This window comes from Adelges cooleyi, unplaced genomic scaffold (assembly GCF_023614345.1).
Source record: "Adelges cooleyi isolate 19-005CV unplaced genomic scaffold, UGA_ACOO_1.1 ACOO_flye_CR_arks_rails_tigmint_CR_PRNA_9, whole genome shotgun sequence".
NCBI lineage: Eukaryota > Metazoa > Arthropoda > Insecta > Hemiptera > Adelgidae > Adelges > Adelges cooleyi.
The window spans coordinates 14,118,782-14,377,768 of NW_026096579.1; the positions used below are offsets into that span (position 1 = coordinate 14,118,782).

Below are 258,987 nucleotides of genomic sequence, written 5' to 3' on the forward strand. Positions count from 1 at the left end.
ATTTAATCGATTCTACACTTCTTTGGTGGCATCAAAAACTATAATAGGGGATGCTCTCCTGGTGCATTACAGGTGGGCCTAAATTCATTGGTGTTAAGAAACATTTTTTTTTTTTTTATGGTTCTATGAAAATAATCAAATGTAGAAATAAAGTTGGACTACTATTAATACCTGCAAGTATGAAAGACACATTAAAATACCATATTTAGTTAAAGTGACAAATATATCCCATTATTATTCGTAGGTCCAGTTAGGTTAGGTTAGGTTTGCTTTGCATCGAAAACACTCTACTAAAACGACATTAACTGTGTTGGTCAAGCAATAATATTATAATTTATTTATATAATACTATTTTATACAAACAACAACCAAAGTTTCCATTTTTTTTTAACTGAAAAAAACCAGATCTCAATTCAAAAAGCAAAATATATTTAAAAATTATATTTCCAATAAATATTTGTATTTTTTCAGTACATGAACTGAAGTCGTTGGCTTTTATTTTATACCGGGTGATTCAAGATTCATCATGATTCATGAACGAGTATGAACACAATATTAAATGTGTATTATTATTCTTGCTGTCGTCCAAGGTTTTTATTGCGATAAAAAAAAATATAAATATAGTTATATATAATCACCACAATAAAAACTACATCGTCCGAGTAAAGATTATTTTGTCGTGATAAAAAGTTAGGTAAAAAATGTTGTCACCGTAAAGACAAAATAAAACCGACTCTTTATAGACAAACTCGTAATTATTGGATCCGTCCATTCGTTATGAATGTAATTAATTTTATGGTTTGTTAACCATCTTTAATCAACCCCCAGTGATTATGTCCAACATTGTCACGTTACTCCCACGAAGCTCGAAGTTCACCCTCACCCCTCCACCCGTCCCGCCAATATATTGTCCCGTGGTGCGTATCCACCGGAGCGGAAAAGAAAAAAATATATACATTTTATCTATGTAATATAAATAAATATACACATTATATATATATATATATATATATATATATATATATATATACATGTACATATTTCCCACACGGATGACCCATTTCCTCACCCATCGCGCGGTGCGCGCGCATATCAAAGCCGGGCAATTTTAAGGGATGTCGCATTCTAGTAGGGTGTGTGGGTGTGTGGCCCAGCGGCTCGCCGGCAACACACGCAGAGAAGTGCTTTCAGTCCGACACACTTACAACGCACCGGCAGACGCGTCATGCCAACGACCGCGAATACTCCGAAGGACAACTGTTGAAAGCGACACTTTTTTTTTTCCGTCCCCTCGCCGTCAATTTTTGTGTTTATCTAATTTACGTCGTCTCCTCTTTTCATTATTTTTTCCCCGCTTCGTCAGAGAGTGTGTCTACTATGACGTCTCTGCCGTCAAACGTAGAGACGAATTAGAAAAGCAAAAAAAAAAACTAAAAAAAAAAAAAACCACCAACATCATTGTAGTCCGTCCCGCCACCGCAACATGATCCGACTCTTGGTGGGACTCTCGGCGCTCAGCGTGGCACTGACGGCGGAGGCGGCGCGTCCCGGTGGCAGCCTCAAGAATGCCGTCCACAATCTGGAGAGCGATCAGTACAAAGACTCCAGGAAGTGCCCGATGCCTTTGCCGGCGCTCAAGCGGGCGATCAAGCGGCACGCCGTCAAGCGTCAACAGGCGACGTCCAACAGCGGCAACCACAACAGCTACGAGTACTACGACGACAGAGGCGGCGGCGGCGGCGGCGGGGATATCGGCGACGGTATCCTGGAAGACTACTACGATCCCGACCTGATCACCGATCCCAGAGACAGGATGGTGCCGGTAATTTTCAATCCACGTCCGCTGTACGCCGCACCGGCTCATTTGACGCCACAGCAGCAACAGCAACAGCAACAACAGCAACAACAACATCAGCAGCAGCAGCAACAATCACAGCAACCGTCTCAGACGGCGCAACAACAGTTCTACGACGAACAACAGCAACAACAGTTCTACGACAACGAGCGTCTACCGCTGCCAAAACAACCGTACATTTTGCCGGACGAGAACAACCAGATCGACAACCCGTTCGAAATACCCATTATCGGTGAGTACATAATGAGTAAAATTTCAAGTCTATGTACTTGACAGTTCAGATTTACATAGTAAAAAAAAAACACAACATTCTAATGTAATATTAAATATATTACTGTAAAAATTAACTATACTTTCAACGCATAAAATAAGTACAATTTAAAATAGTTAGTAAATAAGACATAATGATATAATAATTGAATAACATATTATTTGAACCAATCGTCCAACTTCTTCCTCCTTGTTGTTCTTGCAAACATGTCGACAACTTTATAATTAATATTTACAGGAATTTCATTGTGAATATTTAAAACTGCTAAACCATTGCAGCGCTCTTTACCCAAGGTTGACCTCATATAATATTGTTCAACCGCCTTAATGATGAACAACTTCTTTCAGCACTTGTTTTCAGTCAAGAAAAGGTAAAAAATAGTTATCCTACATAGAAAAAAATACATAGTTGGTCCAACTAAAATTATGGTTAATATAGGGACACAATACATTTATTGTTTGATAGGTAACTAAATAAATAGTTAGGCTAGCTTAATTATTAGTTAAAGCATAAACGTGGTATTCTTATTTCTTCACCAAATCTTATCAAAAGTATTTTTTAACTCAGATACGGAATTGTCTCTAATATTTCCAATAACACATTAGATAATTAAAGTAAAAGAGAGTTAAAAAAAAAATCAAGTTCATAATGGGGGAAGGCTTTGTAGGTTGCTATGTGTGAATGAATCAACAGTCAACAGCTATTTAAAAATATTTCCATTATATTGTTAATAAATAGCATAGGTTTCTAATTACAATTGTTTGCTGAAAAAAATAAAATTTGTTTTACTTTATTTTAGTTTTTTCTAAGCTTATTTTAATAACAATTGTAGTCTACTTGAGCCAATACGAATCCAAATAAAACATTGTCGAGCACCAAAATATGTTACTTGTCGATATTTTATTTTCAGTTGTTTCATTCAAGTCAAGTACATCCCATTTACCTAAACAATAAAACTAAACATAAAATCCAGTGCTCGGAAGCGTTTAAATCGATCAATCATTTGTCCAAGAAAGTATCCAAACGTGAGCTCATAAATCTGTCAAGAAAACCGTGTAAGATATTATAGTGCACAGTCTTATGTGATTGGGTACAAGTTAGTTTTTACCTCTGCCCATTTCTCATAATAAAAAAAAAAACAATATCAAGTCCGGCAGCGTTATGAGCTTGACTAAGATTTTATAATATTACCTTTTATCTCAAACTGCACAGCTATATTATATGTTATTCGTTTTGAACATCACATAAAGGCTGTAGGCTTTATTTCAAATTGTTTCTAAGGCAAACTAACCGTAAAACCATACTCAAGAACCAAGAAGCGTGTAAATATGCACTACCACTCCGTTTAAGTTTATGTAATAAATTCACAAAAGTATTGTTCTCTAAAAGTTAATTAATAATAATTAATATCTAAACAACAGTTTACACTTATCACTTATCAGTTATCACAATTCGTGATAACCAATGAGAACGTCGGAATCAAGGTAACCGCTTTATGGTAACTCAACTAAAATTTTGCCTTATATATTTTAACTAATATTATGTTAAGAGTGTATTTAATAATAGTTGTATGTGTGGTATATTTTTATTTTGTGTTGTGGCCCTTATTTTAATATTATAAAAGCTAATAAACCGGCTATGGAAACTTCTATTTTTATCAATCAAAAACGACACTATTGATCGATTTAAAGTCAAAAACCTCAATTACCGCAGACTGCATACTTAATATAAAAAATGATTCCATAATTTCACTATAATTATTGTCATACCAAGGTCATTAAACACAAGAAGTAAGAATAATATACTCACGCTATTTGTTAACATAATATAAATAACGTTTATTATATCCGTGAGTGGATTTAATCACATTTTTGAACTATCAACGACGCTAAAGTATTTTTCATATTTCAATATAATTTGTTGTGTTTGCTTAATTGAAGCATCGCGTTTCGATTATATAATCAACACGATTGAATGTACGGGTTTTTCAACGACCTCTCTATCAAACCTCAAGTGTTTATTTTTTTTTTTGGTAAAATAATATTGTCAAGTCCCCTAAAATTGACAAGATGATATAAAACTATATCCCTGTTATATTATTAAAATTAAAAAAAAAATATTTTTGTAAAGTCGTACTTCAACTGTCCGGACTTCATTAAGTACAGAAATCGTGTAATTTAAAACAGCATTAATTATCATTTATCATATTGTGTTTTATAAAAATAAATCACAAGATTATTTCAAGCTGTGTAAATAGGTTTTCGCGGTGCATGAATACATAATATTGTTGTACTATATTTGAATAATCGATAATGATTTAATATTGTGCAATTCTTTTATTATATATTTTAGATAGCTAGTATCTACCTGAACGTGTGTGACGCAGTTGTGTAAGACGTCAAACTTGACATAACTTATGGCACTGTGAGACATAACTCTGCTTATTTTAGGTTACAAAATGACAAACTTGCATAAACGAACAAAAAATAATAAAGTATACATCATTTCTATTAGTTAGACAAAAAGAAAATGATAATTGTCCGTTTGGGGAAAAAATTACTTACTTACCAACAATTAATGTTGTTAATTTGTACAAACAATTATTGTGTATTTTTTTTTTAACCTTGCTACTTACACGATTTAAAACAATTCATTTTAATTACCAGTATGCCACTGTTGTAAAAACACCAGTTATAAAAAAAATATATCACACAATGATTTGATTGGCACACAAATTGTCCACTTTTGTAAAGTATATTATCATACTATCCCTTGGGCCTTAATTATTACTAGTGAATAAGTGATCAAGACTAGTAACATATTTAACCAACGTTAACTACTAATATATTTCTAATTATGGACGCTAATCAAAGATCAAACGGTTCTATAGTTGTATAATGTAATAAAATACTAACAAACAAAACATCTCTTATATATAAACCTTGGTAATACAAACCGTGTTGTTTGTAACGCAAATGGGTATAAATTAATTTAAAAAAAAAATCTTGAAAATATTCAATAGTTATTTAATTTGTCAGGTCCTTGTGAAACACAATCAGCTGATTTTACCAACATTTGTTAAGGATTTAACTTATTGTTAATTATATTTAACATCTTCTCAGTGAAAATCGGGTTACATCGAGATTCGATAGCCTTAACACGTTGTTAAAACGATTGTTAAGTTAATCAGCTTGTTAAAACTTTAATTGGAATGTTAAAATGCCACAGATCGAATTATTCATTACTAATTGAGATTTAAGTATAAAATTATAATATTATCACTTGCCAGATATCACATTTTGCGATAACAAATGAGAACGTTGGAATCAAGGTAACCGCTTTGGTAACCCAACTAACATTTTGTTAACTTAACAAATAGAATTTAACAATAATAACGTTATGGTTAAACTTATTTCTTTTAACCAGATGTTAAATTTAAATGAATTGTTAACTAACATTGTGTTAAGAGTGTACTTAATAATAGTTGGTGAGAAACCGGCTGCCTGTATTATAGTATGGTTTTGTTTTGGAAACTGTTTCGCTAATATTCGCACGAATTTTCCGATTTTCCAATTAAAACGCCGTTAGCGTGTATTGATTATTATTATATAACATTATTATTATTAGTAAACGCCGTAAAACGTCTCCGGTTAATTAATATCGGCCAAGTTGTTAAGTTGATAATGCGAGTGCCGTCATCGAATAAGGAAACTATATAGCGGGTGTGGGTGAAGTAATTCAGGTGACGAAACTTGGGCATTAACTCGGATCCAAACTAATTGTGCCGACCTTTTCGCTTAATGAAATGCCAATCAAAATTGGTGAACCTCCTTTGTACGGGTTCAATCGAACTGAGGCAACCGCAAAGTTACACTGCCAAGCAATTACAAATTATGTACACCAAAAACTGTATATTATTGTGAACTCAAGTTGTGACCATTGTGAACATGTTTATTTAACATCCATCGCGGGAGTTCGATTAGATTATTGTTAATGTTGTCACAGTTTTGTACGGGAAAACCCGCCGGGGCACCCTGGGGACGACAACCGTTGTTCTGTGGTTTGCAAGTCGGATCAATAATGACCTTTATCAGCAATCGAGAATAAGCTTAGTGCCGCTAAGTGTAGACGGCTATTGTCAAATCAAATATTCGGCCGATTTAAATAAATAAATAATATTTTGGTATTTGTTCGATTTAAAGTTATATTTAACAAAGAAAAAGAAAAAGAAAACGTACAATTTCTCAACTCTCGCAGCCGATTTCCCGAACATTTGTTAAGGATTTAACTTATTGGTTAATTATTTTTAACAATCAGTTAGTGAAAATCGGGTTACATCGAGATTCGATAGCCTTAACACGTTGTTAAAACGATTGTTAAGTTAATCAGCTTGTTAAAACTTTAATTGGAATGTTAAAATGCCACAGATCGAATTATTCATTACTAATTGAGATTTAAGTATAAAATTATAATATCATCACTTGCCAGATATCACATTTTGCGATAACAAATGAGAACGTTGGAATCAAGGTAACCGCTTTGGTAACCCAACTAACATTTTGGTAACTTAACAAATAGAATTTAATAATAATAATGTTATAATGAAACTTACTTAATTTAACCAGATGTTAAATTTAAATGAATTGTCAACTAACATTATGTTAAGAATGTATTTAATAATAATTGGCGAAACCAGCTATCGATGAATGATTTTTTCTGACCTTTATCGAAATCAGTCAAGTGGATGGTAAAATAAAGTAATCATTGTAAGCTCAATACATTCTCGAAGCTCAAAAGACATAATTTCCACTATAATTATACTCGTTTACAATGATGAACAATATTAATGTAAGCCTTAAATACAAAATCAAAACAATTTTGGACTTATTTTTGATATTATAGCTGTTAGTCTAAATAAATTATGTGGCGAAAAAGAAATCTAATGAAAATTATTTTTATAAGACTTTATGCGAATAAAATATATTTTATGTATTTTTTTTTTACTATGTAATGGTCATTATAGTTTCTTGTAAATTATGATATCGTTTTTAAAAATTAAAATATCACATTTACAAGTTATTACAACGCTTTGTCAGCAGTAAATGAAAAAATATGAGGTTTTTTACAATACATTACACTGTTGCTTGAACTTTTTCTTCGAGCTAACATGTACAAAATATGCCTAAAGAATATCGTTACAAAAACGATGACTTGAGAGGTGGGCTCTTTATTAGTTTAATGCATTAGCCCGTCCGCCAAAGTCCTATAAGGACTCGTTATCAAAAACCTTTAAAGACTTTCCTAAAAGCTTTTAAAAATACTTATCTAAATGTGTAACACGAATCGTGGTATAATATAGTACTGCACCATACTTATCGGTGATTAAAGTTTATACACACTAATTACTATGCCGTTCTATTAAAAAAAACCATCGTTTTTTAATTTAATTATGAATATTAATAATATACATCTTTCACATCGAGATAGATGCAAACCCTAACGAAAGTCTGCTCTAGTAACTTTTACATTTTGTTGTAAGTACATTATTTATTGTATTTTGTTTTAAATATATTCTATACCGAAACGTGTTGTTTGTTCGATTAGAAAAGAATAATCGAATTGTGCAAAAGTATTTTTCGCATACTAAAAACATACGGTATTGTTTATTTCGGTAGGTTAGGTTAGGTTAGACTAGGTCCGCTGTTTGCAATACCAACTGGTCATACTGAATTTATTTTTATTTAATATTATGCTCGGTAATAAATCATATCAAAATATTATTTACTGTTGGGGGAAATGAAATTCTGACGAACAAAATTTTAATTAAAATCCGTATTACTTTTGAACCGATAACAAGCAAGAAGTTTCCAAACTATAGTAATTAAGATGTAGAGAGACTACCAATTAATGATGCCTATTAATATAGTATCCTCCGCAATAATAATCCATGTCGATTTCTTTGTCCGCCTCTGCCTCTTTCAAAACAATAACACTAATTATACTTTACATCAGTTATGACGATGATGATGATAAAATACTTACTTGATTACAGTACAATTTCAAAGTTATTATGCGAGTTGTGTGTTCGGTTTAATTATGTACTAAAACAATATCTAATAATAATAATGTAAATATATAATTGCAAACGATTATTATTCAAATTTTCCAAATACGATGGAATGTTTGATTAAAGCAATGTTATATATTTATTCATAATATATACATGGCGTTCAAAAAGGTGAACGCTCAACTGACGTCACAGGCAAAGTAAACGTTGCTAAAAAATTATAATACAGACCAGACACGCATAATAATTGCAGTAATTGTTAATTCGCGTTTTGTTAATGTTTATTTTTTTCCTGCTTGTTGTTCATTATATTTTACACGGGAAAAATTCATGCTGATGAAATTCGTTAAACATTTACTCGAATAATTAATGCGCCATAAAAATTACTATATCGTTATTAGGAAATTGTGTTTAGCCAGAAGCAAAACATTTTCAGCTAATAATTAATAACAAGAAATATAAGCACTAGTCTCAATCAATAAGACTCTATTGAAGTATGAATAAGTGTCATTAATTAAAGTTGGTTTATCCTCAGTAAGATGACAACGAGAAAAAGTATTGAATTTCAAGTATAATAATTATTACTAACGAATCCCAACTAAATTAATTTAGGTATTTTTAATGAAAATTGTTGACTTGGGTTGTAATATTTTAAAATTAAAATAAGGGTTTCGTGATAGTGAATCGTTATTATCGTGATTGGTCTAAAACGTCATTATTGTAATTTTAATTTTTTTTTTTTTTTAAGAACACCGTTAGGGTCGTTTCAGTCAAGTTTTCAATGCAAAGCAAAAAAATACAATACACACGATTTTGGCTGGTTAGGTCAGTGTAAGAAACCATTTTAGAGAGCAGATTTGCTATCTTGAAGACCTGGTTATCTACTTGATAATGTTTACTCAACCGAGCAGTTGTACCAACTCATTATAGATTCAAATCTAGCTTGATGTGTCCATTCGCCATTTTACTTGACAGCCGGTTTCATCATATATTATTAAATACACTCTTAACATAATGTTAGTTGACAATTCATTTAAATTTAACATCTGCTTAAATGAAATAAGTTTCACCATAACATTAGTATTGTTAAATTCTATTTATTAAGTTAACAAAACGTTAGTTGGGTTACCTTGAAGCCCAATTATTGTTATTATTTAGCATTTTATTTTACTTTCTTTCGGTTACGTTTCGGTTTATATAAATGATTTACATATAATGTTTTAACACATTGTTTAGATAGTCTATACCTTTCTAAAAATAGTTTGTCATTAAGGTCATTAAAATAATTTTTTCTATTTTGAAAGCCTAAAATAAAAAGACAAGACATAATAATATTATCTAAATTACAAAATACAATAATTTATGATATTTGACCATATATTGCAAGTCTGTGCCATTCTTTTTTACCTATTTTACCTACATAAAATAACTTCTGCTTACCTAATAAAGGGTTATCAAAGTTGTAATTTATACTGTTTTCTAATAATAATAAGTTAAACTCTTAATAAATGTTGGTGAAACCAGCTGTATTATTATTAAATTATGATTGTTAAGTTAACGAAATGTTAGTTGGGTTACCAAAGCGGTTACCTCGATTCCAACATTCTCATTGGTTATCACGAACTGTGATAACTGATATTTGATAAGTGATAACATTATAATTTTATCATCAAAACTCAATTAATAAGGTATAATTCGATCTATAACACATAAACATGCCGATTAACTTTTTGACAAGCTGATTTCGGCTGATCAACTGTGTTAAAGCTAACAAATGTCGCCGAAATCCGATATTTACCAACTAATTGTTAAATATAATTAACAATAAGTTTAATGCTTAACAAATGTTGGTGAAATCGGCTGTATGAATAACAAATAAAATCTCCACGGTGTATACAAAGTACAAACGGTGTCTGCGAGTGTTCTTAGTATGTCAGATGAAAACACTTAGCACATTGTCTTGTAAACTATACGGGCGTTTTTGTACAAACGAACGAATCGCGTTACATTTAAATTGGAGCGCAAACACAAAAACGTTTGTATTAAAAGCAGAGACTCCCCGCGGTGGCGTATTCCTTTTAATAAATCTTGCTCGTTTACAACAGCCAACGCACAGAGGTTGATGAGCCATTTTGTGGAAACCGAAATGCGCAAAACAATTTATATCGAATTTACCTGCAGGCGAAGGCGTTAATGAAAATAATTAATGTACGACGAAACGGGTCGCGGTATCAACACCTCGGCGGAAGCCTATTTGACACCCGAGACAGTGCAATAAGTCTAAGAAACTGTGTACAATTTAATCGAGCAAAATCACACCCACAACAAAAGGTTCAACTCGATTCGATTTGTCTTTTGCTTTCGTGTGGAAACGTTATAAAGAATTACCTACGGACACCCTGAAACCCACACAACAAGTCTATTTACTATTTGCAAACACTCGATGCCTCAATATTCGGTAATTTGTTTTATTTAAAACAAAAAAAAAACTATCAAACGATCGTTCGTCCATTTTACCTTTGCCCTATATCAGGAAGACTTTAAACGAATTAATCTTAAGTTCTCAGACACTCGAAATAAGAGACTAGCAGCCGATTTCACAAACATTTATTAAGGATATAACTTATTGTTAATTATATTTAATAATTAGTTAGTAAAAATTGTGTTTCGTCGAGATTTGTTAGCCTTAACTACGATTGTTAAGTTAATCAGCCGAAATCAGCTTGTTGAAAAGTTAACTGGCATGTTAAAATGCCATAAATCGAATTACATATTATTAATTGAGTTTTGATTATACAATTATAATATTATCACTTATCACTTACCAGTTATCACGTTCCGTGATAACCAATGAGAACGTTGGAATCAAGGTGACCGAATTGGTAACCCAATTAACATTTTGGTAACTTAACAAATATAATTTTACAATAACAATGTTATGACGAAACTTACTTAATTTACCCAGATGTTAAATTTAAATCAATTGTTAGCTAACATTATGTTAAGAGTGTGTTTGATAATAGTTGGTAAAACCAGCTGTATAACATTTTAATAAAAATTTAGTACTTGACAACGTTGTACTTTAAAATTAAAGTTCCTTCGATGAAGTCTTTTATTATATGAAGGGCACAGGGGAAAAACGGTAGTCGTCCCATTATGAACATTTTAGAGTATAGCAAAAACAAAGTTCATGAATTCCTCTCTCTCTTACATAAAAAAAAAAAAAATCACATTAAATGCTACTCTAATAATAAATGCATTTATTTAAACAATCTATTGACATAAATAAAAAAAATTAATGGCATAAATTTAAAAAAAAATTTTCATAATGTGACTATTACCGTTTTCCCCTGTTCCCTTCATATGTTTACTAGTGTACTCTTGTGACATTTTTTGTTGTTTTATGCAAACGTTTCCCCTCTGGCCAAAAATAATATAAAATGTAAACCAAAAATTTTTTAAAAAAATAAAAACGTATCTGATGCTTTTGCATTGAATATAATTTGACAACCCAAGTCAGAATTGATGTTTATGTAATATATTCGTGTTTACCTAATAAAACTTGTGATTTATAAACATGAAATTCTTCAAGCTGGGAATAAACAAAAAAAAGTGTTTCGTCACGATACTTACAGCGTGTCAAAATACCATATAGAGTAGTAAATTTTACCTCTTGTGAAATGGTCACACTGAAGAAGGACAAGTATGGTGAGAGACAGTCAAGATGAAAATATATTATGCTTAAATGTTTTTAACTTTTTATCAAAATTAAAAATCATAAAAATCTCATTTAAAATCTAACAGAAGTTATTATCTTTGGTGGTAATAAAAAAAAATGTACAGTTACAGCCGTTATAATTTAACCACTTCAACTTAATATAAATACATAAATTGTGAAACGTGTTAAATTGAATTAATATAGAATAGTGTGAACTAAAATTGTAAAATAGCATTTTAAATTTAAATCACATAAACAGTCAATATTTCAAAAATAGTCAAAACGGGATAAAGTGGTACAATTTTTGTTGTTATTATTTTCTAATTTTCTTAATGGTTTGTTATGCAAATACACAGCTCACGAATACAATATAATGAAAACTCGGGAACAAAGAGTTGGCCGTATATTCTTGAAGAAATATTGTTCTTAGTTGATAAATTGCTATACTTATATTCTTGGCGTGGTGAGGTGAAAACTTGTGCTGTATTGTTTTTCTCTGAGCGCACTACCCAACGACGCTTCTCTTTCCGTTTAGTATTCAAATATTATTCAGACAAAAAATATAATTGTACATCGGCTAGGCGGTTAACATGGTTTAAGAATCGTACCTAATTGTAAAATCATGCAGAAAAAACTAATACATATCCTAATAATTAAAAGGGGTGAGTGGATAAAGGTGTCAAGTGATATTCTTTGTAAAATAGTTTTTAGTTTGAACGAATGGAATTGTTAGGATACATTATACAACTTAGCAAAATATTATAACAAATCTTGTTTAGATTATTTTCTTTTCCATGAGTGAGATAGTGTATTATAGTTTCTTTTCCAAGTTCAAATATAGTGTACCGCGATAAGCCCTTAAGATTTTATTATATACGATTGAATGTGCGTTGAACTTAAAAATGAAAAAATTCCCAAGTATTTGACTGTCGTTTATTGACTAAAATGTTGCCTCTGAAAAGTTGTAGAATTATCAGTAACACCTTTATCCATTCACTCCTTTAATTATTACAAATTAAGTCTCGTTCAGTTGGTATACCTGAACCGAATTCTCGTAGTCGATTTCATTGTAGAAATACAACCGCTTTAATGAGTTTTTCAATATGGGCCCCTCACCCCCCCCCCCCCATGCGACTCGTCACTAGGACCTTGTAACGGTTTTGATCACACTTGTTGCTCAAAGCCATCGGAACGCGTGCGCCGCCCTCGGATGCCGTCGTCGTCGGCGGCGGCTGCGGCGGCCAGCGACAACAACACGTTGGATTTGGACTTTTGCCCGAACATTAATTCAATTATTTCCCTAGCCGTTTCGATAAATTTCACTAGGACTCACACACACGCGTGTGTCGCAAGTCGGACCGTAGGAACGATGGCGCGTGTGGACTTTAATGAACCCGACGAGCAGTTCCGGGAAAAAGTGTTGAACATGGAAATATCCAACTTGCACGTTGTACGTGTAAATTATAAATATATATATTACCACCGGTCTTCTAGCTGTTGCGGTGGTTGTTCGCTCTTAGGGCGCACGTGTGTTCCCTCGGCCCACACAGTGTCTTCCGGTGTGCACGCTCGCCATACCTGGCCCCACCCTGTTCACAAACAATAACCACACACTCTGTTGTTTTTCTATGTACATAGTGCATGGTGGTTTTGTATAGTGTTGACTGTGCACCGACGGCGGCGGCGGCAGATCGATAGCGATCGCGGGCCGAGGGGGCAACACAGGAATAGCAGCAGAAGCAGGTGGAGCAAGCCTAAGGGAGAACCCCGCTCGTCCGGGAACGAATACGAGGGGGCGCTAAGGGTGCTGCTTGTTCGGTGTGATGGCAGCGGTGGCACGCATAGCCGCTAGGGTTTGCGCCACATGACGATTCGGCTACCTCCGCCAAAACCGACAGTGAGTCTATAGCTATACGCCACGGCGTTGATAACAGGTTACCACTATGGTAATGACGGTCCCGCTCTTCCCCGCCTTTCGTGGTTTTTTTTTTTACCAGGTTATAACCAAGTTATATCAGTTGAAGAATAACACTATAGGATGGCTTGGGAACCTATGACCGCTTACCCATTGCTATCTGTATAAGATGGCGAAAACGGTTAACGCGAAATTCACTCCTCTTGGGCCGTATCGGGTCTTTAAGAAAATTTCACCGGAAAACTTAATGGACCGGCCAAATTCGACACGGACATTATCGTCTAGAGTTCAGTAAACTATCCCCTCAGGTGTACGTCTTACAAGGTATATATGTCGTGTACACTCTTTCTCACGAGAGAACGAAGTTGCGCGCAAACTAAAACCCATTAACTCTGTGTTGCTCAATCGTTGTTTTATATTCAGGTTATTACCAGTTAACTGGCTATCGAATAAATGGTATCAACAGTTGGAGTTAATATTATTATCATACAGAGTCTTATCAATGATAAAACATTGATAACAACATTCACTTTTAACAAGTATATTTTTATTAACATGTAAAATTTAAAAAATGCTTTATGCAACAGAATTAATTTTAACTCCAGTTTAACTAGTTTATCTCTGTTAAGAGATATTGCTATTTATTCGATTATTGCTGTTTATGTTCGATTATCAAGTATAACAAAATTTAACACGGACGCCTACTAATCCTCAAAAGGTAATCCTAACAAGATGAAGCTTTTATACTAGCGCTCAACAAAAGTCACACTTTTTGCGGCTTAATCCTTTTATTGCCTATATTATATTCATTATAAACTCATCCTACCCGGTAACTCTTATGAAAAACGAAACAGAAAATGACACAGGAGTTAGGACTAACGCAAAAATAATTCAATTACAGAGTCTGTCTGATCTGCCATTATTATTGCCGCAAAATAAACATTTTAGAACCCTTTGTTCAAACACTACAGTGTTTATTTGGTTTGTCGTTTAATTTAACAATCCAGAGATAATTACATTAATGAGGCTTAAACACTTTTCGCGGCCGCTATATTCACACGAGAGGGATGTCTGAAATAAAATAATCTTAACATAAAAGTATTTAATGACTACTTGTTTATAAATCACCAAAATAAATTAATGAAATACATCAAATATGTAAAAGGGCATTGCAATCAACGAATATTATACTCTGTACATTGTTTTCTTCTGTTAATCAAAAAATAACAATAATAATAACGCTACAATGAAATTGGATTTTTAATTTATTCTTTCCCGTCTAATCAAAACTGTAATATCCTACAAAAAAAAAAAGGAGATTTGTTTACCAAACCTTTTTAAATGAATACATCCCATTAATATATCCTATTCGGATATATATACATTTTTTCCAACAAAAAATATATATTTTATCACATTACATTATTCCAGTATTGATTTTGAAATATTTTTTTTAAACTAATCAGTGTATACTAAAAAAATTGTATCCGTATCAACAATGTTGAGAATCCTGTAAGATAAAAATGGATCAAAGATAACTTATTTAATGATATGACAGTTAAGCTTGTATTTGAACAAATATATTTTAATAAGTTATATAATAAATATAATTACGATTTTCCTTTAAAACAACGAGTAAAATAATTTACTTTTGTATTATATTTTTTTTAATTTCACTCTCTTTCATTAGACACAATGCTGAAACATTACTTATTTATATTTTTTTACTGGCGTGGACAACCCGGAAGATTTTCCAACCCAATGTAAGAATATTATAATTATTTTTTTTAAAAAAACATTAATTAAAGTGAAACGATACTTCGTGTTTCTGTTCTTTTACGTCAAACTCAACCATTATCGATCCAAACCTCACACAACCTTTTATGGTCGAATCAAACTTGCTGGGAAAGTCAAACAGAGAATAAAAACTTTGTTCGTTTCACTCGAACTAACGCCAAGAATAATAAGAAATCCTAAGTTGGTTTACAAATGTATAATTCCAGAAGAGTTTTTCTTCCAGCAAGTTTAACCAAAAACTAATGAAAAAAAAATGTGCACTACACAATAATCAATGAGCTGTAGCATATTAGAGCCCTGGGCTAACAGACCACAGTGTCTATTTAACGGACACTGTAGAGTTTCGCTGGCTAATCTAAGTGTTAATTGGGTACACACCTGACTATTTTAGACATATTAAATTAGACTTAATGTGACTATACATACAGCCGGTTTCACCAACATTTGTTAAGAATTTAACTTATTGTTAATTATATTTAACTACTAGTTAGTGGAAATTGGGTTTCATCGAGATTTGTTAGATTTAACACATTCTTAAAACGATTGTTAAATTATTCACCCGAAATCGGCTTGTTAAAATGTATTGTAGTACTTATATAATAGAAAACATTATTTTAATAACCTTAATGACAAACTATTTTTAGAAAGGTATAGACTATCTAAACAGTGTGTTAAAACATTATATATAAATTATTCATATTACCCGAAACGTTAAAAGAAAGTAAAATAAAATGCCAAATAATAATAAACTGACAAAGTAAATAGTACAATCACTTACCAGTTATCACATATCTTAATAACCAATGAGAACGTTGGAATCGAGGTAACCGCTTTGGTAACCCAACTAACATTTTCTTAACTTAAAAATAGAATTTAACAAAACTAATGTTATGGTGAAACTTATTTCATTTAATGAGATGTTAAATTTAAATGAAGTGTTAACTAACATTGTGTTAAGAGTGTATTTAACAATAGTTGGTGAAATCGGCTGATAGTATATATAATGTTTCTAGGTAATTATCAAAATGGCGCCATCAAACTGAACCAAGCCGTTATTGCTGCACTAGCAGGTAATAAATGCGGTTTAAATGCGTAGGCCAACTAGTGGTGTTATAAGCAATACAGATTTGTACATAACTACTGTATATTATAATATAAGCTCTGAAGTGCTGTAGCTTAAATGCGACAAGTTGACTTTTCAGTATTTGTAGAAACCAATAGATGTATAGAACAATTAATTTATAGTTTAGACAAACACAGCATGGTTTTTTTTTTTTGTCATCATGTACAGACAATTTTGAACATTGTTACAGACATCTTAAATTATTTTTATAGTTTATTATAAATTACATAACAATTCAATTAGAGTATTTCATTTGTATTGTTACATAATAAGGGGCGATTGAAATTGAATCATTATTCAAATCTCTTGAGGAACAATACAAAAAAAAAGTTCCGATGATAAATTATCTACCATTTCTATTATCACGTTAAACAATAAAATATATTTTTTAATTTTCTCGTTAGACAGGTTTCACATTTTTTTTCCTGGTACCCGACCTTTTTATAGTATATGATTTTGACCAAGATTAAAATATTATTTTCACACGAGACAGGTTTCTATAACATACATGGTTCAAATAACAAGTGTTTTTGTGCCTATCCCCTTTTCAATACTTGTACAGTTTGTCTAGAAAATTTATCTTTTTTTTTAAATAAAATACATAGATGTATTAGTTATTGCACATTACTTAATAATAACACACATATTTAATTTAAAAAAATAACACATTATTAACTAAAATGGTATTTGGATTAAACGCGACCCTCTGATAGTGACTACTCTTTGTTTTTTTTTTTAGCTTTACGGGCCATGAAGGCCCAACGCTGCCATCATGAGATTGTTTTTTTTTTACTAATAAATTATATCATAGAACCATATGAGGAGGGGGAAAAACAACTTGATCTATTCCTGTTTCACTCTATTAACTTGTGTATTACTGGAAACTGAAAACGTAGGTCATAGCTTTAAGTACATTTTATAGTTTTATAACATGTTAATGGCATTGTCAAGAATACATCTTTGTAATGTCAATTTTACACAGAAGGCACTGTAGCCTAATGGCAAGGACTAGATATAAATAAATTGGATTTATTTTATATAAAATTCAAAAACCAATATATAATACCACATAAAGTTGCACAGCTAAAATTGCACATTATATGCGTTAATAAATTTACTTTATAGATAACCAACACTCATAAAATAAATGTAATAATATGAAGTCATTTTTGACAAACTTATTTTATATTATTTTTTCCCACCAAATATGGATAAATAATATTAAAGTTTATAAGTTAATCGAGCAAAACCAAAATTTATCTCCATTTTCACCACTGTACCGTTTTTTTAATATACTATTCTAAAAGTAACTATTAAACAATAACAATGAACTTAACAAAGCCTGCTGCGCTCATCTCATATATATGTTATTATTGATCTTCTTCTTGGTCTGATGTAATTTTCAAGCAAAAACGGATAGACTTTTGAACCATCACATGGAGAAACTATCCTATTGTGACGTTTATCTAGTGGAGTGAACCAAAAACTAAATAAAACAATAACAATAAAACGACACTGAAAAAAATGGCCGAAACCAAATACAAATAAAAAACGTATATAAATAAATTATTATTCACTTAAAAAGCAAACATATGTAATGTTCTTGTTGTATGGCGTGTGCCGAACAACAAAAAAAAACAGTGCAATTGCGTTGTTAACAAAACATTGGTTATTATATGTTATACACAAGCGACAACATGTTCAGCCGGTTTCGCCAACATTTGTTAAGAATTTAACTTATTGTTAATTATATTTAACTACTAGTTAGTGGAAATTAGGTTCCATCGATATTTATTAGCCTTAACACATTCTTAAAACAATTGTTAAATTAATCAACCGAAATCGGCTTGTTGAAAAGTTATTGCATGTTAAAATGTATTGTAGTACTTATATATATATCTAATATTAATAATATTATAAATCAGAAATTGTTTTATAATTTTTGTTGACTGTGTGTACTAGTAATATATAATAATGAATTACACATTTGATGAGATGATATTTCTTTATATTGAGTGTTTGGAAAACAATCGAAATTACAACTTTGATAACCCTTTTATTAGGTAAGCAGAAGTTATTTTATGTAGGTAAAATAGGTAAAAAGGAATGGCACAGACTTGCAATATAGGGTCAAATATCATAATTTATTGTATTTTGTAATTTAGATAATATTATTATGTCTTGCCTGTCTTGAGTATAACAATGGAAATAATTTTTATCACTACCTACCTTTTTTTAGGCTTTCAAAATAGAAAACATTATTTTAATGACTTTAATGACAAACTATTTTTAGGAAGGTATAGACTATCTAAACAGTGTTAAAATATTATATATAAATTATTCATATAACCCAAAACGTTAAAAGAAAGTAAAATAAAATGCCAAATAATAACAAATTGACAAATTAAATAATACAATCACTTATCAGTTATCACGTATCTTAATAACCAATGAGAACGTTGGAATCCAGGTAACCTCATTGGTAACCCAACTAACATTTTGTTAACTTAACAAATAGAATTTAACAATAATAATGTTTTGGTGAAAGTTATTTTATTTAACCAGGTGTTAAATTTAAATGAATTGTTAACTAACAATGTGTTAAAAGTGTATTTAACAATAGTTGGTAATACCGGCTGAAGATGTTATATTTTTATTTTACTTACATGCTTGCTTACTTATCTACATGCTGCAGCAACAATCAGTTTTGTTCGTTTACCACGCCAACACAAAAACAGTAGAATCCACATAATTCAGACAAAATCTCAAACATTATCCAGGCAAATCATAAATAAGCACGTTGCGCCCCGCCGTTGGACCCACTGCACAGGTTTAGGTAGGTACGGCTATGACTCGGGATGTATATATCTGATGCGATAGAAAACCTTATAATATTATTCCCGAGGGAACGATATTCACCCACGAGCTTAACCGGGAGAGAGACACATTCTAAGCTACGTGATCGAGTTATCCCCACAGCTGCCATAAATGATATTTTTTCCACTGACACCCTAATGTGTGACCGTTGTTTTTCATATACTTTTGTCTAGGTTAAAAGCCGCCGAAGATTATATTATATCTCAGAGAGCACTTCGCGACATTTTGAGACAAACGCAATAACTTTTACCCAAATAGAAACGGTCCAGGTTTTTTTTTTATAAATGACCGTTAAACCTACGCTCTTGTCCATGATTACTTTTTCTAATAATAAAACCAGTATTTAATGTCAACACGAATATTATTTCATCAAACCTCTTTAATCTGTGTTTCTGGTCGGCCATTAAAGTCTTTAACCCTTGTATGGCCACACGTGTATGCATACCCGTCCGCATAATATCTTTATCGTGTCAATAAGATTTTTGCAATTTTTTAGTAGTAAAAATTATATTAAAAACATAATTATAGTCTGTAAATATTACTATTTTGTGTGAGGAAAAAAATAAAAAACTATATAATCAGCCGATTTTAGCGACTATTGTTGAATACACTCTTAACACATTGTTAGTTAACAATTCATTTAAATTTAAAATCTGGTTAAATGAAATAAGTTTCACCATAACATTGGTATTGTTATATTCTATTTGTTAAGTTAACAAAACGTTAGTTGGGTTACCAAAGCGGTTATACCTCGATTCCAACGTTCTCATTAGTTATTAAGATATTTAATAACTGATAAGTGATTATATTATTTAATTTGTCAGTTTGTTATTATTTGGCATTTTATTTTACTTTCTTTTAACCTTTCGGTTTATATAAATAATTTATATATAATGTTTTAACACATTGTTTAGTGGTCATTAAAATAATTTTTTCTATTTTGAAGACCTAAAAAAAAAGTCGGTAGTGATAAGAATTATTTTCATTGTTATACTCAAGACAGGCAAGACATAATAATATTATCTAAATTACAAAATACAATAAATTATGATATTTGACCCTATATTGCAAGTCTGTGCCATTCCTTTTTACCTATTTTACCTACATAAAATAACTTCTGCTTACCTAATAAAAGGGTTATCAAAGTTGTAATTTCTATTGTTTTCTAAACACTCAATATAAATCAATTTCTCATTAAATGTGTAACTCATTTTTATATATTACTAGTACACACAGTCAACAAAAATTATAAAACAATTTCTGAACTCTAATAATATAAATATTATATATAAGTACTACAATATATTTTAACATGCCGATTAACTTTTTAACAGGCCGATTTCGGTTGATTAATTTAACAATTATTTTAACTATGTGTTAAGACTAACAAATCTCGAAGTAACCCAACTTTCATTAACTAGTTGTTAAATAGATTTAACAATAAGTTAAATTCTTAACAAATGTTGGTGAAACCGACTGAATATGTGTGAGCTGATTTTAAAATATGCAAAAATTCCAGCCTTTTTTTTAAAAAACTTCAACGGCTAACATGGATATAATAGGGGTAATTATATGTGTGCAGGTGTACCGTACCGTACCTCCTTCTTACTTTTACCCCCTCTTAAATTCACGTTAGCCGCTATCATTATCATATTATATAGTCATTTTTAATTCACTTTTGTAATTAAATATCTATGTTGTATACAATAAGAATAAAGCCTTTAATCTTACCAGTCGGCCGTTATATATTTTTTTTCATAATTTACAGCATGATAAAAAATGTTAGTAAACTGTATAGCACAAATAATTATAATTTGTGTATGCACGACGGTAGTCCCCACGACGGACATGCTATTAAATTGCATACACAGGACGCCGTTTTATTCTACCATCCGGTACATTGTTGCTCTAATAATTGTAACGAATTAAAAATGTAGTAAAAAAAAAGTTATCGAGTTAAAGAGAGTTAAGATAAAAAATTATATTATCAAGAACTCCAATGAAGCAGCATACAAATTGTATTGTATTGTATTGTACTTATGTAACACTGGAAACCAAATTAAATTTAATAAAATCATTTATATTCCTTAACAAAATTAAAAATAAAGTTATGCAACGCCCGACATTTTGATTGAATAAATATTATTGATTTGGAAAAAAAAACAATAAAATACAACTTTTAGCGTGCGCTGCTCCAATCATCGCATCGAGTTTCCCCTTAAAAAGTATATTTGTCGATAAAAAATAATTACATTCAGACTCTATACTTTGGTTATGGCCACTGTGTGTGTGTCGTGATATTTGTGAAAAAACAAAAGAAAGCTATAAATTCTCAAGTGGTCAAGGCCGTTGGTTTCAAATGCACAATGACGTGTATGAAATTCCGGTTATTGGTTTGTGGAGCAAACAAACGGATACCGAACAATATTGAAAGGTAAATATATTGTAATGTATTCTCTCCTGACTTTGCCAACTTTGTCTACATTACTCCAACTCGGAGTGGTCTGTCCTAAATCGTCTATGAACAAAAACCGAAAAAGTATCATACAATATATAACATGTACAATATATTCAGCCGATTTCACCAACATTTGTTAAATACACTCTTAACACAATGTTAGATAAAATAACTTCTGCTTACCTATTAAAAGGTTATCAAAGTTGTAATTTCTATTGTTTTCTAAACACTCAATATAAAGAAGTTTCTCATCAAATGTGCAATTCACTAATATGTATTACTATTACACACAGTCAACAAAAATGATAAAACAATTCCTGAACTCTAATAATATAAATATTATATAACATAAGTACTACAATAAATTTTAATATGCCGATTAACTTTTTAACAAGCCGATTTCGGGTGATTAATTTAACAATCGTTTTAACAATGTGTTAAGACTAACAAATCTCGAAGAAACCCAATTTTCATTAACTAAATGTTAAATATAATGAAACCTGCTGATAATATATATTTTTTTTTTTACTATATAACTTTAACTTGCCAATACCTATTTATCTTGAATAAAATGATCACCACGATTATGTTAACTAAAACTCCTGCAGTACATGTATAACATATTGATCAATCCCACTGGAATGCAACAAAAATGTGTTTTTATGTAAATTACATGGAAATTCACCGTTAACTAAAAAAATCAACATAAAACATTCACGCCCTTCCTGTGTGTACTCGAATGATTTATGTAAAACAACATGCACACCATTCCCCATAATACGAGTAAATATACAGAAAATATCCAATTCAATATTATTGTTCAACCGTTAGTTTTACAATTGCAATATTTTATAGCATATATACAACTCATACTCTACTTTATTCGTAGTTAGATTATTCAGTTGATTTTATTTTAAACAACAAGTTGGACCAATTAAAATTAAATGGATTAATTAGAAAACCTGGCTTTGAAATTGAGTGAAGACATCTGACTGTCATGGGTAAAGTATTAATGAATTACTATTTCATTAATCATATAGAACATAGATAAACTATAAATATTGTCAAGTTCCATCATTGATAGTGGTAAATTACAAGTACAGTAACATGTAGTCCATACTTTGACAAGTCTGTGCAATAACGCAACTGTGCAATAACATAAATCAAGTTAAACCATAACACTAACGGCTAGCGATATTATGGAAACGTTATGTAGGGTATAAATCAGATAAACGGTTGAAGGGAGATGCATTTTACCATAAGTAAAGTATAAAATAATATTCGAAACGTTTGCTCGAATCGTGCGATGGAACTAATGAAAAAGGCAACCGTAAAAATTAATTCAAAACAATCCGCATAAATGTTTAGCAAAACATACAGTTAGTACAATAAGAGTCATTTGGTATAATATAACCAAAATATTGGCAGGTAAATCAGGTACGTTTTAAGAGATATACATGTAATTTGCATAAAATTCAGCGACTTAAACTGTTAAACCATGTTCCCAGTTCAATGTATGTTTGCAACCCATAAGTCTATATCTTAGGTATCAAACACCCAATTCGGTATAACTAAATATTAATTGGAACCCTCCTTAATTCTGTATGCTCCCAGTGTGTCTATTACATTTTTTTTCTGGTCATAATTACCGTGGCTGTTATTTCCCAAAAAAATAAACCATACCTACTTAAATATAACTCTTATCATAATACAATATCATGTTTGCGTCAACGTTATAATTTCTCCAATGCGACTCAAGGTAAATCGAGTAGGTCCTTAATTATCAACTATAATAAGTATCAAGTTACTAATCTAACCTACTTAATTAGATGTTTACACTTTACACACATACTAAAGTATGTCTCATAATTATTTATAGCTTGTTTGTTACACCCACTGACAAACACGATATACCTATATAAAAGATTGATCTACTACAAATAAGTTTAATCGAATGTTTTTGTAAATTATATAATCCACGCTATAAATATTAATTATGGATCATATAGTTTTAATGATATTCCGTGGGCTATGTTTAATTTTATTTTTATTTTAAATCTTCCAACAATTTAGTTTAATGAGAATTTCATTTTTGTAAACCAAATAAAGTCTCATAGGTTTTACTTAGTTATTGTTAATAACATTTTTTCCTTTCACATACCTGCCGGACGTAAACTGTTTTATGGCCTTTTCGACTGACCTCAGATTACACGTATACAATATTAAAGCGAATCAGGAGTATATAGTCTCATCACCTACTGGCCATTATAATTTATGTACGACCTGTGGTAGCACATAATATTTCCTTTTTTTATATATACCTAGGCAAAACCGCACGAACAAGCCTAGACTTAATGGAACAACGTAAATCTTCATCTTATATACAAACATTCTGCGTGGATACATGATTTTTATTGTTAAGTGTAAAAAAATAGCACTTATAGGTTGTCTTTTATGTAACGTACAAAACTATATACATGCAACTTTAACATCAAAGTGCTTTATTAATTAAGTTGTTGGCAAAAATAAATTAAAACAACCACAAATTTTGGTTATTTAAAAATACCAAAATTTAGTATTCAAATTCCAAACATATTTATTAAAAAAATATATATTTGAGACTTCTTAAAATAAAATCAGAGAAAAAAGTAACAATAATAAGCTCGAGGTTAATACTTTCCACGTTAAATCCACCAATTATGAACAGCTATAATAAAACAACAAAATAATTCAAAATTGTTTTTGTTTGGAAAAATATTTTTCTAGTTTGTCATATAAGAATATAAATGTTGAGAAAATGTTACTGTTTGCAAGATCAATCAAGAAACAGTATCATCTGTCTTATAGTATAACCCTAACTACACAAAAAAAACAATCCTATTTACTAAATTACTAAAATTAATATATGGTTATTGGACAGTTACTTCAACTGTAGCATTAACATAATTGGAATGTTATCTCAGCGGAAATAATTAAAACTGAAAGTGGTAAAAAGTTATAGTCTGCTGTATTTTAAAGTGAAAAAATGTAATTTTTTTAAATTTTGGCATTATAAAATATTTTTAATTTATAGACTTTAAATATAATATTGATTTTAGTAGCAAAAAGTTATTATGATTTGTGGGTCCAGACACAAAAAATTATAAAAACATGTTTTTGTAAAACCAATACCTTTTCAGCTATCACAAATTATAAAAAAAAAATATTTTACTTGTTTACGGTGTAGGAAAGTATCAAATATTATATTTGCATAAGTTTTCCAGGGTTTTAATCCAATATAAACTTGGTGAGACATTGATAAGGTTTATGTTTGGCCTTTCTTCTAGTTGAACAAATTGTATAAATTATCATAAATTATACCTACAACAATGCGAAGAGAGGATTAGCTTAAAAAGTGTTTTTCCAACGGCTGTTTGCAATTAAGTATTAATAGTCTGTTGATGTTTAACCATCATAATATGATTCTAAAAATACATATTAATTGCATACAATTCCCGTTTTTTATTTTATTATTTCCAACAAAATTAAGTTATTATTTTATTATTTCTACGTACCTGTCGTGTCTCAAAACACTTAATTATGTAAAACTTGTTAAATTCTGATCCATAAACTAACTATCATATTCATTTTACACTAATTAGTAACAGGTTATTACTTCAAAATAACCTTAATGTATTCAAAAGAAGACTTGACATTTATGATCCAAGTCAACCTTTTTAACTCCTACTACAGCTATTAAGATGTCGAAATGCGAGGGTACTATAAATAAGGGAGTGTTTATTTTTAAATATCTTACATGACCTTTCAATAAGAAGATGATTATATATTTTTTAAATACACCCACCAACACTTTAGCTGTTTTCATGTAATACTAGTAAATTATGTGGTGCTAAAAAAGTGTGGAAACAAATTGTTTAGTTAATAAAATATATAAAACCCACTTAACGCATTGTATGTGTACGTTCGTGTACCTCAGAAGAAAAGTATATGAAGTCAACTTTGTTTAGACTATTAGACTGATATTGTTAAGATACACAAGCGGTAAAGCAGAGCACACTATGGGAGAAAATAAACGTTTCTAGAAAAATGCGAAATAACCAGAGTTTTATTTGAATAATAATTATGAAACAAGCGTACGGACATCGTGCCATTCGTTTAACGACCAAGTTCAATGGTCAATTTAAAAGCGTTAAAAAAAAAATATATATGTACACATTTAAATTGAATATGTCTAGACGATCAAGTGGAATCTTTGCCAACTCATTGTGTTATTTACGATAACTGCTAGCCGACCCTTTGGCGGATGTACCATTATTTATCGTAGAACAGCTTAAGTCCAAATAAAACAAACTATAATGACTAAAATTTAAAAAGGAAACATATTATTTAACTGGTAGTGTCTTTATTTGTACTTAAGTGAAAATTTGGCGTTACAATGGTTTAGATGAATTATTGAAAACAAAAACACCAATTAGGATTATACATAACTAATTTTCTTAAAAAATATACTCTTTTGAAACTCGAGCAGTTTATTATACCCATATATTCTATTGTAGAATATAAATGTAATACATCCAAAGGTCAAACCAGTGTAAGTACCGCATACCAATAACTCATTCATACTAACCATAGATTTAAATTTAGATAACACCATATGATAGGATCTAGTTTGCAATTGTAGATAAATAGAGTAAATAAAAACGGGAGGTTGTACTACAATTATTACGAAAAATAGTTTACAACTAAAATTGAAGATAATTTTTAGTTTGGATTATTATCAATGGAATTAATTTAATTACCAGCAAACGGGAAATTTCTCTACAATTTCCTTACTTTATCTTAATGTATACTATATGCACCTTTGAATATTTAGTCCATAAATAATAGTCACGCCCTAGTCGGTATGACTTTATGATTATTACAGGAATTACAGGGGAAAATAATAATATAACAAATTTAACATAGTTAGGTTAATAATAATTAGTTGCCGGAACCGTCACTCAAGGGAACCTGATTACTTTCAAATTACAACAGAAATTCATAATACGCCCTTAATAATGTTTTTGTAATTATACTCTTACTGGCTTCACGAATAATTATTTAAACTTTTCATAAAATTGGTTATATGTATATATATATATATATATATATATATATAGAAACAACGACAAATGTATTACAAAAATACAACCGCATACATGTCGTGCATAATGTGTTCAAACATTAAAGCTCTCATTTTAAACCTAGTTAAGATGGTGACATTAAAGTCAGTAAGTCGGCCAACCTTAATATTTTTGAGCAGAGAATATGTACCGGCAAATAATTGTTTAACCTGTTAAAATATTTGTAAAACGTCTTAATAGGCTTATTACTTGAGTGTAAAAAATATAAAGAAAAACACCCAAGATGCCATTCAACACATTATCAGAAGCTTTCAAATCCAAATTCATCAAACGCCACTAAAAATAATAATTATCTAAAACTGGTTATCGACCAGTCAACATCTTCAGCAAACTATTCTTAATATAAAATTTTAATTAAATATAGACGTTACCATTTAAGTTTCAAAAGTTAATAGAGCTCTGGAAAATACTAAAAAAAGGAAATATTTATTAATATTAGTAACACATAAACAAAAACGTTTTAAAAAAGAACACTACAAGATTGCAATTATTTTAAAAGATATTGTCATCCTGTAAATAAAAGAGGTGCAAGTACAATTACCAAATAAACTTTGTAAAATATGTTTGCTGTTTGTATAAATAAGAGTAAAAGTGATAAAGCTAATTTATAGTAAAATCTTAATCAATTTAGTCTTGGTTTGGTCATTTGTAAATTATTGTAATCGAAAATAGGACATCGAATCGTACCTATCTTGTATGCTTCTTAGTCATCAATATTTTACTTATGTGCATTTATTTGATTATTTATATTATAGTTCATAACATAAAATACATATACACATTTTGTAATTTATATCAAATTTTCAAACTAGTAATTGCAAACATACGTATAAAGGACGTGTGAGTGATAAAGAGGTGCGAGAGATAGATATAAAGTAATATATTTTAAGCTAAAAAACGAATAACACTGTCCTTTTTGAAAATACTCAATCAACAATATTCATGAGAACTCGATTATCATATTATTGTAATGATTAACAGGAAAAAAATGATATTTATAAAAAATGTACACTTTATAAGATTCGTTAGTTTTAATTGTGACATTATCTATTTTATTTAAACATTGACTTAGCCCGTTTAAACAATTCAAATGCGGTTATCGACAACACTTCATTGTACAATTAATATAAAGGTACTAATTAATAAAGTTGGAAATGCACTTTTTTTATGCATTAAATACATTTCAAATTTGTACGAGGAATTTGAATAGTGCAAAAGAGGCTCTTTCTGCCTTTGTTCTATCCCCATTGATCAATACTCTTAAATTTTGGAATTCTTCAACTTTTTCAAAAGCTTTTTAACCAAGGTCGTCTTGGGATGGCTCTCTGTCTAGAAGCTCCTATATTTTGTTTTTCCCACATTAATTCTTAGGGTTAACAATTTTAATGATAGTATACACTATCATCAACGTGTTTTATGGTGGAAGACCAAAGTCGTTTGTATTTGTAACGTATATTTTTTTTTAGTATTATTTATTATCATTCGCGGAAACCGTGAACGCGTTTGGGGAGTTGTTTAAGTTGAAATATCCTTTGAAATTGAATTTATCGAATAGTGTACTTTATTTATTTCGCCTTTTGGCTTTCATTCCGAGAAATTGCACTGCAACTGTTCCCGCAGAACCCACGCGTGCCGGGATAATTTGATTAGGGTGCAACCATTGTAAACAGCCCTAACAAACGGGTAACACACCACGCCTGAGGTCAATATCAATGTGTCAGCATTATGTTTGCTCCTCGTGCAACAACTTTATAGCTCTGATAATAATAATTGTATTATTATTATTATGTTATATGTATCCTAATGTCTTAATCGATATATTATGTATAATATTATACAGGGTGATCGTTTTATCGTCCCCCACTCAATATCTCAAAGGGTTTAACACACACACATATAAATATAATAAACTAGATTGCTAACTGTTGATAAGAATTCAAGTCGACGTCGGCCATTTTTGTGGGATTTATGTGTGTATAAAATAATACATATATCGTCAGCCTATTTAGTACCTCCAAAATACAAAATTTCACACTATAAGGAAAAAACGTTTAATTTATTCTATTTATTTCAATAACAATTGCTTACTGTTTATCACACATTTTGTGGCAAAAAGTAAACACTGAAATATAATCATTATTATACCAACTGACGCACGGTTTTTTTTCTTTCAAATAGTTTAATATATTTAAAATTTATTTTGTAAATAAGTCCTTTGCTAAATAAGCTGACGATATCTGTGATTTTGGGCCATAAACTGACTTGTAATTGTTATAAACAAGTGATAACAGTTATAAACATGTGATCAGGTTCTAATTTCCACAAAGATGGCGAAAAATGGTAACTTTAATTATATCTATTGGCGTTATGTACACTGAGCAATCTAGTTTATTATATTCGTTATATATTTGTGGGGTTTAACTAGAAATTTAATTTATTTTTGCAGTATTTTTATAAAATGTGATCTTAATTATTCAAATTTGTTTTACCCCAGCCCAAACTAATTATTTCTATATCAACTTTTGAAACTTAAACGGCAACGTATACACTTTATTAACTTTTTAAATTAATAATATTATACTGACAACAAACTATTTTTAAAGTTATAAGATTTTTTAAGAAGATCTTTCCTCCTAAACTTGAAACTTCAATAACACGTTAACGACCAGTCGACATGCTTAGTACATTATTCTCAATTTAAAAAAATAATAAAATGTATGCGTTACATCATTAAAGTTTCAAAAGTAGATAGGAACATAAAAATTTGTAAACAAATATTGAGATCACATAAATGATAAATGTTATGAAAAATAAATTAAATTATTGATTTAACCCAATGACATATCGAGTGGCTCACGACAAAATGATTACCCTGCATATACATGTGATTGCGACACTAATCGAAATATAATCTTTTAATAGAACTCTGGGAAATATTAAATTGCAGCACATCAATTCTCAGGGGAACGTGCGCTCTTGTAAGACACGGATAATAACTTTCGCAATCTTATACTTACGTTATACACGGTCCAACGGAGACGGTCGGACGTTCTACGGTATGATAGATGTCGTAATAATCATTATTAATATTAATACCGTTCTTAGGCACTCGGGTTTTTCCCCACGTCGAGTGCAGATGTGCTGGCCGACGAAACTTTTCCAAAAGTCAAAACTCTTTTTGCCGGGCACCGGCAAACCGTTAAGAGGCAAAGGCAAAAAGGAACGCGTAATGTGAGAATTTGACATGAGCGTGTCTTGTGAAACCTAACCTTCCCGATAGTGATAAGAAACAGCTGATAGTACGGATTTGTGATAAGAGATAGCTGTAGTAGCTCCTGATAAGAGACAGACGATAAGAGATCAATGAAAAATGAAGTGACAGGGAAGAGATTGTAGATAGAAGGAGAGAAGCAAAATGAACATCAACACATTTGAAATGAATGTATCTGTTAAGAAGGGATTTTAATCAGAAGTTTGAATTGCCGCCTTTTTTTTTGCGAATAACGTACACGCTCATATAAAACATGTCACTTGTTAATAGTCCACTTGTTGAGTTTTACACAAGTTATGATTTTTTTATGTTTTGAATCTAGATTTCTTTGTGTGTCCTTTTTTTTTTATGGTGATTTTAATTAGAGCAAATTATCGGATTAGAGACAATCAGTGGTTTTTTATAATTGAAAATAAAAAAATAAATGTGAAGCTAAAAAGTATTAAATTTAAAACATTATTTGCATTGTTTTTTCAATGGATTGGTTGATTTTTACTGATTGCGAGCCGGGTAAAGTTAATGCAACTCAATATTTACAACAGTCTTTACTGAGGTCTTTTAGTTGTATCAATTGACTTACAAGTTTCTTAAATGTTTCGCTCACACTAATAACTAATTGAAGACAAAAGGTTTTGATTTAAAGTTTTCGTTATAATTTCAACCGCTTGCAAATTAACCACCTTCAAAAATTTGAATACACAATTTTATTTATCAATAAAAAGTTTACAATTATAACTTCCCCGAATTTAATAATAATTTATGCTTAGGAACAAAAACAAGTTTAATGTAGTATTATTATAATATAGTTTACTACTCTTCTACATACATTTTAATATTATTTTAAATCTCTAAAAAGCATAAATGCATAATTAGTCAACGCAATAGAACTGATTTTGTTTAACTAGTTACTCTGATGTAGAATACGATATAAGTGGAATATCCTATGTATACATAATATCTGTTTACAATTCCTTGTTGTTGGATTGAGCATTCAAAAAAAAACCCACCGTGTAATCGGATAGCTCCAATAAAGCTCAGAACTGCGATACCCGTGAAACGTTTTCGTGGCTGACATACATTGTGTGCGAATTGAATAAAAAATAAACGAAAACAACGTGTTACCAAAAGAATAAGTTTATCCCAAGACGAATTATGATAATCTGAGATCTCAAACCGAACATGTTATTTATTTATACACACATATATGTACATTTATATTTATACACATAAATTTAATTTATTTTTTTCGTCAATCTCTAAGCCCGGATTAAGCACAGATATATTAAATAAACGTCAGACGTGTACTTATTGTATTGTAAAACAACGCAATGTATATTTATAAGAGCTTAAACACCCGCGCTGGTTTGCAAGCGTTTCTTTTTAACGATCGCCGCAGCCCACATGATCGCATACGCCCATTGTGTGCGGTACATCCATTAATGCGGCTGGTGACTTACAACAAGCCGAGCAAACGTTTATTCTGAATTTAACTACAAAAAAAATAAATGTCAACAACAATGCACGGCGCGTTTTTCTTATGGATTGTAAAAACGTTAAAGGGTTTAAATCAAAAATCAACAACAACAAACCTTTTGGCCATTCTTCCTACACAATCCTCCGGATTAGCTCTCTGGAATGTGTTCACTGTTGGATCATGAGTTGCAAACGTGTTTGTGTGTATTTCTATTTACCCGAAAAAACACTCACAGCCGGTTTCAACAACTATTATTAAATACACTCTGTTAGTTGGCAATTCACTTGGGTTTAACATCTGGTTAAATTAAGTAAGTTTCTATATTTGTTAAGTTACCTAAATGTTAGTTGGGTAAATTTTTACAGTTACCTTGATTTCAACGTTTTCGTTGGTTATCAAGAAATTTGATAAGTGATAATATTATAATTTTATAATCAAAACTCAATTAGTAATATAAAATTCAATCTATTGCATTTAAACATGCCAATTGACTTTTTAATAAGCTGATTTCGGCTGATTAACTTAATAATCGTTATGACAACGTGTTAAGGCTAACAAATCTCGATGGATCAGGTTCAAAGCTGAAAAAGTATTTTTTTTTATTATACGATTGATTTTTTTTAAATATTATGTATACTTATACAGGGTAATCAAAAAGTTCGAGAACGTTCAATTTTTAGAGCCGTTATTGATTAATTTTTTTCAAATTTTGACTTTTGGTTGTTGGTAGGTTTGGTGGCTTTTATACACATTTAACGCTTATATCCAAAATCATACCTTAAGTGATTTGCGCATAGATGATATTGACTTTTAAAACTTAAATGGTAACCCCATATTTTTTTAAATATTCTATTAAATACATTCTTTTTAAGAAAATGTTGGTCAAATTTTTAATTTCTATCAAGTAGTTTTTGTTATATTACTGCTTAAAAATGGCAAGTTTTGTCAATTTCCTACTTTTGTGAGAGCTGACTTGCATCGTTGCAAAATTAATTTAAAAAATTGTCATATTTTGTTTGTATGAGAAAAACAAGATAGCCTGACACATTTCATATATTTATTTCATCAGTTTAAGTTTTAAAAATGTGTTATTTTTCTTTACACTATAAAAGATGCATGTTTAATGTAAACATAATAAATTGTTTATAAAGTAATAACAGTTACAAAGATACACAAAGTGTAAAAAAATGTTTATTTTATACAATCGTGATGATACACATAAGTGAGTGTTGAGAATTAGATATGAAAGAGATGAAGAGAAAATTGAAGTGAATAGAATAATAATTTTGTCATAAACGTGTGGACTAACTTGTTTAGACAGAGTAGTATATAAAGTGTATAAAAAGTAATTTGGGAGTTGCGCCAATTAGCAAGAAAAATAAGACAGAACACTGAGCTTATTGTAATAGTTTGGGCATATTGAAAGAAAGTATAATAAAAAAAATCATGTTAGAACGATTAAGGGTAAACCTAAGAAAAAGTGGATGAGTTTGAAAAATAAAATCATGTAAATGTATGGAATGAATAAAAAACTGCAATGGATAGAGACATGTCAGTTACTTTTTATACTATAAAACCACAACACAACGTTAAGAGGAGGTTACACTTGTTACTTTTTAACGCATTTGGTGTAGGCAATTTATTGCAAAAATCTAAATTTAGAACTAAATTCTAAAATGAATTTTTATATATTATATAATTGTTTTATATTTTATGTATAATATAATTATATATTTTGCATGTAATACAAAGTAATTATTGCCTTGTTAAAAAAAAAACCCGTATTTACCATCATTGATGGAACCAAACTATATTATATGATGTTCACTTCTAAATAAAGTTATCTAACAGCTATAAACACATAGTAAAACGAATTAAAAAAGTTTCGCTAAACAAACTAAGTATCAAGAATGGAATCCCATGGTTAATACACTTAAATATATCCACTTTGATCGTGAACTCTTGACGATAATGAACTTCCAAGAACTTGGTACACGTGACTTGGTTACATCACTGGAAAATATATTCTCTTGGACGTTTAAGGATTTCGTTTGAAAATATATATAAACACAAAGTGCGCTCCAGCTTTGAGTCAAAAGAAAATCCAATATAAAATTATTAAGTGACTACAACAACTAATACATATTTTACTCAATGACCTTTGATGTTTTTTGGGGGTCTGTTGAGCTCGTTCAATCCGTTATTTCTATTTAAACTAACCAAGTATGGCCGATTGTTATATAATAATTAGTGGGCTTTATTATATAATCGCCCGGCCCTACATTCATTGTATAAAATCAATTGTATTGAAAATAAGACTGACAGATAACACTTTATTTTATAAGAGAGAATTATTTGTTTTTATTATTCAATTATATAGTTTTTGCTATAAATATAATGTTGAATTAAATTAAAGAAAATGTTATTTCCATACCATGGTAATTTACAAACAATACTATGAAATATTGTTGGTTTAAAATTTGCATTTCACAAAGCTTCTTAAAAAAACTTTAATTGACGGTTACACTAAATACAACTTGCATAATAACTTTAACATTATTGCTCTAATTGAAAAGAGTCCAATATAAATATATTTACATTTATTTGTAATTTTATAACATTTTATTAATACATTTATACATATAAATAAATTGAAATAATTTATTATTTTTTAAATAAAAAACCCATTTTGTTTTATTATTTGAATAATTTTTGTATTTTAATTAATATTTCTATTTATTAGGAAACCATTATTTAGTCTAAAATTAAAATTTATTTAAATGTATTTAAATATGTTACTTAGTCATTTTTCTCCACCAAAATAGATATAACTCATGAAAACATATTGTAAGTCAAAAATTATACCTGAAAGGTAATATAAATAAAGCTAAAAATAAGTTGAATTTGTTCATAGTTTGCGGCTACTATTTTTAGCACCGGGGCCCTTAAGGACTATTTATACTTATATGATATCTTGAACTTTAGTAAAACTAATTATATGCACTCACACCGAGCACATGCTACTAGTTCATGCGGTGATTCGTTGAGGATAAGACACTATTTTTTTTCTTGAAATAATTCGGTTTTCTTTTGTAAAATTGCTAAATATTTACCCTTTATTGCAAATTCCAGAGCTCTGTCAACAAACGCATACTTAACTAACCTATAAAATTAAGATTAATTTGCTAAACATTTTGAATATTTTGAATAATTTCTAATAAAATTTAGGACAGGAGGAAGGGTGGAGTGTAACATTATTCTACCACACATCCTAAATTTTAGACTTTACTTCAGAAGTGATTATCCAAAACTGGTTAACGGCCAGTCGACGTTTTCAGCAAATTACTGTTATTTTCAAAAATGTTAATTAAGTGTACAAGTCTCAAATTTCGATAGAGCTCTTGAAAGTAAAAAAAAAAGGATAACCAATTGAATATTGTAAAATACCATAAACTAAAATGTCACAGAAATAAAAACTACAAAACTGCAATTATTTTTAAGAGAATAGTGAGTGTCTTACTAGCAATAAAGCGCCTTGTACATATTAAGTAGTATTTTGTTGTCTAATAATGTTTTTACTTAATCAAGTGATGATTGATTGCAGAGTGTCCGCCGACCGAAGACGGATTCGAGCGATTCGCCTGTCCCACGCCCGACAAGGAAGGCCGGTTCAGGTGCATAGACGACCACGTCATGTGCGACGGGTACATAGACTGTCCAAACGGCGACGACGAAGATAGAAAAAACTGTTTCTTCTTCAAAACAGTGAGTACACCGACGCGACGGTTCGATATTTTTTTAAGACATATACAGAGTGGGCCACGGGAATAGGGACAACATTATATGGGTTTTTCTCAACTGAATGGGAGTAGGAGGGTCTAGATAAGCTCATTCGATCCGTCAGATAATGCCATTTAGTTATCAATATGACGCAGTGGAGTGTTGTTCACCGTGTGTTTGCGTACGCCGCGATTGTGAAAAACAATGAATCGATAGTTAAGGTGCAGCGTGCATTCAGACTTCACTTCAACGTCGGACTTGTTTCATGTTATAAAGAAGATGGCTGTCATATGTCTGATGTGATTTTTAAAAAATGAAATGGCACTCATTTACATATCATAAAGTATTAATAAAATGTTTGTACATCTAAAATATACTGAGTTATGTCTATCTATTTTTGACCCTATTCGTTGGCAGCGGGCACGCTGCACCTTAACTCTCAATTCTTTGTTTTTTTCACAAACGCGTCGTACGCAAACACACGGTAAACAACACTCAACTGCGCCATAGTGATAACTAAATGGCATTATCTGACGGATCGAATGAGCTTATCTAGACCTTCCTACTCCCATTCAGTGTTGAGAAAAATCCATCTATTTTTGCCCCTATTCCCGTGGCCCACCCTGTACAGTCGGTTTCACCAACTATTATTAAATACACTCTTAACATAATTATAGTTAACACTCATTTAAATTTAACATCTGGTTAAATTAAGTAAGTTTCACCATAAATTATTATTGTTAAATTCTATTTGTTAAGTTAAAAAAATGTTAGTTAGGTTACCAAAGCGGTTACGTCGATTCCCACGTTATCATTGGTTATTAAGATATGTGATGACTGATAAGTGATTGTACTATTTAATTTGTCAGTTTGTTATTATTTGGCATTTTTTTTTTACTTTAATAAAATTAGACATAATAATATTATCTAAATTACAAAATACAATAAATTATGATATTTGAACCTATAATGCAAGTATGTGCCACTCCTTTTTACCTAATCTACCTACATAAAATAAGTTCTGCTTACCTATTAAAAGGTTATCAAAGTTGTAATTTCTATTGTTTTCTAAACACTCAATATAAAGAAGTTTCTCATCAAATGTGTAATTCACTAATATGTATTACTATTACACACAGTCAACAAAAATTATAAAACAATTTCTGAACTCTAATAATATAAATATTTTATAACATAAGTACTACAATAAATTTTAACAGGCCGATTTCGGGTGATTAACTTAACAATCGTTTTAACAACGTGTTAAGGCCTATAAATCTCAATGAAACCCAATTTTCATTAACTAGTTGTTAAATATAATTAACAATAAGTTCAACCCTTAACAAATGTTGGTGAAATCGGCTGAAAATATACTTTACACGCGGGCTAATTGTCGGAAAGAGTAGTTCTGCCTAAACTTCAAACACATGGGCCCTGTGTGTTTTGAATCGATACAACCCTTCGGGCTTTTACTCTATACACAGTGTGCAATTTACAGTGTGTCTTCTCTATCGTCAACGTCACGCCAAGTCCAAAGGGAGGGCGGCCCCGGAGCTAATCTAATTCGATTAGAGGGGAGTTTCTTTGTGTACCCACCACCGCCATCGCCCCAAAAAGGTCGAAGGTTTATTATTGTTATTTATATTTTGTTTTAATTTTTTTTTACTTTCGAGTGGGATACCCGTTGCTGCTGCTGCTTACCCGCCCACGGTTGTACATCTCCGTTTGTAGGAAAAAAATAATTGTTATTTATTTATTATTATCATAGCACGTGCCCGTCGCGAGTCAAAAGGATTGTCCAAACAGCCGTGGTCAACTAAAACAGTAGTGTAGGCAAATATTGGACCTAAATTTAGCCGAAGACAAAAATAAATGATTAGACAGTTCTAATTTGTCGCTAAATATTTTTATTGTCTCGGTTGTCTGATGCCATTTCACCCACCTTGGGCGCAGATTTATTATTTTATCTCTCAGTAGGTAAACGAACCGAAGGAGCAAACTATTTTCTACTGATGTTTAAAAATACATCACCCTCCCTCAAGCCTCCCGGTTTTTACAATATCATTACGTAACCAATCAATATATTTTGGCACGTTAAAAAAAACCCAGTCTACCGTGTAGTAAACTATGTGTTCACAAATATAAATACACAGCTGGTTGTTAGAGATTATATTTTGATTAGGTAAAATTGTACCGGTTGCCTGTCTATATTTTTGACAACTTTAGAGCTGCACCAAAATGGTACAATTAACTTAAACCATACAGAGTTGTACTTAATTTAGTGAAAGAAAACTCTGCTTTTTATATAATTTTGTTTACACTTTATTCCATACTTATTCTATAGCAATACTTGCTTATAAACTACATTTGTCATCTAATTATTTGCTCAGTAGATTGATATAACTTCTTTGGGTTTCCCACACTCAAGCTACATATTATATAACATTCTGAGCATTCTCGTTGTAGAATAAATACATCAAAAATTAAAAACACTAGTAATTTTAGAGTGATAAAGTGAATATTATGACACAAAACAAATTTTAATACTCAACTTCTTTACCGTAGGCCTTAAACTGTGGTGAAATATTGCCCTTTTCCGGTTTGCTACGTAAAACCATTATTTTTAATTCTTTTAAGAGTTTAAAGAGCTTTTGTCCTGTCATTCCCCTGACGCCGCACACATCCGTGTACTTACGCAATACATCATTTTAAATTAAATTTAAATACACCTCGCATTTAACGTCCTACGGAAAATTACAAAAATTATAATTTATACTCGTCCTACAGGAACACATTTGGTGTTAACAAACGCCTTGCGGTGGCAGCCGGTAAACGTCCCCATAATTGTTATTATTATTATTCTAAAAAAAATGAACCTTATCGCGTTATTCGACAGGCGCACTGGCCAATTGAATGGATTAAATTTTCAAACTATTCGCCCTATAATACAGGGTGTCCCAAAAAGAATGGCGGGTTTCAAACGGCTGTAGGTTGTGAAGTATTGGACCTCAGTCCTTTTACTGTCGAGTAAACCTTAATTTATACCTTTAACTCGACCGAAGCAACTATAGCACTAGCTATGTTGGCGGCAATTTATATTTATTTCATATACAAATTACATTAGGCCACCGTTAACTGTAAACGAGCATTAAAAATTAAAACAAATGGATTCTGCTGACCAAAATTCATAAGATCAAAAAAAAGTAACAAAATTAACGCATTTAATATTTATCGATTTATAGTAAATTTAATTTACTAAATTATACATTACATAATAAGTGGTATTTTAACAGTAATTAATTTTATACATTTATTACTCTATTAAGAAAAGCATAAAATATTCGTTAAATGATTAATATCAATATATAAAGAGTAAATTATGTTTTTATTCGTTTAATCCAGGTAGAAATTAAAAATGATTACTTTATTCTTGAGGAATATTAAAATCTAATTGCGGCCAACACTCATTTTTTTACACAAAATAGTTTGACTACTTCCATTATTTATACTATAAAATCCCTCAATTTTATTCAACTTGTTCGTTATCAAAATTCCAATTGTTATCAGTGTATTTTTTAAATAATCAATAATTAATATGCTTTTTATTTTACTTTGCTGTGTTCTAAACCCTTTTTGCAAACAACCGTTTTTTATATTTTGCTCATTACTAATTTTACCTAAAGAAACATCAATAACTCAGTTTCAGGGGGGAATCACATTAAAGTGCATGTGTTTAAGTTTGTATGAAAAAAACAAACCCTGAAGGCTCTAAGAGACCCTGAAAAATTTTCCCACTCCATTGTATGAGAATAAAGTATACTTTCTGTTATGATGTATATATATATATATTTTTTATTCATTATAAATTGTTTGTGTTTGTATTTTTCAGACCAAAGCTCACTTGGACATTTTAGCGGATGCCCTGTTACGGTGGGCGAGAGGACGTTAGATATGCGCAAAATGTAAATACTTGTTTTTTTTTCTCAGTCTTAAAAAGAAAAAAGAAAAAAAAATTTTTTTTTGGAAAATTACAAACGAAATACCCTCGTCTTCTATGCCTTCAATTTTTGAAAATTATCTATTGCCGTGGTAAAGTTATAACTATAGAACTATAGGTAAGGACTAAAAGATGTCCGGAAAATGGTTTCTAATATACATTTTTTGTAATGTAATTTTCCTGTGTGTACCTTCGATACAATATATATATATATAAAAAACAACACAACAATATAGTATTGAAAAACTGATGAAACCAAACTAAATTATGATATACATTTACTTTTCAATAGATAATTTTAATATATTACTCTCATACATATATATACACCTATATATATATATATATATATATATATATATATATATATATTATGTATATTATTATAATGTTATACTATTTCATGTTAACACACTGTCGAGTTCCTACAATAGTATTGTATTGTTACCAAGCACAAGTCATGTTGATGTATTCATACAGGTTGTATATTATAATGATTTTAGGTTTTTTTTCTACTCATTAGCTATTGACTTTCTAACACTATTATATTATATAATTATTATTATTATTATTATTATTATATATATATATATATATATATCTGTGGTCAGTCTGGCCAACAGGAGGTCGCAATAAATCATTTTTTCTGTGTTTGTTTTAATCGTGAAATATTGGAACTTGTATATACTATTATTATTACTACTATTAATTATTATTACTATAAAAACTACTACTATCAACAGCTATGGTAAATTTATAACTACATATTGTATTGTTCGGTCGATGCTTCCGCATGTTTCCCGTCTTTTGGACAAACTCATCGAAATGCCCAATTTTGTTGAAAAACTATATACATATACACAACAGCTGTTCAAACTATTTTTTTTATTTTTTTATTTTTTTTTGAAAATAATTACAGTATCTTTTGTTAATTACATTTTGTTACTTCGTTACCTTGTTGCATGCGCCTGCTAACCCGTTTGCGTTCACCCTTCACTTATCCTGATTAGCGTTAACCCTAACCTTTATAATAATTATACCCTTGTATGTGTATACCTATACTTACCTATAGCGTTTATACTGTTGTATGCTGTCGAGTATAAACACCCATTTGTGCTGCGTCATATCCAACGATGAGTAAGCCGTCGTAGAAAATAAATCACACTATTGTCAATGTGTTCAAATACCGTTATAGAAAACGACCATAACAGTAGTGATTTTGCATCATCCATTGTTGACATCCAATTAGCAAAGACGTCGTAAAGGTAAGTCGTTTATCATTTCTTTTTATAAAATATGTATGCTGTTCGTTATTTTTCTCATTCAAATCCCTGTGGCTTGCAAGATTTTTGTTTAGTGTAGTCTGTAGCTGAATTGATTTACCGATACTACCTCGTACTCGGTCACTAGTAATAATATAATACTGATATCCAAACGCATATCAAACGTGGTAATTGATCATTAATAGCCTATAATTGTGCACGTTATGATAAAACATGATAACATGATAAAACACCTTAATTCGATTTAGGCGTGGAGACATTGTCAAGTGACAAAAGAGGTAGATTATAAATAAATGTTATTAATAGACTGAAATATGCAAAATAGCATACACAATGAGTTATGTATGTCTATACACACGTGCTTACGAATAAGCGACTACAACAATGCTTTTGATAATAACAATAATATAGTATCTTATTATATTTTCAATGACATTCTCATTCTGTCTGGTGTGATATGTGTAGCTAAATTCAATCTTCTAGACTTACAGCATAACACTGGCATTGTGTATAGGCCTATTGGATTCAATAGCGAATAAAATATGTTGACGTTTCTGGTTTATTTTGTAAAACTACTTAAAAATTCTCTGAATACCTCTGTGCACCTGTTTTGCCTATACAATACCCCTTGAAATCATTGGTTGTATAATATGCTTTGTATAAATACATTAACATGAAATATATGATATTTTTCGAGTCAATACCATTTTGATTGGTCTTAATAAATAAATACCGTAATGGTTGTCCGAAAGATTGTTTCTATATTTTTCCTTTAAATATACTTGAGATTTTGAAAATAAGTCGATAACGGTTAGGACATAGGTCAATTTACTGGGAGCGAAAGATTTTGCTAAATATTTTTTTTATATACCTAGCCACTACACATGTGTTATTGACCATTGACTGATTATTGTTGCACAGTAGTAGGATACATCACAAATCGTACCTACCTAAGACACCTGCATGATACATTTTTTGGGACATGATACCTTGATGGTCGTGTAGCTTGCACACAAATCACTTTAATTATTTGATTAGTATATATTATACGATATCACAATTTATTATATAAAATACATATTATACATATCACAATTTATTATAATAATTACACAATTTGTTGCAATCTTACATGGGTTATACAACCGCCCCAACCCACCCCCTTCTGCTCGTCAATTATTACACAATAAAGTTTTGAATAAGTGCATACAAAAGACACATTCATTTACATAATGTTATTATATAGTTATATAACATTTAAGTATAATACTGGTATTGCATTATACCTTTATTTGTACAGGGTGATTCGCCGACTGAATATAACAAATGTCTGTTTTATAATTTCAAGCCGGCACTAGTGAAAGTGCATTTAAATATATGATTGGTAATGCACTCTTCTTTTTGTTTTTACTATGGTAATATTGTCAGTTTGCAATTGGATACTTCCATGAAAGTGTTTTATAAATCGTTTGTGTTGGAAAGAGACTAAAAAAAACTATAAGTATTGGCTAGCTCCAGTTTGTGAATCACCCTGTAACATAAATATTAATATGTTAATACAAATAATTATCTGTTTCCAAACCAAAATGTGATTTAAACGTCCTAAAAGGTATTTTAACTATAATCATATATTCTTACTATAATATTATTATTATTGTTATCAAATTGTAATATTTTATGTGTTTTTTTTTTAAATACCATTAGTGTTTTAAGTAAAATAATATATATTTTTGTTTTATTTAATTATTTTTAATATTGTGATATTTATGCCAAAAATAATATAACATACTTTTTATAATAGCTATTATGTCAAGTATATTTAGGTACATGATCGCGATCAAAGGCGGACTTATAACAAAAAAAATTACCTATTTAGAGATCAATCAAAATGTTTTGTTAATGATAATTATGATTTGTGAACCTTAAAATTTAACCATTAATCTTCAGAATAATAATAATAGTTACCTATTTGATATTGTTGCAATACTATAAGCTGTTCAGGGAACTAAAAAACAATTTATGAGTGTTCATACATAGAAAATCTGTGAATTACTTACTTAATATAAAATATAAGGAGCCTAGTTATATGTCCGTCGGTGATCGTGTGTAACTTAAACATATCGATTTGCCCTTATACATATCAAATTTGGAATTAAAGCTATTTTTTCTCTTTGAAAATAAAAATTATTATACACCTATTAAACATAACGATGACATTATATTATAATTCGACACATTATTTAAGCATTTATTAGGTATTTAATATGTATGATTGTATGTATTGAAGATAAATTATATATATATTAATAAATATTCAGACTATTAAAATTGTTATTTTTTTTTTTTTATTATTATTATTATCTACCACTCTGTTCTAATTAGGTACAAAAATGACTTTATTACTTAATCGGCAACTAACTCAATAACAAAATAAAAACCTAAAAAAACTCATTATGAGTACTACAATAAGAGACATATTACAATATTATTATTATTAGTTGGAGTTAATATTGTTTTTTTTTTTTTTTTAATATTTCTAAGTAGCTAATCGTTGTAAGGGAGTTTCACACACATTAAATTATAAAATCGGATTTTGTTATTTAGTAGTTTGTTGAATCAATACAATTGTACTATTATTCCTAAAAACCTGTTGTTTTACACAGGTTCAGGCAGCTAAGGTTTGAACCAGTCTAATAAAATTTAGCAAAAAGTTGGATATAAATAATTATACAGGTCACATGATAATTGGATTAAAAAAAAAGTATTATAACTAAATTGATATATTTTGGTAATTTAATATAATAAATATTTAAAAAATACAAAATAATTTTTTTGTAGAAATATAATACTTTTTATGCCTACTATGCAATTCATTTTTGAAAACCTTAAGAATATTCATTTACTTATAAATTATCACCTAAAAATATTTTTTTAAATAATTGGTCATAAAAAATAAAACAAATATTTAAAATTATTATTCTTAGTGGGTTAATTGATTGTGTTTTTAATTGAATGTATTGGATCCAGACTATAGCTGGTATGTACTTATAATTTAAAAATTACAGATTTAATTGATTCAAAATAAAATGCAACAAAACCTATGGTAATTATAAATTCTTGGTTTATAATTAGTTATTATAATATTAACTATGTGTATAACAAAAACACTCAAACTCTTATTAATAAGTATTACATCTTATTTATTATCCCTAATCGATAACCATTCTAAACCAGTCGGGCACTTTAGATAACTTGAATTATCAGTACTAAATAAAACATTATTTAAAATTTTTTTTTTTTATTTCAATAATACCATCAACAGTCTGATTTTGAATAGACTCTTATACCGTATTTATACTACAGTTAGAAGATCATAATTTAGTTCTGAAGCAGAATACAGTTCAGTAATGAACAACTGGTAGTCGCTTCTATGTAGTAGTTCCGTGAAATTTGAAAATACGCACTTAACGGTAAATCCAAACATGATTTCGGTAAACGGTCCTTGTAACAAATTTTCAGGTTGTATCGTTTGTGACTGCAAATTAATTAATTGTATTTAATATAATATTTCTGGTTTTTTACAATTAAAGCAAATAAAATATGTATTCAACTTCTTTTTTGTTATTTTAGTGTTACAAAAAAAATAAAAATCCACAGTAAACTCCATACAATTTATTATAAAGATTAAAAACATGTCTTGTCCAAAGGTTTACAACTGTCTTTAGAAAGATTAAGCTTAATACCTAACTACTTAAAATACACTAATAACTATACATTGGTTGATAGTTGACAGATTATAACAACAGTGAACACGCTATTAGTTTTGAACATGTCTTCAACTAGAACTTAAAGTTACATTAATAATATGAACTTAAAAATTTAAATAAAAATAAAAAACAACAATAAATTTGCACAGTTTTCAAATCACTACAAACCAATCATAAGTTTTTGGCATAGTAAGTGTAATATTTTATACATGCAAAACATAAAAATGATATAATAAAATGTTCTTATATCAAAATTAGAATTAAAGAGTTGTAGTCTGGGTGGGAAAGCAGAAAGGTAATCGCCAAGGGCTGATAAGATTTTAGGCCACTTGAGTTTATAGAATTTATTATTTCTAAGTATTTTAACCGAGTAGGCCTAATTGTATCATCGCCCAGACCTTTATTTCATCCCAATCCGGCCCTGGTTATAGTTTAATTTTTATGTACTATAAAAATGTTGACTAATACTATAGATAATACTAGAGCATAGGTAGGTCATTGCGAACAAATATCATAAAAACAATTTTACTGATTAAGTATTACGCATTATGGTTATAAGTTATAGTTATTGATTGTTCGATAAATATTTAAGTCCTATACTCCTGAAAATAATGGTAAAATAACTGTACACGTTATCCATTTCACTATTTTTATGTTTAGAAGTATTATTAATTGTTGTTAACCAATTATTTTTGGTTTAAGGAAAAAACATTTTTTTTTTTTTTGAAAGAAAAGTTATGTAAAGGCGTTCGAAATAATAAGACAATATTATTATGTTTATGAAACAAATCATAAAAAACAACTTCAGAATTGTATCATAGAATCTACAAGCAACATTTGAAAAATGACCTAAAATTTTTAATACCAATGTTTTGATGTCATTTGCATATAAATCAAAAAGCGTATGTTAAGTAAAAATGATTACACATTTTTTTATTGTTAAACGTATAAGTGTGAAAATCGAGCAAAGATTACCTCTCAATGTAAAATAAATATATACATATATTAAATCAATGAGAATTTAATAACCAAATTTTTGTTTTTTTAGTCTTCTTTTAGACTTTTGTAATTCACCGTCAGAAACATCTGAATTCTCCGATCCTGAAACGTCCAGTGCCAACTCACTAGATTCCATAGCGTAATTTCCCGTTGCTTTCGCTCTTTCTAATGTTCTGATCTGTGATTCGAGTATGTTATTTTGTCTTTTGAGATCGTCAATGTCTTGTTGATGCGATACATTTTTGCGCCTCATAAACTGTATATAATCTGCTGCTTTTTTCAATATTTGTGCACGGCTGGCTACTTTTTCGCCTTGTAATGATGGAACTGAATCACGTAGACTGGTAAAGCTGTCCTTAATATGATCACGTCGTTTTCTTTCTAGAGCATTATGGTGTGCTCGTTTTTCCGCCGTTTCCAATTCAATGTCCCTATCATCATCACTCATCTTTTTAAATTTTTTAAATCTGCTTTACAAGGCCTCGTATGAAATCTATTTTCAAAGAAAAAAAAAGACAAATTAATATACATAAATTATTATATAATTAGTTTTTAATAAAATACATTTTTGTAAGTATTATCATTCATTATAAAGATTAGTGTTTGTAATCAAAATCAATGGTATTTTTTTAAAGCACAAATTATTTATTGTGTTTCGTCAAAAGAATTTCTATATATTTATGTAATACTCAATTATGAAATTACATTTTTCAGTGATTTCAATTATTGATTTAAAAATATGTTACAATATAATGTTTATGTACTCATTGTGTGTTATCAATATTGAGCTCCAGCGTGAAAGGAAAACAGGAACGCATAGAGCGATAAGAATAAGTTACCCTGATAGTTGTTGTTTTGAGAGTGGGCGCCTCAATGAACTGCGGAGGTATTGTTATGCGTTATATTTTGTCAGAATATATTTTATTAGTGTTATTATGTAAATTATTTTTTGTTTCACTAATAAACTCGCCAGGACGACATTATAAGTTAATCAGTTATTGGTAAAGTTTAAAAAATATAAAGAATGTTTACAAGTAAATTTTTATTTTATCAAGACTACATGGTATATATTAGTAAATTATTGACATTTTAAAACAATTTACATACGAAGAATAATTATCATTATAATAACTTCATATTTTGTACTTAATAATGTACACTGAAATATCAACTATTTCCTATTATATAGATCTACATAATCACTTAGTTTCTAATATGTATAAATGTGTCTGGTTAATTTGTTGCTCATTTTCGAAACTACTAGCATTAAAGCTAGTTTATAACGTTAGCAAAAATAAAAATAAAACTGATCCTGTACATGAGTAAATATTTTCAATATCCATAGAAGTTTTAACAAATTTATATAAAGATCGGATTACTTTTTAAGACTCAGAAGCTGAACTTTTAGCTTATCAGTTTTAGTTGGTTTGTATGTACTAAATGTAGTTCTTGGCTTAAATTCACTCGGGGCCAATCGTTATAATTATTTTATGTTAGTTATTTTTTATTCAAACGTTGAATGCAACCTAAAACTGTTACAGCATAACGGTATAGTATAGTGATCATTTTAAAAGGATAATTTTTGGTTCTTGTATTTGTTTACCATTTACAAGGTTCTATAAGTACTCAAAAATCGTACTCACATTTAATCCGGAAATATTTGCAGTTTCAACTGGCAAACATCAACCACACGAACAGTAATTAAATATTTTACGGTTCATTAAAAAATACAACATTAGTCAATTTTGAAGTGCAACTAAATTATTATACAATCATAAAATATAATATTATATGCAATTATCATGTATAAATTTTGTCATAATCAACAAGAACACACGAAATCCATAACAAAAAACAATGCTCTTATCACGACACTGTTAAACACCTGATTTCGGTCTACAACGTGATTCATTCTTTCATATTGGTCACACTGGATCATACGGTACCTTTTTTCAATGATCTCAAATGTCGTGGCCCGTGAGACTGTGAGACAATGGATGTGTTTTAAAGATTAAAATCATCTTATGACAAAAAGTCCTAAGAACATTTATGGCTATCAATACAGTATACTTAAAAACTATCATAAAATAAATATACTTATGCAAATATAATATAAACAAATATTGTATTATAGTGGCTCACATTTTAAAGAGAAAGGATACAGTTCCTCCCAACAACAGTGTAGCCACATGTTGAAAATAATATTTCCAGTATATTACTAGGTAACACCAGTATTTGGGGGGAAATTTCTGAACCAATACAACACATAACGTTGAATTTCCTGTAGGCTGTATTATCATTTAAATTATTTGGCTAGAGTTATAACGGTCATTAGTCATTACACATTTCTATTTATCCGTTGAAAAATCAACTGTAATAAATAATAATTGGTTATGTTCAATTATTAGCTGTTGCCTTTCAATGTTTTTGTCGAAAAGTTAATACGAGATGTATTAATGTTACAGTGAGGTTTAAAGGAAAATAAAAGTACGTATGAGTTAAACTGTTAAACACTTTTTCTTTCGATAATTATTACTATTAAACACGAAAAAGTAACATACAACTGTAGATAATATTATATAATTATACTAGATAGCCATTTTCCATTTATAACTGAAACATGATGCCCTTTGCAAGAGAAACAATCATGGTAAAACAAACTATTTAAAAAACAATAACAGAATCCGTTTATTAACATTGGCAGAGTGAAAATGAAATAATATAATATTTATGGTTTGTTTACCTAGTTTTCCACTTAAAAAATGGCGATATGTTTAAATTGTTGAAATAAAATTGGTAAATATCGATATATGATAAATACTAATACTAATTATAAAAATACATAATAATTATCATCCAAAAATAATGACTATCGCTCTAAAGATGGTCTCTGCTAGAGTCAGAAACGTCAGCAATTAATTAAAGATATACAAAGATTATTATCAAGTTAATAACATTTAAAATATAAAGTTCTCAGTTTATATACCTTTATAATTGTTTAATGTTGGTTATTATGAATATTTAGAATGAAGAGAGGAATGTGTGGCCAAATGGCCAAGACACCTAAAAAACCTAAATCTGACGATGACGCAAAAGATCCAATTCAAGTGTTTTGCCGTGTACGCCCAATTTCGACTTCTGTAGAAAATCCATGCATCAACGTGATTTCTAATACTGATATACAAATTAAATGCCCTCTTGATGACAGGGGTGTATCTAGAGAAGGCCAGTTCAGTTACAAAAAAATATTTACAGACTATGAAACTCAGGAAGTTGTTTTTCAAGAATTAGCTTTGCCCCTAATTGAACAACTTTTGTCAGGTCGAAGTAGTTTGTTATTTGCATATGGTATATCAGGCAGTGGTAAATCATATACAATGACGGGGAATCATGTTGATGGAGGCATCGTAGGACGATGCTTCGATGTAATCTTTAATTCTATAACAGATTACCAAGCAAGAAGGTTTACATTCAAACCTGATAAATTAAATGGCTATGATATCTTGAGCGTTGAAGATGCCATGATATCCAAAGCTGAGGATTTCAAAAATAATGTGAAATTCACAAAGACACCTAAAAAGTAACATAGTTTATTACTAAAAACAAACAAAATCAATTAATAATAACTCATTTCTTTTCATATTTGTCATGTTTAGAAGAGATGGAGATTCAAATAGAGTACCTTTTGATTACAAAATTGTTGATATTGACCAAGATGTCGCATATTCTGTATTTATCAGCTATGTAGAAATATACCACAATTATGTATATGACCTTTTAGAAGATGTGTCAGACGGAGAAATTAAGCGGTAAATTTCTTGTATAACTTGTTTTCAGAGTTGTGTATTCAATATTCATTTATAAATAAGTCCTTTTAATATTTTTCAGGAATAGTAAAATTATCAGAGAAGATTCAAATGGTAACATGTATGTCCACGGTGCTAATGAACAAGAAGTAAACAGTGCCGATGAGGCCTTTGATTGGTTAAGAAAAGGACAATTACGCAAACGTACAGCACCAACACTTCTAAATATTGATTCTAGTCGTAGTCATACGGTATTTACCTTACGTTTAGTGCAAGTAAGAATATATGAACTGAATTTATATTTAGTTAAATTTTTCACACTTAAGTTTTATTTTTTTTGTAGGCTCCTTTGGATGCTGACGGTGTCAATGTAATTCAAGACAAAAAGTATACTGTTGTCAGTCAATTATCATTAGTAGATTTGGCAGGAAGTGAAAGAGCAGGAAAAGCAAAAACAACGGGACAACGTCTACAAGAAGCTGGTCTGTTGAATATTATGAATTTAGTTCCCTAAGTCCTATATTTTCTAGAAAGTTTTAATTTTAAAAAAAACAATAAAAACAACAACGCCAATAATTAGTTAATCTAAAAAGAAATTGTTCAACCATCAAATTGACGTAAATCAGAAATGTGCTTATATGATTAAACTAATACTGAACATATTATATACATTTATTACTTTAGTATTTTATTAATATTAATAATAATTAATTATTTTTAGGTGAAATAAACAAATCATTATCAAATCTTAAACAGTGTCTTAAAATATTGTATGATAATCAGTCTTCGAGCAATTTAAGAAGTATAGCTGAGAAGATACCCTATAGGACTTCAAGACTGACACATTTATTTAAAAGCTTTTTCGAAGGCTCTGGATCAATTAGAATACTCATTTGTATTAATCCCATGTCTGATTACGCAGAACTTCTGGTAAAAAAAAAACAATTTAGTTTAAATTCTCATTATCTTCTATTTATATGAATTATTTTATGGGTAGCCTGTACTACAATTTGGAGAAATGTCTGGCAGTGTACAAGTAAAAAGAATGACACCATTGCGAATGGATTTGGGTTTGACGCCAGGCCGAAGAAAAATGGTTGATGTATGTTAAGTTGCTTTTTTTTTTTATATAGATATTAATTTAAATATTTCAGATTCAGTCAATTAACCGTATTCCTTGTGTTTTGGAAGAAGATAATTCAGATCCACTCGACAACAAAAACCTCAACGATTTTCAGAATAATTTGTTTTCAAGGTTTTTATTTTTATATATTTAAATAATAATTATTTAAAATTGTTTTATTTTATTTTTAAATTCCTTTTGCAGTTATATAGATTTGGGACCTCCATTACCAGAGTTGCAGTTTGAGGATTTGTTAGTTGAAGAAAAGCGACAAGAAATGCTAATTTTACTCGAACAAAGAATTAAGAAAAAAAATGAACTACGTGTTATGTTAATAAATCGAAGTAGAATTTGAATTGTTTTTTATTGTTAAGTAGGTAGTAACTTTTTTTTAATAATAATAATAATTAATAAATATTTTAGGTAACGATATAAGATCTGGATTGGTATACTTGGAAAGCAATTTTACAAATGCAAAACAAGAACTAAACTCTCTGCAAATACTTAGGGATCAAGACAACAATAAAGTACGCATTACAAATTTAGATTTTATCCACCCTTAATATTTACCGCTAATTTTTCCATTTTTGCTTTTATTGTACCTTTTAATCAAATATTTTGTGCAGGTAAAGCAGTATCAAAACAAAGCGTTTTTACTTGAAAATGAAAATGCATCATTAAAGAGAAAAATGGAGTTAATTGAAAGTGAAAACAAGAGATTAAAATCTAGTGTAAGTTTTCTTGTTTTTATTTTTCATTCTTATTGAAATTTATTTTTTTCCATACATCTTATTTAGTAAGATTTACTAAAGTATTAATACTTAATATGGTAATTACATAATTACATTTTTATTATAAGTTAAATAATATATGTTTTAATGTATAGTTGAACACCAAAGAGAATATGCTCAACCAAGCTTCGGCCGACAAGGATTTGTTAAAACAGAAATACAATTCGAAAATTGTTAAAAAGCAAGAACAACTGTCCAAAGACTTCAAAGATAAATGGAAAGTCCAAGAAAATGAATTTGAAGTTAGCATGAACACTTTTGTATAAAAATAGCTAAATTATTAAAATATTTATAATGGTTGTGTTAAATGTTAATACATTTTTTTCAGACCAAATTACAAGAAAAGAAACGCAAACTCCGTCATATCAAGAATATCGTTGAAAGCACAGAAAGTATTCCGAATCATGTTAACAGTCGGCGTACTCTAAAGCGGACATTGTCTGATGAAAGTTTTACTAAACCAGAATCGGTCAACAAGGCCATTGCAAACACGCCTAGCAAGGTAAAATATTCAACCAATATTAAACTATTTGTTTCATTTTATTAGCATACTTATAAATATAGCCTTCTCAAGCTACTTTGCGGTATCTTCGGTCAAGAAGATCGAAATCTTGTGATCCACAAGAACGTTGGCTAGAGCACATACCTCCAGTTCCTGTTCCGTTGCAAACTGTAATGCAGCCCACGATGAGAAAACGAAAGTCTATCACTAAACTGACAGACGCTAAAACTGTATCCAAAACCGATGCTTCTAAATATTGTTTGCTTACACAAGGACAAGATGACAATGGTGTCCCAGAAGCAAAACTTTACAAGGTATAGTTACACTTTTTCTAAAATATCTGTTTAAGTAAAATGTTTTAATTTATACATTTAACGTTCAAGGGCGATATCATTCAAACTACCGGCGGTGGAGCTCAAGTTGTTTTTAACGATGTTGAAACTTTAAAACAAGATTCTCCTTTAGGCGGATCACCAGTAAAAAATCGCATACAAGTGTTTAACGAAGAAATAAAAGCTCATGCTTCAGACGATCTTCAGTCAAGATGTTATGGTATACAGGGTGGTCCACCAAGTTCGAGAAAATAAAAACCCTAATTGAAAACTTATTCACTTTGCAATAATGCAAAAAAAAATTTATTATACTCAGGTTTTTTTAGTGAATGGTTTAACTTATAAGTCAGCTTTAAATTATCTTAAATTTAAACCAATCACTAAAAAAAAAAAAATTTACTCTTAATTTTTTTTTAATTTTATGTGTTTATGATTTATTTATAATTTTAAAACAATTACTTATTTCTACCTAATCATATTTTTATATTAACTCCTTTTTTAAACAAAGCTGGTATTTGTGATATACATTAATTTGTAAGCTTTTCCTTGTTTTCATTTTGTTTATGAAAACTAAAGCCACTGGTTATTTTTTATTTTGAAAAAAATGTGAAGCCAATATTGAGAGAATAACATTAAAATTTGATATGCAAGTTGTTTTTATGTATTTATAATGTAATGTTTAACCACAAAAACGCATCACAGTGAACACTGATTAGCTCGTTAAACAGTGTAACACTTTTTATTTTAAAATTTGTTTCAAAAAACCTGAGTCTAGTCCACAACATCGGTATAATAAAGATCTAGGGACCATTTATCAGTAGTGGCTGTTTATTGTCGATGAGTTTCAACGTACCCTTTACAGTGCTAACTGTAGAAACACCCTAATTTTAAAGTGGGGTCACATATGAATATCTTCTATATTGTATACATATTGAAATCTATTTTCTAGAAATATAAGTGATAATTTAGTTGTCTTTTGAAAGGACAAAAACAAATAATATACTATACAGTTCTTTATTATCATAAATAGTTTATACTAATTGTTATACATTATATTCACACCATTTCATACAACAATTTACAAAAAAATTTATTTAACATTGAGTACAGGCAAAATGGTATTTAATCAATTGAAACACAGTGAATTAAACTATTTCTTAAATTATAATAGCCGCAAATTAATTATTTCATAACACATTATGGTCAAATCAACTCTAGATTTGCAATAGTTTATATAGTTTTATATTTTTATTGAATTATACATAAATTTACACTTAAAGAAAGTATTACAATAACATATCTTACCCTCAAGAATTATTTAATAACCTGTTACAAAAAAAATCTCTTAAAATGCAAACTGACCGACCAAAAATACATTTAATTCGAAATCTTTACTATTATCCAACGATGATCTATGCAATCAATGTATTTTAAGTATGGAATTTCATGGATAATAAGTTATTAATATTAGGCTGTCGTTATTGGTCCCTAAGCAATGAATAATGATATAACAAAGCTGATAATCATGTTTAACATTTATTATGTTTGAGCGCAAATGAGAAATTATTATGGTTATAAATAATTTTAATACAAAAATAATAATAATAGTGAACAAAGTAAAAGAGGAATTGGGTAATAATACACCTGAGAGATTAATTACCCGTAACTTACATTGTTATATATATATATTTTTTTTTTGTTAATCACTTCAAAATTTTATATCAGGTACAATATGGAGAAGAAATGAATAAGATAAAAATATCTATTTTAATGTTTTATATATATATATATGTGTGTGTGTGTGTGTGTGTTTATAATAAAATTTAATTTAGTTTAGCTACATAAATATGTATATATATTATTTATAAATAAAGATATTACAGTGCATGTATTATTGCAACATTCCCAAAAATAAAATACCTAAATATTCCTTAAAATTGTTCAGATTATTTAAAATAATAATATAACCTTTTAAATTAAACATTGTGTACATAGTGATAATTGGCAAGAATAATGGAACAACTGAATATAAAATGATTATATTCTGTATTTACATAGTTTCAAGAAAACACAATAATAAAATGAATTAGACTTTTTCTCGTGTCATTTCTACAATATAACGTTTGGAAACAAATAGCAAAAAATACATTGATGTTAATATCGCAACACCAGGCGCAGTACTTATTGGTTATCGGCCCAAGACCTTAACCGAGTTCAACATATTTTGCAATTTCACAAAACAACAAAATTTAAACTAGTTCATTCGTTTAAAAACAAAAAATTAAGAAACCATACCAAGAATAGTCTTGAAATAAATATAGTTTTTATAGGATTCATATATCAGTCGGTAAATTAGAAACTAAATAAAACAAGAAAAGTAACAAACTTGAAATTAAAAATAGTAGTGGTCTGTGTGGTTACACTTGCGAAGGAAGTTGATTTTTTAAAAATATCAAGTCACATAAGTTAATAATTTGTGATCGACGGAACATAAGATTTTAATGTTAATAGTTAATAAATAGATTTGTTCAGACTGAACTTGTTGATTTTTTTTATGTTCGATTAGAAACAGAGAAATGACAGAAAAATGCAATAATACAATGAATATTAAAAACAAGAAGGATTTCATAAATTCCTAAACGCAAAATTAAAACAAATCTCCTCAAGAACACTTCAAAGTGCTTAAATAGTTGTTCTTTACGCAATCAACTAAATTTCAAATATTGCTCCATGAAATAGATATTTTCAAGATGAAGTAGAGATGGCAAAATATGACCTAACATGCAGCACATTAAATAAAATGCTTAGGAGGAGGAGGTGTTTTATAAGGTGATTGATTGGGTGAACTATCACCCAGGTCTAACCGTAACTCAGTTTCAGGTCCAAGAACAGGACATAAATTTAACTGATCCAACGAAAGAGAAACGGCTGCAACATCTGGCATAACTACCTGCTCTCCTCGTCCGTCAAAGTCTTCGTCGTCATACTATACAATAATAATAAATTTATCAAGAAGATTTTTATTATACCATTATAACTATATTGTACTTACCTTGGTGTTGGTGAAACGCAACGAAGAAACAGCATCGTTTGCAACATACGATCTATGTGGTTTTCTTAATTTTTGTTGCGTGTACGCAGTAGGAAGAGTACTAGTGGCCAAGCCTTTACGTTTTTCTTTTCTCGCACGATTAGTACGAGATTTTGTACTTTCTTTTGGTTTTTCATCAGGACCTCCCCCACAGTAACACACTGAGCTAGCAGCTTTCTATAATCAACACATAATAATGTATACAAATGTATTTGGAAAAAAAATTAAACTTGTTTACCTCTAACAGATAAGCCACGGGGTCGGGTAAATTAAATTCACGGACGACTCTTAATCTTATTTGGTGGTTGATTTCTTGGCGACTAGATAATGGCAGCGATATTGCACGTTGACAACCTGGAGCAGACCTTAGTTTTTGGTCTCGTTTAACCATAGCGTTCATAGTTGATGCGTCTGGAGCTAAAAGTAAGAGAATATTAAACCTTACAATAAGCAACCTTTGACTAAATATGTCGTTGTCATACTAGGAATTGAAGCTGTTATGACATCGAGCGATGATAGACCATACGTCGACGGAGTAGGTTTTTCTTCAATCATGTACAATGTATCGGGAATACCATCCGGCATATATCGTGTTCTACGTACGAGCTCCTCATCTTCTCTTAACATTTGGTCTTCAAATAGAGACTGAATAGAATACATAATAAATATAATGTAGATATACACACCATAAAATAAAAATATGTATTATTAATTATTTAAAATACAGTAAAAAAATGCAAACTGGCTCAGAGGAATATAGATCGCCTTACCTTTATTTCATCATAGTAAGGAATAAAAAGCCTAGGTCTAATGTAAAGTCCCGACGGATGTCTAATCCAAGCATTAATTCGAGACATGTGATGTGATAACATTGGTGAGTCATTGCCAATCATGTGACTTGGCGGTGTGCTCACTAAACCACGTCTTATTGCTTGAGTTAACGTTTCATGTTCTGCCGGTATCACGTGGTCCATTCGTACCAAAGGCAATATCTCTGACAATATTTCGCGAAGCTCGACATCACTTAAATCTCGTTTTTTAACACCTTTTCGACTCACAGAATGTGTTGTTTGACTGACCAAGTTTGGTTCTAAAAATTTTAATTCAATTCATACATCATTGCTTTAACTAAGATAACAACCACGTAACTGTGATTTTGTCATGATAAGTTTGTATTTAGATACTCTTGTCCTATCAGAATTTGTACAACAACATGTCAAAATAAAATAACAAACCTCTATCTTCCATTCGTCTAATAAGTTCATGTTCTCCCCATTTCAAAACTGCTTGTAATATTTCAAGTTCACTCGATTGTAAGAAATTGCTTTTTAGGCAATCTATTAAATGTGATTTATCGAGCTGGTAGAGAACAGGACTATTTGCTACTTGAGAAAATTCCTCGCGCAGAAAATGTTTAGCTTGACGATGAACCCACGCTGAGCCGTGAGGTACACTTCCCCACCTAAAGATAATTTTTAATAATATCAAAAATAAAAATGTAATTATTAATGCTTAAAATTACCTTAGTACTCCTGGAAGAGATTCTAAAGTTAGCCATTCTAAAATTAGGTCTTCGCAACCTTGGGACACAATTTCTAGTTCTAGGAAACGACCGATCTGATACAATTCCATTGCTTCATCTAATGGACTTGGTCGTACACGTCCAGTGTTAGTTAAAGCTTCGACCTAAAATTTAAAAATATTTAACAAAATGTACATTTAAGAAACAACTAGCCATAATTACTTCACTCAGGCTACCAGCCGAGGAACCGCCTCCGGAACCTCTAAGTATTAGAGACAAATCGACAGTATCCAAATATATTGCGTGTAGTAATACTCTGGCGTATCTTTTAGGAATTACAGATTCATCCAATACTATTCTATAATGTATTTAATAAAAACACACAAAAAGTAAGTATTTAAAAATTAGAAGTTCCTAATAAACATAAGCGAGATAATGTTGATACCTTGTTGGAATGTGCAAAGCTCTTTCTGTATGTTCTTCGCCTGATTTAGTTCTTCGTTGAATAAGATTTCTGAAAAATGGCGATCTCGCACTTAATATAGCTTTATGGCATGGCAACTCTAATTTTGGTTGGAAACCGTATTCAGATCCAGTTGATTCTGGTCTCCGATCTGAATATCCTTCAGGAATAAATACCAGTGCAGCATCTGCATAGTCTCCGGTTTCTAATAGGTATCTTAAATCGTTTTCCAAAATATTTGGTGTGCCGAGTTCATCACCAAGTCTTCTCAATAACGCTAAATCTATATCACCATCTCTTGGAGCTATATCGCCAGTATATAGAAACCGTAACAGAGCCGAAAACATTTCTACATCGACCCCAGGTGTCCTCAAATCTAAACAAATACGAGCTCCATAGCCTGGACAGCCTAAAAGCAATTCACGAAAATATGGACATCTAGCTGACAAAATAGCCCTGTGCACTGGGAAACAAACGCCACGGAAAATGAGATCGACATCAGTACAATACTTATGGTCATATAGTGTAGATAAGTCTTGTTTGAAAGTAGCAGCCGGCGGTCTAGCTAGTTCAGCTTGAACTGACAAATCTTTAAGTGCAGCCAGTGCTTCATATTCTTCTAATAGAGCTGTTACTTCAGCTGGAGACCAGTCAGATATTAATTCTCTAATAATACGGCCGTGGTTACAAACTTTAGAGAAACGGCGACGCTTAATAAGCTTTTTGCGTAACGTAGCAAAACCAGACATGCGCATCTTTCGTCTCTCCCTAAAAAAATTAAACAAATTAATAAGCAGTTTTAAGACAAATAAAAAAACAGTTTATTACTTTATTATCACTCCTGGATAGTTATGAACTTCCAAAGAAGGATATTCATTTGAAGAAACCCCGGCACCCATACTTTCTTCTGGATAAATCCTTTTCGTCATCCCATTACATGATCACACACACAATATTAATGGTAAACATATAATCTTTACAAGACCATTTTCTCTGTATAACACACAAAATTACTAGTAAAAATTAAAATATTTTTATTAGAAAATATAACAAGTGCATATATTATATTATACAAATCATAAAGTAAATAATAAAACTATGTGTAAGTATAAGTATAATATGTAATGTAACTACATGTAACTCCTCATAATGTTTGCTAATATATATCACAAAAAAATGATGTACATATGTTTAAATTTCTATTAAGAATTTATCAAAAAGTGTAATTACAATCATTACACTAGTTATTACATTATAGTTATCAAATTCTAGACTGACAATTAGAACCTCTAATTAAAAAGTAGAGGAAAAAACAAAAAACTGTTGTATAACACTGCACGAATGCAAAAAACTTTTGTATTGTTATTGATTAAAATTGGGTCATGTCAACAAGTTATTCTTCAACACAATTGGGTGCAATTAGCTCGAGAATGATTAACCGAGTTGTGGAAATAAAGGAAATAGCTTACAAACAACTTAGGTCTCTGGCGACGAAGAAAACTAATACTAAATCAAGCAATTTAAACTTATCTCTATTTACACTAGTAATAATTGCCTTTGGTACTCGGTATGTCGTATTTGGCTACTTACATAATATAAATCTTCCATGACCTACATTCCTAAAATTTAAAAAAAGATAAAACGATATTAAAAACGTTTTAACCTAACACGAACGATTTAATAGAATTTCTCAACTGAAGTAAACGCAGCTCAAAAGACAAATTATAAGTTCGAAACCTGTAAATCTAAATTTTCAGAAAACATTTTGTTCTGCCTGTTCTAGTACTATTGATAAAAAAAAATATCAACACGCCTACAAAATAATTACAACGTCTTTGACTAAAACCTAGTGCGACATCATAAAATTTATACGAATACAATTTTAGAACTGTGCATTTTAAAAACTTGTTATATCTTTTAAAAATGTATAACGTATTAAATATTATTTACAAACAATTACTTTTCAAATTTATTTATTTTAATCGTTCAAATTGTAATTAATCAATAGTTAACTTCAAGTACATACCTAGCTATTATATACAGTCCGCTATTGTTCGATTGCTTAGTACTTATAAAGTCTTTGGAAATTCTTAACCAGCAAACTGATAACATTTTAGTAATAAGTAATAACCACTAATCGACCGATAGGGTTTAATATTTGATATAATTAAAAATTAAAATAATATTCTTAAATATCAATTAATAAATAACGTTTATGTAATAAACCCTTAAATGTTGTCAATATTTTGTATGCACAACAACAGAAAGCAGTATACTGTATAATATTCATATTGTCCTCTTGTTTATAAAATATAAATGTCTGTATAGTTCAGTGTATATAGAAAGGTGTGATCCGGGGGTGGGGGGCTAAAAGGCTTTAACTGAATTTTGATTATATCTTAATAAGGCGTTGTATACTCAAAGATAGTAAAGCAAGTGACTATAAAAAAGAAAAATATGAACCCTGCCATGTTGCAATTAAAGGCAATACCAATTAATCTTATATATTTAGATAAAAATAAAATATACTTTATACTCTCCAAGCGTACTAGAATAATAACAATAAATGTGAAAATAATTAAAATTGATGGTAGTAATAAGTGCATAATACAATATGCACAATCGTTAAAAATTCACTGAGAGAGCCAAAAATGTGCAAATGATGTTGAAGTGTTTATAATAATTGATATCCAACATTTTAGTCACGTTCGAAATGAAATTAATAAGCGTTATAATATTGGCAGCCCATCGTGAGATTTCTCAGTTCTCACTTTGAATTTGTTTTTCAATACCAAAATTTGGTCATAATTTTAATTAAATTACTTTTTAATATAACCTAATATTATTATTATTATTATTATAGGCAACAAGTACAATTTACAATGACAATTAAATCAAAGCATGTCGCTGACCATGTTTGATGTTGCGGTAACGTTAAATGTACATTCAATATAGTAATTACCAAAAAAGGTTACTAGTATGAAAAAAAATGAGTTGTATAAATTAAAGTCGTCAATGTCAATGTGCTTCAACATAGGTAAGTAGGTAATAGTTATAAATTATAACAACAAGTCATTTATAGACGTGTTAAAAATTGGAATTTTTTATTTGAAATTTAACTACATTTCTGGAGAAGTCTGTACAATCGTTATCAAAAATTAACATACTGTTTTAGTTTACAGCAACTTGCTCTGGCAATGGAAACACCACCGTTCTAAATGGTACACTCTGTCCTTGTAGTAGGTACTTATATAACAATTTAATGTTGCTGGTATAAAATCATATGAGCGGTACTTATAAGGACGGACAGTGAAGTAACGTGAAAGCTTGACAATTTTATATTTTGATAATTATGGTAGTTAAATATTATTAGTATTAGGTGAGTGACCAACTGTGGGTTTTGTTATTGATGCGATTTAGAAAAAATAATGTTCTCACATGCTCATATTTGTCCAGAAGTTAACGTAAAAAAAAATTCACAATTTTGATAGACTGGAAGTTTTTTTGAGACTTTCTATAGTTGTAAAAATTACCATACATACCTATCACTCATTTGTCTGGCGTTACTAACTTGGTGTAGGAGGTAAATGCTATACTGAGTAAAATACAATTTTGCTGTTATATTTGACACTTGTGTGTAAGTATCTAATTAGCCATAACAGCTGACGTGGCTAATTATTGTCCTGTAGTGTTGACATCTCAAATGTAAATGTCATCGCATTGTATTGGTTTTATTGGCTGTCGATGAAATATATCTACTGCAGTCAGGGAGGCAACTTCCTTAAAGAGAGAAAACAATGAAACACCAAAAATATTATTAAGTCCTCACTTCTTTGTACCTAATGTATGAAACGTCAAAAATTTGGGGGTCTGATTTTACTAAAATAGTACTAAAATACTAGCATTTATAATTGGTTGATAAATATTTATACTTATTAGTATTATTATTATAATTGTTCTGATATAATCGAGATACAGGCATTCCATCCGGACCTAAAGTCACGTCACATGGAATGTCGTACTGATGAAATGTTGATTTCTTACAGGTACATTCTGTATTATAACAACTTAAATGAATTCTTTTAAGTGCATTATTTCAAAGAAGCGTATAGAAAGAAATGAAATATATTGTAAACAATACAATACGATAAATTAAAGCACATAATAAATTGTAAGCCGAGCAAGTTAAAATGAAGTTACGTAAAGTAACAAGTGTAATTGTTTAAACAAACAAGTTGAACTAAACGTTTAATATTTTGTGAATATCGTAGTAATATTGGTATTTTTTGGTGGAAGAATGTCAGAATTCAAACATAGGAAACTAATTAACATTTTTTGGAGTTGTTTTTTTCCAGTCCTGAATTTTTGCTTGTCAATTTATATTAACAACTTATAATAAAAATGTATACCTATTTGCGTATTAGACCAACAGCGAAAACATTAAATGTGTACAGTTTACAATATAATAATTTTAATTACCTACTATTATTACCTATAGATTTTATGTACCTGACTAAATATTTGGCTGCTCTTTAGATCAAAAATTAGAATTGCGCCCTCGATTTACATTTTATCTAATTTTAGAGTGTAAGATACTATGTATCAGTGGCGTCATTTGGGGGGGGGGCAGGCGGGGAAATTTTCCCCACCCTTGATTTTTAAGGGCTGGTCAAATTTTCGGTACGTAAGGCCGTAAATTATCTGTTTTTTATGCAACCTACCTTTACTATTAATGATCCGTCTGAACTGACTACCAAGTATAATAGGTATGAAGGTTTATATTTTATAAATTATAATACTTATGTTATTACTGTTTTGGAAAAAATATTTATATTTGTAAATGAACATTGGGCCGATAAAAATGTTGTCCCACCCTAAGAAAAACTGAAATGTCGCCCCTGTTGTGTATTATGTATAATATTAAAATATTCCCATTTATAACTTTATCGTTTGAACCGGTTGACGGTTAGACTTGTTTTTAGATACAAATGTAAGTACTTATAAATATATTATAATATAATTTGTATGAACCCTTCTCAGATGTTGATGACTACTCAAGACTAGTAGTTAGATTTTGATCGCTTGTGCGGGGCGCCATAACAGTCATGTGATTATTTTCAAAGATCTTACATGCATCCCACTTGTGCTTGTAGCCGGTATTATATTATTATTGTTCTATGAAAAACATATTGTGTACCATGTCGGGGATGCGCATTGTTGTACACACACGTCATACCATCGTAATGTCCATATTATTGCCTCTTTAAGATAACCGTTAGACAGTTTTTTTCTTGAAAAAACCGCGTTAAATTGCACGGTACTACACCGATACGCTGCCGAGTGAAATAACCTTGCCTAATTCAGTATACCTACTCACACTACAATATTATCAGTGTGTATTTTATATTTTACCATTTGATGACGTTTACCGTGTATGTGTGTAATGTGTATACAGAGTATGGCAATAATGAAATAATAATAATAATATATGTAAGCTGGGCCGCGGCTGCTGTCGGTAAGGTTCGGGTCCGGTTCGTACTTAACCCACCGCTGACGCCTCTGCGCCACTCGGTGGCCGCCTGCTGCCACTAAGTACTAACCACTTGCCAGTCGCTATCTTAACCCAGTCCGGTGTGAACGTGTACCGTGTAACCGTAACCGCTCCTCTCGAGTGATTATCTATTATACCCTCAACAATAGAGCAATAGTACAAGTAGTACAACACCTGTGTGTACACGAGTCGATCGTTTATTATCCACCACAGTATTTAATTACAGAATATTCGAAAAATAATGGCAAACAACAGAGCAGCTAAGTCCGGTTTCGCCGCCGAAGCCCAACGCAAGGTGAGTGTGTGTCTAGCTGATAATATTATTCATTCGGCATCTGTTTTTTAATACTATTCGTTTTGTTTGTCCTAACGAAAATTTGCACACCTGCCTATCACCTCGGTGGATTTCCCGACAGGTTGTTTGCTGTTGGTTCAACGCAAACACTGTTAACTCAAATAGTGCATACCAATAACATGGGACAGTCCATTAACCTTCTGGTTAACAATGTGTAATGTCTAAAGGCTAGTACCATGTAAAATACTTGGGGTATTTTTTTCATTTTTAGGATGGAGAGAGGGACCCTGTTGTCCGGCACTATTATTATTACTATATTTAATTTAATCTCAAACCAAGGTTGCTAGTAATAGTGCAGGGAAGTTTGATAATAATTTGTCTATCGCGTACAACAATGAAACCCGCCGGTTGGTCCGGGTATGACGAATTCGTTTTTCTAAACGGTTCCAAGGCTTTCGATGATGGTTTATGTGCATAGGTACATACAAAAATATTCGTGTCGCCCGTCGGGGTTCACGACGAAGATGAAGAAAAAACAAAGACTTATAGGTCAACACGGTGATCGTGATGTAAATTATGATCTGTAATATCCTATCAAAGACTATGATCTGAAAAGATAATATTATTATTATAACAAAAACCGCCACGCGATTTTATTAATTGTTTGACATATTGTAATACAATAATACAACAATACGTCTGGCATACCGCATACCTAATGCATATGTGTGACCATTGTACCTGGGTTGTAAGATTTTTTTTTAAATATCAGCTGGGTATAGCATTACAATAATAGTATTATTATTTCTATTATTTTTTTTCAACTGACATTGTTAAATGAAAAACACCGTCTGTAATACGATAACCCGGCGCAAACCCAAATAACAATAAGAAAAAAAAATTACACAATTTATGTACATTACAGAGAAAAAACCCTAACGTTTTCAATGGTGTGAAAGAGTGCTCATCATAATATTGTAAAGATTTCTCACTCAAAACTTCTGTATATATTTGATTATTATTATAATTTATAATTACAACCGGATCGTGCTAAACGTTTCTTAGATGAATCACGATGCCGTCATAATAATAATAATAATAATTGTTTTTATTATTATTTAAATTCGATTACTGCACCGTTGGGTTTCAAAACGGTACCTACCTATACCTATATAATATTATATTGGTTCGATAAAAAATAATAAAATAGAAATTATATTACTCATTGTCCTCGGTCGTCACACACACACATGCTGCTGTTAGCCGTTTTGTCAAACGTGATATATGCCATTATATTTTATCGTTTCAAAACGCATAAAACTCCGGTGAAAATTACACAATCGTTTCGGCACAGATAGAGCACATAAGTGTTATACCTATTATTATTATTATTATAAGCATCGGTCTTCGGTACTGGTATAATGCAAAATGAGATTTATCCGTTTATTATAGTAGTTCTCGTTGGCTTTTTTTTTTCATTTTTTATCATTATGTTTTTTCTTATTTCGACATGCCAACATGGTAAAGGAAATAACATGATGTCGGTTGTACGGCTCGTTTTTTTTTTTATTATTATTCTTATATGTCTTTCCTGATAATATTCGCCGCCACCGCACCTATATATATACTGCACTGGTCTTAGTAGTAGTGTTGGCCGCGGTACTCACCCGTTTGTTATTCGGACGCACATACAGAAAACCGGTTTCTTTCCCCCTCCCCTCTCTCCCCTTCTCACAAAGATAACGTCCTATTCTCGACACATACCAAAGTTGAAAAGTCATTGGCGTAGGCGTTATTTACATTTTTAAACCGTTCGCGCATACCTTATACACTTGTACCGCGGTCTCTAAACCCGTAAAAATTTAACGTCATAAGGATTATTGGAAATCCAATTAGGAGTAGAGGTCAGCAGACGGAACGATTGATTAGAATAAAAAAAACAAATCCTGTAGGACTGCCGCCTAAAGCTAAACGCGTTTGGGTAAAAAATTACACAGGAGGGGTACCCCTCTTGGAGCCGAATGCCCATGAAGCCTATTTCGGCGATACAAATAACAAATGGTACCTTTGCGTACTACAATCGATTAGGATCCATTAGGAATTAAGACAATAATCTTAGTTCGTAGTAGTATCTATTATCACTAATTATATGTATAGTATTGTTGACTATTGATCATAAACAATGATATATTATATGGAGCCACAAAGGTCACGCAGGATTTTCACAAAAAATATCATTCTCAACATTTGTAAGTCTTGCAAATTTTCTAATACATTCTATTGTAGAGACGAGTAACGCCAAACTTTACACATAACTGGTATCTGTGTATTGTCAATTGAGCACTTTCGTGGTACAACTTATAATAACTTCTATCTAGGTTATTTTTAATCAGTTCTTTATGCCGGACATCTAAACAAGAATAATAACTGTCAAATAACATTCGAAGTTTGCTCCTTGACAACTTTACATAGGTACCTACTATATAATAATGGTTTTATTTTAACAAGTTGTTTGGGTAAAAACCAGTATTTTAATTTTGTATGACATAAAATCGAAGCTTTATAGTATTCAAATGACGTAGATATACATTTAACTATTGCTGTTCATCAGAAATATAAATAACAACCGGATTTGTTTATCTGTTGTTTAATACTTATTTTTGTGCTCTGAGTACATACGGGTCTATAGAAATTAAGATCATGTAGGTACAGATTTAGTTAATGGTGGATTCGCAAAGAAAAAGAGATAGGCAAGTAGCCTCTCTCACATGATCAACCGCACTTTATTAATGTTATCAAAATCATGTTATGAGAACTCTAGACATTTTTGTTGTGCAAATATAGTTAGGTGAACTTAATCATAAATAAAATCAAGAGGACAATAATTCCAAGAAAAAACCTTGTGATTTTTTTTTGTAAAATAGTACTTATAAAAAATAGATAAGGTGTTCTTAACTTCAAAATAAGTATACAATGATTCTATTGTATGTTAAGATATTTTTTTTTCTCTCGTCCTTTTCCGATTTAATTTTAAGACAGTTTTTGATCATAAGCCAGTCACATTAAATAATTCCAATACTCAAAAGCACTTCACTCGCTATTGATACCGATTGAATATTGATAAACAAATATACAGTTGAAATATGTTTTTAACGATTCATTGCCACCAAGTGTACACACTTATTACTATTTATCTATAATAGACAAAAATTACATCATCAGCTTGGACCATCATAAGCTTGTTTTTATACGAAAGCCGAAAAACATGTTTATCATAGTACGAGTAGGCAAGTAGCCTCTCTCACATGATCAACCGCACTTTATTAATGTTATCATAATATTAATGTTATCATAATATAACATCGTATTATGTTGTTTTTAACAGACTTCAGAAAAGGAGGCGGTTCTGAATATATATATATATTTTTTTTTATGTATAACTTCTTTGTTTATTAACCTATTTTAATGATTCTTTTTGCGTTGGGTTCAGTCTATACTCCAAGGTGGTCCTTGTGTTAATTTCATTGGTATTGGACCAAAAGATACACCTGGGAACTCCTTAAAATCAAATAGGAACTCTTTCGGGTTTCCGTTTCAACTAGCCGTCGTCTCCTCATTCGAAAATCGTCCTTACTAGGTCTACCCATCACTTAAAATAGTAAAATAAAAAGTGTCTATATAAAAAAACCTACAAAAAAGTAACAAAAGTTACTTATGGGTTATGTTTATTATATTTATGTAATTATTGTTTTTTTTTTTAATTTTAAAGCCGGAGACGAGTAAAACATAAAAATTATATACCTTGCTCATTTTTTAATTACATCAAACGGAACAACATACAAGTATTGAATTGTAGGTATAAAACATATTTTATTATTACTTTTTAGTTAACTTATGTTACATTTTTGTCAGTTTTTTTTTTGTTAACACATATTGTGTAGTAAATATTTATTTTATTATTGGTGCAAATTCCCGTTTGTTCGGCCAACGCGTCAATTGGCAAAACGCGCGATTAGATAGTGCGGTTAGGTTACGATCGTTTCCAATGGCTTTTGTCGTCGAAGACTAATTTTCACAAAAATTCTCTAAACACACACCATTATAACGGTGTATTATAGGTACTTGAATCGGCAATAGCTGTACATTATTATTAAATATAGCTGGACATGGCCGGTAAAGGTATTCGGTGTGATAATAGGTAATGTTACAACACAACGGAAAGTTATGTTGGCAGACAACGGTCGCGGGTCGACCCGGTCGATTCGTTTGCTGGCCGGATAGATCCTTTTTGGGACTTATTGTTCGTTAATAACCAATAATAATTATTATTGCTCGGTGATAGGTTTTTTTTTGTCGGAATCCTTGATTTTGATATAGTACAAACAGATGGCCTCCTCCTGATACGAATCGATGATTCATAACCGTGCCGTTTATTCTATATAAGGCCGTGTCGCTTTATCAAATGAGTTACCGTATAAGGACGATGTGGGTCGATCGGTTTTTTGCCCGTTCGCGCAGGCCATCTCGCTATCGCCAGTGCTACTATAAAATATTATTATATAGGTCATTGGGTTGAGTCTGTGTGTCTGTGTTTGTATACATGTGTGAAAATAAAAGTGCTCGAGACAGATCGTTTAAACGGCTTGGTGTCTGGATTCTGTGCTGGACCAAAAAAGGAACGCAAAATCGATTTGTAGTGTACTTAACAGGAAAAAAAATAGAATAACAATACCTTTACCTATATGATGAGGTTTTATATTTACACAACCATATCTACCCTTATCCGTGGATAATTATTCAAAACGCACATAATATTTTCTATGCTTCGCTGCGGTTGTACTTTTTAACGTTTATAGAATATAATAATAAATACCTATACGAGCAAATGCCAATCGTTTGTTTGTAATTTTTTTGCACGCTTACTGTGCAATTATATTATTATTATTATTATACAAGCACACTCTCCACATTACCATAAAAAGTCGTACAGATTTCAATCGTTTGGTGTTGTTAAAATTGCCAGCAGGTATAAAATCAAATGCAATTTTGTTTATGCGAAAGAATTAATAACTGGTCCTTCGTGTGCCAATATGTATGTTATAAATTTGTAGAGGAGAAGCAATATAAGAATAGTTTACACACATATTATACTTAATTAAATTTAATTAATTTTAATCTACCTATGACTAATTGAAGTGGTGAGAACCACAAAGATAGATTAGTAACTATTTATTTTCAAAATCATTTACGATTTATCAATGGTAGCTTTTTCTAATTGATACAAAAATACTAATTAACATCATTTGAAGTTCTTAAAACATAAACATCAATTACATATTATTTAAACAACGCAATCGCATTATTTTGTTTGAATTATTTAATTTAATTTATAGAAATTTGATTTCACATTATGAAATTTAAAATATTATATTATTGTTTCGGTCTAACGAGAATGATAATTATTAAAAATTACTTCATGTTATTTTGTAAAAAACAAAATCCCTATATAAGGCATGTTTGTATGGTTAAATTCCTTTTTTATATTTTCAATGTTTTAAACTGGAAATTTAACGAGAGGGGGTATTCTGGAATTTTCTGAGTTTTCTGTGATTTACAGATGACATTGTTCTCTCTCTCTAGTTTCTAATTATCGATTACAGAGAGCCCACGCCCAAGTTCTCACCCGCAGCCTCGAGAGGATTTTAGTTTACACACTATTTATTATTTTTTAATGTCTCAATTTCGATTAATTCTTACAACTAGCTACTAACTACTCGAGTACTAGTCATCGATTTACTTTACTTTTATTTATGAAAACAAATTATTATTTATTTTTCTTCAATAAGTAAGTAAACAGTTAAAAATTCATTGTGTACAATTCATTATATATATATGTCAACGTAATAATTAATTAAACATTGGAATTTGTAGAATACGATACAAATAATTATGTTAAGACCTTCTCGTTTACACGAATTTATTTTTTAATATATTCCAACTTTCAATATATGTATTACATGTTGTATATTGTTATAATTGCATCTACACAAAATTAAATGTGACCCATTGGTAATGTCATCTGTCATAATGTATGTAAAGCTGTACGTAAACAATACCACGTACGTTAAGACCTATTAATTGCCATTAGCATAATGATGTAGGAATTATTTTTGTTAATAGCACAAATCGATGGAATTTCGGCCATTAAAAAGGCGACACATCGAAATAATTTATGCCCTGTCCATCACACAAGGACCGTACACATAGTATCATACTACACGTATAATAATAATTTATTGATAAATTACACTAGTGTCAATAGTGTCTACAGAGTTTATATAACGTCCCATTACTAAACAACTTAATATGCCAACGCTGGTAGACATTTTTTTTATGTTCTTCTAAGCAATTACATTTACCTTCATAAAGTCCAGTCCACGGCCCTAAGCAATATTTTCGAAATCATGTCGTCGACATTGTTTTTGTATAGACTTTGAGATTTACTTACCGCCACATACTTGACAAGAAACAGGTAACAATGCCAGTCACTATGTTGACCACATGTAATGCGTTTAACATTTTTAATTGTTTAGTCGTTTGGGTTTCCATTAGCCAGTGTTGGAGCCCCTCCGACTTAAAACTTACAAAATCTGTTATTTGTAATTGGTTCTCGTTGAAGTCATTAAACTTAACATTAAGTAGATATATTTTAATAATTTCTGCGAATTTCAATTGTAAACATAAATCTCTGTTATTCATTTTACACAAACAGCGTTTTTCATAGTTCTAATCATAATAGCTATTACATAAAAGATAAGCTTAATGCTTGAGTCGGACCCCAACCTTGGCCTCGGCAGTTCGACCCTGAAACTATTTTAAGCTTAACCACAAAAATTCAGTTTTGAACTGAACATTATTATAGTTATAGAAATCTTATAAATCTAATTTATTCTTATCCAACACTGTTTGAAAAGTTAAAATTACTTATGGTTTGCTAAATATTATTGTTGCTATCACTGGATTGTCGTTTATGTTAATTTTTTCTCGTGACAAACTGACAACAAAATGAACTGCAAATGCATATTGATAAAAAAAAAATTGTGTGATAAACTTTGGGCTTAGACGTTTATGTTTCTGAGAAATGCCAAACGCTATAACAAAACATTAACAGTCTACACATAATATACACTTGTATATACAAACCATGTGTGTGCTGTATTTATGATTATTTAAATGCTTGGAATAACCTCGATTGGACTTTTTGTTGTTTTAGTGAACTCGAAATGTGTGTTTCACTCAGCAATATACTCGGCCTTAAATAAATGTACGTGTTCAGTTATTATAAAATATATATATATATATATATATGAAGAAAAAAGCCTTAACTATACAATATGTACTAGTGTTTAATGGTGTATTTTAGCGATGATGTCAGCGACTAATTTATTCCACGTTCAGCACATTCTGTATATTATATGTGTTGGCCACTTGAATATTAAAATGTTTTCCTCCGTTTGTTCGGAACTCGTATAGACTTCCTTACCTCAAGCACAAACAACAATTGTATACCTAATGCTATAAAAATAATAATATTTTATTATTTTACTTATTTTTCATGAAATCATGATCGAATTATCTTACAACATGGTTTAGGATATTATTATACGACGTCTTATCCATCTGTAGCATTGGAAATTCATAATTAATTTGTCTTTTAACCTTAAAAATAAAAAAAAAACCATCATTGAACTGGAATTATTAATAGGTAACCCGAACGGTGTTCAAACCGCACTTCCTGTATAAGACGTTTCAACGATGCACTCTTATGTGCAATATTACTCTGTTTAGAAAGTGTTGGATAATATTATTATGTATATAGGTACACTATAAACGGTACGACTTTCGAGCCCAAGACACATTTCGCCTTATCTGGAATTATAAAAAAAAAAGTAGCGCATCGTGTGACCACTCAATGAACTGTCATTAATGGTCTAATGTACACATGTGTAATACTACTATATACATATTGCGTAGATTGTAAGAACTATTTGAACGCCGGTATCTAACAAACTCTGTATAATTAGTCTACAATAATATAATGTTCAAATCTCGAAACGTTATTTAAATACACGCTGAACGTTATTTTATTCAATTTTGTAACTTTCCAGAACGTTAAGACTAATTAAGCTAGTTTATAACATTAATTGGTATTTTATAGTACATTTGTGTTGGACCATTTCATATCGCATGCAGTTAGAAAACCCTAATTATGAATTCATTAAAAAAAAAACCCTGCATTAAAACACTTAATAATATAGACTACCACAATTTGGTTGGTTGGGTCCAGCCAGTGTGTACTTATTTCACAAAATGAACAATGTAATTATACAATTAATAGCTGTGAACGAGTTAATTTGCCGTGCTAATTATGGGTTTACATCGGGAAACAGCGATCAAATTAAGATAAGGAAAAGACCTATTACATCATCCGTTGTGTGAAATCACGAAGGCATGAAAAGAATGGTGCCCAAAAATCTTATCAACTATACTTAGCTTAGAACATTTTTTTGCTTTTTCCCAAGACTATCGACAAGCTATTGATGTATTGTGCCTGTGCAAATGACCTTTAATTATTATTTGTTTTTTTCCCTTGCAGATCAACAGCAAATACAGCGAAGAACTAGCGCAAGAGTGCTTAGAATGGGTGAGAAGCGTCACCGGTTTGCCATTGAACACATCTGGCGACCCGGACAACTTTTACGAAGTGCTTAAGGACGGACAAGTATTGTGCCAGTGAGTCATTCAACATTTTACTTGAGTCTAATACAAATGAAATATTGTTTTCAGACACATGACATGTCCTTGGAATTATCATAAACATCTCGTCACTTTCGGATCTTCTTATAATATAATAAATATAATACACCGTGCCGTACCTTTACAGTATAACCGACTAATTGCTATAGTGTTGTCATTTAAACGGTTTTTTTATTTTTTATTATTAATTGTACCGTTTGGCAAGAGTTACACTCCACCTTTCCTCCTGCCATGAACTTGAACTTAATAACATCAAAATTGGTCACCCAAAACTGGTTATCGATCAGTCAACATTTTTAGTACATTATTCTCAATTTAAAAAGTCAATGATTTGTATGCATGCGTTACCATTTAGGTTTCAAAAATTACTATCGAATCGACCAAGTTGGGATGGGGGTGAAAATAAAAAATCAGTTATTAATTAAACTCAATGAGATATAACCTAACTCTGTATTAGACAAAACTAAATTGTATAGACAAAGCTCCTTGGACATACTATTAATATTGTAATTATATTCTCCTTTTTTTTTTGTGTTCACAGACTTGCTAACACTTTGGTGCCCGGCTCGATAAAGAAAGTAAACGTCAGCACAATGGCGTTCAAGTGCATGGAAAACTTGAATAACTTTTTGGCCGTGGCCATTTCCATTGGTGTTCCCACCCAGGAAACTTTCCAAACCGTAGACTTGTGGGAACGCCAAAACTTGAACTCCGTAGTGATTTGTCTACAATCGTTGGGCAGAAAGGCAAGTCGATAAATGAGCTTTTGTTAATTAACAATGTTAAAGCAAAATTAATTAAATCACTATTGTTGCGTTTGTATAGGGCGGTCAATTTGGCGCACCGAGCATTGGACCTAAGGAAGCTGAGAAGAATGTCCGTAACTTCAGCGAAGACAAGCTCAAGGCTGGCCAGACAATTATCAGTTTGCAATATGGGTCCAACAAGGGTGCAACCCAAAGCGGTCTTAACTTTGGAAACACCAGACACATGTAAAGACTTTGGCAAACATCTTTAAAAAGCTCCACGTCTATCAGAAAAGTTTTGTTCATTAATGTTGTTGAGTCAACTTTTTTTCCCAAACTATTACATTCCATTCATCTGTTGTTTTAAATACACCTAAATTTTCTACTCAATTAGAGTAGAAGGCATCCCATGTTATTAATTTCAAATTTTATGTGATAGTAACAAAAACATATTATACTGTATTACCCATCAATTGAGGGCTTTTGCGTTGTAAATTTATTATTTTTTTTTTATTATAAATTAACATGTTCTTTATTTTTGGTACATAGTTAAAATATTTATTTTGTTTAATACCAAATTATACATATATATATATATATATATATATGTTATAAAAAATATATATATTTATATTTATTATTATTATTGCATTCGTGTGTCCTTTACGTATAAATGCTTAAAAATTAACATTGAATAAAAATTATAATTTATTTACGTTGCTTATTTGTTTTGTTGTATAACAATCGACAAACTCTACCTCACCGGTAATCAAAAAATTTAATTTATGGTTTCAAACTTTTGGTTAGGTTATTTATTTATCATAAGGTTAGGAGGTTAGGTACAGTACAGAAAATTGTAAATAACATATAGAATAGGTTTGTAAATATAAATTATGATTAAAGTAGTGAGTAAAAGCAACTTAGTAATGATATAATAATCTTGTAGGATAATTAATTAAAAATCGATGTTGTAAAGATTCAATCTTATTTATATCACAAGCCACATATGGAGCCCATACAATAGTGCAATATATAAAGTTTTTAAGCATGCAATATTTTGAAATTCATTAAAAATCCTAATGTACGTGAAGCTTTTTTACAAATATATATGATGTGTTTCGTAAAGGATAAATTACCAGATAGAAAAACTGCTAGATCTTTAACATGATTTACAGCCATTAATTATACATACTGGTGATAATTATAAGATTTAGTTCTTGTAAAAGTAATTTGTAAACATTTACTCTCATTCAAATTTGCAATCTGTTAAATCCAGTAAAATGTATCCAAGTCAGACTGCAATTTATAATGACAATTGTCTAACTCTAAAGTAGTAGATAAGCAATTTACCTTTTTACCTAAGTCCAAAAGTATTTTGGATTAGACGTTAAACTATTTTTGTTCATTGCACAAATAATTCGAGTAACAACATTTTGACAAGGCTTTGCTTAAAGCCCTATTTTCTGAAAATTCATTGTAGATAGACCATGAACCGTTTTGCTTAAATTTCTCATGAACTTAATTTTAGTTCTCAAACCTCTAACATTTTGATAAAAACCAACAAAAACATTTTTTTACAGATATAATTACGTTTTTACAGTTATATACACAAAATGTATTATAATTTTTACAATATAAACAGAAATAATTACTACTATTAGGTTTGACGGACGAAGAGAATTATAGTTTTTTGGAGCGCCATTTACGTATTTATTTAGATTATTACATTAAATTTAGATCAGTTATCAACTCTTTAGCAATTTTCAGGGTATCGTGGTTAACCTCCTCATTAGACGATTCTACTTTACTAATATATTAGCACTTTTACTTTTCATAAACCTATGTTTAGCTTCTAAAATCAACCCGTCTGATGAAATCTGTACAACTGACTTTTTAATTCAGATTTAAGGTTGTCATTTAAATTTTTTGAGCTATTTATTGAAATCAACATACCCTCTAAAGTATTATTAAGAACCATGCATTTTGACTCGTTTCTGGAAAGATTAATATCATTAATCATTTATAGATAACAATTTTTCATCACATCTGTGAGAGTGAACTCACTGTTGGAACGAGAGGACGAACAGGAAGTTGTAGTGCTTTTCAAAAGAGTGTCAATTTTGGTAATATTTGGCATTTTTACGATTTTTCACAAGTCTGATAGCGCTCTGATTGTCTCCATACATCGTTGGTTTCATTTCTGGCTGGTTGAGTAATTTTATTAAAAATATAACCCCCGGCGAGTGACCTTTTTCCCTATACCCGTCCTATGGGAAATTTTCTTAGCCGAAAAAACGTGATTTTGTACATCTTATCAAATCGTGACAATATTTTAATGGTGGATGCCAAGGTCTGACTATGTGCCTAACTGATATTATTCAGTAACCGATTGTAATTGATAAGTTAAGAGGACGTCACACACCCGTTATTTTCTTCAAAAACCCGCCTTGCGCGGAATAATTTTACAAAGGCTATAATCAAAATTAAGAAACCAAATTTTTACATAATATAGACGACATTGTCCATGTTCTACCATCGCCCTTTTTTTAATATTTCAACCAGTCAATGAATAATTAATTAATTAAGAAAGGACTTATTTTAAAAATGATATAGCGTTGGTTGTAATAGGCACATCGAAAAAATACGAAAGATGGAACACAGATAATTTTGTCATAATTAATATGTATGAATTTCTTTCCTTAACTATGTATGAAGCCTGAGAAAAATTAATCCGCGCAAAGCAGTTTTGATGGCAAAAAAATTGTATTTTATCATATTGAAATGACTGTGATAGTCTGACAAAAAAAATTGCAATTAACAAAGTATCCTCATTACTGTTATAAGTATACATTATAATTCACTCAAAACTAAGATTTTCGAAAAATTGCCTATACTTTACTCCTTAGAAATCACCGGTGCGACGCCCTCTTAAGTAAAAAGATTGCATAATTTTTGGTGTAGGTTAAGTTGCCTATATATGTTTCTCAGGCGCTAAAGCTATGTCTAGTCTTTCCAAAATTGTATACATTTTGTTTTCTCATCGTCGTTCTTACATCAAACATTTCAGTTAATAATGAACATTTTTTTTTATGTAACGTTACTCTAAATGTATGTATAGAAACTTATTATTTCCGTGATAACATAAAAATACTTAAATATAAATAAGTTAATTTATATTTTATTTAACTTATATTTAAATAATAACAAATATATTTGAGATTATTAAATTTAACAAATAATTATCATAATTTTATTTAATATGTTATCCAGAATTCAGGTAACTTCTTCGATGAACTTTTCCACTTGTTGTCTTTCAATAACCAATGTCCAATTGCGTCTACCTGCAAAAAAGAAATAATTGTTTTTACTATTTACTAAGAAAAGTAAATTTTAAAATACCATAATATCAAGTACCATAAAAATGAAAAATTATCAATAATTCACTCTAATATTGTCATTACTTAATGGTAGGTACATAGTAAAAACAGTATTCATTAATTGAACTATCACTAGTTAGTTATTCCAGTTGCAAAGAGTTTAAATTAAAATTATGTTAAGCATAAGTATATTGTAAGAAAGTACTTAATTATATCAAGGAAGTTAACTCAACCAGTATCTAATAATTATTGTTACGCGATTATAGAAAGTTTAGACAGTAATTTTACCAAATCCAAGATATTCCTATAATAGAACGTATATTAATATGTGTCCGCTTAGACGCTGAATGTATAATTTATAATTTCTATACACTAGTAACACGCAGACTAAGAAAATAGATAATACCTCTTAAATAAATTTACTTTTTATTAAACTAGAACACAAATTGCCATTTAAAAATATTTAAATCCAACTTGAAGAATTAGTTGAGAATCATATTATCTTGAATTTCTCAATTTAGAACATGGATAAGACTTAACAATTATTTACTGTGAAGAGCGCTAAACGCAACAAAAATTAAGCTGACATTTATTTTAATAATTAAAACAAAGAACTATTATAACTAATTTAAAATTTAAATGTTATTTCAAAACAGTATGCACCAAAATAAAAACAAATGGTTAACTACAAATATTTTTAATTATTTAATTTTGCACATGGATAGAACTTGGTAGTTACGTAATTACTACCAAGAGCGCTGTAGTGCAAAGTAAAATTATTTATTGTAGTCTATCCGCAACATAAATTAAATAATGATAAAAAAATGTAATTAATAATTAAATTAAAACCATCAAAACAAATGGTTTAGACAATAATTATTCATTAATTTTAATTTAGCACATGGATAGAACTTGACAGCTATATTATGACTGTGAAGAGCGCTGTAGTGCAAAGTATAGTTATTTATTGTACTCTATCCGCAACATAAATTAAATAATGATAAAAAAATGTAATTAATAATTAAATTAAGTCCATCAAAACAAATGGTTTAGACAAAAATGATTCATTAATTTTAATTTAGCACATGGATAGAACTTGACAGCTATATTATGACTGTAAAGAGCGCTGTAGTGCATGTTTCAGGACATACAGGTCCGTCATAAGTCAGGACACAAAAGTAAAGTTCAATAAAAACACGAAAAATTACTCGAATTCAAAATTTTTTTTTATTTCATATATTCTAAAGAATGTGCGATTTATGTGTGACGGCCACTCGATCAATGGCATTTGTGCACAAACTCTTCCCGGCCCATGTCATCTCCCGCAGAGGGGACATCATTGGCCCCCTGTAATTTTTTCTGTTGGGACACTTAAAAACTGAGGTCTACACTCTACAAACACCATCCTATAATTTTGGAAGAACTTAAAACCGCAATTAATGAATAAATCGCAGAAATTGCACAGGAAATGACAGAGCTTTGCGAAGTTTGGTTTGCGCCTTGATGCCTGTGTCACCAACAAAGGTCAACGATATGCCAGAAGTGGTTTATCACACATAAATTGCACATTCTATAGAATATATTAAATAAAAATTGTTTGAATTTGAGCAAGTTTTTGTGTTTTTATTAAACTTTACTTTCGTGTCCTGACTTATGCCGGACCCTGTATTTGTAATATTACTATTAAATTGTTGTTTTACTATTTAATTAACAGTTAGTACATTCGTTACCACTGTTAGTAAAGTGCATAGTAGGTGAATAGCGATTGAGTCCATCAGAAAGATGCCAATTTTGTGATGGTCAGTCAGTGTGATAAAAAAACCATGTATGTACTAATTATGAAAAACTGATATGCAGATATAATGTAGTAAAATTATGCCAAGAATTTCCTTAAATGGAAAAGTTAATTTATATACTACTATGAATTAATTAAATTAATACCTAAGTTTCAAAAGAAATTGTTATTTTTAATGTTATCATCAGTTTTTAGAGGCAAGGCCTTGTCGTTGTAACCAAACTTTTTTATCATGTGCCATATTCTTCAGGTGTTGAAGTGAAACCCCATCCGTTGATTAATTTTGTTTAAGTATGATTGTCTGGGCTTCCTCTTGGTCGTTTACCCATAATCTTCCCCTCCAAGATGTTTGTGACAAAATCGTTGCTTCTTAACAAATATCCGATGAGCTTCACTTTCCTTTTCATAATAGCAGTAATGATGTTTCTTTCTTCACCTATTTCTTGCAAGATGGTATCGTTTCTTTTCCTATCTGTCCAGTTCGTCCTTGTTGTTCTTCTCCAAATCCACATCTCCATCGCTTCTAACCTTTCTTTTTCATACTTCTTTATGGTCCAACTTTCGCATCCATATAACAAAATACTCCAGATATACAATTTGATGAAGCTCTTCCTAGTAATGTTACATTACATTTCTTTTTAATGTTACATTTACTAATTAACAAGATAATACTAATTGCCTCGTTTAGAATTAATAATGTATTTTAATATGTGTCTGCTTAGACGCTATTTGTATCAATAGAAATATACAATAGTAACACGCAGACTGATACACCAAAAATCTTTAAATTAACCTTTAACTCAAATGTTTTAATTATAAAACTATGCTAAAATTGAATGGTTTTGTTAGATTTATGTAACTGAACATAACACCAATAATTAATGATTATTATGTATAAATTTCAGATTTATTTTACTTACCACTTTTATAAGTCCGTATAGGCGGCTTTTCAGTTTTTTTTCCAGGTGCTCTAAAAATGAAATAAAAAAACAATCTATTTAATTACAATCATAATTTAAATGATACAATTTTACTTTTGTTTGGCTATTTGAAAAAGTTCAGCATAAAAAATATAAAAACCATTCACGTTAACAGCCAAATTTAATATAGCATCATTTCGGACCATTATGCTTGATAACTGAGGCATAATGAATTTGATAATGCGTAGCACACAGTAAAAACAAAATTTATATTGAAATAATGTGTCTAAAATTATTAATTAATTTTAATATATTGAATAACCAGGACAAGAGAAGCTTTTAAAATTTTAGTGGGAATTTTTTACCCTTAACTGATATTGTTATATGATATTGGTTGGAGAGAAATGTGCTTCATCCAGTTCACTTGAACAAACCCGTTTAACAACAAACAATTTAAATTTAAGTTAGCGGAATAAACAACAATATATTTCTTTTGCTCAGAAAATAGAATCTAAACGTTATAAGGAATTTTTTATTTATAATATAGGTATACGATATAAGTTTTTGTACAAATTATTCCTAGACAAAAAAAAATTAATAAAAATCAAATAACTCTTTTTAGCTCTACTGAAAACTACGAGAAATGTTGCTTACACCCTTTTGCTGTGTAACTATAGATATTTTATCAAAATATAATATTTGACGAACTAGATAAGCAAACATTTAAAATTTATTGTTGAATTTTTAGATTGTAAAGATCATCATAAAGACCATATATTATAAGTACCAGCGCAAAATAAAACTTACATCTATTTTAAACATAAAATCTATTCTACGCTAACCTCAAAATTTCATTATAACATAATATTTATCGGTTTCCATCGAGTTATCGACAACCCATATGCATGAGATTTTTTTACAAGGATATTTTCAGACATGTAATACAATCAATACTCGACACATCAACGGTACATAACAATGAGTTATAGACGATAGACGAACGTTCAAAGAAAAATTAAGTAACAGGAACTAAAATACAAGATTTTCAACAAAACACATTGCAATATACAGGACCCTAAGACAATAAATAATTAATTACCTTTAATTTTGACAGTTCACAATGTCATATCAGAGCATCAGACTTCATATAGCAATTCAGTAATGACTCAAGACAGCTCACTGCTCAAGACGTGATTTGGTCCTTCAGGCTTCAGAGTTCCGTAATGAAATGAATTGGCAATTGCATTTGGCCATTCGGTTTTAATTGTATTTTAGAATTTGTAGAGATATATGCACAGTGCACTCTAACCGATAACTTCTCTAGTACCCTGCCATGAAAAAGTAATATAGGTATGTCAGCAAGTGTACAGGGCAGTTCTTCCAAAAAATGATAAGAGATAAGAGTTCTTCCAAAAGATAACACAATTTTTATTTTATCAGCGTGACCAACCCAGAAACACCAAAATATAAAATCACATTCTATCAGTCTGCCAATTCTATTAGAATAAAAGTAACTAAAATATAACTAACGTTTATCAGAGTTAACTGTTATCTCTAGAACTAAACGGCAATAATTCAAATGATAAAAAAAAATAACCGTGTTAAAATATATTATATTTTCTTAAATAGTACACATTTTTACGATACATTTATAATGACAAAAAACCAACTAGTTCATATGACGACAACGATAATTATTGGTAAATAAAATTTACTTTCGTTTCTTATTAATATTAAATGAATATTTTTATTAGAATTCTTTTTTAATTCATAATTCAAAACTCTTATTTTCACATAATATAAACTTGCAATATTTAATATGAATAACATAATATATTTATCAATTATAGTACCTAGCGACAAAGTTCAGACATACACTATATTGTACTAATTTGTGTGACAATATTATTACATCCTATTTAAATAAAACTATTAATACAAGTAAATTATGTTTTACAGTATGATGGTAGTTGTCTGAAGTCATAAAAAGCTTATCGGTATGCTTATTCATTAGAGCGGTTCGATTACTGAAACTATCTCTAGTCTGATTAAGTGTGGTAACAGGTATGGAGTTATTTTTTGTAAAATTGTTTTAATTGATTTAATCTCTATTATTTTAATAATTAACATTTCAACTTTTAACTTATTTATTAAAAATATATCTTTCAGTTTTAAGATGAGTCAAAGATTCTGGTTGAACAGTTCTCCATCGACACTAACTGGAAGAAATAATTGTTTTATCATTTGTCTAAATAGATTAGGTATGGAAAACATTCTAGATTTGTAGTATTAATACAAATATTGATACAAAATTAGTTTAATATCAATCTAAAACACCCTAATATAGGGTATTTAAAAAAAAAGAAATCAAATGTAAATTATCTTTCTTTTTAATAATTTAATTTACTATTTTCTAACATTGTTAGTTTTTGTACAAGAAAAATTGCATTTACTTGTAGATTTTACGCTTCATTGGTATGAGATAACAAACTAGGTCCACATGATATATACCGGTCACAAATATAGTCTATTCATGAAATCACTCTTCCAAGTGTTATTGATAGATAATTTAAATTGAATGGTATAAAAAGTTGGAAGTTAAATGGTATAAAAAAATGTCATTATCAATTTTCGTTATATTTAATTTTAACTTCACAATTAACAAACGTTAACATTAGTAATTCATTTAAAATTGGTTTTATATTATAATTATTATTAATATTATTTAACCATTTGTTGTTTTTTTCAGCTAGAATGTGACCAGAGGAAGATTAAATGGACATATCATATATTTCTCCATGGACACTGTAATCCATAGACGGATTTTTGACACTATATTTGAATATTTGTTGTTGAAGTTAATTGGATTTTGTGCAAAACCCCTGGAAGAATATTCTGTATCAGACTAACATTATAAAAACCACCCAGTATTTCTGTTTACCTGCTGTTAGACATCGTAGTATCACCTCCAATCTTTTTATATTTTGTTTAATTTTATTTAAAAAAGTCTCATTATAATTTATTATTAATCAACTGTAATTCAGTTGTTTATTTATTGAATAACTTATTATCCTGTCTTTAACATCCATATAAACTGTACTGTATTTATGACCACTACACTGATATCTCATTTGGTTAAATATTTTTAATTTTCAACTACATTAAAACAAAATTAAGATTGTTTAATTTTTTTTTTTTTTTGAATACTTGTATTATTGTTTGAATATTTTTACACTTTAAGTGTCAATACAAGTATCTTTAGTTTAACGATACTAACAGTATATTACTATTACAATTTTGACAAACATAATTATTAGCCTACCAAATAAATTATAAATGTAGCTTCTGTATTTGCTTATTTATTAATATTTACTTACCTTAATAACATTAAAATATTAATTTATTGTAAAAATATCTTGACCTAACTGAAAGATTGAAAATTTGTAAACTGTTGTGAAATTATGTTGATGTTGTTAGGAAAAATTGTGTAGTCAAAATTTTGAATACCTAGATTAAAAAAAAAAACGGTACAATTTTTTTTTGCTAAACCAAGTAATGTGTTTTGTTCTAGTTATTCATGCAAGGTATTTAAACTACAAGTGTCATATGTTCCGTTATCTTGCTCTAATATATCCTTTAGGTACCAAATTTTGTTAATAATATATCTTCTAAAAGACAAGATTGAAGACAAAGCTTATAAGCTCCTACCTGTATTCTTTAACTACAGAATACATATGTAAGATGTGGTAAAACTAATTTATACTTGACAGCCAAATTCTGAAATCGTTAACTAATTTAGGTAAAAAGTAAAAATAATGTTTTATTTAAATAGTAATATAAACAATTTGAGGGAAATTTTAATAAAATTATTATTATTTTATACCAAATAATATTAAATTATAACATATACTTATATGATAGGTATATACTATAATATAATGTAATTTATTATGAATTTTACGTGTATAGTGTATACGATTTAAATTAGATAATAAAGATCAAGTCCGAATATAAAATGCCAATTATCAATAGTCCAAATAATATAAAAATATTAAAAAAAAACCTTGGTAAATACTTAAATAATAAAATACATAAATAAATTAGGTAACAAATTTGGTAAATCTAAAAAACAAAATCACATATGGTTATGTCCGAACATAGGGTGTCTTTCGTCCTTTGTCAGTTTGGTTTCTCGATGTCTTTGGTCACACGTCTTATAATTTCGGGTAATATTAAATGACCATACGACTTACTTGGAAACTTAATTATGTTAATTACAGAATACATTATCCATGGAAAATGGTGAAACTGAAGAACAAGGTACATCAGAAGACAGGTAATTAATTTATGCCTTTTACTTTAATTTTTTTTTTGCAGCAGCAGCAGCAGTAAATTAGTTTTATAACAAACAAATTCTTTTATTTTAGTTTTTTGAAAAACTTGACAAAAGGATTAGATGAAATGCTTTGTTTAGAAGATGTCTATAAAGGTAATCACCAACCATACACTACTTTTATTAAATTAGACTATTTGAAGTGATTAAAATCAATCAAATATAAGTTATTTTTAAACAAATTTGAACAGGAGAGCAAAATTTAAATTCTATTTTGCAAGTGTTCTGGCGAGTGATGTTCATTTCTCTTTCAAAAATTGTAAAACAATAGAATTCATTGACAAATATTGTATAATCAAAAACTTGTTTTTGAAAAAAAAAAATGTTACTTGTACCCACTTTTTAGTTCTCATCACTTCATTTACTATCGAGCTATGTAAACTTAGCTAATGAATAACTCATTAGTTGATTTAAGTAAAATTATCATTATGATATAGTTCTAAGTATACTAAAGATTTTCATTACGTACTTTTAAAACTTAAGAAGAAACATTTTGTTTGATTTGAAGAATGTTAATGTTATGATATTAATTCAAAATTAATTTTTTCATTATTATTTATAGATAATTGGGATATTGCAGAAAGTTCATCGAGCGAGAGTGAAACGAGCCCGAGCGACGAACCAGTAGGCCCCGGTCATTTGAGTCAAAATTAATAATTTATTCAATATAACTATTTTTAATTTTAATATTTATTATCTATAAATGATACAACAGTCCCATACCATTATAGTCACAAATTATTTATTATCGATAAATTGCTTTAAATATTTAAATTCATTTATAAATTAAATTGATTAAAGTAACGTTATAATATAAAAAAAAAGTCCATATTGTAGTATAAGATTTAAAGATCTCAAATATTCAGAAACATAAAAATGTACAAAGTAAAATAGTTAATATTGTTGTGGAACTATGTACTCGTATTAAAACACAATTTAATGATTCATTTGTAATAAATATATAAATACAACATGTAAGTTTTAAAGCTAATTAAGAAAATCTTGATAAAAAGTGCAGACTAAATATTGGTTCTACCATCTCAAGCAGTGTCTAAATATCTCATAGAACCCAATTTAGTATAGTATTCCAATATGGAGTAGATAAAGAAAATGTGAGGTGTTTTATAATAATATGTACAAGTTTAAAACACATAAATGAACTTGTCTTTATATAAACTGTTCCTATTTATTATTTACTTAGCTATTTTTACATGTAAAGCATTAGAAGGGACCGGTGCAATAACCAGCTAACTCAATTTTTAGTAATTATTCACGACGATCATAAGGAAATTCTTAATTTCATTTACTACTATTGGCAGAGGAAAAATGCGTTTTGTAAATAATGGTTCCGATTTTACTGCTTTTACAACAAAATGTAGATAATTTATCTATAATATAATTAGCATAAATTTAATGTTAAACTGTGTTCATATTTTTTTTTAATAGAATTTATAAGATTTGGTGTAATAGATAATGTACTAATATTTTGTATATTTCTAAATTATGGTTGACAATCAGTGAAACAATTGTAATGTTAAAATAGCCTTCATTATAATAAATTATTTAAAACTTGATTTTTAAGTTGGTACTATTTATAGTTTACGTATTAAGGTACTATATCAGCTGTTTATAAAACTGCTGTACATTAATAGTGATGGGCATAATCAAATGATTAGTATTTGAGAGAATCTCTCGAAAAATTACTCGAAACTAAAATCGTCTATTATTAAAATAATAGACTATTTTTACTGATTTTGAGTATGTTCGATTACATTAATTCCATTTATAAGTTATAACCAAATTGCCGACCCCATGTAGTTGGAAGTGTTAGGCGAAGATAAAGAAGTTATAACCAAATCAAATAGGTATAAGTAAAGAAATATGCACCTACTTATAGTAAATGAATAATTTAATGTCTTTTTTTATTTGTCGGTATAATACCTATTATTAATTGAATCGTAATTTAGAAGTAATAATACTTAATTATTAGTGGGTGTCTTAAATAAAATGACAAAGATGTTTTATTTTTTTTAATCGTTCAATAATTATTATTATCTTCAATTTAATTATGTACCGTAATCCATGTTAACTGACATTTTTTCGAAAATGCATAAACAAAAGTGTCAAAGAATATTATAGAGCATCCATAGAATATTATAGACCGATTTTTTTCCACTTATAAGTTATTTCATATATTGAATATAAAAAAGTTCTATAGATTTTGTGTAATATTTAGTTACAAAAGTAGCATTCCTGAACAACTTCAAAAATGTCAGTTAACACCTTTATCCACTGACCCCTTCAATTACGAAATTAGTAATAATGTTTATCAATTGACAGACACGACAACCGACGATTCGAAACACTTCGAGTTCGCTGTTCGAGAGAAAATTCTATTATTTTACATACAATTTTAATTATTCAATTATTTTTATCATAATCGAAATATCTCTATTGTTTTCATAATCGAGATATCTCGATTATGCCCATCACTATACATTAGCATTGCAATACAATGTATTATGCAGTAGTCAGTAATGTATTAAGTGATTAATGCAGGGATAGTTGGTAACTAAGAAAAATATACCGACAGCCGGTAATATTTATATTTTTATAGTTCAGAAATTGTTTTATAATTTTTGTTGACTGAGTATACTAGTAATATATAATAATGAATTACACATTTGACGAGAAACTTCTTTATATTTAGTGTTTAGAGAACAATAGAAAATACAACTTCGCTAATCCTTTATTAGGTATGCAGAAGTTATTTTATGTAGGTAGATTAGGTAAAACGGAATGGCACAGATTTATATTATACGTTCAAATATCATAATTTATTGTATTTTGTAATTTAGAAAATATTATTATGTCTTGCCTATCCTGTGTACAACGATGGAAATGAAGGGAACAGGGAAAAAACGGTAGTTGTCACATTATGAAAATGTTTTCAAATAGTTTTTTTCAATTTATGCCAATAATTTTTTTTTTATGTCAATAGATTGTTTAAATAAATACTTTTATTATTAGAGTAGCATTTAATGTGATTTTTTTTGTTTTAATGTAAGAGGTAGAGGAATTCACGAACTTTGTTTTTGCTATACTCTAAAACTTTCATAATGTGACAACTACCGTTTTTCCTCTCTGCCCTTCAAATAATGTTTATCACTATCTACCTTTTTCTAGGCCTTCAAAATAGAAAAACACCGGGAGTTTTCCCGGTGCGCCCCATGATAAATTAGCGATTTCAACCAAATGTTGAAATCGTGATAGACAAAAAGGGTAATTGTTGTGAAAATAAAATATACGCCGGGTTTAAGTATCACGGTTGATCTTTATTATTTACACAAAAGGTTGAAGACAAGGTATATTCATAAAAATTTCCGTGTATCCATCTACAATGGAAGTGTCCGGTTGGGCGGCGAGCGCGGCCTGTCGGACGAGTAGAGAAAGGTCGCGATGTGACCGCGTTAACGTCATAGCAAGTGGCATGCACAAAGTGCATGGACAGGTGTTCCTTGGCCTATAGCGGTCTCAAGAAGAAGTGACCTGTCAGAAACTTGCGTCAGTTGCTACCGAGGAAGTCTTCTCTCTCGGCTTGTAGGCGATTCCAGAGGGCCAGCAGGAGCAGATCCATCGCCGATGCTTGCCTTCATCTCGAGCCTGAAGCTGTCTGACGCCAAACGGTACTGCTGTAAAAGCTAAAAATCTCCGCAAAAGATAATTAAACACAATTAGTTAACGTCATAGCAAATGCCATGCACTAAGTGCATGGGACAGGTGTTCCTTGGCCTATAGCGGTCTCAAGAAGAAGTGACCTGTCAGAAACTTGCGTCAGTTGCTACCGAGGAAGTCTTCTCTCTCGGCTTGTAGGCGATTCCAGAGGGCCAGCAGGAGCAGATCCATCGCCGATGCTTGCCTTCATCTCGAGCCTGAAGCTGTCTGACGCCAAACGGTACTGCTGTAAAAGCTAAAAATCTCCGCAGAAGATGATTAAACACAATTAGTTAACGTCATAGCAAATGCCATGCACTAAGTGCATGGGACAGGTGTTCCTTGGCTTCAGTGGTTCACCCCGAAGGGATCCCCTACGACTGCGGCCCGCCTAGTAGCACTGGGGGCAGATTCTCGAATGTTTGTCGCTTTCGACGAAGATTTTGTCGCCATATTACACCAAAATCTTGTCAAATTCGATATACATTCGAGAATCGGCGCCCTAGGTGCTAATTGCGGGCCGCAGAAGGTGTGTCTCAAGAAGAAGTGACCTGTCAGAAGGCCACTTTACGTCGGGCTCGACGCCGCTTTAGTCGCCTTTTACGACAGGCGCGAGAACCTTGGAAGTATTCTTACTCCCCTGTCCACAGGGATAAAATGAGGGCACGAGAAAGTGAGGGCGTTCAGCAGAGGTTGGACCGCTCTTGGAGACCAGGTGTAGCAGCGTTCAGGTTCAGCGGAGTAGCACTGGGGAGCAAATTTGGTCGCCATTTTAAACCGATGGCGAGAAAATTTTGTCGAATTCGATAAATATTCGAGAATTGGCGCCCTGGATAATCTACGGTGGATCACGAGTGGTGTTTGGCCGGAGAAAAGTAGGTAGCGCACGCAGAACACACAGGGAGGCGAATCTTGAATAAACGTCACTTTCGGCAAAATTTGGTCGCCATTTTAAACCGATGGCGAGAAAATGTTGTCGAATTCGATAAATATTCGAGAATCGGCGCCCTGGATAATCTACGGTGGATCACGAGTGGTGTTTGGCCGGAGAAAAGTAGGTAGCGCACGCAGAACACACAGGGAGGCGAATCTTGAATAAACGTCACTTTCGGCAAAATTTGGTCACCATTTTAAACCGATGGCGAGAAAATGTTGTCGAATTCGATAAATATTCGAGAATCGGCACCCTGGATAATCTACGGTGGATCACGAGTGCTGTTTGACCGGAAAAAAGTAGGTAGCGCACGCAGAACACACAGGGAGGCGAATCTTGAATAAACGTCACTTTCGGCAAAATTTGGTCACCATTTTAAACCGATGGCGAGAAAATGATGTCGAATTCGATAAATATTCGAGAATTGGCGCCCTGGATAATCTACGGTGGATCACGAGTGGTGTTTGACTGGAGAAAAGTAGGTAGCGCACGCAGAACACACAGGGAGGCAAATCTTGAATAAACGTCACTTTCGGCAAAATTTGGTCGCCATTTTAAACCGATGGCGAGAAAATGTTGTCGAATTCAATAAATATTCGAGAATTGGCGCCCTGGATAATCTACGGTGGATCACGAGTGGTGTTTGACCGGAAAAAAGTAGGTAGCGCACGCAGAACACACAGGGAGGCGAATCTTGAATAAACGTCACTTTCGGCAAAATTTGGTCACCATTTTAAACCGATGGCGAGAAAATGTTGTCGAATTCGATAAATATTCGAGAATCGGCACCCTGGATAATCTACGGTGGATCACGAGTGCTGTTTGACCGGAAAAAAGTAGGTAGCGCACGCAGAACACACAGGGAGGCGAATCTTGAATAAACGTCACTTTCGGCAAAATTTGGTCACCATTTTAAACCGATGGCGAGAAAATGATGTCGAATTCGATAAATATTCGAGAATTGGCGCCCTGGATAATCTACGGTGGATCACGAGTGGTGTTTGACCGGAGAAAAGTAGGTAGCGCACGCAGAACACACAGGGAGGCAAATCTTGAATAAACGTCACTTTCGGCAAAATTTGGTCGCCATTTTAAACCGATGGCGAGAAAATTTTGTCGAATTCGATAAATATTCGAGAATCGGCGCCCTGGATAATCTACGGTGGATCACGAGTGGTGTTTGACCGGAGAAAAGTAGGTAGCGCACGCAGAACACACAGGGAGGCAAATCTTAAATAAACGTCACTTTCGGCAAAATTTGGTCACCATTTTAAACCGATGGCGAGAAAATGTTGTCGAATTCAATAAATATTCGAGAATTGGCGCCCTGGATAATCTACGGTGGATCACGAGTGGTGTTTGACCGGAAAAAAGTAGGTAGCGCACGCAGAACACACAGGGAGGCGAATCTTGAATAAACGTCACTTTCGGCAAAATTTGGTCACCATTTTAAACCGATGGCGAGAAAATGTTGTCGAATTCGATAAATATTCGAGAATCGGCACCCTGGATAATCTACGGTGGATCACGAGTGCTGTTTGACCGGAGAAAAGTAGGTAGCGCACGCAGAACACACAGGGAGGCAAATCTTGAATAAACGTCACTTTCGGCAAAATTTGGTCACCATTTTAAACCGATGGCGAGAAAATTTTGTCGAATTCGATAAATATTCGAGAATCGGCGCCCTGGATAATCTACGGTGGATCACGAGTGGTGTTTGACCGGAGAAAAGTAGGTAGCGCACGCAGAACACACAGGGAGGCGAATCTTGAATAAACGTCACTTTCGGCAAAATTTGGTCGCCATTTTAAACCGATGGCGAGAAAATTTTGTCGAATTCGATATATATTCGAGAATCGGCGCCCTGGATAATCTACGGTGGATCACGAGTGGTGTTTGACTGGAGAAAAGTAGATAGCGCACGCAGAACACACAGGGAGGCAAATCTTGAATAAACGTCACTTTCGGCAAAATTTGGTCGCCATTTTAAAACGATGACTTGACACAATCAAGTTTGATTTAGATTCTGATAGGAACAGAAGAGACAGGTCTATTTCAAAAGAGAGATATGATAGAAGAAACAGGTCATTCTCAAGAGACAGAGATTATAAAAGATCTAGTGATAAAAATTACAATAGGGACAACAGTTACGATAGAGGTTATAAAAATCAAAGGTATAGCAGGGAAAAAAGGAACAAAAGTAATTAGAGATACATACCAACAGTCCGACGGCGTACCAAAAGTTACCTGGCACCTTCGAGTATATCGTTGTACACGTTGCCGCCGAACGGCGTCGGAGTTCGTTTTAAAGTTGTTTTCTTTTTGTCCACCATTTTGTCGAACTCCCGCAATTCGTCCGGTCTCATGCGGTGAAGAATAGGCTTAAATATTTTCCTTGCCGTATCTGTGATTTCGTTTTCTGGGAATGCCAATATCGCAGACAGTAGGTCGATGAACTTGATATATTGACCAGGTTCGCGGACCTGCTGGGCTACTTCCAGGCAAGTCCCTAACAACTCCCTCTGTTGGCTTAACATTTCCGTCTTGGTCATTTCTTTCCACACCTGTTCCTTCTGTCGCTTCTCCTCCTGCTGCTCCTCTTCTTGCCGCACCTCCTTCTGTCGCTCCTCTTCCTGTCGCACCTCCTCCTGTCGCTCCTCTTCCTGCCGCTGCTCTTCCTGCCAGTCCTCCTCATTGTCTCCTTTTGCATAACACTTGTACGAGTAGTACGCCAGTACAACTAAGCCCAGAGGGGCAACAACCCATAGGGGATTAAACATCCTGTAACAATAATTAACAATAATTGTTATAACAAGTAACAATAACTGTTGTTTAGCGTTGACTAGCGACCAAAGTGGTTTGTAGAATAGTATAGTTTAATACAAATCAAAATTACATTCAAATTATAAAATATTATAACAAAATTTTTCAAAATTAAGACAATTATTACGAATATTTTTGAAAATATGTGGCACATCATTTACAGAAAATATTTGTTGATAACGTACATAAAAATAAGGTTTTTCAGATGTCATACCTAACATCTTATACGCTGACTGATTGTTTGTCCCTTGATCAGACACAACCGCACATACATTTAGTGTAAAGATTGGTTTAGCACTTGGTTTCACTGGTGATAGCTTCTATAGTTCTATCACCAGTAAAGACCGGCAAACGGTAATAGAATTTATAAATAAGTTTTTTCACCGCGATGAACCACTGAATGCACTTGAATTGATGGATGACGTTAGAGCAATAGTGAATTTGGATGCTATCAATAATTTGGTATTGGACAATGGTAAACATTACTTCAATAACTCACATTTAATGTTATACACATTACTATTAAGCATGGACATTTTTTCTCTGTTTTAATAAATTTCGATCATGACAATTAATTTACCGGTTAATTTATTTAAGCTTCATGGTATTATTTCTAATTTAAATTATTTTGTCTATGAGTAAAAACCATTTTAGTTAATATAACATACATTTTTTGTTGCATCACACAGGCTGAACCAGTGATCCGATAAGTAATCTGAAAACAGATTTGAATTCGTCATGAAGTTTACTTATTATCGGTTAGGGTACTTTTTTGACATCTTATTCCTACTATGTATAAAACACGTTTGAACATTATTTCAAATTTGGAAAGGGTTAAAGTTAAAAGAGTGCCCTGACCAATCATAAGTAAACTCAAATGGTGAATTCAAATCTGTTTTTAGATTGCTTATCGGATCACTGGTTCGGTCTGTGCAATGGAATAATACAATGGTACGACTTACGTTTCTGTTGACTGTAAGTATTCAATCTGCGTACAATATACAATTGCTATCTGCCGTTTTTCCTGAAATAATAAAGCGTGTTTCAACTAATACCATTATCAAAGCAAGACTATAATAATTGGTACGACATACCTTCACGTTTTGAGTCCTGTTTTTCAGAAATAAAACTCAGTAGACAAAAAACTTAGAATAACATACATGTATATTATTATAATAATAATACCTACTTACTATAGTAACCTTATGACGTCAAATAATTATATATTGACAAATAATGGCTAATAAATTTATTAATCTTACGTCCCTGGTACGTTGTAGATGGACGGCTGAGACCAGCCCCTCCTTCCTTAATGCATGTCTATTAAATATATTAAGTATAAAACTTTTAAATTTATTATTAAATTTTTTATTTTATAAAATTAAATTGCCTACAAAATAGATAATAAAAAAACATTTCATACGATCGTCCATTTTTTACTAATAGATCGCTAAAAAGATATATTATAGAAATTGTTAAACTGGGAACAGTATAAAATAAATCATCTTCATGTTGGTAGAAATCACTTCAAATGACGTTACACATCAAATCACCAAAAGATTCCACCAAAAATGGCAAAATATATGGAAAGACACTCCACCCAGTAATAAACTAAGAGAAATTAAAACAACAACCAAAAAATGGCTTTCAAACGTATCACTGACGAGAAGACAGGACATAATACTTACAAGAACCCGAATTGGACACAGCCACCTTACCCACGCACACCTACTCAACCACGAACCTCAGCCAATATGTTCTACCTGCAATAAACCAATCTCCATGAAACACATCATTATAGAATGCAACAACTACAACAACGAACGCCACATACTCAACCAGCCAAACAACATTCAAAACGCACTAAAAGAAAACAACGAAGAAAACATTCTAAAATTCATTAAATTACTTAACTTATGTAATAAACTGTAAAATTCAATATTGTACTAAAAAATGTAAATGTAAATGTAAACTAAAGGCTAATGACCTAGTAGTCGAAGCCATATTTAAATAAAAAAAAAATCATCTTCTTTGATATAAAATATAATTACCGTAAAAAAATTAGATCCTGGTCAACCTTATTGACTTATTATTAAGACTGATTTGTATTGATATTGTCTTTGATTAATTAAAAGACGATTTATTAATTTTTATTTATAAAAAATATATTAAACACGTTCTACTCGTTTATCAAATATATTTAAATAACCGTAGAAAAACAGTTTATCCGAATAAATGAAAAAAGTTATGTTAAATTTTTTCTCGTATAATAATGCATTTTTGGAAAAATGTGTACAAACATTCTTTGTAGACAATTTAATGATCTAACATAACGATCTGCTTTTTAGATGTTTTAGACCAAAGAGCCAGACAGACTTAGGACAGTTCGATTTTAATTCTGGTAAGGTACACGATTTCTGTTTTATGTAAAAAAAAATTGGGTTTTAAAATTGAAAAAAATTGAAAATTTAATTTATTTACTTATTTACAAGAAATTGAAATGTTTAAATGAAAATCGGCTTCCTGCATAACACATAGTTGAGAACTCGAATCTCTTCAAAAAAAATTTAATTGGACCGCATCATATTATGTAGTTGAAATTTTGTCTGGCTTTTTCGTCTACAATAAAGCCAACATGGCTTTTACTCATAGAAAAAATTATTTGTATTAATTATAATACCTTGAAGCTTATACAAATTAACAGGTAAATTAATTGACATGGTCGAAATTTATTAAAATCTCTTTTTTTTTTTTTTTAATATTGTCTATACAAAGCTCCTTAAAAACATAAAATCCCCTTAAACAATTATTGTTTTTCAAATTTTTAACTAGCTAAAAGATTAAAAAACAAATTCATGATTTTATAAAGTTTATATAAAATGTATAACAATTTTACACATTTTTTAAGTACCGTAAGATAGGGTACATTTTTTATATTTTAGTGCAAGACTTTTGTTGAGTTAGTTGTTTCTTATAAAATAAATAACACGTAAGTGCATTTTAAGAACACTAACCGGTACTACATTGTAATTTCGGATTATTCGTTTTATTGTACTTAATATAATTAGTAATAAATGATGTTTGAAATAAATAAGTATAAGCTATTAATGTTTCTATCAGCAAATTATCATACATTCAATGATCTAAAAATATACATCAATTATATTGTCGTACTAACAACAATCAAATAGAAAAATTATCACTTTATTATTTTAGCAGAGCAAACAATTATGAAATAGAAGTTAACTGCGACTTTACAAACAGTGAGATTAATTTGTTTTCTACTTTCTAATTCAAACTGAGTAGGTATATAGAAAGTTACAAAATACAATCACTTATCCGTTATCACATATCTTGATAACCAATGAGAACGTTGCAATCGAGGTCCGCTTTGGTAACCCAACTAACGTTTTGTTAACTTAACAAATAGAATTTAACAATAATAATGTTATGGTCTTATGTGTAGCTCATTTAATTTAACCGGATGTTAAATTTAAATGAAATATGAATTGTTAACTAACATTGTGTTAAGACTTAAGAGTGTATTTAACAATAGTTGGTAAAACCGGCTGCGAGTTAGGAAACTCTAGTTTAGTCTAAACTTTAGTTAGAAAACTCAAACGACAATCCTTCCATTTGTAATCATGATTATATTTATACAATTGTACCTATTAAATTTTAATAGTCTCGACTCTTGGTGGTTTAGCTAGGTTGTTTATTTCGGAGAGAGTTACCCATTGGTTTACCACAATTTAAAAAGTGCTACTGAATTGTAATTAATAATTTATACTTCCTGAAAAATGTTCACTTAGTTAAAATAGAGTTAACCTGACCGCTTAATATTCAATCTTTTAATTTCTGATTTGACAATTTTATTATATACATATTAGTGGAATTGGAAATAGCCTCATTAGTTTTCACATTAAATATGTCCATAGCTACGTTTATATCATTTAAATTTTCACAACTTCACCAATCTTAAGTAAATATTAACATACTTAAATCAGTCTTATTATAACTTATTAAACTTTTTGTGGGCAAAAAGAGCTTTAACAGCAGATCTCGATGAGAACGAGATAAGAGATAAATAAATATGATGAGATGCTGATTATCAGAGTATTAATTAAAATAATTAAAAAAAAGCTTTATGTCAATATTGTCCACCGTAAAACGGCAGGACTTAATCCAAAAATTATTTAACTACAACAGAAAGCAAGTTCCTAGAACAGAAAAATATATATTAAACACGAGGGTACCATACCTAATTTATAAAGGATGGAACAGTACAATCGTTTGAAGAAGTTTTGCAGTTATTTAATTAAGATCTTTGTACCATACCAAGGGTAGATCAACATTTATGTGATGAGTACTTGATACGCTCGCATTAATGTGTATCAATTGTCATATTATGCGATTTCTGGTGTAATTATTCATAAATTATTAATTTAACTATTCACTAAGTAAATGGCCATATTAAATGAATAAGTACATAGATTAATAAAATATGGGCTATGCAATCTTCTAACAAACAAGGACATTTTCAAATCAAGAGATAATTGTAAATTTGCAAATTTATATTGACCAAAAATTGTATCATATTTTTAAATCATATGAATAACTATTTCAGAACAAAGTCATATTGTTTAGTTTGGTTTATATAATAAAAATATATACCCAGAGTAGCTTAATATAAACTAATTTCTGTAAAATATTAAGTGAATAACAATTATTTTAAAAACCTACTAATTGATTATAAATAACATTCAGTCTTGCAAGGTATTTTAATACCGATCAGTCTGATTTGATAATCTCACCAACATAAAAGCAAGTTTTTATTAAATTACATTATATATTTATTGAGTATGACGTTTATACGATTACGACCCAAGTTTGATCATTTTTATTAATACAACAGAATTGTTAAATCTAGTTTACAGTAATTTTATATTATGCCATATTCGTATTATCTACCTATTATCCCATGCAAAAGGGGCCGTACAACAATTTTTTTCTCTTCACGAGTCTTTATCTGGCAAAAGGTTCACTTAGGACTATAACCTTATAATGTATATATTGATTTATGTGGAAACTTGAAAATGAAATATGTGTTTGGTTCTAGTTATTCATGTAAGGTATTTAAACTACAAGTGTCATATGTTCCGTAATCTTGCTCTAATATATCCTTTAGGTACCAAATTTTGTTAATAATATATCTTCTAAAAGACAAGATTGAAGACAAAGCTTATAAGCTCCTACCTGTATTCTTTAACTACAGAATACATATGTAAGATGTGGTAAAACTAATTTATACTTGACAGCCAAATTCTGAAATCGTTAACTAATTTAGGTAAAAAGTAAAAATAATGTTTTATTTAAATAGTAATATAAACAATTTGAGGGAAATTTTAATAAAATTATTATTATTTTATACCAAATAATATTAAATTATAACATATACTTATATGATAGGTATATACTATAATATAATGTAATTCATTATGAATTTTACGTGTATAGTGTATACGATTTAAATTAGATAATTGATAAATATTTAACTACAATTTGCAATAAAGATAAGAACCTAACTAAAGGCAATGTTTTTGATATTAAAATACGAAATTTCTCTTGGCGGGTTTTTGGTAAAATCGATGTTGGTACTATCTGTAGTATTACACATTTCATAGGTTATGTAACATTTATTTCTTATAACGCGTTATCATTTTTTGGAAGAACTACCCCCAACTCTGTCAGCAACTTGTGTTATCAAATTTCACAACATGGCTACTGGTGTTTCTTATAAGAAAAACATGGCAGCCCGAGTCCATTTTGCAGTTATCACAAATTGGGTGTACCTATGTTTTATGAAATGTACTCTACCAACCACGGTTTAGCTAGGTACCTTTTCGGTACCTATTCGGCAATTTGGTTGCACCACAGAAATATTCCCGCCAATTGTCCAAGATGGATTTCATATTATAGCCTGTGGTTATGCTCTGCTCTGTTCTTACTTCTTACTATAACATAAAAAAAGATTTGAAAATTATTATTCTGAAAGATTAATAAGCATCAGGTGGAAATTGAATTCTGCCCAAGCGCCTATGACCTCAAAATTCAAATTGTACATTCAAGTATTGGTGGCTGTTGCACAGTACGGCTGATAACGGTTATCATTTGAATGCAATTTTAAAATTGAAAACTGTCAAGTGTTAACTACCATGTCAAAACAACGTTTAAAAGTTATGCTTACTGCTTAGTCCAAACTTGTATTCAGTCTAGTGACTATTTTAACAAGGACAATTCATGAAAACATTATTATAAAGATTATATACTAGTTTTATTATAACTATTAAGTTTTTATACATTTATTTATATAAAATGGTTAAACCTTGCGATGATTTGAGTGAGCTTAAATTAGTAGTTCGATGTGTTCTTACTGCTACTTTAGATGCTCTTACAATCGAGGAACTTTGGACTAGAGTTAATTATGTATTTGGAGGTCGAAATAAAGTACAATTGGACATGTTTGGCTTCTACTCATTACTTGAATTTTTTACTAGTGTTCCAGATATTGTTCAGGTAAATAGTAAATAGGTATACAATATTATTTCGAATTTAATATTCTTGAATATTTTATTATGTGTGATGTTTTGTTATTAGCTAGAAGATCCAGAAAACGATAATTCTATTGTTCACCTAGTCAGCTCAACATTAAGCAAACACATAGAATTTCTAGTATCAACCAACTTTCAAAGACCCAAAATTAGCAAAACTAAAATTTCTCACAGAGATTTAGTAATTCATTACGAGACGCAGTGCGCATTTATGAGAATTTTTTTAGAGTTGTACCCTAAGGTATGGATTTTATTATATACATTTACTATATAATATTGCTATTTACTTATATACTTATATACTACTATGATATTTAGATTCAGCTAGTAAAACTAACTATATTCTGTTCTAAAATAGAGAATCACTAGAGCAGAAACTAAAACTCGTTACTCTTGGATGCACAGGCGCAGCAGAAATGTATGTGTTTAATTTTCTGCGCTGGTTATTTTCTTTTGGAACAGAGTATAGGTTTATTATTTTTTTTTTTTTTATTAATTTGTTATAATTTATATATAAGTACCATATTGCTATCATAAAAAAACTACATGAATAAACATAATTATATTAAAATAATATAACATAAGTGCCGCTTTAATACAAATAAATTTACTTTCGATAAAACAATAGTCAACAAAGTATTGCTATTTTTAGTTTTTTGAGGGTTATTGTGAAAAAAATCATGTCCCCTTGAATTATTAATTTATAACATAAGCAGTTTCTTATTAATAACTAATTTTTATATTAAAATTTATAAATGTATACATATTTCTTATTTTTCATTTAGGTACATATATTTTACTTTGATTTATTTATTTTAATATACATAAATATTTTAACTAATTAATTAATGTTTTAATTATATTCAATAGTGTATTTATTGAATATTTAAATGTTTATTAGTATTCGATAATTTTTTTATACATTTATTGTTACAAACTGTTTTAAATCCTAATATATTTGTTTTTACTTTTTGTTGATAGGGACTGTCAATTGATGAATTTGAGTCAAAAATATTATGTTTGTCTATTTTTAAACCATTTGTTGAGTGCGTAGAGCCGTTACTATATAATTTAGATCATATTTTTAAAAAAATTGGCTCAAGTATTATTTTACAACAAAATATCGTAGATAGCATAAATTGTATACCAAAAGAAATAGGTTAGTAATTTAAAACATATAATTAATTACCAACAAAATTGTTGCATAGTAATGTATAAATGGAGAAATCTGAAAATAAGGATACATAGGAAATAAACAATAAAACATATTTTATCTTATTTCAGTTATTTTCTAGTATTTAAAATGTAATTGTTTAGGTTCATTCTATATATAATGGGTTAAATTCGATAAAACATACCAATAATGTAAAATATGTTTTTCTTGTTATATTCCCATTCGGTATCCTTGTTTCCTAATAATAAATTTAGATTTTAATATCTAATTAACAAATAACTTAACCAATGTTTTATATAAATATATTACCATTTTTTTACTCTAGATAAATTTACTGCCGAAGATATTTTTAACATAGAGGAGCATTTATTAGAAAAGTATAATTTTGTTAAGTGAGTGATGACTACAGACATTTAATTGATATTATTATTTTTATTATTATAGTGAGCCCAATTATGTTGCGGAAAGGTTAAAGTATCCTTTGATCAACATTTTGGAAGAAACTGTTGTAAACAATATAGAACAATTATTGAATGAACAACTAAATTGGGTGTCTGAAAATAAAATAATTGACTTATATATAGTAAATATAAAATGTCTATTAATGATTAGTTATATTGACCAATGTTTTTTTATATTTATGACAAATTTTAATTTTAATTCTAGGAAAAGTTTGGATCGACATTTTCTCATTATAGACGTTGGGGTTTTTCAAGAGTGGGTCAAATGTTTGCAAACCTACCCGAGCTGTGTCGTATTAGTTTCACTGAATCTAGCGAGATACAAATAATCGCAAATAATAAATGTTGCGACAATCAAAATAACAAAATTAATGCAAGTTCTCAATCAATAATAAGTAGTAAGTATATGAATTATTTGTATATTACATAAATGTATTTTTCTTCTATGTATGACTCAAGACATAATAGTATTCAGCCAAAAAAAAAAAATGGTCGTTTTGTAATTACCATAATGAAAATTTAGTTTAACTAGCATTTTAATATTTTGTTTCAGAATTGGAGCCTTTTAAGCATTCATTGTGTTCAATAAAAAGCAAGTCTGAGAAACAACCAGAAGAAGATGATTCTGTATTAAAAAGATGTCTTGTTAGTTCACATAATGCTACAAATTATTTTCTTAGTAAATATTTATATAGTTTTTGATTGTTAGAGAAGCGATCGATACTTAGAAGTTCCTTTAGACGAATGTTTTTTGGACGAGGAAATCAATTTATCACCACACATACGACTTAATTGCACATTAAATGTCAAAGTGTGTAGAGTGAATGTTAATTTATTTCTACCCCCTACGCTATTCTGTCAATTGTTGGACGAATCATCGGAGTACACAGATATGTTATCTCAAATGAAGTATGTATCAAAATGTTTATTTACCACTTACATCCTTATTTCTCATAATTATGTTTTAGAGAGTTTTATTCTATTTACCAACATAAATTTAAATTCAATCAAACATTAACTATGGTGAGACAAACATATGCATATTCATTAAATGATAAATGGTGTAGAGGTGTTGTATCGAATATCGACATGACTGATGTAAAAGTAAGCAAACTCAGTTCTTTAATATTTGTGTTATAAAAAAAATTATTATTTTGTTATTACATTTAGGTAATAAACATTGATAATGGATCAGTTAATTGTATTCCACTTGAAAACATCAGAATTCTCTATAAACAATTTAGCGAATTACCGTCTCAATCTTTTGTTTGTCACTTACATGGAATACGCTCTATTGAAGAAGATGAAGTGAAAAGTATAGTGGATAAAGAATGTGTAGTATTTATTGCTGATATTGATAAACATACAAAGGTAAATTAGTTCTTACAAAGGTTATTCGTTAGAATTCAGGTGGGTTATTTGAGAAGAGCTTACTAATTCCTAAAAATAAGAAAAACAAATTAACCATTTTCATCAGCAGTTGTTTAGGAAATTTAAGCTAATCAAGCATTTTATTAGTAAATATTTAAATTCTATGCAACTAATAATTTAAATAATAAGAAAATTAAAAATTACAATTGAGTTATTGTTTTATCTACCTAATAATATTATGAGTTTTAGTTGCAAACTACAAATTGTATTTCATTTAATTTTTTTAATTTTAGTCTGCTGGTATCAAAATTAAATTAGCAAGTTCAAAATCAGACGAGTATTTAAATGACATGTGGATTATCCACGGCGTTGCTGATCCCGACTATTCTTCAGATGAGGATTAAATTAAAATACACACAATAACTACATTTTCGTTTATAACTATCATTTTGTGTCACTATACATTATTAATGACAATAGTACATGTTTAAGTTAAAATTTTAAATAGTTTAAGTAACAAGGATAAAATTTCATATCATAATAATAAATGTTGAGTATATAAAAATAAAATAATGTATTGTTGTTAAGAAAGAAAAAGAAAAATGCGTATTCTTTCCTTTTTTGTAGTTATGAAGTTTGTGCTTCACAAATTTTGACATTACTTACTAACATTAATGATATTAATAATTATTGTATATAAATAGTAAATATTGTATTAAGAAGGAAACAATTGTATACAAATGGGTAAGTTATGCTTAGATAGGTAGCCTCAAGTGGATAAAATATTTAGTTTAATGAATTAAATATGAATTACTGTTTCCATTCTAATAATGACCGTTTACTGATTAAATATTTTTATTGAGAAGTAAGTAAACGGTCAGAATGTGAAGCTTTGACCATTGACTATGTTTTGTACTTAAATATTCTGTATGTGAACAGTGAATAATACTAAATAGGTTTTCAAAGTTCAAACTAACAAAGAGCTGTGGCTAAAAACGTTACCACAACCGCTATCACTGTAGTTGGTGATAACATTGTACTATTATCTTATCGATTTGCACCATTGAAAATGTTATCCCAATTGGTAAATAGTAATAACTGCGCATAATATTGTTCCAATCAAATAGCCGCTTGTATTCGGATTTCGTTGTTTTAAAAACGTACAATTTTTTTTGACAATAATTGAATAATAGTAATTGTTAGTTGTTTTTCTACATAATTTATTAATAAGACTGATGACACTGATGAAAAAGTACTGAAATTTGTCTACATTCAATAGTATATAGTCAACACTTCGTAAGAAACTAATAGGAATAATAATAATCAATCAATTTGTGAACGTAAGTTTTATACCAAAGGTCACAATCGTGTCCGAAATTGTAACAAATCAAAATCGTGTACGAATTCTATAACACATTTGTTTTTTTTTTTTTTTAACCTAAACGTGAGTTATAGATAAATTTAATTGGTTAACTTCAACAGAAATAACAATATAAGTATACAGCTACGATTAATTTTTTTTAATATTTGTACCATTTTCTCTAGCAGTACTAATGGAATCAATCGACTTCAAAAACGAAAGTAACAGATTGGCTACATTTACTGGTTGGCCGATATCGTTCATCATTACTCCGAAGAGTTTAGCGTCTGCTGGATTTTATTACACCAAACATACCGATAAAGTAAGAATGGAACTAACTGTATAATATTATCAGTTGTAACTTGTATCTGAGTTGATAATGGACACGTGTGAAATATACATGTTTGTTATACTAATCGATATTCATATAATGACAATATTGTAGAGTTCAGGAATTATATTTATTTTATTTACAAACCGAATCCTATTTCAGTGCTAAATTAGGAAATAAGAAGGGATTTCCTGGAGATTATGGATTTCATACTAGGCCACGCTAAAGATATATTATGCATTTAATTTTAAAAGTTAAGGCTTATGTAACAAAAAAATCTTCAACAATAAAATATGTTAAGAGGACCCTTATTTGTTAAGGAGTTCGCTATAGGTAATTTTTTGCAATCTTAATTTAAAGTTTAGACTATTATGTGTAATTTCTAAATCTCGGATCTTTATGACTTTGCATATTTTTTTAGTGATATTTGTTTATTCACAAAGACTAGATTTCAAATAGGCAAACTTATATTGCATATATTTGCATATTTGACCCTTTTGAGCATATATTTGCCTATAATGATTATTTATAGATTTAATAGCATATTTGTTAGTATAATTAATAAAAATGTTTCTTATGTTAATGTTTCATGTTTTTATTATTATCTTTTAACATATTTAATAGTATAAGCTAAATAAATTATGTACAAGTTGAGAAAAAGTATTATACCAAATTTCTGGTTACACAATATTGTCCAAAATTTCTAAAATAATTGTAATTGTTCTTTTAAATATAAAAACTTCTCTAAAATAATTGTAATTCAATGTTATCCTGATACATAAAAAAACCTTTTAAATAATTAACCTATGTAAATGTTATTTAAATTATGTCAAGTCTGCTATTTGAAAACTGCTAACATTTTTTATTGTTTTATTATTTAAATACATATTTTAATAAATTCGTGGCCATTAACATCTGAGCCCTAGTAATTACTATTTAGTAACTAGGATTTTTTTTATAAGCATTCTTGACAGCAATTTTAAAAATTGTTTTCATCCTAACATGGCCAAGCAGATTGTGTTTATTACGGTTGTATGGTAGTTTTAGAGGCAATGACTTATTGTTATTTTAACATGTTCATTATTTAACTTCTTGGTACTTGATGTTAAAAAAAGGTAGTTTTTACTTTTTTAGAACAGTGATAACTTTTTGTCTAAGAAATATTTTGAAAAAAGGATATGCCATTGTCTCCAAAATATTGTTTTCGTTCATTTATCACCATTGGTGATTTCACTTTGAAACAGGTCGTGTAAAATGCATTCCACGTAGTCAGGTTTTACGCTATAAAATTTGGGATTAAAACGTCCTTCTAGTTATTATATTTTAATGGTGGTAAAAATACTAAATACGACATTATTTAACTAGGTGTCCATTATCAATACGTTTTTTGGTTATAGAGTATACATATGAAATTTTTAAGTATAATGTTAATTAGTATTATTATGTACAATAATTATAGGTGAAATGTGCTTTTTGTAATATATGTATTTGTCGTTGGGAGTTTGGCGATAATGCTATAGATGAACATAAACGCCATAATCCAAACTGTAATTTTGTTTTAAGTCAAGAATGCGGCAATATACCCATAATTGAAGGAATTCAGTTGCGTGAAGAATTTGTAGAAAACCATAAGGAATCAGGTTAATAACTAAAAACTAGATTATTATTATTATTATTTAATATTGACATATCATTTTTATCTTAATATTGTAGGTGAACCTATTGACATACGTGGTTTGGGAGTAAGAGCTCATAAAGTTGCTTTTCACTTAAAATATAATTCCTATTGTGCTCGTTTAAAGACATTCAGAGGCTGGAACAATGAATCGCAAAAACCAGAGGATTTGGCCTGTGCTGGATTTTTCTTTACAGGTGCATAATAAACCTTTTTTATACATATACATATATTTAGAATATATTCCTTATAAATTAGGCTCAATTGTAAACAAAGTATATACTATAAAACAGTAATGCTAATGTAAAAATCAGCAACACAATTCTACTAATTTGTTTCTGGTGAAAATTACTTATCAAAGTTACATTAAGTTAGGTTTAGCAAAGTAATAAATAACTCATATTATATCTCTGTGGCAAGATAAACATAAACTTTGAAATGCCTGTAATTTAAGAAATAACACTAGAGAAGTCGAATACTCTATCATTCACCTAGTCGTCTTCAAAAGAAATATTTTTGTCACGAGCTGTTTATTAAAGATTTTACAGTTTAACCTACGTAACAATACACTCAAGTTATTTTCCACAAAATTGTGCCATCTCTTGTGCAACATAATTTTTAACTGAAAAGATTATTAAATATGTAAGACAACATTAGAAAATCATATGTCGACAACAATGACAAATTTCAGAAATCTGCTCAGTCATAGTTGGCTAATATTAATTAGGTTAATTCTATAATTATTTGTGTAAAGAGGTTCTACATAGGTATAAAATAACTATTATTTTACTATAAACTATATAAGCTATTAATAATTCAAATATGGTACATATTTTTAGGAAGCAATGACGAAGTACGCTGTTATTATTGTGATGGTGGTCTTCAAAACTGGGAATTAGCTGATAATCCGTGGGTTGAGCATGCCAAATGGTTTCCAAATTGTGACTTCTTAAACTTAGTTAAAGGAGAAAAGTTTCTTGATTTAAGTTTAGTGGAGCGATTTAATGCACTTCTAAATAGACCTCGATCTGATGATACAACATCAACGTCACAAGATGTAGTATTTACATATTAACATTAACATAAACTTTAAAATAACAAACACTTAATTATAGAGTCAAGCGGTTAGTATTCATCAAACGGACAATATAGCGCCAAATGATCCTGGTTCTTCAGGCAGACGCCGTGCTGAGGTAACTGACCAACAAATCGATGAACTAATGTTAGCTTCTCCAGCGATAGTAAGTTATTGTATAATTCGTTAAATACAAATTTTATTTTATTTTTTTATGTATCTATAGAACTCTCTATATATCTATATAACCTCGTGACCAATGCACATAAGTATGTCTTTTTGCTAAAAAAAACTAACCTAATCTTAAACATTTATTTTGTGAATGACCTCACTGTTATTTAAATTGTTCTTATTTGAAAATATTATTTTTTTTATTACACAATTTTCTATCATTTTAGACGCCTCCCAAAAAAATGTTGAAAATACATTTAATAAGTTATAGAAGACTAATCGTAGTTGTGAAATTATGTATTTTAACCAACACTTAATAGCAAAATTGTTTAATTTAAATAAAAGGCGCGGTTGACCCTAATAAGAACGCGTGGACAGATAAAGCTATCTGTGGTATTTGCTTAGTGGTAGTGTAATAGAGACCCAAGTTTGATTTTTGGTCAGGTGACCATTTTTTTTTTTTTTTTTTTTTCCAGTTTTTATAACGTTTTTAACACTTGTTGATTGGATATCATTAAGTATAATATTAATTAAATATTTAGATGGCACTGGAGTTGGGTTTGCAGCCTTCTCAAGTAAGACAAGCAATAAGAAGTAATATGCAAGAAATTGGACGACCCTTCAGATCGATGGACAGTTTTATTCAACAAGTTTTGACCCAAAATCAGACTTTTCCCACTGATGGGTAATTTTCTTTTGAATTATAAGAAGAGGAAAAATTAATTAAATACAATTTTATTTTATAACTTTCAGGGATTCTATGACTTTGGAAGATATACTCCGTAGAGAGGGTCCATCAATTAGAACAAATACCAACCAACATCATGAGGGTTCATCCGAAGAATCTGATGATAGTGATGGGTATTAATTTGAATTCATTATTTTGTTTAATAGTAGGTATTTATCAGTTTAACTGTTACAGAGGCAGTGATTTTGAACTGAGAAGTTTGCCTTCTAGTTCTAGTTTAGAAGAAGAAATAATACTACCACAGTCGTTAGAAATAAATAATTTAATTAGCTCAAATAATAGTAACATTCATAGTACTCCAGAACCTGACCTTGGCAGGATTATTATTTCTGACGCTACACAACCTAGTGAAATTAAGAATAGAGGTATTTATTAAGTCAAAACTTTGATTAGTTTTATTTAAAAAAAAAAAAAGTTTTAAATGGTACAAACAGTAAAAACTTTTTATATAGGATATTAATTAATGTCAAGTATAATTTTTTTTTTTTAGAAGCAGAAGAAGTCACTTCAGAACTAATACAACCTCAAAGTTCAAAATTATCTCAGTCAGGTAAATTTTTGATAATCACGTTTTTATTTGTTTGTTATTATTGACACTAGTTCATTATTTTAGATTTAGAGGAGGAAAACCGTCGTTTAAAAGAAGCTCGCCTCTGTAAAATTTGTCTAGATCGAGAACTGGGTGTTGTTATGTTACCATGTGCTCATTTAGTTGCATGCATAACTTGTGCATCCAGTTTGCCAGACTGTCCATTGTGTCGACAAACCATTAAAGCCACAGTTCGCACATTCCTTTCGTAATGCGGATAATTTACCTGTTAAGAATTATTCAATAAGCACCTAATGTACGGGTTATTGGGTATGACAAGATTAATTCATACAATTTGTGAGATGTTTCCAGCGCTGTTTATATTATAATGTTAACCCAAAAAAAATTATATTTGAAGTTAAAAAAAAATTGTTTGCAGCACTTGCCAAAGTGAATTAGTTTTATATTTTGATATTTGTACAATGTTTCCACATTATAGATGGTACTGATTTCGTATAAAAAATATAGTGCAATTGAAAAGTATGTAAGTATAATACATTTTTATTACATATTCTTATTTCTTGTATCGGTGATTTGATGAAGTTCATTAAAAAATTAAGGGTAGCTAAGGTCTGACTTAAAAAACAAAAATTGACCTATTCTGCTTCCATGAGAATTAATGTTTACATTTGTTTATGGAAAACGCCTGAATAAAATCATCTTTAATAACATTATTAATTATAATTTTAACGGTTAAAGTTAAGATAAAAACTATATGACATGAATTTAATTTTAATAAAAATTGTTTTTATTAATATAAATTGTTTTAGGAAATATTTTAAAGTTTTGTAACAAAATTTATACATTTTTCTTCTTATATGAGCTGTTTTCTAATAGATGTAATTATAAATAGTTTTTAGTTTCATTATAGCAATGTAGTTCAGAGAAATGATATACCGGTCAAACTGGTTTTTGATTGTGTATTATATTATTAGTTTAATGTTTTAATTTTTGTAAACTAACTTTACTTTGTTAATTAGTTTTAATTATTTATTATCTGTATTTTTACCTCTTAGTCTAAACAAAAGTTTTAATATATATATATATATATTACATAGTTTTAACAAAAATTTAAGAAATATGATAAATGAAAGAAATATAATTAAAGAAAACTTATATACATATTCTGGGTATAACATTTTGCTATAAATATTATGTGACATAAGTTATTTTTATTGTAGTATCATAATAGTTATTTAAAAATCAAATTCGAAATTAAAAAAAGTGAAATGCTTGATCTCAAGTAAACTTTATGACAAATCTGTTTTCAGATTCTATATCGCAGCACTAGGTGGATAGGTACGATTTGCAAACAATAATTTAAAGTTATGTTGTATTAATCATGCAATAGCCTCAAAACTTTTTTCTAATGCCTAATCAAAAACCTTATAAATCTTGCATAACTCATTTTTATAAAATTCTAAAGTAGTGGCTGTACAGATATTTGATAAATGGGAACAATCTCTTAGCCTTTACATCACCTACACTTTTTAACTAGGTATATAGGTAATGTAGGTATATTTGTCTTATTGTTATAGCTTTAATATAAGATAATATATATGTAAAAAGGATTTCATACCCATGCGTTATAATGATTTTAATTTGAAAAAGTCTGTATATCACATGTTGTAAACGCTTAATTTTCAATTTTCTCTTAAACTATAAGATAAAGAAAGTTGATTCTAAGCTCATTAGATAGAGCTTGCCAAGAAGATACAGAATACAAATTATCTAAGTTTTTTACTATTAAAATGTCAATCATGACTAAATTTTTCTCTACTCATACAGATCTCTAAAACCGATGAACGAATCAGAATCACTTTGACATGTACAAGTGCAGTTTCAGAAGTTTATCTGATATAGTTTATTCACAGCAGAGCTTTTAATTTGTTTATCATAGAAAACACAACCCCTCCCCTTAAATTTTCATAATTTTTGAATTAATGGCTAAATAATAAAATAATAATTAATGGCGCTAAATAATAAAAGACAAGTTTTAAATGATTCTCCAAAAATTAAAAATCGAGAAAGTATAAATGCCAACCCCGACTTGGAATAGCACTCCCAATTTTAAAATAAGCCCTCTCTAATATTTTTTCTATTTATGTAATATTAATATAATTTATGCATATAAAATGTTTAATATTAAAAAAAAAAACCTTATAAAGCTTGTTGGAGAGTTGATAACAGTAGGTACATATTATATTATTCAGTATTATTATTTATCAATTTCATGTGGCCATCACTCTCCCCATTGGGTCTGCATCTTGTGAATGCTCGTTTACTGCTTTAAGGGGTTAGGGGTAGTCAGGATTTTTAAAAAATCAATTTTTTTTTTGCATTTTCTAAAGTATTATGTCTCGAAAATGATATCTGAAAAATTCAAGTTAATAGATGACTCTAGTCTCGATGTAAGTAATTAAATAATTAATATTTCTATGTATAAATCGAGTATTAAACTTTTTAAATGAATTTTTCTCGAAACTAAATTTTCAAATTCGGTGACCATTGTAATTCAAAAACCACTTGACAGATTTATATGAAATTTATTCAGCTTATTAAAAGCATAAAAAACTAGTGCCTGATCGAAGGATTTTTTTTTTTATTAACAATTATATTTTTTATAAACAATAAACTAGTGTGTTTTTCTTTGAAAATCCTTGAGTAAATGATCAGAGGTCGCCATTTTGTTTATTTTCAAAAAAAAAAAAAAAGCTTTGATCAAGCACTAGATTAACTATTAAACTAATGATTTTTTTAGGTTTGATTAATTTTAGATGGACCAGTAAAATTGTATGTTGGTCACCGCAAAACACGACTTGTGAGTCGGGGTCCAACTTCTTCTTTAGTCCATCTTCCAAAAACGGAAGTTAGGTGACCCCTCGGTTGACGTTGTCAACAATTTCTTTCCAAAGTTCTCGATTTTCTGCTGATCGAATGGCCTCTTCCAGGGGATAGCCAGAGATGTTCTTGATTTGGTCTATCCAACGCATTGGTGTTGGATAGACGGCTCCTTTTCCCTTCGATCATCAGCTTCTCTAGGCTCGATTCATCCCTTCTTATGATGTGGCCAAAGAACCTTAGGATCCTCTGCTTCCACACCACTGCCAGTCTTGTTTCCACATTTAGCATGGCCAGAATTGAGAAGTTGGTCCTCCTTTCCATCCAAGAGATTCTCAGCATCCGTCTGTAGGCCCACATCTCAAAGGCGTTTATGCGTTTTACATCTTCCACTTTGGGTGTCCATGTTTCAGATCTATATAGCATCACTGAGAAAGAAGTGCCTTAAGTAGCCGCAACTTGCTGTTCCTGGAGATATAGCTATCCTTCCAAAAACGAGGAGGGGTCCAACAAATATAGCGATAACTTGGTCAACAATAATTTTTTTTTTTTTTCATTCTTGTCAAATAAAGTTAATACATAATATAATAACTTGGTATTATTTGTTTTATAAAATAAATTAAACTACTGTACTTAAAAAATATTTGAAATGCTCATTTTTTCACCCCGCTGACTACCCCTAACCCCTTAAAAAAATAAAGATTTGGCTTAGGGTTTCAATGAGACGGAACAGACTTACAGATTTGCCAATATTACAAATAGAAAAAGACAGGACAAATTTAATTAATATAAGCAAAGTAAATGACACATTTGCAGAACAAGTCAAATAACAGCGTCTAGGTAACATTTGTATAAAATATTTGTAAATTGTAATATTGCATTTATTATTTGTTGTTATAAAATAAAAATGCTAATAAACTAGTATTAAATGTTAAATTGATAAACAACATCATTGCTAAAAAAAAAACATTAAATTCAAGCTTAGGCTCGATTGTTTTATTAAAATTGCGCCTATGCAACTTGGTAAGCGTTTTTTTCCTTGGCGCACACTGCATTTGCCCTTTCATATCCAAGTGTTAATAGAATATTATCTATTTTCTCTGACCAGCAGTAGATGATGTGTTTTTCAGTCTTCACCCGTCGGTCAGATGTTGACACTGCATATGAGTAATAGATACTTATGGTTATTTTTTTTTTCTTTCTCAATTTCTTATGGGCATCCCGGCGGCGCTCCGCAGTGGTAACTGGTAATATTATATACCTATATATATATATATGATATATACCGTGAGAAACGGTCGGCACACTTGAAACAGCTCGGGTCGTGAAACCGTTGTTTATTGAGAATATACACAGCGGCGGCGCTCCAGTGCACGGTTTGCGCGACCACGGTGGCGGAGAGGCGGGCGGCCAGGCCCACAGGCAGCGCGTGAGACCGCCGCCGGTCCGTGGGACAGCCGAGACCGCATTCCAAACTGTCAGACCGTATCCCCTCCGCCGGCCGACAGCTCTAGCCGTCAAATGAAAAAAAAAAAGTAAAATAAAATCACTTCTTTTGTGTGTGCATCCTGTGATCTTGTGTGTGTGTGTGTATGCAGTATGTGTGTTAACCCTGTGTGTGTGTGTGTGTAGGCGACGCGTCTCCGTTGCATTTTTATGCGCGATGCATTCCGACGGCCGCGAGCAAACCAAAGCAACGCATATTAACATCTTAGGTGCACTACCCGAGTAAAAAGTCTTACTGACACGCAATAGAATCCGCTGCTAAAATCCTGAAGCTCAACTTCACAGCGCCAGGGGTGGGCCCGGGCCCGTCCTAAAGTTCAAATAAATTTAGTTCAGATTCATAACTATATGATTTTCAAATGGATCATAATTCCGTTATTAAAAATGATCTTACAAGAATACGAAAATATTATAACATAATGTGTTCAACACTCAACGTTTAATCTTACAAATATTGTTTTATAAGAAAATGAATAATGCCTACTGTGTGAATTTGTTCACCCCGTCTACACTCCTTCAAATCTGATAAAGTTCTTCTCTACACATTGTGAAAATTTGGTAAATCTACTGTTCATACCGGCCTCGCTTACTTGTCCCGCGAAAATCGGTTTTGATTGTAATTTATCCAACAGAAATAACTGTGATAGTCTTGACAAATAAAAAATGGCAATCAATATAAATTATCATCATTACTGTTCACTCTCTGTTCCAGCTCTAAATTTAGATTTTGTAAAAAATTGCCTATACTATACTCCTTAAAATGGGCTTCGTTGACACACTCTTAACTACCGGATTATGCACCTCTTCCATTATCTCAACAATATTATTGGTACATCAATAGACATTCTTCTTCTCACTTTAATTCTCCGCCTTTTATTAGGATTTTTCTCAAATGAAAAATGAATATTGGTAAACCGTAAGGGCAACTATCTAGTAATTATTACTACATTATTTTTGAAATTCAGAAATAAAAAGTTTGTCTATATGGTCAAACTTTGATGCCATCTGCCATACAGAATCAGATGGTTCAGTCCATCCTTGCCCAAATCTCTCCCTACCGGCTTCTCCTTCCCCGTATCTTCTTCTCCCTCCCCATTACCATCGACTCCCTTCTCCCTCAAACATTCGATACACACCCAACCATAAGACAGTTATATCAAAATAAAAGCGTACCAATTCTTTTTTTGAAAATATTATTGTAAAAATATACTTTTTAAATCATACAATAGAACCTATAAAAGTAACCGTAAGGCACTCTTAGAAAATCCTAGAAAATATTAACAATTGTCAGAATGTCAAATGAAATATTGTTTCTAGTTTCTACAGTAGTAATTCAATGTTTAAAAAAATTCATAAATCTAATAATTTCAGCTGTAGTAGTTAGTGTCCACCACCAGTCCTCGCGAATTGAAGAAGAATACTTAATAATTAATAGTAAGTACTAAATTATTATTTTATACAATCACAATTGGTTTTCTAAACGACAAAAAAGATTTTACACATTTTGCTACTTTATTATATTTATATTGAACAGACTTATAAATTACAAGAATAAAGTTTTTTTTGCAAAATCCGGTTATTATTAGATAATATTATCTAAAACGATAATAATAATAATAATAAGTATGCATGTACAACATAATATCTTAAGGTAAGTCATGACTAATGACATTATAGGGGAAGATTTGAATATTCTACCCTGTAGAATGTTCATAGTTCATACAGTTTTATATGAAATAAATAAATTGTATTATCCACATTTTAAAACACATTCGAGGTAGATTTGAATAAAAATAAAGATTTAATTTTAATAGATTATAAATTACTTGATTGGTGAGGTTGGGTCCCTTATACATTATTGAGTAGTGATATGTTTTATGGCGAAACATACATGAGGTACTTCAAAGTAAAATACCACTGGAGAATTGGTACCTATTATTACATCTGACTTAATATTTGTGTGATAAACTAAAAGACCACCGACCGGACCATGACAAATAAAATTTCGATTTAATATTTCATTTTAACGGTTAAATGCAATCGGTATTGTTGTCAATTCTGTTCGCGTTTAAAGTAAATACCTCATATACCTACAATAGGTAGGTATTATATTATTGCAAATACCCGTTAAATGCATAATGTTAAACAAGTTATTATTTTATATTATGTTCTCCGCATAATAAATAAGTGAAACAATCCATTATTTACTCGAGTAAGTTTGCTTGAGAGGCAAGCTATAAAAATGATTGGATAAAAAAAAATATCAGATATATCTATAAAAATTGGAAATCAAAATAATAGGTAACCGCGATGCTTTAATATTGTGTTTACTTGACTATTTTATGTGATCACTTTTAACCAACGCAAAAAAATAAAAATAAAATGTAATTGTGGTTATCTACTTTGACCACCGAATCTAAATGGTCATAGCAAAAGTGGTTAATATACCAACTACCCACCTTTAAAAAGTTAAGCTGTAGAGTTTTCGTTAAAATATAACCATTTATCAAACTAACACATTTCGGTGTTAAGTAATTTCAAAAAATTAAGGTGAGGTAACGTTGTCAATCGTCAAACATCACAAATTTCAACAGTAAAAAAATATTTCAATTAGTTTTTATGTGCATTTTGTTTGTTGTTTACATTGTACTTGCGATAACAGATCAACGTAAAGCAGGAAATGTCAAAGAAAACAGTAAGTTAATTACATACCTACAGACTTTTAAGGCGTTTTACGATAGGATGCATCGCAATTTCGACCCAACCTTCAATTTAAAACGCTATATAATTTTGTACGTAGGTTTTGGTTAAGTACCAGTTGTTTTCTTAATCTAATCTAACATTTACGCCCACTAGATTTCAGCAATAATATTTTGTTATGTGTAAAACTCAACTCGGACCTTTCCAGGTTGTATACGCCTTTAAATGTTTTAAATAACTTTTTTTAGCATCTATGTATACTTGTTTGCTCGCATGAGGAATTTGTTTAAACCTATTCTGGCCATAGGAACCTAAGTTTGGTAATTAGTAACAAAAATGTTGAGGTCACAACAAAATGGAAAATATCAAACTAAGCGGTGTTTTATGTTTCAACGTCTAAATTCTTATAAATCGTTATCATGTGCAGATAATATTGTGAGATTATAAATCGTTTATGTAATGAATAATATTTGGATACGATTTATGTTTGTTAAAGCAATTGCGTCTCTAAGTATGACTAAGTAAATATTTTTAAATGACTAGGTTATTTTAATTTTATAAATAATAATAATAATAAACTCTAGTTAGGTATAAACTATATTAAGCGATTGCTGTACAATATTGTTTTGATATATTATGTTTTTATAATTATGATCTAATAAGTAATAACTGATATATATGTATATAAGTGTACTGATTGGCGATATATAACTATGTCCAATTATAACAATAAGTATTTTTCTTACAATTACCTCACAAAGGTAATCTTTGGTCGAAATTTTAATAATGCTTACATAAACTCGACACACAAACCTTGACGACCAGTGTAAAAGTATATTAGAAATGTAATTATTTAGGTTCTAATTGTTATGAACTTGCCATAATTTTCATAAGTATGATTATATTAGTGAAAATTAGTCTGGCAACTAGTTTCTACAACTTGTATCATTATTAATTTACCATGATGATAATGATGGTATACTTAATGAAGGTCTTTTATAATTATTCCACTTTTCTGGTAATACCCAACACAAAACGCGTATGCTCAAGAATAGTGACATGAATTTTTATATGAAAATAAAAACATGGTGCTAACTTTGAAATTAATATATTTTTGTGAGGTTTTTTTCTACATAGGCAAATTGTTTTTTTATCTATGCATAGGTGAACATAATATTTATACTTAAGTAATAATATGTACAACCATTAATTGAATATGTACTACACGTCACTTTGTAAAACAATAATTATGTCGCAACACGTATTAATTTCAATGGAAAAATAAATTGGTGTAGGCTATTCTTAACCTTGAGCAATAAATTCTTTCTAACTGCACATTGCACAGTGCACTTGCATTTCCTATAGATGAAATTAGTCAAGTGGGCTGCGTTTTAAACCGACGTCAGTGGAGGAAGACGTTACTTTAGTTTAGCTCAGCTTAAAATGTATATTGCTTTTTCTTTACTCAAACATAGTTGTTGCAAACTTACTATCAGTCGGTACTACTGTCTTGAGACTACGAGAATAATATACAACTTGCACAACACACATGAGCTTTTGGTAAGTCAATATAATGCCTTATAAGTATTTAAATAGACCTGTTTTATGTTATTTAATACATTTGTAATTTTAAATGTATCAATTTAAGTTTACAAATTATTATATTTTATCATGATTCGTGACTATATCAACAAATATTGTCAAACAATACCTAAGTATTACCTACGTCCTATATTTATACATTCAGGTTCATATTGCATTACTAAATATCAAACACAAAAAAATTGTAGGAAGGTTAAAAAAAATATCAAATTCTTGGCTTGACAAATTCACCTTCAATTCGTTTTTTTTTTGCTTTGGATTTTGTTGATTATTGATACATGTTCATTTTTACTGTAAAAATTGATTTGTTTAGGTTAAGTTTTAAATTTGATTTATAATAGGAACACGCGCCAGTTAATTGTTTAAATTACAAATACATAATATATGATAAGAGTTCATATTACCGAGTAACTAAAATTATAACTAAAAAAATCTAAAAAGTAAAATTAGAACACACAGTGATGATTCAACACTACTTACTTGTCAGTAACAAAAATAATTAATGATTATATTTTTAGCAAATTTAAATTTTCAATGTATACATAAAGCGGTATTTTTGAATTATAGAGGTAAAATATAGGCATTTATTTATAAAATAGAACTCGTGAAATAAATAAACGGGCATTGCCTTCATAATATAATATACACAATATAATCTGTGATATTTTTTTAATGTTCTAAATTCTATTGTGCACCTACCATCTGGACTTTGACGTATAATGTATCGATAATATCGTCATTTTAAATTCATATACAATACACTTTGTTATAATATTATATTTCTAAACTTTTGGAACACCTGATGATGACATAAAAAAAAATCTAATAATAGGTCATAAGAGATATGCTATATATGCCTATAATAGGTATATGTAACAACTAACATCAGGTGTTAAAACAGGATTATATATGGTACTATTATATTATTATTATGTAGACTGTTCTCGGGCAATGTCAGTATAAAAATATGTAGAACTATAAATTAAACGACAACAAAATAATATATTGTCCATAAAATTCCATATAGTATCTTATAAAAAAAAAAAAGTATATATCTATTTAAAACGTATTGTGTAAAACTATTTAAAAACTCGTTAGTAAAAACTACAAAAGAATGCAGTTTCAGTATATACACTACTTATGAGGAAAATAATCTATACTACATTTACAATACTCTGGAATTTTATTTAAATTAAGTAATATTTTAAATAATCAATATAATAATAATTTAAAAATGAAACCTATTTAAAAATTTGACCTTTCGTTTAGTTTGGTACGTTACTTTTAAGATACCAAAAAATAATTTAAAAATTACCAATATTTTATTGTTTTTTTTTAATAAGAACTAATTAGAAGAGTCGTTAAAAAAATGGTGACAATAAGTGTAGAGTATTTTGAACCTTTCACTTGTTATTAATATTATGTAGATTGACGGTAAAAAATAATTAACATAAGTCAATAAACCACAAAACGATTTTTATTTGTATTACATTTGATTTTTTACGTTGTCGCTACAATTAAATTTAAACCACAGTTGTTGATAATATTTTAGTAAGTTAAATTTATAAAACAATTAATATAATGTTATTTCTTTTTTTACTTAAACTGAATACTTTGAATTTAAATTACAATTATGAGTGGTATGTGTATATTAGACAATGAATAATATTATTATGTTGATTAATGTGAATATTCATAAAAACCCTTAAATTCATGGATTTGTACAATATGCAATAATTTTACAAAGTTTTACTCAAATTTTTTCCGGATTAATTTATTACTAATTATTATTCATTAAGTGAAATATCAAGTCAAGTCAATAATATGTTATAATTTTCCATGAATATTTTATACCTCAGTAATAAGATTTAAAAAAAAACAGTAAATTCCTTTATTAAATGTAAGATGTTTATTGTTCTTTACTACAGTTTACTGTATATTACCATTGTTTTTTTTTACTTCTACGGATTTGTTCGATACTGTTGTGAAAAACTTACAGATATCCAGTATTATATTAACTTAAGTTCTTTAAAATATTATTATTCCACAAAAATAACAACATATGCACATCCGTATGATTCATAATAATATGTAAGTATAATATAAAATATACATACACGCCCTCAAAGTTACTATTAAGCAACCATTGCGTGGGCTCATTATATACCTACTACAAAAACATTATTGTAATGAACGCGTGGAAAATAATGCATACAATAAACTTTCATAACACTTGTTGTTATATGTAAGGAAAACACTGTAATATGTTTTATTTATAGTTAAAATTTTAATAACTAACGGCTTATTTCCGTTTGGTTATGGCGTTCTGACACCAACTAAATACTAGTAATTTTGGCAATTAACTATTAACATAGGACTCTATAAATAAATATATATAAATTATAAAAACTTATACAACCATGGACTTTAATTTTCAATTTCGATATCAATATGTTTGCAAAAATAAAATAAACTAGATTGCTAACTTTCTTTGTGGGAATTGAACCAAGACTCATGAAAATATGTAATATAACAATTATGAACTAAGTTTTGTACACACACACACAAATCTCACAAAAATAGCCGACGTCGATTTCGTTTCTTGTCACTAGTTAGCAATCTAGTTTATTATATAATATATAATATCTGTGTCCGTCGGTAATCTAAATGGATTATTGAATAATTTATTTTACCCGTGTCATTATAAAATTCGCCGAAATAAACCAATAGAGGGCGGTTATGTTTAGGTGTATCCGCAGACAAGTTAGCATAGAAGTCTGTGGGCGTTTTTTTAGGGGAAGGGGAGGGCCGCAGATTAGAATTTTGCAAGATTACGTCATCGCACGAAATAAGCAATAACCACCGTACCGCAAATCCCAAGAGCGCCATTTTGAAATTCGGTAACGTGCTAGTTGACCCAGGACGAACGAGGACTGTTGAAAACGTCAAATGCAATAAACTACATAGTGAACACAACGCCGAAATTCGACCTGTGTCCTTGATCCTGTGGGGCCTGTATTTTTTTTTTTTATGCTGTATTATTCTACAATACACACATCAACAAATGGAGAAAAACCGTTTTGTTGGTACTATAAAATTATTTTCCATGCACGCCGTCGGAATTTTTTATCGTTAAAAAACGCTTAACAGAAAAAATATCAGGATTTCTACTTGGTGGTCGTTTAATGCGTTGTAAGCGCATGTAAATTCGAGTATTTCCCCGAGCACCGTGATTTGTCAAACGCACATTTTGTAAAAATTATATTAATAATGCTTCATTTCGATTGAATACTAAAAACGACCGACGCAGAGCAAGTGAACTGTGCCAATATAATAATATGTTTGCAGTAGAGCATGTTATTGTTCTACTACAACCCATGACAATAGAGCATCTACTAGAGAGCTAACCTAACTATATTATATTTTAGAGGTTCCTAGTAGTAGTAGATATTATTATGTACAGCTGCACAAGCGAATAGACTTCAAACGAACCGGCTAGTCTGTGTCTCCGAACAGCGTTGGCTGCTGCTGCATATAGACTATGTGATAAGTAGAAAGGAATGCAGACCACAAACGTGACCTCCTCCGGGTTAACAGTTCTCGAATTTACAATACAAGGAGTAGGTATATTGTATGATAGTGGGTAGGAATGTATGTGTTAAGCAGTGGCCGCCGTGTTAGTAAGTATGGGTACGTGCGGCACACTGCATGCTGGCGGTTGAGCAATAAAAAGAACCGAGCCTGTTCGTTCAATTACGGTCTACCGTGGCCCGTGTGCTGTAAAGAAAAACATTCCATAAAGGATTTGTGATAAACCCGCGTTTCGGTACAAAATCATCCGTTAGCAGTTGGTGGCTTTTGAGCTCTATCTAGAGGGAAAAAAGCAATATTCAAAAGATGCATTATAGAATATTTTTTCGACAACCTAGCATAAACAACATTTTTTATTCGTGAAGATTTACTTATTTTTTTTTGTTATTTGTTTATTAAAAAAATAGTAAGTATAGATAAAAAAAAAAAAGGTACCCCAAAGATAGAGAAGTTCTTCTCTATACGTTGTGAACATTTGGTAAATCTACTGTTAATACTGGCCTCGCGTACTTGTCCTTGAAAAACATTGTAATTTATCCAATAGAAATGACTGAGATAGTGTGACAAAAATAATGGCATAAATAAAGTATCCTCATTACTGTATTGATAAGTATTATACCCTATAGTTGAAACTAAATTAAGAAATTCTTAAAAATTCCTATACTTTATCCCTTAAAAATTGGTGCAGTTCTTTTTTTTCAGTTTATTTGTTCAATCGCAGAATACTAATATTGGGTATAATTCAGTAGATTATAAAATGTAGTTTCAAAGTTAATAATAAAATACGGTTATCAATAAAATAGCTTGACGTAATTTCCTTTTCCAAATTAAAATCCCAAAAACTATTATTAATAAAATATGTTTTTGTCGTCAAATACCTTTTTCTTACCATTTCTATTTTCTAGTAACTGGTTTTTATCACGATTTTTTTTTTTTATGGATAGTTTTAAATTTTGGATAGTTTACATTTTAAATGACGATGACGTGTTTTATTTGATATCCATTATTGAATTCCTATTATTACCATCATAATAGTATCTGATAATATTTACAATTATTCGACGAGCCTTATAAAGCAAATCTTTGAACTTTGAACGTCCTCGTAATGATGAATCATAAAGTAAAAGTAAACAGCCATGTTTATCAATAGTTATTGGTCTAAGCAAAACTATTTTTGATGTAATCAACTTGCATGTCGAATAAACTAATATAAACTATGTTTATTACCACACACGGTGTAAAACCCCAACTTGAAGTCCTATAGATGTAAATGAACACAAATTTAAATGGACACAGAGGACCAACATTGATTTCCATTGGCTTCTCGTGTAGTTAAAATTAATTAGGTACTGTTTTTCTACTTTGACCATTAGCAGGTTCGACTGTTTCCGTCCACGTATTTTTGAATAATTATTACTCAAAATACAAACGGCAATGAGTACGTTTACATTATACCCGTATTTAATAGCTGTCTAATTAAAACGTGGCTTAGGTACACTCTAATGTGCAGGCATTTATTTAAATGTTTTCATTTTTCGCCTTGCATTCATTTCAAAAATCGATGCCCTAAACTAATGCTTTGTTATACAATGATAACTGTATAGGAATATAGGAATGTAATTAAAACTAAACTGTAAAATGTCACTTCAATATGTTTCAATTTATTTTATTAATTTGATCGAGGCCAGACAAATCATGTGTCCCCGAGGAGCCAATCAAACCACGCCGTTATCAATGACATGGAACCAAAAAAATAATAAAATTGTTTACATACTTTCTATAATATTATAAACACATACGGTCACGTCAACGATTAACAAATGCCACAATATAACACAGTTTTGATGAAAAATAAAGTAGGTATCCAATAACATTGTGCGCTAGAAACAAATGAGTTTTGATATGAATTTATTTTTGTCTAAAACAAAGACAAACGCTTATCAAAATATCGTCACCGCATTCTAAAGCACGGCATTGTTTATAACTGTTATCACTGTTTATAACAATTACAAGTTGGGTAATTGATAGCACAGAATCACAGATATGTATACTATTTAATACACAAAAATGGCCGGCATCGGCTTCAATTTTACATTACTAGTTAGCAATCTAGTTTATTTTATATATCTGTGAACAAAGCTATCTAAAATCATACATTATATAATATTTAGCAGTGAGAAACAACAAAATGCATATATTACAGTTTTAGAATGTCACAACGTCATCACCGATGTTGACGGAAAGCAATAACTAATACGATATAGTAATAACTGAAAAGTTAAAAGTTGTAGTTTTGTTTGTCTAACCTCCAACGATAGAGCACAATATTATATTTCTTTGGCGATGAATAATATGCAGTAAACGTTTAATGTACGTAACTCGTTAATTCGGTTAGGTATTTTCCGGAAATCTTATTATATATTACGAAGGGTTATCGAAAAGAAAACAAAGAACCACGACCGTAATAAAACGCATTAACGTTGAACTATTATTTGACAATAATTGCCGCCGACGAATGACCCATAAGTGTAGAATTCGCAGAGATAGGGCATTTCAATCGTACGGGAGGTCTCTATCTATTTAAAAGATTAATGAAAGAAAAAAAAAACGCCCGTTATCAATTTATGTCTACGGTCGTCGTTTCCGGAGACATCAATGAACGGACGGGCACGGCCGTGTACACACGGTTTTTATTACCATATACGATTCGTTTGAGAAAAAACGAACCGCGTTGCGAGGAACCAAACAAGGGAAAAAAGGTTAGTAAAGGGCCCGGTTGTGTATATATACTTGAAAATATTACAAAACGGGGACAAAATAAACAAATGCCGCCGCTGTAATCACCGTCGAAATCCGTGGAGGAATGCGAGCGGCGTTGCCGTTTGGACGGCGCGTCATTCAGCTAACCGGTTTGGGCTCTTTACGGGCGGCCGTCGGCAACGTGGCGCCCCGTTCGGCACGTTCCCGGGGCGGCAGATGGTTTGTACTCAATTGAACAACTGCTCCTCCTAAACACATTTTGTTGTGCAAGTACGCCTGTCGCCTGCCCGCTCCCGTACAGCTGTTCATACTTACATTATCATTATCAATATAATTATTATTCTCGAAACACGTTTTGGTACACAGAAAATCAACGAAAATCCAGTTGCAGCAGCAGCAGCTGATTTAACCCACCTGTGACTAATAATAACAATATTATACTTGATAGGGCTTTACCCGGTTCGACGAAAATTGTCCAGCCTAAAATATAATGTCTCCAAGAGTGCTTGGTAGGTAACAAACTCTTGGTTGACCAGTGTCATAGACAAAGGCCGTCCGAAAATTGGGTTGATTATCAAAACATATTTAAGGTTAGGTTAAAAGAAAACTTGTTAAAACCAAATGATTGGTTTAAAGTTAACTGTCTGTTTGCTGCCTAAGTTAAATTTGGCATGAAACTCTCTCTCTCTCTCTTTTTGAAATCTGCAATTGAGGCAGACTGCAGAATGAAATTTCACGTTTCAAAACTTAATAATATACTAGAGTTGCTGGTTTGTACTGGACCATCAGCAGCTCTTGTACTTTCTCTTTGCAGTCGACAAAATTGCTCGCCAAATGAGAAGGTTTCTAGTTTCTACTGGATAAAGTGTATAATATCATTATAACATGGCACTCGGTGGGGTTGGAATAGGTCAACGGCTGAATGTCGAATGACTTATCTGCGTTTCCGATTAAGTATATAATAATATAATATTATTGTACAGTTCATACCTACCTAACGTTCCATCCGTTTACCAAGTACCAACCCATATCCGTTCAAACGGAAAACGATGAAATAAAAAAAAACCAGGCCCATCCGGTCCATTGTTTAAAAAGGTTAAAATGTAAACCACGTGTCTAAACAAAAAACATTTGTCGACATTGTGCATTTTTCGTCTACCACATTAACAAAATATCATTAAATATTCCAATAACGGATAGCCCCATGACCCGTCCAAAATAGGATTTTAGTTTTCTCAATGAATCGCTTATCTTGTATTATATACTATCTGTTTTGGAACCCTAACGCACTCCATATGTTGATAATATGTTAATATATTGTTATTCCCACGTTCGTTGATCGGTTCTCAAACTTCAGAATAAGATACCCTTTAGATTATTTTCTTTTTATTTGTGATTTATGTCGCGTTCACTGTATATATCAGATGGTATTTGTTTTTATATGTACCCAATTTTTGTTTAAATGTAACCATTGAAAAACTTAACTCGGTAATAGCTTATTATTATACAACTCGACGCTGAAAAATAATATTAATTATGAATTATGATGTATACTTATATTATATACTATACCTTTATATTATATGTGTGTAATTAGGGGTTTTCTTTTGACGGGATCATATTTGTATAATTTTTATTATTTTACAATCGATTGACTTGTTAATTGTAATTTATGACATATTATAATTTTAAGAATAATAACAGTGCAAAAACTAAGATTTTCCAAGGGGTTTTTTTTAGCGTTTTGCGTAGTCATTATCTAAGTATTGAACGTTAGCTATTCTTTTGATATTATATTTAGTAGTTATCAACGCATGCGAAAAAACAAATTATGTTTATTTTACCGTTTGTCAAATTAATAGTAAACATTATCTATTATACAGTTTTTGTAATTTTTTTCCAAAGATATCTTTATTATGCGACTATGGTTATCACTATTTCTTTATTTTGAATTTGTAGACTGATAAAAGGACTAAAAGTTATTTACTGTAAGGCCATATGTTAAAAATGTATAAGTAAAATTTTAAAAAAGTTAGACTTAATTCATGAACGAAATAACATGCCAAGGAAGTATTATATTCGATTTAAATGTGTATGCTGAATTTTAAAACGTGTTGACTTTGTAATATAGTATATGTTTTATAAATACAGTAGAGAGCATTTCATTTTTGTGATATTGTTTTGTTCATTTTGAAATTTTAATTCACCTTTCAGAAAATCTCTAGACTCTAGTTACTCTTGTGAGTTGTGTCGCCAACACCATTAGCAAATACTTTAAATTACATTTTTTGTCATTTATAGTATTTGCCATTAGACATTAGTTAGCAAAATACTATTGCTTTATTATTTTTAACGCTTTTTCGTTCTTAGTGAATAACAGTCATATAGAAAACTATATTGTATGACAGTTTTAATATCTCATTTCCATATTGTATTATATAAACATTTTTAAAACTTAAAAAAATGGGATTTTGTATTATATCTTGGACACGACCCCCAGCGGGACATGCATTTAATTCAAACCATTTGAAATAATTATCGAATTTTGTGTAGGTGCATAATTAATGAATACATTATATTATGATTATCCACGCCTGTTTGACACCACAATAACACTTATTATTTTCATGTACTTTTGTAAACAACTACGGCTCGTTAATGAGCATTAACTACAGAATAATGATTTCCCACGTTCCTATTTCCGGTATCCAAGGCTACTGCGCATTTTTTTTTTCAAATAAGATGCATCTCAAAATGTACCCAAGTAGTAGCTTCGATTTCTCAACATGGAACGAATAACGTACAGTGGTAGCACTGTTGTTTTTGGATTGTAACAAATAATGATAGTGAAATATTTTTCTGAATGACATATTTTACTAGACTGCCGCCCAAGTCCCAGCTGTCAACCGTGATAAGTAGTACCAATATTGAATAAACTATAGTTTTTTTTTACTATGCATAGTGACTATAGTATAGTGTATAGTTTCTATAACCTCCAAGCACTAACCATAGCTGTAATTTCTGAGTAAACTGTATAATTGCAAGGATAACAATTTACAAAGTGTTCATACCAAATAGTGCACTCATAGGATTATTAAGGAAACTTAATATATTAAGTTATCTATTCATCAGTCTATTAAAAAATGGCATAAATCTAAAATCTTTTTTTTATGAATTTATTAAGGATAATAATATTGTAATTCTCATGTACAATAATCCTTTTTTTATACTCTACCGTTAATTTTGATATTTTGGACTAAGCTCTTTGCTAAGTAAGCTGACGATATATATTTATATATAATATAAAAGAAAATTAGAATAATTGTTTTGAGTTTTTTATCTTAAGTATTACAATCAATATTGTTTGTTTCGTATAATTTCAGCTATAACATTTACAGTTCGTTTCTGAATTTAAATGATAAAAAATTATAATTTGTCATTAACAGACAGTTTTGTAATTGTAGAACTGGTTTTTTGTATTTTAAACGTTGTCATTTTGTGTGCAGCTTATAAACTATAAAAACTAGCAACTAACAGATCGTCGTACGACAATTTTTTTTAATTATTTCCTATTCAAATGTTACTCTCTGCAAATATAATGATTTACGTTCACACTTCATAGAAATACATTGTCATGGATCTCCAATTACAGTTGTATCCATTGAGTTTACAGGGTTTAGGTTTTTACCCGGTCGAATGTCAACATTTTGGTAATTACATAGTAATATAGTTTTAAGTAGATTTTTTGGTTAAAGTTTGTTCGTTGTAGTGGATTATGAGTCGGACATTAGTAAATAATATTGAAACGATGCTCAGCGCGGTTTGTACAAGGACGGGGGAAGTGTTACGCACGGCGTAACAACAGAGCTGAAATTTCCAAATTAATATTATGAATACAATTTTATCAGTAGTGTACCTAAACGTAGGCTCGGTTGTCGAAGGGTAGTTAAAAATGTACATTTCGTGTGCATGTATGTAAAACAAAAATCAAGCGTCGTTGCCGCTATACAACCGCCTTACATAACGCAGTGTTGTGGATGCGGCGGCCATATTATTGCACATAATATTATTATCATTCTTTTTCGTCTGTGCAGAATCGGGCAGGCCGTACCTACCTACAACACAGTACACGGTATATTGTTGTTATTTACGTTTTGAAAGTTCCATTGTTGTTGTCCAGAGCCAGTCATGCTGGCAGATAGATTCAATGGTTGTCAAAAACGGGAGGCCACACTGCCGACGGCGGCCGAAGGCGTGGAGGGGCCGTGACGACGGCGACCGAGCTGTGCGGTTACCCTTGTGTAACGTCAGTGCTGATCGCTGCGGCCTCCTGTATGCGTTTACGGTACACAATGTCCCACGTCTAGCGCTGTTACTCTCTTATTCTCGGTAGAAATCAATTTTTCTCCAACACAAACGCCAGCTCGCCGCCGCGTCGTTTCGTGTTGTGGATATTGCATTTATTCGATACAACATGTTGTTTTTTGGAACGGATATCGTGTAAACTTATCATAATATACTCGTGTGGTTTTTGTTTTTTTGTCGGATCGTCGCGTTTAGTGTGTTATTATTAATATTTTTCGATTCGTCAACAACCGTAACCCGCGGGTGCCATATACCACTAATAAAAACCTAAGGTACGATAATTATTTTATTATTGTCATTATATTCTTCATATATGTTCTATCGTTAACGCCCGTAGTATTGTCGCGTTGCTCGTTTCGGTTTTAGACGACGCCGAATATTATTTTATTGTATTGCATTTTTTTTCCCACTCGCCACGACGCGACGGTTGGTAGAACTCCATTTTAGTGTGTTGTGAAGGTTATTGCGTGGCTGTATAAGGCGTTCCATCTGTTCCGCTACACGGTCCATAGCGAAAATAATAAAATAATCGATACGGACTACTTGTTTTTATTAATGATACTTATTTTTTCCTGAAAATTCACACCATTTCACGTTTATATTCATTTTTGTCAAAGTATAAAATAATTATTAATCACTTGGTCAATTTATTGTATCGCTTCCGTATAATATGGAAACATATGTTTATGTACAAATTTTTAATTTCTAATTAATCGTTTTGTTTATTTGTCAAAATAAAGTTTTATGACAACTATTATTGAAATTGTATATAATACAAATATATATATATTTTTTATTGTAATATATTAAAACATGTTGTAAGACTCGTGACTTCCACTTGGTATATCATTAACGGAAATATTATAACCTAAGCTAATATAATATTTTGTATACAATAAACTTAAATAAAAATATATACTGATTAATTTACGACCCCGATTTAAAAAAAAAATAGACGCCGTGTCATTGAGGTTAATTTAAATGGGAAATATAATTTGCCCCTCGACCAGCATGTGTTTAAATAAAATAGAAATTAATACCGAATACCTATAATCCTAATTATTATTGTAATTGTTAATGATTACAAAAGTTGTTACAATTTATCTTTGTAGATATTAATAAAAAATGACTTATTATCTTTCTTTATTTATTCGACTATTGTTTTGTCAAAAATATTTGTATTCATATTATTTATCTCCTAACTATTTATTTCTATTAATTATCAGCTGACGTCATTGATGTTTTTTGATTAGTAATACATCTCCTATCATAAGTTTGAAGTCCTATGTAAATTAGAAGACGAAATAAACAATTTCAATTGTTTTTTTCTTGATAGATATAGTATATGTAATTATATATACATACAGTACTGTATTAAGAAAAAAAACAATTGAAATTGTTTATTTCGTCTTACAGAGGACTCAAACTTATGATAAGAGATGTATTACTAATGAAAAAACATACAATGACGTCAGCTGATAATTAATAAAAGTAGATTGTATATATAAAAAATCATAAATACTTCACTGATAATATGTTGCTTCTAAATTATAGTAATAATTAATATTTTGCCTTAAGGAAATTAAAATCAGCCAGTTTTTCTAATGTAAAAAAATTGTTTTTCAATATTGAACAGTTTTCAAATTAAAACTTTTTTAATTACAAGAAAACTGAATTTTGTTATGAAAGTTGATTTCTTACATAATCTAGTAGAGTAGTAAAAAAACACTAGTTTTTTTTTATACAATTGAAATTTGGCTATTCTAAGCTGGTGTAATTTTGTCAGCCTTGTATCATATTATATGCTTTCAGTATATATAATGAAAATAGTATTAAATCATATTTTTAGTTAGGTTGGTTATCTATGATATTTAAAATAAAACATGGTTGTCTCATAATTTTTTTTTTTGTTTTACAGATGAGTCCATCACCAAATCATAATTCGTTAGCACACACATTAAGGAATATAGTAAAGCATGAGAAAAATGTTATTCATATGGCCAATGGTTGTCCTATTATATTGAATACGGCACATCCCTTGACTGAATTTGTTTCTGACAGTCAACCTGAATCAACTCCAATGTCTGCAAATGAAACTCCTTTGTGGGACTTGACTACATTTGAAAACCGCTTGAGAACATTTAATGATGAATGGAAATTGGAATTTTTAACACCTAATCAAATGGCAAAGGCAGGATTGTATTACCTAGGCAAGCAAGACCGTGTACGATGCATGTTTTGCTCCAAGGAATTTGATTATTGGCAACGTGGTGATGATCCGCTTGTAGAGCATAAACGTAAATCTCCACAATGTCCATTTTTTAAAGAAAATACAGGCAAGTATTAGTTATTACATACAACTGGTTATAATAAATATTTTTAATCAAGTTGAGATCTTATAAAATTTAAAGATCTTTCTAAAAAATGATGTTCTCCGATTTTACTTTTTGATCTGAAAACTTTGTTATTTATGAATTACACATTATATGGGTTATTAACTATGACTTATTACATATCATTCTTAATTATTAGTTTATGGGAGTAATAAAAATAATTAATTATAACACATTTTTCTTTATAGGATATGATGTTTGTGGTTTATACGGATCTCCACCTTCCGACAAGAGTTCTAATGAAGAAGCAAAAAAGATTCAGAATTTTTTGGATTCTTTGGGAGTAGTACAGCAAATAAAGACTCCTAAACATAAAGAATATGCTACTTATGACGCACGCCTGGCAACATTTGATAAGTGTGAGAAAAAGATGAAACAAGAAACTCATACTCTATGTGAAGCCGGCTTCTTTTATATAGGTAATTATAGATTTTTTTTTTATCAACTGTCGTAATTTAATGATACATTTTATCTCTATTGTTTTTGTATAGGTGATGGTCAGAATGACCAAATGTTATGTTTCTGCTGTAGTCAAGGTCTTAAGGACTGGGAGGATGACGACGAACCATGGACAGAACATGCACGATGGTCCCCAAATTGTAGTTATGTGCTACTAAGTAAAGGCAAAAATTTTGTAGATGAAGCTTGCGGTAAAAAAAAAGAAATTCCTACGATAGATAAAGAAGTTAGTATTTTATCAGTTATTTCGTATTATGTACAAGTAACTTATTTTAAAATAATTTTACAGGAATTGACCAAGTTTATTGCCAATCATAAAGATAATTCGATTCTCGAAAGTAATATTAAAGTCAGTTCTACTAAAAGGTGAGTTCCACATTTAAACTACAACGTAGTAATATAGTATGAAATATAGAATTTTTATTTTTCATTATTTTACAAGATCCATTTTTTAACATTAAATATTACAATTTAAGTCAAAATAAAAGGTCAAATACCTATTTTAATTTGTTAAATTTCTGTTTTATCAAAAACTAAGTATTCATTATCTACAAGTCTCACGAGTTCATAATTTTTTTTTTTTTTAATCAGGTGTCACATCATCTTTCAACGTCACAATCTGAGGTATTTTACCTTGAATACAATATGTACAACATCACTTTAGTTTATATTGCCAATTATAATTTAGATCAATTTCACAATTCTGGATTTACATTTTTTCTTCAATTTTTATATACAGAATTTTCATTTGAACGCACGTCCCAGTCATTTAACATGTTCACACATTTAATCAATATTTTAAACTGTAGATCACATTCATTTCACCACAAAGCACAATTAACAATAACTTGTTTAATGTTTGAACTATTTATTTATGTGTTTAGAAAACGTGTTGATCATCCTGAAACCACAGACAGCAATCAAATGACTGCATCATTGTCTGAAATCAATCTACGCCTATCCCAGCAAGACCCGAACACTATGCCTGATTCAATGTTGTGCAAGATATGTTTTAAAGAAAAAATGAAAGTGGCGTTCATCCCTTGCGGTCATGTTATCGCTTGCATACAATGTGCAATGACTCTTGACCAGTGTGCTGTGTGCAGGCAACCATTTACAATGGCTATGAGAGTTTATGTGTATATGGATGAAAATAAAAACGAAGAAAAAGATGAAGATCTTAATCAGTTACCATGCAGTTCTTCCCAGTGTTCTGATGATCCAGTTGATCCAATGTTGTGTAGAGTGTGTCATAAAGAAGAGATGGAAGCTGCATTTATACCTTGCAGACACGTTTACGCATGTGTAGAATGTGCGACGAAGATGTCTGAATGTCCCGTGTGTTTATTACCGTTCTATGCCACTATGCAAGTGTACTTATAGGGATCATAGAATCACTGAGTAACTCGGTGAATACCAAAGATTTATACATACGATGACAATAGTTAAGTAAAGTAAAATTGAATGTTGCTAAACGTCCTATTAATTATTTTTAATCTAGTTTTAAATGTGACACAGTTATTTTAAACTTAACACGTCTAGGATCATGATTTAACATAAAAGTTGTTGATAAAAATGATCATAAAACAAATATTTTATATTTTCTTGATCTTTCATTTTTTTTTTTGTATCGAGCTCTTCATACACAGCAGCAGTTTTCAGTTTTATTATGACTTACTTGATTTTATTTAAATAAGATTGCGTTTTAAGTAAGTTAAAATCAATTTCATTCCAAATGCATTTTTAAATTAATATTGGCGATGTTTTCATGGTTTTGTTTTTTGAATTGGTTATTAATTTATTTTTATTGTACATAATATAATTTTAGTGTGAAACCATTCTAGTCGTAAATTATGTAGTTGGTATAATATATATATTTTAAAGTCAGTAATGCCTAAATTTTAAACAGCACTGTAGTGGGTCTCCATTTAGGATTGCTTACATTGTATTGTTGGTGTTTTAAATCAACAATTCATTAGATTCTTAGCGTACGATTAATGAGACTGATTTCTTAAGGACCCATATTTTTATTGTGCGATTATTGTTATTTAGAGGTATACACCTTTTAGAGACACTACAAGTTATTTTTATACATTAATTTGATTCTTATATATTTATTTTGCACTCTGGTCTCTGGATAATATTATAGCTCTTAAGAATATAATCTATTTCCATGTAATGATGTTTTTGTAAATACACATTGTTTCCCTCTTGATTTCTGTTATAAATAATTGAGTGATACAGAATAAGAAGAAATAAAAACTACTCATTTTAAAATTACATAACAAGTGTTTATTTTTTTTATTTTTAATTACAAAAAGTGTTATTTTTATACATTTGATGATTATGGGCAAGTTATCATTCTCTCCATCTGTTTCCGCAACTACAGCATTTATAGAAAACCGTCATTGGCTCGTCTGCAGATCGAGTCTGAACTTGAAGAAAGTATGCACGGCCATGATTACACACGGTACAAACAACATCGATGGAATCGACATTTTCCCAAGCTGCTTTACCACCCAAAACTGAGTCAATTTCCTAATAATAATAAACGTTAAAATTTAATAAATTACTAAGAAACTACTTTTTTGAAATATTAAAAAAAGTATACAATATTTTTTATAGTAATTATCTATGTACAAGTCATTATATTGAACTGGCCACTATCCTGGTGCAGAAGGCAGCAGAACGCCAACAAATCATTCCCAAATCACATTCTTGCTTTTTATCGAGCAAGTTGTAAATCACCATAATAAGGTTGTGACAAAAAAGTGGATGCAATATTATTCTTAATAGACAATGAGCACACTTGCCCATCTAGACCTACCATTAAGAGGACGCTAGATGATTTATTTATTTATTTAGGCAGTTTGGCAGAAGTAGACAAGCAAATTTTAAAACCCCATCAAATATGTTATTGGAAAAAAATATTCAAAGCTGATCGATATCATTAGTAATAAGTATGATGTTTGTTGTTAAACTAAAATTTTCATTAATTTGATTATATAAATAAATAAAAAGAAGGTTAGTTAAGGAAATATAATGTCAGCACTTAAATACAATATTTCAAATAAAATAATAACACATTTTAATTGGAACTGAAAGTTTTAATAAGATGTCAATAAATTATATTTAATACACTTAAAATTGCAATTACCTTTGACTCATTCTAAATGAATGGGGCATTAACACTGCTCTTTTGTCTTTAATAAGAGAAAGCATCATTTAAAGAGTATAATATCTAACTTCCTTAACAAATAATTTTTCTAACAAGAAAAATAATTTTTTCCTTTTTAAAAAAAAAAAAATTGCTTGAATGACATTTAATTTGACTTTTCTGATTAAATTCAGCAAGAATATTTATTTTCAGGTTTTTTTTCAAACAATTTTTTCATGTTATAAAATTCCTTTCCTATTTTTTGAATAATTCTAGTTTTTTCTTTGAATAATCATTTCGTTCATTAATTTTGAGAAGGTGAAGTCTAGGACCCAGATATTTTTTCAATTTGCACTACTGGATTGTATTTTGGAAAATACATACAGATAATCAATGATATAAGCACATTAACTTCACCTGCTATAATGCAGTTACCGGAAGGGTTTATTTGTACCTGATATTAGAATATACAGAGTATCCAGATATTTCCATAAGCCTAATCCCTAATGGTATTTGCGTAATTTGAGGGATGCAATAGTGTGCACTTGCAATTATTGAAAATAGAACATAATAATATGATGAATAAACAGTGCTCAAATTGGAAGGGGGGTAACTGAGTATTCCAACTATTTTTTCTGAAATTTAAGTGCACCTCTACTAATTTTAAAAAGGGGTAAAAGAAATGCCAGCTACACTCTTTTTTTTGTAATGTAGAAATTTTCCCCTACGTTTATTTTTCCAATTTGAACATTACTAACCTTTTTTAGATATATTCATTTTTCGTCAACGCTACACATTGGTTTTGTGTACGGAAAAACTTAGCAAGAGTTTGGTATGTCTATGGTGTACAAACCATGGTTTAGTTTATTTGAGGGTTGGTTATCTTTAAAATGATTTTTTCTATTTATAATAATTTTTATCGTTATTATGTTTTCGTTTGTACAAACTGCACTGTATACATTTTATTAGGGTTTTGTATGTTCGGAAACTTTCGTATGGTGTTCGAAATGTATCCCATACACCAATCATTAGTAGGTAATATGATCATTTATTATCTGACTTCTACAATGTAATATAATCATCAATTATGTAAATAGATAGTATAAATTACAATGCATGTCCTTACCTTTAGTTTGTAGAATGATCGAGATGCCAAGATGACATTTTTAATTGGTGAGAAGTAGGGACATACTTGACATTTGTGTCGCATCTCACCCATGTGTTCTTCTAAAGATAGTATATTGGAGCAGTTAGGACAAAAGTCCATATAAAAAACACTACTTTCATTAACTACTTTGCTGCCCATTTAAAAAAAATAAAAATTTATGTAATTAAAAATACCAAAAACTATTGTTTGAATAATTATGGTAGGTGGAGTGTTATTTTAAAATAAAATCTTTTAATTTGACTATTATTAAAGTTAAAACTTTTAACTTTGCCTAATATCGATTGACAGGATAGCTGAAAAGGTAGTCAAAAACAAATAAAATAAAAACCTGATAAAAGATAACAATACAGCTAAGACGGATCAAACATAGACGTGAACACAGAAGAAGTTAGACATATTCTAATGTAATACATATTTTACAGTGTATTTATATATATATGGAAATATCACAATAAAAAACTATATAATACCTATATAATTATTTCTTACTCAAAATATTTATTAGTGATTACTAATTTAAAAACAAAATCTCAAAAAATGGAGAAAAATTCAAATTTCCCACAAAATATTGATTGCATAGACCTATAAAGATATGGACTGCGCCTCCCACACACCCCGCCTATTCTGCCGCGTTATGAACAACGTTAGAAAGAGAGATAGTTGTTAGGTTGACCATGGAATAAAAATTGAAAAGACATGGAATAATAATAATTTAAATATATATATATGACAATATACCAAATGGAAATATATAATAATTAAATCTTATTTAATTATTATTTATTATTGTGTTATGCGAAGTTGTAAAACATTTAAGGATATATATTTCATTATTTTGTCGGGTATCCAATACTTTCGTATGATGTAATGTTTTAAATAGATATGTATATAGTATATCGTTAATAAATACTTAAAAACCATTACAATTTCATTCAAATTTTATCAATGAACATTCTGTTTTACTTTTTATAAAACGTGTAAGTATGTTTGGAAAAATAGTTTTTCTTTACAAACTCAATAGACAATTTATTGTATCACAGATCTGCATCTACGTTTAAACAAATTCACTAGGTATTGTAAAATTACTACTTATTTGTTTCTTTTTCAAGTTACGACCAATATAATATAATAAATATAAAAAAAAAATCACAAAGTTTAATAATAATACAAAAAATAATAATTGGTAATAATAATAATAAAAAGTTTTTCAGCCGAGTCTGCAACCACGAAAGAGCATTTTCATGTCTCGTTGAAGTACCGAATAAATTTAGAGTAGTGGTGTAATTATAATTAAAAAAAAAAATTACATGGAGCTGCCAGTTACAGCATAAGCCAAGGAGATTAAAAAGTTATGTACAATCATGTTTCTGGCTAAAATTGTAGTGTTTATTATCTGGCCAAAAATAACAACATAGAGAATTAAACTATTTTGAATTTGTCATTTAGTTCTAATTTGAACGTTGAACGTACGACATATCTCTTATCTCATATCAGAAAACAGCGTAACAGATTAACATTCGAAATGGATCCCTTTGGTACCTTTGGGCGCGTAACAGCGTAACGCTTTTTTTGGTAACACTTTTTTTCGGTTATTTACCGGCTAAATCTCACCCTTATCTCCTACCCCCTATTCCACCCCTATCTCCCGTCCCCAACCCTTTCGCTTTTTTCATTACGCCTTTTTCGTTACGCTCTTTTGGTAACGCTTTTTTCGGATATTTGCCAGGGTTATGTGCTAGAGCTAAGACATGAAAATGTCAAAAAAACGCGAAGTTTAATAATTATACAAAAAAAAATAATAATAGGTAATAATAATAAAAAAATATAAAAAAAGGAACAATACATTTTACTGATTTTTGAAGTGAACCTAACTACTCTCTCTGTCTCTTTTTAACGATGTCGATATTCGGACCTCGCTCTCTACTATCAGTCCATTTCTTTATAGGTCTATGGTCTAATCATTCGTCATTGCATAGTATTTTGGGCGACACGCCACGCTTGCAACACTCTTCCAGGCAGCTCCCTCTGCCGACCATTACGATTGGCCGTTCGCCCTGGTTGCCTTTGCCATAGTACGTCAACTCTACTATAGCAGCGGAGCCACGCACGTTGTCGATGCCGCTTAGAGAATTCCGATTTCCGGTCATTTTTTCGATTCCATCCATCTTTCGTCTCGTACGCTCACCTATATCGACGCGTACAATAGACGTTATTAAAACTTTAAAACTTTTAGACTAGTGCACCTTAAAGTCACAACAGCACAGCCTGTCCATTGCCAGCTGAGCGAAATGAATGGGCTTCACGAAGTCCATCTGCATGTCTCCGACCCACCGTGTAAGGTTTTGTGCTTCGGCAGCCACCTTGCCTCGATTCTACTCGGTCTGGCAGGCTGTGGCACTGTGGTTACGGACGCATAACCCCTCCCAGCATTCGTCACACTTGGGACCTTGCCAGGCAGTCAAATAAGTCAATAAGTTTCTAAATTATTTACTTGACTTTTCACGCCATATTTTATAGATGTATTTTTAACCTAAGTAAAAAAGGCTTCTCTTATTTATTTTTTTATATCAAATCTATCACAAGGTGTGAATTATTAATAATATTGGTAATATTTTTTTTGTGCTCACCAAACAAAATTGAGTAACAACAAAAAACTAAAAAATGTAATTGTTTGTTTTGTTTGAAAAAAATTGGTTTTAAAAATCATAGACGTAATATGTAATTGTTCCTATTTTTCAACATTTCCATTGCCTTTCTAATGTTAAGTTCTTCGGAATTATTTTCATTTTTAAGTAATTTTACCGATTTTATACTATGATTTAGTATCTACTATCCAATATAATATAACTCATGTTTTTCTTTATAGGTCTATGATTGATTTCGACGATCATGATTATAGATAATAAACCTTGGTAAGATTTTTACCACGTGACTATGTTGGCAGACTTTTCGGAAATTCGGTTGGTCACTCTTACGAGGGTTGACAGCGAGGCGCAAGCGCTCTCCGACGGCCGGCGATGCCGGAACACTGACGCCATTTTCCATCGTTTGCCGACTGATGGCTTACGACAAAAATTTCGTTTCCGAAAATCGACATTTCACGTTTACATGTTGATATAAATTTAATTTTTACCATTTGGCGTTTAACCCGATCGAAATATTCGCATTGACCAATTCTCTGACCGGACTTGGTGTGTTTTGCACTTTGATTTGTTTCGTGTGATGTGCTGATCGCCATCGTCGAAGCACGCGTATCGATTGCCGCACTAATGGCTGCGAACAACTATTTCGGTTTCACGCACAACGGCACCCAGTACGCGTAAGTAATACATTATTTTATTATTATTTATAATATTACAGTCAATGTTAGCTTCAACACGTTCCTCTCGTTGTACTAGGTTTAATGCGACAATATTAACCGTTACGGTGTAGAACGGTTTTGCACCGTCGGCGTGTTTGATAATAATTTTGTTTCCATGTTATTTTTCATTCGAGGTCACACGGCTCGAGGTTAAAATTTGTCTTATTTTGAAAATCTCTTAAATCGACACGTGACTTATGGTCTTGACCACTACAATGTATACAGATATGACGTGTATCGATTAAAACGTGGGCGAGTGCGTAGCGTATCTACTTGTCGACAAATTCGTACGCCCTTATTTAATAAGGGATTATGCGTAGGCAATTTTTTTCGACATATACGCCGTTGGTTTGTACTTGTGAATAGATAAAATTTAACGAAGTATTTTCGAATAGAGTTAAAATTTTTTATACCTAAGAAATTCTCAGAAATTGTATAAATGAGAGACTGATATGCTACCGGCTACGGTAGCCCAAATTAGCTTCTACGGGGCTCTTGTTCATAGAGCTCATGGGAGTTCATGTCCTCAAACCAAAACCAACAAGAGGAAAAATTAGCTTAACTTTAAAAAGCTAACCCGATACTCTGCTCTACAAGCAGCCACTTTTCTGACAAATCCAATCTGAGCCTACCCTTCAAAAATAAAATAAAAACTTATTGGAGCTTACCTTGTACTATTACTGTGGCGGTCATTGTCCTAATAAGTTTAAATTGGTCTAACCAACAATGAGAATTATAAATATTAACGAAATTAAGTTTTATGACTGTATATTGTGTGGCACAAATAAAAAAAAACAATAGCGGGGGAAAGAGGAACAGTTGGCACACGTGCACATAACGGCTTGTTAAGTAGCTTTTTGACTTTAACTTTAAAACTAAACGTGACCAAAAAATTTGAACACACTAAATATAAGTTAGATGCATGAGCAGTGTTAGAGCAGGTATGCGCGTTTATTGTAATTAGTGTAGGGGACGCCTTTGTATTGCGTGTCAAGAAGTGTTGGGCACTTGTTCTTTCAGCCCAGCCGCCTTATTAATTTTAATTTTATATATCGTAGGTTTACAATGTACAGATTACAGGGCTTGTCACGTGATTATTATAAAGTGGGATGAGTGCATCATTACTTACTATATTATGTTAATAGGTTTTTTTTTTTTAAATTATGTAGACATTTTAATATTAGTAATTAATATTATTAACTTAATGATTTTAGTTCTGCCACTGGTTATCAAGCTCCTCCTCAAGCAGGTTATGCAGTCCCTCCTGCTACTTACACAACACCGCGTGCTGCTGCAACCGCATATGATGTAGCATCCTATCAAACAGCTGCAGCTACGCAATCTGCTTATGGTAAGATTTTTAAGAATAATTTTTTTTTATGGATAATTAAATTGAATAAATATATTGAGTACAAAGTTTTACCTACATTCTATTTATTTGGTCATCATATTGATCATTACATGATTTTTATATCATATACTTCTAAGTTTTAATGTGTATTATACACTTTCTTTTAGCTAAAGCTGCTTATAACAATGCTGCCTATGATACCAGACAAAATACGTATGCACAACAACAAACCTATCAAACTCAACCTCAGTATGCTCCGTATCAAGTTAGTAGTATTTTCTAAACAATGATACTTATTAAATTTTTATCTTTTAACTGGTGAAATAATTTTGGCTTTTTGTTCACTCGAAACCGTACAGTACATTTTAATTTACGAACAATTTTTTGAAAAAAAAAAAAAAAAAAATTATAAAATTTTCTATGGAAATGACTGTGATTGTCTGTCAGAAGAATTAACTAACAAAGAATCCTCATTACTGTATTAACAAGTAGTATACCTACGCCATTTGTCAGTCTCTTTGATTATGAATTATTATTAAATATATATAATAAAACTAAAAAAATTCAATTTCTAATTATAATTTATTTTGGGCACATGTTATTGTTTTTAGAGCTTATTCTATGGGTTTAAAGAGCATATATCACTTGACACAGTATTCAGTCATGAACTTCGATTATTACATTTTGAAGTTATGCATGTCAGTTTATGAAATGTCCAATTATTTAAATGTCAGTAGATGGGTTGAACACAATGACAAAACTATGTTCAGTTATAATGATTTATAATATGGTTTTAAATTTTCTGTAAATTCTTAATAAAAACTTCCAAGTCCCAATTTTAATATCTGGAGTAGTTATTATATTAATGCTGAATAAGTGTATAAGTGTTTTAAAAGTGTTAATGCATTTTGTTAGAATTCCATGTATAAATGTGGCTGGTCCTGTAGTGGTATAGTAGTATGATATTGAACTAGATACTAGAGTTATTGTTTTTAATTCCCAGAAAAAAAAGCTATGCAATAAATCAAATAAACTAATCTAAAAATATATGTACGTACCCAAGGATATGCTCATAAAAATAAATAATAAGTTGACGATTTTTGTTTTTATTATAAAAATTTAAATATTTATTATTTTATTTATTTGATGTGTGGAACCTATCTATACAATATAAATTAAAAGTTTTAGAAACATTATAGTAATCAAATCGTTTTATTTATTTAGCAATTGGTTTAATATGATGAAATAAATTATGTATGAACAAAGTGATTTATAAAATGGCTTAATCTTTTCTGAAAAATCAATTTAAAATAGTTTCGAAACAATATTTTAAATAGTTATTACTTTTATGCTGGTTGTTTAATAGTTTGTTAATGCATAAATGCTTTTTGTTATGTTTCAATTGGCTGCTAATTTTTTATTTTATTGAAACAAAATTTGGGAATTTTTAAGTTTCAGATACCTTATTAACTATATTAAAAAATGGGTTTAATATGATGAAATAAATTATGTATGAACTAAGTGATTCATAAAATGGCTTAATCTTTTCTGAAAAATTAAAAAAAAATTGCCTCTAAATCTATATTTTAAATATTTTATACTTTTTTGCTGGTTTGTATAAAAGTTCATTAAGAGATAAATGCATTTTGTTATGTTTCAAGCTAATTTGTTATTTTATTGATTTGGCGCGAAACATAGCATTTGGGTAATTTTTAAGTTTCAGAAACCTTTTTAACTATTTAGAAATGGGTTCAATATGATGAAATCAATGATGTATGAATAAAGTGATTCATAAAATGGCTTAATCTTTTCTGAAAATATGCCCAGATTAATTTACAGTATCAGTTTTTTAAGAAATGTAATTATAAAGAATTGGTTTCTCCAAACATATACTACATCATTATAAATAAAATAAAATAAGTTATTTATATTATTTAATAGCTATTTAATATTTTTGTAATTTTTTATAAAATATTAAGTAATTATTGTGTAATTTTATGCGTGAAATGTTTTACTATACACTTAACTAACTGGTCAAATATTTCATTAGGCTGTTACATCATACACTACCGGAGTAGTTGCCAAGAAACAATGTCAAGCAAATGCAGCTGCATATGCTACAAGTTCAGCTATGCAACAAAAAGTCACATATCCGATACAGCAACAGTCGGTTGCTTCGACGCCTAACCAATCGGCTAACAAAGGTATATAATATTAAATAAATATTTTTTTTTGTAATTATATTTGATTAATTTTTGGTGAATGTCTTTTCACAGCAGCTTCTGCTCCTGGATATGAGGCTGCAGTATATTCAAATACTAATTTTCCGACTCAAAATCAAAATCAAGTACGCCCTAATAACGCACAAAAAAGGCAAAACTGGTTCAAGAAAAACACTTCTGGTTTTGCTGGTGGTGCAAAAGGCGGAAATAGGGTAAATTTTGCAAACAGATCTCAAGAAATTCATTACTGTGAAGTGTGTCGCATTAGCTGTGCTGGAACTCAGGTAAATTATTATAATAAATCGGTCGAACTAGTGTAGTATGTATTTTATAATAAGTTATTTTTGATTCTAGACCTACAAAGAACATCTTGATGGTCAAAAACATAAAAAGCGCGAAGCTAATGCCAAAATATCTACCACCCCAAGTAAACCATCTAATAACCCTGCAACTAAAGTATTCCATTGTGATCTCTGTGACGTTTCTTGCACTGGTGCTGATTCATATGCAGCTCATTTGAGAGGTTCTAAACATCAAAAAGTAAATTGCTCATTGTATAATAACATAATGAACAATCATTCTATACTCTGTTCCACGAGTGCACACGGCTAGGGTTAACGAAAAATCTGTCAAAATTATTCAACTCTTATGCAAAAATATGAGTTAGAGACCCAATAACCGTATATCATATTGTAGCTAGTAAATTCCCTAGTAATGAAATATCATGCTGTGTAAACTTAACATGGAAGGTTAGCCACCTAATCTCATACTAAATAATTGGGACTGGTCGTTCTGTGGTTGGGCAATTGTATAAGTGCTATGATGATATAATGCTAACCCAGCTCTCTGAAATGAATGTCGAGTAATATAATCTGAGCCATTTTTAATTATTAGAATAGTAAAATGTTTTAATGATAGTTAAACATTAATTATTAAATATTATTATCATTTATTAAAAGATTGTGTAATATAACAGTTATAATAGAAACCCAACTTTGAACTTTGATTGTTGATCTTTATGATGATACAATTTTGCTTAACCCAGCTCTCTGAAAATACTGTGGAGAAGACTATCTGAAAGATAAATAGAAGTGCTAATTAGTAAATTTTAATGTAGCAATGAAGTAATTAACCATCCAGCTAGCGCGCTGTTGGAAAAAGTACATTTAACTGCTTATGAAATGCTTATCCAAAAGTTGGAATGTTAAGTACTCTTATTATGTATAGATAAGTAAAATACATAAGCATTTCTAAATCATACTTACAGGAGTCGATTAAAGCGTTTTAACCAAATGATCATTATTCATTAATGTAATTTTAGTATACTGAATTCAGATGATGACATAATTTAGCTTAACCCAGCTCTCTGAAAACAATCTGTTGAGATTATAGTCTGAGAATGATAGGTTTTATTATTCCAATTGTTGTTTGTACACATTTTCTTAAAAATTCAGTTTGTATTTTTTATAAAAATAATATACATCATTGTGTAAATATTACTAGATGTTAAAAATACTATACCCAGCTCTCTGAATTGAATGTCAGTATTTTGATCTTTATGATGATATCATTTTTCTTTACCCAGCTCTCTGAAAATATTGTGGAAAAATCTATCTGAAAGATTAATTATAACTACTTAATTATTAATAGAAAAATAATTTATCACATTTTATTCTATAAGTGTAATTTTAAGTTACAAATAAGTTTAGGAACAAAATACACAATGTTCTTAACTTAAAATTTCTAAAATGAAATAGTGTTTAATTATTTTAATTAATAAAAAGTGACAATACGTTTTTGGCTGTAAAATATTCCCGACAAAATTCAACTACACCCAGCTCTCTGAAAACAATTTGTTTAGATAAAATAGTCTGACAACTTAATACTTCTCGTTCTTATCTATTTGTACTACTTTCATTCTTACTGAATTAAATGATTCAAGTATATTTTATTATTATATTTTGTAATATGTATTTACTTGTGTAACTATTTCATGCAACACGATAATTCTATACTTAGTTTTTAATTTTTTTTTTCTTGTAGGTTTATAATTTACATACAAAACTTGGTAAACCAATTCCTCCTCCGAATATTGACACAGCGGTTGTTTCCAAAACTTCGGCACCTAAAGTGAATTTCATTCCTGGTTAGTATTGTCGTTTAAGTAATTGGAATACATTTATTTTGAATGCAATTTTTTTTTTGTAATTTTTAGCTGGAAAATTAGGGACAGTAGTTAAGAATGAAAATAATGCAGTAACTCCTTCTACCCCTGTTAAAATAGAGACCAAAACTGCCGCTCCAGCAATAACTCCTACTGTCACTACTAATGAAACTGACGTAATATTAGTTGGCATGGAGTATATAGAAGAGATTAAAGATGAAGCCGGTAAGATTTAATTTGAAATTACATTCTTAAGTTGTGACTAATATGCATATGTGATGTCTGTATATTTTGAAAATTATATTTAACTTTTTACTATTATAGGCAAAATGGTGAGTTTCAACTGTAAACTCTGTGAATGCAAGTTCAATGATCCAAATGCAAAAGAAATGCATATGAAAGGTAGAAGACATAGATTATCTTACAAGAAAAAAGTTGATCCTAGTTTAATAGTCGAGCTAAAACCGAGTTGGTTTGAAGCTCGTAGAATGCAAAAAGACAAGCATGGTCAAGAGGGAAATAGAGTGAGAGATGAAAGGTAAACGCTTGTTTGTTTACTGCTTTGTTTAATAATTAGTTGTAGACATCCAAACTCCGAGGAGTTTAAACAGTTTAATTTTATTTTAAATTTAGTAAAATAAAAAATTAATTAATCAATAAATAAAAATACAATTTGTGATGATTTATATAGATGACGAGTCTGAATGGAGTTTAGAGTACTGAAAAACAAGTTATTTGTTTCTTATGGCCTAAACTTCTGTTATTTGAAGTCATATTATTACTGATTAAAAACATAAAGATACATTAACGAGTTATTTATTTTAAGAAAATATATTTATTCGATGATGATAGTGATACTTAGATGACGAGTCTGAAAAATTGAAGCATTAAACCCAATAAAACATGTTTTTTGTTCTAGATGGGTTTTTGCTTCAGTTCGTTGAAGACTCAATTACACTGATATTAATTACTTAATAACATTTTATTTACTATAATGTTCTGCATGTATTATTTACATAAAATGTTAAAACTATTTTATTTTATGGTTTTATTAGATCTAACTTTTGGGTTGACCGATTTATGGAGATGGATGATAGATATTCATGGGATGATCGAAGACGTTACCAAGAAGAAGTTGAATACTACGATTGGTGTAGATCTGTTGGTCCGAGAGGAATGGGTATGGGTCCACCACCATTATTTGGACCTCCTGCATTGATGGGTGCTCGTCCACCACCGCCTCATATGGTATGAACTATTTTGACGTACTATTTACTCAATAATTATTATATTTTCTATTAAATTATCATTAGATGAAGTTTGGCCTTGGTGTAAGACCACCCCAGATGCACAACTCCATGCGTCGTTACGATACTGTCGATGATAAGCATATTATGGCCAAACATTCCAGTCTTTTCCCCAAACAAACTTCTTTAAAAACATTACAGAAAGCCGTTTCAGACACTGAAAAAGCATTAAAACTCGTAGCTGAAGATTTAATGAACACTGGTTAGTATTATCTATTCAATAATGTAGTTTAAAAATTCCCAAGAAAATTCTACTTGTTAAATCTCTTTTTATTGAAAAATCAATTAAAAATGAAATATCATAACTTACTAAATTTTTATAGTAAGTAATAAATCTAAACATTGTTAATAATAATTTTGATTGTTCAGTTAAACTGAAAGAAATAGCCCATTATGTGGTCTTTAAATATGAATTAATAAGATTCGTCTAAAGGGCTATGTAAGGGGTATTGGTTACATTAAAAATGAGCCTAGCCCCTTTCTAGCTACTTCTTCAGTTTATATGTCTTACATTTGCTAAAGTTGCTAAAGTAAAATTATACCTTCAGTTCCAGAAATCAAGGTGGAAGCACTAGTTACTGAACCTTCTGAAACAGCAAAAGAATTGCAAACAAAGAAAACTCCTTCAAAGGAAGATGGTCGTGATGGATCAATGTAAGAGTTTTATTTTTAATAATATAATACAGGCCAAGGCCCAGTAACATAAGAAATGTGTACAGTAAATAGTAGAATGTATGCATAATAATAATAAATAGAAAATGATAAAAGTATCGAAAATGGAATGCTCAATGGAAACTAAGCTTATTTTAAAGAGAGAAAAAAGAGTCAGTATTGACAATGCGCATAAGACGGATGTTTTGGGAGTTCAAATAGTAGTTTGAAGAAGTGAAAGGGATATGAATAGGGGCAGATGAACGTATGCGGTGGCAGGGGACATTGAAGGAAACTCTGGATAGAGAATCAGGGCAGTCAATTTTAGGGAAAAGTAGATTAGTTAGGAATGATATGTTAGCTGCGTGTCGGCGATCAGCGAGAGCAAGAGTTGTTGTTATTAGAGTAAACAAATAATTGTTCATAGTCGTTAATTTATTGTGATTTATTCTTTAAAAAGGTTTACGTTCACTAACGAGAAAGATGATACTAAAGTTGTAAAAATGATGACTGGTTCCATGCGTGTGGGTGCACTTTCAAAAGGATTACTATTAGTAAACGAAAACGAAGTTGATATAGTTATAATATGTTCAACACCACCAACTTTATCTATGTTAAACTCTATTGTTACTATTTTACCAGAAAAGTTAAAGGTAATTATTTAGACTTAATTTTAATGAAGTAATTATTTATTAGTTCCTAAATATTAAACTTTTATATCCTTAAACATGATATAATTTTATTTTTAGGTGGTTGCTAAAGACGATAATTATGTAGTTAATAAATATGAGGCAGAAGCCAGACTCGCAGTCGAAATACTGCTGGAAGAGGAAAAATTTGTCGTAAATGTCGCCTTTACATCACCATCAGTAAGAGAAGCTATTTTAAATGCAGCTGAAGGAGGTGAGTGGTTCAACGTAAAAAAAATATTTTGGTGTACTTGTAAATGTTATTGAAAGCCTAAATGATAATATTATAGTATAAAAAAGGTAAATTTTAAGGTATAATGGCCTATTATAGGATTGATTGATGAGTACACTCTCCAACTGAAAATAGAATTATAGCAGTTTAATAAAAAAAAAAAAAACCATTAACTTATAATTATTAAAATAGTTAAAAAAATAAGGGTTTTTGACCATGAAGATTAGAATGCAGTGCTCATAATTGTAATGGTCCATTAATAATGCATTTTATTTAAGTAACAGTTTATGATATAATGTCCATTATTAGTCTTAAAAACTTTTAAATGGTTTTGAAATAATTAAAAGGGTAATGTATAATATATCATTTACATTGACATTGCAAATGAGAAACTTGAGCTTTCACAATTTTTGTTATTTTTTTAAAGACATTAACATTATTTACTGTAAAATTGTTTTACAGTAAATGATACGTGAGATGTCAAAATTTGTATTTTAACGAGCCGAAGCCTTTTGTGTAAGTGCATTGTACTTTGCACATATTTAATAAAAACTAAATCATACAGTTGTTAAACGGTTATTGTTGCATTTAAGTCATGTATAATGTTTATATAATACTCTTACATTTTGTTATGAATTATATTTATATAATATGATATGATATTATTTTGTTTAATGGTCAAACACTCTTTGGGAAATAATATACTGAACACATTTTTGTTTGTTTGTTTGTTTGGGGTTTTTATTGTAGAAAGCGAACATACGGAACCAGTGGCCATTGTGCCTGGCGAACACGTTTTGGACAAGACAAAATGTTTGGAAGCATTGGCTGCCATCAGGCACGCCAAATGGTTTCAGGTTTGCCTATTTATTTATTACTTTCCAGCTTAGCGACCAGTTGGTCATATTAGCCATAAGCCAATATGACATATATATATTTTTTTTTTAGATTTAAAAAAATAACTATATTTTTGTTTTATATGGTAGACCATAGTTGTATTGTGTGTATAATTTTACCATACAATCAAATTTACTAAATTGTTTATACTTGAAAAGTACACTGCTGTATAATCGTGTGCTTTGCGGGGCACCTGTATGAAAATAATTATTGATGATAGGGTGGTGTCCCTACGATGCACGAATGTACAAAGGAGATGGATGTGTGCGTGTGTGCATGCGAATGTGTGATAATTGTTTTACTAATATTGAATATTATGAAGGTAATATTTATTGAAGCTATGGGCGGCGTAAACGATATTTTTTTAAACCGATTTCTTAACTTCATATAAACTTGTATTGAATTCTTTGTTATCATTGATTATTGTATTATGTAATCATAATTTTTTGTTTGAATAATCAAATTATTAGAAGAAATAAAGGCGAATTGAGATAATTAAGCACACATCCTTGGTAATTCGGTATAAACCATTCATTTTATTTTTTTCTCATTAAATTTGTGTGAAATTTTAAGCAACCGAATATACTATAAGGCTGGAAAGTACAAAAAATATGCATATACTTGCAGTTGTGTATCTGTTAGATTTTGTTCTCTTATCATTTTATTAAGAATAATATTTATATATTTAAGTTTGATGAAATTAAGTAATCTAAGAGATGAGGCAGTTTGATAGTATTTTAATTACACATTTATGATTTTTAAAACATTTAAATACTCAAGTTTTTTTTATAAACTGCTCATTTCATTATTATCGTCATAATCCAAATTTAAATGTAATCCATACATTGTTAATGTTTGCAGGCTAAATTGGCTTCTATACCTAACGGTCCATTGATCATACGTATTTTAAAAGATTTTATTATGCGAGAACCTACGTGGCACCCATTTACATTATGGGTAAGTACAATATAAAATTGTCTAAGATTTTTTTAAAAGAGCAACTGCTCACAGGTCAATAATAGAGCTACTCAACTAAATCTTCTTTTCAATTCTATATCGATTAACGTTTTTCTTGCCATATAACTTTTTTTCTTGGCTCGTTTACATCTTTTCAAATTACTCGAAACTCACAAGTTTAATCTCTTTACTGTCATATTTTCTACCAAGTTGCTCCATTCTCATGCTCTTCTGATTATTATTATTAATGATTTATGTTCTTAAAAACTGTTTAATTATTGCAAGTCTTAATTATTTTTCAGAAGCTAGAATTGTTTGTTGAGCGTGTTTTAACTAGTGCTTTTGCACCTAATTCTCCAAATTCTGCGGCTGGTTTGAGTCCGGCTGAAGGATTAAAACGTTTCTTTGAAGCTATTGCCAGTGGAGCTTTGTTACCTGGTGTGATAGGAGTACATCTGTTAGACCCATGTGAAAAAGATCCTGTTGACGCATTAGCTTCACTATCTGTGCAACAACGAGAAGATATCACTTTGTCAGCTCAGGTAAAATATTTTGGTGCCAATAGTATATATATTTTTTCATTAACTATACAAAATTGTGATGATATTCTTAACTCAGCTCACTCTGAATGACATTGTCACTGTGTTGTTAACTATTTTGTATCTGATATAAGATCTATTAATATAAATCACTGACAGCACTTAATAACAATTAAGAGTTCAAATAATTTCCATGATGATAGTCTATTTACTAAACCTAGCTCACTCTGATTTGGTTTGATGGAAATATGACGTTTCTGATGAACATTACTCGTCTTTTTAAATGTGTTAACATTTATTTGATTAATAACAAACATTAGTGATAAGATATTTTGTACATTTTTTAATGATGAATTGTCAATTTTAAACCTAGCTCACTCTGATAATTGGTTTGATGTGTTATTGCATTTTCTGAAATAATATTAATAATAACCATTGAAAAATTGTATTGTATCTTTAAAGATACATACATTTTATGTATAACTTTACATGGCCAACCTAAATAGTACTATTATTTTAATTATTTTTGATATTTTAAAATTAGCCCTGGCCAAGTTAAGGTGTAAATATCTATTATCTACTTAATTTTCAAGACTTGCAAATAAGTAGGATTTATATATTTTTTTAAATCTGTTTTAAGCAATCCCCAATGCTTGTTGTTGGTAAGATTAGTTCTATAAAAATAAATTTACTAATTATACGTAATTAAAGTAGTTATGTATAAACTCAAGGAATTTATTTTTGTTGAAATAAATTGATTTTCATAAAAACTATTACATAACTAATTCAAATGACAATATTATCAATTTAGAAAGTTACAAGAAAACTAGAATTATTTTGTAATTAATCCTAATTGTCATTATAATAAAATGTACTTATTATTTACTTGCATTTTCTAGAATATGTTGCGTTTGATTGCATTCCGACAAGTGAACAAAGTACTTGGTATGGAATTGTTACCTATTAAGCAGCAACGAATGTCGACTCGTAAACGTCGCCGTGAAGGATCTATGGGAGAAGGAAACGAAACAGAAGATGGTATGTATTTCAAAACGCTCAAATCAATATTGCGCTACTATTAATTCTCCTTTGTTTAAGTAGGTGAAAATAAGAAAAAAGATAAGAAAGAAGATGATGCCACAAACTCATCTGTTGTAGCAAGTAATGATGACATTGCTGCTGAAGATACAACCAACGGCGAGGTTGCAAATATGGAAACTGAAAAGGTTGAAGCTAAATAGTAGTCTTGCTTGGAAATGAACTAGTCTTGTAAATCCGACAATTCAATTATTTGTAATGGTCGAAGATTTTTATTTTATATTTTGACTTGATAATATTTCTCAGGAATTCGATTTGTCTTCTTTTTCTTAATGTGACTATTAAATTGATAAAAATGTATTGTCGATTTTTTTTTTCACTTTTGCATTTATAAATCTGATGCGTAAAAAAAAAGAATGCAGTTTTGTATTGTATTTCACTATCATTTATTAAATTTTGTTCTTAGTTTTTCATTTTGTTAACTTTTGTTCTTTTTTTATTTATAGTACACTTGCAGTTGGTTGTTTAACCAATATATATATATATATATATTTATATATAAATTACTATTTAAAAAAAAAATGAACACGAGTTTGATATATTTATTTATTTGAATCTTATAAGGGGATATATATAGAGAGATATTAATTATTAGAACCTTGATTTTATTATTATAAAATTATATAATATTTGACATCAATAAATTTGATAAAGTGCAATATAACATTTTTATTTTATTTTAGCAGCAATTTTGTTGTCCGATAACATCATTAATTCTTTATTCAACTTTATTATATATAATAATAATTTAATATTTTTAAGTGACTATGTAAACATAGTGTTTACTGTTTTCCATCAAATGTTGTGTTAAAGGCCTGTTCACTTGTTTAATAAATATGCATTATGTTCAACACTGAAAATCTGTTCTCATAAGAGTAATAGATATTTGACCTATAGTTAAGTACAATGGGGATGGTTCCTGGTTTAAAATTTAATATATGTGTATTATCTAATTTTTTTTTTCAATTTAATTAGATGAATTGCTGCTCTTTAAAACCTTGTTGTTAATATATGATTATTTTTATTTTTACTTGTGAATAGCGTTTTACATTGCTCACACACCACTAACTATACTGTTAAATACTATTGCAATTATTAATGTATTGATGGAGTGAAAGTAACATATTTCAAAACTGTAACACATTTTACGATACATGTATGATTTTGTCAGTTGTATAGAATGTAGTGTTAATTCTGTGTCGCAAGGTTTAAAAAAAAAACTGATTGATTTGTTAACAATTTATTCTGATTTGTCAACAAAGGTAGCGTTCCAAAAGCATATGGAATAGTATAATATTATTTTGTATGTACAGGTAGGTAATATTATTATCTCTTGCGGTCGAAGGCGACTATAGTTGTTCTTAAGTATGTACAAAAAATGTAGGTTTTGACAAGATGATAATTATTTGGGGATCTTAGCACACAGAATCGGTCGTTAACGGATGTTGTTGGTTAACAATGTGTTTACTTGGATTAAAGCAAAACGCGACAATCGAATATAAAGTGGACAAGTTGGTAAAAATTATTTTATGATAATTTATTATACAACAATTATTAACGATCACAGAGTAGACGTCCAGAGTCTGTTGATGAGCGACGGTTGTGAATATCCAAAGTCGACTTAGAGGTGAGGTTCAGCCGATGGCTTTTGCCCAGATAGCTGTCAGCGCTGCCACGGTAACGATGTGCATGTGCTTGGGACAAGCCGAAGACCTTGCCACTTTGTTCTTGGAGCTCTTGCCGATAGGTAAGTCGCCCTGGAGCTCTGCAGCAATAAAAAAACGATTAAATAATATACACATTTGTTTAAAGCCAAATCATATGTATAATCATATGTATCTCAAGGGGCATCTACACTAGCATTGATTAAGGCGCATTGTATAGGCAATTTTCAAACATACATATTATTATTACCTGTTCTGCGAGTGTGTCTATATAACTTTGTTTAAGTTAATTAAATTTGTTATAAAATCATCTTTTTCTCTATACGTAGTATATATATAATATTGATAAATTTTGGTAGTTTGTCTTTAGTATTGCTCTGCAGACAACTGTATTGTTTGAGTGTATACATACATCAATCAAACTGGAAACGACCCCCATCCGGATATTTGATTTTGTCGATAAAACCAAATAGTTATCGAAGGATCAAAACCGTTAAACCCCCCCCCCCCTAAATACAACAAGATGATAATATCGTTCCGGTTAGGTACACACTATTGTATATTGCTATTGAGTTCAAATGGTTTATATGTGCTGTGAAATCAGAAGTAGGTACACAGTACAGACTCTTTGCTGGTTCAAAACTAGAATATGTACCCCAAAAAAATCATAGACCAGTCAACTGTCAAGCTATACGTACTCAAGTTGTGTGCATTACAGATTCGCATCCAAGGTTTTATTTGAAAGTGTTTTTTTTATCACTTTTAGCTGTACTTTAAAGTACAGCTTTTATTTGGGTGCTCTCAAACGGTTTTTGTATAGGTAGTTTTATTTTATTATTGTTTACATCAGCTACTTGTTTATAGCAAACCGTGTACTTTGTATATGCCTTTTGGCGTTTATTGAGAAAATAAAAAAAATACTATTATATTAGTACTCGTAAAAATTATACACTGTCGTCGTGAACAAAATATAATATAAACATATTTTACAATATTGACAACTTGCACTTGGTCTAAGTTGTTATGATAGGCACCTACTTGTAGCAAGGTGTTTCGACTATGAAAGTCACGAGAAATCAATTTTTATTGTATTATTAGATGTATACTGCAACTTGAATATTTTGCATGGGCATGCTTACAATTTGCATCCCCGCATAATGTTGGAAAACATAAAGTCTCTGTCTGTCCACTAATTCGATTTAAATGTTTGTTGTTTAGTTTGTGTACACATATGTATATTATTTTACATAATTGACGCCAAACGGCTTTTATACATAATTTGTGGTTCTAAGATTAACAGGAATGTAATGAAACACGATCAACAAAACATATGGTCTACGTACTATGTTGATTATTGAAATCGCCGCATCGAACGGTCCAGGTGTGCTCATTTCTCATAAAATTCGTTCTACCATAGATACTCTAAAGCTACTATTACTTCATCTGGGGTAGACGTTAGAAATGAGAATTGTGTTCAGAACGTATCCAACTCACTTTTGGATAGGTATGTTTATTGGTTCCTTATAAACTGATGAGAAGTCAGATGCAAAAGAGACCAAAACGATCGGTTGTGGTCGCGGTTGCTATCAGATATAAAAAGTGGCTAATTAATGCTAGACAATAGTGTAAGTAGTAGTACTGTTCGTCCGTTGTCGGATCAAGTAACATTTGTAGTTTTATAAACTGTTTCGGAAAAGGCCTAGGACGTTTACTACAGTACCTACAACGGTAAATAGTTTTGTAGTTGACTCGTCCGATGAGCCGGAGAGATTAATGAGTGTTTGCGCCGAAGTGTTGGAAAAAGCCATTTGTTCGGCATTCAAGACACAAAGTCGGTCTAAGTATAAACAGCGACCGTATCAGTGTGTGTGTGTGTGTGTCGACATGAACTCTCATTTGGCCGCAGCACGATGGAAGCAGGTGACTTGTACCCGAGTGTAAGTACGGATAATGAGATTAAGATGTCGAAATTTGAGTGATTCGTAAAATATTATATGCCAATAAAGACTACGACGATTATTTCCTTTGGTTTTGGTTGTCGACCGAACTCGGTTATGTATTTGCTTGCCATTTCAATGAAAACGGCATAATTAATTTAAAACTAATTACCGCCGATAAAACTGGGTTATGAAAACACATTAATTACACCGCAGGCAGCGTGGCCATCGCCTCATAAGATATTTTATATTCATCTTGAAACGGTTGTTCATTTTGATTCTCAATCGATTTGTATTTGTACTTTTTTTTTTACAAGGGTTGAAATATGTCAGAGCGGATACTCGTGAGAGAGATGGTGTGTTGGTTTTACTACTACCTAGGTATAATCAGTAAGCTAAGACCAATGACAATATAAGTCTTAATCTCGTATAACAATGGTTATTATTATTATTATTGTAACATTTTTTCAATTACAATTGAACGTTGACTATATTGTTAAGTGAATTAATTGAATACACTATAGAACTACTTGTCGGGTTATATGGATATACATTATAAAAATTATAGAAAAAGGATAACATTGAAGTGCCAGTAATAATTGCCTGTTGTTATGTTATGAGTTTCTGCTATAGTTATTTAATAGGTGTCAACTCCAAGAAACTTCCTTTGGGTAATTGGTTGTAATTACTAATAGAGTTAATTAATGTCATCGACTTGCATAACGCCTCGAAAAATATAATGAAATATTTTTGTGCTATTTTGTACCTACACGTTGTTTAAAATAGCTAAACAATTGAAATCTGAGAGTTAAATGTAATTAGTTTTATACTACTGGAATATTCAAAACTAAATCTCATAATTGACATGCTAGTTATCCTAAGTCCTCTGAGCTTTTTAAATATTCTTTTAAGTCATTGTCAAACGCACAAACTAACTCATTGGTGTTAGCTATTGTTCTGTGGAGGTGTTATTATTATTGTTTTTTTTTTTACTTTGTTCATTAATTAAAAATTTGGGTAATGACTGGAAGAGAAGAGAATGCGGTGGAAGTGAACATTTGATGAGTAGCATATAAAGTGTGGTTGGTTGAGATGAAAAAGGCAACAACAGCAGTGTTGTGTGACAGGTTAGGTAAGCCAGTAGAGTAAAAAAGAAAAATGTACAAAACGATAATAAGGAAAACACAAAAGTGTCTGAGTGACTACTTCAATCAGTATGAAGAGTGATTTTTTAAGAGGAAGGTTAGGAGTGAAATGGTCTGGGCGTGGTGTTGGCTTTATTTTTCTAATTTTATCCGTCCTATTCCATACCATATACACCTCAAGGTGGTTCAGAACCACTGGTTATCTTATCTTTTAAGAACAATGGAATTTATAAAACTATACACAGTTATATGAATAAACATAACATAAATAAATGAACTGTACGGGAGAGAGGGGGGGGGCGTATCAATTAATTAAATTGTATTCAAGTTGGTACTTACTCGCTTAATAATCTATAAGTGTGTAGTGCTGTTTCAATTTAATTAAATCTGCAATTTGATTTAACAATAATTACCGCAAGTAAGTACCGTAGTGCAAGTATAAAATGTGTAGGTGCTTATGCAATGTGGAATAATTGCGGTTTGACATTAACTGAAATATGCGATTTCAGACTCATCAGAGTACGTTATTCGGTTTCGGAATCGAAAATAGAATAATATTTAAACTGAATAATAATTTTATATTATTACTGTGTAATTATGATGATATATCGGAGTGCCTATTGACAAGACCCGTGTGTTTTTTGTCGGGCAAGTGTGTTTTTTGTTTAGCTTCGATTCGAAAAAGCTGAGAAGGTTATAATTATACTAAATTTATGGATGCACAGCCATGTTATTGTATACAATCTCATGGAAAGTAAAAATACTGCGTTATTTTCCATGATAAATATTTAAATATTAGGTCAGGTGATGGTAATATGATGATAACACCGTCACATACAGTGCCATCAATATCTCACCGGGTTTAATTAATAATTTTATTTTATTTTTCCATTATACAATATTATATTTTAAGTAACAACTAATTTGGCTGATTTTTTTCTCCTTTAAATTAATTTTGTTTTTTATTTCGCACGTTTGAAAACTGTCTCAACCTTGTTGTGATACAATATTTGAGAATGAAAATCAGTGCTTTGTTTTTATGTTCATCACACGGAAATCTAAGTACACTGGCATTATTGTCTAACACATCATCAAATGTGTCCTGAAAGACACTAGCCTTAGTACAATAAAAAAAGGAGTTTTCTATTGTTTTTATTAGTTTATGAAAATGTTCATTTGGGTGAATCAAATTTCCCCTGGATTTTAAATTGGTAAAAGCAGCTCCAGGTATGCTTAAATAAGTCTTTCCTAAAAATATCAATTTGGTTTATAATTATGTTGTTAATTTGTACCTTTATTTTAAGTACTGTTATTTACTGTGGCAATAATATTAGGAATCTTATTTTGTGAAATTTCTTTCCATAATAACTCTCCTGCAAGATTTGTTTGCATTTAGAGGCAAATTGTATACATTTTACAATTGTAAAAAATAATAAATACTAGTAGACAATTATAAAATTACCTGGTCAATATTATTATAGATTTTATTAAAAATTTATGGAATAGCACCTATTTTTAAGAAACATCTTTCACGTTGGTCATCTTTAGTGGTCTATAAATTCATTATTAGGTATAAAAGTAGGTTTTTCGTTATTATTTTAGTCGGATCAAGTAACTAATTATTATACTTATAGATTTTTAGCTTACACTTAAATCTTTTGGAACGATTAATACCACTCAATATCTTTACTGGCTTTAATGAAAAATTACTTTTTTTCTTTACACAGTGTTTTTATGCGATGTGATGTCAATTTTTCACCATTTTTTGTTTTTACCTCCATCCCAACTTGCGTTTTTTTGATAGCAACTTTAAAAACTTAAACGAGAAACGTCGGGCAAGCGCAATCTGTAAGTATTTATCTAGTTGTACACAGAAGCTGCTCGACGTGTTATTGTGCTGACTTTATTTTTTTTTGCAGCGCTAACAAATGACCGTTTAGCGACCGCGTTTAACACCCAAACAGCCAACCTTTGGTCGGTTCATAACTCCTTTTCTGCCTTTAACACCGTGACCTCCATTCAACGGAATTCAACAATCACTGTCGGTATATAATTACACGGTTTGTCTTTGTTTAGCCGGCAATAAACCCTTCGGACACACGTTATACGCGGTTTGCTGTAACATTTCGGTGGGCACGTGTACACGTTTGCTGAATCGTAGGTACTACATCCTTATTAAAATCCACAAAGTACCTAATTAGCCGGCCGAGTACAGAACGACAAATTCGACACCAGTGTACACAAAAAAGTAAGATACATAAACTAAACGACATAATCGGAAACACTTAGCGACAGCTTTCCGAATTTATTGAATTACCATTCAATATTGTTATGAACCATGTAGCCATTGTTCGATTATAGCGTTATCTATATTGACTTTACACATTCAAAGCTCACCAGACAGTCATTCCTCGCGAAAATTTAAATTAAACAGTGTGGCCAACTTGATTTGGTCATTGAAACGGAAGCCTCCATTTTAGAATTTTCAAAATTGTCTGGATCTTTTTTACACAACTATTCTGCGAGTTATTTAAAAACAAAAAAATCTAGGTTAGGTAAGACAATTGTCTCATTGTTAGATAGTTTATGCGAACATTTACACAAAGTCTTTTAAAGTAGGATGCCTAAAAATAAGTAGAATGTGTACTGTACATCTACGCAATGCTATAATAATGTGTTAAAATAACTTTATACACTTTCATTCAACGACCATACTCATTTTTTTTAAGGTTAGGTTAGGTTTAATAAAACGAAATCGTAGACACATTTCCATTGTTTGAATTAAACCATCCTTGCGTTAGTATTTGAACACTCTAAGTATGAACTCTTGCAGGGTAAGTGTATACGGGATAAGTGCGAGAGAGCCTCATTATTAAGATATTATTCAATCATTTTAAGAACAAACATGATATCTTGAAGTTTTCTCGCTAAAAGCGTATTTTATTTGCTCGGCTTCACGATGAACATTTTTAAGTCCATCTAACATTAAGTAAGTTTATTTAGAGTAATTATTGGTGGTTTTTATACAAAGTGTCGTGTTACATAGTACTGTTCTTTTGCCGATACACTTATATTTTAATATTTTACACCGTATTATAATTTGTGGGCTAAGAAATTCGACAGTAATGCCGATAAAAGTATAATGTTTAATTGGAAATCCGATATTCGGTTAATGTTAAGTCTATGGTGAGTGTGTAACGAAGATGTGTACTCATTAATATCCTATCCTATCCTATCATAATGTGACAGATGGGGGGGGGGGGCTTTTTGCAATTACACGCCTAATGAATATCGATCAAACAAGTGCGGCAAGTGTGGACATTGTCCAGCTAGAAGTATACTCACCGTATACCCTAAGCGTGCCTTCGGCGTTGCCAATGGAATTGGTCGATATACAGCTGTAAGTGCCCACGTCTGACTGGTCGAACGTCTTGATGACGATATAGTAAGCTGCTTTGTAGTCGGTCACAGTCTCCCGGAGCACGTGTTTCGGCCTAAAAGAAAAAAAAAATTCAAGATTTTGTGAATTTTATCAATTTTTAATGGAAAAACAAAGAAGGTAGGCGTGACGGTTTGACTAAGCTTAGCCAATCGCACGATAATTTGAATTAACTGTATGAGCTATACAAAATGTATCTTAATTTTTTGAACACATACAATACAATGGTAAGTGAATGGGCTAGCCCTGTATAAGCGCCTATAGACCGCTTAATTCGACTGGGGTAACACAACTTGTTTAACCTTGTCATCTGATTGGCCAGTGGTTTGACATTCTGTGATTGGCTGTTGGCGTTTACTAGCCGGCACGGCTGCGTGGTAGTTGGTCGTTTGTGCGATAGCCTCTAGAAAAGGGCCCTTAATTACAGAAGTATACATTTTTACTTCATGTTTTCATGGGTTGAACTCACTAGCGTGGGTCTAAGATTCTTAAATCAATTAAGAATACATCATTTTAAGTGTTGTTGGGTTCGCAATACGAGCATTGGCATACGTGTCGCTAGGGAAATATGTTTATTGACTGGCAGTGGAATAAGTTTTTATTACAATAATTGTTTGGCATTGTTTGGCGTGCAAGTGAAAAACAAACAAAACAATTTACCTCAGCTGTGGTTGCCAAAATACAAAATATCGGTTACACCGCATGTTATGGGTTTGCTCGAGTAAAACTATATAAAAAAAAAAAACACATAACCGTAGCTTTATGTGCTGCTGTGCGGTGTCAGTTGTTGTAGTAAAATTTCTTGACGCGTTGCACAATTTATTATCATAACACACACCTTTACACAACATTTATAGAAGTAAGTGGTACAACGAAAATTATACGTTGATTCTTAAATTTAAATGTTCCCCATAGTTTACCAGAAGTTGGAGCTATAACTTATGCGACCAACTGCGCACGCATTAGAAGACTAACAAATGAACATAAATTATTCGGTAGGGTGCAAACGTTTTAAATGCATGCGTTCCGACGTTTTTATTATAATTTTGATTTATCTCTATATTCTCATCGAATAAAAAATAATAAATTGTGCTCCTGGCCGCAAAGCAACTTTATTGCCACCAACAACAAGCTTAAAGTAGTTATTAAACGTCGGTTTCCTAAACAGCATTATTTTTGTTGACTTATGATTTCTTAAGTACAATTTTGATGTTTATTGCCATAAATTAAAAAAAAAATTTGCAAACAAATAAACAAATAGCATCATCATATTATGTCGAAAGTATAAGCCTGTTTTCATACTTTCATAGTAGTTTCTACATTTTTGATATGTACCAATTATTTATTTTATCGCTAAAGGTTTATACACAGATTTTATTTGTTGGCAACGGTGTAATGTTATTTAGATTGAATTACTGTATCGTTGAGATTGTATACAAAATATATTTTAATGGCAAGAAAAAAAAAATACCTCTTGTACCTCTATTCGATTATAATTGTATTACTTCATTCGGGCTCGTGCTTTTCTGTAATTAAATAAAAGAAGAATTGCGGTAATTAAATTACATGTTTTTTTTCGGTTAGGGAGCTGATGTGAACTACACACAATCTTACGGTAAACCAATAAAGCGAGTTTTATCCACTTATAATTTTCATTATTTTCCGGAGGATTTATGTTTAGCAAAAAAAGGGTATAAAAACATAAAAATGTCTTATATTGTAGTTTTTGATTTTGTAGAAGTTATAACGTTGTCCGTACTTTTATCAAATTATAAAACAATTATTAAATACAAATCATTTTCAAATGGTACTTCAAATATACCAACTTTAATGTTGTGTTTGAATGATTTAATTTCGAAAAATCTATTGACATAACACTGGCTTTATTGCAGCATTGTTAATGCTTTGTTTTGTGCCATTTAAACTATATTTGATTAATTTTTAAATATTTGAACAGACATCCAACACGGCTGTTCCTCGTCTCCTTCAAGAACATCAAAATGTGGTGTTGACCTATCTCTCTTTTTAAAGACATAATATTACTCTATTAATGTGTATTCTTTTGTTTTGTTAATTACGTTTCCTCGTTTCTCTAGTCTCTGGGGTTCGGTAGTTACAGAAATATGTGATCAGAATAAAAAAAAATAGCCGCAAAGCTAATTGTCTTCATTAATTCTACATGCGTTTGTAAACCATCGGATAATCATTTTATAAATATATATATATATATATATATATATATATATATACATGGAAAATAACTGAAAATAGTATACTATTATATTTGATTAAAAAACTAACCCTCTTTCGGAATCAACAATTTAATTTTCTTATTTTTTATTAACGACTATTGGTAGCGGTGACTGTACGAATCTGAAAATCCGGATTTTTACAAAAAATCTGCTAGTTAAGCCAGTTAAAAATCTGATAAGTATTAAATATTATGACAATATAAAACTGTGTGTGCCCAAGTAAAATATTTTTAATGGAAATGTAAAAAAAAAAAAAACCCAACACCAAAAGCAATTTACTGTCAAAGTTTTTTTTTGTTGAAAATTTTTATCAAAACATTTTACTTAGGTACACAGCTTTATGTATTGTATAATAATATTTAATATTTATACGATTTTTAAGTGACTTAAATAGCGGATTTTTGGATTACTATCGCACTATAGTAAAAATAATTAAAAATAATTGTATTTTCTGATACTTGCACGTGGCATGGAGATTGTGGGCACAAAGCCTCATCAGTTAAGACACTTAGTAACTTTGACAGTCGGTAGAAGTAAAGAAAAAATGTATAAGACAATTGTATTTAGAAAGATATGACAATATATAGGCAAGTCGTTAATCGCAGTGTATTGTGGCAAAGTCACTGGCAACTAATATAAGGAATAATCACTGTAAAGGGTTGTTCATTAGAATTGGGGAGGGGGGGGGGTGTGTAAAGATAGTTAAACGCAATTTGTGTGCTCGTTATGCTTTTTGTTCTGAACGTCAAGTTCTATAATTTCACATACGAAGGTAACTTGTAAGTTTGCAGAAGAAGAGAAGAGAGACAGAGAGAGAGACGGTCGACTGTGGTCTAGTAAGTAACGCGTTTAACACACCTTATGCAAATACTTGTACATAATATTATTATGTTACGTTTAATATAGATACATATGTATATAGAATGGGACACAGTTTGTAGTATATCGGTGGTTTTGTTGATTAAATCGTTTGTGTTCAAACTCATAACGCTGCATCCCAAAATTAAGCTAAAAAAAGTGAAATAAAGACAAAAGTTTCCAACTTTCTAGGAGAAAGCTCTTGCTTTTGTTTGTCAAAGGTAAATCGATGGTAATAAATCTAAAGATTATTCCAAACGAAAAATTGGAACCATTTCGACTATTTAAAAAAAATTATAGTACGACTTAAAACTAGGAATGTTAACTAAAAAGTTGTTTTATTATTGATATTAACTGATTTGTATATTTGTCTTTGTGTGATTTTCTTTTTCTTTAAGATTATCATCGATTTTTGTAATAGTTTAGCATACTACTAAGCATGAGCTAAACCTAAGCCAAAGGTTAGTTATGCACACTTTTGAATACATTTGAAATAAAACTTTAGCAATAAGCATTTTGTTGGCAGTCCTGTTTTATGATCCGTGTGATATAATAAATGTTTATAAAAGTTGCTATTCTTATTATAGTTTAAAACTTAACTTAGACCGGATGTCCTTTTTTTTCTCAACAGTAACAAATGCCTAAGTTAAAGTTCTATCTTTAGACTCTCCAAGATCTGTTAGTGGTCTTCGGTTTCCCAAAACCTACGGTATTTGTAAAAGATAGGTAAAAAAAAAAATAATTTACCAGTGAATAATTTTTGAATTTAATTAGTTTGATATTGTTTTTCACTATGATGTATTACAGGTATAGTAAATATGACTCTGACACTTTGTCAAGGGTTATTAATTAGGGTATTATTTGTGTTATATTAACTAGATTAAAATGTGTTTGGAATGGATCTTGTAAAATGAAACGTTGTAAGCAGCTGTTATGTTATGACTGGATTTGATAAAGTCATTCACAAAAAACGCTTAGATAGTAAAAATATATTATTAAACATCCATCAATAATATTACTTGTATATTGGTAATAGTGTGTTCATAATCGTGTTACTTGTTTTTTTAGGTTTTTTCTTTAATACATAAGAAGTTTGACTAAAAAATAATCTTGTTATTTTCTCTGCTCCACGAAAAAACATTGAATGTTATCTCTTATCACTTTTCACTTATCTATATTCTCTTATCATTTATCCCATCACTTATCTCTTATCACGTGAAAATGGAGATATGAAATTTCTTGTAAAAATCAATTATTATAGCTATCGGAAATATCCAAAACGACTCTTGCAGTTGTCTTAGTTCTAAAATATAACACTTTTTTTTTAAGCAAACGCCTTAAAAATTACTAAATTATATCGTGGCCGATACTATAGTTCTCTATAGTTAAGACTGTGGACACGAGCAGGACACGACGGTTGACCCAAACTATAATATTTTTCGGGTTCGTTCCAGTTTGATGACATTATTGATTTTTCTTCGACCTTTTGCGCGTAATACATTATTAATAATATAATAATAAACGGCGGAAGTATAACTTTTTTGGAAAAACCCGTTATTAACGCGGTACCTCTAAACAATAATAATTATTCACGTCGCAAAACAAAGTCGATCCATCAAAAGCAGCAACGTCGTGAGTGTATTTTTCAAGGAGAGTGTGAAAGAAAAAAAAATGTAGCAAAAATACAAGCCTGGCAGATATGGGCGATATAAGAAGAAGAGTAAGGGCACTTGGCGTGTTGTTGTTGTTGTCTCCACCGCCATCAGACTTTCAATTACCCGAGAATAAAAGGCGAGAAGAAGAGCGCCAAAAGTTTAGCTCGGTTCGGCCATTAATCACGCGACAGATTAGTCAAAAACTTGTGTGTGCTGCGTTCATCAAGGATCTTCAGTGTGTGTATAAAAAACCACGAGGGTCGATGGCGAGGGTCGCATGTCATGTGGGGTGGTCACCCCGTATGTATAGGGCGTCGTTGTATGGATAAATTAGGGACAAATGTATAATTAATGATTCGGCGCGGGTTTTTTTTATTCATCCCTCTTTATGTTTTTTCTTATATTTTCTTTTAACTTTCTAACCCCCCCCCCCCTCTCAAGACTAAATACACCAGTCTTTATGTGATCCGATGAACGGGCCTTGGCGGCGTTCACCTTGTGTCAGTTGCTCGTGCTTAAGAAATACTTGAGAAGTACATACTTTAATGATGCCGAGGACAAAACACACAACAGACGGCGGCCATGGTGTAATTACATTACTTACCGTACTTTATTGTATATGCACTGTACCTTCTTGGAAGTGTTTCTATACACAACCTTCCCTTACCGAAGGGTCGCGCTTGTCCCATGAAAAATCTTTAGTGTAACCCGTCCAGTTGATGTTTTCAAATTATTAGGAATTACTAAAACCGTCAGCATGGAAGTGTTGCCAACGATGTGAAACACTATAGAAGTTACCTTGCTGTCTTTGTTCGTTATTTTGCACAAATTAAACACACCTACGTTTAAACATTTAGATGTAAATTGCCTAAAAATCGTTTAATTAACATAGAAATACTTAGAAAATTCAGACAATTTATGCTACACTCTCGTAGATGTTACATATTTCCTAAGTTTGATCATTAAAAACTAAACTAAACAGTTACTCGCAGACAAGGTGAGCCACGTGAAAATAGCCTACACCTACAATCCACTCGTTGGCCTTTTTTTAATGTGATTTTTTATTTATTTCAAGATTAACAAATGTAAATACAAACACTATTACGGCAAACTAATAGATCTGCTTGTTTTCCGTGCAAGATTTATACCGTAAGATCAAATGATGCACGGGTCTTATAAACACTGACATCGAATACTGGGATTTTCGAATCCCTGACTCGCTGTCTCGCGTGACGTCACGCGGGTTCAAGATGAACTGGACGGATTACTAGCAGGGGTGGATTAAGTAATTAGAAAAATGGGGCTAGAAAAAAAAAATCACTTCAAATACATACAAGCAATAGACAAAGAGTTTAAGTGTACAATGGAAAAACATTACATATTATTCTAAAATATTATAATTTATACGTTTTTTCGGTTATCTGTAAAAGTAATAGTAAAAATAAAATTGAAAGTGTAACGCTACAATAGTAACATGAAATTTCTTGTATCCAGCCCAATAACATATCCATGGTAGAAGTACACTTTTAATCCGCCCCCGGTTACGAGTATAAGCGAGTAAAAACAGACAATTTGTTCACAGAGCCAAATAAGCTAACAAAAACGGTAACAAATTCGATACTTTTACCATGCCGGACTGACCTACATAATTCCACGAGCATTATACTGGGGTGTACACAGATAGTAGGATAATATATTATAAAATTATCATGTGCGGGCACGATTTAATGGCGAGTAATCCGACGCTAAACCAGTACTTTAATAAAGGCTTTGAGTTTCCACGAAAGAGTAGTCGCAATGATAATTTTACCGAGAAACGTTCGCCGTATCGACGAGGTAAAAACGGAAATGAAATTTGTCATTATGTTATTTTGAAACTATAATTATATTATCTGCATGTACAACATTTAGTTTAGAAAAAAACATGTCGATAAACCTGGCAAATAAACATCCATTGGTGTAAATGCGCGCTTGGGCCAAACTGTGCACCTATTATTCCGTTCTCCTAAAGACAAAATATGCAGTTAGAGCACTGGTGGGAATCTTCCTATGATAAACGTTTTTAAACTAGAAGTCAGTGCTGTTTAAATATCGTATACTTACCCTATAGCACAGATTAAATTATAAAACCATATGGTGCATTTTGTAGTAAAACAATAGATTTTTAAATAACGATTTTTGATTGGCATAAACAGGCAATTCAGTAGGGCCAAATTTTTACAACAATATTAACGTAAACTGATAAGAAATGTTGATAACGAGTAGTTGATTAACGACGGTTGATGGTGATAACATTAGAGATGTATGATGAAATTTCTCAGACTACACTGTATAACAGAATAAGAATAATTGTTTTCATTATTTGGTCACTCTGACCTGATGCTGTAAAAATAAAAATAAATATACAAGGGTATCGTTGTGGTCGTTATGCATTCCAAAGACATATTATTAGAAAACCAAAAGCCTGAAACGGTTCTTCAATTTCCGGGGTAACAATTTCCACGAGACGACGATTATAGTTTGCCCAAAAAGATTAAAAACGTTTCTCGCTGACAAAACTGTCAAAAATCATCAAAATGTTCAAATCATAACAATTACCATCCAAGTGTCTATGTTGTTGTTTGTAATTTATTGATACATTCAGTTTTTTTTCACTTGTAAATTTATGTATTTTAAAATAGTTTTATTTGCTGAGAAATATAATTCAGAAACTATTGCATTATACTGTCGGTTGTCGCAAAAATAATATAACATCTATATAAATTTATCCTTTTACAGATTAATATTAAAATATTAATTAGATGGTTCGACCGCTTTTCTTTAGTTTATTTTATAATCGGCTCAGCGCTGTGGAAAATATGCATACTTGGAATAATTGGCATACCAACGTCATTATGATGTTAAATTGTACTTAAGCCGGACAAAAGTGTCCTTATTTATGATTTATTTATTAAGAACTTACCCGTCCATCAACATTTTCGTTCGATTTCTGACCCAATAGTTGATAGACTTTGGATAGGACTCGACGTGGCATTCCAGCGTGACGTCTGTGCCAATTGGTGCCCCCAAAAGTTGATTTGGTACCACAATCACAGGAGGAACTATAAAAAAAAATGTAAATATAAATATATTATGTAACATGTATTTAGGTATTAATATTATTTTCTATTGTATAATCGTTTTGTTTATATGCTTGTCTTGGGAGACAATAATATGAACCACTTCAAAGGTGGACAAATAATTTGGTTTTATATAACTTGAATTACCAAGTACAATTTCAGAAGACTCATTCCAAGCTACTGTAGATTAAAATAGGGTATGAAATTAAAGGATATTCCAACTAATCGACTTAACCGCATTATTAAGACCTATTTTAGAATGTCCAACTCGTGTTTTGGTAGACATTACTGCAATATGTGTTCTGTTAACAATCTTTTTGGGGATAAATCACATTGAACGGTACTCATACATTTTTAGAAAACGTAAAAATCAATTTTTAAATTAAAATGCTATGACGATAAAAATGTTAAACAACATTCCAAGTTTTCAATGAAGTTTTTCTGGGTATTGCACCAATGTGGCTGTCAATTCCATTTCACACAAGCTTTTAGGCGAGAAATTAAAATACTTAACGGAAAAATATAAACTAGAATTTTATTATATATTTTATACAAAGGCTCAAACGTATTTGGAAATATTTATTTTTCGCTTTAATATTTGTTTTGTATGACGTGTAAAAAATCATGAAAAAACACGATTGAAATCAAAATGTTGCATTTTCATCAATACTAAAGTTTTTTTTTAACTAAACACAATTTACACATAAAAGCGTTTTTTTTTTAAAAGTAATTTTATCATTGGCACGTGTATAGGTTTATAGGTTTCTGTCTGATAACACAAGTCGAGGCTCGGAATGAGCTATTAAGTACCTAAATACATAATACAGAAAATTATCTTTTAATTAACGACATTTTCAAAATAATACCAAAACCGACAAAACACTTCATTGCAGATGATTGTCATAGCTTACTATCTACTGCAGTTGACAAAACATAAAAACCATAGTTAAAATTCTACAACAGACGCTTAAAATTTATTAAAGACTCGGTCAGAACCACAATTGGTCTCTCCCATCTGTTAAACTCCTTTCAAATTACCAAAGAACCTCGCCCTATATGGAATACATAATAAGATCTCTATACCATCAAACACATAATGACAAAAATATAAAAAAAAAACTAAAAATTCTAAAAAGCACTAAATAAAGGAAATAGCTATAAAACGAGCAATTTTAACAGGTTATGTCCACTACGATTTATTATTCTTATAATCGAATTATTATTGTTACAAAAATATGTGTGATAACTAATTGATAAGATACTTTATTTGACTTATAAGTATTTAATAAGATTAAATTAACTAAAATCAAAAAGTACTCAATTTTTTTGAATAATTGTTTGAGTGTTGTATACAGCGTAAGAGTTAAAATAATATCAAAACATCAAAGTTAATATTTAAAAAAATTTTAATAGTTTTTAAACAACATTAAACGTTAAGGTAGTGTAGCGTTTACAAGTGTTTCCATTTATTTACAGTGTTTCAGAATTTTACATTTTAAAAAATATGTTCATACATGGGTTGACATAATTATTAAAGCCTACACGTTAATTTATTAACTAACAAAGTTTTCCATTAAAAAAAAATGCGTTTTATTTATAAAAAGTAAAATTTTATGTATAAAAACTAATGTTACTTTTGTGTTCGGTTTTTTAAAAATGTTTTTCGTTTAATGAATCTCAATAATGCATGTAATGACTGACGAAGCGAGGTTGAGTTGGAAATTATTTAATGTAGATAGTTTGATGTTTCTGACGTCCGTTGTGCAGCAACTTTATCATGTAAAATACAGTAGCCAGGTCAAAAAGTTTTGACTGCCCGGAATGCACTTTCGAGTTGACTGGTCGGTCAGTGTACGAACAGCCGGTCGCCTGACCCGACCGGAACAAACTGCCAGGGTTTACCATCGTTTCCGGACTCGTTGTTGTTAATCTTCAGACTATTTGTATACAGTGTGTGATTTATGGATAATTACACCAGATGTTAATACAAAACACTTTCACCCGACGTATTCAGCGAAACACACTTGATTGCTTTAGACTTTTGCTAATTTGCTGACCGAAATGGTGTCTAAGCCATAAACACAAACTAAAGTCCTATCGCGTTGATTAGAAAATCTTAGATAGAGCTAAATTTAGAAATCCCTATAGATATTAAATTTATCACTTTCACTATGAATTGGCAATTTAAAAGCATCATAAATGTTCATTCAATTGTGTATATATGTATTTGTTCTTTTTAAGTTTTATACGATAAAAAAATACCATACCTTATTAATTATGATACTTCTTATTTTTTTCATAATAAGTAACATCCCACATAGCATTTTAAAAATATTAATATTTTCAAAATGTTTGAATTAAGTTTTATTGCAAATATTTTTTTTAAAAATATTGTTAAATTGTCTTGAAAATATTTAGTCTCCAAATATTTACCCAAATATAATGAAAACATTTCCACAAAATTGTATACCAAATATTATAAATCAGTTTTTCACTTAACATTTTTAAAATATTTAGTCTCCAAATATTTAGACCCAAATATAATGAAAACATTTCCACAAAATTGTATACCAAATATTATCGGGACAGTCTTCTGTTTTACCTGTAATTCCTGATGATGATATGACTAAAATTGAAAATGACGAAGAACTTGGTAAAATGGAATACAGATTAATACATGATTTATTATACAGATCTACTGTGGTATGTATTTCAATTTAATGAAAAATTTATAATTATTATTATTTATATAATACACAAATGATGCAAAAAATGTTTAGTGACACATTTCTAATTAAGTACTCATTTATAGGGTTTAAAGGGAAAAATCAATTTTCTACCTTACAATGTTGCAGTATTATTTTTGGTAAGTTAAAACCAATAGTATATAGTTTTCTTGCATTATTTTACATTGCTATAATGACTATTGCCACATTGACCAAGTTGTGAATATTGGACGCACTACAGCTGTAGATAGAAAGTGTAAAAATACACTGTATTTATGTATTTACGTATAAATATATAGTACATTACCTATATATTAGTTTATTATTATATTTACATCGACATACCAATGTATGCTATAATATGATATACCTGTTTTATATATTTCTAATTTTATTAATTCATTTTCGTGACTATTGCTTATATTAAGTATTAAAACTCATCAAAAAAAAAAAATGAAAAATTTAATAGGAGCTATATATATTTACATATATAAAAATAGAATTTATCTGTTTATATAAACAGATAAATGGATGTACAAATTTTCTGTATAAGAACAACATTATCATTACTATAATTAATTATGAACTTAATATTTTATTTCAGAAGCAGTTCGTTCAATTAAGAAATATACTAAAGTTCCTAACATTGAAATAAAAAAACCATTGAAAAATTGGATGGCACAAGCTGCCTAAAGAGAAAAATTGAAAACACAAAATAACTAAAAGCTGTACATTTTGATTATTATAAAAATTTTATAGTAATTATACTATAATAAAATGATACTTTATAAAACTTGAAATCCTACTCATTTCTTCTTTATTTTATATTTTTATCAAAATATTACAAATGATCACTAAGTACCATATAATAAATAGCACATTCTAATATAGTTTAGTATATAGGTTATAATATTGCAAGTTAGATAATATGTTTGTTTTCAAAGATTTTAAAAATATATTGAATTTAATAATATTAGAATTATTTGGCTATAAACATTTTAATAATATCTAAATTGAATCATTTAAGAAATATTTAGATTTAAATATTTTGAAAATTTAAAATAAAAATATTGTACAAATATAATACTACATTATTGTGAAAACCTTTTTTCACCTGCCAAAAAATGTTTTCTAAATGTTTTCAAAATATTTTAAAACATTGTGATAACCTAAATAAAATATTTACATTTTCTTCTTAAATATTTTATCAATATTTTGAAAATATTATTTTGCTATGTGGGATACAGGTGTTATAGAAATTTATAACGTAGGTGCTTTGTTGGACTCGACTACTATTTAATATTAATTTAAACTACTTTATCTTGAAATCGAAACGCATTAAAATTTATAATACATTATCAATTGTAAATAATTATGTTTGTTGTAAAATATTTTATTCATAGAACTGAATTAATTAGTGTAAACTCTTAAAATGATTACTATATTGTTGACTTTCAACGTGGGTATACATTGTGTCATTTGAACATATATTTGTTGTGTGTTTTAAAGCGTATACGCAATCTTAAAGGATATTAGCAAAGTTTTACTTAGATGTTTCAAAGTTAAGTATTTCGAATTAAATAAATATTTTGCTTTAATTCAAACTATTATTTTTAAATGGCTTTATTCCAGTTCTTTTTTTTTTATTTACTTTGCTGTCGTCTTTTTTATTTGCAATGCTCAATTCCTTACCCTCATACATTATTTAGATGATTTTCCTTTCAAAATCACTGAAGTATTATCTGCTTCACCTAATATGTATTTGCGTACCTACAAGTTCAAATATAAAAACACTCAAAGCTGCACAACTACAAATATAATTTAGTTCAAGAGTTTGCATTTATTATAAACAGTTTATTTGGGCAATCGTTTTTTTTTCACAATTTATTTTAAGTGAATAAAGAAACGTAGGTATTATCTAAAAAACTTTTAAGCGTTAAACCAACATAATAAATAAATCTCTCATAAACATTAATTATTAATCGTTTAAATTTTGGCGAAACATGACTGAATGTACCGAAAAAACGTAATTTAGTAATTCATTTATAAGTGTACAAAAAAAAAAAAAAAGTTTTTAAGTATACAGTCAATTTCTATATTTTTAATAATCAAATAAATAAATACTGTCCCTTAGAAAATATAGCCTTGTTTTTACTGTGCATTTTCTAAAGATTAAAGTGTCTTCCTAGCCGATATACCGACTTTAATTAAACTCATTAATTAAATTAGATGTACCGACCTGTATATTAAGACACAACCGTCAGACGTTTTTCTAAAGACAAATATTGTTTTTATATATATTCAGCAGGTTTCACCAACATTTGTTAAGAATTTAACTTATTGTTAGGTAATTATATTTAACAAGTAGTTAATAAAAATTGGGTTTCATCGAGATTTGTTAGCCTTAACACATTGTTATACGATTGTAAAATTAACCACCCGAAATCGGCTTGTTAAAAAGTTAATCGGCATGTTAAAATGTATTTTAGTACTTATACATAATATTTAAATTATTATAGTTCAGAAATTGTTTATAATTTTTGTTGACTGAGTATACTAGTAGTATATTATAATGAATTACACATTAGATGAGGAATTTCTTTATATTGGGTATTAAGAAAATAATAGAAAAGATTAATTCGATAACCCTTTATTAGGTAAGTAGAAGTTTTTTTATGTAGGCAGATTAGGTAAAAAGAAATGGCAGAGCTTGAATTATAGGTTCAAATATCATAATTTATTGTCTTTTATAATTTAGATAATATTGTTATGTCTTGCCTGTCCTGTATATAACAATGGAAATAATTATTATCACTAATTACTTAGAAAGGTAAAGACTATCTAATCATTGTGTTAAAACATTATACATAAATTATTTATATAAAACAAAACGTTAAAAGAAAGTAAAATAGAATGTCAAATAATAACAAACTGACAAATTAAATAATACAATCACTTATCAGTTATCACATATCTTAATAACCAATGAGAACGTTGGAATCGAGGTAACCGCTTCGGTAACCAACTAACGTTTTGTTAACTTAACACATAGAATTTAACAATAATAATGTTGTGCTGAAACTTATTTCATTTAACCAGATGTTAAATTTAAATGAATTGTTAACTAACAATGTGTTAAGAGTGTATTTCACAATAGTTGGTGAAACCGGCTGTATGTGTACTGATTGTCACAATATATGCGTTATTCTTGCCTCGAATAATACCGTTGCTGGTGACATATTGCGACCCAACCGAGACTCAAGATAAAAGGGGGAGAATAAAAACAATAATTGAAAGGCAAACCAATGTACACAACGAATATGAACAATAAGGGTGCACTGGGCAAACTCTGATCGATATTGAAACGCATAGGCGAGAACAAAATATGGAATATTATTAGGGAAGATGATAACTGGGAAGGGATGTGAAGGGCATAATAATATGATACACTTCAGGTTTGCAGCATGTGGTGGTGGTAGATAATCTAAGAGGAAGACACCATAGATTGGCGGCTTGCCCTTTTTCGGTAAAACCCAATTTCCTCAATTTAATAAAGATTTCCAACAAAAATAACTGTAATAATAACAATCCTGAGGAAGAATAATGCATTTTACCGATTTACAAAAAAAAAACAAAAAAAGTAACATCTACCTTAAAAATATTATAAATGTATAAATACACTCTCTGATAGTACACATTGAAGTAAATACATTTTTTTTTTTAAACTGTCGACTTATATAGAATAAATTGATTAATAAGACAGCATCGCTTCTACTTAAAAATTATATTTTTTTTTTTACTCTGGTGTGCAATTTTTTATGCGACTCGATGGACCAAGAAACAGTTACAAAATATAGCTAACTAGTTCATCTCAGACGCAGCTTTTCTCGAGCACCATCAAATTAATGAATTAATGGACTCATATGACAGCTGTACAGATATGATTGTTAGAGTTATATTGAAAACTATTGAACAAAGCTGGAGCAAACAGTGAGGTCTAATATTTTACAGGAAATGCATTTGCTAATGGTTATTCTAACATCTATTACATTTTATTATACATGAATAAGCTGCGATTGGTATAAAATGGTTCAGTAAAAGAACCTAAATAAATAATCTAAGAATAAATAGCACAATTTAACTGCGACTGCTGAGTGCTGTTGTAAATTTCCAGATTGATCGAATGGACCAGCAAAGTAATTTAGATAAAGAATCGACGTTGAATAAAGCATCAGACTGGAATATGCTATTTATATTGTATAAAGAATGATTAATTATCAAAAGCAAACAATTTCTGAAGTATGACATGGAAGTTGCATTTCAATTATCCGGTGATCAAAGGTCTTAATGTAATTTATGTAAATTAAATATAATTAAAATAAAATTGTCGAGGTTCTTGCACAATTTTTTTAATTGTTTTAGACTGGCACCGTACAATAATTAAAGATTGTCATATTGTTTTTTAGTTACATACATTAAATAATAAATCATTATACGAGGGTTTTATAATTGCAATTTTTTTTTTAATGGTATTTTTTATCAAGGATACTTTTAGTCACTAACGGAAATGTTTTTCAGGTATATTATTATTAAGTCAGCGTGTGAAGAACACAGTACTGTCAATGTAAAATACAAACTAACAAGACACTTGCAGTGCTTTATTATTTTACATAAAAGTTGCGGTAATATTAACACCAATTTATTTGTCATTTTCTTCAACTCTAGTTAGGCGCATATGGGTTTATATGGTGGAAAAATATTTTTATGTTTATTTTTATTTTTTATTTAAGTATTTTTTTTTTACCTCACTACGAAATGCTGATGTTTTACATTGTTAGTATAGATTTTATTTGTTCCGAGAGCTGTCATAAAATGTAATATTCTAACAAAAAAAAAGTCGAACTGTTCGGCGGCTTGTCTGATAACAGATAGACGGCACATGACAACCATTTATTTTTTAGTATTTCTATTTTAAGTAAACCATTGTATTATTTAAATATAAATAACCGACAAGAACAGAAATGTGACAACTTTCTAAAACGAAACAAAAATACTACTATTTAGGATTTATATATAATATAATTTCCTTTTATTTAGACTTAAATTAATTTTTTTTCTTCCAATCAGTCAGTAGAAAAAAAAAGTTCAGTTGTCAAAAATTAACCCGTTGATGGACAGTAGGCCAATATTACTGCTATAGCAGTAATATCAAAAATTGATGCCGGGGGACACTTTTAAATTTTACTGCTATAGCAGTAATGTAAGAACCGTCAAAAAAAGGGATGTAATTTGGATGGCTTTTTAGGAAAACCCGAATTAGGCCTGTCCGCCAACGAAAAACAAACTAAAAAAGAGAACTGTCTTCAATTAAATATGTAAGGCTATTACAGTCTATAATAGTTTTTAAGTAGGGTGTGTCTAAAAGTGTTTTTTCCACGAGTCTGTCTCTGCCGGGGTTCAAGTTTGATAATTATTTAATGTAGTTGGCATCAGATTTCAGAAAGCAAGCTGACGATAGTTACTATATCATCTAAATAATTAATTAGCGTTGATGTTAAAAATGTTATAAAATCAATGGTTGATTAATTAACGGTTTCCACGGTTAAGCGAACAGGTTAAGGTCATACTTAGAGATACATTTGATACACTAGCATACTTAAAGGGTGACCTAATGTATTTTTTTCCTACTCAAGCAATGTGCATTTTTAATTGCAAATAATATTTATTGTATACTCTCATAACGGTTAGTACCTTAAGCACTGGATAGAGCATAATATAGTTACTTGAACCGAACCGCAGCCTCTTAAGCAATTACTTGTTTTTATGGGAAAATTTTCGGCTCTAACACTAACGTGCGACTATTTTACCTTTACGGGCCTTGAAAACTAATGGCGTGGTGTAAGTAATTCAGTCACACTTCCATAAATTCAAGGGCAACACATAGGGGTACACATACCACCGGTATATACATATATTGTTCGAGGTTTACTAATTATTGCAGTATATCATTTCGTTAATGAAAATTTACGAGACCATCTGCTTTAATTTAATGATTACTTGTTAGGAATAGTGTCGACATACATTATTATTTATTTTGGCGGTATAATATAGCTATGAATTATTATATGAAGCTAAAAAAACATAAAACGCAGCAGAATTTGTTTTGTTAAAGTTTAGCTGCTTTTTTTTTTTAAAAAAGGTATTGGGAATAAAACTGAAATTGCATACCTTGTAATTTTACAACGTACACACCTAATTATATATTTGATATTTAAAATAGTGGTTTCACACGGTAGCCAAGGGAAGTAAGTACAAACTTTGAGATAGTGTGTGTAAAATGTTATGAATCAATTTAACATGCACGTCGAGTACATGACAGATTATTCAAATTCACTTAACGCATGATGTTGGCATTCCAGGTATTTTGCTTATCACGGTATCTCTAAATTTTGTCTTCAACTTTACCCTATCTACGTTCTCGAGATCGGCATAGCTAATAGTTACTTGTGGCTTTTCGCCGAACTATTGAAACTAAATTGTATCCGTTAGTATTAAGTTTCAGTTTAATATATAGTGAACTGTAATACAGGCTTAACATATGAGCGTCGATATAACTATATAGTATAAATGTTCTGCGTATCTATTTGATAGAGTAATGTCGGGTTGTACCAGATATTTACACAAAGATGTTAAATGAAGTTTAAATAAATTCTGCTGCATAACCATGTTTTAAATTTTATCTGTTGTTAAAAATGTACTTTATTACGAGTTCATTTATAACTACAGGGTCAATTATCGCTGTGTAAAAAATGTATGTATACAATTTTCTTATCAATGTTTTGCGTTAAAGTGGTGATAATGGAAATGTGCGTTATCAGTTTATCATTGATAAGATCTTGTATGATAATAATATTTTAAACTCTGCTACTGCTGATACCATTTATTCGATAACCAGTAAACTGGTAGTAACCTGAATATAAAACAACGATTGAGCAACAATCGAAAATTTGACACGTGTCAATTTAACAAAAGTTGGTTTATTACAGTGTTAAATAATTTACCAATAGATAACAACAAGTTTGGTGCAACCGGGCATAATACTATGTAATTCCTCAAAAAAAAAAAAATTATGACAGTGTTTATTAAAGACGAATAAGTACTTATACCGTTCGTTTGGATTAAAGTAAATTTAAAGATATACGCACTTAAATGTTTCTTAAACTTTTATTCTGTTAGTATTTTTTTTTTTTTATTATTGTTTCACTTATTTACACAAAAAAAAAATAGATACATGCCAAAAATTGTATGTACTTACAGTAAACGTTTAACGTTATCCTCTTGCTGACCGCGGGTGGTATACCGTTGCTGGCTATGCAGAAGTAAATGCCGGTCTGTCTCCTGTCAAGCCGCCAAAGTTTTAGGTCGTTACCGACGTAAGAATTGTCTGCCAACAACAACAACAAGACGGTAATAAAATAATAATAATAACAACAATAATAAATAACAATAATTACAGCAATTGTTTACCGTTATTCTTTACTCTATATGCTCATAAACCGTTTGGTCACTTTTACCTTTTATTTTACTTTTTTCTACAACAACTCTCCAAACGCTGTTAAGGATCGCAGAACTGTTTCTATGGTAGTGAGAAGGTTTTAATTTTTTTTTTATGGATCTAACATTTTTGTTGTTTCAATGTATTTGTACGGGGCTGCCGGTAACCCAATGGTTACATTGCAATACTTTTATTCACATTTAAACATAGTTTTGACATATTAATAATCACAAATAAAGGTAAATTTACAAGACATTCAGCCGGTTTCACCAAATATTGCTAAATACACTCTTAACACAATGATAGTTAACAGTTCATTTAAATTTAACATCTGGTTAAATGAAATAAGTTTCACCACAACATTATTATTGTTAAATTCTATGTGTTAAGTTAACAAAACGTTAGTTGGTTACCGAAGCGGTTACCTCGATTCCAACGTTCTCATTGGTTATTAAGATATGTGATAACTGATAAGTGATTGTATTATTTAATTTGTCAGTTTGTTATTATTTGACATTCTATTTTACTTTCTTTTAACGTTTTGTTTTATATAAATAATTTATGTATAATGTTTTAACACAATGATTAGATAGTCTTTACCTTTCTAAGTAATTAGTGATAATAATTATTTCCATTGTTATATACAGGACAGGCAAGACATAACAATATTATCTAAATTATAAAAGACAATAAATTATGATATTTGAACCTATAATTCAAGCTCTGCCATTTCTTTTTACCTAATCTGCCTACATAAAAAAACTTCTGCTCACCTAAAAACGGTTTATCGAAGTTGTCCTTTCTAAAGTTCTCTAAATACTCAATATAAAGAACTAAACTACTAAAGGTCTAAATATAAATATAAGTATAATAATATACTTAGTCAACAAAAACTATGAAACAATTTCTGAAGTATAATAATATAAATATTACGTATAAGTACTACAATACATTTTAACATACCGATTAACTTTTTAACAAGCCGATTTCGATTGATTAATTTAACAATGTGTTAAGGCTAACAAATCTCGATGAAACCCAATTTTCACTAACTAGTTGTTAAATATAATTAACAATAAGTTAAAATTTTAATGATAATTGATGAAACCGGTTGATTATATAATATTATATTACAAAGAAGGAGAAAGATGGTTTTAAATTGATAATTCCCATCAATCTAGCAGTTGATGAACCATTTGTAGCATAATTTGTGGAAAATATTCGAAAATAGAATGGATTAATTGTTTACTTTGTACACCGAATCTAATGAAATATTTAAACATTTTTACTTAGGTGTAATTCCACTATGCGAATGTGTATATAATTTAGTAATCGATGATCAGCCATCTGGTTTCTCCTATACAGTTTACACTTATTGAAAGTTGTTTATATTATTCGTTCATATGTTCTTATTTTGTTTTTGCTCTTGCGTCTACTTTATAACTAAAATACCGTTTGTATTAGGTGTTATAAATAATTTATAGATTAGTTTACCATAAAAAAAATACACTTCAAAAGAACTACGTACAAAATGTTCAAAACTATTTTATTATAGCGTGGTATATACCTTATTATTAATAATATGATCAAAGGCCTTTCTTATATTTTAGTAAATCTTTTTCATTTAATAATAATATTACCCTACACGACAGCTGATACTTTAATAAATTATTAAAACCTCAGAGTGTTTCTTCCCTACGTCGGTGTAAGTCTATTGATTGAAATACACAATGTATTATATAATATTTATAACAATGCATGAACTTGTAATGGTAGAGTTGATTTTAAATAATTCACCTTTTAAATATTATTAATAACATGCTATCAACTATACTGTGAAACTGAAAGTATACATTATATGCCACTAAATGTAGATATTAATGCACACTGATATAAAAATATTTTTCATAACACGCAGTAATATTGTTAAGCAATAAAATAATGTTTTTTTCTTTTATAATAAGGAAATCTTGATGTATTTTTGTAATTTAAATAGTTACATAATGTATAGCTGTCTGTTATTAACATATAAATCATACATACTCAATTCCATATCAACTATTTACTTTGTAAATTGTATACTTGCATTTTTTTTTGTTAAGACCATGCTTAAAGTTGAAGAATAATGTTTGTAATTTAAATGGGTCTCGAGTAGTCGAAGCGAGCGTAATGTAAAAAGTTCTTTAAGTGGAAAAATTCAAGAACAAAGTGTTAATGCCTGTTGGCAGTTTACAAAACTTGTTTCCGGCCTGACAGATAATAATAGAAAATTAAGTTGTTGGCCGTTAAGTTGGTCGATAGTCTAAAAATATTACAAGTAACATATGTTCAAATTTAATAGGTAAAATCAAGTTGTAACCAAGGGGTAAAGTTGTACGGATGAACTTGCAGCAATGAAGTTATCTCAACCGCTATTTGTTTTCGATCATCACAAATCACAACACCTTTATCTTCACTCTCTAATTGGACAACTCCCAGTAACTTTGACCCGATACATTTGTACAGTAAGAAGAGCTTAAGTTTAGACTATAGAGTTCCATAAAGCTCAAAGCAGACTAACGGGCAAACTGTTTTTTATTATTTTGTTTTATAGATATGATGATAATGCAGTTGACATATATTTTATATTTATAGGTTGATACCTAATTTTGCTGTGAATGCACATTAAGCGAAATTCAGTAAATTTTATGTTTATCATTAACATTGTTACCGTATACATGGTAGTTTAATAAAAAAAGTTTTGGGAAGGCAATAACAGTATTATTGCTACACTTACCACAATGATAAGATTAAAAAGTCAACATAATATTTTCACATTAAAACGAGTATCGTATCTTTTTATAGACTTAGCCAAGTGGTATTGTTACTTTTAATATAAAAGTGTACAGTATTCTCGACTCCCACTTAACGTTTAGACAATTTCACTGAGAAATCTTATGCGAAAATCTGCATAAGACGTATGATTGGTTTTTAAAAATAGACATACAGTCAATGATTGAAAACGTTACCAAGTTAAAGTTTACATTTTTTGCTAAAACTACAACAAATGTTGATTAACCGTATGATATTCTGATAGCTTAACTGATTTTGAACTTGTTCAGAAAAAAGAAAAAAGTTAATTTGCCTCTGAATGGACATAAACGTTTGTTGAAAGAAATAATATTTTATATCGCACAAAAAAACACATAACTTAAAAATGTTTTTATTTTAAAATTACAAATTCAGTTGCATCTATCAGAATAATCGATATTTATTATAAAATAATTTGAAATGACATTTGTAAGCAGCAAATAGGGTAAATGTAAATGCCATTTTTTTTTAATTAAACTGTTTGACAATTTTTTTTTTAATTTATAGCTTTATGTTATAAAATATTATACACAGTGAATAAATATTATTGATTTTAGTCGACAAAAGAAAAAATACCATTTACATTAATTTTTCCCTATTTGTTTACAGTTACCTTATTTGGTCCTCAGACATTATTTCATATTCTGTGATTAATTATTTCAACTCCACTGAACTTCCATTTTAGTAAAAATAAACTTTAATAATAATAAAAAAAATAAATACATGTTTAAATTTTGGAAAACCGATATAAAAAAAAACAAACTTCGTGGCTCTTATTTCATTAAAATATTGTCTACTTTAAATTTTTACTACCATGAATTATGTGCAACATTATTTGCTGCAACGGTTTCTACTGAATAGGGTGAATTTAATTTGTTTCCTCGCTATATAAATCGCTTCAACTGCTTTATGTAAAAATATTGCTTTATGCTTTGCATATTACTCATTATTTAAATAAAACGGAACAGAGATTAGGTTATTGCATTTTTCTTCCATCTACCAAAAATAAATTGTTTACTGCGTAAAACAAGTAAAAATATTGTTTCTTTTGTAATACAAATTTTGTAAATATCGATTGCATATTTAATTGCTTTCTGTTTGACGTTATTATTTACCAAATAATAAAAATTTTACATTTATGACATATAGTTAATAAAATGTATAATACCTAATTTACCTTAAACATTACTTTGAGCTTGATAATTTTACATAACAATTTATGTTTCATTTTTATAGGAAAACTAAAGATGTAATTTCAAATAAATTAGAATAATTTTAACTTTTTTAATGAATTATTACTACTTTAGTTGGGATCCAAGTTTTGACGGCCATTTTTATGATGTGATAGCCGGTAGGCACACTGGTAAAAAGGCTATAGTTAAGTCGAATGGCTGACATCATAAATAACGGTAAAGTATAAAAGTTTACTAGGTTATACTGTGGCCAGATGGTAGCACATACCTTCTAGAAAATAAAAATATCGAGTAGTTAATAATATAATATAATCTATCCGTTATTGTGGTTTTAACATTCTGCTGTTTATTTATGAAAATCGAATACATAGGTTTCTATTTGTATTAATTCAGCTAGTATTTTTAGTTATCACTTAAAACTACCATTATTGATAATATTTTTACCTCGAACGATATTAACAAATATTTCATTACTTAGCAATAACTTTTGTCTTTTATACGTGTACGGCTATCACAATGGTTGCCTACAACTTTTATTTTAGTTAACTATTAAAGAACTCTGGAATGCGTTTTATGTCTAAACTGTTCAAGAATTAGGTGTTTTTTTTCTTATAGTTTGCTATATTATTTATTCGCGTGAACTAGTACTTTTCAAACGAGAGCAAACTTTTTACTTTTGAGTTAAAGAAAAAAATCACACTGAATAAATAAAACCCTTTTTAGTTATTTTATGGCATCAACAATAGCGAAAATTACGGATCCGAGTGAGATTGGGTCGCACTTATACATATACATATATATACATATATATATTGCATATAAGTATAGTTGTTTTATACATAATAAATAATTGTAGACACCTATTCGGACTTTGAAAACTTTACTTGAATGAACATGATCGTGGGATCAATATATGAGTAATCCAAAATGTAATGACTGATTATTAGCTTATTCGGAATGTGTTTATATTTTATATACAATTACAACTTTTTCTCTTTTCTCTAAAGCGACACGAGTGCAAAACTTGGCCAATTATTCAAGTATAGCGCTGCATGTGCTATCGCAGATCAAGACAAACCGAATAAAAAATATAAAAAAACAGCTCCAGGGAAATCTGACGGTAAAGCCGAGTGTAGCCATCGGCCTTGTGGGAATTTCAGAAATTTATAAACACCAGATTTGACATTCAGCTTGACTTCAGGTACACTAACCGGCGTCAAAGGCAATCCCATAAGCAAAGGCAATAAATGGTTTATTTATGTATTTTTGATTTGGGTGGGAATATTATTATACAAGTTCAACTCATGCAGAGTGTGATAATTCAAATTAAATTATCGTTCTACAGTATATGACACGAATTGAACGGTCAAAGTTTTTTTTTTTTTAATTTAGAATTCGAATACTCCTATTAGGATAATTGGAATATTTGTCCCAGTGTTAATTTTCTTGGACTGGCATAATACTGGCGTTAATCGTTTGTATTAGATTACATAAGAGCAGTAATTATAGTTGACTTGGTTTTAAGGGGGATGAGCACAAGTCTATAAAAAGTGTTTGAAGAGAGAAAGACAAATGTGGATAAAGTACATCTTTAAGAAGTTTTTATAAATATTTTAATTTCATGAATGAATTTCGTGATAAGCAATGACAAATTAAATTAAAAGTAAAAACTTATTTTTCTCTTGTTAATGAGATATGAATATTTATATTGTTATTTTTATCGAGTTATGTAAATTTTATGATTATTTTAATGTTTTAAACTGTGTTTGGAAACATCTAATTGACGGTGAACATTTTACCATTGTTCATTGTAGTTATTTAATTATACTTATTATTAAAATACACTAAGTTGAGTGTTTCAGTTTTTTTTCAATGTAAATTATATTTGTAGTATGAAAATCAATTATATAATATAATATCTGTATCTGATATTAATTGTAAAACCGTAATAAATGTTTAAGGAGTTGTTCACGCCTCCTTTCATCCGGTGCTATATAAAGGTTGATGATCTAACGATTTAATGTTCTTAGAATACACAGGCTTTATGGTTGGGATTAAACTCTCGCACTGGTAGACATATATATATATATACATATGGAGTTGAGCGAGCTGTCAGAAATATATTATGGGGTGGTTTGTTGCATGAGTAAACGTCCATTGAAATGCTCTTCAGTCTATATTAAACGTTTGAATGGCGTTTTTGAATGTATGTGTGTGTGTTTTTAAATTTGTATTCCAATCGTTGAAAATAAACTAAATTATTAACAAAAAAAAAAAAGAAAGTCGTTTGGATGTTATTGACTTGTACGGCTGGGTTTGCGTTTTTGCCTTTTAACCGGACTAACTAACCTTAATGCGATATAGAGTTATATCTACTAAAAGTTATTGCTTGGCTCTCAAGGGGGGGGGGGAGACTGGGGATGATAGGGAAGAGTGTGCCCGAGATAGGTGTAAAGTGGTCGGCGGAGGGAAAGGGAGGGGAGAAGATAGTTTGTTGTGATGCTGACGGGGCGAGGTGTTGAAAGGGGGGGGGGGTGTTGATGTTTGGCGGGGTAGGGTTTATATATAGGCGTCGTATATATATATATTTATTATTCAGGGGAGGGAGGGGCGAGGGTTAAACAGCGATTTGTTTCACTACTCTCTAAACCCGACAAACAACAATAACCGAGACCGATAATATCCAAAATTTGCGGTAGTCGAGTGGGGGGGGGGAGGGTGAACCGCAAGAGATAACGAACCCCCTTTGCCGGCTTCCCCACCCCCAACCAACGGACCCGCCGTAATTATGCGTCCAAACGGTCCGCTGGCAAAGACAAGCGGGAGGGGGGGTGGTGGTGGTCGACGACGAGGGGAAGGGTACTTGTTATGCGAGGGAGGCGGGGCGGGCGGCCGGCCGGTCGTACGCGACCATTTTTCACACGGTCACCTACGGGTGGAGGGGCGGGGAGTGAGGGGAGGAAGGGGAGGGGACACCTGCCGACACAATGATGAATGTACCGTGACTGCGTCGATAACGCGGCCAACATTTTGTCTCTAATTGACAAGTTTATCCAAATTGACACGGCCATGAGTGTTGGCGACAACAGGGGAATGCGCCAGTGCCAAAAAAAAAAAAAAGCCAATAGTGTCCAAAAATAAGTAAATATTATGTGTACCGAGGTTTCTTGAATTAGATACAAGTACATAGTAACAATAACCCTACTCACAGTAAGAAGTCCAGAGTTGTAAAAAAAAAACAGATTTTGTTTAATAAATACAAGAAAAACGGTTATTTTGATATAATATAAAAATGATGACGTTGTTTTTATTTATTCAAAACGTTTTAAACAAATTTTAATTTAATTTATTGCAATATATAATGAATTATGTAGAAATTGTAGATATATTATATAAATATTTACTGAATACTATTACCAATTGTGGCTGATCGTTTTTTTAATTCTAGTTGATAATATTTATTTATATATTTACTTTTCAATAGTTACGTGGAAATAGTTCTAGTTTCTGCAGACTACAGTGTAAAAACCCTTATGCACATTTTTTAGTTTATTAGTTTTAAGTTACACTACTGACAGTAGAGTAAGAACTTGAGGTGATTTTTATATCTGAATTCTGTATGTCTCATAACCAATACAAATAAAATGTATACTTAAAACGTTTAAAATAAGATGTTAAATATTTTTTTTTAAAAACATTTTGGCAACTTTGGGCTAAGAACATCCGTAAAGACGACTCTTGAAAACGTCTACACCATTGTCTTTCCTATTCCAAGTAAACCACCGGAATAAAGTTTTAATTTCACGGTGGATTTCATGGCCACCGCTGTGATTTTTTCCCCCAAAATTATAATTTAATAACACATTATGCAATGGTAGAAAAAAAATAATTTCGCACTTTAGAAAAATGTGGTTTAACTTTAGTCGAGGCCGGGTGATCACCCGCTTGGCACAAAAGTGCTTATAATATAAGTTGCCTTTGCATTGCCTGTGCATGTTGCCGAACACTGCTTTGTAAATATGCACTCAACAAATTCTAACCAAAATACAATGTTAAATCGTGGCAGGAAAAACGAGCATTCTGTAGATGTTTTTTAAGAAATATTTCTGTTTTTATAATAGCAATGTCGGAATCAAATGCTTATAAGGGAATTCGTTATTAAGATTTGTGCTATTGTCCGGCTGCATTAGGGAAATCCGGAGTCGTCCAAACTATACTGAAATGCCAGAAAACTTCATAATAGTCAGAGCCAGTGCCCAGTATATATTTTAATGAAATTACTTCCGATGTCGTATCAAACTGTCGAACACAACATACTGCAATGAGAAAAGTTGTAAGGTCATTACAACATTAATCGAACACAATACATTCATGTGGAACGTATTTTATCATTATTTCATTCGCCCGACTACTAGTTTTGGAATACTTTAAAAAAAAAAGAGGAAACGGGTTGAAATGTCAGAGTTTGTTCAGAATGTGAAAGGATGCACCCCAAATAGTTTGCACATGATATGATATTATTGTGGTAAAAACGACACATGAATTCCATAAATACCGGTTTTAATAAAATAATAAACAAACGCAGGCCAATATGATTGTTAACAGTTATTTGTACTAAATATATTTAAGAATTAAAATGAGCTCTTAAAACTTGCAAGTGTGCATAGTTATTCTTCTAACTGGATAGCTGTGGTACACACATTTCCCAATTTCTTACAATACAGACAATGCTTTCTTCAAATTCTCCATTTTGAAATTATTTTTTTACGATGATAACAATATGTATAATTGATATTATATGGATTAAAGATATAGTGGTGTTTTAAAAAAAAAAATATGCTGTGTAGAGGAAGAATTTTTAGAATCATTTATTTCAATTAGTTAAACGCTAAAAGAAGATAGACTAATTGTTTATAAAACAAACAACATTTGATTTTTTTTAACACTGTTAACACAGTTTTTTAGGTACTTGTTCAATCACTCACAGCGTCCTAGACATTTACGGTCTAAGAGTAATTTCCCCCTTTTTTGGGGTTTAGTTTTTCAAAAGACTATAGATTTTTCAATACATTTGATATGCCATCGACCCATTCTAGAACTACCTTTAATCTGATTTTTAGACCTCAAGCTCTAAAAATGATAAATAAATAAAAGTTGTCCACCCTTTTTAGGGGAAATGATTGTTAGGAAATAGTTAGTAGTATTATGATAATATTCTATACAAATCTAAAATCAATTTAATTTAATTAAAAAAAAAATGCTATAAATATAAAAAAAATGCGATCTTAAGTAATATTTTGTGTGATTTTTTTTTTTAATATTAAATTGGAAGGGTTTAATTTTTTTTAAATTTTTGGCCATGAAGAAATCAGTGGTTGTTATCATGGTTTCATACACAAAAAAAAACATATCATTGTAAAAAGGTTTCTTACTCGGTTCCGCATCGAAACTAGTAAATAGAACAGATAGTGTTAAAATAACAATTTCATTTAGCTAACACTATATCTTTTAATACGTTTGCACCATATCAGCTTATTATTACTGTTCATCAGCTGGAAACTAGTTAATTCGATAATCGATATCGAATAGGGTGTAGGAAATAAAAAGTATGGCTTCACGTGTACGTTTACTAAGGTACAAAATATATTATTAACGGTAAAACTTATTATTGTATGGTTTATCATTTATGAATAAAATGCACAGTCAGAGAGCATAAAATCACCACACAAAATAAACGTATGGACAAGAAAGTGGAAAGTAAATCTTGAGATGAAGATTAAGGAGACAGGTACACACCACCGGCTAGAAATGTCCCACCGTTAAAAATAGACCTTATGAAAACATGTTCAACACTATCAAATATTACATAAGCAGGTACGCCAACAAAGACAGAAGTAAATATTATAATCACTTAAACCTAACCTGACTATCGGCTATTTCGCCGTTATAAGCCGTGTTTGGGGCATTAGTAATAAACTAAAAGAAGCCATGATGGGTTTAAAAATTAATTTACTTAGTTGTCTAAGTTGTCAACCGGTTTGAAATGGACTGTTCGGTCAATTTCATCTCATCGGGCGCAGGTTTTTACCAGAAAAAAAGAAAAAGTTTTTCAGCCGAGTCTGCAACCACGAAAGAGCATTTTCATGTCTCGTTGAAGTACCGAATAAATTTAGATTAGATTTAATTATAATTAAAAAAAAAAAATTATATGGAGCTTCCAGTTACATCATAAGGCCAAGGAGATTAAAAAATTATGTACAATCAAGTTGCTGGCTAAAATTGTAGTGTTTATTATCTGGCCTAAAGTAACCTAACATAGAGAATTAAACTATTTTGAATTTATTATTTAGTTCTAATTTGAACGTTGAACGTACAACATATCTCTTATCTACTATATCTTACCCCTCTCCCCTACCCACTATCTCTCGTCCCTATCACTCACCCCTATCTCTCACCCTTATCTTCCACCCCTATCTCCCACCCCTATCTCCTGTCCCCAACCCCACACCTATCCTACCCCACCCCTATTTCCACCTCCAACCCATCTCCGTGTGGTAACGCTTTTTTCGTTACGCTTTTTTTCGGTTATTTGCCATAGCTAATTCCACCCTTTTCCCATTCCTACCTCATCTTCAACCCCATTTCTTTTCTGGTAACGCTCTTTTGGTAACGCATTTTTCGTTACAATATTTTCGTTATAATGTTTTCGTTACAATATTTTCGGTTATGTCCCAGAGCTAAGACATAAAAATGTAAAAAAAAAACGTAAAAAACAAGGTAAACTTTTGTATTTTCATTTTGGGGATGATTTCGTGTAAACACCTAACCGTTACCTAGTACTTGGTTACGGGGCGGAAACGGTGTAGGGTATGTGTTCTGTGAACCCTTATATAGTCGCTGTTTGACGACGAACAATACCCCTTTCCTCCCCTCCTGGTCTCTCCCCCACCCCCTCCATTCAGTTTATAATTGACCAAAAGACGGCAGCTACACAGGGGGTGGGGGTCGGTCGATGAAACGGTTTTGATTACATTGTCGAGGACGGCCCGTAATTAACTTATCATCACTTTCTCGCGATTATCTGTCAGAGTGTGATTCCACAGCAACAACAATGGGAGAAGCCATTAGGATACAAATACCGCCCCCGCGCCTCTCAGTGTGGAGAACTTGGCTGTGCGAGAGACCGGAGACTGCCGAAGACGGTTGTTTCGAACGTCGTTATTATACCGTACAAGGGGCGAGGTGGGGCGGGCGGGGCGGGCGGGGGAGGGCGTGGGCCGAGGGGAGGGGAGGTCATTTTCTATTAGTGTCATCGTGCTCGACTGCTCGTAACGGATTACCAGATACCGGGTGGTCGGTTAATGCGGTTTAAACACAATCCGTTATTCAGCGACGTGGTACCCTCGTTTGCTCGCGACAACCGACGGACTATTGTTGTGTGTATTATGATGTCACTCTACTGTTGACTACTACTGTGATGTGACGTCCAGTGTTGATTTGAACGACCACTCGGGTATGTGCGTGTACCGCCAAACGCCATACACCCCACCCTGTAGACGGTTTGCCGTTAATGTCGGAGACGGACAGCGGTTAATGGGACGTAGTCTACCTTCGGCGTATTTGATATTTCGAACAAGTGATTCGTCGTACCGAACTCTCAAAGCTTAAGTATCAATTACAAACGACTTTATTTGCATTCGTCTGCCGTCCGACGTCGCCGTGAGATTAATTGCTCCGACGACCAAGCCTGTCCCGCTGACTCCTGAGAGGCACACTTATCGACATCAAAGGGAAAAAATAATAGTTACTTAATGCAGTTACGGCTTAATTAAAATACAGCTAAAGACCTGCTCATTGATATTTTCGAATAAGGGAGTGTTTGAAATTGTATTTATTTAGTATTTTAATGCCGGGTTGCACCAAATGTTTACACATAGATATACTCGTTTTACTGGAGTTAAAATAAATTCTGTTGCATAAACCATGTTTTATATTTTATCTGTTGTTAAAAATATATTTTATCACGAGTTAAATTACAGGGTCATTTATCGCTGTATAAAAATGTATGTTCAGTTAAATTTTGTTATCAATGTTTTGCGTTAAAGCGGTGATAATGGAAATGTGCGTTATCAGTTTATCATTAATTAGACCCTGTATGATAATAGTATTAACTCTCACTGCTGATACCATTTATTCGATAACCAGTATACCGGTAATAACCTGAATATAAAACAACGATTGAGCAACACTCGTAAATTTAACACATGTTAGTTTAATAAAAGTTAGTTTATTAGGCTGGTAAATAATTTACCAATAGATAACGACAAGTTTGGTGTAACCAGGCATTATAAAAATAAAATTTAATTGTTCTTAACAATTAATGTAGGTATAAAAAAATGCACATTATATTATTATATTATACTAACAAATTTACATTATTCTTTTTATCCGCCCGGTTTAATATTATTTAAATTTCTTGTTGTTTCTACCCTAAATGAAATGCTCCACGTTCTATATTTAATATCGTCTGTCTATAATTTATCTAATTTACATTTGATATTGGATTACGACCCATATTTATAAATTGCATTTTTGTCAACACCATTAGAGGATTTTGCTTTAAGTATAATTTTAAAAAATCCCATCGTATAGCTGCGTCAAATAATTGATTGTTGATTTAACTAACCTTTTTTGTATCCTACTGCAAGATAATTTTGGTAAAAGCAACAAAATTCGTATAACAAAACATTGTACGTAAAAAAATACTGTTAACTTAACAAATAGAATTTAACAATACTAATGTCACGGTGAAACTTATTTCAATTAACCAGATGTTAAATTTAAATGAATTGTTAACTATCATTTTGTTAAGAGCGTATTTAACAACAGTTGCCGAAACCGGCTGAATATATGTTTGCTGATTTGAAAACTAACCTTTTTGGGGTAAGAGTTCACTAAAAAAATATGCAAAGTCACAAACATCCATCCGAGCTTTAAATTACACTTGTGCTAGCACGGCGATAGGCTATTGTGGTGTTGACGACGTTGACTGACTCAAAGTAGTGGAATGTATTTTATATAATCTAGAGTCACACGAGTTTGACACGGAAGGGTTGGCCGGTTTATGTGTGGGTTATGATACAAATAGAATAAAACTACTTACATTTGACGAGGTCTCTACTGGATGCGGTGCGCAGCAACAACGGTTGGCCCTTTTCCCGTTTCCAAGTGATTTTCGGTTCCGGGTTGCCGGTGGCATGACAAGACAATGTGGCGTTTTCGCCCTCCATCAACGTTAAGTCTGTACTCGACTCGTCGGTAATTATATCTGGAGGAACTGCAAACAAATTAGATAAAATTCACGGGTCGGTCGAACGAAACGAAGTTAAATACTCTGTTAATAATAAAAGTAAAAATTCTAACTTATAAAAGTTTTTTTTTGAACTTTTACTTTTATCGATAGAAGTTATTTCGACACTGCTCACTTTTCTCACTGGACTTTTAAAAGTTTTTTTGTTCAACAGTTAGTATAAACCATTTGCACGATTAGGGTTTGACGGAAAAAGTATTATGCAGAAAATGTAATCATCATAATATATTATATTGTATATATAACAGTAAACTTAATAATAGTTTTACTATACTATGCTTTGAAATAGTTTGAAAATTTTAATATTATTAAACAAATTATGAGAGTAGTATATCAATATAAGTGTGGCCAATATAATTTCACAGTATGAAAGTGACAGTTTAATTTTTTGAACACAATACATTTTATAACTTAATAATTGAATTTTTTTGTACATATAACTTATATTTTAGGGAGTTTAACAAAAACTTTTATGTGGCATTTATATTGATAAAAACTTTTTTAAGCTAGAACTTAAACAGTTTTGAAAACACATTTTTGATTAACCTCTTATAAATAAAGGTGTTTTAATGGGTTTTTAAAAAAAAACATATTATACGACATAAATATAACGTTTAAATTGCAATTGAAACGGACCGCAGCAGGTATTCTCTGATTTTTGGTTTATATATTTTTATATTGTACAATTTTATTTTACCTCGCAGAACGGATATTATGATTTATGAAACACAGACATCACGACCATTCATCGGTCAAAACGTTTGTAATTGTACCGCATTTGCAACAATATGGGGTTATGGCACGCACATTTAAACATTTTAACTATTATAAAAGGAAACAGGTTTACAATCATGAATATTTATTATATGCCAAAAGTGAAATACTTAATAATACGTTTTAGTGTGAAAAACCAACGGGATTTAGTAATGTATTTGAATTTGAATACGATTTAAAACAAAAAACTAGTAGTATTATAAAAACAATAGAAAATATGAGTTTTTAAACAAATTACCAGTATTCGACAGTTATTATTTGTAACAATAAATTATTAATAAACTTTTATTGTTCAATTTTTCGCATTGGTTTGAAAATGTAGAAATTAAAAGAATAATTTATAAATATTATTTCACCAGTTTGTAAGCTAATAGAAACAAATAAACTGATACAAGCAGTAAAAAACTAAAGGCATCCTCACAAAACAACTGATAACTAAAATGTCCTCTACATTGTTTGTCAATACCTTAATCACTTAATAAAAATAATAAAATATTATTTAATATTTGATATTTTTATTTTAATCACTTAATGAATTTGAAAACAGCTAGTTATAAAATGAATAATATGTATACTAAGCAAGTTGGTTCAAAAAAAAAAAAAAATTAAATTGTCTACGTTTGTGGTAAAAACTGTAATTTATTAAATTACTAGAAAAACCAAAATAGACATTCCTCTAAGTGATTAGGTTTACAATAGTTTATGTTTTTGTGTTGAAGCGTTGTCCCATTTTCTGTGAACAGTTTTCCTGAACACTGAATATTCTACTACTTCCGTTATTTGGAAATGTTTTTTTAAAACAAACATCATAGCAATTTAAATAGCGTCTAGTCGTGGGTAGAATAAAAAACAAGTCAAATAACTCTAATAACTTATGTACATTTTAATAATAATTATTTATTATTGAAAATAAATTATTTTTGAATTTTCCCCAAAAACCTAATCAACAAATATTTGGACGTCTTTATTTATTTATTTTAAACTCATTTGTGTCCAAGTACCTAACCTAACCTATAAGTTAGTACCTAAGTTTCAGATTTTTAAAATTAAGTTAAATATTTAAAAAAAAAAATACCAAAATACTGGGTAATACCAGTCGCCAAAAAACACATGTAAAATGATAGGGAAAAATTGAAGTTCCTAAAAAACATACAAATTATGATCAAAATATCATATTATCAGTACAGACCTATTGTACAATGATATTGTTTGAAGACATTGTATGTTCAATGGAAATATTAGTTAGGTAAGGTTGTTACAAAAGTTATGTTACACCGTTATTACCATCATCAGTTTTTACTGGTATTACCCTTATCAGACTTTTTTTTAAATACATGTATTTACTGAAAAGCTGTAATATTTAGATATATTATGAGCAAATAAATGCAATCCTCTTCAGTTTGTGATATATTAGAAACAGTCAATATAGTAAAAAATTAGAAATTCTTAATTCGACATGAGTTTTATTATGGAAAAATATTACAACAAAAGTGATAAAAAAATTGATAATTATTTTTTTGGGGGAAAAAAGTTGTTTTGAAACATCTGGTATTAGGTTCTGGTAACAACAGTTATCAAATTGTGTGCTCATCTAAATTTTAGCATTTTAAGAGATATTATGCCATTGCCGGTATAACCCACTGACTGTTATTCTCCCATTCTTCTCTAACTGCTGTAAACTGACATACGGCGGCCAAGTTGGGGCTTACATTGTTGTTGAATGAATTCATGGAGAAAATACACTGATTTACGTTTTCGGTTAAGCTCTTACATTTTTGATAGGTTGATTCGTTGTGTTTGGGGGAAATACGAATTCTAGCTATCGCGTGATCATTATTTGAAGTAATAATATGAAGTTTCGCTATTCGGAAAATGTTTACCAAAGTTTTGCCCGAGTTTGAAAATCACTTAGACTGTCAATGCGATTGCGATAAGAACAAACGAAGGCAAAATCGATTTTCAAATAGAAATTCCAGCGAAAAACTTTCCTTGTCGTTTTACCGTTGAAATGTTTTGTAAATATTTTCCAATATTACTTTTGAGCAAATTTAGCAACACAAACAATAGAAAAAATGTGTTTTTAAACTGTATGTGTATGTATACAGAATACATTAACCCTTAAACGCAGCAAAACATTTCTAGAACAAAACTGCATATGCAATGTACTTGCACGTTTTTTTGATCTCACAGTTTGCAATGCTAATTTTTATTTTCGGTATATAGTGGTAAAAAATACACTTTATTTCTGCGCTCTAATTATGCTAAAGGTATAATTAAAAATGACAAAACAGTATTCACTGATTTGCATACATTTTTAGAGAAATAAATTACTAAATCGTACAAAGCAACTGTGTTGTAGTTAAGAATGAGAAAATGTTAGCTTAGCATAATATTTTTGAAGATAATTATTTATTTATTTATTATAACATATTTTATTTTTACTTATAGACTTTAATCTTTATATTAGTGTTAAGTTGTAGATGTAAGTTAAATAGAATACAATATTATGTGTATATTTTTTTCTAAAATAATATTATAATAAGGCTGGAAACCCACCTACAGCGCTGATATTTTAATTTAAAAAATAAACCAATTCTAAACGAAAGGTAATAATTATGTTAAGTATAGGAGTTCATATTTTATATGACTGTTTAATTTATTTAAGGCTCTTCTAATATTTGTTGGTATTGATTTTACTAAAAACAATATTTATGGCAGTTATGAGATACAATATAGCTGTTGTTTTTTTTTGTTCTTATACTTGATTTATATTAATCCTTATTTAAGAGTGATACAATTAAGATGTAGTGAAGCTGGACAAATTACTGCTTAACCGATAATTATATTGTATGCGTGCCTTAATAAACTAGTTCATATTGATTCGATGGTTATAAAAGTTTATAGTTGCTTACTATACCTAAAAATGATTCTACAATATTCTTATTACAGTAATTCTTCTATATTACATTAGTAAAGTTGTTTATCTTTTCTCTTTCTCTTTATAGGTTTTGGTACGTTAAAATCATATTTATGTCTCTATTAATTCATCTCACACCAACTCTTTTGTTATTTTTTTCCCTTAATTTATGTTAGCATATAGAAATAATTTAAGAAATAACATGTATAATACCCGAAAAAAATTATAGAAACCCACTTACATATTTCTTACAGTATCAATTAAATAATGGTACTCAGTGAAATGTTACAACATTTACTACTATGTTTGATTTCTTAATTATTCAGATAACTTATATACTTTACTTAACCATTTATTGTTAAAATTTTAAACAATGAAGAAAAAGGATTTTTATTCTTAAATTTGCCCTTTTTTTGGAATCACCCAATTATAGTCGATTATATTTGTCGAGTAGTTTAAATAGCTTATGTTTGGTCATCCTAAGAAACTTGGTTGAAATACTGACGTTAATTCTGGTTTTGTTCTTTAGAGTCTTCTACGGTTTTTTTTTGTACTTTAACGATACTATCTTTGTAAGTTGGACTATTCAAACTGAAAACACCATTTTCGAGAAAGGCCGGTTGCCCAAGGGTACGCCGGGGACCTGTATATATAATAACATATTCCGGTTAAGTAATGTTCAGTTAACTGAGGGGCTGCAGATACACACACACACACACACATACATTGGGGTGTAAGAAAAGATAATAGACGAGGGTTAGAAGATAACCCAAAGGAGAGGGTGAGTCAAGGTACATAGAATATAGGGAGTAGCAGTCAAGTCCTAGTTGTCCGGTCACGTTTTCCCGTTAAATCCATTTTATCCCACCCTGTCCTCCTTGCAGAACGTTCAGACGTGCCAAGACGGGAGAGAGAGCATAATATTATCTGTCTTATGTGCCCGTAGACGACACTTTTATTCACTCTGTACACAGCATTCTGTTGTAATCGCCATATTAATATGATGATGTGCTTGCTGCGGTAGTAGGGGAAGCTGAGGGGAATTGAAATATCTTTGGAACTGAAAATCCAGAAATTCCGTTCTTTCTTGAAATCGAACGATACACTTGTTAGATGTTATGTATAGAAGTTTCAGATTTTTAAAAATGAAGTTAAATATTTTTTTTAAAAAAGTGCAAATGACCGCCATTACCCATATAACGGGGTAATACCAGTTGCCAAAAACCCCATGTGAAATGATAGGGAACGATTTAAGTTCCTTAAAAAACATACAAATTATCATCAAAATATCATGTTATCAGTACAGACCTATTGTACAATGATATTATTCAAAGACTTTCAGCCGGTTTCACCAAAATTTGTTAAGAATTTAATTTATTGTTAATTATATTTAACTACTAGTTAGTGAAAATTGGGTTTCATCGAGATTTGTTAGCCTTTTAACACATTGTTAAAACGATTGTTAAATTAATCACCCGAAATCGGGTGTGTAATAAATTAATCGGCATGTTAAAATGTATTGTAGTACTTATATATAATATTTATATTATTAGAGTTTAGAAATTGTTTTATAATTTTTGTTGACTGAGTATACTAGTAATATATAATAATGTATTACACATAAGGTTATTACATAAGTTATGTTAGACCGTTATTACCCTCATCAGTTTTGACTGGTATTCCCCCTATCAGACTTTTTTTTAAATACATGTATTTACTTAAAAGCTCTAATATTTGGGTATATTATGAGCAAATAAATGCAATCTTTGCCAGTTTGTGATATATTAGAAACAGTCAATATAGTAAAAAATTAGAAATTTTTAATTCGAGATGAGTTTTATATTGGAAAAATATTATAACAAAAGTGATAAAAAAATTGATAATTATTTTTTGGGGGGAAAAAAGTTGTTTTGAAACATCTGGTATTAGGTTCTGGTAACAACAGTTATTAAATTGTGTGCTCGTCTAAATTTTAGCTATCACATTTTAAGAGATATGTCATTGACCAGTATTACCCACTGACTGGTATTCACCCATTCTCCCCTAGGTCTCGTTTTGCAAAATCCTCAGTACCAATCGTACTAGGTCTGTGTCGATGAATGGAGAAAGGCAAAGCTGTTGGCCGATCCCGTAGCATTAACCCTAAACAGGTATTTGCAATTCTAATTAAAACGGTTACAGGAACTTCCCCTTGTATATAGAACATATAGCTTGATACAAAACGAAAGCAACAAATTTGTTTAATCAAATTGCCCGAAACGCTGCCATTCCCGGGAGAGGCCGAAAATAATTAACAAAGTATTGAAAATAATTAAGTGTCTTAACGAAGTTGTATCGTTTTTTTGTTAAAAACGTGCAATTTTTTAGTAAAAATGTCGGTTGACACGTGTACACGTTATAGAATTTTTACTCAAACAGATAGACAATACAAAAGATAAGAGCAAAAATAAATAATTAATCTTCTAGCCAGCTTTACTGATATTTAGGTTATAAAAATCCTATTGTTGTTACAAGCAAAACTTATGTAAGGGATGTTTGCGCCCTGTAAAATAATTAATTTTACTGTGTACGCATTCAGGGTGTACTTAGCATGTTTTATGTAATTACAGAAACCGTTTACTGTACAAGTTTTTTGGGCTTAGCATAATGTGTTTTTGCAAAATGGTATTCCTCATTTCAAAGTGACAAATTAATCATTATTATCCCAGTTTTAATTAACGCATTAATTTATTACATCATTAATAACATAGCACGGAATGTCATTGTACCTGAAGATTTTTAAAACAGACTCTTTATTAATTTTTTCACTTGTTTAACTAATCAAATAAAACGTACAGGGTAAGTAGTATTTTAATCCTGACTACATAATATTATATTGTACAGTATGTGTGTCAATTTTATGTACACTTTTTATACCTGTAAACATATTATTCTCTCTTTTTTTTTTGCAGCCGGCTAAAAATATCTTCCATTACTAATGAGGATAAGAATTACCTTAACTGTTGTAAGTACTTGGAATGCAAACGACTGTACTGTTAAAGTTTCTGAATACGCATTCGACAATAAAGCCAATTATATTGTAAAACCACGCATGAGGTGTTCTAATTACTAGTGGTAATTCTTGCCGTTTGTAATAGAGCTACGCTTAAATGTTGAGGTAAGTTTAAGGCGTTCGGTTGTACCATTCAAACATAACAATTCAAACTTATAATATGTTTCATTGTCTTGCGGTTTATACTCCGAGACCAGTTATGCTGTATCTACATGTAACTTAATGAGATTGTAATATAGTAAGTTCAAAAGTTCATAACTTTTTTTATTCTATTTTTATGCGGTATGGCCGAGAGACTTAAAAAAAAAAGTTTCTAACGTGTAATCTATTATAATTGGGTAATTGGCATTTGTTTGATGTAAAACTTACTTAAAAGTCTAAATTTTAAACTTACGGGTAATTAAAAATATTAATTATGTCTTTAATAGGAAGGAGAAAGACGATTGATTGACTGATCATTTATGTAAATTTAAAAGTTTTTATAGGTTACAAATTGAAATAAAAACTACTCATTATTCATTTTTAAAAGACATTGTTGTGTACAAAAAAACTGTTTATGTTTATTGGGGTTACAATACCAATTTTTTCCATGAAACTAATCAGTTCTTCGAATAGATATTAGTTGTTATGACTTATGCCAAACATTTAAAGGAGCAGATCCATATTGAACTCTTAACAGTAACACTGAATAAAACAAAATATCAGTGCGGCCCATGTCCTGATGCCACTTCACGCGCGTTCCACGCCTACCAACCTAACCAACCGACAAATAAAGTTAACCAAACCAAAAAAAAAAGTAGTTATTTTGGATATGTTATCTCTTATCTGTTTTATCTTATCTTTTATCAATTAATTTGTCTCTTATCACTTATCTCTAATTTCTTATCTCTTATCTCTAAAGTTATCGTTTGTCTTTGCATGTGGTTTTTTTAAGCGAATTTCGAATTTCCAACTAGACTTAAACAGCGTTTCTTAGCAACTTTATACAAGACGACAATATTCCGTGCCGTCACTGTGGCCGTTGTCGCGGTGTGTTCCGTCCTTCGAAACGATTATTATAATACATAATATACATATAATAACAGCTACAACGGCGATATTATAACGATGCGGTGCGGTTTTCGTCGGCAAACAATGTAAAGGTTAATTTGTTAATGGAGTCCGTCGTTTAGACGGCTTAGTTCTGGTCCATTATCTTTGGCTGCGGTGGTGGTGGTGTTGTGTTGTTGTTGTTGTACGTGTACTTTGGTGGTAATGGTTGCGGCGGCGGATACGAGCAAAGAAACTATACCCGTCACGACTAACCCCTTTGCGACGACACCTAAGGAAAACTTGTGGGAAGTTTTTGGGGTTCATCCGCCGCCGCCGTCTTGACGTTGTCGGTAAGGCAATTTCACTTCACCGCGGCCACTCTAAACACGGTTGTTCGACCAAACTATTACCGCGGTCTGATCACGCGCCCGATTAATCGCATCCCCAGAGCTCCCCAGTATGATATTATTATATACATTATACATATTATTATTATTATTATTATAATGTAGCTACACGTTTAACTTGGCAACTTAAATTCCTTATAACGCGTCAGTCGCCTCAAGTGCCGCGCGTGCTTATACCTACTTACTTAACCGCGAGACGGTCTCAAAACGTGAGAAATATCTGGGAAAAAGATTCCAGAAAAAAAATCTAAATAATACACCCCTCGGTAGTACGATAATTCAATCAAAATTACAATCTCGGGTTTAGCTTGTCTCATTTTTCCCGGTTCTCTGTGCTCCTTATATGTACTCACACCTGATACCGGCTTAAAAATAGTCTTATAAAACAGATTTATCAAATTCGTATTTTACACACAAATAACTTTGTCATAAACATTAGTCGATACGTCGTTTTAATAATAAAAGTAATACAAGACAAACACGAATACTCGATAAGCAAATTATATTGCATGCGGTCTTTTATTGAGGAGGCTAGTATGGGCAATATTTAAGGAAAAACTAAACAGTATCCACACTACAACCGGATACATAAGCACGTGTATATGTCTTTATGTTCAAGTATAAGACCTTGGTACTTTTATTATCTCTAATATCTAATCTCTTACCTTATATCTCTTATATTTGATCTCTAATCTAGTATCTCCAATACAATCTCTATTTTTCTTTCTAATCTCTTTTTTTCCTAATCTGTCATCTTTATTTTTATCTCTTATCTCTTTTCTCTAATTTATTATCTCTAATATCTTGTCGATAATCTATTTCCTCTAATCTATCATCTCTAATCCATTATCTCTATTTCTATCTCTTCTCTCTTATCTCTATTTTTATATCTAATCCGTTATTTCTATTTTTTTTAATCTCTTTAATGTTATCTCTTTTTTTTAATCTCTAATCTAGTATCTCTAATATCTTAACTGTAATCTATTATCTCTTATCTATATGTTTATCTCTATTCTCTTTTCTCTAATCTAATACTCTAATATTTTATCTCTATTGTTATTTTTAATCTCCCTCATCCTTCCTCCGCTACCGCCGCAGAGTGTGACATCCAGCGTTACGTTTCAGACAAATTTTTAGGTCCTGACCCCCAGCGATAAAACATATACATGTTAAATAGGTTTTGTTCCAACTATCCAAACACTTGATGCTTATTCGAAAACGAGACTAGCTGTTGTCATCAGAAAAAAAAATAGCGTTACCATGTTTAGATACACAGTAGGCCTAAAATCTATAACTTATCAATAACAAACCGATTACATGCCAACGGCACCATTTCATTATTAAGACCTAATGACAATATTAAAACGGTTTAAGCAAATAAAGTGGCAGTAAATAATCACTTAAAATGTAGTCTGTTGAATTGTGTCTAAGTAGGAAACCGGGTAGTAAAAATAATCGTCTGAACCCCGTCAACGGGCGTTTGCTAAGACAAAACTGTGCATAAGTCATTAGTGCGTGCCAGTAATTTCTGAGTTCCACCAGATGTTTGATTGGTAAAGTTTTAATGTACTCGCGCAATTATTTTTCAGTTAGCGAACTCGGGTGTTTTTGGAATTTTGTAGTTTTTCGAAAACGTGGAAAATTCAATTTTCATCAATGGACACCCGACGAAACTTACTACTCGAGAAAACTTCTTTTTCCAAACAGTCTATGTTTATCTGATCACGTTTCGAATAAAATACATAATATGCTCTGCTGGTCTGATTCTAGAAACACATTCAATGAAAACGAAAATGGTTTTTTTTTCTCTAAAGAATAACCGTCATTATTTTATTAAATATAGATAATATTACCTAGTAAAACTAGTAGTACTAAAGTAGCACCCCGAAAATTGCTGCTTAGGCACGTTTTACATATTATATCTGAAATAAAATTGATGTGAGTGGAAAATGAAAAAAGTTAGCTTTATCATTCAGTTTGACATATTATGCTTTGTTTTTCATAATAAATGTGCTGCAATTTTCTGTTACAACGAGTGTATAAGAGTACACATAACTCTCGTGTGAGGTAGACAAACGCAGTTGTTTTTCATTCACGTTATTGTAACAATTGTATTAACATTGTTGAAAACCGGTAAGAACGATTCTAGTGGCCCTAGTTTAACAGGTCAACGTAGAAACAATGTATGATTAAGTCACACAACAATAAAAGGCCGTACTAGAATTTCACTCAAGTATTTGGAAATGTGGTAATAACATAGACATTATTGTTGTACTCGAGAGGCAGGAGAGTCAAAGTTCTTTTTTAGTAATAAAATATTTCTATTAACAAATTGTTTTGTTATAGTTTTTTACTCCTCTCGAAGGTATACAAATGGATCATTTCAGATATAGATTTATTGCCAAAACTGAGTTAGTAAGTTCGTTTACTAGATTTGTTTGAAATTAACCATGTTTCTATTACCACACTGTGCACATTTTGTGGGTAGTAATTTATACTTTGGACATTCACTGATGTGGTATTTTTCTCTATATTTCATAAATCATAAAAATGACCACAAAACCTTAACTGTGACCGTTTAGTTGACGGAGGATTGACGACACCACGATTGGATTTTTGTGGTTTCTTATTTTTCAATGTACAATGTAGAGTATTTTAGCGACTTGGAATGTGGTCAAAGCGATGAAAGCTTAATTAAAAACATTTTTCAGCCGAGTCTGCAACCACGAAAGAGCATTTTCATGTCTCGTTGAAGTACCGAATAATATTTAAAGTAGTGGTGGAATTACAGATAATGAAATGGTATATTAACAAGCAGTAACAAGCTAGTATCTAAGGTGGCTAGTAAACATATTATGATTTTTTTTTAAATTTTATAGTTTTTCTGGTCACATACAAAATGATGTAGTTATTTAAATTAATTTGTACCCATGAAACGATGAACTTATTTTTTAGATTTTATGAGAAAATATTTTTTTTGTCGAAAGATCCTATTTTGAAAAATGGTATAACGAATATTTATTGGACACAATTTGCATGCTCGAGAATAAATTGAAATCAATTGAAGGGAAATTGCATTTGTATATTATATGGATGTCTACTTTCGGGGTCCGTCTCTCCGGGAATCTAGGATTAAATGGGGTTCACGCAGAAAACCTTTAGTGTCTATTATTTTTCTTTTCACGCACAAAAACCGTAATCGACCCCCCTCTGTCTATCTGGTCTGAGAAAAATGTCTAGGGGTGTCAACAACAAAGGATTGCCACACTATACGGGGATGACAACGAAACTAACGTTTTCTAAGTATGTATACTTAAAGTTTATTCACCTGGCCGTTTGCTTCTTTATGTTAAAACATGTTGTACATCTTATCGTATTGGGCAATCACTTTTATTTTTAATGGATAAATTCGATAATAGGATACTAATCTTCTTTTGTTCATATTAAACGAATTCACTCAAAACACATTTGATCTCTAATCTCTTATCTCTCTTGTCTCTTATCTCCCTTACCCCTCTTATCTCTCTTATCTTATCAGATAAATCATCTGATATCGTTAGGTTTTTTCCTGTCCATTTTTTCCGGTTGTGTGCTAAGGTAAAGACATAAAATGTCAAAAATGAACGACAATGTTTCAATACTAAAAAGCAATTTTCTTACATGAAAAATCCGATTTGAACATAACCTAGTAATGTAGTCAAAAATGTTGTCAGGATTTTTGGTCTAAAACAGACCGCTTTCAATCCCCATAAATCATAATAAAGTGTTATCGCAAAAAGAGTATAGATAAGTAAGTCAAATAATTCAGTGCACATATAGGATACATTATATTATGCTTACAATCTGAGACTAGCAATATTTAAGGTAATACCGATCAACCCAAGTCAATACGTTCGTTGCTTTACATGTATGTAACTCCTAGGTCAACATTACTAACTAAAAACCATAATTTAAATGAGTTATATGAATTTATCTAATTTATATTCCAGCATCATCGTTTTGGGAACTAATAGTTTTAATTGTTTTTTCACTTATGTACTTTCGACCTTTTCCAGTGAGAGTTTTACTTGGATGTAATTTAAATGTGACTGTTATTTTGTTATGTTGCGTAAGATATTTAAGCACTTCACATTTAAAATTCTTTCAAACAGAAACAGCTGTTTTATTAGAGTTGGCCGTCACGTAGCAGAAGTATTAGGAAACCTACATAATATGGAAGAGATATTTTTCGGCAATACGTCACGTAGCACCGAAATAGCTGAAATGTATTATTATTTTCTACATTTAATGTATAGTGCAAACAAAATTACACTACATGCATACAGTAAGTGATGATCTTATTACTATGTTGTTAGGTCAATAAGAGAATGGGACAAGGCAGGCCCGCACATAATATTATGTTGGTAGCTCATTCAAAGGAACATTGGACTGCCGCCTGCAGTGCTTTGGATTGACTTTGTAGTCAAAAGGGTATGACATGTTTTTTTTAAAATGTTATTTTCAATTTACAAAATTGGCAAAGGCAAAGTGAAATATGTTATTATAAAGTAAATGTTGAAATTTGAAAATTAATAATGTATTTTGCTATGCAGAGCTAAATATTTGATAATGTATTATTTAACAATACATAGAGGAAAACAATGATTAAACCGCGCGCGGTTATATTTCTTTATCAGTGTTTAATTGTGAAATTCCAAATATAAATGAATAAAAAAAAGTGTGAATTAATTAAAAATTGTTTTTATAGTGTTCTAGAATTTGTATAACTTTTTTTTTATGACTGTTGTAAAAAACAACTTCATTTTACAATTAGTAAACTATTTTCTTGAGGAATGTAGCTGTAATTCAAACGACAACATGGTATGCGAAGAAGCAATGGAATTCATTAAAATTGTATACTTCTACATGAACAAAATTTAATACTGCACGAATTATTGTAGTCGAGAGAAATTAAAAAAATACAGGGTGTACAAGAAGAAGGTATTTCATAAGTCAGCACTGAAATGGTTATATTTTCAAAAGTAGATATATTCTTACCCAAGACGTCTAAACAGCCGATTTGCTTCTGCATCTCAATTGTGTTTACTTGACACATGTAACAACCTTTGTCGTTTTCTTCCACGTCTCTGATGTGTAAATACCAAGTTCTAAACCCTTCGTGAGTCACGCTGAACCGTCCGCTCGAGGCCACCACGCGTTCATGGAACGTCAATATCGTTTGGTCTTCTGCTTTCATCCAACCGATCTAGATGAAACGGTAGATACACATCATTAGTAAATAAAATAAATACAACAAATGGGGATAGGTGGCCCCATACCTTAGGGAACGCCTGATAAGGCATTTATTCAATTGCATAACACGCCACTGATGTTAACCACTTGGGAACAGGACCTGTGATAGATCAGAAAAGAGCCATCATAGAAGAGGATTAAAAATGCCTATTTGATGTATAACTGATGATACCAACTTAATAGGAAAAGCTTTTCGCAAGTCAGTGTAGATAGCATCTACTTGACCATCTTTTTCAATGATATCATATAAGAGTATCACTATCAGCTATCAGCTAGGTAATAATGGTGTAACGCGATAGACATTAGTTTTAATGCATTTTCGTTTGTATAGTAAAATATTTAAATTTATTTATCACATTAATATGTAATGATTGCACATATAAAAATAAACATAACATGTAACTATTGTGGCTTTTATATGTATGTGTACTAAAAAACGGTGAACAGCTTTGTAGGGTTATCCAATTTCTACAATGAGTTTTTTTTATTTCAGTATTGGTTTTAAACGTCATCATATTTTTGTACATGTTTTTCTAACTGATTATTTACATAAAGGCATTATTATATACATTATTTATGATTTTTTTTTGTTGTTTGTTGCATTAAAGACCTTAAAGTCTTTTTTTGTAGTAAAATAAATGCTTTCAAAAAAATTGAAATGTGTTATTTCTATGGAACTTTGTGGGTTTTCAACTACCGAGTATGTTTGTTTTCTGTAAGGGAAGAGAGAGTTTAAATGATTGTCCTAACGCGTTTCTCTAATCATCATTTAAAAAAGTAAATCAGAATAAAAAAAAACTACAAAACTATAAAAATCTACTGCAGGTGTTATATTTATATATATATTTTTTAAATAAATAGAAATATGTTTAATAACTCGGCAAACCGAGTAGTGTTGAGTTTGTGCTTGTGTTTTTTCTTTTTGTATGCATTTTTTTTTTTTTTTTTATATTCGATTTGGAGAACGCACTTTTGTCGGCTCTGTACTATATAATAATATACAGTGCCTTTGTGTGTGTATGTGTGTTTGTAATAATGTGCTCGTAAAATGCTTTTTGCAAAATCCGATTTCGATTGTTGAACGATAGGGTGGGAAAAAAATGAAAAACGCTTATTTTAGGTACCGTACAAACGTATAAAAAAAACCCCCCTTTTTCTGTCTCCATTCGAATCTACACACCTACAGTGCTGCGGATAGCATGTTGTTATTTAAAGTCGGCCAATAATAATATACTTTTGCGATTCTATCGAGGCCGTGCAAAGCAAAGGCGGCGGAAATAACCGTGTCTTGAATCGAATTACACTTGGTGTTTGCGAAATCGTAATGCAATTTGTCCGGTCATCACGGTCTTCGTTCGCCGTTTACCACAGTCGGAGGGACACCCGCTGTTTTGACGGGTATAAAAATCTTATTAAATGTGATGGAAGATTTTCATTAAAAAAAAAAAAAACCACTGCCTATGTTCTATAACGATCATAGACACTGCGACAATCGAAACACGGGGTCCAGTAAATCGAATAAACAATTCTGCAAATTTTTACAAAAAAAATTGGACTATGCCTTATAGTAACCTAATCCGAATATAAATATTTTAAGAATTTTTTTTCCCCTTAACTTTTAGGTACATATTTTACTACATTTTTCAATATATTGAGAATTTTTGTCACCGATTCTTATAATCCGAAAAAGGGGATTTTTGGTTATTTTAAACGGCAACATATATGTCTTTAATTACATAAATGTGTAGACAAAATATTTTAAAATATGTCAGCGTTTGAATTTTTTATTTTCATTTATCTGTTCATTAGCTATGACTTTGTAAAGATACTACTAAAGGTAAAGGTACTAAATTTCCTCTCAATAATTATCATATTTCTTCGGTTTTCCAAAACCGGTAAAATTCATATTTATGTTCGCATTGTCCAATTGGCGATAACTAGAAAGTCCCTATAAATTATTTTGAAATAATGATAGACAAACGGTTCTTATCTACAGATTACAGGTTATTTATTATATCTGATTATGATTCAGAGTACGGTAACACGTCAAATTACTGAAAATACATAATATATTGTATATACAACAAATAGTTATTAATATTATTAATACTTAAAAAAAAATATAATAACTTAAATCACTCAAGACATACAAACACATTTTTTATTTCTTCGTTTTATTCCATATTGGATTGACCATTCTCTATTCGTTACTGTTTCTCTGTCGACTTTACACACTTCCACACCTTCATGTCTTTATTTATGACTTTTGACATCCATCCAATTATTTTTCGGTTTACTCCAACCTCTAAACTATTCTACACTAATCTATTTTACCCGTTTTACTTTATCCTCCCTCCTTTTCAAAAGAATGGCACAATCTCCGATCTTCTTTTAATAAAATAACTTGAAATTCCTTATTCTGTCTAGCCTTGTCATTCTACTCTTCCGTCCCAACATGTTCATTTTATTTTTCATTTTACTTAGTCAATAAAACGGTTTAAAAACGGTTTGTTTCGTTTCCGGTTTGTTCGCACAAAAACAAACCGTTTTCGTTAAATTATCATCGTTTAAGATTTTGGCCTCGTTAGTCGTTTGTTTCCCTGCCATACTACTTCTTTGGTGTTTACTACCTCTTGCCCGAAGCCAAAGCTTTGTGTATTTATTTTCCTTGCCATGTTGTTGTTTACACGCCTTGGTCGTTGACGCGAGGGTGGGCGAGGCGGCCGATGATTTTAAGTTGAAAAAACAACTATTTACTTAATCTGGGCATAGCGCTTTCATGCCTTGTTATGCACACACAACCGTTAAAATCATACATCAAACCAACCCTTTGAAAAGAAAAGGCGTTCCGTAGCACTATCCCTTTCCGTCACGGTTTTGCATACACTTCTACTTTTGACTTCTATTTTGCGTTTGAATTATATATAATTCGGTTACATTGCATTATCGCTTATTTAACGCGCAGTCGTCCGGTGTGTGTGTGTGTGTGTGTGTTTGCCGAGCCTGGTAAAATTCAAATATATCTATCCTTGTGCGTGTCGACTACCGTTTAAGTATGGTCTAAGTCCAAATAGTGAATAAATTGTTTTTACCTGACCGCAGCAATATATCGGGACGAACCCACCCACGCCGTAACGTTTAGATTAAAGATTGCTTATTGCTCTAAGGGTTCGGTCGTCTCGTACGGGTTTAACTTGTTCGCTTAGGCTCCTGCACATATTATATGTTTCAGTTTTATGCCGGATTATTTATCTTTCGGTTGGCTATCACAAACGGTATTTTTTTTTTTATAGAAAGAGGATAAACCCCGAAGGAAACGTTTTGAGCGAGGTTTACGATGCGTTATTATTATTTTTTCTACCTATGTAAACCCGACAGACTGTAAGTAATAGGGTTTTAAAAAAAAAAAAACACCATTATCACGGCGAATTGGTCCGCATTTTCTTAATTTAGAGAGGCCGTCAATTTCCAAAACGCGCTTTTAATACAATTTTTTATTTTTTTTTAATCGATTTAAGCTGCATAAACGACATTAATTTTATGTTGCGATAGCCGTTCTGAAAGGAAAATTGTGTAAAGGAAATGTGACCACTGAGGGTCGTTTGACGGTTTAATCACTTCGCAGAAGACTTTACATTTTGACTTAAACTACGTTGTTTAAATTGTAAGTAGTTTTTTTTTTATTTAAGCTTTTAAATATGATATTAAAATGTTATTACCGAGGTTAGTGATTGGTGTCCATACATAGTTTTTGGCCGTTAGCTATGTTGTGATATAATTTATTTTTGTATCATAACGCCATCAATTTGAGCGTGTATTGTATAATAATAGTTTGAAGTTGCATAATTTGGTCCGTTTTGTGCATTTAACAATTTATTCAGATTTATTCTTTCACACACAGTTACATAATATCGCCATACATATATTTACATTGCTATGCACACGGTCGGTAAAGTGCCTGAATTATATAACCAACAAAAAAATAAAGGTAATAAATATTAAATTCTGGATGTGGAAATAACCCTCCACGTTTGTCTAACTACCCCGACCCTTCGAAAACAAGCTTTTGGCTCCCTTCTCTTCGTCTCCGGCCATTTAAATATTGTAAAAGTTTGGGCGCTGATGAAATATTCTTTTCTGTAACACTGGAGAGCTACAAAAATAAATCTGGCTTAACCTGGCTGATTTATTTCCGCGCACTTCTGCTACAATGTTTCATTTAAAAAAAAAAAAAAGAAAACCGTGGAATTTATTCATGTATTCCGTCGAACTTGTTAACCGACCTCGGCCAAGAAAGTGTAGCTAAGTTAACGGCTAGACATACACCACACCGGTCTATTCAGCATGCGTTCAATGGAAAAAAACTTTAGTCGTGTTCAGCAGTAGTTTTTAATAAAATATTAAGTTCAAGTTCTGATCAAGTTGAACATTTATGAATATAACCGAATAAAAGTATCAAACGCTAAGTTGGACACTTTCTTAGTGACAAATAATTGTTACTGGCACATTGTGACTGAATTCACATTGTGTGGGACTGGTACGGTTAAACTAGTAATAGTTTTTTTTTTGTTTTTGTTTTTAGAATAGAATTTAAATAATACCAAACGTTATTGGGAATTTGTAACTGCAACGGTGACAAACGTTAGGAAAAAAGGACAATATTTTTGGGTTAAAAATTGAATAGCAAATCTACTGGAGTCACAGAAGGGTCTCTCGAGTTGGCAGTAATACTCTGTTGTGATGACATACCGGATGAGGGATGTTCCACAGCAGCTGTTATATGGACCTTTAACGATGACCACACGGGTGTTGAACAGGCAGCAGGCACCTGATGCGGATGCGCGATTTGCATAATTTATAAAAGCGGTGTCGGCTGTTGCAGATATCTACTTTGCTGTTGTCTTTTCCGGAAAGGGAAAGATTCTGGCCCGTGTGTACGTGAGCGGAAAGCAAATGGAGAAATTTAATAAACCCTCACAGTAGACTGCTGCTGAATTAAGAAGAAGAAGAAAAAAATGAAAAAATTAAGGCCCTCCACATTGATTGATACCCGTCGATAATAATTGAATAACGCCCGGAGACAAAGCTGATTAAGTTTATTCTCAAAAGCCTAATTGTAACGAATAAGAACCTCCTACAAGAAACTGCACAGCGGCTAGTATAATTTCAGTATCAACCGGGTTTTTTATATTATTGGTAACTTACACACCATGTACTTATAAAACGAGCTACGCAGATTATTAAATCAAATACTCGGTCTGAGCACAACCAAATTTAATATTGACCTATTTAATTTTTACATATTGTGCATTTTTTAATTGAAACTATTTGCTCAAGTATAATGATTGCAATTTTGAATCTATGTGCTATTTATTTTTGACATTTTCATGTCTTAACTCTGGCACATCACCGAAAAAACTGATGTCACAAAAACTGCCGTGCTGTTATCTGATAAGAGTTAAGAGATTAGAGATTAGAGATTAGAGATTAAAGATTAGAGATTAGAGATGAGGGATGAGGGTGGAATGGGAGTAGGAATGGGGTTGGGGTTGGTGATGTTAATTTTTTTAAATTATGTGTTGTATTCACAACGATTAAACTATCACTAAAAAATAAATTCAATAATTTAACAAGTCATATTATTCCCTATGAATTGTTTTAGGCCAGATATTATGAAAACACTAAAATATTAGCCAGAAACTTGATATGTTTACTAGCCACCTTAGATACTAACTTGTTACTGCTTGTTAATATACTATTTCATTATCTATAATTCCACCACTACTCTAAATTTATTCAGTACTTCAACGAGACATGAAAATGCTCTTTCGTGGTTGCGGACTCGTCTGAAAAATGTTTTTTTTTAAAGTTTATATTAATGAATTATTGTTTTTTTTTAAACAAATGTATATATTTCACCGCATAAAGGATAATATTATTCCATTGAAACTTGATTTATAAATTTTAGTAGGACTTATATAATTCCTATATACATATTATATAGGAAATAAACAGTTTTTTTATTTTCCAAAAGTTGAGGAATATTACCATTTTGCCACTCAGCTGTTCAATTGATATCCCACTGAGCACAAAGGGAGATTTATATGTACATATTTTGATGTTTTGGTTTAAAAAAAAAATCTTATAATTTTTTTTTATATTAAAATTAAAAGTATATAACAATATGGTCTTTTTAAATCGATATACTATATTTATATCTACCGCTATATTGATAAAATCATATATTTAGTACAGAGATACCTCGGATTATTGCTAACCTAATGCTGACTTAACTTTTTCTAATACAAAACAGAACATTACTAATAACAATAAAGATAAACGTGAGTCGATGAGGTAGTTTTTTAAGTTTAGCAACATTTAAAAAAAACTGAATTGATTACTACATTATTGTATTCTGTTTTTTTTTTTTAATTTGCAAATACTATAAGCATGTAAGTGCTTGTATAACTTAATATGTAGCTTTTTCTACATACTTTGTGAGCTCCTAGATTGTCGATTGTGCAAGACAGTGTTGCTCTGCGACCTACTGTGGCTGTTACGTTTTCCACGGTGCCGTTAAACTTTGGATCCATTTTTGTGAGTTCGGTCTTGAAATCCGGTAATTTTGAACCTGTAAACACACAAACGGCCGTTGGAGATTAACTGTTGGAGAAAATGAGTGGGTATTTAATAGGTGTAAACGAAAAAGGGCGTTAAAAGCTGTGAAAAGCCATCGACGAGTTTTGTCTTTAGGCATCGAGCCAGTTCAATTAACAAAATTGCGTTATTCCTTTTACAGCGATGAACTGCAATAAACATTTACCCTTTTTTTTTAACATAATGCAAATACCGGTTTATTATTCCGAATGCTTAACCTTGTCTCTTCTCCGTTTGCTGATTAAACAATTACAAGCCGTAAAACGCTCATCGTTTTAAACTATTCAGTATTCACATTAGAAAACGCACTTATTATAATTTTGTTAAAACGATGCCTACTACATAATATTGCTTTTCAAATTCAGGGTTTTACTCCTTAAACCCCGAGCAATGAAAATGGTTTTCCCATGTTCTGGTTATTAATGTTATGTATACATTGTATACAACTCGAGGAAAACATTTAACCTAAAGTATAAAACGAAACAAAATATTTTGTACTTAACATACTTAATATTTGTTTAAGCGCGGTGTTTATATTCTGAAGTACTTCTCGGATATTATTTATTGAAATTATATACTTGATTTATTTCTTACAAACAATACTGGGCCTCGTTGAGAAGGAACTTTGCGTGGAGGCTCAGGGTTATTACATTACATGAAAAACATAATTATAAATATACAGAATGAACAGTATAATTGGGTACAGAAAATAAACTCCGAAAATGTTAGTTAGTATGTACCTAATCACTTTAAGGTTATTTTTTTAGAATTGTAGCTCGCGGTTGTCGCGGCTGGACCTGTTGTGCGATAAAATAAAAATATATTTTAAGACAATATTTTACAGCTTAAATGTTGGTAAAGTAATATAAACCAATTTGGCCGTTAATACTTTTTACATCGAAATTCAGGACATAAAAAATACTAATGTAAAAAGTTTGCCTCAACCGCTAGCCTTAGTATTCTGTACACGATTTTTGGCCACAGCGCGGTCTTGACTTAAAAAAAAAAACATATGAAATGGTTATAATGACGCACAAACGTTATTGGACCACTAATTTCGTCAGTGTGAAAGTGCAGTGTGACCAGATGTATGATATCAAATCTTTAAAAAATAGCGTGCATTGACCACCACAGCAAATTCCAGTAGGTCTATACAGTGTTCGGTACTCAACACATGCAAATATATACAAGGCCCCAGCCAATTGTTTTACCTACTAATAAATAATAATATTAAGTATTTCCCCTGATTTTGTAATGAAATACATTACTCCAAACCAGGGGTTCGCAATAAGTAAATAATTATGAAGTAAGCGAAAAGGCGAACTGCAGTGTGACCGGAATAGGGAAATTACATTGCTCTGGTAAATATTTTACACTTGTTTTACCACTACCAACATGTGATACAAAACATACGACTTGCCAGTTAAAATATTATCATACTAAATTCGAATTCATCCATTCATCTGTATAGTTGATCAGGGTTATAACTGTGCAGTGTTTAACAACCTATAGGAAAAGTATTTATTTTCATTTAAAGTGGCCACACTGTCGCTCGCCTTCTTGGTTACTTCGTTGCTTCGGTACAGGACATCATACACAGTATAAGCATAAGGGAATCTAAGTAAACTAATCTTAATAAACTAGATTGCTAACTAGAGATAAGAATGGAAGTCGACGTCCGCCATTTTTGTGTGTATAAAATATTATGTATATATATCTGTGGTTCTGTGTTACCAACTTAATTATTGTTATAAACACATTTTCATGTGATAAGGTTATAATTTCCACAAAGGTGGTGGAAAATGGTAACTTCAATTATCTCTATTGGCGGCATGAACACTTAGCAATCTAGTTTAGTGTATATATCTGTGTCAATAAACGATCAGACATATTGAGAAATGGTCAGTGATCGAGTTCAGAGACATGTAGTGGCAGTCATTCGAAACTTGACAACTCCCTCTTTCGTTCAAGCCCTACCAAAGCGTTGTAGGTCCAATAATTCACAACCTACAGCCGTTTGAAACCCCACTATTGTTTTCGAGACACCCTGTATTTTTACTTTATGCTCTGAACGTTCCGGCTGGGTATTTGTGTGTGTGGTTGTTGTACGATAATAAGTCCCTAGGTTGGCAACAAGTGTGCCGGCGGACGAATTTAACTTGCCGTGACACAATAGCGAGGGCGCCAGTAACAATGGGGATGTAAAAGGCTCCAGGCAGGTGAGGGCAGGTATGGCAGGCGGCAGGAACGGGGTCGGATGACAATAAACGAAAAACCGTTCAGACTACTGTCGAACATCGTTAATATTGTTATTATTATTATTATTATTCGCAGAGTAAAATGGTGCGGCCATTGCTGCTGCTGCTGCTGCTACGGATGTGCATTTGGCTAAAGCTTAACGGTCATTTGGAAAATGTTAATCGGTTTTCCGGCACGTAAAAACCGAATCTGCACCCGCGTCACGTCGGTCACAATCGCCCGCCGTTGCCGCTGTTGTCCATTACAATGATTCGGTCGCCGGAACACCGTTGGAAATTTGCACAATGCCACAGGGTATTCCCCCAAAGGAGGGGGGAGGGGGGTGGCAATGGAGAAAGGCGAAAAAAAAGAGAAGAAAGAAATAGAAAGAGAACCGGGGTCGTGGCCCAAAAGGGGTGGGGAAAAAATAAAAAAGATTGTTTTTCATTAACGACCGGTGCGCGAAATAAAAACGACGGTGGCGACTTGCGTTTATTTATTTTTTTTAAATTTTATTTTGCTTACCGACACTACAGGGTGTCTCAAAAATAACGGCGGGGTTTCAAACGGCTGTAGGTTGTGTTAAGTATTGGACCCACAACGCTCTGGTAAGGCTTGAATGAATGTTGTCAAGTTTCGAATGACTGCCACTAGATGTCTCTGAACTCGATCACTTATGTTGTGCGGACGTCATCCTAACAAACTGAACAATGAAGGCTGGCGACACAAACGGGAACGTGGAGAGACATATAGTGACAGTCATTCGAAACTTGACAACTCTCTCTTTCGTTCAAGCCCTATCAGATCGCTGTAGGTCCAAAACAACCTACAGCCGTTTGAAACCCCACCGTTCTTTTTGAGACACCCTGTATTATTGTTATCGTCACACTTAAGACGTGCACCCACCTCTGCCTAAGCACTTTGCATGGCTCCGCATTCGATTAAGGTTTACGACCTTCGGGTCCGGGTTCAATTTATTTCTCGCTTAACCGCGAATCTCAAGACGTGTAAAAAGTAAAGTAATAGAAAAATACATTTTTATTTTTTTACTTAGGTTATTACAACATAAGGTTGCAAGGTTACGTACCGCGAATCGCAGTTGTATCCGCCCAATGGCTTATCTGCATTAAAATTTTATTATAATTAAAAATCCAAGTGAAACTATAGCGATAAATTTGATTTTCTCAGTTTGGCACCGAAGCTAAAAGGTATGTCAGCAAAACTGCTACTGTTATATCTGATTTCTCATCCCAAGATTGGAAACACATCATTGTAAAACCAACTACATATTTACATAATGCGTATAATGGGTACTTGTTTTATGAAAATTGCGCTAAACTAATCCTTGCAAACTTCACATTGGTTTTAATAAATCACTTTTATGTCACTCATTGGGAAATATGCTTTTTGTATTATTTTGCATTTTAGTACAGACACAAGAAGCAGACAATTCTAAGTAAAGAGTTAATCAGCAATTCCTAAAAATGTCTAATTAATTAACTTTGATACGGCTGTACTTGATATACAGCCAGAACCACTTATGGGCAATTAGATAAATAAGTTAATTTTCTAAGAAAAACAGACAATTCGTATAGTAAAGAATCTCTCACGCTGTTTCGTCAAAGTCGTTTACAATATATAAAAATAAAACGAATTACTCAAGCGGTTCGATAAAACGGTTCTGTTATTAGAAATGTTGATGTTCATATTTAAATTGCATCTGTTTTAATCAGTAAAAATATGGGGAAAATGATTATATTTATCCAAAGGTCTTTTTTAAAAATTATTTTATAAAAAAAATGTTGCCAGCAATACAAAAAATAATATGTAACTACAAAAATTGTTTGATTTTTATTTGATTTATTTGTAAATAAATAATGATTACGGCTCTGAGGGTGAAGAGTACAAACAGTAAATTACAATAAACAGAAATTATTAAAACAAAACAAATAAATGATTAGGAAGTATAATCGTTGTAAGCTTCTTATTTTTCCACAATACAAAAAATAGTTATATTTATATATATATATTTTAATTTGCTACAAGTTAACGTTGTGCTTTAAATAAATTCTGTTTGAATCTATATTAAAATTAAAAAAAGGAACCTCGCAAAAGCTATAATGTGCTTAAATTGTAAATATTTCTAAGACGGATTATATAATTTGATTTGCATTTTGGATGTCTTGAATTGCTGTTTTCTTAAAACGATCAGACAAGGATTTTGCCTGTTAACGGATCTAAGCCGCTGCAACGACAAAAGCCGTTGTTTGTTAGAGTTTATCCGGAAGCTCAATGGCTTATCCTGTAACTAAATAAAGCTTAGATGCTTTATGAATGTCATTGTGCCGACAGAGTAAACCTTAAAATGTATCTTGATTCCGCCAACTTCCGGTTCCTGCAAAGGGTTGTAGTAAAATCGCCGTTAAACGATTTTCATTTTTTGTTTCTATAAGTTTCTTCGGACACCTAAATTGGAAGATTAAACGAAATCGTTTGCACAACTCTGATAAGAAGTAAAAAAAAAACCAACATTAGTTTGAAAATGAATAAATATTCGCTTTAAATTTCGGTTACTCTAGTTCTAGTCTGAGCAAGTAGTACTGGATTAAGGTCTCCTAAATTACTCATGCTGATAGTGTTGTGAATATTTTAAATATTTTACACAATAAATTATTATGACTAATTATGGAAAATTGTGAATTATTACAGACTGAACCCAGTGCACATGTAGTTGAAGGTTTTGTTTTGGGTTGAGACGTTTGTGTGTGAAAAGCATATCGCCAGGTATGTGTGTTCTAAATTGTTAATTTTGATCAATGTCTCACATGATTATTTTTGCTTGACAAGAGCATAATGTACACAAAGCTATATTTGTGTAAACCAAAAATGATTGTTCAAACTTAGCACAACACTCGACGTGTCGGTACCACGTATAGACACTCAATTCGATTTTCTTTTTTTGGCACTTCTGGCTGCAACTTAACTTTCTATTGTTGTACGCAAGATTCGATAATGGACTTATATACAAGACAAGCTCTTGACTTGGAGAAAGCGCATGCCGGTTACCAACCCAACGTTATAATATTATTGTTAAGTTGTACATAATAATATATTATGGTTGCCGCACGAAACGGCATTGTAAAATAAATGCAAAACGCCCGTCGAGGAATTTAATTATGTCATATTATTCGCGATGGAAATTATCATATTATTATACTTAAATACTTTTGACCCCGGACCGTCTAGAAACTTAGCCGTGTGCCGTTTTTGAAAGTTTAAAAAGAAAACGATGCTAGGGGCCAAGTGGTGGTGGTGGTGGTTTTGACGTTCGTGCAAGCACCAGAAGTGTCACTGGTCTCATGATTAATCACATACACACACACTGTACATTTTTGTCGCCTTATGGCACTATACATTGCCTGACCCTTCAGCCTTGATCACTTTAAATTACCGGAAATCATAATTGCAAAGGTTCTGGATACTTAACGGTAAGCTTCTCACCGCAGCAAGTACGACTTGACATAGCCAAAGTTCACCTTGTCGAGTGTCACTACTGTATATGTACTTCGTGGAGACCAGACCGTTTGAAAGTTTAATAACGGTATAATCGACTATATTATTATTATTATTATCGAGTATGGGACAAAGCCAATTTAGCCAAGTTAAAAAAAAAATATGTACATTCTCCAAATATCGTAGGCATGCTACTTCGAGTATGTATTTTTTGGAAATAAATTTATATTCATATAATAATCCTGGCATTTTTGGTCATGTTTCATAAATATTTTTAATAAACTGAAAATAAAAATTGTTGTATACCTTACATACTTGTTATTATACCTATTATTGTATGCCTATTTATTTTGTAAACCGAAAAATGAAAAAAAAAATGAGCAGATTTAACTGAAATTTTGTGTTATTATATTCGATAAAATGTAGCGTAAATTCCAGATGATGAAAAATAGGATATGAAAAAGTGGTATGCTATTATCTGTCATAGAAACATAAAAAAATATTTATAGCATAATACATCCAATGAGAAAAGGTAATAGTACATTCCTCGCGACTAACGGTAAGTCTGTGTAAAGTTTAAAAGATAATAATAGGAATTATTCCAAGTTGTAATGTAATATTATAAAAAGAAACAATGTTAAAATTTCAAGTTTCTGTAAAAACATACAGCAATAACGACTAAATGAGCACGAGTATTTTGTTATGGAAATTCTTCGGATTCTTTTTGGATTGCAAGTTATTCATCGGTACGCGGTATTGCAATATATATATATATATATATATATATATATATATTCATAATACAATACAAATTGTTTAAATGGTATTTTCATTCCCACCTGTAGCGATTGTACTATCCTGTATACAGACAGCACATACCATTTACAAAAGGTGGAAACATTAAACAATTGTATAACTAGGGATACATTTTTTTTTTATGATTTTAGGATTATACCGATTTATTGTATGCATACGCTTTAAAATACTTGACTGATAAAACAATGCATGTAACAATTGGCAATTGGTATATTATGTATAGGGCATAGCGATTTGGTGACGTATAATTTATTTTTATCTCACTTGTAAAAAAAAAAAAACAAAAGTCCCCTAGGAGTACAATAGGTCTACAGTACAGGCACTTAAAAGGGTTGTCGTTATTCATGAAATCAAATTTAGAGATACCCACGGACGCTTTTCGGGAGAAGGGAAGGAAAAATATATAAGACGTTCTCGCGTCCGGTCGTTGTTGATTATACGAAGGCACGCGCTCCTGTAGGAAATAGGGCAAAAAAAAAAACGTTCTAGGTACGACTTAGGAACACTTGTGCACATGTATTATACTGCGAGGGCATGTGTAAATCTGATAAGAGCCGAGTGGGATTGTCGGTCAAAATAATATGCTGGGGGCCTGCCTTCTTCAGAGGGATGCGTTTCGGGAGAGACGTGTGGCGCTGCGTTTAGAGTGATAAATATTTAGTCATTCTTCGTGTGGCAGTGTTGTGTGGCAGAGGCAGAGGGCATCATCGCCCAAAAAGGGGAGGCCCGAGGGGGAGAGGGCTGCGTATTTGCCGACAGCGCATTTTATTGGGCGATTAATGACGCTAATTCCAGGTGGCGGTAAAGCTGATTTCGCCAGTACCAAACACACACACAAACATCTATCCCTTTTTTCTTATTCTTTAACCCCTCCGCCTATTGTTCTCCCGTTTTATAGATCAAACCCGAGATTTACACTGCACACACACACACACACACTCGGCGGGTAGTCCGAGACGATAAATCGAGACGTCCCTTTGCCTGTATATACACCACCGTTTTCCCAACGCTTTCCCCTCTTTTAGGTCCACCTGCAAAACACATACACGTGTAAAGATTTTGTCACATTCACGCCCAGCCATTTCTTTTCGTTGTATTCTTTCCCTTATCTTTGTATATATTCGACCACGCAGGCAGCAGCAGCAGTGTCTCCAAATTATCCTCTATTGTAACAATCTACCAGTCCACATTACCCTGGGGGCTTTCGTTTACATTTTCCTTGGCATTGTTGTGATGTGATGGGCAATCAAGGAGGCTATAAAAATTACTGTGGTTTTTATAAAAGAAATGAAAGATATAAGCACATGATATTTTATACAACATTTTTTTTTTAAACGTGCCAATTGAAATGCAATCAACAACTATGTAGTTGTTTTTGAGCTACTAAAGTTTTAGAGAAGGTAAAAGTTAAAAGGAGAAAGTAACATTGTTCAAATTCTAATGTGTTACTAATTATTATTTATTATGGCACTCTAATGTGTACGAATTAATATTGGTATTTTAACACATTTATATATTTTTTTCTTCAAATTATTATCGACTGTATTTAAATCACTCGTGTTTTAATATAATATGAAATATATAAGTAATAATAATTACGGGTCGTATTGATTAAACGGTACAATTAAAATATGCTAATATTATTAATTATAATCATTACGGCTCGGTCCAAACAGTATTGGTTTATTCATATTATTATAATGATAATAATTATTATTGGCTTTGACAATAAAACGTATAAACAACAATAATAACTATTGGAATCAACTTTAGCATAATATTAAATATCATTTTTGTACTGTAGCTAAAAAAAAAAAACGTGTCAAATAACTTTTTATCGTTAACAAAAAAAAAATGTACCCAAAGTATACGAGGTCATTAATTTTCAATTTGCTCACTTCCCTGACCACGTGGCTATAGTTTTATACATGTGACCACCTCTTTGAATCAGACACACACATATATAACTGTTCTGGAACAACGGATTTTGCGTTTATTTAATATAAAAAATGCCCGTTATAGGTGTCTAAACACACGATTACATTGTTAATAAAAAAAACAACAACAATAATAAAATTATCAGACCCGTTCAGTAGAAGGTGTCACATCGGGTCGCCCCTATCAAACTGTATATACTATTATAATAATGTTTTTTATTTTTTATACTTCTACTAAGTATAAGTATTATAGTATATACAGGGTGATCCATCTGATGCGAGACACTCCATTTTGACCAGAAGCCGGCACTGTATTTGAATGGGTAGATTGGAATCGCTTGTCTGTTATTATTATTATTATTATTATCTATATAAGGGATGATGTTGAAAATGTTCAAAGCATTGAAAAACACGTGCCTATACAAGTATAGGTATCCAATCAGATGGATCACCTTGTATCTTATATTATGTGCATTATTTTCATAATCATTTTTGTAAGATTAAAGCGCACGCGACCATTCAATTTATAACGAAGGGCTCGCTTTTCTTTTCAAAAAAAAAAAAAAGTATAGATATTTTTCTTTTTAAAACCTACTCCGCCCTACGTTACGAGCCGGGCAATATTATGAATTATTTTATTTAGCCTTGTTATTTATTATTAATTTAGTATTGTTAATGGCCGCCGGGGCAAATGACTGAGTTCGATACGCCCCCCCCACCACCCCGCTTAAGTATCATGACCCGAGGTCGGGGTTTTTAAATCATTTTTGTTGTTCTCATCGGTTTAATTTTGAAAATATTTTAGCCCCCGGTGTACACTGGTTTTTAGGGCGGCCACGCTTTTGGCGTACTTACCGAATCCTATATAATTGGAATTCGAGCTATTTAACGTTTTAACTGTAGAATTTTAAATCTTCCCGCTACTAAAATGGCCTTCGTTTATATTACAATTATTACAATTATTATTATCAGAGGCTTAACTTGAAAATTACATTTTTAATTATTATTATTTTTTTCTTTATAAAGCTTCGCTCTACTGTAAGTTAGTATTAATAAAAAAAAATAAAGCAAGGTATATACACACATCAGGAAAATTAGCCACTAATAATATTATAATAATAGTTATCAAAAATCAAGAATTTTGCAAAGTTGAAAAGCTGAGTTGAAGTGTGTTATTTGACCGAAGTCTGGTGTTAGTGACTTAAAAATGTTAACAATTTGGTTAGTACCAACGAAAAGTTGTTTTAATTCATCGATAATTATGTCAGTAGTAGGAAAATATTTTAATATCCGGTTTAAAATGGCAAAGTTTCGGAGTCATAATTCGACTTTAAAAGTTTAAGAGCATTTCTTTTTTGTATTTTAGAAAAAATTACTCAGATTTTTCATAAAATTCTTCAAAATGTTCTTGAATTTGGTTGAAGAATTCCAACAGCTTTCATTAATTTTAAATCTGATTGTTGTTGTAAACATTACGATACAAGTTTAAAAATAATTAAGTATTTTTGTTTTAACTAAAAATAATCAAAAGGCATTCAAATTTTTGAAATGATTATTCATTAAATAATGTAAAATGATTAATTTTTATTGAAATATTATTAAAACTTCGAGAATTAACAATATTGTATGAATCGACTTTCAGCTTACACATTCTGATCTTCAAATAGAAAAATGATATTTTGGAAAATCATTTCAACTTTTAGGCCAAAAATCTCACATTGTTGTTCTACAGCAATAATTATAAAAACTCAGAACACATACTATGTATTGGTTTTTAACTAAAACTGAAGGCATATAATTTAGTTTCAAGCGTTGTTCTCGTGTATCTATGAAGAAATTTGGTAAAGTGTTGTTCTAAAGCAAAGAGTGCAATATTTTGGCATTAAATAGCATCATAGAAATAACAATTTAGGTAAGATTTAAAAACCAGCATATTTTAGTTCATAATTCATAGCACATAGTTGATTTGCAATGATACTTATAGATAATACTATTATAGATAGGCAATATCTTAAATGTATTTTTTAGGTACGACAAGAATGTACAAATATTGCATACATAACACGCCGTGTTGTGGTTTTTTTTAGCTGGACACAGTTTTTGGACAATAATAACATAAGTATAGTAATTAACTGATAAAAGAAAATGATTAGAGACAAGAGAAAAGAAATAAATGATAAAATGGTGATAAGAGAAAATAAATATTTTGAGTTAGAGGCTACCCTTTATAAATGTAAAAGTGGTCACATTTATTATTGTTGTCATAATAGACATTGGAACGATTAGTCTTGTTTAATCCCATATATTTTATCATTATTATTATTTGAATATTAGTTAAACACGAGTTCCAAAGTTCTACAACAATTCAATTCCGTCTACTGGCAATTCACAATAATATTCTTGTGTAATTTATTTTTTTTATTTTGTGATACAGCGCAATTGAATTAAACGCCTCAGTAAACAACAAACTGGAATTCAACGTTTTTGTCACGCCACCGAATGACTTTTCGCTTTGAAGAGACGGAATTGAAAAAAAAGTAAAAAGTAAATTGATGTATTGGAAATGTAATGGGATTGAATAATAATAAAAATAAAAAAAAACCCATTTTTACATACGATTTACTTGCGAAACGATACCGTCTTCGGCATTAAGAATTTAACACTTTGGATTGTAAAAAAAACATACAGGGTGTCCCATTTTAAAATACTAATCGAGTTTTCTCTAAAAATACTAATCCAATCAAAAAGTTGATTATTAGACACTTTGAGAGTACAAAGAAGGACGTTAAAAAATATTTATATATATATGGTCCAAAAGTCAAAATGGCCGACTTACGGTCAAAAACATGTTTTTTGTTTTAAAATGGAAACCATGTATTTTTTGAAACTAATGTTCTTATCCAAACTAACAATTTTTGTTGGAAAAATTATTCGGTAAACCCATTATTTGTAAATGAAGTCTCTAGCTATTTTTAGATTTGTTATTTTATTATGTTTTTGACCGTAAGTCGGCCATTTTGACTTTTGGACCATTTTTTTTTTTAACGTCCTTCTTTGTACTCTAAAAGTGTCTAATAAACAACTTTATGATTGGATTAGTATTTTAAAATGGGACACTCTGTATAAAGGCATAAGTCGTTCGAATGGCAACAAGACTTATCCAAAGAAACGAAATTAATTATTACCCGTAACTGTAGTTATTCTATAAAACATTTTTAAAGACGGTGTGTTATTGATTTTATTTTTATTTTTATATTATGCATTTTTAACGATGGTAACCTAAACGATAATACGCCATAACGATGTTGTAATTTTTTTTATCATTATTATTCTACAAAAAGGAATCAATGCAAGGAACGTTGTAGAACGTAAATACAGGTTCATCGTAACGCCGCAATCGATTTTAAGCTATAATTTATTTGGTCAAATAAGACGTCTTGCAATACTTACACAGCATTTGTAGCAAATGATAACCATGACCGGAAACCGTTGACCTCAATGTGAACGATTCCGCCGGATGTTTTCTTATAGGGGTTGCGGCGCATATAGTCTTTGAGTTATTTAGTTAATTTATACTAAGGGCAAGGAAATAGCAAAATTTCCGAACAAAGACAACAACATAGGAATAAAGCATATTAGCAGAAAATAACGGTATAAATAAAGTATTAACATTTATGTACATTTTTTACAACATGCATAATTTTTTAAGAATAAAAAAAACTTCTTTACAACACCACAGGAGAAAATGTAAGCATTCAAAAAAGATTCAACTATGTTCATCAAATGTGGCAATAAAAATGACTACCGTCCAAGTTCATAACGTTAATAATAATTAACCCTCAAATAATAGTTGGCATATTGTTTAAAAATCCAAGATGAATTTTTGTCATCGAAGGCAGTGGCTTACTTACTATAATTGTTCATAACTCAGTTCGCGTTATCGTCTCAATCGTCTGTGATCGATTTGAGTTTAACAAAAAAAAAAAAGTATTAAGTAAGACTCGAAGAGAATTTCAAAGTACTCTTCAGTAAACTTCAGAGCTTAATCTGTTACTGTGCGTTGTTACACTCGGTGGGTTTTTCCCGGGTAAGGTTATACTTGGTTTTTCTCGAAATGTTTGCTTTTGAAACAATCATTCGGTCGTTTTGTTGCGTTTAATGAATAATAATGAGTTTGTGTGTGAACCTTAACACTCATTGGTTTTGTTGTATGTAAAAAAAAGAACGGCATACAAATGTGTACCATTGAAGAGTGTACTTAAAGAGTGGCCATTGTTACGTACGCGACATTTGTTTTAGCAACAGGGTCGAATGAGGGTTGTTTAATCCGGATTAAGGTCATCCGTTAGTTCTTTTCTGCTGTAGTGTGTACACCCTGTACAAAAGCTCCAAGCACCCACCGCTGTTTTATCATAATAATACGGCCAAGCCATCCTCCACACATGTGCTGTTCAACAGTCTGATAAATTGAATTAACCGCGTTTCAGTTGCAATGCCGATGAACAATGTTCACACAGATCTTAAAACACTGTAACGATTTTTTACCAGTCCAATCCTTTTCGTTGAAAACAACAAAATATGCTAAATAATCGATAAAGTTACAAAAAATAAAAATTTTTACCAATTTCAGTGTGTGACTTTATAGCAAATATTTTTGATTTAAATCCAATACAATCAGCCGGTTTCACCAACTAATGTTGAATACACTCTTAACACAATGTTAGTTAACAATTCATTTAAATTTAACATCTGGTAAAAAAAATAAGTTTCACCATAACATTACTATTGTTAAATTTTATTTGTTAACAAAACGTTAGTTGGGTTACCAATGCGGTTACTTCGATTACAACGTTCTCATAAGTTATTAAGATATGTGATAACTGATAAGTGATTGTATTATTTAATGTGAGTAAATTGTTCTACTTTTAAAAACTGTGTCTTATCCCTAATGCATCACTCTGTACATATTTTAACAGTCATTTTTATGGATTGCCGAAATTTAAGTTGTACTTATAATTACAAGTATAGTATATTAGTTTTGTTGGTTATATTGTTTAGTATTTTCTAACACATATTTTAAAATTAAAACGCTCATTAATATTGATTAGTTTTTGCAAAAGATACATTTTGTTTTACCATACATTTTCACAGTTAAAAAAAAAACATGTTTCATTGAAATAAATAATATTATTTTACATACACGTAACACCAAAAAAACGGTAGAATTTAATAACAGTAAATTCCTGAATAATATTTTTAAGCGTGTGTACTGTGTACTTTATATATATATAAATGTATTACTATCGAGTTTGAAGAGTAAATAAAACATGGTATTATTTTAAAACTCATGCAATGTTTTATAAAAATAACGGTATGATAAAAAGTATAAAAATTAATTCAAATTAAAAATGTTGTTCAGCGATGCGGTACTGATTGTTTTTAATTGAATGGAACCAATATAATACACCACTTGCACCCCTATGACTTACGGCTATGCAATGATAGCCGTTAATTAATGATTATTGAAATTGATCGCGGTTAGGTAATTTCACACAACGCGGTAGGTTTTTTTTTACCACAAAAAAAACATAACATTTTTTTAGTTACCGTATCAATTAAAAAATATTAATTACCCGCATTACACGAATAAGTGTGACAAGGAGCGCATCGTTATAAAACTAATACCGCTAACTTTAAAACCAGATAGTGCACTTCACTGTAAAACAATAGATTTTCAAATAACGTTTCTTGATTGCGGTTTAAACTTAATGCAATATGACCAAGTTATAGAGCCGAAAATCGTGTACACACTATTCACACAATAGTAACATAAACTGATAAGAAATACTGATAACAATTAGTTGATTAACCATGGTCGATAATGATAACATTACACAGATGTGTGATCAAATTTCTTTGACCATACTGTATATAACTGCAGAAGGATTATTATTTTTTTTTTCATTATTTGGTCACACTGACCTGAACTTATTAAAGCTCACAGATATACCTATATATAATAAACTAGATTGCTAATTGTGCATGCCGCCAATAGAGATAATTGAAGTTACCATTTTTCGCCATCTTTTTGGAAATTATAATTGTTATCACTGCGCTATCTAGTATTATTTAATTTGTGCTAAAACCGTCTCAATCTCCACACCGAAGCTATAATATTATATGATTTCCAGTTGTCAATACGACATTGGCGGTAAAACGATTGGTACGTTAAACATTTTTTTTTTTTGTAACGTTTTTACAACAGCTGTTAGTCTAGTCGAGATCGATTTAGTCTAGTCGATTGATTAATCGCGTTTGTGTATTAATTATGCGATTTTAAATTGGTTTCGTTATGAAGTCAGCGGTTAGTTTGTCGGCGTGCTCGCCAAGGATTATAAATAATCGTTCGGTCATGTCGTGGTCGGATATAGATGTGCGTGTTTTGTGTACAGAGAGAGAGAGGGATGGAAGAAAAGAAAAAAAGCTTTAGCTCAAACAATGAAACCGACGAAAAACAAGAGTGGTGTTTTTGAATTTTTTATTCCCTCTGTCGCCCAGTGACAATGTGATGAGGATTGGGAGGGAAATTAACATTTTAATATGCGTTAAATTAATGGGATGGGCCTACCCCCCTACCCCCTCGTTATCCTTTCCACCGGTAATCGACCATGGTATTACTTGTGCTGTGGAAATCCCCACTTAAACAAGGAAAATAGGCCAGCAAAGACTCAGCACCTTTTTTTGTTTCCATCGCATACACAACACAATAGTTACAAACATTTAATTATATACACCCGTCCGTTAGGTTTGGCTAATTTAGATTCGGACAACGACCATATTGTTTTCACACTTGCATATACAGAGTGAGAAAAAATATAATATCAGCTATTGTCATTAGAGAGTGCTTTCAATGAGGAATTCTGTAACCGAAACAAAAAAACAACAACATATAACCGTGAATTATTATTAATAATTATTTTGTGAGCCATTCCAATACACGACTGTGGTTGGTAATAATCCTACAAATACAACCGTTAATATTTAATGGCTATAATTATTGCATTTATTATGACCCCGGATATAGCATTAAATACCACATGATAATATTATGTGTACAAACAAAATTAATTTATTGATGTAATTTCCTACTGCAATATTCTATTGAACAAAACAGTATTTCAATGTAATAATTATGGTGCGACTATCTATTATTTCTGAACTTGTTCTAGTTATATAACAATATTATTTTATTACCGATAGTTTAAAATCAAGGTAATTACTGTAGACAAGGTGTTTTTTTGACTACAGTATAAAACACATAGTACAATAGTCGGTGGATACAGTATTTTAGAAACTAATATGAAACTATACCTAAACTACTATGAAATTATATATATCTTATATATATAATATATGTCATTAAAGTGATTTGTTTTACATTATTGAACAGTCTATTCAAGTTGGAACAATTTGATCAATTAAGTAAAGTGCGTGATGTTGCTGCTTACCACTTTGTTTACATTATGTTTTTATTCTAAGAGGGTACTCGCGTTAATAGAAACTCGAAATGGCCTGTTCAAATTGCATGAACATATATTAGAACTTTGTTTATTAGCTTTTAAGGAATTATAAGGGTGGATCATTAATAATTATACACGTTCGTGTCACTTGGGGTATTTTCGAAAACATACGTTTTTGGATAATATATTTATCGTTTATTGCAAAATAGAGTGGTGTACAGGTATATAAATTGAACACAGGGTAGGTTAGGTGTTATTAACAATCTGTATAGTGCCCAGCGGGTTCACGCCACTTATATCAAAATTACCAATCAATAAGTATAAATACACAATTAGTAAAATATGTCTCGGCATGAAAACTGTCGTGTGCAACGTTAGAAACAATGGTGAGATTGTTTTTCTTGATTCTGTTTTGATGACATACTTTTTTAAAAGTTCAATATACAACGTTGTATTTCTATGGAAAAGAGGTACCTACCAATAAGTGGGGTGGGGGAGAAGGGGGCTCTAAGAATTTTACAAGTAACATAAACACACAGTACAACAATTGGTCGCTAAGTAAAAACTACTGTAGTCCAAAGTTTTTACAAAAAAGTAAAACTTCTTCATTGCTGCAGCTAACTAAAGGTTATTTGTATGCCACTTGTTTGGAAAACATGGCCTGAGAGGTTTTTACTCCATCCAAGAGACTTGGCGCAACTTCCACAATTGTAGCCAAATAAGTGTAGCCGGTAAACACTTTTTTCAGCGTTCTCTTTGATACACATTGTGTTCGGGGCGACGCCTTTTGAACTTTGGACGAGAATTCAATTTTGTAATATTTATGAAAAAAAATAAACCCAGCGAATGCATATGGTGCGTGTATTAGCAGAGCGTTACATCTAACATTGCTTAACCCTTCACTGCATAATGTTCCATTTATGGAACGATTGTATTTATTTTTTATATCTGCTCATGCTATACATCTTTGTATGCACAATGTTCCATATTTGGAACAACTCTTTAATTAGCGTTTTCCATGAAACCAAAACTCAAAAAAATTTATTTTTATTTTTTTAAAGTAGTATTAAGTACATTTATAGCATATGGTTAAAAAAAAATTCAAGCAGTGAAGGGCTATAACTTTGTAACAGTTGCAGGACTTTGTGATTTTTTTTTGTTTGGATCTACAAAAAGGTTTATACGATAGGTATCTCAAATAAAACCAATATAATATGTGTTAAAACTTAATACCACTTTTATATATTATTACATGTTATACAAAACGTTTAACACTGATAATGGTTCATTTTGCGTTATAATTGTTATAATATTTTTTTTAGTAACTGTCGGTTTAAAATGCAATTTACAAATGAATGCAATTAATTAATAATATAGGCCCAAAACTAGTTTATAATGGAATAAAATAAATGATAAGAAACTTTTTGCACTGTTGTAAATTATCTTTTTGGCATGTATTATTTTAAGTTAATGCACGTTTTCATATATGCTCGCAGACAATATGTATAAAAAAAAATGAGAAAATATTTAATAAACACTATTGTTACCATCTTAGAAATGTATGTACAGGGTTTACTGCTTCAGTAGGTTTTATAGTAGTACCTATAAGAACATTGTTTGCAGATGTCGCAGGAAATAAATTTAATTCGTTCGACTATAAGTGTACAACGAAATTGCTTGAATATTTGTGTTGTTTGTTTCCTGACAACAGAAGTAAACCTAATAGAATATTTAAAAAATAGTATTATGTAATAATCATCAGTTAGAAATAGTCGAGTCATGGAATCGAATTGAAATACATACAATTTACTATTATACATAATTGTATAGATAATAATAATAAAACACTTTGGTTAAACAAATTACAGGAATGATGTAAATTATAGTGTGTACAATATGTAAATATCATGCAGTATTTGTTGAATATTCGATTTTTAGTTATTCGATATTTGATATTTAGTTATTAACCGAATTTTCTGTATTTTAACTTTTAAATTACAAAATTTGCAACCGTCGATGGTTCAACTTATTGCAGCTATATGCAGCATTAAATATAATCTGCATTTATATCGCCTATATGATCATTATGTATAAATCCTTCTTTTTTTTTTTTGGAATTGTTCACTAGCAAACAAAAAATCGTCTCGATGACTCAGACAGCAACGCATATTGATGATGTTATAGTTGTTTGTATTTATGCTAAAAGCATCGTCAGATTAAAAAACTGTTATTATTACAATAAAAAAAACACTGTAAATGTGGATTTTATAGACAGTGTTATGTTATTCTGACTTCAGAGGCGTGTACCTATACTATGGGATTTATTGGACAGGCCAATTATATTTTTTCGGATTGCATTTTGTAGTTTCCATTCTTGCTTTACACGCCAAGGGTTGTGGGGGTGACCGGTGAAGGATAAACACGCGGAAACAGCGCTTTACCTAGGTCGTAATTACGACACGAGTATATAGTAAGTACGCTTTTGACTTCCTTGGGGCAATAAGTAAGCAATAATGGTGGCTAGGTGGAAAGAGCAGGGCCCAATCCAGCAAGGGAATAGACTATTATAATCGTAAAGCTCATGTCGACCGCGACGTTTGCCCCACAAACCGTGACGGGCACTGGCCGGATCCGTTGCTTTCCTTTTCTAATTTACTTTAGCTGCTCTCAAGTCTCAACGCAATATATACAGTAATAGATGGGCACTTGCCGCCTGGTAAGTCAAAAGTCAATTGCCACCGTTCCAGTACCAGTCTACCGATCAATTTTGATAATTAATAAATGTTCCTAACGAGCAAAATGGAAAAGGCGACAATTAAAACCTACAAACTTTTTTTTTTAAACGAAAAACGTCATGTTTCACCTTCAAAATGCCATTTTAGACCAAACAAGTGTCTTGTTAAATACAAAGAAATTCGGACAACACTTGTGTAATTTTTTTTAAGAACACAAAACAACTACACTTTTTATCTTGTTGAAAAATTCGTGTAATAGGCATAAAATGTCAAATTAAAATGGCTTTTTGGATTTGAAACGAGATAGTGTTTGACGATATTAAAGAAAAACCCGTGTACTTAACTGTAATTAAAACTTTAGGAAATTAAGCAAACGGAGGAATAATTGGGGGAAATTTAAATAATGATACCTTTTTACCTTTCAGTATTCATTTTGAGCGTTGGACTATTAGTGTTTACTTAATACAGGGTGATTTTTTTTATCACAGGCCACTCAATAATATATTATGTGACCTAACCTAGCCAGATTTGGAAAACTATTTTTGAAGTTATTCAATTTTTAAGTTTAGGGCAAGAGGAAAGGTGGAGTGTAGTATATTACCTATTTTTATTTGCAAGCACTTCTTAACTTTTAAACTCTTATAACTTTAAAAATATTGGTTCAAAACTGGTTAACTTAACCGGTCAACATTTTTGGTAAAATTTTCTTAATCAAAAAACGAAAAAATCCTTTTTTGTCTCGCGATCAGTAAGGCGACTTATTAAACCGTGTAAACGCGTTTAGAAAGTGATTATTTTTAGAAGAGCGCTGACAAGGTCGACAGATGCTTTTATGGGCTTTTGGGGGAGAACCATATTATATTGTATCTGTCGTGTATTATGATTATACGTATAAAAAACACACGTGTCAGCCAGCGACAATAGCCCAAGATGACTTGACTTGGGAAAAATGTTTGTTAACAAAATAAAAACACACACACACACACATCTTAGCAGGTTCGCCGGATTTTACGATGCAGGGATCGGGGGTAGGGGAGGGTGGTTGTTTTTTTCCCTTTTTGGGGTTTAGTGCTTTTCTTCGGTAGGTACGTTTGCCCGGGAACAAATCCGTTGGAGAAAAGTAGAAACTTATTTACTATCTCAAGAGCAGCGCCCGTGTCGTTTTAGTACCAATTTTCTCATTTTTGTCCCTTTCCTAGGCACTTTCCCCGACCCTTGCCGCCCGGTATAATAACCCCGTCGATTGTTGAAATTTATGTGTCTCGAGGAGAAAAAAAAATGATCATTTCCCCTATTGTACACACAACACAAAAATGCAGCAATTTGTCCAGGAGGCCGCGTTTGTCGTGAAGACTAAAAATAATAATTGAAAACTGTTTTGGTCGTTACCGATCCGTCTAATTTGGCCACTTCAATGGAGGGGTTACTTATACACCTACCGTGGTAATCTTATCCGTTCAAGATTATTTTCTTTGTACACAACAACACCTGAGCACATATTATATACAAAGCGAATAACGCCAACGCGAGTGTGTTTTACGTTGTTCCGGCCCAATGCATAAACCGTTTGAAAGTTTTTTTCTTCTTGCTGCTTTATAGTTTCATTCGTTATTTCCTAACTAACTCGTTTGCAATGAATTATGTGACGGCATAAATAATACAAAGTTCATTTAAAAATTACTTTTAAAACGTCTGATTAAAACTTTTTCTATTACGTTGTATTTTATAATATGTAAATAACAATCCACGCGAGCGAAAAAGCGTACCCGTGTTTTTAAAGGAACACACTTGCGGTTAGGTTAAGTTTAGGTGGAGAGAAAAACATTGTTAATATACTTGGAAGACAGAAATTCGAACACATACCTGGAAAGTATAAAGTTACCAATATGAATAATATGACTACATTAGCTGATTACCTATTACTGCTAGAATTTTTTAAGGTAACGATTGCATGGCTATCCATTTAAAAAAGAAACCCGGATTTTAATAAATGTGGGCTTATTTATCTATACAAGATCAACGAGAAACGGACACATGCTTTTCAACTGAGGTAACAATGCAGAATTGGATTATACTAAGGCACACAATTAATAGTTTTATAGTTAACAAATACAAACGATAAATTTAAAGTATTTTTTTAATAGTTTGTAAAAATCGTATAATGCAGTACTTGTCGTTAAACCTCTTAAAAAAACTTATTTATTTTATGTGACCAAGGGCGTTAACTTTTAAGGGCTAGGCTAGCTTAGGTTAGGTTAGGTTTATGACTATGTTTACTTTGTCTGTAAGTTGAGTACTAAATTCAAATATTACTATGCGCTGGAGGGCTGCTAATAGTGTATTTTACCCTCAATTGTTTATGCGTAATATTATTATTGATAAATATTTTCAGTTTAAACTATTTGTTATTAAGTACGAAGAAAAATTTTCGAAGTTCTTAGGCACGGTCTGCTTTTTTTTTTAGTGCAAAATGCTGCTTAATGAACATAGAAAACACACCTCGATAATAAAATATATTATGATTCTTATTAATATAAAACATTATTACTTCTTTAGGAAGCATTAAAGTATCAAAACCATCGGATATTTTGCTTTGGAGCCTGTTTAACAAAAGCCCCGGTAGCTATACAGGACGTTTATGAATAAATATTTATGTGCACATTAAAGAGTAAAGACCCCTCCTGACCAAGAGTAACGCTTTGAAAACATTGTCAGACAAAGCCAAAAAAAAAAAAACTTCTCGATGTAAAAAAAAGCTACACGGCGATAATTTATTACTTTTAAGCCTTTTAAAATTTGTATTTATTTATTTTTTCACGAGTGAACTTTTAAACGTTATTATATTCTTAATCATTTTTTTTTTTGCCAAAACTAAATATGCTTATTATTATTTTATGAGTATACAGCTAAGGTAATTTTGCAATTATTATTAAAACAAATAGTCTCATACATTATGCATGTGTTAGTTTTTACTCAAAATAAACATAACCAGTCGTCCACACGGTGTTGGATGCAATGAAATATTATTTTTTAGCTATAAACGTAACTCAAAAATGACAGTTATCGTCGTATAAACAAATAATTGTACCTATTGCTTTACTGATTGTTTAAAAAGAAAATGATAATACCTTCTCAGCTTTGCATGGAAGCTAAATCTTCACCCTAACGACAATAGCAAAGTTATGTCACTTAATCTCACTTGACAATGTTTTATGCGGCTATCGAAATTGATCAATGATCACAGTTTTTTTTGGCGGAATTGCCAACCAAAATTGTTGTCACTACAAATGCGATTATACCAAAAATAAACGGTACAACAGATTTTATATGAAAATTTCGTTTTAAAAACCATTCAGTCGATTTAAAAGGTGGTCTTTCAAAAGCGATTGTCAATTTATTTAATTTCAATATTCAATAATTGTACATTACACATGTATATTATAACAATTAACCTTTATTCCAATTGTTGAACGGTTATTTTATAGTCTATAATATAATACCAAGTCTGTAATTACATAAAACATATAATTGTAATATTTTTCTTGAAACATCTAAGGCAGAAGGTCAATAGTTACACCATACAATAAAAAGTTACTATTCATAATAGCAAAAACTTTTTTTTAGTACTATGTACGTATCTAAATTTTACGGCTACTGTAGAAATAATAATAAGTAAAAAAAAAATAAATAATAAGAAATCTTCTACATTTTTGCTAGCTAGCAAATATTTTAACATCACATTTAATGGTGACGCCATAAGCTCTTGGTAATATGTACATAATATACGATTTGTCATAAAGATGTGTACGACGCTTTATATTAAATTGTCTTTTTATTTTCAATCCTTTCTTTCGATTTTTTTTTTAAAAAAAAAAGGAAATGTAGTATTTTTAAGTGGATTGGATGGGAAAATGAAAACAATCTACTTAACATATCTTATAGTCAAATTTAATCATAAATATAATATAATTATTATTTAATTTTGAATACATATTGGTGCTATTTAAATAATTAGAAGAATTAAGCGTTAATTGAAAAATAATAATCGTAACGTCACTTGTAGTTGTTAAAAACCGTTATGTTATGTTTAGTAATTTTAATAAATCAGGTTATAAATCTTTAGGAAGTTCCATTTTTGATTTTAATAGTTTCCTACGGTAAGTCACCGGATATTAATTTTATTCATAAATATTTCAATGAATAATAATGAAAACGTTGCCTATAGAATAAAAAAAAAATATATTTTTATTATTCAAACCGTATTAATGGCGTTCAATGTGATTATTATTTTGTATAATACGAATTTAAATTACTCATTAATGGAATACCTATAAAAATATTACTTCTACAAAATATGTATAATAAAAACTAAGAAACTGTTTTTGAGTATAAAAAACATTGGGAGTATAGTACGCTGAATAAATATTGTTTTTTATCCGAATTAAATTTATTTTTCAAGTTCCTGGATGACAGACAGCCAATTATTAACACACCATGGCACATAGTTGTATATTATGGTTACTATATATATTTTATTTACCCGATCATGCACAGTTATTCATATTTAGTTTGTATCGTTCAAACCGATGATTTATTATAATAACAGACGATTATTATTATTTATTCTTTTTATAAACAGACATATATTTCAACTTTGATATGCAGCTGAGAATGTATATTTAACCATATTATGTTGAAAAATTTCCCCTTTTCCACCTCAAAACTGATAAAAAAAAAATGAATTACATAAATGTAATTTTTAAATTTCGACAACAAGGTCATTAGTAAATTTTTTAGATTACATACATATATTATCATGGTTACAATTACAATACTATCTTTATTGTGATTTTATCACATAAAGTTATAATATTATTTCCAGAGACTTGTCACCTCTCAAGTTCTACTTTTTCCTCACTGAAATTCGCAGTGTTTTTTAATTATTGTTTAAGGTTTTTACTAACTATTTTATCAGTTTTGAAAATAGTCTGTTCGAAATATCTAGTTTGTGATTTTAAAGTGTAATATTTCAGCTTTGAGAATTAAAAATTCAAAAAACATTGATTAGCTTTCAAGTAAGAATTTTTAAATAAAAAATTAAAATTTTCCGCTCTAATAAAATTAAAAAAAAATTGCACGAACAATAGTACTTAGAGTAAAGTTAGGATTTGAAATTTTAGGGATTTTTTATTTTAATAGACTTTTTTTGTGGACACAAAGAAAGAAAATATTATTTTTGATTGTAACAAATTTTGTAGGTAATCGATTTTTAATTAAAAAAAAAAAATTAACAAACAAAATTGATCAAGTGTAGCAAAATTGTTTATAGATGATTTTAGAAACATTATTTAGCTTTTCAACTCATTCTACATCAAACATACCTACTGTTTATAAGAGTACTCAGATTTAAGTTTTAAAAAATTATTTAAATTCTTCATAACATTTCCAAGGCATCGATCGTGGCATAATATTTTAAAATGATTTATTTCATCTTAAAAATTGCAGTTTTTTACATTGAAATAATCAGTTAAAAATAGTCAAATAAATAAATAAATAGTTTTTTTTAGGTATGTTTTAGTTAGAGTAGAAAATATAATTATTTTTTTGTACAAAAATAGATCCTGTATGCGTTATAAAATTAAAAACAATTATAGATCCTTCTTTCCAGTGGTAATAATAGGTACGTTTAAAAATGTTAAATTTTAGTGAAAAATTGCCTAAACAACGCGCCTTAATAAATACTAGTGTAGAGGCATGTTGTCTGGAAGTAAATACGAGTACTTATACTTCTACAGGAAATAATATTATAACATCAAAGTACTTACCGAGTGACATGGCCAATATTTTGGCAGCCAGTACAAACACCGTGGCGGCTGTCATGGAAATTTCACCGGTCATCGCGTATGCCTAAGCCGAAAAATATTAACAGGGGAACTACGGGGGGAACGAGGAACCGTTACCGCACGTGTCCGGAGACAGACTAAAGTTGCCGGCCGCTAAGTATGCTCGTCCCCGTACTACCGTGTAAGGGCGGTGCGCGTGATCAACGTTAGCCGGACCGTCGCCGTGTCAATCGTTTAGTTCCTGGCCGGAAACAGTACTGGCACACTTTAATAACATTATTACTATATGTATATTCAGCCGATTTCACCGACATTTGTTAAGGATTCTACTTATTGTTAATTATACAATTAGTTAGTGAAAATTGGGTTTCATCGACATTTGTTAGCCTTAACACGTTGTTAAAACGATTGTTAAGTTAATCAGCCGAAATCAGTTGGTCAAAAAGTTAACCGGCATGTTAAAATGGATATTGTAGTACTTATATAATATAATATTTATAGTATTAAAGTTCAGAAATTGTTGTAATCTAGATAATATTATTATGTCTTGCCTGTCCTGACTCTTGAGTATAACAATGGAAATAATTCTTATCACAACCATGACAAACTATTTTTAGAAAAGTATAGACTATCTAAACAATGTGTTAAAAAAATTATATATAAATTATTTATATGAATCGAAACGTTAAAAGAAAGTAAAACAAAATGCCAAATAATAACAAACTGACAAATTAAATAATACAATCACTTATCTGTTATCACATATTTTAATAACCAATGAGAACGTTGGAATCGAGGTAACCGCATTGGTAACCCAACTAACGGTTTGTTAACTTAACAAATATAATTTAACAATAATAATGTTAAGGTGAAACCTATTTTTTTAAACCAGATGTTAAATTTAAATGAATTGTTAACTAACATGGTGTTAAGAGTATATTTAACAATAGCTGGTCAAACAGGCTGATGGAATCATAATTTAACGGGGGGGGGGAGTTAAAATCAGATTTTTGGAAAAAACATTTTTTTTATCTCAAACATTTTAGTTTTCGTTATTATTTTCATAACAATAGTAATAATATGTCTAACTTATATTGCCAGCTAAATCCTCTTGTATTTTTAGAACTACTAGCGACGTTTCCATTTTTAAGATTCATTTTTTAGAAATACATTATTATTAGTTACTATCATTATTTTACAAAGAAATGAGGAATACCCAAGATTTATTAGATAAGTGTTATGCAATCATTCTAACGGCTTTTTCTTAAAAACTATTATAAACAAATTTAGGAGTTGTCCCCATCATTATTTCATCAAATCCACAACAAGCGCCAATCTAATATAATATGTTTATTTTAATTATACTTCTAATGATATTATACATTCGTTATTTTTATGTATAACGGTATAATTGTATGCTTTATTCCCATTATATTATTTCATACAGTACCGAATGTCAAAACATCTTGTTTAAATGTCTTAAAAAAAAATATATACATATATATTTGCGATAAATAACGGAATAGTACCTACTATACTTTTGTAAAAGTTTTGGCAATAAAAAGTTTTCAAATGTTCAATGGAGTACACCGAAACCGGATATAAAAGAATATAAACGCCTAATTTATAGCCACCATACCTTTTTTCAAGTACAGTTATAGAAGAAATATTACAATTATTTTCAAAAGAACAGTCATTCAAAACTACTTTTCTATTCACATAAGTTTTTTGGTCATACGCTATAGTTAATAAAGACAAAATTGAGTAATGCAAAAATAACCGTCCATAAAATTAAAGCACTTAAGAACCCTCACTGTGAGCTCTTTTTTTTGTTGAAAAATACCGACAATTGGCCGTGACAGAGTTAGTTTTGTGTAAAATAAAATATTTTCTTATTCTCCAGAAACATACAGTGCTTTATCCCTGGTCAATGAAAATAGAAATATATTAGCATTTTTCTATTATATGTTATGTAAGACAAAATAACAATAGGTATTTACCTAGCTGGGTCCTTAATTGGTACTTATGTAACAACTGGAAGGTCTCGGTGTAATAAACACTACAGTTCCAATTATTATCGACAGCAATGTTTTTTTCATAATTTTTATAATGTAAAAATAACGAGACCGTCATTATGGTGTAATAAAGAAAGTAAAAACACATAAACAGGATTCACTCCTACAAGAAAAGAAAACAAGTTACTATCTCGTAAGAAGTTTTCGAAAATGAAGTTAGTTTAGGTTAGGTTAGGTTACATCAAGGTACAAGTTAAATGATTTAATGACAATGTCATAGCAGACCCCAAGTCAAATGGACAAATAATTAGTTACATAACTTGTTTTGAAAAGAACTATAACAATATATTCAAGTCTAAAGGGTTTTTTATTTTTTATTTTATCTATTAAATAAAAATGGTTGTAAAAATAATTTACTTTTGGTTTTTTATATGAAATCGAATGCCGATTTAGGGACACTGAAGTGTGATTGTATATAACATGAATAAAGTTGAACATAAATATATTGTCTACTGGATTGGAAATCTTATCATGTATTAAGATGACCGAACATCTATGGTCTCATGGGAGGGGTTTTCCTTTAGGACTGTACATTCACTGTGATGCTTAATTCGGTATACGTTGTAGGTACACTAATTATAAACTTTGTAGCGAGCCTAAATGCATTTCGCTTGATTTATGTACAAAAGTTTCTCCGCCAACGACAAGTCTTGGGATTTGAACACTGTCCTCTTATCCTTTGCCACTTTTTCCATGTCTGTATGTATGTAAACTCCAAGAATATCTGGGCAACATACCGTGCATTTTGGACGCATTACATTTTTCTCGTTTCATCCCTATTCACAACTTGAGTGTTCCGGCCGCCTTTTGTTGACAGGCTGCAATCAGATAAATTTTGCTCCTTATTATGTGTACCACCTGAAACGTGTAGCAAACACAATACACACATTGGTGTATTATATTATGACAAAATAAACGAGCACGGTTATGCTGCTTTCGTAAAATGTCTTAAATTCGGAAAATATTTTCAGATATTTCAACGAAGAGAACACATTTCAACGCTAGACAAATCATTTGTTAATAAATAAACGCTAATAGACACTATTATTATTGCTACACAAGACACAATTTATTATGTTTTAAATGCACCAGTATAGCGTGCGATATTTGTCAAATAATGTAAAACGAAAACGTTTGACAGTACTGTTATCATTACATAACGTCATCTGCCAATTGCCATCCCCGCCATTGTCTCTGGGCATCACCTAGCAATCGGGCTGTCTTCTACATTTTTAAGTAGAAATTATAGTCTTTAATATAAAACGTAAAACAATCCCATCTCATTGTGTTCACTTCTGTTTGAAAATTAGCTAAAAAAGTACCAAAGAAACGCCTATATTTTGTTAAATTTTCATTTTCTGGCATCAATTTTGACAGATAGGAACTTTTGGGCACGGTGTACGTGTTCAGCAGACTACAAACTATAAAATCATCCAAATTTCAGCTCGAACTAAAAATTAGGAAAAAAGTTATGCGTTGATTTGTGTACAAGTGTCGAAACCCAATGTTAAATCCCATTTAAACTTCAACGGGTTAAAATTAATATTTTTCAATTTTTTTTTTGTTGATCTTAATTTTATTGCATTTAGAAACTTTTTGGGGAGGCGTCGAGGTTAAAATTCGAAAATCCACTTTTTAAGGACCACCCTAATATATATTATATTTCAAATAATTCTCCAACGGTTAAAAATCAAGAAAGTCTACACGCCATCATTATTATTATTATTCGCGGTTGTACCAATGTTTGAGAACGTTTTACGTGGAGTCGAGTCGGCCATCAATGGCAGCAATAGTATTGGAAAATTAATAGGAAACTTTATTATATATATATATATATATATATATATATTTTATTCGGTGTGCATTGAATGCCGAGTACAGACAACGAGACACGGCTGAATCCTATTTTATATTATCTGAACCGTTTGATACGGTTGGTACCCCGAGGGCGACGGGGGGAAGCCAAGTAGTCGTCCGGGGCCGGCAGGGGAAGGTAGCGCCGCGTCCCGGTTTTAAGCGAGGCGCTTATGCAATTTCCGCGCATTTGTGTAATGCGTTCTGCCGCCGTGTTTGCCCATGGGAAATTAAAAGGCACGGTGTTTGGACGACCGAAGAGAGCAGACGGCAAAAATAGCCTAAGCACAGTAGTACACTGCAACGAAACACCGAATTGAACAGCTAATGATAAATGACAAACTTCTCCGCCGTATAGTATTGTAAACGGTCAACGCATATTTATATGCATAAGTATTGTATAGGTTGTATTCAACCCCATATATTCGCGCCATATATTGTGTTAATCGTTATCCAGTGCACGCGCACACACACGCCTAAATTTCATAAATCCAGTTTATACCAAAATTCAAACACTTTCAAGGTCACATTATTCAAATAATTATGATGTCGGTGTTGAAATTGTTGTGTTACAAAATTGATATTTAACCATATACTTATTCATATATAATTTATTATATTCCTATCCATATACTTATCGGTTCTCTACAACCTGCATATTATTGTAATTAGTTAAAAAAAAAAAGAAAGAATCTAGTTATTTTCTCCGTTCCAGGAAAAAACATTGAGTCATGGATATGGTATCTCTTATCACATAACTAATCTTTTATACCTTATCGCTTATCTCTTATCACGCGAAAATGGCGACATGGAATTTCTTGTATCCGGCCCAATAACATATCCATGTTAACAAACGGGACTACAAGATTTAATAACAACAGCTTCGGGGTGATTCGGAAAATGTTAGTACATATATTTAATTTTGAACACAACTAATTACCAAATAACTAACTTAAATAATTTCGTTATCTACATATATTTCTATATCTGTATCTGACGACCTTTGTGTGGTGCAATGTGTATGTGCCAAAATTAATCCAAAAAGTATCAAGAGATTCGGGTAAACAACTTAATAGTGTATGCACTTTTGTTTTGTAACAAGACAAAAATATATTTAAAAATGTGATACCTATTCGTAGTTTTAGGTCGGTGCATATTTTACATAATACGTATAATATAATAGTTTACATATGAACTCAACAGTAGTTAAATTGTTATTACAACCTAATAAAGTAAATAATGTTACTTGTCACATTCGTCAAGTATAAAAGTATGTTTTTTAACGTAGGTGAATACTGTTGGTATATAGGAAAAATATATGTCATTGAAAAGTTAATGGTATTCATAACATTATTATTATAACTACCTACTTATGCCTGATTGCACAAACACCCATTAAAAGTTTAACGAATCCATAAATAAAATGGCGCCGACATCAAATAGGGTGTGACTCATGATTGGCCCTATAGAGTTTTTGAACCAGGTGTCATTAAGATTATAATTTTTTTTTTACACGACTTAGTGTTGCCAGACGCCAGTTAAAAATTAAGTACAGTTTAACAACACTAACATTATCGATCAAAGTATACTATAAAAGACGTTAAGCTAAATAAAAGCTTTAAACAACTTTATATTAGTGTAACACATCTATCAATCTTATTTAATCATAATATTACTGGATTACTGTTGAACTCTGTTTTGTCTGTCTGTTCTAGAGTAGTTATTAAATTGGGACATGCCCGTAAAAGTTTGAGCTATAATTTTTTTACTAGTAAAAACATTTACCACGTGTTTATTATAGTGGCATTTTTTTTAGTAAACACACTCATAAACTGCAATTATACTCCAACGTAGGTAGTGCCAAAAAATAACATAATTCGGTAAGTACGGTCGTTATAGAAAAAACTCTGTAGACGGTCAACTGTCATTGCTAAACATTGTAAAATTTATTTTTTTTTTGCCCAAAGTTTTGGTAATTACATAATGGAACTCAGACAATACCAACCAATAACAGCTAGTAACTACCTATTATAACAAGATTAAAAAAAAAAAATTAGCAATGTTAATATAAATTTAGAATTTATTATATATATCGGATTAAAACTTACAATTAAATGTTCATTGATGACCATAGCAAATTTTTCAGGTTATGCGTTTTCCAAACTATATCAGAATTTTGTTCGTAGTATTACAGCATCAACGGCTAATTTTTTTGTCGGTGAATTTTAGCTTTGAGATTAACTATTTATATTATTATCCATTCTGAAATACTTATAATGTTGAATAGATATAAAATATTGTTGCCAATGGCGTTAAGCGTTATACATATTTTAGCGAAATAACTTTAGTACAATTTACATCAAATCGATAACCGTGTAACAGTAGTTTTAAGTTATTATCACTTTTATTTCCAGGCAGAGATAAGATAGTATAGATAAGAGATTAGTGATAAGAGATAAATGATAAAATGTAAGTGATAATAGATATATTGTAGGTATCTAACTACGATTCAATGTTTTTCTGTGGAGCTAAAAATATGACTTAAATTGCTTTAAAAATCTATACTCCAATTCATAAAATAACCTAAAAATAGAAGTTACGGAATCTCTTTTTAATTATTGGGAAAGGAATTTGTGTGCTACGTAGACAAATTTTCATCAATTCAAAAAAAAAATGCAGTCATCAACTTCCAAGCCCTAAATTAATATCTATCATATCGGTCAATGGCCTTCCTGGGAGGGTTAATTATCTATTTATATCGAGCCTATCCTAAACCAGAGTTGGACAAAATGTAAATATGATACAAAAAATATATATAATTTGATGACACATAAATCATAATTAAACCTTAACGAATTATTGGTCATTAGTTAAAATTAAGAGAAAATCATTATGTATAAGCGATGACTTGAAATTGTTTTTGATTACCTTTTTGAAATTTATATTTAATTAAAAGAAAACGGAGCTATATTATTACTGTGTTGTTTTTACAATAACGTCTTTTTACATATTGTTCATTTTTTTTGTATTTACTTAACCGCATTTTTCACGTAGAAAACATATAGTTTGTAAATCGTACTTGTAAGGTATTTTATTGGGCCAAAAATTCAAAGATTTATTGATCAGGAAATGCTTGATTCAAATTCTATACAGAAATTGAAACGTCAAAGTTACATGTGGAAAAACGTTTATTTGGGTATTTCGGTTGCCCTAAAGACACTTTTCACACGATCCGCAAAACAATAAACACAAAGTTTACATATTCTTTGTAAACAAAAACATGGTATAAACAACAAATTCACGTTTAAGATTTATTTAATATTATGAAATTTGTTCCGGGAAATTTGTATTACCGTTGCTCATATTTACTGTACTTTTTATTTATCTATATACTATGTGTTGCATGTAACGACAAACCACACGAATAAATAAATAAAATATAGATATAAATTATTATAAACTGCCGCAAATTATAGCGTAAATCATTGTTTGTTTTGTTCTATCCGGGTTGGTAAGACGAACATTTTTAGCAAACACAGTTGTACTCAATACCTATTATTTATGATTTCCTTAGTATGATCAAGTGAATTTCTTCACTGAATAAAATCCAGAACCCGACGAATTCTATGCGTTAAACAGTTCTCAGCTAAACGCATACTCTATACTTGTTCTGTACCTCTCTATATCAACATGGCAACTATCAGTTATTACTTTGTTTTATCTGTCTGCGTTTTTGCTTTTGCTAATGGTAAGCGTAATTCGTTTATGATAATGTATTATTACTATTTTATGTAATCTATGGTGGTTTTTTTTAGATGTGTTCCAGAAAGAAGACATAGTACATTTTCGCACTCAAGATAATAGTAAACATATATTTCTGTAGTCTTAATATTGTACTAGTAATATGTAAATTTCTTATTATTACATTCATCATAGGCGGACCTGAAAACTATTAAAAAATGACTGTTAAAACACAGTTTTCCTGTAAAGTTATATACAGGATGATGATTTTATAGCTGTAGTCATTTAGTTATTACATAAATACGCTCGTTGAATTTATAAATGGTTTATTTATTTCAGCGACTGACTACTATATGTTTGTGGCTCAAAGTAAAAATTTGTAATAAATAATAATAATAATAGTTCTCGGATAAAATCTAATTAAGAATATTTTTTGTAGCTGGAATAAATCCAGAACCGAATACTTACTCAAGTTATATTACATTTTTTTTATTTTGATTTAAGTAGTAAAATATAAGAATATATAGTTACCATATAGCAGATGTTTTACCAAGATAAAGAAAAAAATCTGTACATTTGTGTAAAAAAAAAAATTGTTTTATGTTTTACAGCTGTGATTGGGATTATAAAACGAAGGCGAGTAGTAATATTGGTCTTTTTAGAATAGTTATAAAACATATTATATTTAAAGGTAATATTATACTGAGAAATAAGGATAACTTAACTAAAAAAAAAAAAAATATATAAGATCTATACCCAATCCCCCCCCCCTCCCCCACCACCATAAATACGCCACTTCTCTAGCAAATAAATCACATATGTGCCATGAGACAATAGGTATTTCTATATTTGCATTTCTTTAATTATTAATACATTTGCTCATACCGTGTGTACAAAAAAAATATACATTTTAAAACCATCGGTTTCAGGACAGCGGCCTACAATGAAATGATCGACAAGTTACTTACCATACAACTTTCGCCCAAGTACACAGGAAGATTTATTGAAGGACACGTAGAAGATGATTTCATACCCCCATTGCCGATGAGGTGGTGAAATTAGATTAGTACAGATAATCTTCTCCGTATTTCTTTTAGCATAAAATTTACCCTATTCTTACATAGAAAAAAAAAAATATGTATTTTTCAATAATGATACATTTTAATTATTCATAAAAATATTATTATTTATTTATTTAGCATAAAAATATTTTATTCGCAATAATAATCTACAATGTCATAATTACATAAAAATAATTTAATCAAATATATAACGTGTGTTACTATAATATGTGTTAGTTGATGATTGGAGAAAAGGCGTAAATAACTTGGCCATATTGGTTTTTCTAAAAGAGATTATGTATTTTCATCCGGTGCTACAGTTGCTTTAGTTCTCCGTTCTAAGTTACATTGGTCTAATCAGCCAAAACTACTTGTTTCGAATTTCACCCAGTTCCCAGATGTATCTGGTATTTGGTATGTATAACATTTCATTTTACAAAAATGACATATTTTTGCATTTTTGTGGTAGTGAAGTACACAGTTAGGGCAAAATGTATATGTGTACTAATTACACATTTAGTACTATCATTTTTGGATTATGGAAAAATAACAATCATTTACAATAAGAACAACAACCTGCAAGTTTAGGCAAAATAAAAAAGTTAAAGTTTGCATTGGTTTGTTTATACTTAATACGGAAAGTCGAAAGACTTGACCAATTATTATTGTTGAGAATTTTAACCGGCAATCCAAAACCCTTTAAAAACTAGGATAGAATAAAACAATCTACAACAAAGTGAAAACATTTCCTGGACATGCATTTGTTCGGCTCACACGTACCTATCTACTTGTGGTAGAATAATACAGTTTGCACTCTCCGAGAATTCGTTGACGGATTCAACCTGCCGCACAACGTATAATACACATTACCCGTGTAAGTATGTCTTTGTATATGTATAATATATATTATATTTTGTTTTCTTAAAATGTCACCAGGACAAAATATTACATAGGTTCCCCGAAGCCCTCATGCGTCCTGGGTGTCCGTATTATTTATCATTGCGACACAAAAAATAATCAAATCTAAATATGTCGTTTTTGAGAATTTTTTTCCCCTAAACTCTAAAGGAACATATTTAACTAATTTTTTCAATATTTTGGAAATTTCCATCACCAATCCTTATAAACCAAAAAGGTTGATTTTTTGGTTTTTTTAAATGGCAACATATGTTTTTAATTACATAAAATTGTAGACAGCAAATTTTAAAATATGTTAGCGTTTGAATTTTTTATTTTCATTCATCTGTTCATTAGTTATGACCTTACATATATAGGTTGGTTATGCCATGTGAACGCATTTCTATTGAATAATTCATACAAGATTATCGTCGCACAGCAATAATTATTATTAAAAACGTTCTCGACGGAGTCAAAAGAATATATAAATCCGAAACATACTGTGAAAAACCCGTAGTGGTAGAAATGTTTTTTCTTTGATACAGCGCAGGACAAAAGAAAAATTTTAAATTAAATTTGAATACTAAGCAAACACTATATGAATATTATAATATTTTATTCAACGCGTTTTGTACCTTCGGAATTGTTATAGTCGTTTCAGATATTTTTGCAATTATCCTCTACATGCTAAATATCTGCCAGCCATATTCCTACAATGTATTGTTTGACAAGTAAATTAATAGTTTGCATAGTGTATCACTTCAATTGGCATGTGATAAATGATAACTAAACGGTATTGAAAACAAATTAACAAGATAGACATTATGTCAAAGTCTTGTAAAACTATAAAAAAAAGGATTACATTTTTTATTTTACACTGTAGTAACCGATTGTATATTTTGTTCTTTTATAAGAAATCACACAAAATTAAAGTATTTTGCCGGAAAACTAAATAAAACAATAATACATTCTCTGGGGATTTGTTCATACATACCTAACTAATAAATCACCGATCCTTCGTGACCCGTTGGTTTCTTGTAAAACTAAAAACCTTTTAAATTATTGATAACTTTAGTTATATAAAGATATATTATGGGGATAACTCATGAAATAAATACAAATAGTAGTCTATGTACAGCATCAATGATCCATAAATATTAAGTACAGTGGAAAACGTAGGTAGGTATTAGACACACGGATAGATGAGGTGGAGTTTGAACGGTCATACTAAACGGTTATTTTAAAAACTGTATATATTTAATGATAACTTATTTAACATAGCTTGAAATCATATAATTTGTATTTTTAGCCAATGTTATATTTTAGTATGAAAACATGTGTAGCCTACCTAATAATGCAACAACAATAATATTATATTAATTAAACAAACTGAATACAAATTGCTAATCTAAACAAAAATTATGTTCTACAAATAATCTCAATATAAACTCATTAGCGAGACAATAAAATCTAGTTAAATGGTGTTTTCTTTATATTTAATTTTTATTTTTGAATGATTTTTACATCACATATCTAGTCTACATATGTGTAACGTGACTCAGACCGCCCATTTATAAACAAAAATTGTATCTTTATCTATATTTAGCCTCCAAATACACTTTTCACAACACCTGACAAATGAACTTAACTTTTATAAGGTTTTGTGTTAACTTCTTTACTAGATTATCTGTGTATTTTCCATACAACTCTTCATTGTGCATCTAATTATGTTTCTTTATAGGCAACAAAATAAAAAAGTACTTCTATTTCTTGATTACATCATATTTTTAATTCTCAAAATAAAATTAAACAAATTAATTTCATTATTTACTTTTCTGACATGTAATGTAATTACATTAAACATGTAATTAAACCATTTGTTATTATATTAATATATATATATTTTTTAAAAAACATTCAGTTGTAAACATTTTTAACTTGAGTAGTTTTTTATTGGCCGTAGCGTTGACGTCAATGTTGTTCTTTTTCTCTCTTTTTTTTTTACACAAAATCAATTAAAACGTACATATAAATCAAACTTTAGAAAATTCCACTGGACTCTTCACAATAGAAGACTAATGAAAAAAGTTCAGTTATTTTCTTTCACCAAAGTACCTACCTATACCTATACCGCTCTTACGGGTTTTACTCGGTTTAATCTACGGCGCGTTTTTTTTTCTTCATCGAAATTCCTTTTTTCTCCCCTTTTATTTGCCTGTCTGCTTTATCCTTTTGATTTGTTAGCTTACACCACCCTCCCCTCGTTGCGGTCACCCCTTACCTGACTCCGGTCCTGTCGCAACATTGGCCACTTCCTAGGCTACTGTATCGACAACAGTTCTACCAAGCTGCATCTCAACTAACGGCTGCCAGGTCAGCTTGTGTGCCGGTAATCAATTTAATTGTACACCAGAGAAAATTAAAGAAAACCTCCCGCCTTTGTTGTAATTGTAGAAATTATTTCGTTGCGCTTTTTCCGCAATCTCCTAATCGCGACCGACATTGGCAGCCAGTTTCACCAACATTTGTTAAGAATACTACTTTTTTTTAGGCCTTCCAAATAGAAAAATTATTTTAATGGCCTTGATGACAAACTATTTTTAGAAAGCTATAGACTATCGAAACAATGTGTTAAAACATTAAAAATACATTTTTTATATAAATCGATACGTTAAAAGAAAGTAAAATAATAACAAACTGACAAATTAACATACAATCACTTATCAGTTATCACATATCTTAATAACCAATGAGAACATTGGAATCGAGGTAACCGCTTTGGTAACCCTACTAAGGTTTTGGTAACTTAACAACTTTAAATGAATTGTTAACTAACATTGTGTTAAGAGTGTATTTAACAATAGCTGGTGAAACCGGCTGCGGGTCTTGTAAAAAATAATTTATCACATTGTAAGACACACAAAGTACAAGAAATTTAAATACGTTTGGCATTGACAGAACGTTTTCAAATACAAAAAAGTAATCGAGAATACAATTAAATATAATATAACATAACATAAAAAAAAAAAAAAAATTTACTTACTGTTAAGCGTTTCATTTTTTCCACTTTACTATTATAATAATATTTACTGCTGGAATTTTTTGTCTGCGTTCTATTATTGTAATTATTATGATTTATACAACTGTATCTATTTAATACTTATATGTAATTTGTACTGATTAGTAGGCTGTGTCCTCGTGGCAACCCATATATTGGGCAGCACGCCATTAATGTTATTTCATTAATAAAGGTTGTATCTCTCTTAATAAATGTTTTAATTTGTTAAATAATTGTTGAGACATATTAAAATACAATAATTATGGTGTATACACAGTTGTAATTCCAATTAGTGTTTTATAGTTAAATATTATTTTTTAGCGTTTAAGTTTTTAGTAATTGTAACCTTTAAGTAGAAAATAACATAGAAAAAACGCAATATAAAATTGAATAACTATTTGTTGATAAATATGAAAAATTAAATTAAAACTTCTTCAAAAAACTCACACACAAACAAATGAAACAATTTATACAAATAAAATAATTGCCGACTTTTTTTTTCTTTTCTCTTCATTCTCACATCATAATATTAATTTATGTTAAACTGTAATTCTCTTTTCACCTAAAATCATCTTATATTGTCGTAATATGGTTATTATTTTATTAAAAAATTAAAACATTCAAAATATGCTGCAAATACCTATTGAAGATATTAAAGAAGTATAAGAAAATATGCTAAAATAAGAAAAAAAAATAGTTTAATTCTTTGTAATTTGATTGATACCTGTGTGCAGTTATTCATAGCTTTTCTAGTTATTTTTCGGACCGTTCAGTAAAATCATGCAAATTAATGAACATTCCGGGCTGTAATAATAATAATAATAATAATAATAATGTATTTATTTAATTTATATTAACACAATGTTGTTTAGAATGAGCAAAAAAAAAAAAAAAAGTATAGATGACCAGGTTGTTGGCACAGACAATAAAAAAAAAAAAACCGAGCGCAAATTCCGGCAAAATAGCAATTAATTTCACCGTTAAAATCTTTCCACTCGCTGTTTGCCGGTATGCTCAGAGTAGTTTCCCGTTAATTAAAATCAAAAACTATAGAGCACTACCGTGTAAAGACGAGGGGGGTTAAGAGGGGGGGGGAGGGCAGGGCAGGGTTAAGTAGTTGACAGTCGTTGCTCAGTTCGGTAGTTTCGTGTTCTCGACGTTAAAAACACACTACAGGGTGATCCAACTAAGGGTAAGACACTCATTTTCATCACCAATCCTTATAAGCCAAAAAAGAGGGGGATTTTTGATTTTTTTTAATGACAACATATGTTTTTGAATACATAAATTTGTAGACAAAAAATTTAAAAAAATATGTTGGCGTTTGAATTTTCATTTATTTGTTCATTTGTCATGACTATATAATAAAGATTTAATTTTTTGACCGTATTTCTTAATATTTTCAATCGTTACAACAAAGATTAGTAGTTTTATTACATCCCATGAAAATAATTTGACGTGTTACCGTACTCAGTATCATAATCAGATATTAAAATAAATAACCTGTAATCTAAGTACTCTGTAGATAAGAACCATTTGTCTGTCATATTTCAAAACCTTATAAGTGACTTCCTAGTTGTTATAATGTTATCGCCAATTGGACAATGCGAACATAAATATGAATTTTGTGTGCTACCGGTGTTGAAAAACCGAAAAAATAATGATAATTATTAAGAGGAAATGTAGTATCTTTACAAAGTCATTGTTAATGAACAGATAAATGAAAATAAAAAATTGAAACGCTAATATATTTTTTTATTTTTTGTTTACAAATTAATGTAATTAAAAACATATGTTGCCATTTAAAAAAAAAACAAAAATCCTCCTTTTTTGCTTATAAGGATTGATGATAAAAATGTTCAAAATATTGAAAAATGTAGTAAAATATGTACCTAAAAGTTTAGAGAAAAAAAAAATCTCAAAATATTCATATTTTCAGAGAAAATGAGTGTCTTACGTTAGTTGGATCACCCTGTATATAAGTATAAATATATATATATATATATATATATACCTATATACATTGTGCTGCAAAATAATTGTTGCCACGTTAAATTCTCTCAGTAAGTATATTATTGTTATTCAAAACATCAAAAAAATTAATTGTAAACAGTCTTGCGAAATACATATCAACGGTTATGCTTATATTTGTATCCAAAGTAGTAACCATATAGTGTGAATGCGGTATTTGTAAAAGCGTTTTTATTATTTATGCAAAAATACATATTCATATTATAGAATTTTTGAAAATAACCATAACCAATTGAAAACATGTTTTCAGCAAAAAAATCAATCGCATGACATACATGAAAATATAATATATAAAAAGAAATAATACAACGTTGTCGACAAAGTAAAAAGTATGCGCAATGATTGTGTATGTGTTTATTTTTTTTTCTAATAATGTCAGTGCATTTGAGATTTGTAATAACATATTTAATACTTTTTTGTCCAACCTATATAAGTCATATTCATATTGTAAATAGGTCCAAGGAAAATAGGAGAAAGTTTATTTGCAGGCAGCAAGTATTTTCGATAGCTATTAATGGCACGTTAATTTTATAGAACTTAAATTGTAAGTTATCATGATATAGTAATAATTCAATAAAGCTAAAGACTAAGTATATAGTATATAGTATAAAGTATTAAGTATATAGTTCAATACAGTTTCTATGGATGCAGTGATACAATTTTGAATTGATTATTATAAACATAATTGTCATTTTAATTCCTCTGGCTGAGAAAATAGTTTTTAAGACCAGTTTATTTAAAATAATTTCTTCCTTACAATCCCAAAGCAAGTACACATTCAAGTTAAGGTCGTTACCGCTTCGAACGCTCGATGCAGTATTATTTATTAATAAAGTTATTAACATTTTGAGTTATCTTATGACTAAACTCAACGTGGTAGGTCGCAGAAGTAACACAGTTTCGGGGTTTGCTGTGATTTTAATAACGATGTCTGTTTAACCCTTTAGTATGCTTTAAAAATAATCATCTTTAAGTATGACTAATCAAAAAGTTTGAAAATAAACTACGTTCTTACATTACACCAAAGTAGTCACTGATAGGGTAACACTTTTTTAATAATGCCTTTAAACAGGAACACACTGAAAGTTTCATTTCTACCAAAGTACACAACAAGTCCATATTATTTATTAGATTAATATTGTTATACTTTATTTAAAAACGGGTTAACATGAAATTGTGTACGTTTAAATGGTTTTTTGTTGTTGTTGTTTTGGTTTTAGTTTACATATTAAGTTCCAGTAGCTTCTTCTTGTGAAACACATTTTTACAACACTATTCAAATTTAATAGGTAATAATGACAATATTCCATCAGTGATGTACTATACTAAACATTTAATTTCTGGATAAAACCCAACTAATATGGAAATCATCCAAGTGGCATTCGTGATCATATGGCGATGGTATATGGAAGAATATTGAACACATTTTTAGTCATGGTGCCCTCTAATTAAAACAGTATAAAATGCACACATATCTGGTTAGATTTTAATGGGCAATAATATCGAACCCGAATTCTATATATATATATTCATGATGAATAGGACTACGTGGTCACTTTATGCTTTCGGTAAAAAAAAATCCATTTCCCTCACTCCACGGACCCCTCGATTTAACTGCACAGTTAAAACATTTTTATTACCACCCAATCGTTTTTGTAAGTAGTTTTTTTTTTTTTAATGTCTCTACAGGGAATTTGAATTTTATATATCTATATATATTTATTTGGTGATGTCCGAACAAGAATACAACTTGGACAGTGGCATAAAATTATAATATAGACCATGTTAGTCATTTTATTTGTTGGACAAATAAAAGTTTATGGCGCAATAAAAAAAAAATATCACCGTAAATTAATATAATATTTTTGCATTTTCTCACATTGAACCAAATCACATTAAACTCAGTCAATGTTTTTTTCAATGTCATTATTTATATCAGCTTGGAAACTGCGAACAAGCGATGGTTTTTAAACAGCAATAAGATGCTAGACAGTAGAAGGTCACGGGGGGGGGGGGGGTGTTGTGTAACAGTAATGTGTGAATTCTATAAAACTCGAATTAGCCAAATAATATTGTGTATGTATGTGAATAAGGTAGTAAGTATAAATTATTGTACCCATTTAATTGGTTATTTATTTCGTCCGGTATTATAAAGAGTACATAAAGTAAACGTGAAGTTTTATTATTTAAACGGAATGAAAGGAAATACAGTGTGAGACGCGAAGATGGAAATGACAAAGCGAAAAACGCGGCCAATAACGACCCTTTAAGGTTTTTAGGCCGGAACAATATTTTATTAAAGTAATATAACCGCGACATTAGCAGTAGCAGCAGCAGCAGCAGCTATTATCATTACAGTAGTTATATCCTGATGGTTTGGAAAAATGCACTTGGAAGTTAAAAGTTTTTAATAACTGTCACAGGTCGTTGTGGGCATTTATACTACTGGCGTCGACTGTACCATCGCATCGGTTTTATTAGATCCACTAAAATATAAATCCCAACCCTTATAGGCCACTACAGCTTCTACAGATAGGTATAGGTAGGTTTTTGCACTTGTATACAAAGCTCGTACAATTGCCCTAACCGTGGCAAAATGTCTTTTATACACTTACCCGGTTGTTTATGGTGCCCGTATATTGGCCTTAACTTTGTCTCACCTGTACACTGCTAACAGCGCGCAACCGTTGCCCGGAAATGAGATTTAAAATCATCATTATTGCTTTACTTTCCAGCCCATACTTACTATATGTACATGCACTGTTGGCGAAGAAAAGTTTCAATCCCAAGCACTGTTACGGTCTCACCCCTTTGCTGCTCCTCTCTTGTCGACCAGACGAATTTTCAAACTAAAAGCGGACGAACCACCGGCGTGTGAATATTAACTGAGCGAAATCGCTTTTGTTGTTTAAGCTCTTGTTTACAATAAATACCCCGTGCGTTACCTCGTTTTAGTACTTATATATAGTGTAGGTACCTTTAATTTATTTTTTACTATTATAAAATCGCCTTCAAAAAAACATAATGTCTAAATCCGTCTAAAATATTCACAAGGCTCGTCTAGGTTTTGACTGCTATTAAGATCTAAAAACTGTGTAGTTAAGATACTCTCCTTCGAAAGCTCTTTATCACCCGAAAATTAGACGATTAGGTCGTTTGAGATCCTCACACTTTGAAAAATTCCATAATGCTTGAGTTCAACACAAATATATAAGTCATGTTTTAAACAGTTGTGCTAATAATCTAAGTTTTTTCTTTGGTCATCTCTTACACTGACAAAATGATTCGTCTTACTTACTTTTCCAAATCTCCTTCAAAGTTCCTCCTTAATAAATATTATGGTCTTAACGGACCGCTCCACCGCTGTTTGTCTAAAGCCATCCCTCCTTTTTTAAAATTTTTATTGCTTATATAACTTTATTGTAAATGTACTAATTGTTAATTGGGCCCATATTATAAGTATAAAGACTGACTTACTTGCTGGTTAAAATGGAAAATTTTTTTTTGTGAAAAAATTAATTCCTAATGCACTGAAGGGTACTGAATACTTCCCCGGAGCAGCCTCGTTTAAATGTTCAAAATACATTCCAAGCTACAAGTTATACCATGTCTGTCCAAAGGACATTTAAACGGTACTTGGAAAGAAAGCGATCAAACCGTTCTCGTTTAAATGTTAAAACAGCGGTTTCATGCTCGTTATTAAAGTTAATCCATTCGCACTAACATACATATATTACACATTTCTGAACTTATATTGCACTTAAACGACTTTTGAATAAATGGTTATGCTATGGTTATAACATGGAGCTGACTTAAAAACATCCGTTCAAATTAATTTAACAGATTTTTAGATTAACTTAATATCTTAAAAAAAACGTCTTGTTACAATGAATTTAATACATTTGCTAATAATCAACATGTTGAGATTTATCTAAAATGTTTCATTGCTAATAATTTAATAAAAATCAAAATAATTATTATAAAAATACATTGTCGAATTTTTTGAAATATGGAAAACCGTATACTTAACTTAATCCTTTAGAAAGGCACACAAAGTTGTTATAAAATAAAACATTTTGTTTATACACCATTTATATAGTTTACGTTATACATACAGTCATTAGATTTAGTATTAAAGCTGTGGTAATATTTAAGGCAAACACATTTAGAGTAATTTTTTATGCAAATACACACATCTTGTGACCGAAAGCTGATTCGTTTGAATTTCAGCCTATGTACAGTATGCACTAATTGTTAAGCGTTAGATTAATTGCGGATACCTCTTGGTATCTGAAACGTTGATAGTAACAGGCTTAAACGTTACACAGTAAGTATCAATTTTTTTGTGGATTATAGCTGTGTTTTTGTTGAAATAATGATAAAAAAAATAATATCATATGATTTCCCGTTAAGAAATTGAAATTGTAACGAACATAAGAAAAATAAGTTGACAAAATATAGCACTACCAACAAATAGACAAGAAACGTAGGTTTGCAGGAACACGAATCCTGGTTAACATCCCTCTCAAGTCAGACAACTATAATACTCTGGAGCTGAACCTAATAATACACATATTAAATGTGTTAAGTTTTTTTTTTTTTTGAGTAGGTGTTTTTAGTAGTAACATCAACGCATTACTGCAAAGTGTACAAAAGTTTTTACCTAACACCGTTTTTCAATTAGATGAGCACATTATTACATACAATAACACACCGATGCTATATTTGTTACATATTTTTGGCTCCTATTTAGAAACCAAGGCGAATTAGAGTTACTCAATCACACGAACACAAAGCGTTAATAAAATCGTTTTTTTTTTTTACTATAATTTTATGTTATGTAAAAATATATTTCACAGAAGACTTTTACCGACGTTTGTCTGACTTTTTCAAAGCCAATCTTGCTAAGTTCGAGTGAAAAAGACGCAAAGAACAAAACTCGTTGAGAATAGGTACAAAATTCAAAGAAAGAAAACATATTAAACACTCAATGCTTATTTTGCTTTCTTATTTCTCGCTGCCGCACCTTGACACGACTGCAAAGTTTGTAGAACAACTTTTGCTTCCGACTCGGTACCCCCAATGTATATTTACATTTTCAATTTTGCAAAATGTTCTTTCTGCTACACGTCTAGACGAGCACACAGGTATACAGGTCGTTGTAGTAACCGTCCAGATTGAATTTGTTTTTATATGTATATATATATATATATATATATATATATATATGTGCATAAAAAGACAACTTACTTGTTTTCGAGATCTGTCTTGGATGCATCGTTTTGCGCTGATTAAATCTAATGTATTATGCACGGTTGTACCACACTTGTCGTTATCTATTGGTAAATTATCTACTAACTTTTGTTAAACTTTATCTTTTGTTAAATTAACATGTGTTAAAATATTAACAAGTGTTGCTCAAACGTTGTGTTATATACAGGTTATTACCAGTATACTGGTTATCGAATAAATGGTATCAGCAGTAGGAGTTAATACTATTATCATACAGGGTCTAATTAATAATAAAGTGATAACGCACATTTCCGTTATCACCACTTTAACGCAAAACATTGCTAACAAAATTTAGCTATACGTATATTTTTACACAGCGATAAATGACCCTCTAATTTAACTCGCGATGAAGTACATTTTTAATTACAGATAAAATTAAAAACATGGTTTATGCAACAGAATGTATTTTAACTCTAGTTAAATGAGTTCATCTCTGTGTAAATATTTGGAGCAACCCGACATAAGTATAAGTATACGGCTTGTATCAATTTAATTTTTTTCGGTTATGACCACTGACATAATTAGACAATAAAGTTCATATATAAGTACTCTACAAGCTTGACAACCTTAGCTAATGTACAATTTTAGAGATATTTATACTTTCCTTATAAAACTTATATATATATATATATGTTACCGATATGCACTCTGGTATGTAAGTCTCGCCATTGGAACGGTCGATGAATACCACATTTAGCAATAATGGTATATTTTAAATAATAAATTCAAAAAAATTATCATATTCAGGCGAATAGACCAATTATTCGATAACTAACATTGCTGGTATTTTGAAAAGCTATACTTAAATATTTACTTAGAACGGAAATACGTTTCTTATTTGTTTAGTAGGTATATTATGTTTAATATGTAAACTTGATATGCAAGAGGGTTGGGTTGAAATGCAATAATTGTAAATGGTCAAGTTATAGGATAAAGTTCATGTGGTAAACTAAACTACTAAATGTGGTGTGTTTTGGCCTATGTAAATTGTGGAATTTACTGTGGTTGTGTTATTTACTGGATAATGTCTTATGTGTTTATCGATTTAAGACTTAATAAAAAAAAAATGACCGGCAACTTCTTAGACCGTCGTCTTCTCCGTCCAATTGAACGCAGCTGCCATATTTCATACAGTTGCCGATTTATTCGTTATAATAGCGTTTATTTGGAGTGCTGCAAGTTTTAATTAAGCAGAGACACGAAAAACAAGATTTAACAACCCATTTAATAACCTAGTGTCGTGCTGAGTTTATATTAAAAATTCGGCAATGAGTTATCGTGTTACACGGTTTCGGTACAAGAAAATAATATCGTGGTATAATTCAAAGAGCCACATGATATTATAAATAAATTCAAAATCAATTTATTTATTTTTTCTTTTAATTAAATTTCTATTTGATTTATACGGGCAGTTCGATTGACGTATGTGGAAATTCTGAATAAAATATAAGCATTTGAAATCCGCATAGTAGCTGGTAGAGCTTTTACCCATAAACCTCTAAAGTTGAGCGTTACCATCTACAGTATATTTTATCCATAATAATGTTCTGCTTTTTACTTTTTTCTTTCTCAACTTGAAATTTTAGTTGAAAAAGTTGATCAAAACTGTATTGAAAATTTGTACCTATAATTCAAAATGTTATTATCAAATACTGTGTACGTTTATCTGAATATTTGTTGAGTTCAGAGTTGTGTGATTAAGTATTAAGTGTTAGAATCAGATCATGTTGTATGTCTAAATATTTTATTAATATTAAAATAAAGTCAATCACTTATTTAGTTATATAAGTATAAAATCGCATGTATCCTAAAAGATACCATGCTTCTTACACCAGAATTATTGTTTGTATCCAAAAAAATACATTGCCCTAATAGTTGAAATACTTAAAATTTTATAAAAATAATAAATAATTAGATATATTTTAAATGTTTTGTTCTAATAGGTATTTATTACGGTAAATGAAATACTTATTTTTTTTAATGCAGGTGCCTGTTAACTTGTTTTTTTTTAAAGAAATGTCCTAAAAACACTTTTTCTTCATTAATACAAATACACATACTTATATACATACTTTAAAGATTATGTTATCAATAACCATAATAATCTCTTTAAAGAACATAAACAATAAAAACAGTCCATAAATCTAAAACCCCGTTTTATGATGTTCTATCTAAGTAAGTGATCGTTGTATCCTTAAGGTGATTCGTTAGGCAAATAATAATAATAATAATGCTGTCTAGACATTTGTTGATTATGAAAAACAACATTATGGCAAGTTACGGTTGCACACAATCATGCGAATATACACCGACAATGTGTTTTATGCGGACGGACGCTGTCGTTGGAAAACTCATAAATATTATAATACCGTTTTATACCGCCTCGATAAATTATTTATTATGAGCTGAAATATACTATAAAAAATAATAAATAAAAAGTAAAACGTTACTGCGCCGAGTTAAGGCCAAAGGTAAATTTTCCAATTTAAAGTCTTCTCGTGGCTATACTTTCAGTATATCCAAACAAAAAATAGAAGGTATTCATAATTTTTTTTTTTTTACAAAATATAATATTCATTCAGCCGGTTTCACCAACATTTGTGAGGAATTTAACTTATTGTTAATTATATTTAACAACTAGTTAGTGAAAATTGGTAAAGTAATTCAAAATGCCAAATAATAACAAACTGACAAATTAAATAATACAATCACTTATCAGTTATCACATACTAAATAACCAATGAGAACGTTGGAATCGAGGTAACCGCTTTGGTAACCCAACTTACGGTTTGTTAACTTAACAAATATAGTTTAACAATAATAATGTAATAGTGAAACTTATTTTATTTATGTTAAATTTCAATGAATTTTTAACTAACAATGTGTTATGAGTGTATTTGACAATAGTTGGTGAAACCGGCTGATTGCGTTGTTTCATTACATCGTCTGTGTATCGTTAAAAAGTTAATTGAACTCAGGGTAAGTAATAATTTTACTTACTAGCATATTTTCATAATGATTTAAGTTTGCAAAACAAAATAAAATATTATGATTTCTTTGGAAAAAAAAGAACAAAGCCGCGGCGCCGGTTCGTTTGTCGGTTTAACAAGCATCGTTTGGATTATTATAATTGGTTATTAATTGAGGGGTGGCTGGCTAAGATAATTTTTGCAGCCAAGTACAATGATAATAATATTATTATTTATCTTTTTAATCATCAAACACTGCTTTGTGCGTTTTATTCCGTTATGCTGCACTCCTATGTTATAATATTGTTTTTGTAATGTTTAAATCAAACTCTGCCTTTGTACGATTGGGTCGTGGAAATCATTTGAGATCTGGTGTGAGATAAGCCGCACATTAGCCTGGCCTGCTGCTGCTGGTGTATTATTATTTCGTATGCGTAACAATATAGTGGTAGCTTTCAGGGCCATGAATTAGCCGATAAATCTGTAATATCCGTTTGGGTCGTGCACGTGGATAGGAGATAGTTGAAAATGTAATCGGATGGCACAGGTTAAAAGGGATTATAAAATTTAATTGAACCAGCCAATGATGTAGCCGACCGAGTTAAACGTTGACGTATAAACGTTTTTAATGCGACAACTGATCCGCCCGGCCGTTGACTTTGTACCGACGGTTAACGTGCTATATTATGGCCTTAATAGGAAAATGATGGAAAACCGTTTCTTTATTCAATCTTGATCCACAGCCCGGGCTGATGGTGGAGGATTTACCGCCGGATTACACTATGGTGTGACCATCGAAGAGAAGCCATCTGAAATTGTAATTTCTTTTCAACGGCTACTCGACGACATTAACAACGTCTTGCTTTGTTCAATAATACATACTCTCTTGTATGTAGACCAAACATAGTGTAAATCACAGCATTGTGGCAGATATACCAGATATAAATGGTTTGTAACAACTGTTTGTGAAGTACACAAGCATTGTTAATAAATTAAAATAGAGTGTTAGGTACGACCGGTATTCGCGATAGCTCTAATTTTGTATATTAATTAAATATATTTTGTTAACTGTCTGATGATGATTCGGGTACATCCGATGGATTTATTTCACTCGATTGAATAAGTATCAAAAAAAAAAAAGTTAGGAGTATTTACACTTCATGCAGATACATCAATACAATATTATGTATATGTCCTGATAATTATATGATTATTTCCTATCTATAATCTCCTTGCGATATATTATGATGATAGTATAGTCTTAATTATATGTTCTGGCCAAAGGTTTTTTAGTAGTTTATAATATTTGGCCTTAATCGATTTAATGGCAACACTTATCATCATTTAACATTTCTCATAAATCATATTCCGTAGATCACCATTAATTAAGTCTCTAATATATTATCCCTTATCTCTTTTCTTTTGTCTATTTGTTTTCTAATCTCTTAACTTTTATCTCTAATCTCTATTTCCTAATCTTCATCTCTAAGATCTTACCTCTAATACATTATCTCTAATCTCTTATCTTTCATCTTATCCTTATATTATACAATGATAATATATAAGTTATACTTTTATATTATCATTATATCATTTTACCTCTAATACATTATCTCAATTTATCTCTTATCTATTTAGCCATATCTATATTTTTATCCCTTATCTCTTTTCTCTTATCTATTATTTTATAATCTCTTATCTTTTATCTCTAATAGCTTTTCTCCAATGTAGTATCTCTAATATTCTATTATCTCTAGTCTTTAATTTCCCCCCTCCTTCCTCCGCCGCGTGTGACGTCCGGCGTTACGTTTCGGACAAACAATTTTAGAATAACCCCCAGCGATAAAAAATATACATGAGGCGCTCAGATGCCAAACCGATTAACTCCACTTTTTTTGAAATTGCGAATACTAGCATGGTTGGATTAAAAAAGTATAAAATGTTCAGTGGCCAAGATAAATAATTCCATAGTTGAATTTTTCACCTCTAGAGTGCGATAAGAAAATTGGCAATTCTACTTACATACATTGTTTCAAATAACTTTAACTGCCTGTACTGAAAAAATTTCATTTTATGGACTAAATCGGTTTAGCATCTGAGCGCCTCGCATGTTAAAATTGCAGCAATGGTCTATTAATTGTACAAGTCTTTGATTGATTTGTCGTTGCCGGCGTTTGGGGTTGAAACAAAAACTAAGTTGCTTTTGTTAATGCGTTATGTGTGGATTCCTTTGCCCCTCGTCTGCTGGCTGGTCCGATGCGGTCGAAGGGAACCCAGACAGCCGACCCACGCGGTCAGTAAACGTTTTTAAAGCTAGCTGTAAATTTATTCGGTCTGATCCCGGGGAACCAAAGCCGTTTCGGCACATCAATCGACCACCGACCGGCGATTTTCTCGGGTAAATGTGGAGACGGTGTACGAAATACATATATACATATAAGGGCGCAGCAAACACACCGGTGGCGGCGGATAGAAACGAACGGTCCGTGCGAAAAATACCTAATAAATTTCATCATACGGTCGTGGGGAGGCCGGAGCAGAGTTTTACTGTTGTTGTTTTGTAAGCAATTAAAAAGTTTCACACACACACACATTGCAGACCCGGCCAAGACCGATGGCACATATCCCGTGTAGACGAGCGCCGAAAACAACCGAACCGCGAACACGTCCCCAAGTGTTGTGTAACTTATCGGTGACGGAAAACGATAAATTCCGCAGTTGATTTCACCATGAACCAAAGTATTGGTTCGCAGACTTATATTGGGGAGGAGACGGCATAATCGATGGCTGGCCCTCGATTTTAACAGGAACAAACAAAACATTATTCTCAAGATGCATCATTGGCGTGTCAGGCTGTGACTAAAAGCCCTGTAAAAATGTCAAACATTAACTTTCTTTTAACATGTATATTTACAATGCAGAACAAATGACTTAAGATTAATTATTTACAATAGAAAGCCGGATTTGATAACGGAAATGGCTGAACAATTAAGTATGGAGTTATAATGTCAAAAGGATTAGTTTTGTAGCTAAAAAGAGTGGTGGTGAGAGGGGTGACACTACAAATTAACTTAAACACCCCGACAATATGAAACAAAGATAAAAAG

The 258,987-nt window shown here is 30.5% G+C and overlaps 11 protein-coding genes and 3 long non-coding RNA genes across 21 annotated transcripts; 9 read left to right on the forward strand and 5 right to left on the reverse strand.

Moving 5' to 3' along the window:
- The first annotated feature begins 1,202 nt into the window (after window positions 1–1,202).
- LOC126847167 (ras guanine nucleotide exchange factor B-like) lies at window positions 1,203–40,084 on the forward strand. Of its 2 annotated transcripts, XM_050587272.1 has the most exons (4): window positions 1,203–2,087; window positions 16,637–16,693; window positions 35,614–35,774; window positions 39,679–40,084. In XM_050587272.1, the coding sequence occupies exons 1-4, from the start codon at window positions 1,484–1,486 to the stop codon at window positions 39,736–39,738; spliced, it is 882 nt and encodes a 293-aa protein (XP_050443229.1). In that variant the 5' UTR covers window positions 1,203–1,483; the 3' UTR covers window positions 39,739–40,084. The 2 variants fall into 2 exon arrangements, with proteins under 2 accessions (XP_050443229.1, XP_050443230.1); XM_050587273.1 differs by lacking the exon at window positions 16,637–16,693.
- A 4,642-nt stretch (window positions 40,085–44,726) lies between these two features.
- Window positions 44,727–47,662, reverse strand: LOC126847171 (protein max). Its single transcript, XM_050587277.1, has 2 exons — window positions 47,479–47,662; window positions 44,727–46,328 (listed from the first exon to the last, which is right to left on the reverse strand). Exon 2 carries the CDS (start codon window positions 46,281–46,283, stop codon window positions 45,858–45,860), a length of 426 nt encoding a protein of 141 aa, XP_050443234.1. The 5' UTR covers window positions 46,284–46,328; window positions 47,479–47,662; the 3' UTR covers window positions 44,727–45,857.
- Window positions 47,663–48,130: 468 nt separating this feature from the next.
- Window positions 48,131–53,321, forward strand: LOC126847160 (kinesin-like protein KIF23). The gene is made up of 15 exons (XM_050587256.1): window positions 48,131–48,322; window positions 48,861–49,415; window positions 49,492–49,644; window positions 49,724–49,916; window positions 49,985–50,123; window positions 50,363–50,571; window positions 50,639–50,743; window positions 50,796–50,896; window positions 50,969–51,108; window positions 51,188–51,291; window positions 51,391–51,495; window positions 51,651–51,797; window positions 51,884–52,057; window positions 52,120–52,371; window positions 52,441–53,321. The coding sequence occupies exons 2-15, from the start codon at window positions 48,862–48,864 to the stop codon at window positions 52,642–52,644; spliced, it is 2,580 nt and encodes an 859-aa protein (XP_050443213.1). The 5' UTR covers window positions 48,131–48,322; window position 48,861; the 3' UTR covers window positions 52,645–53,321.
- Window positions 53,322–54,418: 1,097 nt separating this feature from the next.
- LOC126847161 (BTB/POZ domain-containing protein 7) lies at window positions 54,419–59,257 on the reverse strand. Of its 2 annotated transcripts, none has more exons than XM_050587257.1 (11): window positions 59,056–59,257; window positions 58,294–58,458; window positions 57,448–58,233; window positions 57,225–57,360; window positions 57,003–57,166; window positions 56,716–56,942; window positions 56,251–56,570; window positions 55,963–56,125; window positions 55,719–55,897; window positions 55,442–55,657; window positions 54,419–55,375 (listed from the first exon to the last, which is right to left on the reverse strand). In XM_050587257.1, the coding sequence occupies exons 2-11, from the start codon at window positions 58,392–58,394 to the stop codon at window positions 55,181–55,183; spliced, it is 2,487 nt and encodes an 828-aa protein (XP_050443214.1). In that variant the 5' UTR covers window positions 58,395–58,458; window positions 59,056–59,257; the 3' UTR covers window positions 54,419–55,180. The 2 variants fall into 2 exon arrangements, with proteins under 2 accessions (XP_050443214.1, XP_050443215.1); XM_050587258.1 differs by lacking the exon at window positions 59,056–59,257 and adding an exon at window positions 58,600–58,654.
- A 3,798-nt stretch (window positions 59,258–63,055) lies between these two features.
- On the forward strand, window positions 63,056–73,431 carry LOC126847169 (myophilin). The gene is made up of 4 exons (XM_050587275.1): window positions 63,056–63,311; window positions 71,968–72,104; window positions 72,670–72,874; window positions 72,954–73,431. The coding sequence occupies exons 1-4, from the start codon at window positions 63,258–63,260 to the stop codon at window positions 73,122–73,124; spliced, it is 567 nt and encodes a 188-aa protein (XP_050443232.1). The 5' UTR covers window positions 63,056–63,257; the 3' UTR covers window positions 73,125–73,431.
- A 2,601-nt stretch (window positions 73,432–76,032) lies between these two features.
- Window positions 76,033–80,233, reverse strand: LOC126847175 (uncharacterized). Its single transcript, XR_007686992.1, has 3 exons — window positions 80,066–80,233; window positions 78,967–79,016; window positions 76,033–76,215 (listed from the first exon to the last, which is right to left on the reverse strand). It is a non-coding gene; the product is annotated as an uncharacterized LOC126847175 (long non-coding RNA).
- Window positions 80,234–80,327: 94 nt separating this feature from the next.
- LOC126847177 (uncharacterized) lies at window positions 80,328–82,072 on the forward strand. The gene is made up of 4 exons (XR_007686997.1): window positions 80,328–80,666; window positions 80,926–81,030; window positions 81,136–81,227; window positions 81,716–82,072. It is a non-coding gene; the product is annotated as an uncharacterized LOC126847177 (long non-coding RNA).
- A 1,100-nt stretch (window positions 82,073–83,172) lies between these two features.
- On the forward strand, window positions 83,173–84,000 carry LOC126847178 (uncharacterized). Its single transcript, XR_007686998.1, has 3 exons — window positions 83,173–83,302; window positions 83,394–83,455; window positions 83,922–84,000. It is a non-coding gene; the product is annotated as an uncharacterized LOC126847178 (long non-coding RNA).
- A 12,868-nt stretch (window positions 84,001–96,868) lies between these two features.
- Window positions 96,869–100,997, forward strand: LOC126847164 (uncharacterized). Its single transcript, XM_050587265.1, has 11 exons — window positions 96,869–97,406; window positions 97,488–97,682; window positions 98,423–98,600; window positions 98,941–98,992; window positions 99,060–99,198; window positions 99,282–99,474; window positions 99,630–99,721; window positions 99,786–99,985; window positions 100,045–100,180; window positions 100,247–100,447; window positions 100,741–100,997. Exons 1-11 carry the CDS (start codon window positions 97,206–97,208, stop codon window positions 100,849–100,851), a joined length of 1,698 nt encoding a protein of 565 aa, XP_050443222.1. The 5' UTR covers window positions 96,869–97,205; the 3' UTR covers window positions 100,852–100,997.
- A 551-nt stretch (window positions 100,998–101,548) lies between these two features.
- Window positions 101,549–106,905, forward strand: LOC126847166 (baculoviral IAP repeat-containing protein 7-like). Of its 2 annotated transcripts, none has more exons than XM_050587269.1 (11): window positions 101,549–101,787; window positions 101,993–102,129; window positions 103,598–103,778; window positions 103,852–104,010; window positions 104,653–104,870; window positions 104,929–105,054; window positions 105,602–105,744; window positions 105,813–105,920; window positions 105,982–106,172; window positions 106,298–106,357; window positions 106,421–106,905. In XM_050587269.1, exons 2-11 carry the CDS (start codon window positions 102,001–102,003, stop codon window positions 106,606–106,608), a joined length of 1,503 nt encoding a protein of 500 aa, XP_050443226.1. In that variant the 5' UTR covers window positions 101,549–101,787; window positions 101,993–102,000; the 3' UTR covers window positions 106,609–106,905. The 2 variants fall into 2 exon arrangements, with proteins under 2 accessions (XP_050443226.1, XP_050443227.1); XM_050587270.1 differs by having other exon boundaries at window positions 101,996–102,129.
- A 7,954-nt stretch (window positions 106,906–114,859) lies between these two features.
- Window positions 114,860–130,947, forward strand: LOC126847165 (death-associated inhibitor of apoptosis 1-like). 3 transcript variants are annotated; one of them, XM_050587266.1, is made up of 7 exons: window positions 114,860–115,003; window positions 127,680–128,097; window positions 128,343–128,573; window positions 128,646–128,839; window positions 128,903–128,979; window positions 129,205–129,237; window positions 129,498–130,947. In XM_050587266.1, exons 1-7 carry the CDS (start codon window positions 114,887–114,889, stop codon window positions 129,994–129,996), a joined length of 1,569 nt encoding a protein of 522 aa, XP_050443223.1. In that variant the 5' UTR covers window positions 114,860–114,886; the 3' UTR covers window positions 129,997–130,947. The 3 variants fall into 3 exon arrangements, with proteins under 3 accessions (XP_050443223.1, XP_050443224.1, XP_050443225.1); XM_050587268.1 differs by lacking the exon at window positions 114,860–115,003 and adding an exon at window positions 125,708–126,033; XM_050587267.1 differs by lacking the exon at window positions 129,205–129,237 and having other exon boundaries at window positions 114,861–115,003.
- Window positions 130,905–133,278, reverse strand: LOC126847174 (DNA-directed RNA polymerase III subunit RPC10). The gene is made up of 2 exons (XM_050587279.1): window positions 132,897–133,278; window positions 130,905–131,151 (listed from the first exon to the last, which is right to left on the reverse strand). Exons 1-2 carry the CDS (start codon window positions 133,074–133,076, stop codon window positions 130,972–130,974), a joined length of 360 nt encoding a protein of 119 aa, XP_050443236.1. The 5' UTR covers window positions 133,077–133,278; the 3' UTR covers window positions 130,905–130,971.
- Window positions 133,279–135,796: 2,518 nt separating this feature from the next.
- On the forward strand, window positions 135,797–149,436 carry LOC126846156 (zinc finger RNA-binding protein 2). 3 transcript variants are annotated; one of them, XM_050585365.1, is made up of 19 exons: window positions 135,797–136,257; window positions 137,514–137,650; window positions 137,818–137,915; window positions 139,701–139,854; window positions 139,927–140,156; window positions 140,227–140,412; window positions 141,916–142,018; window positions 142,088–142,261; window positions 142,361–142,574; window positions 143,092–143,284; window positions 143,350–143,545; window positions 143,892–143,997; window positions 144,455–144,647; window positions 144,744–144,897; window positions 145,666–145,772; window positions 146,674–146,769; window positions 147,072–147,311; window positions 148,208–148,346; window positions 148,407–149,436. In XM_050585365.1, exons 1-19 carry the CDS (start codon window positions 136,208–136,210, stop codon window positions 148,547–148,549), a joined length of 2,913 nt encoding a protein of 970 aa, XP_050441322.1. In that variant the 5' UTR covers window positions 135,797–136,207; the 3' UTR covers window positions 148,550–149,436. The 3 variants fall into 3 exon arrangements, with proteins under 3 accessions (XP_050441322.1, XP_050441324.1, XP_050441323.1); XM_050585367.1 differs by having other exon boundaries at window positions 139,930–140,156; XM_050585366.1 differs by having other exon boundaries at window positions 135,799–136,257; window positions 148,410–149,436.
- A 222-nt stretch (window positions 149,437–149,658) lies between these two features.
- On the reverse strand, window positions 149,659–233,026 carry LOC126846560 (lachesin-like). Its single transcript, XM_050586132.1, has 8 exons — window positions 232,885–233,026; window positions 208,138–208,274; window positions 201,389–201,596; window positions 187,963–188,136; window positions 174,517–174,645; window positions 164,319–164,457; window positions 156,498–156,646; window positions 149,659–150,171 (listed from the first exon to the last, which is right to left on the reverse strand). The coding sequence occupies exons 1-8, from the start codon at window positions 232,955–232,957 to the stop codon at window positions 150,041–150,043; spliced, it is 1,140 nt and encodes a 379-aa protein (XP_050442089.1). The 5' UTR covers window positions 232,958–233,026; the 3' UTR covers window positions 149,659–150,040.
- Window positions 233,027–258,987: the final 25,961 nt, after the last annotated feature.

Coding starts and splice junctions, on each gene's coding strand:
- LOC126847164 (XM_050587265.1), top strand. CDS start 97,206: ATGGTTAAACCTTGCGATGATTTGAGTGAGCTTAAATTAGTAGTTCGA. Junction 97,407..97,487: donor GTGTTCCAGATATTGTTCAG/GTAAATAGTAAA, acceptor TTTTGTTATTAG/CTAGAAGATCCAGAAAACGA. Junction 99,199..99,281: donor AAATAATTGACTTATATATA/GTAAATATAAAA, acceptor TTTTAATTCTAG/GAAAAGTTTGGATCGACATT.
- LOC126847171 (XM_050587277.1), bottom strand. CDS start 46,283: ATGAGTGATGATGATAGGGACATTGAATTGGAAACGGCGGAAAAACGA.
- LOC126847167 (XM_050587272.1), top strand. CDS start 1,484: ATGATCCGACTCTTGGTGGGACTCTCGGCGCTCAGCGTGGCACTGACG. Junction 16,694..35,613: donor CGTTATTGCTGCACTAGCAG/GTAATAAATGCG, acceptor GATTGATTGCAG/AGTGTCCGCCGACCGAAGAC. Junction 35,775..39,678: donor ACTGTTTCTTCTTCAAAACA/GTGAGTACACCG, acceptor TGTATTTTTCAG/ACCAAAGCTCACTTGGACAT.
- LOC126847160 (XM_050587256.1), top strand. CDS start 48,862: ATGAAGAGAGGAATGTGTGGCCAAATGGCCAAGACACCTAAAAAACCT. Junction 52,058..52,119: donor TTGCAAACACGCCTAGCAAG/GTAAAATATTCA, acceptor TTATAAATATAG/CCTTCTCAAGCTACTTTGCG. Junction 52,372..52,440: donor CAGAAGCAAAACTTTACAAG/GTATAGTTACAC, acceptor TTAACGTTCAAG/GGCGATATCATTCAAACTAC.
- LOC126847174 (XM_050587279.1), bottom strand. CDS start 133,076: ATGGGCAGCAAAGTAGTTAATGAAAGTAGTGTTTTTTATATGGACTTT. Junction 131,152..132,896: donor GATCATTCTACAAACTAAAG/GTAAGGACATGC, acceptor TATTATTATTAG/GAAATTGACTCAGTTTTGGG.
- LOC126846156 (XM_050585365.1), top strand. CDS start 136,208: ATGGCTGCGAACAACTATTTCGGTTTCACGCACAACGGCACCCAGTAC. Junction 137,651..137,817: donor AGCTACGCAATCTGCTTATG/GTAAGATTTTTA, acceptor ACTTTCTTTTAG/CTAAAGCTGCTTATAACAAT. Junction 144,648..144,743: donor TTTTACCAGAAAAGTTAAAG/GTAATTATTTAG, acceptor TTTTATTTTTAG/GTGGTTGCTAAAGACGATAA.
- LOC126847161 (XM_050587257.1), bottom strand. CDS start 58,394: ATGACGAAAAGGATTTATCCAGAAGAAAGTATGGGTGCCGGGGTTTCT. Junction 56,571..56,715: donor TAGACGAATGGAAGATAGAG/GTTTGTTATTTT, acceptor TAAAATTTTTAG/AACCAAACTTGGTCAGTCAA. Junction 55,658..55,718: donor CCGTGGCTTATCTGTTAGAG/GTAAACAAGTTT, acceptor TGTTGATTATAG/AAAGCTGCTAGCTCAGTGTG.
- LOC126847169 (XM_050587275.1), top strand. CDS start 63,258: ATGGCAAACAACAGAGCAGCTAAGTCCGGTTTCGCCGCCGAAGCCCAA. Junction 72,105..72,669: donor GACGGACAAGTATTGTGCCA/GTGAGTCATTCA, acceptor TTGTGTTCACAG/ACTTGCTAACACTTTGGTGC. Junction 72,875..72,953: donor TACAATCGTTGGGCAGAAAG/GCAAGTCGATAA, acceptor GCGTTTGTATAG/GGCGGTCAATTTGGCGCACC.
- LOC126847166 (XM_050587269.1), top strand. CDS start 102,001: ATGGAATCAATCGACTTCAAAAACGAAAGTAACAGATTGGCTACATTT. Junction 102,130..103,597: donor ACACCAAACATACCGATAAA/GTAAGAATGGAA, acceptor CAATAATTATAG/GTGAAATGTGCTTTTTGTAA. Junction 106,358..106,420: donor TTCAAAATTATCTCAGTCAG/GTAAATTTTTGA, acceptor TCATTATTTTAG/ATTTAGAGGAGGAAAACCGT.
- LOC126847165 (XM_050587266.1), top strand. CDS start 114,887: ATGTATATTGCTTTTTCTTTACTCAAACATAGTTGTTGCAAACTTACT. Junction 115,004..127,679: donor ACAACACACATGAGCTTTTG/GTAAGTCAATAT, acceptor TTTGTTTTACAG/ATGAGTCCATCACCAAATCA. Junction 128,980..129,204: donor AAAGTCAGTTCTACTAAAAG/GTGAGTTCCACA, acceptor TTTTTTAATCAG/GTGTCACATCATCTTTCAAC.
- LOC126846560 (XM_050586132.1), bottom strand. CDS start 232,957: ATGACCGGTGAAATTTCCATGACAGCCGCCACGGTGTTTGTACTGGCT. Junction 156,647..164,318: donor ACGAAAATGTTGATGGACGG/GTAAGTTCTTAA, acceptor TTTTTCTTTTAG/GCCGAAACACGTGCTCCGGG. Junction 150,172..156,497: donor AGGCACGCTTAGGGTATACG/GTGAGTATACTT, acceptor TTATTGCTGCAG/AGCTCCAGGGCGACTTACCT.